Source organism: Oryx dammah, unplaced genomic scaffold (genome assembly GCF_014754425.2).
Source record: "Oryx dammah isolate SB20612 unplaced genomic scaffold, SCBI_Odam_1.1 HiC_scaffold_5, whole genome shotgun sequence".
Classification (NCBI taxonomy): domain Eukaryota; kingdom Metazoa; phylum Chordata; class Mammalia; order Artiodactyla; family Bovidae; genus Oryx; species Oryx dammah.
In genome coordinates, this window is record NW_024070189.1 from 102,297,505 (window position 1) to 102,575,078 (window position 277,574).

The 277,574-nt window shown below is 52.1% G+C and overlaps 10 protein-coding genes and 3 long non-coding RNA genes across 37 annotated transcripts; 9 read left to right on the plus strand and 4 right to left on the minus strand.

The window, feature by feature from the left end:
- The first annotated feature begins 21,786 nt into the window (after window positions 1-21,786).
- CCDC124 (coiled-coil domain containing 124) lies at window positions 21,787-32,671 on the plus strand. The gene is made up of 5 exons (XM_040241149.1): window positions 21,787-21,844; window positions 27,559-27,728; window positions 31,303-31,492; window positions 31,983-32,097; window positions 32,209-32,671. The coding sequence occupies exons 2-5, from the start codon at window positions 27,570-27,572 to the stop codon at window positions 32,414-32,416; spliced, it is 672 nt and encodes a 223-aa protein (XP_040097083.1). The 5' UTR covers window positions 21,787-21,844; window positions 27,559-27,569; the 3' UTR covers window positions 32,417-32,671.
- Window positions 32,672-55,532: 22,861 nt separating this feature from the next.
- On the plus strand, window positions 55,533-77,919 carry KCNN1 (potassium calcium-activated channel subfamily N member 1). 4 transcript variants are annotated; one of them, XR_005721144.1, is made up of 9 exons: window positions 55,533-56,009; window positions 56,668-56,763; window positions 59,823-60,241; window positions 63,198-63,339; window positions 68,504-68,614; window positions 69,430-69,532; window positions 73,889-73,897; window positions 74,122-74,191; window positions 77,290-77,919. XR_005721144.1 is itself a non-coding variant. In XM_040241121.1 (9 exons), the coding sequence occupies exons 1-9, from the start codon at window positions 55,608-55,610 to the stop codon at window positions 77,542-77,544; spliced, it is 1,632 nt and encodes a 543-aa protein (XP_040097055.1). In that variant the 5' UTR covers window positions 55,533-55,607; the 3' UTR covers window positions 77,545-77,919. The 4 variants fall into 4 exon arrangements, 2 of the variants coding, with proteins under 2 accessions (XP_040097055.1, XP_040097056.1); XM_040241121.1 differs by having other exon boundaries at window positions 69,430-69,557; XR_005721145.1 differs by lacking the exon at window positions 73,889-73,897.
- A 1,481-nt stretch (window positions 77,920-79,400) lies between these two features.
- On the plus strand, window positions 79,401-87,532 carry ARRDC2 (arrestin domain containing 2). 2 transcript variants are annotated; one of them, XM_040241127.1, is made up of 8 exons: window positions 79,401-79,811; window positions 83,510-83,576; window positions 83,801-83,948; window positions 84,448-84,550; window positions 84,638-84,894; window positions 85,244-85,406; window positions 85,687-85,844; window positions 86,386-87,532. In XM_040241127.1, the coding sequence occupies exons 1-8, from the start codon at window positions 79,553-79,555 to the stop codon at window positions 86,437-86,439; spliced, it is 1,209 nt and encodes a 402-aa protein (XP_040097061.1). In that variant the 5' UTR covers window positions 79,401-79,552; the 3' UTR covers window positions 86,440-87,532. The 2 variants fall into 2 exon arrangements, with proteins under 2 accessions (XP_040097061.1, XP_040097060.1); XM_040241126.1 differs by lacking the exon at window positions 79,401-79,811 and adding an exon at window positions 82,987-83,394.
- A 2-nt stretch (window positions 87,533-87,534) lies between these two features.
- LOC120864259 lies at window positions 87,535-91,441 on the minus strand. Its single transcript, XR_005721155.1, has 2 exons — window positions 91,318-91,441; window positions 87,535-88,535 (listed from the first exon to the last, which is right to left on the minus strand). It is a non-coding gene; the product is annotated as an uncharacterized LOC120864259 (long non-coding RNA).
- A 192-nt stretch (window positions 91,442-91,633) lies between these two features.
- LOC120864255 lies at window positions 91,634-119,552 on the plus strand. The gene is made up of 4 exons (XR_005721151.1): window positions 91,634-92,432; window positions 92,741-92,812; window positions 118,377-118,491; window positions 118,875-119,552. It is a non-coding gene; the product is annotated as an uncharacterized LOC120864255 (long non-coding RNA).
- A 32-nt stretch (window positions 119,553-119,584) lies between these two features.
- IL12RB1 (interleukin 12 receptor subunit beta 1) lies at window positions 119,585-137,582 on the minus strand. 2 transcript variants are annotated; one of them, XM_040241104.1, is made up of 16 exons: window positions 137,221-137,582; window positions 136,057-136,119; window positions 135,027-135,144; window positions 134,461-134,630; window positions 133,102-133,241; window positions 132,659-132,692; window positions 131,807-131,929; window positions 130,967-131,049; window positions 129,888-130,125; window positions 126,464-126,631; window positions 125,646-125,783; window positions 125,116-125,271; window positions 123,391-123,525; window positions 122,131-122,236; window positions 121,744-121,825; window positions 119,585-121,002 (listed from the first exon to the last, which is right to left on the minus strand). In XM_040241104.1, the coding sequence occupies exons 1-16, from the start codon at window positions 137,279-137,281 to the stop codon at window positions 120,625-120,627; spliced, it is 2,193 nt and encodes a 730-aa protein (XP_040097038.1). In that variant the 5' UTR covers window positions 137,282-137,582; the 3' UTR covers window positions 119,585-120,624. The 2 variants fall into 2 exon arrangements, with proteins under 2 accessions (XP_040097038.1, XP_040097037.1); XM_040241103.1 differs by lacking the exon at window positions 137,221-137,582 and having other exon boundaries at window positions 136,057-136,674.
- Window positions 137,583-146,116: 8,534 nt separating this feature from the next.
- On the plus strand, window positions 146,117-187,609 carry MAST3 (microtubule associated serine/threonine kinase 3). Of its 14 annotated transcripts, none has more exons than XM_040241088.1 (28): window positions 146,117-146,197; window positions 152,356-152,387; window positions 163,746-163,834; window positions 163,919-163,988; window positions 164,176-164,196; window positions 164,706-164,784; window positions 165,246-165,406; window positions 165,588-165,663; window positions 165,969-166,178; window positions 166,290-166,391; window positions 166,667-166,799; window positions 168,314-168,381; window positions 168,790-168,875; window positions 169,653-169,861; window positions 170,544-170,682; window positions 175,467-175,599; window positions 175,747-175,912; window positions 176,749-176,850; window positions 177,538-177,660; window positions 178,747-178,856; window positions 180,700-180,839; window positions 181,362-181,606; window positions 182,054-182,260; window positions 182,745-182,971; window positions 183,204-183,326; window positions 184,093-184,229; window positions 184,343-184,524; window positions 185,529-186,780. In XM_040241088.1, the coding sequence occupies exons 1-28, from the start codon at window positions 146,159-146,161 to the stop codon at window positions 186,059-186,061; spliced, it is 3,942 nt and encodes a 1,313-aa protein (XP_040097022.1). In that variant the 5' UTR covers window positions 146,117-146,158; the 3' UTR covers window positions 186,062-186,780. The 14 variants fall into 14 exon arrangements, with proteins under 14 accessions (XP_040097022.1, XP_040097021.1, XP_040097026.1 ...); XM_040241087.1 differs by having other exon boundaries at window positions 146,144-146,197; window positions 163,916-163,988; window positions 185,529-186,061; XM_040241082.1 differs by lacking the exons at window positions 146,117-146,197; window positions 152,356-152,387 and adding exons at window positions 155,085-155,241; window positions 155,519-155,608 and having other exon boundaries at window positions 163,916-163,988; window positions 185,529-186,061.
- A 1,120-nt stretch (window positions 187,610-188,729) lies between these two features.
- PIK3R2 (phosphoinositide-3-kinase regulatory subunit 2) lies at window positions 188,730-201,357 on the plus strand. Of its 2 annotated transcripts, XM_040241101.1 has the most exons (17): window positions 188,730-188,832; window positions 190,658-191,402; window positions 193,088-193,243; window positions 194,116-194,208; window positions 194,542-194,583; window positions 194,689-194,820; window positions 194,911-195,124; window positions 195,581-195,666; window positions 195,816-195,924; window positions 196,005-196,104; window positions 196,241-196,420; window positions 196,523-196,648; window positions 197,904-198,046; window positions 198,280-198,456; window positions 199,391-199,462; window positions 199,642-199,812; window positions 200,134-201,357. In XM_040241101.1, the coding sequence occupies exons 2-17, from the start codon at window positions 191,081-191,083 to the stop codon at window positions 200,339-200,341; spliced, it is 2,331 nt and encodes a 776-aa protein (XP_040097035.1). In that variant the 5' UTR covers window positions 188,730-188,832; window positions 190,658-191,080; the 3' UTR covers window positions 200,342-201,357. The 2 variants fall into 2 exon arrangements, with proteins under 2 accessions (XP_040097035.1, XP_040097036.1); XM_040241102.1 differs by lacking the exon at window positions 193,088-193,243.
- A 2,467-nt stretch (window positions 201,358-203,824) lies between these two features.
- Window positions 203,825-207,198, plus strand: IFI30 (IFI30 lysosomal thiol reductase). The gene is made up of 7 exons (XM_040241147.1): window positions 203,825-203,999; window positions 204,992-205,174; window positions 205,264-205,338; window positions 205,593-205,685; window positions 206,507-206,659; window positions 206,787-206,840; window positions 206,930-207,198. The coding sequence occupies exons 1-7, from the start codon at window positions 203,883-203,885 to the stop codon at window positions 206,990-206,992; spliced, it is 738 nt and encodes a 245-aa protein (XP_040097081.1). The 5' UTR covers window positions 203,825-203,882; the 3' UTR covers window positions 206,993-207,198.
- A 33,296-nt stretch (window positions 207,199-240,494) lies between these two features.
- On the plus strand, window positions 240,495-243,624 carry MPV17L2 (MPV17 mitochondrial inner membrane protein like 2). Its single transcript, XM_040241151.1, has 5 exons — window positions 240,495-240,722; window positions 241,351-241,521; window positions 242,506-242,582; window positions 242,716-242,844; window positions 243,135-243,624. The coding sequence occupies exons 1-5, from the start codon at window positions 240,536-240,538 to the stop codon at window positions 243,225-243,227; spliced, it is 657 nt and encodes a 218-aa protein (XP_040097085.1). The 5' UTR covers window positions 240,495-240,535; the 3' UTR covers window positions 243,228-243,624.
- A 39-nt stretch (window positions 243,625-243,663) lies between these two features.
- Window positions 243,664-249,415, minus strand: RAB3A (RAB3A, member RAS oncogene family). The gene is made up of 5 exons (XM_040241150.1): window positions 249,160-249,415; window positions 247,812-248,039; window positions 246,557-246,675; window positions 245,429-245,553; window positions 243,664-244,499 (listed from the first exon to the last, which is right to left on the minus strand). Exons 2-5 carry the CDS (start codon window positions 248,037-248,039, stop codon window positions 244,309-244,311), a joined length of 663 nt encoding a protein of 220 aa, XP_040097084.1. The 5' UTR covers window positions 249,160-249,415; the 3' UTR covers window positions 243,664-244,308.
- A 4,171-nt stretch (window positions 249,416-253,586) lies between these two features.
- PDE4C (phosphodiesterase 4C) lies at window positions 253,587-265,355 on the minus strand. 3 transcript variants are annotated; one of them, XM_040241108.1, is made up of 15 exons: window positions 265,190-265,355; window positions 261,523-261,714; window positions 260,950-260,986; window positions 260,789-260,862; window positions 260,527-260,579; window positions 260,148-260,260; window positions 259,975-260,068; window positions 259,276-259,439; window positions 258,979-259,077; window positions 258,391-258,555; window positions 258,206-258,305; window positions 257,476-257,630; window positions 255,964-256,086; window positions 255,527-255,709; window positions 253,587-255,009 (listed from the first exon to the last, which is right to left on the minus strand). In XM_040241108.1, the coding sequence occupies exons 1-15, from the start codon at window positions 265,333-265,335 to the stop codon at window positions 254,620-254,622; spliced, it is 2,088 nt and encodes a 695-aa protein (XP_040097042.1). In that variant the 5' UTR covers window positions 265,336-265,355; the 3' UTR covers window positions 253,587-254,619. The 3 variants fall into 3 exon arrangements, with proteins under 3 accessions (XP_040097042.1, XP_040097040.1, XP_040097041.1); XM_040241106.1 differs by having other exon boundaries at window positions 260,148-260,257; window positions 265,190-265,351; XM_040241107.1 differs by lacking the exon at window positions 265,190-265,355 and adding an exon at window positions 263,432-263,757 and having other exon boundaries at window positions 253,592-255,009.
- Window positions 263,757-268,391, plus strand: LOC120864254. Of its 4 annotated transcripts, none has more exons than XR_005721148.1 (4): window positions 263,757-264,144; window positions 265,735-267,767; window positions 267,899-268,071; window positions 268,323-268,391. It is a non-coding gene; the product is annotated as an uncharacterized LOC120864254 (long non-coding RNA). The 4 variants fall into 4 exon arrangements; XR_005721149.1 differs by having other exon boundaries at window positions 267,921-268,071; XR_005721150.1 differs by having other exon boundaries at window positions 265,735-266,198.
- The last annotated feature ends 9,183 nt before the right edge of the window (window positions 268,392-277,574 follow it).

Sequence of the window (277,574 nt, forward strand, 5' to 3'; positions counted from 1 at the left end):
GTCCTGGGTATCAGTAGTTCATCTCTCAGTATTGCCGAAAAAATACTCCACTGTATGGATGGACCACAGTTTCTTCATTCATTCACTCACGTTCATATTACTTCCAGCTTTTGGCTATCAAAAATAAAGTTGCTGCTAAGAACACTAGTGTACAAGCTTTCTAACATACACTTGAATTTCTCTCGGGTCACTTCCTAAGAATGAAATGGCTGGGTCCAGTGGTAGGTGTATGTTTATTTAAGAAATTGTTGGGACTTCCTTGCTGGCTCAGTGGTAAAAAATCAGCTGCCAGTGCAGGAGATACGAGTTCGCTCCCTGGCCCGGGAAGATTCCACATGCCATGGGGTGACTAAGCCTGTGCACCACAGCTAGTGAAGCCGGCCACCCTAGAGCCCGAGCTCTGTGACAAGAGAAGCCACCGCAACGAGAAGCCCGTGCACCGGCCGCTGCGCGCCACGATTGGAGGAAGCCCAAGCTCAGTAACAAAGACCCAGCACAACCAACAAAGTAATCCATTTTGTAAACTGTCAAACTGTCTTCCAAAGTTGTTGATTCATTTTACATCACAAACAAATGTATGAGTTTCAACTGCTCAAAATACTTGACAGAACTTACTGTGGTCCATCCTTTTAATTTTGCCCATTAAAGGGGCTGTGAGGTAGTATCTCACAGTGGAGTTGATTTATGTTTCTCTGATAACTGAAGATGTTGAACCTCTTTTCACATGCTTGTTATTCATCCATGTAGTTTTGGCCAAGTGTTGTTCAAACTTTTGCCCAATTTTTCTTTTCTTTTGCCCAACTTTCAGTTAGATTTTTTATTTTCTTATTGCTGCAAAAATTATTTTTATATTCTGGATACAAGTTCTTCACTGGTTATATTTTCTTCCAACTTGTGTCTTGCCTCTTCAGTTGCTTAAGATTGCCTTTGAAAGATAAGAATTGTAGCTCTGATTGACCAAAAATTATCTTTTTTTCCCTCCTTTTCTCTTTGTGGCAAAATTTACATAAAAGTCATGATTTTAGCCATTTTTAAGGGGATAGTTCAGTGGCATTAAGTACATTCACATCATGTACAATCACCACCATCCATCTCTAGAACTTTTTACCGATCTAAAACTGAAACTCTCTGACCATATGAATTCCCCGTTCTCCTCTCTGTCCAGCACCTGGTAGCCACCAGTATATTTTCTCTGTCTATGAGTTTGACTATTCTAGTTCATTTAAGTGGAATCATATGTTATTTGGCCTTTTATGTCTGGCTTATTTCATTTATAATAATGTCTTCAAGGTTCATTCATACTGTAGCAAGTGTCAGAATTTCCTTCCATTTAAAGGCTGATTAATATTCAGTGGTATACATATATACATTTCCTTTATATATATACACCATATTCCATATTTTATTCATCCATTCATCCATCAGTAGACATCTGTCTTGTTTCCATCTTTTAGCTATTGTGAATAATACTGCTATGACATTAATAGCAAAATATCTTGTCAATATTTGCTTTCATTTCTTTGGGGATTTTTACCCGGAAGTAGAGAACTGAGGGCTTCCCTGGTGGCTCACTGGTAAAGAATCTGCTTGCAATGCAGGAAACCCCAGTTCAGTCCTTGGGTTGGGAAGATCCCCTGGAGAAGGAAACGGCAGCCCATTCTGGTACTCTTGCCTGGGAAATCCCAGGGACAGAGGAGCCTGTTGGGCTACAGTCCACGGGGTCACAAGAGTCACACATGACTTAGCAGCTAAACCACCACCACCACCAGAAAACTGGACCATATTGTAGTTCTGTTTAATTTTTTTAATACAATTTTCATTCCTATTTTAAATACTGTTTACATTCCCATCAAATATTAACACAGAAAAGGAGAAATTGCCAGTAACACAATAATAGTAAGGAATTTTAACACCCCTCTTACATCACCTGACATGTCATCCATGTAGAAAATTAATAAGAAAAATCAGCCTTTAGATATGTGGAATCTAAAAAATAAAGCAAGTCAATGAATATAACAAAACAGAAAGAGACTCATGTATGTAGGAAACAAACTAGTGCTTACCAGTGGGAAGAGGGAAGGCAGGAAGGGTAAGATAGGAGTGGAGGATTAAGAGGTACAAACTAACATGTATAAAATAAATAAGCTACAAGGATATGCCACAGGGATATAACCAATGTTTTATAGCAACTCTAAATGGAGTATAATCTATAAAAATTTTGAATCACCGTGTTGTACATCTGAAACCAATATAATGCTATAAACCAACCATACCTCAATAAGAAAAAGGGAAGTAATGCAACTGATTTGGAGGTTTTGGTTTATGTCCTGAAACGTTGTATTTTGAAACTCTGTTGAATTCGTTTATGAGTTCCAACAGATTTTTTACAGAATTTTCCATGTTTTCTATGTATGAGATCATGTCATCCGACAAAAGAGATAATATTATTTCTTCTTTTGCAATTTGGATGCCTTTGATTTCTTTTTCATGCCTAATTGCTTTGGCTAGAATTTCCAATACAATGTCGAAAAAAGTAGCAAAAGCAGACATTCTTGTCTTAATTCTGATCTTAGAGGAAAAGCTTTCAGTCTATCACTGTTGAGTATGATGTGAGCTGTGGGGTTTTCGTATGTGGTCTTTATTATATTAAAGTAGTTTCCTTCTATTCTTGGTTTGTTGAGTGTTTTTATAAAAAAAATTTTTTTTTTATTTCTGTCAAACGCTTTTCCCCCCTGCATCAATTGAGACAGTCATGTCATTTTTTTCCATTCATTAATGTGGGGTATTATATTGATACTTTCGTATGTTGGACTATCTTTGTATTACAAGAATAAACCTTGCTTGGTCATGGCATTTAATCTTTGCATGTGCTGCTGAAATCAGTTTGCTAGTATTTTGCTGAGAAATTTTGCATCAATGTTTATAAGAGATACTGGTCTATACTTCCTTTTCTATAATGTTCTTGTCTGGCTTTGGTATCAGGGTAATGCATTTTTTTTTTAAAGTTTGATGCCTTTTGTGTTCAATCTATGAAATTTTTGCTTAATTTAAGATCACAAAGGCCTTCTTCTTAATTTTCTTCTAGAAACTACATTTGGTTTTGTTTGTTAAATATTTATTTAAAATATTTTGGCTGCATTGGGTCTTAATTGTAGCATGCAGGATCTTTTTGTGGTGTGGGGGCTTAGTTGCCCCACAGCATGTGGGCTCCTAGTTCTCCAACCAAGGACAGAACCCATGTCTCCTGCATTAGAAGGCAGATTCTTAACCAGTGGACTACGAGAGATGTCCGTACATTGTTTTGAGTTAAAATTTTGTATGAAACGTTTTTCTATTTCTAACCCCAAGTGAATTACCTTGTTGTTGTTTTTTTTAATCAAATGGCAAAAAAAAAAAAGTATGGGGTTATTTCTGGACCCTCTGTTATGACCCACTAGTCTACTTCTCCATCCCAGGGTTTGGCATCCTCAGCGTTACTAATATATGCAGCCGGATCCTTCTTTGTGTCAAGGACTGTGCATTGTAGGATACTCGGCATCATCCTTGCCCTTGACTCACCAGGTGCTAGGAGCACATCATTACCGCCTAGTCTCGACAACTAAAAATGTCTCCAGACATTGCCCAATATCCCTGGGGGTTACAAAACCACCCCGTGGGTGAGAGCCTCTGGTGTATGTCTGTACCAGTACCACCTGTCTTGATTACCAGAACTTTATGGTTAGCCTCAGCAGAGATCAGGGCCTCTGAGCCTTTGAATGACACTATTCAACCCTAGTCCAAAGAAATGGGCCAGTGTGGGTGAGGAACATATCAGGGGTCAGAAAAGTCACTGACATTAAAGGGGATAAAAAGACAATCCAGGTGGCCATATTGAGAACCTGGAATCCAGGACATGGTACTTTTCAGGACATGGTACTTTTCTCTACATGGTACAGAAAACTAGGCAGGTGATAAAAAGATCAGGGTGGGGCTGTCCAGCACTCCAGATGACAGGAAGAAAAAGCAAGTTGCCCAGCGATATCAATAATCAGATCTCACTTAGATTAAAAAAAGAGAGAGTTTGTGCCAGGATTTCTCAGCCTTGGCACAGTTGACATTCGGGGCCAAAAAATCCTATGGATTATAGGGTGTTGAGCAGCACCTCTGGTCTAAAGGCCAGTAGCATTCTCCCCCCAACCCCTGGCCAGCTGTGACAAAGATGTCTTCAGGCATTGCCAATGTCTGGGGGAGCACAGAGTCATTCCTGGTTAAGAATGACTATTCTATGCTCCAAAGCCCCAAGATAATATATGTAAGGATTTCCTTTTCCATAACATATATTTGATTTTTAAAGTGATTATTATTTTTTTGGTTGCTCTTGGTCTTCTTTGCTCAGTTCAGTTCAGTTTAGCCTCTCAGTCGTGTCCAACTCTTTGCTACCCCATGAATCACCTCACACCAGGCCTCCCTGTCCATCACCAACTCCTGGAGTTCACTCAAACTCATGTGCATCGAGTCGGTGATGCCATCCAGCCATTTCATCCTCTATTGTCCCCTTCTCCTCCTGCCCCTAATCCCTCCCAGCATCAGGGTCTTTTCCTATGAGTCAACTCCCTGCATGAGGTGGCCAAAGTATTGGAGTTTCAGCCTTAGCATCAGTCTTTCCAATGAACACCCATGACTGGTCTCCTTTTAGGATGGACTGCAGTCCAAGGGACTCTCAAGAGTCTTCTCCAACACCACAGTTCAAAAGCATCAATTCTTCAGCACTCAGCTTTCTTCACAGTCCAACTCTCACATCCATACATGACCACAGGAAAAACCATAGCCTTGACTAGGCTAGACAGACCTTTGTTGGCAAAGTAATATCTCTGCTTTTGAATATGCTATCTAGGTTGGTCATAACTTTCCTTCCAAGGAGTAAGCGTCTTTTAATTCCATGGCTGCAGTCACCATCTGCAGTGATTTTGGAGCCCCCAAAAATAAACTCTGACACTGTTTCCACTGATTCCCCATCTATTTCCCATGAAGTGATGGGACTGGATGCCATGATCTTCGTTTTCTGAATGTTGAGCTTTAAGCCAACATTTTCACTCTCCTCTTTCACTTTCATCAAGAGGCTTTTTAGCTCCTCTTCACTTTCTGCCATAAGGGTGGTGTCATCTGCATATCTGAGGTTCTTGATATTTCTTCTGGCAATCTTGATTCCAGCTTGTGCTTCCTCCAGCCCAGCGTTTCTCATGATGTACTCTTCTTCGCTACCTGAGGGCTTTTTCTTATTTCAGTGAGCAGGGGCTACTCGTTCTGTACTGCACACACTTCTCTCTGTGGTGGCTTCTTTTGTTGCAGAGCACGGGCTCTGCACGCTCAGTGGTTGCAGCTCATGGACTTTAGTTGCCCATAACATGTGGAATCTTCCTGACCAGGGATCGAACTTGAGTCCCCTGCATTGACAGGAGGATTCTTATCTACTGTACCACCAGGGAAGTTCCAAAAGTGCTTCATTTTTATAATCAGAAGAATATTTTGAAACGCTTCACATTTGAGCGAACACTATGGGCAAAGCAGTTTAGTTATGTTAGAAATATTGATGTTTGGGACTTCCCTGGTGGTCCAGTGATTAAGAATCCACCTTCCAATGTGAGAGACATGGGTTTGATCCCTGGTAGGGGAATAAAGCTCCCACATGCCACGGGGCAACTAAGTCTGTGCTCCACAACTAGAGAGAAGCAGCTGAGACCTGAAGCAGCCAAATAAATAAATAGATAAAAGTTTAAGGTATTGATGTTTATTTGACAGTGACTCATGGAAAAGGCAGTGGCAACCCACTCCAGTAATCTTGCCTGGAAACTCCCATGGACGGAGGAGCCTGGTAGGCTGCAGTCCATGGGGTCGCTAGGAGTTGGGCATGATTGAGTGACTTCACTTTCACTTTTCATTTTCATGCATTGGGGAAGGAAATGGCAACCCACTCCAGTGTTCTTGTCTGGAGAATCCCAGGGACAGGGGAGCCTGGTGGGCTGCCATCTCTGGGGTTTCACGGAGTCGGACACTATTGAAGCGACTTAGCAGCAGCAGTAGTAAGCACATTTTTTGGTAATTGTTTTACTGATTTATTTTATAAATTTTATTCAGTTCAATTCAGTTCAGTTCAGTCACTCAGTCTTTGTGACCCCGTGAATCGCAGCACACCAGGCCTCCCTGTCCATCACCAACTCCCGGAGTTCCCTCAGACTCACGTCCATCAAGTCCGTGATGCCATCCAGCCATCTCATCCTCGGTCGTCCCCTTCTCCTCCTGCCCCCAATCCCTCCCAGCATCAGAGTCTTTTCCAATGAGTCAACTCTTCTCATGAGGTGGCCGAAGTACTGGAGTTTCAGCTTCAGCATCATTCCCTCCAAAGAAATCCCAGGGCTGATCTTCAGAATGGACTGGTTGGATCTCCTTGCAGTCCAAGGGACTCTCAAGAGTCTTCTCCAACACCACAGTTCAAAAGCATCAATTCTTCAGTGCTCAGCCTTCTTCACAGTCCAACTCTCACATCCATACATGACCACTGGAAAAACCATAGCCTTGACTAGACGGACCTTAGTCGGCAAAGTAATGTCTCTGCTTTTGGATATGCTATCAGGTTGGTCATAACTTTTCTTCCTTATGTAAATTTTATAAATCAATAAACTATATTTTAGAGAAGTTTTAGGTTTAGGGAAAATTTGAGCAGAAAGTTCAGAGAGCTTCCATACATCCCTCTTCCCCCACCAACAGTTTCCCCCATATTTAACTTTCATTAAAACAATTGATTGTGCCAACATTACAATTGCTGAGTGAATATTGATGTATTATTACTAACTCTGAAGTCCACAGTTTACATTAAGGTTCGCTCTGTGTTGTGCATTTATTTCATGCGTTTGATAAATGCATCATGTCATGTCTCTCTCATCACAGTATCACACAGAATAGCTTTACTGCCCTAAAAAGTCCTCTGTGTTCCATTCATTAATATGTTGGACTTGCTGTCAGCATCTTCATTAGGTCCTATCCATTTTCATTTGCTTATTCTTTTTGATTTTCTATAGGTGATGGCGTTATCTGGTCTCAGTTTTCTTTCTTATCTTTCTTTTCTTTTCTTATTGCATTGAGCATCACCTCTGCACCAGTGTTAAGTATCAGCCGTGACTGCAGCCATGCCTCGTTTGGGAATACGTTACCTCTTCTGTTTCACCACCCAACACAATGCAGATGTTTTCTTTCTAGTAATGACCTTGGATCAGACTAATTTCTTCCTATTCCCCATTTACTAAAAATTTTTTTTAAAGATTGGAAGGGGTTGCTGAATGTCATCCAGTGTTTTTCCAGCACGGTGAGATGATCATTTGGTATTTTTTTCTTTTCGTCTCTCCACATGAGGCTTCCTGAGGCTGAACTTTCCTTGCTTCCTTGGAGTAAAACCCTGCACACCCCTGGTATGTTGTCCTTTAAAGAGCAGCTGAACTCAATTTGCTAATATTTTATTTAGCATTTTTGCATGCACCCAGGCTCCTGACCCCTTCCTGGCATCTCCACTGCCTGCAGTTGAGCTGATTCCCACAGGGTATGGGGCGGAGGTACAGGGTACATGCTAGGAACATCTGCATGAGTTCAACCGGGTGACTTCAAGCCAGCAGCTTCCCAGCCTCCCTCGGAGAACGACCCCTCCTCCCAGGGATGCTGATGCACTCTGAAACCCTAGGAAGCATCCTAGATTTCTGCTCCTCCTCATTCTCTATACCCCACCCCACCCCCAGTCTTATTGACTCATTCTCCTAAATGGGGGAAGGGGAAGGTCACACAGCACCCTGCGTCCTCTGCACACACACACACACACACACACACACACACACACCCCAGAGGGCCGAAGGCGTGTCTCAGTCTTCCCTGCTGATCTTGGTATCTGCCACTGAGGCCAAGACCGAGGTCCCAAATTCTTGTTTTGGTGCAGTGGGAGAGCTGTCAAGAAGCCAGCCTTAGCAGAAGACAGAATCTGGGACAGGAAGCAGGTAAGTTTCCACTGGCATGGGCCCACCTGCCTCTCCCCTGGCCCACTGCGCCTGCAGGTTCAGCTGGTTCCAGGTGCACCTGGGGCGCAGCAGTGAAAGGACAAGGGGATCCACCCTTAAACCCATCCTCCCCTGGGCCAGGTCTCAGGCTGCGAGTGGGACCTGGGATGCCGCCCCCCACCAGCAGCAGCTCCTCAGGAGGTCACCTCACACCCCACCACCCACCAGGGCACAGTCGGGAAGAAACCTGCCTGTGCAGTCTGCTGCCCCTCTCTGAGTCATGGTCGTTACTTTCTCCAAATCCTGACCTGACACGGAATCACTCAAAGAACAACTCCAACTGACAGTAGCCGCAGCCACGCAGAACCCACACATGATGGAGAAAAGATCTAAAGAGGGAAAGGTTTTCTTTTCCTTAAAAAAAAAAGAAAAGAGTAGTGGACCATGCTATTCATACTACCATGAAATTTACTATTTTCCTGCACAAGTAAAGCATAGAAATATTTCCTGGTAAGTAATTATAAATCATATTCATCTTTTGATTTTAAAATTTTTTGAATTTTTGGGTAACCTTTTATCACATCATATTAAGGATAAAGAGCTAAGTTGTTCTGGAAGTCTTGCTATGACAATCTGAAGCAGCCCCCCGGGGCCCCCCCCCCCCACAGTTCCCATGTTTGATGAAATCAGGAAACAGAACACAATGAGAAATACGAACCTCTCTCTCACCCACTCCCAGCACCCATTGGTACCCTGCTTCCTGTCATTCAGACTCTGAACCAGCCAGTCCCTCGGTCTCTCTTTCCAGGACTCTGTCATCTACCCTGCCTCCCCCACCCCAGAAGGGTCTAACACCCACTTCTCTCCCCAGCTCACACACACTCCATAGCTCCCTATTGCCTCGGAACAAAATCCATCTGGTGACGAAAGCCACCTGACCCCCTGCTCTCTCTCTCCTTCTTCCCCTCTTCCTCTCTGCTCCCAGAGAGACAAGGAGGACTCTATGTTCAAATCTTGACTTTGGTGTTTACCAGCTAAAGTGACCGGGCAGCTCAGAGTTTCCGGAAGCTTCAGCTTTCCAGTCCACAAACGTGGGTGTGAGTTCCAAAGATTGGGTGAAAGCACTGCCCTTTACTGGAGGTGTTGCCAGGGAGACCACAGGGTCTGAGGGGACCCCAGCCCATGGCTGCTGATAGAGGCCCATGTTTGATGTAGGGAAAGAGGCACCAGGTTGACTGCTATTGGGGCAAAGTGAAAACACACTCAGGGTGTGCAAGGACAGCAGGGAGCCCACAGATCGCATCTATTGGGGAGAAGGGTCAACCCCAGAAAGCAAACAGTGGCTTTGTGTCCTCTAGGGGGCTGGTCACGGGTTAACGCCTGATCCCCACCCCAGCCCATTCAGTCACTGACATCCACACACAGGTGCAGCATATTTGCTGAATTCAGCACTCGCTCAAACATTTGTTTTCAAGACCAGATGCCTGGAGAGGTCTCACATGCCCTTTAGACAGGGTTGGATCCCACAGCTGGACTGGAGGAGGAGTGAAGCACCCAGCCAGGGCTGCCCAAGACTGCCTGTGACTGGATCCATAGGCTTCTCTCCAGGCTGAAGACTTGGGGCCAGGACTCCTGTGGTGAGCGAACGCATTACTTGGAGCTACGGACTCAGCAACTCGAGCCCTCGCCATAAAAAGGAATGAAGTACTAAGAGATACTATGAAGTAGATGAACCTTTATGCATCGTGCTCTGTGAAAGAAGCCAAACGCAGAAAGTCACAGGGTGTGTGACTCATTCACTTTCAAGGCATTGGGGTTTCAGTGGTAGAACTCTCGCCTCCCATTCATACGAAATGTCCAGAACAGGCAAATCCATAGAGACAGAGAGGAGGTTGGGGGTTGCCAGGGACTGCAAAAGAGGGGAAAGACTGCTATTAGAGCCTGGGTCTCTTCAGGCTGATGAAAATACGCTGGAATCACATAGGGGTGGGGGTCACGTAACATCATGAATGTATTAAATGCCACTGAGTTTTACACTGTAATTGGTGAACTTGATGTTGTGTGAATTTTAGCTCAATAAAGAAAAATAAATATAGTAATTTGATAGAGACAGAAAGTAGAATGAGGGTTGTCAGGGGCTATGAGGGAAGAAATAGGGAGTCCATGTTTAATGGGGACAGAGTTTTAGTCTGGGATGATTAAAAATATCTATGGATGGATGGTGGTGATAGTTTTGCACAACGATATGAATGTACTTAATGTGTCACTGAACTGTACACTGAAAAATGGTTAAAGTGATAAATTCCACGTTATGTACACATGCGTGCATGCTACGTCGCCTCAGTCATGTCCAGCTCTTTGAGATGGTCTGGTCTGTAGCCCGCCAGGCCCCTCTGTCCGTGGGATTCTCCAGGCAAGAACACTGGAATGGGTTGCCATGCCCTCCTCCAGGGGATCTTCCCGACCCAGGGATGGAACCCACGTCTCCCGCAGCTCCTGACTCGGCAGTCGGGTTCTTGACCACTAGCGCCACCTGGGAAGCCTGTGTTATATATATTTTACCCCAAGTTAAGAAAAGAATCTAGAGTTTTCAAGTGTCAGATTCCTAGAATTGGGGGATTTTAGGGGTAAAAACCTTTTGCTCTGAACCACAGCAGGCAGTACCAGTTGTCTGTGACACCCTCTCGTGGTCCTGCCACGAGCTCTGGTTGGATGACGCTGTGTGAGTTGGGTTATTGGCTCCTTATGACCAGGAAGACACACACCATGGTGACCTGTGAGCTTCTCAGCCAGAGTTCAAAACCAGGCTTGTTTTTATATTTGACTTCAAGGAGCTAAGGGGCTTCCTAGGTGGCGGTAGTGGTAAAGAACCTGCCTGCCACCGCGGGAGACATAAGACGTGTGGTTAGATCCCTGGGTCGGGAAGATCCCCTGGAGAAGCGAATGGCAACCCACTCCAGTATTCTTGCTTGGAGAATCCTATGGACAGAGGAGCCTGGCGGGCTATAGTTCATGAGGTCTCATAGAGCTGTTCACAAATGAAGCAACTGAGCATTCACGCATGCAAGTCCTGTATTAGCTATCTATTGGTGTGTAACAAATTACCTCAAAACTTAGCAGCTGAAAATAACACTTATTTCACAGTTTCTGTGGGACAAGAATCTGGGACTGGCTTATCTGGCATTGACTTTAAACATAAAATAATGAGTTATTTTACCCACAAAATGGGTTTATTCAGGAATAGCAGAGAACTGCAATTCTGGACAAGCTTACCATAACAAAAACTAAAGGTGAGTCCAGCAAACAAAGGACAGGAATGTTCTTTTTAGAGAAAAGGGGGAATTTGGGAGGGGTGGCTTTGAAGGAAAGTCCATTGGAAGACAGCAAGAGGTCAGGGGAGTGATGGTTTCTGGTTGGCTGAGTTGTGGCCATTCTCATGGTCTGGGCTGTGACTGCGCAAGAAGAAAACTTTCTTCCTCCTGTTGGGGTAGTAAAGTAGAGATAATTTCCTGCTCGGAATGCAAGGTAGGTCTCTTCCTGTTGGGATCTGTAATTGACATCAAGTGGTACTGCATGAGAGCCCCCGCTCTGGCTTCCTGACTCCATTTTAAATGAAATTTCCTTTACTTAGTTTCACGCAGGGTATTTGGGGCTTAAGATCTCTTGTGAGGCTGCAACCCGGGCTGGGGTCAGCTCAAGGCTCCACTGGGGTCAGAGATCTACTTCCATGCTCACTCACTCCACAAGGCTGCCTCATGACCCAGCAGTTGGCTTCCAGCAGGGTAAGTGTTCCAAGAGAGGACACCCAAGACAGAAGTCATTGTCCTTTTTTTTTTTTTGGCTTAAACACGTGGATGTATTTTTTTACGTAACAAAACCACCAGAATCCAGAACTAGGCAGATGCAGGTGTCTTTTCACCTGCCCCACAATACCACCAACTTTTTCCTTTTTGGCTCTGCTATCTTTCGTGTGTCCTCTTTATCTCCAGGCTTGTTGCCTTCTGATTGCAGAATGACTGCTGCACGTCCGGGTATCACATCTATGTTCAAGACAAAAAGAATGGGGAAGGGAGCGCCAGCTGCATCTCCCTTGTATCAGGATAAGAAAAGCTTTCCTCGAAATCCCCACAGCGTAGATGGCCTCCTTTAGTGCAAAGGAGGCTAGGAGTTTGGGGTGTAGGTATTCATAGTCTTAGAAACCTAATCTTGGAAGTGGTATCTCATCACTTTTGTTGTGTGATATTTATTAAAAGCAAGTCAAGGGACTTCCCTGCTGGTCCAGTGGCTGAGGGTCCACCTTGCAGTACAGGGAAGACAGGTTCGGTCCCTGGTTGGGGAACTAAGATCCCAGTGTGGAGAAGCGGCTGGGCCCTTGAGCTGCAACTGCTGAGCTGCACATTCTGGAAGCATTGTGGCATAACCAGAGAGTCCTTGGGCCACAACAAAAGATCTCACACGACCCGACTAAGACCCAGTGCAGCAAATAAATAAATAAATGAAAATATTAAAAGGAAGAAAAAGCAAGTCAACGGAATTCCCGGTGGTCTAGTGATTAGGACTCTGGACTTCCACTGCAGGCGGCTCAGGTTTGATACTTGGTCAGGGAACTAAGACCCTGCAAGCTGCACGGTGCAGCAGGGAAAAACTAAACAGCAAGCAACAAAAAGCAATAAGTCCAGCCCGCTCCAAATGGAGGGATTTATGCACAGGCATAAAATACTGAGTGGTGGGGGATCAATGGGAGCCATCTTGAGAGCTTGCCCTCATGGGCCCCAAAGCCAAGAGCCTAGCTGACCAAATCCAGGCAAAGAAAACATGTCCCAGCTCAGCTAGGGGTCTGTGCTAGAGATCTAAGCCGTTTTTTCTTTCTTCTGGTCAGACTGTTCTGCTTGACCTGCAGTATTATTTTGTGCAGCAGGAAGTGTTTGCCAAAAGCATTGACTCCCCGGGGCGGCTACAACAAGGAAGTCAAGACAGGCGAATGAAATTGAAACGGGTATGTGGGACCTCCAGAGCAGAAGCTGGATCTCTGAAGAAGCAGTAATACAGAGGGTTTCTCTGCTGGCTCGGTGGTAAAGAATCCACCTGCCGATACACAGGTTTGGTCCCTGGTCCGGGAAGATCCCACCTGCCGCAATGCAACTACGCAACTAACTAGCGAGTGTGCGCTCTGGAGTTCGGGAGCCACAGCTACTGAAGCCTGCAGCCCGTGCTCCACGGCAGGAGCAGCCACCGCAGGGAGAAGCCCGGGCACCCACCTGGAGAGCAGCCCTCGCTTGCCGCAACTAGGGAAAGCCTGCACAGCCACGAAGACCCTAGCACAGCCACAAATAAAGAATTATTTCCTAAAAGAAAGAAACAGTAATCCAGAAAAGGAGAGGCTTGAATGGGAACACAAGTACTGTTTACCGAAGCAGACATGTCACACACCTGTCTCTTAACAAGAAAGCTTTTCTGAACTGGCTGGCTGAGGCGTCTCTAAGAGGAACTCACTGATAATCATAGGGAAGGAAGAAAACCCAAATATTTGTCTCCATGCTTGATGGGCTGGGTTAGCTGATACAATGGTAATGACCTCAGCAGAAGCCTTTTGTTGATCTTAGATCAAGTTCTAATTTTTTACCAAATGACACTTGGGATTAAGTAGGTGAGGAAAGTGTGCCTAGTAGGAGGGGCCTAAAGGAAGAAATCTACTCAATTTGTTTTTTCAGACTGCTTGTAACAGAGTTCCACAAGTTGGGTGGCTTAAACCTACAGCTATTTCTTGGGTTGACCAAAAAGTTCATTTGGGTTTTTTCCGTAAGATGCTATGGGAAAGCCCCAGCAAACTTTCTGGCCAGCCGACATTCTGACTTTTTCAGTTTGAAATCAAGGTGTCAGCAGGCTGGATCCTTCTGAGGACTGAGAGAGAAAACTGTTCTGGGCCTCTCTCCTAGCTTTTGAGGTGGCTGCCTGCAGTCCCTGGAGTTCCTTGGCTTACAACAGCATCACTCCAATCTCTGCCTCCATCCTCACAAGGCCGTCTCCCTCTGTGTGTCTGTGACCATACTTTCCTCTTCTCATAAGGACACCATCACAGCATTAGGGCCCATCCTAATCAACTACGAACTCAATGCAATATGATTATATCTGCAAAGAGCCTATTTCCAAATAAGGTCACATCTCCAGGTGCCAGGGGTTAGGATCTGAACAGGTTTTTTGGGGAGAAACAATTCAACCCTCAACATCTACCTTCTGAATTGTTCAAAGGAATAGTTGTTACATTTTTGTCAGCAGAATCAGGTGGGGAATGAAGGTGCAACAATCCCAGCTGTTTTCCAGAAGAGTAGCTGTGGTCTGTGAAACACACACAAGAGAGCTGTTTTCTTACTTAAGTGGCAGAAGAAAACTGTGGAGATCTGTAATGCAGGATGATGAGGAAGAGCATACTGAGAAAACTTTTAGCCATTTAATATAGGGTGAAGACTAAAAACAAGCTGTGAAATCAGAAAATTAATCTTGTATTTTTGGGTGGAAGCTGTCCAAAGCTGCAGTCATCAGCTTGATCCGATGGTTACAGAGTAGGGGGTAAGGGGTGCTGATGTTTAAAATAGCCAGTTATTTTACTACAGAAATAAGTTTATTCAGGAAAGGCAGTTCAGTTCAGTTCAGTTGCTCAGTCGTGTCCAACTCTTTGCGACCCCATGGACTGCAGCATGCTAGGCTTTCCTGTCCATCACCAACTCCCGGAGCTCGCTCAGATTCATGTCTATCGAGTTGGTGATGCCATCCAACCATCTCATCCTCACTTGTCCCCTTCTCTTCCTGCCTTCAGTCTTTCCCAGCATCAGGCACTTTTCCAGTGAGTCAGTTCTTTGTGTCAGGTGACCAAAGTATTGGAGTTTCAGCTTCAGCATCAGTCCTACCAATGAGTATTCAGGACTAATTTCCTTTAGGATTGACTGGTTTGATCTCTTTGCAGTCCAAGGGACTCTCAAGAGTTTTCTTCAACACCACAGTTCAAAAGCACCAATTCTTCAGCGCTCAGCTTTCTTTATGGTCCAACTCTCACATCATACATGACGACTGGAAAAACCATAGCTTTGACTAAATGGACCTTTGTAGGCAAAGTGATGTCTCAGCTTTTTAATATGCTGTCTAGGTTTGTCATAGCTTTTCTTCCAAGGAGCAAGTGTCTTTTAATTTCATGGCTCCAGTCACCACCTGCAGTGATTTTGGAGTCCAAGAAAATTTCAAGAATCCTCAATTTAAAGTCTCCCAATGGAATGGACATCCACTGGTCAGGATAAGATGACATGGGTTTTTAATTGGAAAACACAGATCCTCCTGTCTGCACCAGAATCTTACTTTTGTGCTTGTTATTTACAGAGCCTGATGAAACTACTTCCATCGAGGCTCAAGGTCAAATTTCCTCTAATGACTTTTTCAGAACACCATCTCGCGAGGTTTCAGGTGATGCTTGGACCACTTGCATGGAAAAGCAGCTTGCATGTGTCAGTGATACAGTGTGAATGTCCTCTGAGTTTCCTGCAGTATTTAGTCACATTAGCCTGTGATAGGGTAGACTTCAGGACTGGGAGGGGAACCATCAAACGCAGGACAGTCTACTGTTTACTCACAATGAGATAACTTTCAGGTCCTTGAGGGGTTTGATTTTTCATGCCCAATAAAGACTACTGGCAAGTTTATTTATTTTTTTAAATTAATTTATTTTTTATTTTACTTTACAATTCTGTATTGGTTTTGCCATACATTGACATGAATCCACCACGGGTGTACATGCGCTCCCAAACCTGAACCCCCCTCCCACCCTACTGGCAAGTTTAAATCTTGGAATTTGGAAGATTTCGGAGATCTTTGCTATGTTTTCTTTTAGAATTCCATTAGTTGTTGAAGTCATAATATCCTGGCTATTTTAGGCTAAGTGAAATCTATCAGGAAATGAATTCCACCTGCTTCTTTTTAGTTGCTCAGTGGTGTCCAACTCTTTGTGACCCCATGGATTGTAGCCCATCAGGCACCTCTGTCCATGGGATTTCTCAGGCAAGAATATTGGAGCGGGTTGCCATTTCCTTCTCCAGGGGATCTTCCCAACCCAGGGACTGAACCCACACCTCCTGCTTCCCAGGCGGATTCCTTACCACTGAGCCACCTGGGAAGCCCCTAGGAAGTTTTAAGCCATATTAGTGGCCTACCTTACGTTTCTTTCTTTCTTTCTTTCTTCTTTTTAAATGTAACTGGCTATGCCGGGTCTTAGTTGTGGCACATGGCATCTTGGGGCACGCACTCTTGGTTGCAGCATGTGGGATCTAGTTCCCCGACGAGGGGCTGAACTGGTTCCCCTTCATTGGGAGCACAGAATCTTCGCTACTGAACCACCATGAACGTCCATTTATTTCTAATGGACAGCACAGCTCTATAAGGTTGTCCCTCAGTCGAGATAATTTTTAAAAATTTATTTATTTTTATTTTTGCCTGTACTGGGTCTCCGTTGCTGTGTGAGGGCTTTGTCTCCTTGCAGTGAGCGACGGCCACTCTTCATTGCAGTTGCTCAGGTTTCTCAGAGCAGTGGCTGGCTTCTCTCGTGGAGCCGGGGAAGGCTCAGTAGTTGTGACACTTGGGTTTAGTTGCTCCATGGCATGTGAGATCTTCCTGGACCAGAGATAGAAACCAAGGCCCCTGCATTTGCAGGTGGATTCTTAACCACTGGACCCCCAGGGATAAGTGTTTAATACAGGGAGGCAACTGTGACTTCTCCTCCGGGGAGGAGAGAAGGAGGACCAGGTTTATAGTGTCGTGGTGATGGAGAGTCACACGTGAAGGAGAAAGCAGGAATATGTCAATATGGCTCAAGAGCTGAGACATGCTGCTTTCTGTCTGAAGTGCATTCTGCAGGTATGGGGTCTAATAAGTTGAGTGGAGACCCCAGAAACCAGTCGCTGAAGCTCCCACAAATTCTGCTGTTGCTGCTCTGGCTCTTACACAGGGTTACAGAATCCAATGAACGATTGAAAATAAACAATGGTGCTGGACGACTCCCATGTGACTGAGTCAAGAACCCCACTGTTCTCTCCAGCCCTTTCATTGAACAACAACAAAAAAACAAAACAAAAGAATTTGTGGATCTAGAATGCAAGAAACAAATACTTTTTAAAAATCAGGTGAAGTCACACAATGTGCTTTATTTATGTCTAAATCAGTGAAACAAAGTATTCACTGCAAGGTACAAAATTTTTAGCTTGAAAAGGACAAAATCTTCTTATATTTGAACATAAACTATCTTGCTGAATTTGAAAAGTATGTTTTAAAGTGAAATTCATTAATCATCAGTTATTTTGAGACTATGGAACAAAGAAAAGTTATGTTAATTGGGGCTGCTTAAACTATATCTTTTGCAGATGTTTTTTCTTAAAAATTCCCTTATACTTTTTCAGTCATAATTAGATATAAAATGATCAATAGATTTTATACTATATTTATTTTCTGAACATTGTTATTTCCCTTAATTTATGAATGTAACCAGAAAGTTGTTCTGCTGCTGCTAAGTCGCTTCAGTCGTGTCCGACTCTGTCCGACCCCATACACGGCAGCCCGCCAGGCTCCCCCATCCCTGGGATTCTCCAGGCAAGAATACTGGAGTGGGTTGCCATTTCCTTCTCCAATGCATGAAAGTGAAAAGTGAAAGTGAAGTCTCTCAGTGTTGGACTCTTAGCGACCCCATGGACGGCAGCCCACCAAGCTCCTCCATCCATGGGATTTTCCAGACAAGAGTACTGGAGTGGGGTGCCATTGCCTTCTCCAAGAAAGTTGTTCTATTGAGTGAGTATTAAAAATTACTCCTCTTGTGTGTTCACTGTTCACACTACTGTTGGGGACATTTTATTGCCTAAAACCTTTTAAATTCAGCTCTAGGGTCTAGGCTTTTTGTTTTGCTTTGTTGAGGCTGAGAATTTTCTCACCTATTTCTAGTTTCTTAAGAGTTTCTGTTAGGAGTGTGTGTTTGTTGTTGTTTAGTTGCTGAGTCGTGGTTGATTCTTTTGCCCTCTGTAGCCCACCAGGCTCCAAACCAAAAACTTTTGAAACTGCTTTTTTTAAAGTAATCTTTGTGCTTCCAAGTGGCTGTGCTTCTTTTAACCTGAGAAGTATACAATGACCATACATTGAAAGATATTTATCTTAGCATATTTTATTTCAATACAATGAATGGAGGAATATGGCTTTCTTTTTGATTTGTCACTTTTAAAACTAATCCTAAATTTGGTAAATGAAAAAGCTCTCCTAACAGTTTGAAATTAATTAAAATTTGGAGAATTCTAGGCAAGGATGCCCAAAGGGATTTGAGGCATAACAGACATCTTCAGGGTTATGTTTAGGTAGGACATAGATGGGCTCCAGGTTGGCCATCTACAATCAGCCACCTTCCTCTTGGCATTCCCTGAGATGAGATATGGGTGGGCTCCAGTTGAAGAATTTACAGCCAACAAAAACAGGGTAATAGCCAGGCTTTGTCTCTTACCTTAAGGGAATAATCATGGCATGGATAAAGGAAAAAACCCTGCCTGATAAGGGAGACACTACACCTGTGCAAAAAGGCTCCTTGGAATCAAATGTCAGAGGGTAATTCCAGGCCGTAATGAGTCTTGCTCCTCCCAGAAGCCTTCATTTCAAGATCCATCTTGGTGAGGGTACACATGCGAACTCCAGGGGAGGGTCCTGAGACAAATTAACCGGTAGGGACAAAAAAGGTGATGGCCTGAGGGAAGACACAGATGGAGAAAATAGCCCCTTTATAAAGGATTTAAACTTCCCAAAGGTACAGCTCTCTCTCTGAGCTTGCCCATGCCCCTTTCCACATGTACTTTTCTTTTCAATAAACTTTTTTACATTATTCTTTATGTTCTGCCTCCTCGATTGAATTCGTTCTTGGCTAGGCAGGAAAAGACTAGGGACTCTAGCCCTAATTGCTGTCTCCTGCGGTCCAGTGGCTAGAACTCCTGGTCTGGGAAACCAAGACCTTGCTTCCAGCTGCTGCTCACTGCTGCACCCACGTCCAAAATCAGTGTTACTCTGAGTTTGGGAAAGGTAAAACCATGACTGGCTAGAGAAAAGATTTAAGTCATATAGGTAAGAAACTATTTTCACAGCAATAAACAATGGCTATTAAGGATTTTTTTTTTCTTTTTAAGTAATGGATCTCTGGGACTTCTCTGGTGGTCCAGTGGCCAAAACTCTGAGCTCTGAATGCAGGGGGCCCAGGTTTGATCCCTGGTCAGGGAAATAGATCTCACTTGCCCCAACTAAGACCTGATGCAGCTAACAAAATAAAATTGTTTAACAAATTTTTAAAAAGTAAAGGGTCCTTTCAAAAAACAATTTGGGAACATTTCAAAAAGCATGAGAGTTAACAAAAATTGAGGGACCAAAGACACCATCTGCTCATCTTCACATCAAGTAACAGTCATTCTACAGGAAAACCAAGACCCAAATTCGAATTTTCCTCATTGTGTACATTATTCACCTATCAATTTGCAGTGCAGGATTTGCTAATATATCTCTGTATGTGAGTAGGCACTACGGATATATGAAAATACAAATATATAACAGTGAAACAGAAGTTTTCACTGTTATCAAATAAAACCTTGTGTGTCATAAAGAATCTACCTTCAGACTTCTGTAACCCACTCAACAAGGGGCACAACTTCCAGCCAAGGTTAGAATCATTTTTTGTATGACTTCCTGACTCTGAGTCCCAGGAGACTAGGGAAGGTGACTATCTCATTCACCGCTGTCTTCCCAACACAGGCCCACAGTAGATCCTCAATATTTACTTGAGAATGTGAGCATCTAAGGTAGAAGGCAATGGCAACCCACTCCAGTACTCTTGCCTGGATGGAGGAGCCTGGTAGGCTGCAGTCTATGGGGTCTGGAAGAGTTGGATATGACTGAGCGACTTCACTTTCACTTTTCACTTTCATGCATTGGAGAAGGAAATGGCAACCCACTCCAGTGTTCTTGCCTGGAGAATCCCAGGGACGGGGGAGCCTGGTGGGCTGCCGTGTATGGGGTCGGACAGAGTCGGACACGACTGAAGCGACTTAGCAGCAAGCAGCACCAGCAGCAGTGAGCATCTAAGAGCTATAGAATGTCAGAACAATAGAAGTAAAGAGCCCTTAGGGTTGGGAGACATGACCTCTAGCCTGGGAGGTGGCAAAAGTCACCTTGCAGAAGACTTAGCTTGTTCTGGAACGATTCACTTGACCTGCACCCCCTCAGTTATGTCAACAGATCTAAGAGGCTCCTTGTCCGCAGGAAGGTGTGACAAGTCTGGCTCTTCTTTTGAAATTTAAAAAATATATTAAAAAAAAAAACCTGGCTCTTTACCAGCAGAAGCTTAATTGGGTGTTGCCTTTGGCATCTCCACATCCCACCCAATACTGAACAATGATAAATGTTGATGCTGAGCCCATCACTGTTGGTGACAAATATCACATCAGGTTATATCAGGTTCCATTTCCCAGACATCATAGCCAAAGGGGAGACTGAAAAGAAACAAACCAACAAAGCAAGTTGATGCGATGCAGGAAATAAAAAGAGGGCTGGGAGTGGGGCACCAACTACTTGGAGAGGTCCGAGGTCTTTCTCAGAAAGGGACATCTGAGCCAAGGCCTGAAGGAAGTGAGGGAGTAGCCCATGGGGAAAGCTGAGGGCAGAGGGAACCGCACTGGTGAATTCCCTGAGGCAGGACTGTGCCTGGCAAATCGGAGAAAGGAGCCTGGTGTGGCTGGAGCTGAGAGAATAAAGAGGCGGCAGATGAGATGGGAAGGTGCGGTGAGTCCTGCAGGGCAGTGGAGAACCATCTGAGGCAAGAGAGCAAGGGAGATAGATATACAGTCCCACTTAGGTCCCAGCAATGTCACTGGTGTTGCTTTTTGAAGAATGGACTCTGTGGTCCTGCCTAAATCGTCCTGTCTAAACCCCCCAAGTCCCTGCCCTGCTTCCCCGCTATAGCTAGACCCCGTGTAATCATTTTCAGACCCCTACTGCTACCGTTTTTATAGATGAGGACACTGCAGAAAATCTTAAGTATAGGTGCCTACGACAAACTGCGCCCCGCCCCAAACCTAATTGCTGAATAAAAAGAGTAAGGTGTGTGCGGGGGTGGTGAAAAGCAATCCTAGAGGAAGGGTTCACTAGGAATGTTGAGTCCTTCGATTACACTTTGCTCGAATTCCATTCTGCTCGAATTCCATTCCTGGTCTGTAAGCCTGTTTCCTCGACCTGGACGGCGCGGTGTTTTAGTTTCTCTGTCCCTTTCTTCTGCTCCCTACCGCTTAAGCTTCGCAGTAGGGAGGCAGACAGGAGTAGGGGAGCAAGCACAAAGCGATGACAAAGGGCCTAGGAGGCTTCCACAAGGGAAGCGCTTATACCGGCCACGCGGGGACCACGGATTCTGGCGCGCCCTACCGGCCAAGCAACTCCGGACTGACGCCTCCAGACCCACGTGTGAAACCGAGGACGCCGTTTTCCTTCTGGGCAACGGCCATCTCGGTAAGGACAATGGTCCAGTTTGTAGTTTCTGCTCCCCTCATCCTGACTAGTTAGTATATGAAGTGAGCGGAAGAGATGAGGATTTATAAAATATTCGCTTCTTGAAGACAAAAACAAAGAGCTAACGCCCTTGATTTGGATTGGAGATCAACGCAGCATTTCCTCTACCAAGATGGCGACGAAGCCCAGACGTAATCAGCACGCGCCGCCTGGGGGTGTCGATGCGCAAGCCCCGCGGTGACGTCACGGAGGTGCGACCGGGCCGGCGCCGGGGGAAGGAGGTAGGAGCGGCAGCGGCGCGGGCGGAGCCGGGGGGCGGGGTGCGGGTGAGCCCCGCGGGGTAGCATGACCTGAGACCACCTCCCCGGGAGGGCTGGAGGTGGGGTTGTCAGAGACGAACGCACTTCCGACCTCCAGTCTCCCGGGTTCCCGCGGGGGCTATCCCCATTTCCCTGAGCGGACGACTGAGATCCAGCGGGACAGCGTCGTGTTCGAAGCTACTTAGTTCTGGTCGTGCTCCTGAGCAGCTTACAGGCTTGGGGGTGACAGAGCTGGGTACGGACGTCCCTGGCCTCATGCAATAGGATCGGAGCTGGAGAGAGGGACGACGGGCTGGAGGAGCCTAGAAGGGGTAGCTGGAGGATTTCTTGGAGGAGGCGGTGTTGAGTTTCATGTTTTATTCTATCTTACTTTCACATCTAATCAACCACGTGGGTCTTGAGTCCCTCCTAAGTGTACTCCCTGCTTTAGCCAAAACTACTCCTTAGACTCCTCCTGCTTGAGCTTCGTGCTTCTGTCTCAGTCCTCCGTTCACCACCACAGCAGCCCCAGAGGGCTCTGAGGTCCTTGGCACCTTCCCATTACCCTGGAATAGAAGTCCGCTCTACCCAGCCTGCCTCCCCGCGACCATTGGGGGCTTGGGTCTCCCCACACCCTTAGGTTTTTCCTTTGATGTCTCCTTCAGGAAGCACTTTGACACCCCCTGGGTCAGAAGGTCCCTCCTGACTTCCCCTGCCACCTGCATGGCCCCATCACATCTGATCTGGAATTAACACTCCTGTTGTCTGTATCCCACCCAGCCTGGGAATCCCATTTAGTCTGGAAGCCCATCATCACTGCCTCTTTCCCCAGCATCCCACTCATAGTAGGTGCTGCATGTTCGGTTCAGTTGCTCAGTCGTGTCTGACTCTTTGCAACCCCGTGCCCTGTCCATCCAGCAGTGCATGTTTACTGAATGACAAAGTGTGTGTGTGTTTATTAAACAGAAGAAAAGCTGTCTGTTTTAATCAGCTCTGGCTACTATAACAAAATACCACTGACTGGGCTTAAACAGCAGAAATGTATTTGCTCACAGTTGTGGAGGCTAGGAAGTCTAAGATCAAGTTGTCAACCAGTTTGGTTCCTAGTGCAGGCTTCTTCCTGAATTGCAGATGGCCACCTCACTGTGTTCTCACATGGTGAAGAGAGCAAATTCTGGTGTCTTTTTCTTCTTGAAGGGACACCAGCTCTGTTAGATTAGGACCCCATTCTTATGACCTCGTTTACCCATTATCACCTCCTCAGATGACCTGTCTCTGAATACAGTTATATTGAGTGTTAGTCACAAAATCAACATGTAAATTTTGGAGGGACATAACTATTTCAGTCTTGGCCTGAAGGAGGGGGTCAAAAAAGCCCTTTTCAGATTTTGGGATGGAATCAGAGTCTTAAGCAACAGGGGCAGGGGAGAGGATGCCCCGTCTGAGTTGCTGTGAGTGGACAGGGTTTTCACAGGAGGAGGGGGACGGGTATATTAGGTGAAGGCACAGCTAGAGAAAAGGCTCAGAGGCTGGGAGGAAAGTGAGTAGGAAGAGAAATGAGAAGCTGAGCTTGGACACAACACAGAGTGTGAAGTAAATACTGAGGGCACCCTGGAAATAAATGCTTGTTTATTCATTTGCTCAAAACATTTTTTGAGCTCCCATTATACAGGACACTGATCAAGGCAGTCCCAGCCCTGCCCTCACAGAGCTCTCAGCCTAGTGGGGAAGATGGTTGTTCAGTCGTTCAGTCGTGTCTGCCTGTTTTTGAGTCCCCATGGACTGGAGCAGGCTAGGCTCCTCTATTCTTCACTATCCCCTGGAGTTTGCTCAAATTCATGGCCATTGAGTCAGTGATGATATCTAACCATCTCATCCTCTGCCACCCTCTTTTCCCCTTGCCTTCAGTGTCTCCCAGCATCAGGGTGTTTTCCAGTGAGTCAGTTTTTCGCATCAGGAGGCCAAAGTATTGGAGCTTCAGCATCAGTCCTTCCAACGAATATTCAGGGTTGATTTCCTTTAGGATTGACTGGTTTGATTTTCTTCCTGTCCAAGGGACTCTCAAGAGTCTTCTCCAACACCACAGTTCGAAAGCATCGATTCTTTGGTGCTCAGCCTTCTTTACAGTCCAACTCTCACATCCATACATGACTGCTGGAAAAACCTTAGCTTTGACTGTATGGACCTTTGTCGACAAAGTGATGTCTCTGCTTTTTAATACACTGTCTAGGTTTGTCATAGCTTTTCTTCCAAGGAGCAAGCATCTTTTAATTTCATTTGTTCAGTAATCCTGTAAATGAAGATAAGATAGCAACCCAAACAAGTACCTCAAGAGAAAGTTTGTCATCTGAGAGTCAAGGGAGTTTCCAGAAAGGGTTCTTGAAGGTGGCAACACTTTGGAGTTGAGCCCCCGAAGTTTCAGTTGGAATTAACTGAGTAAAAAGAGGAACAAATGTGGAGGGCACAGCAAGTGCAAAGGCCCTGAGGTAGGAACCTGCATGGTAGGTTTGAAAAAAGGCAAGGCAGCTGGTGTGGCTGCTGCTGAGAGAATGAGGGCGAAATGGGGGAGTTTCCGCAACTGAAACTGTGACCCCCACCGACTTCTTAGAGCTCTCGTGGGGAGTCCAGAAAGGTTTTCTGGTGGGTACATTGTAGATGCTCAGTAATGAATGAGTTAGGGGGCTCAGGAGCAAGATGAGGATCAGGCTGGCATACTCAGCCCAGCCGTGGCAGGTCTTACATCCTGTGCATAGAGGGACTGTAATCAATCCTACTTCTCAGATGAGGAAGCTGAGGCTCAAGGGGAGCATGTCAGCCACAACTGCAGAGCCAGGACTCAACCCAGAGTCTCCTGGGTCCGCTGATCTCCCCAACTTTGCCCTGCTCTTCCCCGTGGGACTCAGTCCCCCATCTCAGCCTGGTGGGACTACCTCCCTGTGTCAGGGGCACCAGTGGCCTCAGAGACCCAGTCTGCCTTGATGTTCCCTGAAGGGCCAGCTGGCAGCCTGGGATGAGGCAAGGCTTAGGACCAAGTTGGGACTGAGGGGCTGGGCCTGAGTGGGAATCTGGGCTCCTCCACTAAGCCACGGGATGGCCTTGAGCATGTCACCCTCTCAGAGCCTCAGGTTCTTCCTCTGTAAAATGGAAGAAAAGTTACCTGGCCTTGCTGCTGGCAGGGGATGACATAATTTAGACTGCAACATCGGTCAGTCAGCGTTCCAGTTTTTGCCTAGCTCCATCTGACTCCAAACCTCTGGCTCCGCCCACAGCACCATCCTAATTTGCTCAGCATTTGACTGCCACCCTCAGCCCCTCGCCCACCCACATGACAGCATAAATCAGAAATTGTTCATAACCTGCCCAGAGCTGCCCAAAAGTTCTCTGGTGCCCAGAGAATAAAATCCTTGTTCTTCCTTACCCCTAAGATCCTGATCTATCAGCCTCTCACCTTCCCTGTCGGAGAAGGCAATGGCACCCCACTCCAGTACTCTTGCTTGGAAAATACCATGGGTGGAGGAGCCTGGAAGGCTGCAGTCCATGGGGTCGCTGAGGGTCAGACACGACTGAGCGACTTCACTGTCACTTTTCACTTTCATGCCTGAAAGGAAGGAAAAGAAGGAAACGGCAACCCACTCCAGTGTTCTTGCCTGGAGAATCCCAGGGACGGGGGAGCCTGGTGGGCTGCCGTGTATAGGGTCTTACAGAGTTGGACACGACTGAAGCGACTTAGCAGTAGCCACAGCAGCACCTTCCCTGTCCCTTCCCCTCCCCTAGCACTGACTGCCTCCTCCTCCCTCCCAGTCTCTCTCTCCCCCCGCCCCCCCGCCCCGCCGTCCCTTCTTCTCTCTCCTCGCCCACCTCCCCTCCCCATCTTTCCCTTCTCCTAACTCTTGACTCACCCACACTGGCCTCAGTGGCTTCCATGCTGTCTCTAGCGCGTGACTTTCCTGCCACAGGGTCTTTGCACATCCTGGGCCCTCTGTCCAGGAGTCTCAGCCCTTCAATTCCACAGGGCTGCTTCCAATCCATCTTTCAGGTCTCAGCTTGGCCATCACCTGCCAGGGTTTTGAGAATTCAGTAAGATACTGTGTGTAAAGCATTGCAACTGCTGCAAGTGGGAGCTGATGTTAAGAGTTTCCAGAGGGGCTCAGAGGTAGATTTCCCCTCCTCCATAAGCCACACAGCTAGGAGGTTGGTGGGAGTGGGTTACCTGGTGGTCCTGAGTCAGGATGGACTCCACATTCTCTCCCCTTCTTTCTTGGTTGCTGGGCCTACTTCTCCAAGGTTCAGTAAGGGACTGAGCTGGAGATTCTCAGTGGGGAGAAAATGACTCAGGAATGAGGAACACCAGCCCATTTCCCAGATGAGGAAAATTGAGGCTTGGAGAGCTGAAGGCTTGTGCCATGACCTCACGGTGCTTGTGTCAGCATTCTGGAGGGAGGGTGCTCTTAATTTCTTGGTTTCCCTTCCTCACCTGAAAGGCAGGCTTTGGAGGTGAGACCCGAGGCTCAGTTCTGTGCAACTTGGCTAGGTACCTTGACTTCCCCATCTTCAAAAGGGAATAAGGACAGTCCCTGTGTTTAAGACTTGGTGTTGTGTGCCAGTGTGCTAAGTTGCTTCAGTCGTGTCCAACTCTTTGCGACCCAATGGACTATAACCCTCCCGGCTCCTCTGTCCATGGGATTCTCTGGGCAAGAATACTGGAGTGAGTTGCCATGCCCTCCCCTAGGGAATCTTCTGACCCAGGGATTGAACCCACATCTCCTGCATTGCAGGCAGATTCTTTATTCACTGAGCTGCCTAGGAAGCCGCTTTAAGGCTTTGGGAGCATTTGATGAAATTGGGCCATATAAAATGCTTAGTAGGGGGCCAGGTGTGGGGAAGGTGGCTCCTCCTGTTTGAGTGTATCGTGATCACCCCAGCACCCCGCGTGGGGCTCAGACAGAGCAGGCGCCCACACTGGACAGCAGCTTTACGGCTGTTAGAACTTCTCATGCCTGTGTGAGCCTGGGCTGGGTCACTGGGCTCTCCTTAGCCAGGGGGGAGCTGCTTACCCAGGAGGAGAGGCATTCAGCTGTGGGATCAGAGGAGTGCTCCGCAGAGGTTGCACGGTGGGAGGGTCCTCTCAGACTGGCCCACAGGGATCTATAGCAACATGACCTGTAAGAGCTGAAAAGCAGAAACCACCCACAGGTCCACCATCGTGGACAGACGGATAAACATAATGTGGTCCGTCCATATAGCGGAATATTATTCAGACATAAGCACAGGCACATGCTCAAACGTGGATGAACCTCAAAACCACGATGCTAAGCGAAAGGAATGCGGAAGAGGCAAATCCACAGAGGGCAGATTAGTGGTTTCTGGGGGAGGGGGGATGTGGAGTGATAGCTGATGCGGTCAGGTCTCCTTTTGGGGATGGTGGAAATAGGTTCTGAAACTAAAGAGAGGTGAGGGCTTCACAGTATTGTGGATGTGCTAAATGCCGCTGACTTGGGCACTTTAAGATGGTTCCTTGTGCATTATGTGAACTTGACCTCAGATTTTTTTTGAAAGAGAGATTAGTGAGTCTGAAGCCCTGGTTTTGTAGACGAAGCCACTGAGGCCCCAAGGGGGTCACGGCTGCACAGGTGTTGAGTGTGAGGCTCTGGACGGTGGATGCCCTTGACTCACTGTTCCCTGCCCTCGTCTCACAGCCTGCTGAGGGATGCCCAAGAAGTTCCAGGGCGAGAACACCAAGTCGGCAGCGGCCCGGGCACGCAGGGCTGAGGCCAAGGCGGCAGCGGATGCCAAGAAGCAGAAGGAACTGGAAGATGCCTACTGGAAGGACGAGGACAAACACGTCATGAGGAAGGAGCAGCGCAAGGTGGGGGCCCCGGCCCCGCCCCGCCCTGGGCGGGGCAGGGGGGCAGGGCAGAAGGCGGTGGGACGCCCCGGGTCTTTGGCTTGAAGGGCCAGGTGGCACTGGACGTGGAGCACGTTAGGGAGGGAGGCTGGAGCAGAGGCAAGGGCTTGTGCAGGGTCCCGGAGGAGGCCGGGGTTTGGCACGTTTAGGGAATCACAGCCCTCCATGGGTTAGTTTCTCTCCTTTATGTGATGCCAGGATTAGACAAGACTGGCAGTGCTTCACCCTTGAGCACGCAGGGGACTCCTGGCAGCAGCTGGAGACGGGTTTAGTTGTCACAGTGGGCATTCGGTGGGCCGAGCTACGGGAGGGTGCTCCACACCCAGTGGTGCCGAGGCTGAGACACACTGATAGGTCCCGTTTCTGACCTGCTGACGCGGTTCTTCCAAGTGTTTATAAAATCACACGAGGGCAGGGATAGTTGACTGTCTTCTGCTGGGCCCCAGTGCCTGGCACACAGTGGGTGCTTCATTGATGAAAGGTTCAGGGCTGATGCTGACGCACTTGGTCCAGTAGATGGCGCCAGAAACCATTCTAAGCCGCTTGTCCTCCTCGCCTGGGTGGGTCCCAGGATCCAGGACTGACAGGCTCTAGCATTGCAGTGGTGACGCACCGTCCGTGCGTGCCCAGTTCTGGGAGAGCCCGGGTGCTTTTGTGGGTTTTTCCCACTGTCTTTCTGTGTAGGGAAAGACGAGTCCTGCCTTGTTTTTAGCTGGAATTGAATATCCCTGATTCCCTACCCCCCAATCTCCCCGCCCCCATGCTACATTCTGGGTCCATGGACATCTTTCAATTTTCTTTTTCTTTTTTTGGTGGCTCACAGGATCTTAGTTGCCCTACCAGGGATCGAACTCGTGCCTCCTGCAGTGGGAGTGCAGAGTCCCACTAAACTGCCAGGGGAGCCCCTGTCTTTTTTGACTGTCAACATTTTGACAATACAGGAAAGTTAAAACCCAAAAGAAAAACCAGCGTCTGCCAAGGATCTGTTATCTAGACAGAAAAGTCAGAGACCTTTCCACAGTCCCAGAGGCAGCAGCCCAGCCCAGCACAGGAGCCCTCCCCAGGCCTGCATCTTGGGCTTCCCATCCTCCAGGTGAGGAAACTGAGGCACAGACAAGGCAGGAAGCCCCAGACACAGGGCTGCAAGTGGGGACTGGAGCCAGGCTGGGCGTCTGCCTTCAGGTTTGCAGTGAGAGTCCTTGCCCCAGGGGTGTGGCCCAGGGAGCCTGCCCTGTGTTGCACACCCGGAAGGATGCACAGGTGGAGGCCAGAAAGGCAGTAGGGGCCAGACGGGCTCTCAAGGCCACTCGACCTGTGGTTGTAGCACAGGCCACCGAATGCAGATAGACCACAACTTAACCAAAACAGGCCACAGTTTGCCAGCCCCTGGTGTCTAGAACATTCCCAGCCCCCATGCCCCTCCCAGACAGTTCCCCCTCCTGAGTGTTTGGTTTTTTTTGCTGCAGCAGCAAAAGTGCTGAATCCTAATAGACCACCAGGGAACTCTCCCCCCTGAGTATTCTACATGGAGCCTCTGATGGTTCTTCTTCCTCACTGGCTGACTTTCTGGGTTCTGTTTATCCCTCTTCCTGCTGATGGGTGAGGGGGCCCACAGTCTACAGAGCACACCTGGTCCCTCTTTCTTACGTGACAGTTGCTTTAAAAAGACAGTTTCTATGAAAAGAAAATCCGTGTTTGTTCTAAAGCACTAAAAAAAGCACCCTCCCCCCCCCCCCCGCCCCCATGTGACACCAAAGGCTCTTCTCACCCAATGCCATACCCTAAAGGCCAGGTCCTCAGTTCAGGGGTATCTTGCAGCCAGATTTCTCCCTGCTACCAGGCATCGGCCTCAAGCTGGGCCTAATTCATCGCCCCGCCCGGAGGGTAGCATTTTGTCTCCATTTGTTCCATATTAAGCAACTCGGCGATAAGCACGTGACTCTCTGGGTTCCATCTAGATTATTTATGAGGCTCATTTTTGATGGCTCCGGAATATTCCACCAGTGGCCTCATCCTTCACCCGTCACCAGATGCTGCCAATTGTTAATTGCCCTTTGTAAAAAACTGGGAGTGACTTTTCCAGAAAAATTCTGCTGAATGTCAGAGTGTAAATGCTTATGTTTCTTCCTCAGTCCCATGTCCCAAGAGACTCACAGCCACAGTCTGCATGCCCTTCCTGGGTTCTTGGAGCCTTCTGGAATCCATCCATTCAATCGTCCAGCACACTTTTACTTAAGCACATACTGTGTGCTGGGCCAGGGCCTGCCTCCGGGATAAGCCAGGTGATCAAAAGACTGGAAACAGGGATTTGTGGGGCACAGGAAAGAGCCATGCGGTAGAGCAGGTGCATAGGGAGCCAGGAGCTCGGGGTGAGCCAGAGTTAACCAGGAGAGGAGGCTGGCAGTGGCGTTGCAAGTGGGAGAACGGCTAGTGCAAAGGCCCTGAGGCAGGGTTGTGTTGTGGATGGGGTAAACATGGGCTGTACATGCGCCATGCAGCGGTCAAGGAGCCTCACGAGGACCAGTGGAGAAACTGAGACTCAGAGCTCAATGGCCCTACCCTAGGCACCTGACCACAGATGTGGGAGCCCAGCAGCTGTGTCCAAACAGCCTTGACCTTTAAACCTTCCTCCTTTCCTATCAGGCAGGTTGGCGGTCAGGGGCCCAGTACGTGTCCTCAGGAACCTTAGTCCTGTCACAGGGGCCACTACCAGCACACAGACCATCTCCAAGGCACGGAGGGCGGATGGCAGAGTTGCAGGCAGTGGGTGGGCAGGCGAGGATGCCTGCAGCACAGCACTCTGTGGGGGCGCTGGGTGGGCGGCAGGAGACTATCTCAAGCCTGAGGCCACACCGAACTACAAATGAAGCAGAACCTCATGCTGTCCCCAGAGCAGTGGAGGGCCAGCAGCCCAGGACAAGTACTGTAGGCTACACGTCTCCTCGACCAGCTGGCATCAGAACCTTCCTGGGGAGCCAGCGTGGGGGCAGCCCCAGCCTCTGTGACACTCAGCTGGGAACACTTCAGCAGTGCCTCCCCAAGGTCTGCTGGCCCATAAAAGAACCACTGCCCCAGCTGGCAGATGGGTTCAGACCCTCGAGTGGCTCCTGTCACCTTTGGAATCCAGTACAAACCCTTCCCCATGCCCTTGAGGCTCCCCGTGGTCCCACCTCTGCCCTCCCCACCTCTTCTCCCTTCACACTTCCCCTCCTCACTCTAACTTCTTTCTGTCCCTGTCATGTTAGGTGGTTTCTGCCTCAGGACCTTTGGACCTGCCATTCCTCCCACTAAGGACCCTCCTCTTCCCCAGCCTAGGCATCACTTTTTCTTCTAGAGCCATCCACCCCACTGCTTTGGCTAAGGTTCCCATAGACATGTAGGATGGGAGCCCCCAGGTAGGCCCATGGTGCTCCCGTGTCCCCTACGACCAGCATGGGGTCTAACACACAGCAGAGTCTCCATCACATGGGTTGGGATGAGAACCGGACCCCATGCCACTGGGGCAGGATCCATGCCTGACTCTCCATCCCCTCAGGAGGAGAAGGAGAAGCGGCGCCTGGAGCAGCTCGAGCGCAAGAAGGAGACGCAGCGGCTGCTGGAGGAGGAAGACTCAAAGCTCAAGGGTGGCAAGGCCCCCCGGGGGGCCACCTCCAGCAAGGTCACCCGCGCCCAGATTGAGGAGACTCTCCGCCGAGACCATCAGCACAAGGAAAGCCCTGACCCAGGTGGGGCCTGGGCCCACGCTGGAGCTGCCCTTTTACCTGAGAAATGAGAGGCAGTGGATGCACCCCCTGAACTGAGTCCAGAGGGCCTCCTCCTCACCTCCAGAGAAGCTGTGTGGGCTCTGCAAGGGTGGGGTCTCGGCAGGTCTGGCTCTGAACACAGATGGTATAGGCACGCACGTGTGTAAACGCCGCACCCGACCCTAGCTTGTGCTCTCCCGGGTGCCCAAGGCTGATGTGGTGCCCCGAGGCGAGGAGACAGCAGCGGCTTAGGGGGTGTCTCCTGAGTGGTGGGCTGCAGGGCAGTAAGTCGGGGGCTAAGGGGCAGGAGTGGCCCACCCCGATAGGTGGAACTTGGGGAGGGGGTCGCGTTTCCATCACTCCTCTGCCTGCCTCCCTTTCTCCCCTACTTGGTCCCCTCCGTTCTCTCTCATCTCCCTGGAACTCAGCATCTCTGCTCATGTCTCTGTTCCCCTGCCGCTCCCGCCCGCAGCCGAGAAAGCCAAAAGCCACTTGGAGGTGCCGTTGGAGGAGAACGTGAACCGCCGCGTGCTGGAGGAGGGCAGCGTGGAGGCGCGCACCATCGAGGACGCCATCGCTGTGCTCAGGTACCCGGCAGAGCCTAGGCCTTGGGGGCGGGGCTTGGACCTCGGGTGGGGCTAGGCCCGGGGGCGGGGCAGCCCGCGCCCCAGCCCCCCTGACGCCTGCGTCTTCACCAGCGTGACGGAGGAGGCGGTGGACAGACACCCGGAGCGCCGCATGCGGGCGGCCTTCACTGCCTTTGAGGAGGCGCAGCTGCCGCGGCTTAAGCAAGAAAATCCCAATATGCGGCTGTCGCAGCTGAAGCAGATGCTTAAAAAGGAGTGGCTGCGTTCACCGGATAATCCCATGAACCAGCGGGCGGTGCCCTTCAACACCCCCAAGTGAGCCTGGAACTGGAGGAGCCGCCCGGGCAGGCGGTCAGGGTCGCAACCCCACATGCCATCCCGCTGGGTCAGCTCCAAGGGCTACAGAGATATCTGGGGCCATGGCGTGTGTCCTAGGGGCCCGGTGGCATCACTGGCCACATCTCCCGCTACAGGGCCCCTGCTGCAGTGACACCCCTGCCCTTCCTGTGCGCGCCAGAATCCTGGGGCCGAGTGCCTAATAAAGGTGGCCGGTGAGGCAGAGTGTGCACTTGAAGTCTACGTGGGTATGGGTCGATGCGTGAGTGGGTGGTGGGAGAGGAGAGCTGAACGAGGGGACCCCCAAAGCGCTCCTGTCCTAGCAGGCTAGGTAAGATAGTGTAGAGCAGACAGTGTTCTGCTTCTGCCTGGGCCAGTGGTCCAGTGAGAGGCCTATACCATTATCTCTTGGAAGCTTTGCTGGGTTGCTGCAAAGGGATAGCTCAGAGAGGTTGAGGCACTGGCTTCAGGTCACACAGTACTGCAGAGATAGAACCAGAGGAGAGTTGGAGGTGAGTTGTTGGCATCCTGAGATTCTGGTCCTGAATCAGCAGCCAGGTCACATACTGTGTTGAGGTCAGGCGATGTAGGCTGCTCTGCTGTTATTCCAACACGGGAGGCATCTGGGTCAAGTCCTGGGCAGGCTTTCTGGTGGAGGGTTTCTTTAGAGCAGGCGTTTGTGGGAAATGAGTCAGATTCCATTGCAGAGGCAGGGCAATGGGCAGGCAAGGCCCTGGAAGCTGGAGTGGGCAGGTGGATCTGGGTAGGAATGAGTGTCCAGTCGGAGGCGGAAGGGCTGGGTGAGAGCTCAACTTGGTTTTGGCTTCCTAAGGCTTAGTTGACCTCAGGGAGCCAGTGGAGAGGAAGGGCAGCTGGGAGATGGGCCCAAGTGTGTGGGGCGGGGTCCAGGCGTTTACTATATCACTACTATGGGCTTCCACCCAAGTGACTTGACTTCCTCTCTGCACCACTGGCCCCCATCCCCTCACCCTCTGCCACCCTCCAGCTCCAGCCCCATCATCTGCTTGTTCTCAACTTCTCCAGCACAGCAGGCTTGTTACCCCTCATGGCCTACATGCATAGTTCTTCCTGCCAAGAATGCTTCATCTCCCAGACATCAGGTCTCAGATGCAGATCTTTATAGATGGCCCCATCTGTGTGGGGTCATGGCTGAGCCAAAGGGAGCCAGGCTCTGCCCGGAAGTAGAGGGGTAAAAGGCTTCGTGGGGGGACGGCCTTGAAGTATGGGACTTCTCCACACTGACAAGGGGCAGAAAAGGCTGAAGAAACCACATGCGCAAAGGCCTGGAGGTCACAACTCCTACAGAGTTGTTATTGGTTAGTCAGTTAGTCACGTTTGACTCTTTTGCAACCCCCCTGGACTGTAACCCAACAGTCTCCTCTGTCCATGGGATTTCTCCCACTGGAGTGGGTTGCCATTTCCTTCTCCAAGAGATCTTCCTTACCCAAGGATCGAACCTAGGTCTGCCTGCATTGGTAGGCGAGTTCTTTACCAACTGAGCCACAAGGGAAGTCCCTGGGATACCCATTTCCAGAGGGGAAAATTGAGACACAGGGCTTCCTAGTTCAACGGGGCGAGGGGTGGGGTGCCTTTAATGATTGAATACAGCTGAAGTGCAGTATAGCAGGAGCCTGAAACAATAGCAGCTGACATAAAAACTAACCAACATACATACTGAGCACTGGCTTAGTTTGGGGATTTCCTCAGGAGCCAACTCTTGAGGCAGGACTAGAGGCATGTGAGGGGTCCAGGAAGGACCTCAGGAAGATCCCATGGGGTTTGAGGGCAGGAGCTGTTCAGGGAGCAGAGTCTGGAGAGGAGCATTGAGGGTGGGGGGTGTCGGGGACTGGACCAGCTGTGAGAAACATCCTCTGGATGCTGGACCCTGGCCTAGCACATGATAAGATTGCTGGGAGAAATATCAATAACCTCAGTTATGCAGATGACACCACCCTTATGGCAGAAAGTGAAGAAGAACTTTAGTTCCTCTTGATGAAAGTGAAAAAGAGTGAAAAACCTGGCTTAAAACTCAGCATTCAAAAAACAAAGATCATGGCATCCGACCCCATCACTTCATGGCAAATAGATGGGGATACAATGGAAACAGTGAGAGACTATTTTCTTGGGCTCCAAAGTCACTGCAGATGGTGACTGCAGCCATGAAATTAAAAGACGCTTACTCCTTGGAAGAAAAGCTATGACAAACCTAGACAGCATATTAAAAAGCAGAGATATTACCTTGCCTACAGAGGTCTGTATGGTCAAAGCTATGGTTTTTCCAGTAGTCATGTGTGGATGTGAGATTTGGAACATAACAAAGCCTGAGCACCAAAAAACTGATGGTTTTGAACTGTGGTGTTGGAGAAGGCTCTTGAGAGTCCTTTGGACAGCAGGGAGATCAAACCAGTTCATCCTAAAGGAAATAAATCCGGAATAGTCATTGGAAGGACTGATGCTGAAGCTGAAGCTCCAATACTTTGGCCACATGATGCAAAGAGCTGACTCATTGGAAAAGACTCTGATGCTGGGAAAGATTGAAGGCAGGAAGAGAAGGGGACAACAGAGGATGAGATGGTTGGATGGCATCACCAACTCAATGGACACGAGTTTGAGCAAGGTCTGGGATATGGTGATGGACAGGGAAGCCTGGCGTGCTGCGGTCCACTGGGTTGCAAAGAGTCAGACATGACTGGGCGACTGAACAACAAATGTCATTTCACTGAGCCCTGGGGACAGCCCCCTGTTACACTGATCCTCTTTCTAGATGGAAAAAGAAAGGAGCCTGCCTGTGTCACATACTCAGAAAGCACTCAGTCAGCAGTGTGGAGGTGGGGCCCAGAATTAGGGCTCGAAGCTATCAGCTGAGTAACACAGAAGCCCAGATGGCTCCCCACAAAGGGAGGCCTCTGCCTCTTTACCTCTGGGGGCCTTAGATCAAGGCCTTAATGGGTCTGAGCCTGGTTCCTCCTATATAAAATAGGACTGAAAACAGTATCCAAGCCTAGGCCACCTCGAGAATCTAGGAGATGGTACCTAGGAAGGTCAGATCGTGAAGAAGGCTTGGCAAAGGAGCCTCCTGCATGGCCAGGTTTGGGGTATTTGTTGTGGCCAGGAATTAGGGAAAGTCTGGAACCAGTGATGAGTAATCGGAGGGAAGAAGCAAGCCGAGCCTATAGGGCCTTGGATGCCAAGGGGTGGGATGAATGGGGCTTTACCCCAGGGCGAAGGAGAGCCATAGTGATGTGTGAGCAGAGTAGAAAGAGTGCCAGAGCTGTGCGTGGCAAGCTCTGCTGGGGACTTGTGGGGGAATAGCTGGTAGGCCAGAGAGTGAAGGTAAAACTCAGGACAGAAGCTAGAAGAACTGCCTTCATTTCGCATACCCAAAGACGACGGTAACAACGACTGTTGCAAACAAACTTCTATCTTCTGGTCCCACCCCCGCGGAATCCCGGGCTCGCGCATGCGCGCAGGCAACAGGGAATCCCCGGCTTCGCCGCAGTGCGCGGGAGGGGGCGTGAGACCGGAGTTCCGTGCGCTCCCTGCCCTCTCCACGCGTTGCCAGGACGACCGGGCGGGGCCGCGGGGACGCCGGACACTCAGTGCGCCTGCGCGGGGGTTGTCTCAACAGCGCCAGGGCTTTCCCGTAGCGCTCGAGTCGGGGAGGGAAAAGCCGCGCACGGCGCGCATGCGTCGACCCCCGCCCGACCCCCGCCCTGTGGGCCAGGGAATCCTCACCTGCCGCACTGCGCACTGGGGGCGGGGCGGGGAAACCGGCTCAAACTGGAGTGGGGTTTGCTGAGGCGTGGGCGGGGGAGGGAGCGAGCGTGGGGTCTTCCCCAGGTTCCCGCTCTCGCCGTCGCCTTGGCAACCCGGCGCGCTGGCCGCAGTGCGGGGGCGGCGGCAGCCTCGGGGAAACCGGGTGTTTCTGCGCCTGCGTGGGGCTCCGCGCCTGCGGCTGGGGTTCCCCTTCGTGCGCCTGGGGGGGTCGATGCGGGGGGCGGTGTGTGGGGATGATTGGAGAAGGTGGGTGCCAGGGAAGAGAATGATCGCGGAGAGAGGGGCTGGGGAACGGGGGAGAATGGTGGTGGAAAGAGGAGGCGGAGTGGGTGCCTGAGAAGGTAGGGGGGCGCGGGAAAGGGTAGAGGTGGTGGGGAGAGGGGTACTGGGTGAGGTCGGAGGAGGGATTAATGAGGAAGATAGTAGAGGAAAGGCAACAACGGAGGAGAAGGGAGGAGGAACAGGGGGAGCAGCTAAAGGACATGGTCACTATGAGGGGAACAAAGAGAAGCTTATGAAGGGAACACGGTAGGGTATAGGGGTGGCTACGGGGAGGGGACGAACACCTTCAGGACACCACCCCAGCCGCCAACCTGCAAACCCCAGGTTTGCTGAGCCAGGAAATCTGGATCTAAGATTTCCAGATTTAGAAGAAGAAAAGCTACAGGACACACCAGTAGAACTTGACTTTCAGTTAAGCAATGGAATAATTTTTATTCTAAGTGTGGCCCATTCCGTGCACTGGTTTTACTAGCAGCTCTAATTTTGGTCGGACCACTTCCTTCTCCTCCCGGCCAACCCCATCCCCTGCCTGTCCCTTGAGCCTTTCTGAAAGCCACTGGGACCTCTCAGATCAGATGATTCCTTTGTTTCTTATCTCTCTGGTGCCCCACAGGCCTGCACCCTGGTGCCCTCCCCTGCCATCTCCCATCCTGGCTTCGAACACCACCCTGAGGTGGAGTCCTAGCCAAGCAATACAATGAGCAAAGGCATGGCACCTCCACCGCCTTCTCTCTTTGTCTCTCTGTGTGGCTGTCTCTGTCTCTCTCAACCCCTAAAGCCCCTCCAGACTCTCTGCCATGGGCCTGATCCTGCTGAAATGATATAATGTCTCTGCCTATCCCAGCTGCCATCACCTCCTTCTCCTGGAACCTCTAGGGCTCCTTACTCTCAAGCCTGAGAGCCAGGACCCTCCTATACCAGGCTTCCCCTCAATCTCTGGGCATATTAGCATATAGTAGATACGTAGAAAAATTTTGGAGGGTAATTTTATGGAGGCAAGTCCTGGGGGTAGTATTTGATTCTTCAACACAGCTTCATTTTTCGTACCTTAGAGGCACACACACCCTGTCTGAGCTTTTGTACCTTCCAACAAAGTAATTTGCCTTTTATCCTCCTTGGTTTTGAAAACAAGTAAGAAAATAAAACATTATAGGAAAGCTAATAACAGAAAAGGTCAGTCCTTGGCCCTAGGCTGCCCCTCGATGCCTCCCCCAATCCCCACTTCTCATCTTTGCCCTTCATATCTATTTGCCATCCGAACACTCAGTCGTACCTCCTGCCTGGCTTCTGCCCAACAGGCCAAAAACTCGGCCTCATGGATCACTTTTCCCAGGGGCATGTTATTCTGGAAACCAGCAGTCCTCAAAAGGGAAACATTTGAGCCCTGACTATGTTTATAGTTTCAGTGTCCTAGGCAATACCCCTGCAGAATCAGATCCTGGATCTTTTGTGCCATGTCCTAGGGGTGCTTCCTGGGGGTGGGTCACTGGGCAGAGGGTGATGCCATCCCTTTATTTGGAGCTGGGTAACTTCTGGGGTGGTCTTAGGTCAGAGTTGGACCTCTCCTCTCATCAGCCAGGCCCAGGTGGCACTGGACCCCCCATTCTCCCCTTCCCCATTTCTGGGGAAGCCAAAGGTGAGTAAGTGACCACCGCTTCCACTAGGGATTGAGGACAGCAAACTAGGCTGATGTGCCCAGATAAGGAAAGCCTCTAGGCAGGAGGTGACATTGGACCGGGCTTCTGAAAGACAATAGGGGTTGAGGAGAGCTGGGAAAGGGTGATCCTGGCAGAAGGAGCCGCAGATGCAAAGGCCCCAAGGCTGGACAGGGTGACAGCTGAAAAGCTGGGGTTAGACCAGACCACGTGGGCCTTGCAAGAGGGGAGGAACGAGGATCATCCTTTGGTTCAAGGAGGAGGTGGCCGGTAATGTGGGGCAGAATGTGACCAGTCACATGGTTGACGATGGAATTCTGTGGCTGCATCAGAGAAGGGACAGTGGGATGACACTGGGGATACATGAGCTGCGGGACTGAGGGGGCGTTCCGGGGCTTCTCCAGGGCAATGGTGGGGTTCAAGGGCGGGGGACACCCCAAATGACGCGTGTCCTGTCACCAGCTCTGGACTCTCACAGGGGCCTCAGCATCCTCCCACGCGCTGGAAGTCACCCCCTGAGAAGTGCAGGGTGAGGCCCCTCCTCTGTGGAGTTCCCGCGGTTCCCGCAGCCCTCCCCCTCTCTGCCCACACAATGCAGACCCCGGAGGCCCCCCGCCGCTTTGTTCTCTTTCCCTCCACACATGGGCACGGTCACGCTGGCGGCTCCCTCTGAGCGCGGCTTACACACACATAATGGGAAGGGGGAAGAAAGCCTTCCCAGTCGCCTCCCCCTCCCCGTTCGCCTCCGCGAGTCGCCTCCCCCAGCCCCTCCCGCACCGCGGGATCCCCGCCTCGGGACCCCTCCCGGGAGCACAGTACCTTTCACGAGACGCTCCCGGCCCGGAGAGGGGGAGGGGGGGTTGGAGAGGGAGGGCTATTTTTAGAATGAATGGAAGAAAAGGGCGGGGGGGGACAACGAAAAAAGGGATGTAGGCTCGTAGAAGCCTTCTGGCTCCCGAGAGGAAATTCCCCACACCCCAGGCCCAGGTGGAAGGTGGGTGGGGGGTTCAGAGACGGGGCGGGCGGAGCTGCGGGGGCAGCAGGCGACGACAGTGGTCTTTGGGAGGGCGCCACGCTTCCTGGAGGTAAGGGGAAAGTTGAAGGAGACCAGCAAAACGTAGCCGGCAGCCCTACAGATTCCCAAGAGCTGGAGGGACCCCAGAGGTGGGCACTGTGCAGTCCAGACACTCCGGGAAACAGACTCGGAGAGGGGCTTGCGTAGAGCCAAGGTCATCGGAGGACTGAGCCCTAGACTCAGTACCCCATCCTCTAGTGACCCAGACCTCGGTAGCCGCATTGTTCTCATTTGGCAGTGACCTTCACAAACCCTGCCATCCAGGCCTCTTCCTTTCACGTTCGGCGGGGTCCCGGCATCCTGCATTTAAGAGGGCTGGTTTCAGGGTATCACGACGCAACAGTAATACGGAGAAGTTTACTGTGGTTAGTTTTCTGGACATCCCGGGTCTCCCCTCCCTCGCTGGGACCTTCCAGCCCGGGCAGCATCACCAGCTGCCCCAAACCCCCGATTCCTCCTGGAGTCCCCGGGTCCCACTCAAGGTTCGCGGATGGGGGGCGCTTAATAGCCTTCCTCTGTCGCCCTGGCCTCGGCTTCTTCCCCCAATCCCGGGAGCGGTCCCCGGGGGTGGGGAGGGCGAGACAGCTGTCTTCTGTGCTGCTGGGTCGCTGGACCCAGGTCAGGGGCTCCCCCCGCCCCGGGTCTCAGTTTCCCCACCTAAAACATGAGCGCCGCGGGCCAGCGGCGGCAGAGGGTCTTCTCGGCTCTTGGAACCTGGTCGGAGATTTGCTGGCACGCCCCTGCGGGGAGGGGGCTTGCGCGAGACGGGGATTCCCGCCCCCCACTTCTAGAGCAGCGTGGCGGGGGAGGGGGGCGCGCGGTGGCAGCCGCCGGTTGCCTCCCCCTCGGCGCGGTCCGCGCCCCCTCCCCGGGCGGCGGGGCGGGGCCCGGAACGGCGGGGAGGGGGTCAGCTCTGCGGCGGCGCGCACACTCCCTCCCGGCTCACACGCCCTTGCCCGGCCGGGCACTTGTCTTCGCGCTCGGGCCAGGCGCGGGGGCTCCAGCTGCCGCGGCCGACTCCGGCCGGTGAGTAGGCAGTAGAGGGGTGGGTTACAGGGTGGAGGTCTCCGCGGCGCTCGCCGTCTCCTCGGTGGGAGTCTCGGTCAGGGTTTGCCCGACTCGGAGAATTCAAAGCGGGAGCTGCGGAAGGGAAGGAAACCCCCTTCCATCCCTCTCCCCACTCAACACCAAGCCCCGAGTCAGCTCCAGGGCCCCCAACCCTGGAGAAGGGGGCTTCCGCTCCCGGAATTTGGGATGCGGAGACATCCTCCCACAGAGGTGAGGGTGGAGACATGCGGACCCTCCCGCGGGGCCCTCAGTGTGCTGGGAAGGGGGAGGACTGGTCCCACTGCCCCCTCCCCACTTCCTCCCCCCTCCGCCCGGTCTTTCTCTCCCAGTCTGTGGCAGGGATTCCCCCGGCCGGCCATGCGGCGGAGTAGAAGGAAACCCCCACCTGCCAGCCTACTGTGCGTTTGAGCGCCTGCTCTGTGGAGCTCGAGACTCTTCTCTCTTCTTCTCTGACCCCCACCCCCACGGACAGAGAGAGAGGCCCAGAGAGAGTTAGCACTTAGCCAAGGTCACGCAGCTGGGCAGGAGCAGAGCGGGGGTTTATGGCTCACTAACCTCAGAAGCCAGCGGGTGGTGTCAGCTCTAGGGTCCTCCACTCCCTGCGTTTAACCACAGGTGTGAGGGCCTTCCCCAGGGGCCTTGGAAAGGGAGGAGGGTTTCCATCCTTCTCTCCAATCTCTCTGCCCTGCCAGAGGCCCCATGGGACTGAATGGAGAATCCCCCCACCTCCCCACCCCACACACCCGACCTGGCTCCTTCCTTTTGGCTTCCGGGTCTCTCATGCCTCCTAGCCCCACTCCCCAAGCCAGCCCAAGACCTAGGAGGAAACCCTTGGGGGTGGGGGGAATTCCAGATGGGCAAGCCAAGCATTGTGAGCCTATGGAATAATTGCCACTCTGATCACTCACCTGCTATTGACCTTCTACAATTCTCTGCCCTCCGAAGGGCCAGGGTCAACTTCAAAAGGTCCTCTGGCTAGAACAGGCAGCACCAAAGCCATGAAGCTGGCCGGGAGCCCCGACCCCAGACCTCTGGCGAAAGAAAGGGCGGCTGTGATGCTCACGGCTGGCTGAGTTTTCCCTTCAGTCCCGTCCTGAGGTCTCCCCCAACCCTGCGGCACCGTGGGACCATCGTGTGTTCCCTTCTGCCCTCTCCTCCAGGGCGGGATGAGGCTACTGTGCTCACATGGGGCTTCTGGAGACAGCGAACTCCGTGAGGGAGCCTCAGTCCCCAGGGCAGCTGCAGACCTGGGAGAATTAAGGGGCAGCCAAGAATAGAACTGGTCAAGCTGGGGATTCCTTGACTCTTTTATCCTCACAGGCGCCCATGTCAGCCTCACCCGCTCAGCTCTTCCTGTGGTGAAGGAATTGGTGGGGGTGCGGTGAGGGGGGCACCGGAGAGAAAGATAGGGACCAGCACAAGGAAAGGGTGTCAGGGGAAGGAGGGGACCTCCAGGGAGGGGGGGTCTAGTGTGGGGGGTGTATCTACAGCGGGGGTCCACAGAAGGAAACAGGCCCCCACCTGGACAGACAGCACCACTCCTGATCACAGGTTTCCCTGAAGGTTTTCCTTACACGGTAAAACTCAGCTTGTCAGAGCACAGATCTGTTCTAGAGACCATTGCAGTCTGGGGGCCTCCTGGGACCCTGGCTCCACCCCACAACCCATGTCTGGTCCTTACAGGGCGGGGCGGGGGGGTGGGGAAGAAAAGTGGCCACAGCCCTCTGCCAGCCAAGTGGTAGCCCAGTGGGACTAAAGCAGACAGCTCCGTTCATCGTGTCTCATCAGGAAGACCCCTGCACTCCAGGGTGAGTGAATCGCAAACTCAGGTCACCTTTGGGAGTAGGGGGGTCGGCCAGGGGTTGGATAGAAAAAATGGTGACTTCAAAGTGCCAACCTTTGAAATAATACTAATATGATAATAATAATAATTATTGTCATGACTGTGTGTTCTGGAGTCCTCTCGGGAGGGTCACTGTCCACTTTCTCAGGTCACTGGTGGGGGGAACCTGCTCAGAGAGGTTGAGTGATCCACCTGCAGCCGCACAGCCAGAAGGAGGGAGTTGAACTGAGTTGGAGTAGCTCTAAGACCCCCGGTAGTTTCCACCACCCAGATCCTGTGACCTCACTCCCTAGAGACAACCCTCAGGGAGCAGCTCCTCTGATCCGTTTTTCTCCTGTGAATATTGACTGACATTCTGGGCTTGGCAGTGAGCTGCCTGTATGGAAAGGACCAGGTGCCAGTGTTGAATGTGTGGGGTCATTCATCAGTCAACAAAGACTAAGCAGTTACGGTATGCCAGGCCCAGGGCTGGGCACTGGGAACACAGTGAGGAAAATAAAACAGAGATGTGTTAGAGAACGACTGAGGGGTAGGAGAGGCTTCCGTAAGTTGGGCCTCTCCAGGGAGCTGACCATGGGCTGAGCCACAAGAGAGGAGGTGTTGCCAGTCAGGCAAGAGCTAGGAAAGCAGCATACCAGGCAGAGGGAACAGCACGTGCAAAGGTCCTGAGGCAGAAACGAGCTTGGCATGTTTGAGGAACAGTGAGGAGACTGGTGTGGCTGGAACAGAATAAGCAAGCGAGAGAGAGGAGGAGAGTGGGGGTTTCTGCAGGCAGGGGCTGTGGCGAAGGAGTGGACTGCAGAACAGTGGGGAGCTGTGGACGGTGTGTGAGCTGGGGAGAGATATATTATGATTTATGATTTTCCAAAGCCCCTGTGGCTGCCTGGGGCAGGAGTGGAAGTGATAGAAGGCCAGAAGGGAGGCCAAAGGGTCATCTGAGTAGTCAGTTCGGCTGGTACCAGGTTGGGGCTGCAGGGATGCAGAAAAGTAGGCAGATTCTGGACTGAACTGGGCATGGAGGATTGACTCTTTGGGGCCAATTTTCTGCCTGATGCTGAAGGGCCACGGGGAGGGAAGGAGGGACTCATTGTGCCGGGGGAAACTCTAGGAAGGCATCCTGGAGGAAGTGGGCTTGCTCTTTGAGCTGGTCTTTTTTTTTTTTTTTTTTTAATTTATTTGTCTGTGCCAGGTCTTAGTTGCGGCACTTGGGATTGTTGTTCTCTGTTGTGGCATGCAAACTCGTAGTTGTAGCATGTGGGATCTAGTTCCCTGACCAGAGATCAAACTCGGGCCCCCTGCAGTAGGATCGAGGACTCTTAGCCCCTGGACCACCAGGGAAGTCCCTGTTGTTGTCCAGTCGCTCAGTCATGTCTGACTGTTTGCAACCCAGTGGATTGCAGCATGCCAGGCTTGCCTGTCCTTCGCTGTCTCCTGGAGTTTGCTCAAACTCATGTCCATTAAGTCGATGATGCCATCCAACGAGCTCATCCTCTGTTGCCCCTTCTCCTCCTGCCCTCAGTCTTTCCCAGCACTGGACTACCAGGGGAATCCCTGAGTTGGGTCTTGAAGGGAGTTTACCAATGGCCAGCTGGAGCCATGCTGGGGAGCTAATCATACAGATGCTGTGAGGGCCACATGGAGCCACTGAGCACTCAGAATTAGCAGCAGCATTATCATATTTTAGCAAGCAAAGATCCCTTCTGGGACCTGGCAGAGACTAGGCTGGAGCCCAAGAGGCCAGGAAGGAGCTTTTGAAATGGTCCAGATCAGGACTTCGCTGGTCATCCAGTGGTTAAGACTCCGAGCTTCCACTGCAGGGACACAGGTTTGCGCCATGGTTGAGAACTAAGATCCTGCATGCTGAGAGGTGTGCTCCCCCCGCAAAAAAAAAAAAGGCCAGGTCATGATCAGGCCAATAGCAATGAGGAACATCCAGGCAGCCATTACAGTGTTTGTGGCACATTTAATTGGGATTAGCTCCCTGACTCTTCCCGTTGCCCTTGGAGGGTCTTCATTGCCCTCTTCAGTAAACTGAGGCTCAGAGTGGGATGGCCCCTTGTCCATGACCATGGCAAGAGTTTTTTTGGGCAGCCGTAACAAATGTCTACAACCGTGGTTGGCTTAAAACAACAGAAATGTATTCTGTCGCATTTTGGAGGCCAGCGGTCTGAAATCCAGGCATGGTAGGGCCACATTCCCTCTGGAGGCTCCTGGAGAGGTCTCTTCCAGCCTCTGGTGGCTCCAGATATTCCATCGATTGTGGCTGTCTCACACCAGTCTCTGTCTTCACGTAGCCTTCTGCCCTGTGTGCATGTCTGTATCTTCACGTGGTCTTATAAGAACACCAGTCTTATTAGTGCCCACCAGATTGGCGCCCACCCTAATGCAGTATGTTAAAGTGAAAAGTGTTAGTCGCTCAGTCGTGTCCAATTCTTTGCAACCCCATGGACTAATGTAGCCCACCAGGCTCCTCTGTTCATGGAATTCTCCAGGCAAGAATACTGGAGTGGGTAGCCATTCCCTTCTCCAGGAGGATCTTCCCGACCCAGGAATTGAACCCGGGGCTCCCGCATTGTGGGCAGATTCTTTATTGTCTGAGCCAATAAAATTAAGACCTCGTCTTAATTTAACTACATTTTCAAAGACCAATAATGTGATCAAAAAAGGTCCCGTTCTGACGTCCTGGATGAGCTAGAATTAGGGGGAGGGATACTGTTCAAATCAGAAGAGCCACACAGTGGGGCACCGTACTTCAGAATCAAGCCTCGTGCCAAGGCAGGGGCTGTACGGATGGGGACAGAGGGGTGGGCTGGAATGAATTCAGAAGTGATCATGGACTGGCCTGTCAGATGCGGGGGACTCTGGGGAGGAAGAGTTAGTCTGGAGCCTTCAAGCCCTTGGAGCCTGAGAGTGGCAAGGGCGGGAGGGCAAGCTAGAGTCCGGAGCAAGGATGCAGCTACCAGCTGAATGAGCAAGACAGCCCCAGGGCAGGTCCCCTGGTGGGTATGGAGGGTCTCCCTGATGCTCACGGGAACTCTGTGCTAGTAACAGAGCCTTCTCTGCCTGCGTGCCACCCCCAGGCTTCCATCTCTTCCTCCAGAGTAGGGACCAAGGGCTCCTCAGTGGGCTGCCCGTGGTAAGTAACAGAGGAGGCCAGGCGCAGTCCCTTCCCAGCCCTCCCTGGCCTCATTTCCCCTGTGAGCCATCTGCAAGCGCCAGTTGTATTTATTGATTGATTCAATATCTTATCTTGCCCACTGGCCTGAAACCCTGCGTTTGGGGGATTTGGGGCGTCTTCGTCATCACAGTAGCCCTGAAGACAGGAGGTGCTCAGTAAATGCTGATAGAATGAATGAAGCTTCTGGGGGGTGTCCCTGAATACTGAAAACCCAGGAACAAACCCTCTGGAATGCCTTCCCCCCAGTCCCCACAGTTGCCAGGACACTAAGGGGCTAAACCCTTCATGACTTCTGCTCTGCTCAGAGTCCTGCACACAGCCCCGAGAGTGGGGCCCCTGCTTGCCTCTGTGACCCCCCGCCCCCACTTATTCCTTCACTCTAGCCCCACCGGTCTCCCTTCTCTTCCCCCATCACATCCTTCTCAGTGGTCTCACCTCAATGCCTTTGCCCTTGCAGTGCCTTCCTCTGAGTGTACCCTTCTCCAGCTTTTCTAGGGCTGGCTTCTTGGCCCGCCTTCAAATGTTCCTTCTTCCAAGAGGCCACCCCGGAACACCCTAGTTAAGGGCTCCCACCTCCGTTCTCATGTTCTCAGCTTCACTGGATTCTTTTCCAATGCTTTTTTTTTTTTTTTTTTGGAAGCTATTTTTCTTTTTTTTAAGTTAATTTATTTGGCTGTGCTGGGTCTTAGGTGTGGCACATGGGACCTTCAGTCTTCATTGCAGCATGCAGAATGTTTAATTGGGGCATGCAGGGTCTTTTAGTTGTGCCATGTGAATCTAGTTCCCTGACCAGGGATCAAACCCTGGTCCCCTGCGCTGGGAGCTTGAAGTCTTAACCACTGGACCACCAGGGAAGTCCCTCCCATGCTTTTGTGCGGAAGCCTTACTTGTCCTTTACTAGTAAAGGTTGCTCCCTTCCTCGAGAAGATCAACTCTAAGAGGGGAAGATTTATACCTGTCTCAGACTCTGCAGCCTCTGCACCACATTTGGAGAAGAAACTCGGTGGGTGTGTGAATGAATGAGTGAATATGTGGATAAATGAATGAATGAGAGAGTGAGTGAATACATTCCCCACTCTACCATTCCCGCACTCACAGGGGATTCAGGGTTCCGCCTCCTTTGAGGCAGTCATTGGTTAGACCCAGGATGGGTCTGAGACTTCTGTGAATTTGCAGCTTGGGGGTAGGATGGAGAGGTGGCCAGTCTGCCCCAGCTCAGGCCATTGCCTCTGCCTCTGGGTGCTTCAGTTCCTGTGAGGTTCTCCCAGGTCGCCTGCACCCAGACGCACATCCACTGCCCTGAACTTGTGGTCCACCCCTCAGGGCCCTGGGGGAGGGGCTTCATGTTTAGCCTCTATCCCCCTCACCAGTCTGTAGGTCATTTCCTGAGGCCTGAGGCCTGAGGGTCTCCCAGCTGAAGTTCAAGTGTATGCTTTCTGAGTCCCTACCAGCTAACTGTGGGCTGCGGAGAGGCTCTGGAATGGAAACTCAGATATATCCCACTGTGTGCTAAGTTGCTTCAGTTGTGTCTGACTCTTTGTGACCCCCACCCCCACCCCGGTCTGTAGCCTGCCAGGCTCTCTGCCCATGGGATTCTCCAGGCAAGAATACTGGAGTGGGTTGCCATGCCCTCCTCCAGGGGATCTGCCAACCCAGGGGTTGAACATGCGTCATATCTCCTGCACTGGCAGGCGGGTTCTTTGCCACTAGTGTCACCTGGGAAGCCCACAGCACTGCCTTTATTCACCTCTGACCTCTGTCCACCAATGCCAGCCTTGTCTCAGAGGGATGAGATTCAAGCAGACAACAGGGCCAACTTGGGTAGGAGGTGATCGTCACCAGATTGACTGTCCTAAATGCAGCTCCGTGAAAGTATTTCCTGATCTCTTGGGGCATGTGAGCCCAAAGGAGAGATAGGGCTCTTTCTAGAGAGAGAGAGATGGTAAATACAGAGCCTGCAGGGTCTGGTGGGATGGGAGGAGTGGACGGGCCTCTGTGGGCTGTGGCGGATGCTCTTGTGAATTTCTGGATGTTTATACAGGGGACTGGAATTCAGAAAGCATTGGATACTGCAGCGGCTTCCCAGGTGGTGCAGTGATAAGAATCCACCTGCCAGTGCAAGAGACACGGGTTTGATCCCTGGGTGGGGAAGATCCCCTGGAGTAGGAAATGACAACCTACTCCACTATTCTTGCTTGGAAAATCCTGCGGACAGAGGATCCTTGTGCGCTATAGTCTGGGGGATGACAAAAGAGTTGGACACGACTCAGCACACACGCACAGTGCTACAGGGGCATGACAGCAGTCTGTGCAAGCCTGGGTCAATCCGTAGGCAGGATGAGAATGCTTTTTGTGGGGCAGGGACCCATACGGGGGCAGGCACAGGCTGTCAGGGGCTAGGACGTTGAATGCGACACAGGGATGTGTGCCAGACCCCGAGGGAGATGTGGGTGGCTCCATCACTGTTGTGCTTTAGAAAGAGGCCCCAGTGGCTCAGGCAAGGGAACAGCAAGTGCAAAGGCCTGGAGAGAGCTAAGGGGAATCTGAGGAGGCCTGGGAAGGCGGGCTGGTAAGTGGATGGAGGGATGCAGGATGAAGCATCTTTGAGAATGCATCCCCTTACGGTTCCCAAACCCTACTCCTGGAGCCCCTATGGACACAATAGGGCATGGGGGTCCCCAGGCCTCCACTTCCAAACTAGCATAGACCATGGCTAGGCCTTCCTTAGGGTGCTCTCAGCAGGCTGGGATAAAGGACAGGCTCTGGAGATGAGGGACCAGGAGTCCCATCTGCTGACCTCCCACCCACCACCTGGCTCCGCTCACCCTCACCACCATCACTGACCCATGGGACTACCCCTGCCCAAGCCACTGTCCACTCACTCATTCATTCAGCCCAGCTATTTTCTGGGCACCGCAGAAAGAACAGACAGATGTCCCAAGGCAGTGATGAGCAGTCAGATGTTTCTGACCTGGCCCAAAGCTCAGGGCCAGGAGGAAAATAGATGGGGGACTGGGAGAGAGACGGGGGAACTGCTGCCCCCAGGAGCCCTCAGGCTGGGGAGGACAGAGCCAGGTTCAGTCACCCAGCTGACAGCGTGGGGATAGGGTGAGGCTGAGGTGGTGAGGCTGCCTGAGAATGGAGGAGGTAAGGGCTCTCCACCTTCCAGTCCCCAAGGCTCCTCTGAGCTTCCGTGAACATTGAATAAGTGTTGCCCAAGGTCATCCTCAGTACCAGGGGAAAGGGGCACCATTTGGGGGACCAAAAACTAATCTCCTGTTGGCCTGCCATCCTGGTATTGGTTTGGGGAGTTTAGGACTGGGGGAGGGGGTTAAATCTGAGTGCATTCTCTCCTCTCAAAGAAGATGGCCTTTGCCCCAGCAAGCACCCCCTACCGTCACCCCTGAAAGCCCCCACACCCAGCTCCAAGGCACTTTCTACTTGCCCTCATCTTGTTTCCCCACCCCAAGACCCCGCCCCCCCCCACACACACACAGAGCGGAAGTTTGACGAGGTCATTTCAGGAGGGAGGTGGCCAGTCACTTTGCAAAGTTGTCACCTCTGCAAGTGCGTGCTGTGGTCAGCCCCCTGGTGCGCAAATGTTGAGAGGTGGCTGGAGTTTGGGGACCTGACTTTGGAAAACGGGTGGCTAGGAGTTCTCAAAGACGATCGAGGACGAGAGTTTTCGCTTTGCCGTGGTACTCTCGACATCGCGCGGGGCAGGAGGGTGAGTTTGAGGACCAGCCGCGCGCTGGGGGGCGAAGGGGGAACTGGGGAATGAGGGATCTTTAAATGGAGGCGGGGCTTGCGGGGTCGCCGGGGGCGGTGCCAACCCGGGCTCGACCAATCGGCCGCGCCGCTGGCGTCGCACCGCCCCCTCCTCTCCCGGCCCGGGCGGGAGCTCGCCCCCCTGGCCGGGCCCGTGTACAGGGCGGCGGGGGATGCGAGCTCTGCCGCTGCCCCCGGCCCCACAGCCACGGGGCCTCGCGCCCGCCCGCTGCTGCCCGCCCCGTCCGCAACCCCGGCCCCGGTTCCGGCCCCGACCTGGGGGTCCGTGGACGCGTGGGTCCCTCTCCCTTCCAGCCTCGTCCGCCCGCCCGAGCCGCGTCCCGCAGGTACTGAGTGGTATGGGCAGGGGTACCCAGGGAGACATGTCCCGGAGTGAGATGCCGTTTGGGGTAGCGGCCAGGAGGGAGGATTTCCGTGGGGTCCGCAACCGAGAGACAGCGCAGTGGGGGAATGTGTGTATGTGCACCGCCCGAGTGAGTCGATTCACGGATCCCCATGCTGGAGGGGGAGGGTACTGGGTTCACTTTGGCGGGGGCAGAGCAGTGAGTCTCCAAACTCCATAGATACGGTGGGGTAGCTCTCGGGCTGGAGGCAGTGACCCAGGACTGACTTGGAAATGCGAGGAACGAGACCCTCACCACTGGCCCTTGTGTCCAGCCGTTAGGGGCAGCATGGCAGGGTTCGTAAAACGGATCCCCTAGCTCTCCCAGGACAGAGGTCGGGTACCCAGCACAGCGCACTGTTCTGGTTGTCCTGGAGGGTGGGGCCTCAGATGTGAGTGCTGGAGGCTGGGGGTGCGCCAGAGATGCTGATGGAGACGCATCAGAGTGGAGGGCACTGGGGAGAGCGGGCTAGGGCAGGCTAACTTCACCCTGATGGGTGGTGAAGGGCGGAATGCCTAAGGGATGGGGCAGTCAGCCAATGACTTGCTGCACCCACTCTCCAGCAGCCCAGAGGGTGGGAGGACAAATGGATCCTGTCCGCCCGGCAGAGCTAGGGCCTGAAGAGTAATGGTGGAGGAGTGTCTTGGGGTCCTTCCCTACCCTCCACAGGGACACACAGCCCACAACTTGCCCACAAAACTTACAAGATTCTGTCATGTGCCGCTCTTGTCCACAGTTCCTGGGAGCAGTGAGGTGGGCATTTTGCCCCAGGGAGGCTCTGCCTTGGAGCGTAATGGGCAGGGGGAACTTTCTCCTGGTCCAGCTCTGAAGGACAGACTGCAGAGTTGGGCAGTGGCACCACAACGTACCCATGACTGTGTGCAAGGCATCTTCCACGTGAGATCTCATTTGTTTCTGGTCACCGACCCTGCTGGGTTGGCACTAAGATGCCCCGTTACTAAAGAAGTAGCTGAGGAAGTGTCAGTGACCTCGTCCTGGCTGGAACACCCAAAGGTCCCTCTGTAATCAACGCATCATTTGCAAAAGAGCTCACTCCAGGGCCTTTGCTGTCTGGTCATTTTCTTTCTCTTCCTGTTGGGTGGGAAAGTTCAGAGGAGCTGGCCTCCTTGGTCTCTGCTGCCTGCACACTTTCTTCCCTGCTTCAAGAGCCTTCCTGGGTTCCCCTTGCCCTGCTTGGCCTACAGGTTTCCCATAGCATCTCTTGAAATGGTGCAGAAGGCAGGGTCTGCTCATCTCCTTACCCCAGCATTCAGGGAACAGAGGTCTTGTGCCCCAGACATGTGAGACACTTTTAGCAATTCCAAGAACCTTCAAAACCAAATACAGCCCACAGGGTGTTTCTCCCTTTTTAGAAGAAGTGCTTGAAGAACTCAGGGCCTTCACCCAGAAAAACACACCCTTTCATGGACATCGAAACCTTGGCTGGGGTTTTATAGGAGTTTCTGGTTCTTTGGGAAAACTCTGAGGATCCCGGGGACCCCATCTTTAGGCTCAGGTTTCAATGAGGGAGGGAAAGGTGAACCTGGGGAGGAGTGGGGTCTCTTGTCCCCAAGGCCCTCTGGTCCCACCCAGTCTTTAGATTATGGGCTGGCCCCTTCTTCCGTTAGATCTCAGGCAGGCCTCTCTGTCCTTCCACTTCCTATGAGGTCGTGGGAGGTGTCAGACAGCCACCACTCCTGTGCCCTGAGCTTTGTGATCCCTCAAGGGCTGCGCCAGACTGGTTCCTTTTCCGAATAGTTGCTGGTCAAGAGGGATCAAGGCAGATCCTGCCACCCCCAGACTGCACTAACTTAGCCCTTCCTGGCTGTGTGACCTTAGGCAACATGCTGAACCTCTCTGAGTCTCGTCTCCATCTGTAAAATGTGAGTAAGAATGCCACTTGCCTCGCTGAGTAGCCATAGGGATTAAATACAGTAATTCTGACCAAGGTCTTGGTCCGCCTGGAAAATCCCATGAATGGAGCCCGGCGGGCTGCAGTCCATGGGGTCGCAAAAGAGACACGATTGAGCGACTAGGTAACAAATAACCGCATTAATGTGATGGGCCCTAGGAAGGCCCTCCAGGCCTCCGCCCTCCTGGAAGTCACCTGCTGCCTATCTGCATGCCCCACCCCACTCCCTCTCTGCCCAGGGCATGTCAGGACGCGGCTGCCAGGCAAGGAGGAGCATGGCCGCCGCGTGGCTGAATTTGGCCTGTGTGTTAGGTGGCTGAGTCACATCCCCAAATTGCGTCTTCATCGGTGCGTTTCAGAAGGTCGTTTGCAGCGCCTCCCCCCCCCCCCCAGTCCTGTCTGCCAGGCCATCCCCTCTTCTGCCTGCTTTCCCTAAGCCCTGGGCAGGGACCCTTCTGCACCTTCAGGAGGGAAGCTGGGAGGACTGTCTGGGTCTCCTTGTCTCTTGGGGCAGAGCAGGGCTGGGGCTGTGTGTGTGTCCCGGGGGCAGGCTCTTAATCCCACCTGGCAGCTCACAGCCCTTCAGGTGGCTAGCAGGGACCATAGCCCCAGAAGAAGTGGCACCTGCTTGTGAAGACAAGGAGAAGATCAGGGCCAAGATCAGCCTTAGAAACTGTGAAGTGCTGGGCCTTCAGGCGATCAGCCCATACAAACTGTAATGTCCTGGGCTCACGGTGGGGCCGGCTCTTATAAACTGTGAAGCGTCAGGCTGCAGGTGGCCACAGCCTAGTTGGTAGGATGGATGGAGTGGGACATAAGACTCATGTTTCTGGTGTTCTTCCTGGGTGCTGGTACCCTTGTCTGGGGACATGTAGTGAGTGGGACAGACACTGTCTGGCGGCGAGGTGGACATGGACACAGGCAGTCCTGCAGTGCATGCCCTGGTTGGTGCCCTGGCCAAGATCACCCGCGTCTCGCCTGGCAACCTTGCTCATCGTGGTGTGTCTTGGTGTGACACTGTCTGAGTCTCTCACCCCCAGGAACGTGGTTTCAGGGCCACGGAGGTGTCTTGTCTCTGCATGCAGCCCCCTCTCCCGAGCCCCCAGCACATGCCAGCTTAGCCTTTTCCAAGAAGACAACACTGGACCCACAGCCCACTGCCGCCTGGCTTCTTGGGAGAATCCCACAAGGCAGCCTGATGCAGGATCTGCCTTGTAAGGAGACGGATCCTTCATTGCACAGTGAAAGGAAACTGGTGCCTCGGTTTCCCCATCTGTACAACAGGCCAAATCCTAGGACCCCTTTTTTGGGGGTGTTGTGAGAATTAAGGAGAAAACTCTACGTGAAGGACAGAGCCTGGCATGTAGTGGGTGTTCAGTAAACACAGGCTGTGGCGGCAGCTGGGGGTGCCTGTGGGGGTGAGGAGTGAGAGAGTGGGCTGGAATGGGTGGAGCAGTGGAGGGTCTGGCAAGGTTGGACTCCAGGCAGGCTCATCCTGTGCATGTCACCGTCTTCAAGGTCCTTGCTCCTGCACGTGACACCTGGGACCTGGCCCCAGGCAGGCGCAGAATCTGAGGATGTCCAAGCATATCAGCCTGTCTGCTTCTCGGTAGCCAGTTTCCTTTGTGGGGAAACTGAGTCTGGCCCAAGGTCTCAGGACCAGACCAAGGTGCTGTAGAATCAGTTCTGGGGTCTTTTTGTTTTTTGGCTGCATCACATGGCTTACAGGGTTTTTAGTTCCCCAGCCAGGGATTGAACCCGTTCCTCAGCAGTGAGACCACAGAGCCCTAACTCCTGGACCCCCAGGGGGTTCCCTGGGATCTTTTTCTTTTTAAATTTTATGTCTTTGTTTTTAGCCACACCTTGGCTTGTGGGGTCTTAGTTCCCTGACCAGGGATTGAACCCAGGCCCTCAGCTGTGAAATCACAGAGTCCTAACCACTGGACTGCCAGGGCATTCCTCAATTCTGGGATCTTAGAATTAAACCCTGGATTGTTCCTTTGGTCCTGAAATCCAGGCAGGAGGGAGCTGAGGGTCTCATAGCCATAGTCACGGTCCCTAATATCTCCCTGGCCATACCTTTGTAAGTATGTTCAGGCCCTTGGACAACTCTACGTGGTGGTGGTGGGGAATTGGAGGCTCAGTAGAGTGATATTAATTTGTCCAAGATTCCAGAAGTCAGGAGTCAAGTCTGGGTTGGAACCATCTCGTGACGGTTCACTGGTTGTTGTTCAGCCGCTAAGTCGTATCCAACTCTTTGTAACTGCGTGGACTGCAGCACTCCAGGCTTCCCTGTCCTCCACTATCCCCTGGAGTTTTTCTAAACTCATGTCTGTTGAATCAGTGATGCCATCCAACCATTTCATCCTCTGTTGCCCCTGCTTCTCCTCCTGCCTTCAATCTTTCCCAGCATCAGGGTCTTTTCCAATGAGTTGGCTCTTCTCATCAGGTGGCCAAGGTATTGGACCTTCAGCTTCAGCATCAGTCCTTCCAAAGAATATTCAGGACTGATTTCCTTTATGATTGACTGGTTTGATCTCCTTGCTGTCAAAGGGACTCTCAAGAATCTTCTCCAGCCCCACAACTCAAAAGCATCAGTTCTTCAATGCTCAGCCTTCTTTATGGTCCAACTCTCACATCCCTACATGACTACCGGAAAAACCATAGCTTTGACTCTATGAACCTTTGTCAGCAAAGTAATGTCTCTGCTTTTTAATACACTGTTTTAGTTTGTCATAACTTTCCTTCCAAGGAGAAATGTCTTTTAATTTCGTGGCTTCAGTCACCATTCACAGTGCTTTTGGAGCCCAAGAAAATATTAATAAAATCTGTCACTCTTTACACATTTTCCCCTTCTATTTGCCTTGAGTGATGGGACCGGATGCCATGATCTTAGTTTTTTGAATGTTGAGTTTCAAGTCAGCTTTTTCACTCTCCTTTTTCACCTTCATCAAGAGGCTTTACAATTCCTCTTCACTTTCTGCCATTAGTGGTATCATCTGCATATCTGAGGTTGTCAATATTTCTCCTGGCAATCTTGATTCCAGCTTGGGAGTCATCCAGTCCAACATTTCTCATGATGTACTCTGCATGTAAGTTAAATAAGCCTGGTGACAATATACAGCCTTGATGTACTCTCCCAATTTCAAACCAGTCCATGTCTGGCTCTAACTGTTGCTTCTTGACCTGCATACAGGTTTCTCAGGAGACAGGTAAGCTAAGGTAAAGTGGTCTTACCTTAAGACCACCTTAAAGTGGTTCCAGTCGGCTCATTTAGGTGGCCTCTAATCCTCCCAGGCAAACCAGCCAGCAGAATTCCATCTTGAGGCTTTCAGAGGTGTTTACTGAGTGTCGCCTGTGTTTATTGCTCTAGGTGTTTATTGCTTTTAGCGTCCATTGCTTTAGGTACTTGGAAACACAGAAAAGTCAAGGGGCAAAGGCCTGGTAGGAGGGTGTTCCAGGCAGAGGGTGCAGCAGGTGCCTCAGTGTGTGCAAGGGCCCTGAAGCAGGACCAAGCTTGTTGGAACCCGGTGATGGGGAGGTGAGTGTGGCTGAAAGGGGATGACTCTGGGAAAGTGAGAAGGATAAGATGGGTAGGAGCCAGACGATAGAGGCCTCCTGGCCACAGGGAGGAGTTTTTATGCAATAGTGCTGGAGAGCCACGGGGAGGTTTGTTTTTGTTTTACATTTGTTTACTTATTTTTAGCTGCACTAGGTCTTAGTTGCGGCATGTGGCTCTTCGTTGTGGGCTGCAGACTTCTTTCTAGATGTGACGTGGGCTCCAGAGTGCGTAGGCTCTGTAGTCGCAGCGTGCAGGCTTAGTTGCCCTGCAGCGTATGGGATCTTTGTTTCCCTGACCAGGGATCGAACCCACATCCCCTGCATTGGGAGGCGGATTCTTAACCGCTAGACCCCAGGGAGGTCCATGCGGAGGTTTTAAGCTGAAGAGGGCCATAGGTTGGCTTGGTTTCTGGGGTGGTCGGTCAGTCCACATGTCAGCTGCCATGGGTTCATGGCCTCTCCAGCCTCAGGCTGTTCTGGGGTGGGGATCCCTAGCCATCTGGTCAGTTGGCCAGGCCCTGACATGACCGTGTTCTCTGTGCCCTGCAGGTCAGCGCGGGAGCCCGGTTGCTGAGCCATGCCAGGCCCCAGGCGGCCGGCAGCAAGCCCAACGCCAGCACCCACATAGTCATGAACAGCCACAGACACAGTGGCTGCGAGGGACGGCCACTAGGTGGCGGGCTGGGTGCCCTGGGCCGAGATCCTCTGGACCCCGAGGCCGGCCACCCCCCGCAGCCTCCAAATGGCCCAGGCATCCAGGTGGTGGTGGCCAAGAGCGAGCCGGCGCAACCCTCGCCTGGCAGCCCCCGGGGGCAGCCCCAGGACCAGGAAGAGGAAGAAGATGAGGAAGAAGATGAGGCGGTCAGACAGAGGGGCTCAGGGAAGCCCCCCAGCGTTGGCCACCGCCTGGGCCACCGGCGGGCGCTCTTTGAGAAGCGGAAGCGCCTCAGTGACTATGCCCTAATCTTTGGCATGTTCGGCATCGTTGTCATGGTGACAGAGACGGAGCTGTCCTGGGGGGTCTACACCAAGGTAGGCATGGCCCTTCCCCCTGGCACCCCAGGGAGGCCCTGCTGGTCCCACTTGGCTTCCCAAGACCCCCTTGGGCATGGGGTCTGGGACCACATCAGCCCTAGGAGAGGTGGGCGGGGGATGCTGAGGGGACCCTGGAGGTGGGAAGGTGGGGGCATCCAGGGCCTCCTGTTGTTTCCACCCCCTGGGGGCAGCAGGAAGGCCTCAGGTGGGGCCCGAAGTCTCCAGCCCCTTCCCTCCGCCTTGCACCATGGGGCTGCGCTTTCGCTGAAGGTGGGCAGGGGGCTGCTGGAGCACCAGAGAAGAGCTGCTTTGAGGAGCAGGGAAAGAACTTTGCCCCTTTTGAGGGCGAGCTGGGCCAGGTTATGAGCCGGGTTGTGGGTCCCCAAGTGGTGCCAGGACGGAGGGAGATGAGAGCCAAGTCAGCCTGTAAACGGTAAAGTGCTGCATCTGCTCGAGGCCTGGTTTTATAAACTATGCAGTGCCGTGCCCATGTGAGGCCTGGCCTTATAAACTGAAGTGCCACCTTGCTGTGAGCCCAAGCCTGAGGAGTAAGGACCGGAGCTTCACTTCCTGAGCAAAGTGACCAGGTCCGGGGGTCAGGAGGGCTGCCCGCCTCCACAGTGTCTGTCCTGCCCTCTGCTCTCTCTTTGCCCAGGAGTCCCTGTACTCATTTGCACTCAAATGCCTCATCAGCCTCTCCACGGTCATCCTGCTGGGCCTGGTCATCCTCTACCATGCCCGAGAGATCCAGGTCAGTGCTCAGTGGGGTTAGGGCAGCTCCCCTTCCTGCACCCCAGAGCCCCCGACACCAGCCACCTCCATGCGTACACACTCAGTTGTGTCCAACTCTTTGTGACCCTTTGGACTGTAGCCTGCCAGACTCCTCTGTCCATGAGATTCTCCAGGCAGGAATACTGCAGTAGGTTGCCATTTTCTCCTCCAGGGGATCTTCCCAACCCAGGGATTGAACTTGCTTCTCTTGCATCTCTTGCATTGGCATGCGGGTTCTTTACCACTAGCGCCAACTGGGAAGCCCCCAGGACCTGGGAACCCTCTAAAATATAGAGGGATCAATAGCCACTTTATAGAAGAAAAAAAAAAAAAAGATCTCCACGGAAACACACTGTTTAGATCACTCTAAATTTCCTGGAATGCGTATCAGCATTTTAATTTTCATCGATAATTTGGTAAAGAAGACGAACAGTGAGGGAGCAGGCAGTGGGCTGGGGTTCTGAGGTGCACGTGGATTGTTTTTGCAGCCCTGGGGTCTTCTGAGGTTTTGTAGCCATGGAGTCCAGTGTTTGTAGCCCCAGGTTCCTTTTCCTAGTCCACTGGACCTGTGTTTGAAAGATTTCTCATGTGCCAAGGATTCTCCTATTTCAGGGGTTGATCAAAACCTGGTCAGGTCCCTGGAGAGCCAAGTTCAGGGCTTGTAAGGCACGTGTTACCACAGCAGGCCAGCACCAGGGCCTGGGGACACCAGTGGGCGTCAGATCTGGCTCCTGACTCTGGCCTTTGACCCCTAACCTCAAGGAGCCACAGCCTGGCAGGAGATGGGCGTAGGAAAATCCTACCTAGGTTGTACTGTATGCAGACCTGTCAGCGGACACCCAGAGTCTGGTACACGGGAGGGGTCCTCAGTCTGGCTAGGGGCTGGGGGAGGAGGACGGTGACCCCTGAAGTAAAGGAAGCATTTCTAAAGGGACAGCTGGGAACAGCAGCAGTTAAACATGGAGTTACCATATGACCCAGCAATTCCACCCCTAGTCACACACCCAGGAGAAACAACAACTACATCCGCACAAAGATGTGTGCCCATGTGTTCAGAGCAGCATTATTCACAGTTGCCTAAAAGTGGAAACCACCCAAATGTCCACTGACTGACGTGTGGATAAACAAACGGTTGTCTGTCCATACAATGGCATACTATTCAGCAAAACAAAAAAAGGAGGAAGCACTATACGTTTGCAACACCACAGCTGAGTGTCTTACACAACAGAAGTATATTTTCTTGTGGGGCTTCCCTGATGGCTTGGACAGTAAAGAATCTGCCTGCAGTGCAGGAGACCTGGGTTCAATCCCTGGGTTGGGAAAATCCCCTGGAGAAAGAAATGGCAACCCACTCCAGTATGCTTGCCTGGGAAATCCCATGGACAGAGGAGCCTGGCAGGCTACAGTCCACAGGGTCATAAACAGACATGACTGAGTGACTAACACAACATGTATTCTCTCACATTTCTGGAGGCTGGAAGGCCAGGGTCAGGTGCTGGCAGGGTTGGTTTCTCCTGAGGCTCTCTCCTTGACTTGCAGGTGGCTGTCTTCTCATTGTGACCTCACACAGCCTTTTCTCTATGGGCATATATCCTTCTGTGCACATATACCCCGTATATACCCTTCTTATAAGGACACCAGTCCTGTAGGATGGGGGCCCTACCCCTATGACGTCATTTAATCTTAATTATATCTTTAAAGGTCACATTTCCAAATATAGTCATATTGGGGGCTAGGGCTTTAGCAGTTGAATATTGAGTGGACAAAGTTCAGTCCATAACTCTCCCCACTCTGGCCCACCTCCCAAATCCATGTCCTTCTCCCATGCAAAATGCATCAATCCCAGCAGCCCCCAAAGTCTTAACCCATTCCAGCATCAACTCAAAGTCCAAAATCTCCTTTAAATATCATCTAGGGACTTCCCCAGTGGTCCAATGGTTAAGAATCCACACTTCCACTTCAGGGGCCCAGGTTCGATCCCAGGTCAGGGAAGTAAAATCCCACATACTGTGCGGTGTGGCCAAAGGAAAAAAGAAAGAAAGATTATATTTAAATGTGTGTGTTCTGTTACTCAGTTGTGTCTGACTCTTTGCAACCCCGTGGACTGTATAGCTCACCAGGATCCTCTGTCCATGGGATTATCCCAGCAAGAATACTGGAGTGGGTTGCAGTTTCCTACTCCAGGGGATCTTCCTGACCCAGGGATCTGGGACGCAAGAGATCTTGCGTCTCTTACATCGCCTAGATTGGCAGGCTAAGTATCATCTAAAACAGACATGGGTGAGACTTGAGGTACACTTCCTCTGGAGACAAAATTTTCCTCCAGCTGTGAACCAGATAAGTTGCGTGCTTCCAAAGTACAGCGGTGGGACTAGCATAGGATAGACATTCCCATCCCCGAAGCCGACAGATATGAAAGGAGGGGAGTGAGAGGTCCTAAACTTGTCTCAGCCCTGCCCAGGCAAATTGCACTGGGTGTGAAGGCTGGAGAATGATCCTCGCTGGCTCGGCGCCCCACCTTCCAAGCCTACTGAGGCGCAGCCTTGCCTCCTTGACCCTGGCCGGTGGCCTTTTGTGACTGCCGTCTTTTACTCAGCATAATGTCTTCACGGAGTAGCATGTGCCAGCGCTTCACTCCTCTTCGTGGCTGAGACATGTTCCGTGTGTGGCGGGACCACATTCTGTTTCTCTCTCCATCCCTGGATGGACGTTGGCTAGTTTCTTCTTTGAGCACCTGTGAACAGTGCAACTGTGATTGCACGCACACAGGACGTGTTTGAACAACTGTTCTCGTCTCTCTTGCCCATATACCTAAGAATGGGAGGGCTGGGTCAGTGGTAACTCTGTGTTTGACTTTTGGGGAAACACCCGTTGCCCTGTTTAGCTGGACTTATGGCCAACCCTGGGCACTAGGGGGTTTCGCCTGTGAGGCCGTGTTTGTTGTAGAAGCTGGTGCAGTTTGGGGCTGGGATCTCCCTCCCTCCGTGGCCTGGGCGCGTGTCCAACACCCACTGCGTCCTGCCCACCTGATCTCTGCAGCTGTTCATGGTGGACAATGGGGCTGACGACTGGCGCATCGCCATGACGTGCGAGCGCGTGTTCCTCATCTCCCTGGAGCTGGCCGTGTGCGCCATCCACCCGGTGCCCGGCCACTACCGCTTCACATGGACAGCGCGGCTGGCCTTCACGTACACGCCGTCCGCGGCTGAGGCCGACGTGGACGTGCTGCTATCCGTGCCCATGTTCCTGCGTCTCTACCTGCTGGGCCGCGTCATGCTGCTGCACAGCAAGATCTTCACGGACGCCTCCAGCCGCAGCATCGGTGCCCTCAACAAGATCACCTTCAACACGCGCTTCGTCATGAAGACGCTCATGACCATCTGCCCGGGCACCGTGCTCCTTGTCTTCAGCATCTCCTCCTGGATCATTGCTGCCTGGACCGTGCGGGTCTGCGAGAGGTGCGCCCCTGACCCCCTGGGCCCTGACCCCCCATGACCCTCAGGCCCACCCACAATTTTAGTGACCCCAGGGCTCCTCCAGCCATCACTCTGACCCTATGACTTCTGACCCTGCTGAACCCCGTACCCACCCATGGCTCCATCCCCGTGAACCCTGATCCTGCTGACCCCTCCCCCCAGTTCCTGGCCTCAGTGACTGTCTCTCACATGCAGCTTCCTTATCCCTGGGACTCCAGCCCTATGTCCCCAGCCACCTCCAACTCCTACCCTGACCCTCACCCCTCCAGGACCCCATCCCTCTTCCCGCATCCCCTCCCTCCAGGGGCCCCTCCACTGGCCCCGTCTCTGGCCCAGGGTGGTGGAGGCAGCAGGAACAGGGACCCCCTTCGTCCACCTGCATCCCCTACAAGTTAACCTGCTCTCCTTCTCCCCTCTGCCCACCCTGCCGGACTGTAGGGAAAACATGTGAGTCCTACCCTCAGCCGAGCTATGTGTGCAAAGCTGTCAGCTGTCCTGCCTGCCAGGAATTTAAGATCAGCTGCCACCAGGGGAGGGAGCGGAAAGGGGAGGCGGGTGTCCGGGACCCGCCCAGAGCCCATGGGCAGTGGGGGGAGCTTGTCCCAGTGCCACCAGGCAGGTGCGTTTGGGTCACTCTTGGGCCTGGTGCCCTGGGCATCCCTGGGGTCCTTGGCACCAAGGAGGGGGCAGCAGAAGGGAGTAGAGGGAAGAAGAGTTTAGCTCTGGTGCCCGGTTGAGGCAGCTGGCCCCAGGGGGGCAGGGACAGCTCCTTCAGTGGGTCTGGGATGAGTGAGCACAGTCCCAGCTTTTAAGACCCCCATACGGCGGTTTGTTCTGAACAGCCTTGGAGGGTGCAGGGCCATCCAGCCACCATACAGATGAGAACACTGACGCTCGGAGGAGCTAAAGGGACACCCTGAGGGCCCAATTCCTGCTTCTCTCCAGAAACCCCCCGGGGCTTCATGGGGAGGGAAGGGTCCCCCTGGATCTCTCAGGGCAGGGAAATACCTTGTCTGGGAGGGGGTCTCTCTTGCCTCTTGATGAGCTGGGGAGGGGCTGTAATGGGTGGTGCTGGCTCTGGGCTTCCCGGGAGGTCCCTGGGCTGGACCTGTCCCCAGAACCCCAATCCTCACCCCTTCAGTTGTCCCCTCCCCAACCCCACCTCCGCCTGATGTGGGGCTCCTGGCAGAGAGGGCCCAGCTCTTCCCATCACCACGGCTGAGGATCACATGGGGGCCCCTTATTCCCCTGACATGCCTGCGTGCCAGTTCCCACAAACCCGAGGGCTGGGGGCTGGGGAGTGGGAGAGGGTGCCCCGCGTCAGGCATCGCTGAGGTCCAGGCTGGGTCACTGCAGGGGCGCCTGGTGAGGGCGGGGAACGGGGCAAGGTCAGGGGCAGCCAATCCTAAATTCTGAGCCCTGTGACACCGCTTGACGCCCCCTCGCCCGCCTTGCTCCACCCCAGTGGCTCTGTCCCACCCCACCTCCTGCATGCCCCCCACCCCCTGGTCCGGGGTGACCCAGTAGCCCCCACCAGAGCTCCAGCCAGGCCTGGAGCCTCCGCGCCCATGGCTGACAGCTGATAGGTTCCCGGCTCCTCCTGCCTCCTGGGTGTGAGGTGCTGGTCTCTGGAGAAGTGGAAGCTGGTGCAGCTTCAGGCTCAGGTGCGACAGTGAAAGACGAGGCTCAGTCCCTGGTGCCCCTCACCTAGCAGGCAGCTGGAAGCCCAGGCTGAATGGAAAGGCCTCCATCCCTCCTTCCCACCTTTTGGGTTTCCATCTCCTCCTTGTCTTTTTTTTTTCGGTCACGCCCCATGGCATGTGGGATCTTAGTTGTCTGAACAGGGATTGAACCTGTGCGCCATGCATTGGAAGCTCGGAGTCCTAACCACTGGACCTCCAGGGAAGTCTCCGTCTCTTCCTTATCTTGAGCCCCTGACCCCAGCCCCATCTGCCGGGAGCAGCCCTCCCCACCAGCTCCCCCTGCCTGGCCTCTGTGGCCCAAAAGGAGAGGGGTCATCTGGGAAGGGCTTCCTGACCTCCCTGAGCTGGAGGGGTTTTGCAAGCAGGGTACTGGGCTGGAGCAAAGCTTTGAACCACCCCCAGATCCAGAGCACCAGTTCCTCAGCCTCGGGCTGACCACAGATACCATCAGTTCGTAGCCTGTGCAGCCAGAGTCTCAGGCTTGGCTTTGACTGGGACAAAATCATGTCCCTTTGCAAGGCCTTGGAATCTGTCCTCTTGAATAACAAAAGTTGAGTCCCAGGTCTCTCCCCAGAGCTAAACATGCTGCCGCCTTTCCCTCCTAACACCAGAAGATTCTCAGGCCTGAAGTTGGAGCAGTTGCCCTCCACGTGTTGACTGTCCTAGGACTCCCAGGCCCAGGGCTTGCTCCTGTAGGCTTCTGTCTCCCTGTGGAGTCCTCCTCCCTCCCCAGGGCCTTGCTGATTAGGGAAGTTCTTCCTGGTGTCTGACCTGAATCCTCGCCTCTACTTCCTGCCGCTTCTGGTTGCCCATGGCCACCCGTGTTTGCATCTGTCTGTGTGTCTGTCTTTGGGAGGGGGATCGTGTGCTTATGCGTGGACACATGTGGACGCTCCCTCACCTGGACCCCTTACTGCCCCATAACGAGCAGCTTAGCGGTCAGGTGAAAGGAGGGTGTTGGAAGGGATGCTGGGGAGGAGGGTATGGGTGCCCTCTGCCCTGGGGTGTCGTCAGGAGGACCATGAGGCTGTCCTGGGCACTAACCATTGCCCCACACTGCCCTACAGCAACACTTTGGACACTTTGAGTCTCCAGAGTGGTCAGCTTCCTGCGGTCAAGGCCCCCATGCAGTCAGGTGGACCCAGGGCCCTGCCTTCCTGGCACTGCCCCTGGGGGTGTGATGAAGGCAGAGGGACCAGTGTGGACTGACTAGGCCCTCCCTGGCTCCCCTTCAGGTACCACGACAAGCAGGAAGTGACCAGCAACTTCCTGGGGGCCATGTGGCTCATCTCCATCACCTTCCTCTCCATCGGCTACGGTGACATGGTGCCCCACACCTACTGCGGGAAGGGCGTGTGCCTGCTCACCGGCATCATGGTAAGGGCGAGGGCCCCTGCATGTCCCCACTCACAGCAGCTCACCCCATTTCGAGCTGAGCCTACTCAGAGTTCCTCCGTGTGTCAGCCCTCCATTGCCCCCTTCCCTCTGATGCGACCTGAAACCCACCCCTTTAGGCTTCCAGGGGACATTTCTTCTTGGCTTCTTCCAGCCTGAGTCATACAGCTTCTGCGCCTGCCAGGCCAAATGCTGTGGTCCACTCGGAACCAAGAGTCACCATTGCCCCTTTGTGCCCCACAGCCCACGTAACTCACAGTCCTTGGATCCAAGGCAAGGGGCTTGATGCTTCTGTGCCTTGGTTTCCCTGGCTGTAACCAGTGCCTACTCCCTCTGCTTCTTGCAGGGACTCAGTCCCTTCATTTTTGTGAAATGTCTAAAGCCATGAATGCCTCAGATACCCAGTCAATACCCCCGACCCCTACCATCATAACCCAGTTCCCCATCCTTGCCTAACTCTCAGGGTGTGCTGAGCATCCCACTGAGCCCTTTGGGTGTGAAGTTTATCTCATGTGACTCTGGGCCCAGGCAGCACCCCGTCTTCCCTAAAGTCTTCCTAAGTCCGTCTGCTTGTGTGGGCAACCTTTGACGTCTGGTGCCTTGTCTTTACCGTGATTTGATCATTAGGTTCCCTGCCCATCCCTTCCTTCTGAAACCTTCTTTCTCTCCAGGCTTCTTTGATCTCCATAAGTGCTTTTCCATATTTTGAATTGTGACTCGTTTGACATATGGTAGGGAACGCCTATCCCTAGCCCCCAGTTAACATGTTCATTTTGATGCCAGAAACTTGGCCTCTGTGTACTGATTTCAAATCAAATCTTGGAGATAGAGTTTGGGGTGAAATATAAAAGAATAGCTTTATTGCTTTGCCAGACAGCAGGCTTGTGCCCCCTCAAAACTGTGTATCCCAACCCGGGAGGATTTGGTGAAGCGTTTCATAGCAATGGCTCCAGGGTGGAGTTTTCCCTGGAGGTTCAGGTGATAAAGAATCTGCCTGCAATGCAGGAGACCCGGGTTCGATCTCTGGATCAGGAAGGTCCCCTGGAGAAGGGGACGGCTACCCACTCCAGTATTCTTGCCTGGAGAATTCCATGGACAGAGGAGCCTGGTGGGCTATAGTCCATGGTGTTGCAAAGAGTCAGACACAACTTAGCAACTAAACAACAACAAATTTAATTTTCTGGGGGTGGGGTGCTGGAGTAGATTGTAAAATAACATAAGGAAACATGCATAAAGCCTTTTAACTAAGAAAGGGCTGGGTCAGCTTAGCCTATAGAAGCAAGAACCCAGTCAGGGCCAGAGGAGGATGTGTACCCCTAGCTCGTGTCTAAAAAGAAAGAGACAAAGGGCGAAGAGGGGAGAGAGCCACAGGCCTGGGGAGGTGGTGACAACGTGAGACAGTCAACATGCAGTGAAGGGGGCCGAGCGGGCCCAGTGGAAACACAGCCCCTCCTTCTGTGGGAGGAAAGAAAACCATGGTGGGGACGATGACGGACTTTCGTGGGGATGATGACAGACTTTCGTAGGGACAAACGCATTTCTGTACAAAGGAAAATAAGTGGCCTGGGGAGGACCATGGGGGGTGATTAGGTTGGCTTCCTTTGGCTTGTTTGTGTTAATTTTTTCACAAATTGAAATTGAGCAGGACCCTGTGGGCACAGAAACCTTTCAGAGAGTGGCCGATCAGGGGAGGGGATACTGAGACAGAAGAGGAGCAGCCGGAACCCGCAGCGCAACCTTGGGGCAGGGCCCCGGTTCTGCCTCAGGGACACACATAATAGTATCTTTGAGCTCTTCTACGGAACTAAAACCTCCAATCCAAGGTGATGCAATACTTGGAGAAGCAGGCTTCATTCCAGAGAGGTCAGTTTGACAATCACGAGAACCACAGAAGCTCATCCAGAGATCACCTGAGGCCAGGTTAAAGGAACGCAGGCCCTGCATACACTCTTGAGCCTTATCGGCAACCCACCCCCCAACCACTGCTATGAAGAAACGTGAGCCTGTCAGTCTCTCAGTTATGTCCAGCTCTGCGACCCCGTGGACTATAGCCTGCCGGGCTCCTCTGTCCATAGGGTTCTCCAGACAAGAATACTGGCGTGGGTAGCCATTCCCTTCTCCAGGGGATCTTGCTGATACAGGGGTCAAGCCCGCATCTCCTGCTTTGGCAGGCGAGTTCTTTACTAGTGAGCCACCAGGGAAGACCTGAAATGAACTTTACAAATAAAGAAACCAAAGTATTCAGATAAGATGACTTTAAACCCAGAAAACCCACAGTGAAACAGAAAAGCCGTGTTATCTCCACTGGAATGAGCCTCCTTCCAGAAACTGAGTTTAGTATTTAGCCTGCAGCTCACTCCTGGCCCTCAGCTCCAGCAGATGCAGGAGTGTTTGTACCCTGGGGTATTTCTTGCTTTACTGTTGCCACATAGCCAGGCGCCACATGAAGCCACGCCTTGGTCTTTCAGGCCCCTTTGTTTCTTATTCTCCTGTTATTGTCTCCTCTGCCATCCTTGTCCAAGTGTGCCCCTCCCTGTCACTGTTCCGTGGCCCACTCCCTTCCAGTATGTTATAGAACACACACGTGCTCACCCTTGAACTTCAAGGCGTCCCTGCATGGCCTCCTCGAAACTGGAGGTGGCATCTGTGCTATTGTGTGGCACACTGGCCAGCAGCCCGTCTTCTTCCTGGCTGCATAGTACTCCACATGGAGGTTCCCAATATGTTCTTTGCCCCAGTTGACAGGGATTTTTGTTTTTAACTTTTTATTGAAGTATAGTTGATTTACAATGTTGTGCCAATCTTTGCTTATAGCTAATGACCCAGTTATACACAGAAAACATTCTTTTTATTAAATATTATTTTCCATTATGGTTTATCACAGGATACTGAATATAGTCTCCTGTGCTGTATTAGTAGGGTCTTGTTTACCCATTCTATATGTAACAGTTTGTGTCTGCTAATCCCACACTTCCACCCCTCCCTTCCACCTCCCTCTCCCTCCTGACAACCACAGGTTTGCTCTCTATGTCTGTGAGTTTGCTTCTGCTCTGTAGATGGGTTCATCTGTGCCACGTTTTAGATTCCACATATAAGTGATGCCATATGGTATTTGTCTTTCTTGTTTTTAGTTACTTCACTTCGTATGATAATGCCTAGTCTCACCCATGTTGCTGCAAGAGGCATTATTTTATTCTTTTTTTATAGCTGAGTAGTATTCCACCGTGTATATGTACCACATCTTTATCCAGTCATCCGTCAGTGGGTATTTAGATTGTTTCCATTTCTTAGCTATTGTGAACGGTGCTGCTTTGAATATAGGGCTGCATGTACCTTTGTGAATTGTAGTTTTGTCTGGGTATCTGCCCAGGAGTGGAATTGCTGGATGGTATGGTAATTCCATTTTTCGTTTTCTGAGGAACCTCCACACGGTTTTCCGTAGTGACTGAACCAACGTCCATTCCCATCGACAGTGCAGGAGGGTTTCCTCTTCTCCACACCCTTTCCAGTATTTGTTATTGGTAGACTTTTTAATGGTGGTCATTCTGACAGGTGTGAGGAGGTTCCTCATTATCGTTTTGATTTGCATCTCTGTCACAGATGTTGAGCGTCTTTTTATGTGCCTATTGCCCATTTGTGTGTCTTCTTTGGAGAAATAGCTATTCATGTGTTCTGCTCATTTTTCAACTGGGCTGTTTGTTTTTTGTTGTTGAGTTGTATGAGCTGTCAGTGTATTTTGGAAATTAAGCCCTTTTCTGTTACATCATTTGCAAATATTTTCTCCCATTGTGTAGGTTGTCTTTTTTCTTTTTGTGTCTGTGTGGTTTCCTTTGTTGTGCAAAAGCTTGTAAGTTTGACTAGTTCCCATTTGTTTATTTTTATTCCTATTGCTTTGGAAGACTGACCTAAGAAAACACTGGTACGATTTATGTCAGAGAATGTTTTAGACAGGGCTTTTCTTGAACACAGACTCCTGAGTCCTCCCAAGACCCATATCCTGGCCAGAAATGCATGATGGAATCTCCTCAAGGGGTGACTTTGTGCCCACCCTTCCCCATAAATGTTTGCTTCCATCTGTAAGAAAAACTAGCCTCTCCCCTGGTCCCCAGGGGCTGGGTTTGGGTCTCTTCCTTCCTTCCATCCTGTATGCAGCACCCACAGGAGGAAGCAGTGGGCAGCTGAGGTGCCAGAGAGAGCCTTGGTACAACCAGGGAGCCGCCTTCCGGCCCCTCAGCGGCCCCCCTCACTGGCCCCCCTCACCGGCCCCTGCCACCTGCTCCCTGGCCACTCCTGGGCGGACGACAGCTGGATGTCCTGTGCTCCCAGGATCCCGATCTCAGTGGCCGAATGCCCCCTTTCTCTCCCTCCTCCATCACTTTTCACTGTCCGCCCCTACTCCTGCCTGGCAGCCTTGCCCTCCTCCTTGGGTCCTCCCTCCTGCCCTTCTGCCTCTCAAGTGGCTGCCAAGTGGACAAGCAAGTCCTCTCTGGCCTCCTTCCCTCACTGAGGGACTGGCTGCCATTCAGGACATACTGGGGAAAGTGGTTGCTAAGAGCAGGGAGCCCCCCATCACAGGGGAGACGACCCCTTCTTTTACTTCCCCGCATCCTGGGACCTATACTTTGCCTCTGCTGTCTTGAAAATGCCCCACCATGGTCACCTGACCTGACCTTCTTTCTCACCACCCTTCTGACCCTACCAGTTACCGCATTACTTGTCAGCAACGTGTCAGCTGGGTCTCTGTCTCCATCATGTAGACCCCAAAGCCTGGATGGAAATTCTTCCCATCCTCCACCTCCATGGGCGTCAGCCCCAAACGTACGTGCAGATCCTTCCTGCTGCTTGTCCTTTTCCTTATCTTTGAGCCTCACTTTTCCCCTCTGCCCAAGAGGGATAAGAGTGGTCCTGCCTCCTGGGGTTGTTGGGAATCAAACGGACTAATGTATGGCACAGACTCCCTGGACATTCGGTGGTGTTAAGCAAGGGGTTAGAGTCAGTGAACTCAGAAGATGAGATTTGCCAACCTGCAGGTTTGGAGAGCAAAGGTGAGAGGGGAACCAGGAAGGCTTTCTGGAGGAGGGAGGGTGTCCTACTTGCGACCCATATGGGGTAGATTCTGACATGCCCCCTCACCTTCTTCATGCAGGGGGCTGGCTGCACGGCACTCGTGGTGGCTGTGGTGGCCCGGAAGCTGGAGCTCACCAAGGCAGAGAAACACGTGCACAACTTCATGATGGACACTCAGCTCACCAAGCGGGTAAGGACACCAGCCCCAACACAGCCATTTCACCTCCTGGTCCTCAGGGCTGGCTCTCCCCGCCTTACTTCTGCATGTGTGCCCATGGGTCACACCATGCTGCCTGTGTATGCCGAGTGCCCTGAGCTGCGCCATGTGAACGCCTTTGAGCTGTGCACAGAGTCGTGGCTACGGCCACAGGTGTCCACTTCCGTGCTCAGTCACAGCCCAGCCGTGGGCCACTCAATGAGAGGCAGGCAGCCAGGTGCAACTTATAAGCTGTATGACCTCAGCAGGTGGGTCTCTCTGTGCCTGTTGCCTCACATATAAAGTGAGAGAGGTTCCACCATGTGTAGGTTCACCGAGGTAACATTAGCAAGATGTATAGAAAGGGTCTGGCCTGTGGTGAGTGATGTTTGTTAGGCACGCATACATGCACACACACACACAGTACAGATGTGTCTGGGTAAACATGGCCCTGCCTTACAGTCCCAGGACCCCAGAAGGACACTTCTATTCCAGTTTCTGGGAGTTTCTGGAAGTTTCCAGAAGTTTCCAGAAGTTTCCAGAGCCTTCCATAGTTTTGTGCCTACTCGAGGCTTCCCACGTAGCTCAGTGGTAAAGAATCCACCTGTCATTGCAGTAGATGTAGGTTGGATCCCTGGGTCAGGAAGATCCCCTGGAGGAGGAAATGGCAACCCACTCCAATATTCTTGCTTGAAAAAATCCCATGGACAGAGGAGCCTAGCGGGCTAGAGTCTATGGGGCCACAAAGAGTTGGACATGACTGAGTGAGCGGCAGCAGCAGCAAGGAACTGTTCTTTCTTTGGCCTCAGGTGAAAAACGCCGCTGCTAACGTTCTCAGGGAGACGTGGCTCATCTACAAACACACCAGGCTGGTGAAAAAGCCAGACCAGGCCCGGGTTCGGAAACACCAGCGTAAGTTCCTCCAAGCCATCCATCAGTAAGTCCAGCACCTTTCCCACTCGCGTTTCTGTGTCCACCTGGCACAGAGGCAGCCCTGGCTCGCGGGGAGGAGGCTGCAGACGAGGCCAGACAGCTCGTCGTGGCTACATACATCAGGACCATTCCCATTCTGGGTGGTCGGTTGGGGCCTACGGCTTCTGTGCTGGGTGGGATAGTGGGACCAGCACTTTTGCAGGACAATCACCTCTGATAAATCATGCAGACCACCCAACATAAGTGGCAGGAAGCATATTTTACTCTCCAGAATAGCCAAAATGCCTTTCACCTTAGACACGAAAGCAGCTTCCCCTTTTTGCTTTGGCTTCCAGGAAGCTCAGAATTAAATTTGTGGCCTGATTTGTATGATCATGTGGGGTTATTAGAGATTACTTAATTTTCTCTGTTGTCCCTTTTTCCTGAGAATTATTTAATCAAGTAGTTATCATGTTGACTGCGCATTGGAGTCACCTAGGGAGTGCTTTTTAAAATCCCATAGGCCATACCAAATGCCAGTTACAGTAGAGTCTGGGATACAGCCTGAGCTCAAGTTTAAGTTCCTCAGGTGAATCCAGTGTTCAGCCAGAGCTGGCAGACTTTTTCTGTAAAGGACCAGATATTTATTATTTTAGGCTTTGTGAGCCAAAATGCCTCTATTGCAACTACTCAACTCTGCTGTTGTGGCAGGAAGGCAGCAAGGTGAATGGGTGTAACTATGCTCCAGTAAAACTTTGTTTTCTAAAACAAATAGCTGCCCAGAATTTGGCCTATAAACCATAATATGCCAATCACTGTCCACAAGAAATATTATGTGAGTAACATACATAGTTTAAAATTTTCTAGTACATTTCTAAAAGGTGAAAAGAAATAAGTGAAATTAATTTTAATATATTTATTCAACCTAATATATAAAAATCATTATCACTTACTAATATATGACTGATATAAAAATCATTAATATTTTAGAAAGTTTTTGATACTAAATCTTTGCAGTCTGGTGGGTATTTTACAGCTACAACCTGTTTTTATTCAGACGAGTCACATTTCAATGTTCACTGGCTACATATAGGCGGTATGGGACAGTGCGCAGCCTAGAATTTAAACAGGTCCGAATTCTATGGGATCCGGCACTCAACAATAAATTAGAGTTGAGTCACATAGTACCTGATTTAAAAATTTCAAGCATTTTAAGGCACTTTTCAGAATGAGTCTATGCATTCCCAGCTCTTACATTCTGGAAAACCTCATTCACAATTGAGCTTCCTTAGACTGAGCAACTTCCCTTTCACTTTTCGCTTTCATGCATTGGAGAAGGAAATGGTACCCCACTCCAGTGTTCTTGCCTTGAGAATTCCAGGCATAGGGGAGCCTGGTGGGCTGCCATCTATGGGGTCGCACAGGGTTGGACACAACTGAAGTGACTTAGCAGCAGCAGCAACAGCAGCAGGAAAATCAGATGGATTCTTGCCCTAAGAACTCAACCAGACTCAGGGGCTGATGAATCAGAGTGAGGAAAACAATGTTAGGGTCTGAACTAGTACAGCAGGAAGGCGATCGAGTCAGCCATAAGGAACAGAGATGAGAGGCAACACTGCAAACCCCTGTGTGAGCAGGAGAGTCAGGCAGCATGCTGTGGGGAGGCTCCAGAGTGTGGCTAGCGTGGTCAGCTACTGGGGCACCGCAGGGTAGTGTGGTCGTAGAAGACCAGGCCGTGAGTGAGGAAGCTCAGCTAGCTAACTTTACTTTTTAAAATCCTGTTTACTCATTTTGCCTCTTTTTAAAGAATAGCTTTATTAAAATATAATCAACATACAGTCAACTGCAGCTATTTAGAGTGCACAGTTTGATCCGTATTAACATATGTGTACACCCATGAAACTATCACTACAGTCAAGATAATGAACAGATCCATTAACCTAAAAGTCTTCTTGAGCCCCTATCATCCTTGTCTTTTAACTAGAGACTTTAGTCCATTAACATTTATTGTGTTTACTGTACCATCCTTGTTTTTTAGCTAGAGTTTAATCCATTTACATTTATTGTGTTTACTGTTATGATTGAATTAATTTAGCATGATAGCAATCTCTGCTTCACAAGACTGTGGGGAGGTCTAAATGGAATGATATGCAAAAATGCCTGGCGTAGTTCATGGCACAGAACAAGTATTCTGTTAACACATGGTACCCCAACTTCTGCTTCCATTGTCACCTATAAAGCAGGGAAAGAAATCGATACCCCACTTACTTGGCATCACTGTGCCCAGGTGTTTGTCCTGTTTGCTCACAAGACCCTACAGCCATCCTTGCTGACCCTTCAAAGGTTGTTTCCTGACCACAGGGTCCCAGTCTGGTCTCTGCCACCTAACTGTGGGGCCTCAGCAAGTTGACTATGCTACTTCAAGCTTCGTTTGCTTATCTGTAAAGTGGAAACAGTGGTGACATCCCTCTTCTCCAGGAATGGAGTGTGGATCGAACACAGTTGGGGTGACCAGATGGCTTGCCTGCGCCTGTCTGCCACATAGTATTTCCTGAAAATGGGGACTGCTGTTGTTGTTGACACCCTCGATATGTTCATTCGGTTATCCCACAAGAACTTCCTCCACCAGCTGGTGTGCCAGGCTTGGGGGGCACAGACATGTCTCTGCTCTGGACCTTGGTCTAAGAGATATCCCTGAAAGTTCTCTGGGAGAAGTTGGAGGGTAGGAACTGAGGACAGTTAGGTCAGTGGCGAAGGCACCTGCTCTGTGAGTTACCTGTGTTCTTTTGCTCTGGGGCAAGACTATTTCACTCACCTTCAGGTCCTCCTGCACCCCCCTCAGATCAGCCTTATAAGAACAGCGGATGAAATCAAGCACATTTGGACTAGGGCCTGAAAGATGGATGGAGTTTGGGTAGGAACCAAGAGGTGGGCATGTACACCAAGGAGTGCGCCCAGTTTGGACAAAGGTGGGCGGTGGGAATGAGCACAGTGCCCAGCAGACAAGAGGTGCCGCCTACAGGCCTGAGGGAGCCATGGCACCTTCTGAGCTGGAGAGTCCCCACGGCGGGAGTGTGGTATGAGCAGCCGGTGGAAAGGGAGACATGGTCTCAGAGGGGACAGACTGGGGACAGCGTGCAGTGTACGCGTTTCCGAGGGCTGCTTTAACAAAGTACCACAAGCTGGGTGGTTTCAAACAGAATTTGTGATTGCACCACTCTGGAGGCCAGAAGTCCACAGTCAAGGTGTTGGCAGGATTGTTCTCCCTCTGAGGACACTGGGGGAAGGTCTGTCGCGGGCGTCTCTCCTAGCTGTTGGCAGCCCCAGCGCTCCTTGGCTCACAGAAGCATTGCTCCGACCCTCCATCTTCATGTGCTCTCCCTGTGTCCTCACGCCATTCCCCCTCCCTGTGTGTGTCCAAACCTCCCCCCTTTATAAGGATACCAGTATACCAGTTATCTTAACCTGATTAAACCTGTAAAGACTCCATTTCCAAACAGTCACATTGTGAGGTGCTGGAGGTTAGGACTTCAGCATGTCTTTTGTGGGGACACCATCCAACCTGCAACAGGAAGGTTCCAGAGATGCCAAGAATGACTTCCCCATGGCAGGCATGTCCGTGGGTCCTTAGCAAGCCTCCGTTTCCTCTCCAGGGCACCCCCAGACTTCCAGTATTGGGCTTGCCAGTATATGCCTCTCCTTCTACAGACTGAGAAGTAGGTCCCCCCAGGGTTGCTGACAACACCCAGGATGGGTGGGACCCAGGGGTCCTCTCCAAGCGTCTGTCACATGCTGGATATGCAGGGGTTGAGTTTGGACCAGTGAGGAGGAAAAAAAAGAGGCCTGCCTGAAATGGTCTCCCCGGGCTGGCTTAGCTACAGAAGGGGCGGAGAGAAGGGGTGAGGACGAACCCCCACGCCTGCATAGGGAGCCGTCCCTAGGCCCAAGGTCCCAGAGGCTGGGTGGCAGTGCAGGTTCAAGTCCTGGTAGGAGGCCAGTAGGCACCGGCTTTGCCCCCCTCTAAGCCTCGGTTTCCCCCTCAGGAAATGTGTGGGCACAGTTTTCTGGACTAAATGTCATCTCCAGGGCCAGGAGCTTGTTACAGGCTGGCATACAGTACGGCTGCAGGGCTGCAGGCAGCTGCATTTGCTGGGAGGGCCCTGTTGGAGAGAGGAAGCAGAGAGACGATGCATCCCTGAGGGCGGGTACCACCCCCTCAGAGGCTGGACCTCTCCCAAGAGCAAGGGCCATGGGGTGGTGCACATGGGAGGTGGGCCGGGTTGGGTACGGGCCACCCAGCTGTGCTGAGATTAAAATTGCCTTGTGGTTTCTTTCTGCTCCGCCGGGTCCCACCAGAGCGCAGAAGTAAGTCTCTTCCCTGGGGGTTAGTGCATGTGTGCTGAACCATCCCCCAGGCCCTGCTGCCCCCTGCATGCCAGGAGGGGACAGGCTGCAAGGGGACCTCCAGTTTGCCCCTCATCCCCCAACTGCATATCCCACAAGGTGACTCTGGGTGGGGTGAGTTGCATGGAAGACCCCTGACCCCACTGCAGCCTCTGCCCAACCCCACCTGCTCACCTGTCCCCCAGGCTCCGGAGTGTGAAGATTGAGCAAGGGAAGCTGAATGACCAGACCAACACACTCGCAGACCTGGCCAAGGTGAGGAGGGCAGGGCAAGGTGGGGCAGCTCCGGGGGCCAGAAGGGGTTGTTGGGCCTTCATGGGAGGATGAGGAATGTTAATTGCTCAGTCATGACTGACTCTTTTGTGACCCCATGGACTATAGCCTACCAGGCTCCTCTGTCCATGGAATTCTCCAGACAAGAGTACTGGAGTGAGTTGCCATTCCCTTCTCCAGGGGATCTTCCCAACCTAGGGATCCAACCTTGGTCTCCTGCATCACAGGTGGATTCTTTCCTGTCTGAGCCACCAGGGAAGCCGGGTAGAGGAGGAGGAGGGGTGTTCAGTAAAGAACCAGGCCCAGCTCCTGCCAGGGAGGGACAAAGTGCTGGTGCCCATGGTACAGGCCAGGGGTGCAGGGCAGGGGGCAGCCACTGGGCACGTGAGTCCTGTCTGCAAGGGTCCTGCCTTGTTAGAGAGATGCCAGAAATCTACATCTGTGTGTAAAATCTTTACTTTGGAATGTTGGCGGCTATTTTACACTTTTAATTAATAGCTCTAATAAGAATATGTAATTAGTGGGCTAAATTGGTGAAGTGGTACTTTCATATTTAGAAATGTCAGCTACATAGAGGCTCTAAAGTTTAAAAGAAAAACAAATTTCTTTTGCTATGAATATACATTCAAATTATAGACTTCCCAAGCGGCTCAGTGGTAAAAGAATCCACCTGCCAATGCAGGAGGCCCGGGTTTAATCCCTGGGTCGGGAAGATCCCCCGAAGAAGGAAATGGCTACCCACTCTAGCATTCTTGCCTGGAGAATCCCATGGACAGAGGAGCCTGGCGGACTACAGGCCATGCAGTCCCAAAGAGTCAGACATGACTTGGCGACTAAATAAGCAAGAGAGCAGAGCCTCAGGTGAAAGCTTATTTGTATAGCAATTAAATATCTTTGAGGAGATTAAAGTTGGTCACCAGAGCTCTGTAAGGTCACTTTGTGTTAGACATGGATCTGGTTGTTAGTTCTAACGTCAGGTCCCTTCCGATTTCTTGCTTTGTATTCATCCATTAGAAGATATGTCAACTGACTCAACTTCAGCTGGGCAAGCTCTTAGAATATTTGTCACACTCTTCTCAACTCCCATCTGCCCTTTCACAAATAGTTCACGTGTGAACTAATTGACTCCACCTCCTAATCAGTTAATAGATCTGAGCCTAATTTACTATTATCCTTAGAAAATGTGAAGTCCTCTTCTATTTTACTAGTCATACTCATCACATTTTGGACTCACTCTCTTCATCATTAGCAAGCGAATGCAATTTAAGGGAGTTCCCTAGTAGCCTATGGGTAGGATTCCAGGCTTTCACTGCTGTAGCCCCTGAGATGATGCAAGCCGTGCAGTATGGCCAAAATAAAACAAGAATGCAATTTAATTTAATACTAACCTACATAAACTTAATTTGGAAGGGTACGTTACAGAGGAAAAAACATTCTAGAAGCCTGAAGAAATAATTCAGTTGGTAGTAGAAAGAGCATAATCCTAAGAGCATATAGAAGTCCTTGGCCAACTAATTTGATGCAAATGAGATAACAGCTCCAAATATATATATTAAATGCCTTTGAAAAACTCAGGTATATTATAGTCTGGATTATCCATTATCATCCTTGCTTCCTGAGTATAGATGATTAAAATGTGAATTGCTAAAAGTTATTTAAACCTGTAATTACAGCAGTATGCTCCTCTCAAAATACATTTAAGGAAGGTTTCTTTGAAGTAAGTCTTTCACTGGATTAGGATATGGTTTCTAATTTTTTTTTTTAATTTAATGAGGTTAAAATGTTTTCCAGTATTAAATTTTAATGCTTTCCAAGGTTGCTGATTTAATTTGTATCTCTCCAACGAAAACAAAATATATATTCTAATAAAAACTTAAACCTCAGAGAGGGCCAAAAAAACCATCCAGTTGTTCAGTTGCTCAGTCGTGTCCAACTCTTTGGGACTCCAAGGACTGCAGCCTGCCAGCCTCCTCTGTCCACAGAATTCTCCAGGCAAGAATACCTGAATGGGTTGCCATTTCCTTCTCCAGTCCAAGGGCTGGATGCTTCCAGATGTTACTCCCTGGCTTTGGGGACTGTGTGGTCCCTTGAGGCAGGCTGGGATGAGGGTCTGTGGCCCTAGGAGGGCCCCAGAGGCATTTGTTCACCCTGGGATGGGATTTGTTTACCAGTAACAGGAAAGGGTGGAAGGCAGGCCCAGGTAAAGATTTGGGGCGGGTTCGGAAAGAAGGAGCTGTGGTGTGGATGACCAGTCTTCCTCCCACAAAGCCAGAACATGGCGAGGGAGGGTGGGGTGACACAAGCCTGAGGCCAGAATGGGTGGTGAGCTTCGGACCGCCCCCGGAGGGCGGGTGGGTACCCCGGGGCAGGAAGGTCTAGTCTGCAGAGAGCTGGGCTGAGAATGGACCAAGCTAGACCACGGGCTAGCGCCACCTGGTGGCTACAGCAACATCTGCACCGAGGGCTGTCAGTGTGTGTCCCGCCTCCCTCTACAACTCCCCGGCTCATCTGTTTGGACACCCCTGCTTGCTGGGTTATGAGAAGCAGTCGAGGTGGCAGGGACACCCCACCACCTGCTGTAACAGTGACTGTTGTGGCGGTCGTGTCCGCTGGTCTGTGATGGAGTCAGATTCTTGGCGCGGTCACCTCTCCCCCAAGACCCCCATCCCCCCCAGTCTAATGTGGGAAGCGGGGGACAGTTCACAAGCTAGCCTCCTCCCCCTCGACCATGTTCCCAGCCTGGAGCAACGTCAGTCCAGAATCACAGAAGACCACCCTCTGATTTTATGCACCATGTGGCTAGTTCATCCCCTCAGCAACTCTGGTCACACCCACTGGGCCCCAGGACACCCCCTTGACCTTCCCCTGGACTGCTGGGCCCAAGCCTGGCATTCAAGACCTGTGTCTCGCCTCACCTGTTCTTCCACCACTCCCTGGGGTCCACCCAAGAGACCTTCGGCTGGGCTGGGTCCAATTAGTGGGTCACCACCCAACCGGGGCTGCCCTGCCGTCTCTCTGTGCCCATCCCTCCCTCTCTCTCACCTGGTTTCTCCTCTCTCTCCCGCCTCTCTGTCCGGCAGACCCAGAATGTCATGTACGACCTCATGTCCGAGCTGCACGCCCAGCACGAGGAGCTTGAGGCCCGCCTGGCTGCCCTTGAAAGCCGCCTGGATGCGTTGGGCACCTCCCTGCAGGCCCTGCCTGGCCTCATCGCCCAAGCCATACGCCCACCCCCACCCGCCCTGCCTCCCTGGCCTGGCTCCGGCCCCCTAGACCAGGTGGCTCGGAGTCCCCCACACTGGTGGCCACCCGTGGCCCCTTCAGACTGCGGGTGACAGCCCTGCCTGCCACCGGACCCCTCAATTTTGGCCATCGTGTGGCCGCCACTTCCACGCCATCCAAGAAGCCCTGTACAGTGGCGCCTCTTGGAGTTCAAGGAGCCGAAGCTGAGTTGGGCTGAGTGGACTGGGGCCCGAACCACTGCACCCCACCCAGACTGTTCGGGCAGAGAGTAGGGCCAGACGGCAGGCGAGGGCAGGTCTGCTTCCTCCCTGATGGGAGCTGGGGGAGCTTGGAGCTTCCTCTGGTCCCCTGATTCCTGCGGTACGCCCCTCCCTGACCCTCGGCTCTCTCCAGGCCCCGGGTGGGTATGGGGCAGCCAGGAGAGGGGTCCTTGCCAGTTCCAAATAAAGCAGGACCCACCCACTTGCTGCCTGTTGTGTGTGGCCGGTGGACACTCGTATCGCAACATGGGAAGTGGACACCAGGGCCCTGGGGGTTCCAGACCGGATGTGGGGGTCAAGGTGAGCCCGTCCCATCCTAGCCTAGTGGTCTTCCAGGCCTGAACTCCACGCCTCCCTGAGGACATCCGCACAAGTCCCACTTGGTATCAAGAGAGGGACCCTGCAAAGAGCAGGGGAAGTAGACAGTCAGGACGTCCCTCCAGCTCGCTTTGCCAGAGCACCTTGTAGGGGTCAGGCTCCAGTGGGACTGTAGGTCACGGTCCAGAAGGGGAAGTGACATGAGTGAGGAGGGCCATTCTGTTTTTGATGAACATGGATTGAGCACCTGCTGTATACAGCCAATATAATGACGACTCTTCACCAGAAACTGACCAGGGTAGGATGGGGAGACACAGAGAAGTGAAACCATCTGCCTGGGGCCACAGAGTGAAGAGGGGTGAGCCAGGATTTAAATTCAGGGATCCATAGGCCAAGGGGAAGAATGGACTCGGTGGAGGTCACTCCATGGGGAGGGGACTGCTGTGATCCTGGGCTTAGAGAGGCCTCTCTGGGGCAGAATGGAGGGGAAGGTCTCAGACAAGTAGAATCAGAAAGGTCCTTCCAGGCCTTGGGCTCAGAGTGCTGGAGTCAGGTGGGGAGGCAGGCTCTTGGCAGATGCTGGGCCCTGTGGAAAAGGAGGCTACTCCGGATCCAGCTGAGAGCCCAGGCTCTGGCAGCCTCTGATAAAGCCATGGGCCACCTGCCTGGGGGTGATAGGTGGGACACAAGAACAAGAAGGCCCCGGGGAGGTGTTGGTGGGCTGAGGTCAGACGTGGGTTTGAGTCCTGAGTCAGCTGCCGCTGGGTGCCTCTGGTCAGCGACTGCCCCTGTGGGGGGCCTCAGTTTCCTCTTCTGTGAGATCAGGTGCTGAAAACTGCACAGTGCTCACCCTTGGGGACACCCAGTCTGATGGAGGAGGCACAACAGTGAACACTGCAGTCACAAACACAGTGTCCAGAGCCACAAAGAATTAAGTCCAGAGCATGTCTCCGAGGAGGTGACATTTGGGCATGGAGACCTGGAGAAGGGCGGTCCTAGCAGCAACTGCCGTTGCAAAGGCCAAGAACGAGACCCGAGCTTTGTGTGTTTGGGGAAAACCAGATGATGACAGGAAGGCCAGGGAGGAGGCTGGGGCCGCGCTGGGTCCAAAGGTGCCGGGTAGGGGACGAATGAGCCCACTAGACAGATCCCGGGTGGTGGCCTCCGCTCCGCGCCAGCCACATCCGCCCCCGCCCGCCTCTGACTCAACAGCGCCTACCCTGCAAAAACAGGACACGCCCCGCCCTGGGGGGTAGCAAAGTCAAAAGCGCGGACACGCGGGAGGCACGTTCCCGGAGGCCCGAGCGCGTCACGAGGGCGGACACGGAGGACCAGGAAGTCAGCCAACTGCGCGCCGGCCCGGGGCCGGCGGCATCCACACAAGTTCGCAGAAGCGGGAGAAAGCTCGGGAGGGGCGTCTGGCGCGGCGAAGACCAGCACTGAGTGAGAGCAGAGAGGTCGGCAGACGCTGCCCAGCAGCCGCGCCGGTACACCATCCCCGCCGTGCGCCCTGGCCCCAGCCATGCGCCCGGGGGGCGTGCGCAGCTTCGCGCTGGAGCTGGCGCGGGGCCCGGGCGACGCGTACCGCGGCGGGGAGCGCCTGTGCGGCCGGGTGCTGCTGGAGGTGGCGGCGCCGCTGCGGGTGCTGGCGCTCGAGGTGGCGGCGCGCGGCGGGGCGGTCACGCACTGGCTGGAGGCCCGAAGCGTGGGTGTCAATTCCATCTCCAGCGACTACGTGGCCGCCGAGACGTACCTGCGATGGCGGCAGCTGCTGCTCCGAGGTGAGCCGCTCATCTCCCCCCACCCCCAAGCCAGAATCCCCGCCACCGACCCCTCTTCTCAGGGCTGGGCGCCCCTTTCCAAGCTCTTTAGAGGCCGTGTGGACTGGCAACCTTCTCAAGAGGGGGACTCTCTTACCCACTAGGACTCCCTTGACCTAGAGGATGTGCGGTGGAGACATCCCCGCACCCACGCACCCCGCCCCGCCCCGCCCCGCCCCATATGGAGTCTGGAGGTGTTAGCAATCGCTTGCACTCCCGATACAGCAGTGAGGAATCAAAGGAGTCAGGACGAAGTTTTGGGTGAAGTGGGAAAGTATAGTTTTACTGCTTTGCCAGGCAAAGGGAGACACGCCTGGCTCTGCCTTGAAAAACGATGTCTCTACCCCAGAAAACTAGATGAGGGGTTTTATAATAGTGACTCAACATTGGGGGTCTTTGATAACATTAAGGTGTGAGCAGGGCTTGCATGCCCTTAATCTCATCTCAGGTGGTCGGTCTTCTAATCTCTGTGAGCTTCTCTGTTCCCTGTAATCTTGTCTCAGGGGGTTTCTTGGCTCCTCCCTTGATTAGCAACTGTTCAAACCCACCCTATGAAACTCAGGAAAGGTTATGGGGGCTGGAGTCAAGAAATGGGGTCAGAAAGGCCTCTGTGCCTGGGAGCCCCACAGGACCCCCTTGGTTTCAGGGGACCCCTTGGTGGAGCTAGGAGATCCTCCTCTCTAAACTCCAGGGTGTCTCATTAGCCCCAGGCCTGGGGGCTCTGATTCCCAAAGAAGGCCCGTGTCTCACCCCTGGCCAGCGCCCTTTACCAGTGTTTACATGAAGGGCTGTTTGCTGGATTGGGGATTTTGGTGGTGTTTGCAGGTAAGGCGGTACAGGGTAGGGTCAGATCAGATTAGGAGTCTTGGACATGTCCCTGCTTGCTCTGAGCCTCGGTGCTCCTCCCTTAGGCCATACAGCCAGTTGAGAGCAGAAGTAGGGGAGGGCAGGGACGGAAAGAGTAAGTCTGTGCTCTAGCACCTGCTGTGTGGCTGAAGAGGATGTTGGCCTTTCTGGGCTGCCCTGGCCACTTCTTCAGGGAAGGCAGACCTCACTATACCCATCTGCAAGATGGGTAGAAACAGGATGCAGCTCAAATCTGGCTCCCTGCCCACAGCACCCTTACTTCCGGCCCTGCACACACTAGATGCTTTGCCTACAGACTTACTACTTTGTCCAAACAGCCGCCAGGTGTGGGAGGCTCTCGCCTGATGTGCTGTGGAAACCAAAGCATAGCTGGCATGGAATGAGGCAAGAAGGGGCCCTGTAGGCACTTCCCTTTCCTTGAGACTCAGGGAAATCAGAGCTGGTCTCACCCTCCAGCCCTCCTGCTCCCACTCACTCCCACTTCCTTAAGGTATTGGAGGAGTGAAGCAGAGTTGCTGTGTGACTTCTGGTGAGTCCCTGCTCCTCTCTGGGTCTCTGGGGGAACCCACCTGTGAAATGGACCGAGGACACTGGCTCAGAATGAACCTTCCCAGGATTACCCTGGCGGTCCAATGGTTAAAACTCTTGAGCTTCCATCACAGGGGGCGTGGGTTCAATACCTGGTACCTGGTCACAAAACTAAGATCCCGCAAGTCTTGTGTGACCAAAAAGAAAGTATGAGCCATCCCATCCCCCCAAGGTCACTCTATTCCCCGCCTCCTCCTGGGCCTGTGGCCTCCTGTCTTCTTTCTAGACTTCACTTGACCCTGGGAGAAGGTCCTAGTGCCTTATTTCAGCCCCAGAGCCCTCCACCAGGCTGATCACTGAGTGGACAGCCTCTACCCCTCTCTACCGGTTTGCCCTGACCTCTATCACTGACTGGTTGTGTTGGTTATGGCCGCCTCCCACTGGGGGTGTCTTGGCCTCAGCTGGGGTTCCAGCCGGGCTGAGCCAGACTCAGAAGGGATGGCCAAGGCAGGGGGTGTTAGGACTTCCTAAAGGAAATCAGCCCTGGACTGATGTTGAAGCTCTGATACTCTGGCCACTTGATGGGAAAAGCCAACTCACTGGAAAAGACCCTGATGCTGGGAGAGGTTGAGGGCAGGAGGAAAAGGGGGCAACAGAGGATGAGAGGGTTTCATGACATGAGTTTGAGCAAACTCTGGGAAATAGTGAAGGACAGGGAAGCCTGGTGTCCTGCAGTTCATGGGGTGGCAAAAAGTTGGATATGACTTAGGGACTGAACAAGGTAGGGGGTGGGTTCAAGCAGCAGTGTATGACGCTGCCACCAGAGGGCGCAGGCGCTTCGCAGATCGCGTACTGGCAGCTTCCGACTTGGTGGTTACGGTCCCAAAGGCACACCGCAGCCCTGAACCCGGGGACTTCATGAGTTTCCCCGGTACTTGGCTCTGTCTGTGAGGAGAAGAGCTGGGTCAAAAGAGCAAACAAGTTTGCGGAGACGGGGAGAGTGGGGAATGGGGCTGGAGAGGGCAGGTGATGAAAGTTTGGAAAGGAACGTGGAGCAAAAGCGCTGAGGCGCCGCTGAGTGGCAGTGTGTCAGGGGCGGGTGGATGAGTCCGGAGAGAGGCTCTGGGAGGGGTCGAGTAGGGCTACACCGCGATTCATGCACAACTCTCTGAGGTCGGGGCTGATTTTGTTCTGGCTCTACAAACTGTGGAAACTCAGGCTCCGAGATGTCATTGAACCAGGTCACCCAGCTGAGCGGGTTTGAAATCATAGGTGGGGGCAGCAGGCGCCCAGTGTTGGGAGGCCCCAGCCACTTCTTCCCCCCTCCCCCATTGCACGGGGTGGGGGGTGGGCGGGCCGAGCTGAGGCCAGAGGTAGCTAGTCCTAGACTCTCACGGACCTGGCCGTTCCCTCCAGCCCCGGCTGGACATGCATCGAGTCACGTCTGCAAGTGGCGGCCGGTAGATGATTAAGCCGACCTGGCTTCGGTTTTTCCTGTTCACCTCTGCAGTCTGAGAGACACTTGTTCTGTGCCGTGATGCTTGTCTCATCCCAGGGTCCAAGAGGGTAGCAGGGGGTAGAAGGCCGCCAGCCGCAAGCCGGGGCTTTTGTTATTTTGCTCCAAGCCTGGGCAAGACCACGCCTCTTACCGCGCCATTGGCGTACTCCCCTCCGGGGGCGGGACCTACGTCTCGCCCCGCCCCTCCCGCCGTATAAATGCGGCGCCGGCGCAGGACGTGAGGAGTCTCTGGCCCGACCTTCGAATGCGCCTGCGCGCGCCTGGTAGGCTCGCGTCCTGAGGCTGCAGCCGTAGAGCCGCCGCGCCGCGGGTTCGAAGCCAGGGGCCGCTCGCCGCGAGTTCGTATCCCCGCGGCGATGCTGTTCGACAAGGTGAAGGCATTCGTGGTGCTACTGGATGGTGCTAGCTCAGGCTCTGAGCCCGTGTTCAGCGGCGGCCAGGCGGTGGCCGGCCGAGTGCTTCTGGAGCTAGCGGGCCCAGCGCGAGTGAGCTCCCTGAAGCTGCGTGCGCGGGGTCGCGCCCATGTGCACTGGACCGAGTCTCGCAGCGCGGGCTCGAGCACGGCGTACACGCAGAGCTACAGCGAGCGCGTGGAGGTTGTGAGCCACCGTACCACGCTACTCGCGCCAGGTACCAGCCGGGGGACCCTTGCACTGCGCTTGCTGTGTGCTCCGGAAGCCCCTTCGCAGCCACTGAGCCGCCCCTTCGCAGCCACTGAGCCGCCCCCTCTTACTCCTATCTGCAGGCACTGGAGAGACCACAACGCTGTCTCCTGGGCGTCATGAATTCCCATTCAGCTTCCAGCTGCCACCGTAAGTCGAGTGGGGTGCAGGATTGTGGGGGAGCCTCTAAGTGTCCCTAAGTCTGCAGCCCCTTCCAGGTTGGGGACTCCACTGCTCTGTATCCGGGGCCCACTGAGACCCAAGACTGTCTCCCTGGGAGGCCCCCCCAGAGTGTCTCTTGTCTCTCATCCCCCAAAGCCTTTGGGGACCTCCCACCCGGGTGTCTCTGGGTCTTACCTTCCGTCCACCCCCAGGACGCTGGTGACTTCCTTTGAAGGCAAACACGGAAGTGTCAGATACTGTATCAAAGCCACCCTCCACCGGCCCTGGGTGCCTACCCGTCGGACAAGGAAGGTGTTTACTGTTATTGAGCCTGTGGACATCAACACACCGGCTCTGCTGGTGAGTGGCTGCCCTTGGTGGGTTGGGGGCGTCCCAGGCAGGGTCCTGGCTACATGGTGATTGGCTCCTCACTCCTCCCTGCACAAAATGGGGGTCACAGCGGAGCCCTGGCAGGGAGGGAGGGAGGCATGGGAATGCTGGTGGAGCTGGGTGCAAGAACCAGCTGCACCAGTTTGCTTTGTGGCTCTGTGTGAGTGTCTCACCCTCTCTGAGCCTCCCACGCGTCCCTCGTCTGTGAAAGGGGGCACAATCAGAGCTTACAATAATAATGGCTTACTGAGCACTCATTAACACTAAGTGCCTGGCTTGTTCACTTGTTTTTAGCTTAATGAGATGGGTCACGTTCCTGGACCCATGTTACAGACTGTTAGAAACCAGAATGCTAGGCCCTGCCTCAAATCTTCCTTCAGCTGAGGGTGGTTTAGAAGCTCCACAGGGTCTGTGGTTGGTACAATGGAACCAGTTTCACATCCTTTTCCTCCCCCCGACCCCCGACCAGGCCCCTCAAGCCGGAGCTCGGGAAAAGATTGCCCGATCCTGGTACAGTAACCGTGGCCTTGTCTCCCTCTCAGCCAAGATCGACCGCAAGGGCTACACCCCAGGTAACAGGTGGGAGGGCCTGGACTGGGGAAAAGGCCAGTGCAGGGTTGCAGATGGGGAACCTGAGGCCCTGCGGTTCCATCTAACAGGTGAAGTGATCCCTGTCTTCGCTGAGATCGACAACGGCTCCACGCGCCCCGTGCTGCCTCGGGCAGCTGTGGTCCAGACCCAGACCTTCATGGCGCGAGGTGCCCGCAAACAGAAGCGAGCCGTGGTGGCCAGCCTCTCGGGGGAGCCTGTGGGCCCCGGGCGGCGGGCACTGTGGCAGGGCCGGGCTCTGCGGATCCCTCCCGTGGGTCCTTCTATCTTGCACTGTCGTGTTCTATGCGTGGACTATGCCCTCAAGGTAGAGTGTCCTCGGAGGCCGGGGTGGTTGCATTTGCTGGGAAAGATTGAGGGCAGGAGGAAAAGAGGGAGGCAGAATGAGATGGTTGGATGACATCACTGACTCAATGGACATGAGCTTGAGCAAACTCAGGGAGATGGTGAAGGACTGGGAAGCCTGGCGTGCTACAGCCCATGGGGTCACGGAGTTGGACACGACTTAGTTACTGAACAGCAACAACAACCAGCCTGGGGTCCCTCTCCATCCCTGAGGCTAGAGCTGGGACCTCTGGGCCTCCTCCTGTAAGAAAGAGCGTGTGGCCAGGGCTGCCCGGGTGGCTGGTCGTCTGTATTATGGCACTTCCCTCCAGGTCTGCGTGGACATCCCGGGCTCATCCAAGCTGCTCTTGGAGCTCCCACTGGTCATCGGCACCATCCCCCTGCACCCTTTCGGCAGCCGCTCATCTAGCGTGGGCAGCCACGCCAGCTTCCTGATGGACTGGGGGCTGGGGGTCCTGCCAGAGCGGCCTGAAGGTGAACTCTCCCTCCTGCTATGGGTGGGCATGGGTGGGAGAGAGGCAAGGGCCTGGCTGACTCTCTTCCCCTCCAGCCTCGCTCACTGTCCCCATCTGTAGAAGTGCTCCGGAACAATCATGTTGGCAACCTGAGTCCCCCCCAAGAATCCCAATCCAGGGGCACACAGCCCAGTAGCCCCAGAACTGGCCACACCAGCTCCACCTGGCCATTGCCCCTGATTCTGGGTCTCCCCTCCTCCTCCTCCACCAGCCTCACCCACCCTGGCTCTCAATTCCAGCCCCTCCTGAGTACTCCGAGGTGGTGCCTGATGAGGAGGTGGCAGCCATGGAGCAGAGCCTCTTGCCACTACTGCAGGACCCTGACATGAGCATGGAAGGCCCCTTCTTTGCCTACATCCAGGAGTTCCGCTACTGCCCACCGCCCCTGTACTCCGAGGTGAGCTTGGGGGTTCAAGAAGCCCCTGTGCCTCTCCAAGGCCCTGGGAGCCAAGGAACCACAGGTGAATCTTCAGTAATGATAGAACTCCTAGGGACTTTCCTGGTGGTCCAGGGAGGAATCCACCTTCCAAGACAGGCAGGGGAAGAGGGTTCGATCCCTGGTCAGACCAGTAGGACCCCACATACTGTGAGGCAGTCACGCCCACGCGCCCTAACTACTAAGTCCTTGAGCCTCAGCTTGAGAGCCCGAGTACTGTAAACTACGGAGCCCAAACCCTCTGAAGCCTGCACCATCACAACTAGAGAGAAGCCTGTGTGCAGCAATTAAGACCCGATGCAGTCAAAACTAAATTTCTTCTATTTTAAAGTGATAGGGCATCTTCTACCTCCTGTCCAGGGCCTGAACCCACTTTGCATCTCAATCTGTTCCTAAGTGTTGCTCCCTAACCTAGTGTGGGAGTGGAGATCCAGGAAGATAGGGTGGGGGTGTTTCTGAGCCTCCAGGGCCTCCTAAGACTTGATGGGATCATTTCTGGCAGGAGGATCCAAACCCACCCTCCGAAGCCAGGAGGCCCCGCTGCATGACCTGCTGAGTGTCAGGTGGAAACCTCAAAGGATAAGGTGTTTACACATGCTTCCAGCCACCATGGACATGAGCAAGGAGGGGCTAGATGAAGAACAGACTGCGCTGACTACACTGAAGTTGGGGAAACTGAGTCTCAGAACATAACAGGGCCATTCCAACATCACAAAGAGGAAGAGCCAGTCTGGAGTCTTGACATATCTGGACTGGTCCTCATAAGGTACCAGATACCCACAGTAGGATCTGAGAAACCATTCAACCTGTCTACGTCGGTCTATGTTCCCTCAGAAGCCTCCAGTCTGAGAGTGACAGAACCAGACATAAATACTTCCAGACCCACAGGACCAGAGGAAAGGACCCCGAGCTGGGAGAGTCCAAAGAGGGAGTAGAGAAGGCTTCCTGGGGAAAGGGCATTTTAGTTAAGGCTTTGGTGTATGAACAAGAGCTTGGTAGGCAGGCAAGCAAGAGGTAAAGTCGAAGAAGGTCAGAGCTGACTGGTGTTTGGAGACCGTCCCTTCATCTTTGGAGTGGGACTCAGTCGAGGCCATACTGCAAGGTCCAGGAGGTGAGAGGGCCCAGGAACGAGGCATTCAGGAAAGCAGGTCATCAGGGCCATGTGGGGGCTGAAGGGTGGCAGGTGCAGCGACTCCAGCCTTAAAACCTTTGAAAACCAGAGACTCCTGTCCCAGGCTGGAGCGCCTGGGCGCCTCCACACGGTCCAGCACATGAGTACTGCCTGGGTGCTGCATGGCCTGAAAAACACGGGTTCAAGGGAAGACAGACAAGACTGGCTACACAGCTTACAGAATGAAAACGTGGGGCCACTTGTTCCAGAATTAAGAATTTCAAGACAGGGACAGCAGAGCATTAACCCAGGCTGTGGGGACAGAGGTCAGCCTGGGGTGACAGAGTAGGGCCACAGTATGCTTCTGAACACCCGCTGTGTCCCAGAGGCACACAATATGATGGGGCAGCTGGATAAGCCTCCAAGTGCAGAGACCGGGCCGAGGCAGGGCCCCCGCCTGGGACTCCACATTTCTGATAAGCCTTAAATTGTTCTCTTTTGTACATTTTTTTTTTAAAATAAAAATCACAGAGGAAGAGCTTGGACTTCGTGGTTTATTGCCTCCAGGTGCTGAGAAAGTTGGGTGGCCTTGACCACCATCTTGGGTCTGGATCTCAGATGGAATTCCAGGCTAAGGAGGGTTGAGGGGCCCATTGACCAGAAGGTGAAGCTGAGGCTCGAGGACACCGAGGGGGGCTGACACCCATCTCTCCCCTCAGTGTAGCTGCAAGGCTCGGGGCAGAGCTGGCGGAGGCCTCATCTGTGTCCCCAGAGTGGAGCCGAGCAGGTGGGAGGGAGGCCAGAGGCAGGAGGATCCTGCCTGTCTGTGGCGTCTGGGCTGTTGCTTTTGTTGTCATTGTTTAATCCCTCAGTCTTGTCTGACTCTTCGCAACCCCATGGACTGTAGCCCGCCAGGCTCTTCTCTCCATCCATGGGATTTCCCAGGCAAGCATACTGGAGTGGGTTGCCATTTCCTTCTCCAGGGGATCTTCCTGATCCAGGGATTGAACCCACTTTTATTGAGATTCAATTCATTTGGCATTTGTAAGTGGGCCTAGCATTTAGGACCTTTCCAATGTTGTGCCACCATCACCTATAATTCCCAATGATGCTCATCAGCCTCAAAGGAGACCTTGTCCCCACGAGCTGTCACTCCCCTTTCCTCCTCCCTTAGCCCCAGGCAACCACTCATCTGCTTCCTTTGGTCTCTGACTTTGCCCGTTCTGGACATTTCATGTAGATGAGCTCATCGAATATGTGGCCTTTTGTGTCTGGCTTCTTTCACTCAGCAGGAAGTTCAGGCACTTTTGTTGCAGCAGGAATCCATGCTTCGATCCTTTTGATGGCCAAATGATATTCCATTGTGTAGACGCACCACGTTTTACTATCCACTCAGCCTCTGTTGATGGACATTTGGGTCATTTCCACCCCCTGATAATTGGGACTCAGGTGGCTGTAGTTGTGCTTGTACAGGGTTTGTTTGAGTACCCACAGAGCTCTAGGGCAGCTCTAGTGGCCTGGGGGTTGTCGCTTTTCTGGAACTGCAGGTGTGGAAAGTGAGTCCAACAGAATGAGGTAGCTTGCCCAGGGTCACATACTGCTGGAGCTGCCACTTGAAAACGCCCGCCGGAACGCTGGAAACCCGTGCAACTCAGGCTCCTCCCCAGGCCAGAGGCCCCGCCCCTTGGGCGGGGCCCAATTAGACCACCTGAGACAGGCCTGACTTTCTGCCCACCAGTCTTGCCTAAGCAGTGAAAATTAACTAGCAGCCCAGGTGGCCACGTTTGGGGCTGAGGGGCAGGACTGAGGACTGGAGAGACCCTGGAGCAGGACCCTGCGAACTCAGTGTTCAGGCTTTGCTCTCTGTGATGATGGGTTCGGAAGTCACTTGCTTCTGAACCTCAGTTTCCCCATCTGAGACTCTGGACACTTCCTCTTCACATCAATCACTCTCCTCCCTGGTCTAAATTTAGGCCCTGATTCGCAACATCTCCTGGTCTTGGGGTCCACCTAGTCCTCAGTCCAGCAGTATCTGCCCTGGGTAGCTGACTGGCCATAAAGCTTGGAAGTTGTCAGACTTGGGGTTCCTGGGGGCCCAGCGGCAGGCAGGAGATGTTCCTATAGCACGGTTACCCAGATCCCCAGATGGCAGCCTCAGGTGGGGCTGAGTTCCCCATCAGCTGGATTGTGGAAGATGCAAGATCACAGTTTCCAGATTTATGTTCCCAAACGAAGAGACTGAGGTGTTTATTGCAACAGTGGATGTGGGTACATGTCTATGAAAGGTTCCCCCAGGGGGCTGGGGAGGACAAGCTACCTCGTGTCCCCAGGACTCCTGCGTCTGCAACTGTCTGGAACCTGATCCCTAAAGGAGGCAGATTTTCTGGTTCAGATAAATGACAACAAGCATGGAGCTAGGCCAGGCAGCCCAGAATTCAGGGCACTCCCTGGAGTTGTGTGGGGCCCACAGAGTATAGAGGAGTATGGCCAAATATTCTGAAATAAAATCCCTCCCCTCCTTGGTCCTCTAAGACTACCACCCAACTCTCCCTCCAGTTTCCCCCTCCATCCCTGGCTGCTACTCAAACACCCCAAGCTGAACCCAAGCTTTGCACATGCTGTTCCTTCTGCTAAAAGGCTGTTCCCTATAGCTGGCCCCTCTTTACACACTAGCCTTAAATTTCAGGGATAGCCCAACCTAAAGTCACAACCCCTCATCATTCCCTCCCCCATCCCCCTGTCCCATGTTTTCTTTGCCTTCATCAGTCTCTGAAATTTGTATTTAGATATTCACTTGTTTGGCTGAGACCGTGAGAGCGGGGCTAAGTCAGGGACATATCTGGGGTCCCAGCACATAGCAGGTATGAGTGACTGGAGGGGACTCCCCATCTACTCTGGTGTGAAGAAAGACTCTGAAGGGGGTAGGAGGGTCACTGCTTCACGTTTATTCCCAGGACCCCCGAGAATCAGAACTGTCACCGGCTTAGAGTCAAGGCCAGGCCTCTCTGTGTCTCTCACTGCTGTCTCTCTCTCTCTGCTTCTGCCTCTCTCACCGTCTTTGCCTCCCCCATCTCCGCCTCTTCACGTCGCTCTCTCACTGGCTCTTACCATCTCTGTCTGACTTACCATCTCTGCCTCTCTCTCACCCTCTCTCGGTCACCATCTCTGCCTCTCTCCGTCCCTGGCTCTTTTACCATCTCTCTCCGGCCCTGGCTGCGCCAAGCCCGGGGCATGGGTGACAGGCAGGCAGGGCGCCTGCTGCTTGTTTTCTGCCCTTACTGGCAGCCAGCCCAGCTGGGCTGCTGTTCAGGAATCTTCCAGCCGCCCTGCTCCAGCCACCAGGCCCAGCCACCACCAGCCTCTCCCCCCCGGCACATTCTGTCCCGAGCAGGGAGTACTGGGGGCGGGCGGGCAGGGGGACATGTTCCTGCCCGGCTCCAGTTACAGGACAGCCCGTCCTGGTGGCCCTGCTCCCCACCAGCGCTGCCCCCTAACACCTCCCCTCCTTGCTCTGGGCTTCGATCTTCTTCAATGGGGCCCCTTCTCCAGCTGGTCCCTACCTCAGGAACTCTGCACCTGCCAAGGCTTCCATTGGGAGCTCCCTCTCCCCAGATGGCCCCAGGACCTTCTCCCTTGTAGACCTTCCTGTCCCTTGGCCAGAGCACCTCCTTGGTTCCCCTGCCCCCGCTCTGATGCATTTGCTTTCTGATCTTTGCCCTTCCCAGAGTTATATATTTATATGTTTAGGGGTTTTGTGTTTGTGTTTTTTGGCCTTGCCACGTGGCATGTGGGATCTTAATTCCCTGATCAGGGATCAAACCCGCACCCTCTTCATTGAAAGCACGGAGTCTTAACCCCTGGACCACTGGGGAAGTCCCATATCTGTTGACTTGCTTGTCTATTTCCCCAGGACCCCACTATATCCGCGGTGCCATTAGGGCTTGGTGACTATTTTAGAGTTGATGTCGTCAGCCTGAATTCTGGCTCATACACATGACTCCTCATCTCCTCAGCCTGCCTGACCCACCCCAGCCCCCCACACACCAGGAATCTCCCAGTTCTCTGGCTGTTGCCCAGGGAATTCCCTGTACCGCCAGAGACACCTTTTTCCAATGAGCGGTTGGGTCTGTCTGTCCTTTAAGCCCACTGGGCTCTACACACAGGGGCAGCCACAAGGCATACACACACACACACACAAGCAGAGACACACAAACGGGCCCGCAGACTCGAGCACACACAGCTGAGAAACCACTGACACAGACCCTCTAACACGCGCCCGCTAGGACCTGTGCAAACAGGTTTGCCAGCAATGACCACACTCACCCCAGCGCTGGGCGCTCCCAGTCCTGGGTGAGGGTGTGTGGGGTGTCCACGTGTGGAGTCCCTCAACTCTGAGGAGGCTATGGCTTCTTTGCAGGTGGGGGCAGGACGTGGGATTTGAATCCACGCCAGGGTATACTCCATCTTGTCCACACACACCTCTGCCCTTGCTTCCCTGGTCCAGGAGTCACCCCCCACCCCCAACCTTGTTTTGATGTTCGGGGAAGGCCAGGAAAGTCCCAAGAAAGCATCGAGCTGGGCAAGGGGCCCAGGAGGAAGTGGTGACTCAGCCAGCAGCCATCAGCGCCTGCCACGCTGTGCTGCCCCATCTCAAGGGAACCCAGAGAGCAATAAGAAAGGATGGGGAAGGGGGCACACAGTAAACAGAGCCTCTAAACAGTGTGTGCGGTGGGGAGGGGAGTGCCTGGATGGCCCCTCGGCGCTCCTACATCTCAACCATGCTGAATCCAATTCACAGGTAGAAAAACTGAGGAAAAGAGAACAGGTGACTTGGTCCAAGGCTCCTCAGCCAGGAAGCAGCAGGCAGGGGACCCCTGAGCCCGTGGCAAAACAGTCCTGAGGGCATCTACTCTCCCTGCATATATTTTGGTGGGCAGAAGGAGCCAGGTCTACTTCCTGCTTCCAGATGCAGAGAGGTGACTGGGTCTGGCCAATTAGAGGTTTTTGTCACCACAGGCTCAGGGATTGGTTCAGGGATGGGCATTTGAATCTGGCTAGGCCAATCACTGTGGGACTTTGGAGACCCCCTGGAGGTGACGACAGGGGTCCTCTCTACCAACCATGACAAGGACAGCAGAACAGAGTCTGGAGGACCACAAACACCCTGTGAAGTCAGGGTGAGGCCAGACGGGAAGGATGAGGGCTGGAGGGTCTTAGGAGGGCTAGGGACAGGAGAAGACATTGGAGTTGGGGCTTTGATGGGTGAAGAGGAGTTTGCCAGGGAGCTTGAGAAGAACATCCCAGGCAGAGGGCACAGCCTGTGCAACCCTAGCAGACAAGAGAGAGCCAAGCATGTCCTTAGCCGTCCTGGTGGCTCAGGGACAGCTGTAGTTGTGTTTATTTGTTCCAGCGCTGGGTCTTTTACCGGCCCCCAGAAGGTGAGACCAGGTCTGCCTTATCAGCTACTGAAGCTTCATTAATGTTTGTGACAGGGAGGGCACTCCCTGGGGGACACAGAGGGATGGGATGGGGAGAGTGAGTGGTGAATGGGAGGATTGGATTCATGGGGCAGGAGAGCCTAGTGTTGCATGGGGGTGGCCCTAAAGCCAGGAGGCACTGGGCCACGGTCCAGGCAGGAAGGGGCAATTCCCCATCTGTGAATCCTGGGCCTCCAGGGATGGTGGGCTAGTGGGAGGCAGGTTAGAGCTCAGGGTTTGGGCTCCAGGCACTATCTCTTCCTTCCTAGGTGACCTTGGGCTAGTGACAACCTCTCTGAACCTGTTTCCTCATCTGGTGTTAGATCTCACTAGAGGTCAGGGTCAGTACTGGGGTACAGAGCGGGTGCGGGATCTGCAGGGCTGGATGAGGGAGGGTTGCTGAAGCAGTGGGGGAGGGGCTGGGCCTGTCCAGAACATTCCATCAGCAGTTCCCAGCCACTTTGAAAACAGGAAGCCAGCTCTCAAGGGAGCCCCCAGCAGCGTTTCCTGAGCCTCCTAGTGACGCAGGCTGGGGGGTGTGCACATGTGCACGTGTGTTTACAGGCGGCGGGGAGATGGGTGGAGCCACCAGCGCGCGCAGCTTGTGCGTGTGCTTGTGTGTCTGTCTTGTCTGTGGCATCGCTTAGAGGTGTGTGCACACAAGTTGTGTGTACTCGAATGCGAGCTGCATCTCAGTCATCGTGGGAAGCAGATATGGGCTGATTGGTGCATTTGTGAGTCTGGGTCCAGGTGTTAGGTGTAGGTGTCTATCAGCAGTGGGTACCTGTGTGCCCCAGCAAGCACTAATTTGTACTGGAGGGTACTGGCTTGTGCAGGCTTGTGTCAATATAGGCAGGCAGATAGGAGCCTATTTAGTGACCTTCCTCCCAGGCCTCTGAATCCCCAGGTAAGTCCTGATTCAGCTGTCAGTGGTCTCTCTGGATACCACCTCTTCCCTGCTCCAAACCCAAGGCCCTGCATAGCCCGTGTGATGCCTCCATTCTCCTTTCCTTCTGTCTCCCACTCACACATCAGCTCCTGGCCTACCCGCCTTCTTGCTGTTCCTGCAGGCTACCAAATATGTTCCTGCCTCAGGGCCTTTGCACATACTCTGCCAGCTACTTCCTTCCCCTCCTCCCCTTCTTTCCAATTTCAGGATGTCTGGCCTTGGGCAAGACACCCCCTCTCCTGATTCTCAACTATCTCCCTCTCCTCCCCCAAGCCCCCACTTTGACCCCTTCCCTTTGCATCCTAGGATGAGTGGCATCCCTCTATAAACCTCAGTTTATTCTCCTGTAACCTGGGGCCAGTCTTGGTGTGGCCTCACTCACTCAAGGTCATTGAGAAAGTGAAGAAGCCTGGACTCAAATTTGGACAGGCCAGATCGCAGAGGCTTTGTCCTTGCTCATATTAAGTGAGAAAAACACCTGAGGGCTGGGGACAGTCTAGGTCATTCACTCACAGGAGCCAAGTGGGGCCAAACTGGGGCCTTCCGTGGGTCATGTTCCTGGGATATCTTTTTCTTGCTCACAAACTTCTACTCATCCTTTAAAACCCTATCTCCAATACCCCTTTGCTCTGTCCCAGTTCTGACCTCATGGACTGAGGGCATTTTTATCTGACCATGTCTTCCCCCCCAGACAGGTCAGGGCTGAGGCCTCTCAGGAGTCGAGCATCACTCAGACAGGTACGCAGGACTATCTTTCTCATAAGGTGACTTCCTGGAGCTGGCTCAGGTCTCCCAGCCATGCCTGATTCTCAGGAGGTAACTCCTGCTGGCTTATCACCCTCAGGACCTGCCAAACTCAATAGTTTAGAAGAGCAGGCAAAACTTTTCCATTCCACCGAGAGGTCTCTGTGTTCTGGAAATTCCCCTTCCAGAGGAGGCCTGGAAGAGGCCTCCAGCCTCTCTGGCCTTGGCTCACATCAGCTCCATGCCAGGCTGATTCATTTGAGAAATGAACCCGAGACAGTCCAAGACACAGGCAATGCGGTGGGAATTTCTCGCTGGTGTCCCCAAGGGCAGCCTTGGGAGCTAAGAAACATGGCTCAGATACCATCCCCTATACACCTTCCCCAAAGCCCCTGAGGTCCAGTGTGGCCCCGCCCCCACAGCCTCCATCACAACAGACTTACTCCCACTTCAGGGCCTTTGCACTTGCTGTTCCCCCTGCCTGGATAGCCCTTCCCTCACTCCTCACAAGATCTTCCCCTTCTCCTTGAGGTCTAAGTTCAAACATCCCTTTCTCAGAAGCCCTGGCCTCCCTGATCAAACCTGCCCTGCCTCATTCGCTCTGTTAGCCCTTCTTTTGCGCTCCCAACAATTCACAGTTACAACGTGTTTGAGGGTTCGTGGTTATCCTCCACCTCCCCACCGTACTGGGACCTCTGAGAGGGCAGGGCTGATTTACCCAGCAAGTGTTCAGTGAACATGCGGTAACAAAGAAGAATGCAATTACCCAGAGGATGTCTCCTTAAGGGAGAGTCCTCGGCCTCCCCCCTGGCCTCCACATCCCTGCTGTCCCCTTCTCCCAGAGGGTGCTTGGTGTTTGGGGGGGGAGGGGAGGTGGGGCGAACAAAAGGTCTTGCTCAGTCATTCATACACTGGCCTCTCATAAACCCCTCCCCATTATGATCCAGAGCCCCCTTTCCTTCCAGGCTCCAGGCCTAGAAAGGTCCTTATTTTGGCCTCCTCAGCTCATAGCGTGAGTGGGAAGTCCAAGGTTGGGAAAGGTCCTGCACCCAGGCTGAGCAGGCGCCTCCTCTACTCACTCACATTCTAGCCATAGCTCCCCATCACCCTCTGGAATCCAGCTCTTCAGCTCAGGGTTCAAGGTCCTGCCTGAGTATGCCAAGATCCTTTGTTTTTCCTCTGCCTAATTCTCTGTCACCCTTTAGATCTCATCTGGGTTGCATTCCCCAGTGTTTTCTTTTTAATTTTTATTTATTTATTTTTGGCTGCGCTGGGTCTTCATTGCTCTGCACAAGATTTCTCTAGTTGCCGCGAGAGGAGGCTGCTCTCTAGTTGCGGCGTGTCGGTTTCTCGCTGCAGGGGCTTCTCTTGCTGCAGGGCGCACAGTCTCTAGAACATGGGGGCTTCGGTAATGTTGTGGTACACAGACCTAGTTGCCAAGAGGCATGTGAAATCTTCCCAGATCAGGGATGGTTGGTAGGCAGATTCTCAACCACTGAACCACCAGAGAAGTCCCGCGTGTCGATACTGACTGTTCACACAGTCTTGGGATACATTGACTGATGTCAGAAACCAAATACTCCCTGCACCCAGCATGTCAGCACATCAGGCTGAATGTTACTCATACTTGCGATGGTATATGATCATCATGGATCACTGCACTTGTTTTTTGCACAGTATATGAACATCGGAAACTATTGAACTCATTGTTGGCCCAGTATATGAATGTCATATACTGCTGACCACTAACAGGATAGTATAGGGAATGGCCACTGCTTGGGAGCTTAGATCAAAAGTTGACAAGCTTTTTCTATTAATGGCCACATTATAAATTTTCTCATTTCTGCCAGCCATACGGCATCCCTTGCAACTAGTCAATTCAGCTCTCTTGAAATCAGCTATAAACAACACTCAAATGAGTGAGTGTGACTGTAAAACTTTATTTATGCAAATTAAAATTTGAATTCCATGTAGTTTTTTTGTTTGTTTGGTTGGTTGGCTTTTATTTATTCGGCTGCACTGGGTCTTAGTCGTGGCCCATGTGGGATCCAGTCCCCTGACCAGGGATTGAACCCAGGCCACCTGCATTGGGAGCTCAGAGTCTTAGCCACTGGACCACCAGGGAAGTCCCCTCATGTAGTTTTCATGGGTCACGTATCTTCTTTTGGTGTGTTTTCAATCATGGAAAAGTGATGAAGCCCTTTCTAGGTCCGGCCAGTGCTGCAGTTTGCCAGCCCCTGGATAAGACTCACATGGGTAACGAAGTATCAAGATTCATTGTTTACAGAGTATCAGAGCTCTGTTTAAAGTGCTTCCAGGTCTCCAGCTAAGAAACCTTAGGGCCAGTTGATGACTCACAGTGTCTGATCATTGACAAGTAACAGGTATGGGGACTTCATGTTTACAAAGTATCAGTACAAAATGAGCAGGGATGGCTAATGAGGCGTCAGGATCTGCCTTTAAGTTGGACCCAGCCGCCAGCCCTGGTACTGATGGAGTGCTGGCCAGGTGGCGCGCTGCTGCCCATTCTCAGAATACTGTTTACCAAATATCCAGTGACAGGGGCTGGCTGCAGGGTATCGAGTCACAGGGCAATCACACTGAGACTCGGGCACTGTGACAACAACGCTAGACGCCAGCTGTTTACAGTGACATGAGACCGGCTGTTTACAGGAGACCAGCCGCCCTGCTTCCGGATGCAGGAATCCAGGTGGTGGGACAGGCTCCTCCTGTGTGCAGAGAGTCCTGGTCTAGGGACACCTCTTCTGTGCCAGGAGCCTGAGTGAGAAAAGTGCCTCCAACCCAGGCAAGGTGGGGCTTTGGCTCATTCAAACACCCTCTCCCCTCCTCCTCCCCCACCCCCACCCCTGTCCTCAGGCAGGGCTCTTTGGAGGGGAGAATTGAGTAATTGAGTACTAAGACACTGGGTCTCACTGTCCCACTTGAATTCTTCTGCCCATCCCTGGCTGTGCCATGAGTTAACTTCTCTGGATCTCCATTTCCTTATCTGTAAAATGGGCACAATGATGGATCAGGGTTCCATCAAGGTACAAGATACTCAATTAACTTTAAATTTCAGATAATTTTTTTTAAATTTTAGTATTGTTGTTGTTCAGTCCTCAAGTTGTATCTGAATCTTTATGACCCCCATGGACTGCAGCACACCAGGCCTTCCTGTCCCTCACCATATCCTAGAGTTTGCGCAAGTTCATGCCATTGAATCAGTGACACCATCCAACCATCTCATCCTCTGTCGTCCCCTTCTCCTCCTGCCTTCAATCTTTCCCAGCATCAGGGTCTTTCCCAATGGGTCATCTGTTTGCATCAGGTGGCCAAAGTATTGGAGCTTCAGCTTCAGCATCAGTCCTTCCAATGAGTATTCAGGGTTGATTTCCTTTCAGATTGACTGGTTTGATATCCTTGGTGTCCAAGGGGCTCTCAAGAGTCTTCTCTGGCACCAGAGCTCAAAAACATCAATTTTGATATAAATATAGACAATGCAATATTTGGGGTTATACCAAAAAAAAAAAAAGTCAGTTTTTTATCTGAAATTTGAAGTTAACTGAATGCCTAGATGTTTATTTGCTAAACCCGACCCCTCACTCCCCTTTTTTAGCCATGCCATGTGACTTGCGGGATCTTAGTTCCCCAACCAGGGGTTGAACCAAGGACCCAGCTGTGAAAATGCCGAGTCCTAACCACTGGGCCATCAGGGAACTCCCTGACCTCCCTTTGATGAAACCTCAACCACTGGAGCTTGTGAGCATCCTAAGGGGATCCCAGGCCAGAAACAGAAAGTGGTACCACTGATGGTTCACCATCCTTGTCTCCCCTAGGAGCTTGGGGGAATGGATCTGTTTTGATGATTGACTCATAAATACATCATCTGTCTCTGAGGACCAGAGCCTGGGTGACAGGAATAGCTCCATTACTCAAGAGTTTCACTAGAATTGTCTGCAAGAGCCTCTGGACCACAGGGGTCCACAGGAGGGTTGGGGGTCCGAGTTGTGTCCGAATCTTTGTGACCGCATGAACTGCAGCACGTCACACCTCCCTGTCCCTCACCATCTCCCGGAGTCCAAATTTCTTCACTCACCGTGTCTCCCAGAAGTCAGAGTCTGGCCTGGTGCCCTGCAGGGCTCGGGAAAGAGTTACTGAATGCATGAAAGATGGGGTTCAATAAGTAGTTATCAAATTCAATGATTGATCCCATCACTCTTTATTGAATACTTACTATTTGCCAAGTACCCCAATCCTTGCCTGCCCAGGACTCTTCATAAACAAAGGAGGTGGATAAGTGCACAATTATAACTTGGACAGGACCTGCCGAAGGAAGACACCCCCCACCAAGTGCTAGGACCACCAGCGTGGACTCCAGAAGGGCTTCCTGAAAGGAGCTGACAAGAGACCAGGAAAGGGAGATATATGGGTATAAACAGAGGGAAAAGAGTTGGAGGCAGAGTGCACAGCATGTGCAAAGGTCCCAGAGTGGGAGGGAACATGATTTCAAGGGCTCTTTTCATACCACCCGCAGTTGCTTCGACAATTTGCAGACTCCCACAGATAGTCAGTAAGGCTAGGTTTAGGATCACCAAGGTTGAGTGGCAAGTTGGGCAGGACATTGTGTCCTCAGTCACCCACATGGAAAAGGATGAAAGCCCAAGAACAAAGTCAGAGACCTTGCCCTGGTGAGGGCAAGACAAACAGCACCCAGCCCTGCCTCTGCCCTGGAATTTCCAGAGTCGTCTGCCTCCTGGGCATACCCTGCTCTCCCATGATGTCCTGGCCACCGCAGAAGACACAGGAGGAATGGGATGGGCACACAGGCTGCTAGGTGGGGTCAGGAGGGAGAAAGAAGGGCCTCAGGGTGTCCAGCTGGGAGGTCTCAGAGGCAAGAACCAGGGCTGGGGGCAATGATAGCAACCCCTATAATAGTAATAGTAGCTGTTGACACCTATGAGTGCCAATAGCCACCCCCCCACCAAACCATCAGGAATAGGAATATAAATTGGTGTAGTCACTATAGAAAGCAGTATGAAGCTTCCTTAAAAACAAACAAACAAAAACCCAAAACCCACAGAGCTACCATATGGCCCGGGCTTCCCAGGTGGCGCTAGTGGTAAAGTACCCATCTGCCAGTGCAGGAGATGTAAGAGATGAGGGTTCCATCCCTGGGTTGAGAAGATCTCCTGGAGGAGGGCATGGCAACCCACTCCAGTGTTCTTGGCTGGTGGGGTACAGTCCATAGAGTCTGAGTCAGACATGACTGAAGCGACTTAGCAAGTGTGCTCACGCACATATGACCCAGCAATCCCACTCCTGAGTATATACCTGGAAAAGATGAAAGCGAACTTGAAAAGACACATGCTCCCTAATATTCACAGCAGCACTGTTTACAACAGCCAAGACACGGAAACACCTCAAGTGATTGTCCATAGATGACTGGTTTAAGAAGATATATACAGTGGACTCAACCATAAAAACGAATGAAATATTCCCATTTGCAGCAACAAGGATGGACCTAGACAATATGACTTACTCAGTGAAGTAAGTCAGACAAAGAAAGGCATATATTATATGATATCACTTATATGCAGAATCTAAAAAAGAATACAAGTGAATCTATAGACAAATCAGAAACAGACTCACAGACATAGAAAGCGAATTTATGGTTACCAAAGGGGAAAGGGAGGGTGGGAGTGATGTATGAGAAGTATAGGACTTTATGATATAAATAGATAAGCTATAATAGGTAAGCAATAAGGATTTACTGTACAGCATAAGAAACTATAGGGCTATCCCACTCCTGACACCAAAAAAAAAAAGAAAGAAACTATAGGGCTTCCCAAGTGGAGCTAGTGGAAAAAATCTGCCTGCCAATGCAGGAGACACAAGAAACACAGGTTCGATCCCTGGGTTGGGAAGATCCCCTGGAGGAGGGAATGGCAACCTGATCCAGTATTCTTGCCAGGAAAATTCCATGGACAGAAGAGCCTTGCAGGCTACAGTCCATGGGGCCACAAAGAGTCTGAAAATGCTATTCAATGTCTTCTAATTACATATAATGGAAAACAGTCTGAAATATACATATATAACTGTATCACTTTGTGGTACACCTGAAACTAACACAATATCGTAAATCAACTATACTTTTTTTAAAAGCCCTGTTAGCTGGAAACAGGATCCAGGGGAAGAAACAGCTGGCTGAGGACTTGTAGTTGACTCCAGGATGCGGCAGATTTTAGTTTGGGTTGCTATGACAAAAATACCAAAGGTTGGGTAGCTTAAACAATAGACATTTATTTCTCAGTCTGAGAGGCTGGAGAGTCCAAGATTGAGGTACCAGCAGATCTGGAGTCTGGTGAAAGCCCACTTCCTGGTTTGCAGACAGCTGTCTTCTAATTACATCCTCACATGACAGAAAGCACAAAACAGGCTCTCTCAAGCCTGAGAAGGGCACTAATCCCATCAATGGGAGTTGCACCGTCATGGCCCAATTACCTCTCAAAGGCTCATCTCCTTACCTGGTGACTGGGATTTCAGTTTATGAATTTGGGGGGCATATATCCCTGGTGGCTCAGACAGTCAAGAATCTGCCTGCAATGTGGGAGACCTGCATTTGATTCCTGGGTTAGAAAGATCCCCTGGGGAAGAGAATGGCAACCCACTGCAGTATTCTTGCATGGAGAATTCCAAGGACAGAAGAACCTGGTGGGCTACAGTTCATGGGGTCGCAAAGAGTCAGACACGACTGAGCGACTAACATGTATGTGGGATATAAACATTCAGTGTATAGCAACACCCATTTTTCCTTTTTAAAAAATTCTTTTAAAATTAATTTTAATGAATTTATTTGGCTGCACCAGGTCTTAGTTGCAGCGTTAGGGTCTTAGTCCCCTGACCAGGGAGGGATCCCAGGCCCCCTGCATTGGGAGCCTGGAGTCTTAGCCACTGGACCACCAAGGAAGTCTCTTAATTTCCACTTTTGAGATGAGGAGATGAAAACCCAACATCCAGGGCCAGAATTGAGGCCACAGGACCCACTGAGGCATTTGTCTCTAGCCTCAGTAGTACTGGCTGTAAAATGGGACTTTGGCCAACTGTGGCTGTCTGCAGGCAGACCCCTCACCCCAGGCCCTGGGCTCACTCTGGGCTCAGCCAAGGGGGACTGTGGCATGAAAAGTCCCCATCTCCCTCCAGTTGAATCTTTAATTCTGACTCTCTGTATCCAGTGGCAAAACAGGAATAAGCTCACTCAAGACTCATCACTTATTGTAAACCTGCAGTTGGGGAGGAGTTGGTTGTAAAAGGGGCCCAATGGAACTTTTGGGGTTATGGAAATATATCCAGATTGACAGTTCCAAGACTATGCATTTGTCAAAACTCATCTAACTGTACTCTATGGTATGTGAATTATAACCTAACCAAGCAGACCTTAAAAATAGGTATATGCTGGGCTTCCCTAGTAGCTCAGTGATAAAGAATCTGCCTGCCAAGGCAAGAGACACAGGTTTGATCTCTGATCTGAGAAGATCCCACATGCCGCCGAGCAGCTAAGCCCATGCACCGCAACTACTGAGCCTGTGCTCCAGAGCCAGGGAGCCACAGCAAGCGAGGCCACGGCAGTGGCCCATGCACTGCAGCAAAGAACAGCCCCTGCTTGCCCCAACTGGAGGACAGCCCGATGTGGCAATGCAGACCCAACACGGCCAAAAATAAGAAAAAAAATTTTAAAGTAGGTATATATTTTATTTTGAGACTTTGGGGATGGGGGACAGGGTCAGGGGGGATGAGGTAACGTAAGAACAAAAATCTAAATGCATTATTATTGGAAGTCTGTGTAAGGAAGAAAAGTGATATCTTCCTATATCTCTTGTAGCAGTATTTTTATTTTATTTGTGGGCCACACTGAGTGACTTGCAGGTTCCTAGTTACCTGCACCCTCAGCAGTGAAAGACTGGAGTCCCAAGTGCTGGACCCCCAGGGAATTTCCTAACAATCTTTATTTTAAAGTCTCTTTTGTCTGATATGAGTATTGCTGCTTCAACTTTCTTTTGATTTCCGTCTGCATGGAATACCTTTTCCATCCTCTCGCTTTCAGTCTGTATGTGTCTCTAGATCTGAAGAGGCTCTTGCAGACAACATACATATGGGTCTCGTTTTTGTATCTATTCTGACAGTCTGTGTCTTTTGATTGGCACATTTAATCTGCTGTACATTTAAGGTAATTTTTGATACGTATGTTCTTATTGTCATTTTTTTAATCATTTTGGATTTGTTTTTGTAGGTCTCTTTTCTTCCTTTCCTCTTTTTTGAAAAAAAAAATTATTTATTTATTTATTTTTACTTTACAATACTGTATTGGTTTTGCCATACATTGACATGAATCTGCCACGGGTGTACATGAGTTGCCAATCCTGAACCCCCCTCCCACCTCCCTCCCCATATCATCTCTCTGGGTCATCCCAGTGCACCAGCCCCAAGCATCCTGTATCCTGTATCGAACCTAGACTGGCAATTCGTTTCTTACATGATATTATACATGTTTCAATGCCATTCTCCCAAATCATCCCACCCTCTCCCTCTCCCACAGAGTCCAAAAGTCTGTTCTATACATCTGTGTCTCTTTTGTTCTTTTCTCTTGTGATTTGATGACTATCTTTCATGTTGTGCTTGGATTCCTTTTTCTTTTCTGTGTGTTTATCTAGTCTAGATTTTTTCATCTGTGGTCACCATGAGGTTTTGATACAGCAGTTTCTATGTTTCCATGGTTGTTTTAAATTTCTGATCTCTTTATTTCAAATGCATTTCCAGTACCCTGCATTTGTACTCCATTTCTTACTATATACTCTAGCAGTCCAGATGAGCCAGCAAATATTCTTTTTCTCCCTTCAAAATAAAAGACATCTGGGACCTCCCTGGTGGTCCAATGGCTACATGTTCCCAATGCAAGGGGTTTGGGTCCGATTCCTGGTCAGGGAACTAGATCCCATATGCCACAACTAAAGATCCCACATGCCACAGCTGAGACCTAGTGTAGCCAAATAAATAAATAATTTTTTTAAAACCTGTATTTTAAGTTGTGTCGATAAAAACATGCTATATATGAAGCATTTGTGAAAGATATGTGAGCACACCATAATATAAAAACAGAAAAAAGGTTAAAAAGCAATCCATTTGGAAATAGACACGTTATAGCTGTCACAGCTGCCCTGAGACGCTGCCTCAATTTTCTCATCTGTACTATGGGGGTAATGGCCCCCATCTGCTGCATGGGGCTCTCGTGGGGATCAGGTGGGTTGGGTGTGATGCAGTAGGTGCCATCAGGATAGGATAAATAAAGCCTGGGCTGGACTGAGTATCTTTCTGACGTGTTTATTTATTTTATACTAATGAAAGCCAACTTAAAGTCTAGCTCACATATCTCACCATTGCCCAAGTGCTCAGGCTGTTAATGTACAGGCCCTGCGAGGCCAGGACCACCCTGATGAGGCAGAAGCACTGTCCCAGCCTCACCCCAGTGCACAGCTGCCTCTTGACCAAGGTCTAGTCCTGGGGCTGCTTCTATTTTAGAACAATCTTGGGGCTGGTGAGGAGCCCCAGGCTGGTGTCCTGGGATCCTGGAGTCTCTGTATCACCAGGAGTTGGACTCAGGGTGACCAGTGGGGGAGTTCCTGGCCTGGCAAGGGGATCTGGGGAGGCTGCTTTGGGGACTCAGCAGTGTGACCAGCAGGACGGGGGAGGGTTTCACAGGGTCAGGTCAAGGTGGCCAGGCCCAGGTTGGGCCCAGTGTGTGTAATTCTGACCTCATCAGAAAGTCCAGCCTGTCAACCATTCTTGTGGAGGTTCAACAAGACCTCGTCCGTCTCTCTCCAGCTCAGACTGGAGGTCCCAGGGGAGAGGTAAGGGTTGCAGGGAGATCAGACAGCGAACTCAATAAACCTGCAAGACAGAGGGAGACATAGAGACAAGAGAGAGACAGGGATACAGAAAAAGAGGGAGCGCCTTCCAACACAGGGGTCAAGATTCCCAAATGCCGTGGTGCACCCCACAACTAGAGAGAAACCCTTGCACCACAGTGAAGAGCCTGCCTGCCTCAACTAGGGCCCACTGCAGTCAGATAAGTTAATGTTAAACAAAAGAACTCTGTAATGGCCTATGTGGGAAATGAGTGGATATATGTATACGTACAGCTGATACTCATTGGAAGGACTGATGCTGAAGCTGAAGCTCCAATACTTTGGCCACCTGATGCAAACAGCCGATTCATTGAAAAAGATCCTGATGCTGGGAAAGATTGGAGGCAGAAGGAAAAGAGGGCGACAGAGGATGAGATAGTTGGAGGGCCTCACTGATTCAATGGACATGAATTCGGACAAACTCCAGGAAATGGTGAGGGACAGGGAGGCCCGGTGTGCTGCCGTCCATGGGGTCGCAAAGTCAGACACAACTGGTGACTCAACAACAACAACAATCGCTGGTTCCGTTTGCTGGACAGCAAGAAACTGACATTTTAAATCAACTATACGCCAATAAAAAAACGTTAACAAAGAAAGATAGGGAGAGAGACACACAAAGAGTGAGACAGAGAGAGAGACAGACAGACAGACACACGGAGATAAGGAGTGAGAAGGTGAGAGAGACAGGAAGGGGGATAGGGATGAGAGACAGAGAAAGAGGGAAATGAGGAGAGACGGAGAAACGGAAATAGAGAAACGGTGAGAGAAAACGATGGTGGAGACAGAGAAGAAGAGAGATGGAGAAACAGTAGGAAAGACAGGGGGTGGGGAGAGAGATCTGGGGGCATTAATCCCATCCTCCCGCATCTGGCCTGTGGACCCCTCCCCACCCCCAGCCAGACTGGTGCCCCTTTGACATACAGACGGGGAAACCGAGGTCCCAGCTCCCAACCTGCCGCTGTGACATAGGCTGGAACCCTCAGGATGGAGAGGTGCAGGTAGGGCCCCAAAGACTGGCAGACAAGGAATGAAAGGGATCCTAGTTTCTGGTGAGTTTCAAGGGTCAGCCTTGTCCTGTAAGAAGAATGTCACATCTTGGATGAGGGGGCATGGCCTTGGGGTAAACATGAACCTTATAAGGTCACGGCAAGGGTGGGTAGCGTTATGGACATGAGGAGAGTGTAACCTGTGTCACTGTGAATCTGGGGATGGCCCCTTGGGTCTCTGTGCATTCTTAACTGCAGGGCATGTTTGAAAGTTTCCATGACACAGAGCATTTTTAAATGACCTCTGGGCTCCTGAGGCTGATCCCAGGCCTGATGTCCAGGATCAAGGAAAATCTCAGCTCTTCCTGGAGACTGGCCCAGAGGCACCAGAGTGGGGGATGCCGAGAAAATTCTGAGAATGACCCGGGCCTGAGATGGAGGCGCCAGACAGCCTAGAGGGGGTGGCTGGGAATCCTGTTCCTGGCATCCCCGCACCCCCGCTGCAACCATTGCGAGAATGCATGATACACACTCCCACACCTGCTGGCAGAATGACCTGAGCAGGGCACTGCCCCTTACCCCTGGGGAGGCACTTGAAACAGACAGAGTGGCCCCCACCTCCCATCAGCTGCCTCCCTGGGGGATGCTGGAAGGGGAGCTGGAACTAGGGAAGGAGGGGAAGGGAGAGGTGGTGGCCTCAGGTTTCAGGGGACTTGGGGACTCATTATCGGAGACGGGGTACTTCAGCTGGGCTTATCATTGAGTGTTAGGCGCTCAGTTGTGTCCGACTCTTTGCAACCCTGTTGACTGTAGCCCATGGGATTCTCCAGGCAAGAATACTGGAGTGGGTTGCCATTTCCTTCTCCAGATGATCTTCCTGACCCAGGGATCAAACCCAGGTCATCCGCATTGTAGATCCTTTACCATCTGAGCCACCATTATTGTTGATGTTCCTGAGAAAATGGGCTGGAATCAGAAAGATCAGATTTGGAGAAACCCATCATTTCACCAGGAAAAATTTCTGAACGAGGGCTTCCACTGAGAGCGAGAACAGAAGGACAGATGGGCCAGGAGCTTAAAATGAGCTTGATGTGCATCCCAAACTGGGCAGGAAAATATGCCAGCCAGGTGAACAGAACAAAACAAAATTCATAAAAGAAACAGACAGAAATTTAAAAAATGCCATGCATGAAAACAACCTTCAAAGTGAAAACAAGTATGCTGTAGTAAAACAGAAAATCAGATGGAGGGCCCCCTGCATCAGGGAAGAGTAATAAATGAAACAATGGATGTTCTCAGCCCTTCAGGGAAACAGAAGCAGCTTACTGAGATTCTAAGGAAGTGACAGGGATGGTGAGTGTACCATATTCATGGACAGTGAGGTTGAGGCTCAAGATGCTGATTCTCCCCATCTAAAGTTTTAACAGCCCCAGTCAAAGTCAAACAGGACTGTGACTCCCCTCTGGAACTTGATGAGTCAAGTTTTTATCTAGAAGAACAGAGAGTTGCAAGGATGCTTCTGTAGAAGAACAGGGTGGTGTTACCTGCCCTACCGGATACCTAGAGCTATTACAGAACCTATAATTGAGCAAGAGGACACATGGACCAATGGATTGGAATTAAACGCCTCCGTACAGCCAGTGCAGGCCAGAGATTTTGCTCCAAAGTGGAGAAGGTCTGTCCTAGTAGTGGGGAAGGGAGAGTATCTCATAAGAGAATCTGGGAAGTGGGAGTCCAATTAAGTTGGATCCTGCTTCCCTGGTGGCTCAGAGGTTAAAGCGTCTGCCTGCAATGCGGGAGACCTGGGTTTGATCCCTGGGTCGGGAAGATCCCCTGGAGAAGGAAATGGCAACCCACTCCAGTACTCTTGCCTGGAGAATCCCATGGACAGTGGAGCTTGGTGGGCTACAGTCCACGGGGACGCAAAGAGTCGGACACGACTGAGTGACTTCACTTCCACTTTGCATCACACAAAACTCAGCTTCATGTGGGTGAAGGGACAATATGGAAAAAAAGAGCTTGAATAAAGCTTGAATGTCTTGGTGGGAAATATAAGTGAACTTCAGTAAAGAAAGATTTCCCCGTAAAGAGCACCAAGGCAGTCTATGTGTGTGTTAGTCACTCAGCTGTTTCCGAGTCTTTTGCGACCCCATGGACTATAGCCCATCAAGCTCCTCTGTCCGTGGGATTTCCCAGGCAAGAATACTGGAGTGGGTTGCCATTCCCTTTTCCAGGGATCAAACCCAGGTCTTCTGCACTGCAGGCAGATTCTTTACCAGCTGAACCACCAGGGAAGCCCAAGACGTTGTGTACTGTACAACAAAATATTGATCAACTTGTATATGTTAAGACTTTTTGTTAATCAAGGGTACTTTGAAGAAAGTAAAGAGACAAATTGTAAACAAGGGGAAGATATCTGCGACACACTGGACTGGCAGAGGAATAGTATCAAACATATAGGGAACTCCTATGACTAATCACAGAAACGGCTCCCAGGTAGCGCTATCAGTAAAGATCCTGCCTGCCAGTGCAGGGGACACAGGAGACCTGAGCCCGATCCTTGAGTTGGGAAGATCCCTTGGAGGAGGAAATGGCAACCCACTCCATTATTCTTGCCTCAAGAATCCCTTGGACACGGGAGTCTCGTGGGTTACAGTTTATAGGGTTACAAAGAGTCGGACTCAATTGAAGTGACTAGCACGCATGCATGCCTGACTCATCAAAAACCGTAGGAAGAAGCCAAGGAGGAAACCCGTGTGGCGAGATGTTCAGAATCAATAGGAGACAAGGAAGATGCGAACTGAAACTCCAGTGAGATGCTGTTTGATTGACAAAAGCTACAAAGACCAACAAAACCAGTGTTTCCCAAGTCACAGAGTCACAAGAAACTCAGACTGTCCAACACTTTAGGAAACCATCTGGAGTTTCGACAACCCTGAAATCCCCAGAAGACACGCCTCTCTACTCCTGGCCAGAATGCCCCAGGGGTAGGCATCCTGTCTCAGGGCTGGGAGAGTTGCCGGGAGACAGGGAGCAAGTTATTTGGAGAAGAGGAAGGGTGGGAGTTTCCTGGGAAGAATCTGTCCGAGGCCTCTCTCCTGGCCTCTGACTGGCTGGCAGCAACGCTGAGCATCCCTTGGCTTATAGCAGCAGGCTCTGCCTCTGTCTCTATATGGCTGTCTCTTCCTCCTCCTTTCTCTCATTTTATTGGGACACTTGTCATTAGATTTAGGACCCATCCTAATCCAGGATAAGCTCATCTCAAGATCCTTACCTTAATTATATCTGTGCTCCATTGCTCAGTTGCATCTGACTCTTTGAGACCCTATGGACTGTAGTCCACCAGGCTCCTCTGTCCATGGGATTTTCCTAGCAAGAAAACTGGAATGAGTTGTTATTTCCTACTCCAGGGGATCTTCCCCACCCAGGGATCGAACCCTTGTCTCCTGAATCTCCTGCACTAGCAGGCAGATTCTCTACCACTGAGCCACCTGGGAAGCCCTGAAAAGACCTTATTTCAAATAAGGAAGGTCCCATTCATCGGTACCAGGTAGACATGTCTTCCAGAGGATAACCATTCCGAGTCTCAGGGGAGACTCTCAATCTTAAGATCACACCCTAAAGTGAAACAGCCATCAGCCTGAGGTTCAAGAGCTGTGTCCCTGACACTGTAAGTCTTGTTCCCCTCTGTGTCCCCAGCTCCTGGTGAAGACTTGGCACAGAGCAGGCTGGAGGTGATTCCAGAACAGTGAAGTGAACAGATCTAGGCTCCAATGGGCTGGAGTTTAAGCCCTAGTCCTTCAAATCAGTGACATAATACCTCTGTGCCTCAGCTCTTTGACGTATAGAGTTGATAATATCTGCTTGGAGAGAGTTGAATCATGGTGTCCCCCCAAAAAATATATCTACCCAGAACCTCTGAATGTGACCTTACTGGGACGAGGGTCTTTGCAGATGTAATTAGTTGAGGATCTTGAGACAAGATCAACCTGGATTAGGGACTTCCCTGGTGGTCCAGGGGTTGGGAATCTGCCTGACAATGCAGGGGACACGGTTTCAATCCCTGGTCTGGGAAGATCCTAAGCTGCAAAGCAACGAAGCCCGTGCCCACAACTACTGAAGCCCGCGCACCTAGAGCCTGTGCTCCGCAGCAGGAGCAGCCACTGCAGTGAGAAGCCCTGGTACTGCAACCAGAGAGTAAGCCCTGCTCCCTGCAACTAGAGAGAAGTCCCTGCAGAGCAGCGAAGTTCCGGTGTAGCCAAAAATAAGGAAGTACATGATTTTTCTAAAAAGATCAACCTGGGCTAGGGTGACCCTAAATCCAGTGACAGGTGTCCTTGTAAGAGATCGAAAAGGAGAAGACAAAGAGAGACCGGGAGAAGACGGAGACAGAGGCTGGAAGGATGCGGCTGCAAGCCAACGAATGCCAAGGGTTCCTGGCGGCCACCAGCAGCCGGGAGAGAGGCAAGCGGTACATTCTCCTTCAGAACCCCCAGAAGAAACCAGCCCCCACCCCAGCCCACACCGTGATTTCAGACTTCTGGCCTCCTGAACTGTCAGAGAATGCACTGTTATTATACTAAGAACCAGGCTTATGGCCACCTGTTACAGCCACCACAGGGAGCTCAAACATTGCCGCAGAGGGTTACTGGATGATGTTTAAGCGAGTGAATACCTGGTACACAGCCTGGCATGCACGTAATATACGCTCACTGGGAAAATAAAGTGTGCCAGTACCGCAAACAAGAAGTATGCTGTGGTTGTTGATTGAACGAGTGACAGGCTAAATGAGGATGAGGGGTCAGCGCACCCCCAGGCTCCTGACCCCAGGCCACCCCCAGGCCCCAGCAGCACCCTGCCTCTCTGAGCCAGTAGGTTAGGTGTCCCCTTAGCTCAGATACTCTCCTGTAGGCAGCGGTCCAGCAAAGCTTCCCGGCTGCAGCAGGCAGTTGGGCCCGGACGCTATTTGCAAACTGAAACCCAGGCCTGCGGCTTTGGCCACCCACTTGTGCAACCAGCTGCTGCTGCTTCCTCTCCATGAGAAAGTCCCCTGGTGAGGCTCCTCGGTGGAAGGGCAGGGAGCCTGGAGGGGGTGGGCTCTGTTCCCAGGGGACAGCACCTCCATGCCTCGGTTTCCCCATCTGCAACTGGGCCGCATGGGGGATGTGTGGGGGGCAGGGGAGGAAATTGAAGGCTCCAGGCAGGGGAGATTGGACCTAGGGAGGCTTCTCTTCACATCTCTGAACCTCTATTTCTCCAGCTGTGAATGAGTGAGAGATATCCTGCCGCCAGAGTGAGTGCATACGAGGTCACGTCTTTACCTTGGAGACACAAATCAAGTCCTTTGCCCTTGCCCCCTGAGACTCTCCCAGGGTGTCTGCTTGCTTTTTTTTTTTTTTTTTGGCTGCACTGTGTGGCATGCAGGACCTTAGTTCCCTGACCAGGGATTGAACCTGCATCCCCTACATTGGAAGCGTGGAGTCTTAACCATTGGGGCCAGTGAAGCCCCCACCAACTGTTTCTAAGGTAAAGACCATCACCCTGGGACTTCCCTGGCAGTCCAGTGGTTAAGATTCTGAGCTTCCAAGGCAGGGGGTGTGGGTTTGATCCCTGGTGGAGGAACTAAGATCCTATATGCTGTGCGGTATGGCCAAAAAAAAAGAAGAAAAAACCCCAACAAACTCCCCATGGCCCTCAAAGTCCCATGAGGTCCAGCCCTGCTGCCCTACCCCCATCATCTCACTCACAGCCTCCTTGCCAACAAGCTCATTCCCAGGTCAGAGTCTTTGCCTCTGCCTGGAACCTTCTCACCACACTTCCTGCTCTCTCCTTCCCTTCATTCAGACCTGGACCCCAGTGTCACCTCTTCCAGGAGGGCCCTCCATGACTGTTCACTCTGGAAAGACCCTCCCTCTGGTCCTGTGTCCCATTTTATCTGTACCGTCCACCTCTCTCCCTTCCTCCAGACCTCGAGTCCCACAAGAGCATGGATGCCTCCATGGTTCCCAGCTGCCAGCCCAGGGCTTCACAGTAGGCATCTGAGTTGTGAGCTCATTAACCTGACACTGTGTGAAGAAAATCGAGACTCCTGAGGGTAGGAGAGGAAGAAAGGGCAGGGGGCCAGGAGTGGAGCCAAGACCTGAAGGAGGTTCAGAAAACACTTAGGCGACTCCGGGAAGATGGTCCCAGGCGGGGGCACTGCAAGTCCCTGAGGCACGAAAATGCCAGAATTCTTGGAGGAGTTTTGAGGAAGCTAAATGTGACCAGAGCTTCTCTGGTGGCTCAGCGATAAAGAATCTGCTTGTCTATGCAGAAGACCTGCACAGGTTGGATCCCTGGGTCGGGAAGATCCCCTGGAGGAGGGCATGGCAACCCACGCCAGTATTCTTGCCTGGAGAATTCCACAGACAGAAGAGCCTGGTGGGTTATAGTCCATGGGGTCGCAAAGAGTGGGACACGACTGTCATTCAGTCAAGGTCAACAGGAGAAAGGAAGCAGGAGCAGCGAGACCAGTAGGGCCCTGTGGTCTCAAGGAAGACTTCGGCTTTTGCCTTGAGGGAGGCGGGAGTCATGGAGGTTCTGAAGAAAGGAAGGATGTGTCTGACTCGGGTCTCCACACAGGGAAGAGACTACAGGGGAAGACGGCAGGAGCGGGGAGGACAGGGGTGTCTGCGCTGGCTCCGTCAATGATTGGGCTGGACTAGGTGGGGAAGGGGGGGATTCTGGAGCAACTTCGCTGGTGCATGGTGGGGGATGAAGAGCCAAGGATGCCTGCTTGGTCCCATTTCACAGACGGGGAACTGAGGAGGCTCTTGATCTGAGTATAGGAGAGGCTGAAAGTGTCACCAGGAAGTCAAGAGGCAACCAAGTCTGGGAGGGAGCCTTGCACCCCACCCTCCTTTCCCAGCCAAGTGCACCAGCTTCCTTCTGACGCAATGACTCTCTTTCGGTCTCTGATTTTGTCTTGATCATTTCAAACCTTGTCAGAGGAGGAGGTTTACCATTCACACTTGAAGACAGGCCTGACCCAGCTTCACACAGATTCACTTACTCCCCCAGCAACTCTGAAACAAGGGCACCATTCCCATTTTACAGATGGGCAAACTGAGGTTCCGAGAAGCAAAATGGTGATCCAAGTCAATGAGTGACAGAGGCTAGATGTGAACCCGAACCTGGGGCTCCAGGGTCTGGGCCTGGGACTGCACTCTACCTGAGCTGGAGTCAGGGTCGGGTGCAGACGGGCTCGTGTGTGCTACATGCTCAGGTGTGTCCAACTCTTTGCAACCCCATGGACTGTAGCCCACCAGGCTCCTCTGTCCATGGAATTTTCCAAGCAAGAATATCGGCGTGTGTTGCCATTTCCTCCTCCAGGGGATCTTCCCAACCCAGAGACAGAACGCGTGTCCCCTGCATTCTCACTGCGCCACGTGGGAGGCCCGGGGGCGCAGACACACACCGTCAAATGTCCTTCCCTCCCTGGAATGCATTACTCACTTCAGGCTTCAGATACAGACTACAGTGGGAGCCCCTGGGGGGAGAGGGACGCTAAGAATTCCAGCTTCAGTGTTTAGGCCTACGTTTCCATGGTTCCAGGATGCATGTAAATCACATATTTGTTCACTCATTTGCTCACCAGGCCACCGTCAGTTGCCTGCCTTATGCGGGTCAGTGTTAAAGGCCCCAGCTTGAGAGAGTCCCGGCCCAACACAGATACCCCCCACAGGGGTACCTATGGTTCCACAGGGTCAAGGCCAGCCCAGAGGGATGTACTCAGAGCTGAGGGTCCCCAGGAGTTTGGGAGGCAGCGGGAGATGCTTCCAGAAGAAGGGACCCTCAGTCTGAAAGTGGCTCCCTCCCTGCCCCATCCCTGCACACACCATGATGAAAGCCAGCAAGAGTGGGAACACTGTGGGACCCACCTCAGACCCCACCCTCCGGTCCCCATTTCCGGCTGGCACTAGGCAGCTGCCAATGCCACTGGGACACAGCCTGGGCCATCGGGCAGCTCTGGGAGGTCGGACTGTCACTGCCTGGCCTGTCTGGGTGGAACCAGGTCGATTACCATTCACGGGGCAGGCCAGGGGCAGGGGTGAAGAGGTGGACGGGCCACCTGAGAACGACAGACCCTAGAGGCTGGACAAGGATGACGAGCGATGGCTCTGGAGCTGGCGGCTCTGGACAAGAGTCTTCATGATACAGGCCTTAAAGTCAGTCACTCAGTTGTGTCCGCTTCTCTGTGACCTCACAGGCTGTAGCCCGCCAGGCTCCTCTGTTATGGGATTCCCCAGGCAAGAATACTGGAGTGGGTAGCCATTCCCTTCTCCAGGGGGATTTTCTCGACCCAGGGATCTAATCCAGGTCTCCCTCATTTACTGTCTGAGCCACCTGGGAAACCCTATACAGGCCTCAGTTTCCCCATCTAAACGAATCATGGGGGAGGGGGAACTGGTGTGTCCAAGACTGTGGGTTTTGATCTGCTGGGCTTTTGGGGGTTAGAGAGAGACTCTTAAGCAGTTTGAGTTTTCCAGGCAGCAAGTGAGGGCCCCAAGCTGCCTGGATCCTCACCCTGAGGCCACGGGGGTGGGGGCGGGGTGGCTTCAGGGAGATTAGATTGGACCTTGTCTCACGCCTGAGCCGGCTGATGCAGGCCTGGTCTAGGGGACCTGGAGGAGGTTTTAGGTAAAGACAGAGGCCGTGAGAGATACAGAGAGACAGCGAGAGCCAGAGAAGTGAGGTTGAGAGAAATAGACAGGGAGAGATGAGACAAGAGAAAGGGAGGAACTTCCCTTGTGGTCCAGTGGCTAAAACTCTGGGACCCTGATGTGGGGTGGGGGGACTGGGTTGGATCCCTGGTCAGGGAACTAGATCCCACGTGGCAACTAAGAAAAAAGAAGGAGGAGGAGGAGGGCGAGAAATAGAGCTGGGAAGACAGAGACAAAAAGAGAGGAAGGTGGGCAGTTAGGGAGACACAGGTGCCCCCACCTGGCCCCCTGGGCGGAACCAATCTCCCCGTGCTCTTGAACAAACCATGCTTTCATGTTATTGAGGATGAGGTTACGGACAGCTTCCTAAGGTGCGTGCTTCCAGAGCCAGGCACCCTCTTCACCTCTCACAACACCCAAGGAGGGGTCACTCAGTTGTGGCCGACTCTTTGCAACCCCATGGGCTGTAGCCCAACAAGCTCCTCTGTCCATGGGATTTCCCAGGCAAGAGTACTAGAGTAGGGTAGCCATTCCTTTCTCCAGGGGATTTTTTTGACCCGAGGATCGAACCAGAGTCTCTGGCATTGCAGGCAGATTCTCTACCGTCTCAACCACTAACTACCCCCATCCCACCGATGGAGAAACTGGCTGGAGAGCCCCAGGCTGCACAGCTAGCTGGAGGCGGAGCAGAACTCGGTCAAGACCTGTAAGACGTTTTTCCGTCTGCTGTGTGACACTCCACCCCTCCAGCCTCCCACCCGAAAGCACACCCTGTAAAGAAACCCGCTCCGCCCCTCCTCCCTGGCCCGCCTGTCCCCCCTCCCCATCCCTCCCGGCCCAGCTCGCCGGCCGCAGAATATTTTTCTTCTCTGCTCCTGGATGTTACGGTTTCATCCGGAACCGCCTTGCCTTCAGGCGGTTCCCGCCTGCCAGGGTCAGCCCAGGGCAGGGACCGGAGCCAGAAGCAGCTTGAGGGAAGCGACCTCCGCCATTACCCCAACCCGGGGACCAGGGAGGTTCCCTCCTGCTCGCTCCCTCCGTATCGTGGTTTCCCCGCCTGGAAAGTTGCGGGCTCCCACGCGTGGCCATGGGGGAGCGGCGCTCGATGTGGCCAAGGGGCGGGTGCCTGCGGGCGGGGTTTCCCGCGTGGCTGCCAAGGTTCCGAGCACTCCGTTATTAAGCACCGATGGGAGCTGCCCCGTGTCTGCCAGCAGGCCTCCCAGTGCGGAGACAGGGTTGGACGGCTGATGCCCCAACAGGAATTGATGGTGGGTGCTGGGGAGGTCAACGCTGGCCGGAGGGAGAGGCTGCCCAGTAGCGAGGATGGGGAGACACACCTCCAAGTGTGTATCTGTGTGTGTGTGTCTGTGCGTGTGTGGATCAGTCGTGTCCAACACTTTGCAACCCCATGGACTGTAGACCCCCAGGCGCCTCTGTGCATGGGATTCCCCAGGCAAGAATTCTGGTGAGGGTTGCCATTTTCTTCTCCAGGGGATCCTCCGCACCTAGGGACCCAACCTACTTCTCCAGCTTCTTCTTCATTGGCAGGTGGATTCTTTACCACTGAGCTACCTGGGAAGCGCGTGCCTGCAAGAGGGGGCGTCAAAGACAAGGAGAATTCTTAAACATGAACCTAAAGTGCAAGGGACCAAAGGAAAACACAAAAATTGGACTCCGTGAAATTTAAGAGTTTTCTTTGATAAAGGACACTTAGGAGACGGAAAAGCCAACCCACGGAATAGGAGAAAAGATTTGCAAATCATACATCTGACAAGAGATTAATATGCAGAATGTATGAAGAACACTCATAATTCGATAATAAAAAGAGAACCCAGTGAAAACTGGGCAAAAGACTTGAATGGACATTTCTGCAGAGAAGATGTTCCAATGGCAATATGCCCATGAAAAGACGCGCACCATCATTAATCTTCAGGGAAATGCAAATCAAGCCCCCTGAGATACCACTTCACACTCACTAGGATGACCAGGCTCAAAAAAAACAAACAAACAAACAAAAAAAAACTTGGAGATAATAGATGTTTATGAGCATGTGGGGAAATAAGGAGCCCTCACACACTTCTGATGGGGATGAAAAATGTGCAGGCACTTTGGAAAACAATCTGGCAGTTTCTTAATCATCTAAACATAGAAGTACAATGTGATCAAATAATTCTGCTCCTAGGCATTTACCAAGAGAACTGAAAATAGGTTTTCACACCAACCCTTGTATGCATGTTCATAGCACCACTAGTCACAATTGCCAAAAGGTGGAAATAACCCAAGTGTCCATCAGTAGATGAATGGATAAACAAAATGCAGCCCAGCCATACAACGAAATATTACTCAGCCATAAAAAGAAATGAAGTGGGGAATTCCCTGGCAGTTGGTGAGGATTCCAAGCTCTCACTGCTGGCCTGGATTCAATCCCAGGTCTGGGAACTAAGATCTCGCAAATCTTGCAGTACAGGCAAAAAAAAAAAAAAAAAAAAAAAAAAAAAAAGAAATGAAGTTCTGATATGCTCTTACAGCGTGGATGAAGCTCAAAAACACCAAGCTGAGTTTCTTTGTCAAAAGAACAGACACAAAGGCCACATATTATATGATCCCATTTATATGAAATGTCCAGGCAAATCCATAGAGACAGGAGGTAGATTAACGGCGGCCTGGGGCTGGGGGAGTGGGAATGAGGGTGACTAGTCATGGGGTTAGGGTTTTCTTTTGCGAGTGATGGGAATGCTCTGGAACTAGATAATAGTAATGGTTCCATAACATTGTGCATGCCACTGAATTTTTCACTTTAAAAGCATAAGAGGACTTCCCTGGTGGTACAGTGGATAGAAATCCGCATGCCAGTGCAGGGGACATAGGTTCGATCCCTGGTCCGGGAAGATTCCACATGCCTCAGAGCAGCCATGCCTGGGAACCACCACCACCGAGCCCACACTCTATAGCCCTCAAGCCTCAAATATCCTCATGGTGCAGCTACTGTAGCCTGTGTGTTTGGAGCCCGTGCTCCGCAACAAGAGAAGTCACTGCAATGAGAAGCCCGTGTAGGGGAACAGAGAGTAGCCCCCACGTGCCGCAACTAGAGAAAGGCTTCGCACAGCAACAAAGACCCAGTGCAGCTAAAAAAAATCAAGCAATCAGTCAATAAAAGGGTGAGGGAATCGCCCGGGGTCCAGGGGTTGGGGCTCTGTGCTTCCACTGCAGAGGGCATGGGTTCGATCCCTGATCCAGGAAGATTGCGTATGCCGCGGGCAACAGAATCCTATGAGCTGCAGCTACGAAGCCCGTGTGCCTAGAGCCCATGCTCTGCGACGAGAGGAGCCGCCACGATGAGGAGCCTGGGCACTGCGAGGAAGAGCGGCCTTGCGCGCTGCAACTAGGGAAAGCCCTCAATGAAAGGGTGCAGAGTGTGGTATGTGGTTACAGCCTTAAAAAAAAAAAAAGATGAATGGGCAAAGATGCACAGTTAGGGGAAGGGCATTTCATTTCAGGCCAAGGGCCTGGCCTCTGCAGGGTGAGGGCAGGGTCTCATAACAGGCCAGCCTGGCCTGTGTCACCTCCTGCACCCTAGAGATCCCTGATATCCCAGCCCCATCCTGGCTCAAGGGAAGAGGCAGAGACAACATCTCTTTATGACCAAACTACCCAGAGGCTGCTGGAGTGACAGAAGAAGCAGGTTACCTGGAGAGGTAAACTGAGGCAGCCTGTCTCCCTGATGGAAACGTGCCTCTTGACTCATGGGGAGATAAGTCTCTTTGTCTCTTGAGACCCTCCACTTCTCCTGCTCCAGAACCTCCCCTCCAACCCCCCACAAATTTAAGAATAAACTCTTAGGTTCCCAGGCCGCTGGAGGCTGTGACCTCTATCCCCCCCCACCTATTCCCCACTGACCACATCTGCCACAGGGCCTTTGCTCCTGCCGTTCTGGCCTCTCTTCACCATTTGGCCCCAGCACCACCTCTTCCAGGAAGCCCTCCCTCACTTCTGTTCCTCACACTTTCACTTGTCACTCTACCAGGTTTATTGTAACTCTCTTTTGTGATGATTAGATTAGCTTCTGTCCTCCCTACCCAACCAGGAGCCCCTCATGACTAGACCAATTCTGACCTGTGCAGAACAGGAACTGGTGTACAGTAGGAGCTCAAAACTGATTTCCTGAATCAAGGAAGGAAGGAAACTGTGAAACAGGGTCTACCACAGTCTTGATTCCTGGAACTGCTGGGAGCAGCTGAGGAGTCAACACTCAGAGAAGCCCTAGAATGATGAGGACACAGCAAGTGCTCAGTTAACTCTGGGCCGGGGCTCTGCTAAGTAGGATTGCCCAATCCACCGAGGTAGGGCCCTCAAGCCAGTGCCCTGAGCCCTCTCCTATTACTCAGATGGGCAAATAGAGGTCCAGAGAGGAACTTCTTATGGGTCATTTTCTAGCAGCAGAAACAGAGCTCAAAATGCCTTTAACAACAAGAAAACCAGAATTTTGGGCTTCAGGCATGGCTGGATCCAGGAACTAGGACGCCATCTCTCTGTGTTGCTGTCCTTTCCACAAGCTTCTCTTCCAGGCAAGTTCAGCCTTCCCTGAACACAAGCAGGGTGTTCATTTTCTCCACTCATCTCAGCAACAATTTCCAGTGCTGCTCCATAAATATCAAACTCCTAACTCCATGGACCCAGGGGGTGTTTGCCAACTCCAAGGGCCACCTAAGTGGGTGCTGTGCTATTGATGGGTCCAATACTGGGTCCCATACTGGGACGACCAGCATGGGGGCATTTAGCTCCCTGAAGGTTCCTCTGTGTACATGTGTATGCTGGGTGAGGAAGAGGGGAACTCTGGACGTGGGTAACTCAGCCTCTGGGGGTCGAGTCACTCTGGTCTTTCTCACGAGGCTGCTGACCCAGCATCCTCTATCCTGTCCACTTGGTCTTGCCACTGTCCAGGCCTCCTCTTCAGGCTGCAGCCCAGCCCTCAGGAATGAGGAGGGCTGATCTTTAGCGGAGGGTTTATCTAGCGGAGGGCACAGGTAGAGTACTTGGACCAAGTCTTCTATTTCCCCTTCCAGATGGGGAAACAGAAGATCCCAAAGAAGAAGGGCTCGACCCTACCCGCTGCCAGACCTTCTTCACCCACTCAGAGATCTCATCTTCTTTTGCCACAAAATTCAGTGGTTCTGACTTTTAATCTCTATCCTGTCCGTGTTTAAAACCGGAAGAGTGTGTTTTGCAAACTCTCTGGGAGGTGGGAGGGGGCTGGGCGGACTGGGAATGAGGGACACGCGCTGCTGCTGCCACCTGGTGGCCATGAAGGGAATCAGCACCAACTGGTTTAAGAATGAGGGACGGTCTGGTCGGGAAAGTACCGGAAGCTGTGGTTTCAAGGTGTGTCTAGGGAGTAAAAATTCTGCTGCGGGTGTTCGATGTTAGGATGAGAGAAGAATCCCGGGTCTCCGCCGGAGCTGGGACAGAGGAATGGGGTTGGGGGCAACCGAGCCTCCTCCTGTTATTTATTTATTAAGCCTTAGACACCCCTCGCCCCAGCAGCTTGTGAGGTCTACATGATTATCACTCTTTTATTTTTTAATTTTTGGAGTTTAGGTGAATTTTATTCTAAATGGGGTAATAAAACTGAATAGTAACAAAAGCAGTTAACTATTAAATTTAATTACTGATTCAGTAAGTTTAAAATCCTATCCTTTTATTTTTTAATTCTATCTTTTTAAAACCACTCAATGATTTTTAATATTCAATACAATCAAACCTAGTGAAAGCTCTTTTTATCTAAACCTTTAAAATGACTGGAAAACTAAAACTTAATTCCCATTCATGACTGCATTGCAGTCTTTTGCTAATGCAATAATCTCTATCTTCCTAAAGATGTTGTGGCTTATAGCAAGGTAGTTTCTTCCTCTCCACCCTAAGTTTACTGGGTTTTCTCCTTGGTTTTCAGTTTTTCATTTTCTCCTACAATAACTTCATAGTTCCCTTTCAATTTTTCCAGTTCTAGGCAAAGCAGCTCTATTTCTGGATTTTCTGGGGTAGCAGCTCCCGAGTGGTGCTTAAAAAAAAAAAAAAATCCAAAGCACTATTAGGTTTCTCTGGTTCTTCGTATATGTCCAGGACCCCCAACTTTTCCAAGTACCTCTGGAACTGCTCAGCAGTTTTGTAATGAGATATAGTGACAGCAGCAGCGACCTCCCCATTTTATTATTTATTTATTTTATATTTTCACCCCCACTTTTCTGCAGCCAGGGAGGGACCATCACCTCCCTCAGAATGTTTAGCCTTCTTTCCCCCACATCTGGGTCATCCAAGCCTGGAGACCCTGCAGTGCAACAGAGAATTCAGCACCCATATTCCCCATTCAGACAGGATGCCCAGCCCAGGATCTGGGATCAGCCTGAGCCTCTTTGGGCCCCCTTCAGTCTATCCCACACCCACTCAACAGGCCAACCACAGCGCCCTGCTCCATGGATGCCAGGTCCTGGCTCTGGGCAGCAACTTCCGTTTCAAGGTGGTTTGTAAGGTTCCCACCATAGGATTGTGGCAGCTGGTGCTGGGCAGAGTCAGCGTCTATGGAGGGCAGCGGCTCCAAAGCCTGGGGAGTGAGGATGGAGTCTGAGCCACTCCGCCTGGATTAGAGTCTTGCGTGTGTCCTGTGGCCGCAGGCCAGCCACTAGCCCTCTCTGAACCTCACTGAGGCTCACTAAAATAGGTCAATAGGACAGCCATATCATTCAAGGGCATCACGTGAGTGTCTGGAAAAAACAGGTTGAGTGTGCAGTAAACAATAGCCAGCCATCCTGGCGGCAGTCGTCAGTCTTCTCTGTAAGAGGAGGCAGCTGTTCCTGTTTCTCCCTGGGAACCGAACCTAGGGGCCTGCCTCAGGCCGCCCAGGAGCAGCAGTGGGGATCTAGCCACCTGGGCAAGGCTGTCCTCCACCAGACCGTCCTGCCAGCCAGGCCTCAGAGCCCCAGCCTCAGGGCGTCCTTGCATCTGCTTCCTGTCCTTCAAGGGCAGCTCTGTGTCCAGGGCTGGCTTAGGGGCACGCAGAGGCAGCTCCATCTTCTCCTTGAGAGTCCCAAGTGTGCCCATGTCAGCTCCCTCGCCTTTTTCCCAGGATATATTCACCATCAGGGCCTCGTGTGGAGACACCTCCTCTGGGAAGTCTGCTGGGCTGGTCCACTGCCAAACCTGGAGTAGGAGGGCGGGGTCAAGGCTGTGGGCGGGGCCTTATTTCTCATCCACACAAGGATGGACTGGACCAGGTCCCTTCTGGCTAAATTCTCTAAAATCCTGAGGCCAATTCAAGGATCAGTAGGAAGAGCTCCCCATTTCTCTTTGGAAAACTGTCTCTCTTCCTCTGACGACTGATGTGGTTGGGCAGGGCAGTAGCCCCAGGCTGCTGCTTGCCATCGGCGTGTGGTCCTGGCCCAGTCAATCAGAGCATTCCAGCCCCCTGGTTCCAGTGATAGGCTCACGGATGTGCATGTGACCCAAGCTGGGCCAATCAGTGATGGCCCAGAATTTTGCTGCAGTTTGAAAAAGGGATACCCTGTGTCCGCAAGAAGCAGGCTGAACCTGCCTGGAAAAGAAGACCGCAGGGAAGCTAGCACCCCAGAGAGATGGAGTCCCAGTTCCTGGATCCAGCCATGCCTGAAGCCCACAACCTTAGAATTTTTTTTTCCATCAGGTTATGTTGTGAAGTCACTTGAGTTCTGTTTCTGCTACTAGGAAACAATCCACATGAGGGTCACTTTGGTTTCTATTTGTCTATAAAATAGGGTAGTTTTTTTTTTTTTTTTTTTTTTGAGTCCTTGCACCAATGGTTTGGAAAGAATAAAATGAGTTAATGCATGGCCATGACTCTTCAGAGCGCTAATCCAGATATGGACCCAATAAACAAGACCTGGAATTAGAAAGAGGGGCCCTTACCTGCTTCCCATGGCTGCCAGAGAACTTGATGGCAGTGCTGGCACCAGGTGTGGGCAGGGGTGGGCACAGGTGCCTTACAGCCCTGGAGAGAGAGGGGAACTGGCCAGTGCTTCTGTTTGTTCTTACTTTTAAATTGTTCTGATTTATTTTTTTCATCTCCATTAGGTTACAATAAGGGGAGTGAAGATGTGGCTGAGGGGTCAGAGCAGAAGGAAACTGACAGGCCCAGGTTGAAATTCCAGCACTGTTGGATGCCCTGGGCCTGACTATCTGGGCCTCAGTTTCCTCATTTTGAAAGTGGACATAAAAACCTATTTGGGGTTAACAGTTATTATTATTCATACTATCACTATTACAGATCATCTCAGGGGAGGGGGTGCAAGTTACCTGTTCAAGCTGAGGTACCCAAAGATTCCCAGGAGAAGGATGCTCACGAAACTCCCCAAAGATGCGAGGAAGATGGACAAGTCGGACAACTCAGAAACCTGGACTTCTAGGAGCAGAAGAGCCTGGGCTGAGGGAGACACACCTTCTGCCTCTCGTTGAGGGGGACACTGACAGGGGTGGGCCCTCCATCCACTCACTGCTGACCTTGGCGCAATGCGAGCCGCTCCGAGCCTCAGTTTCCTCCTCTGGGAAGTGGGGCCCGGTCTGCCCTGTGACTGTGGGATAAAGCCCTGCACACACTAAGTGCTCAGGACACCGTAGCGCCAATCACCCGCAGGTGGGGCTCGTGCGGTTGCCCCCCTGGACCCAGACCTGCCCACCACACACCTAGTCTGACTCACTGCTTCTGTTATAACCAGATTCCACTGCGAGGACAACAGGTAGGGACTATGGCAAGAACAGGTCCCCAAATCTCCCACTTCCACATGCCCCAAGACAACAGAGCCCACCGACTTCCTTATGCTTGTGATGAGAGATGTTCATTCATGTTTATTCATTCCCTCAATAAATACCCACCCCTGCTCTCTCCCTCTCCCCAGTAGCTCCAAGGCTGGGGGAGGCAGAGCCCAGAAAGACACCCCCACCTGCTCCCAAGGTGTCAGGCCAGGTAGGCGGGGCAATCACAGCTGGAGGGGAGGGGGATGCCCCAGGAGGAAACCTGGAAGGCTTCCTGAAGGAGAGGGCATTTGAGCTGAGTTATGAAGGAGGAGTAGGAGTTTGACAAGGAGACCAAACATTCCAGGCAGAGGTCTGCAAGGGCAAGAACATGGGAGTGTGAGAGAAGATTTATGGGAAGAAGATACAGCAGAGGAAGCTGGTGAAGGAGGTGGGAGCAGGTCAGCCTGTGACTTGCTTCTGAGGGAGATTCATGGGGAGCAATGGAAATTTGGAGGGTCAGGGCAGAAATGCTTGTTGATGTGGGATGTGGGGCAATGCATGCTGGGTGAGTACAGGGTGCACCTCCCACCCTCCTCCAATCAGGCTTCCCTGGGGGCTCAGATGGTAAAGCATCTGCCTGCAGTGCAGGAGACCCATGTCCTATCCCAGGGTTGGGAAGATCCCGTGGAGAAGGAAATGGCAACCCACTCCAGGATTCTTGCCTGGAGAATCCCATGGACAGAGGAGCCCGGCAGGCTACAGTCCATGGGGCTGCAAAGAGTTGGACAAGACTGAGAGACTGTCACTCACCCCCTCACTCACCGATGGTGAAATGCAGGGGCTGGCTCCAGGCGCCCCTCCACTTGGCTGTGTCTGCGCGAACCTGCACCTTGTAAGCTGTGCCAGCCCGCAGGCCTTGGAGGGTGACCTGGGTCTCTGTGGGCTTCACGTGCAGCTCTGTGAACGGGAAGCAGCCGTGAGTCCCCAGACCCCCTTTATTCTGGGCTCTACCCTGGGAGGTGAGGATGGGGGTGGGCACTCACAGAAATTTTGTGGAAAACTCTTCCCTAAATGCACCCATTCACCTCAAGTTTATTTGGAAAAATATTCTTCATCAAAATCTTCAGCAAATGATGCTGTTTTTCTCAAATTCTGACCAGTATGCCCTTCCCCCACTCCTAGCCCATCTCTGCCAGCCACATGTGCCTTCTCCTCAGAGCTCCCTAAAGGCATCAGGTCCCATCGTCAACCTCAGGGCCTTTGCACTGACTCCCTGGCCATGTCTACCCTTTCCCCGGATGACTACATGGTTTCCTCCCTCACCTCTCCCATCTTTCAGGTCAGGGTCAGGGTTACCTTTGTCTAAGTTGTCCCCCCCCCCGCCAGTGTCCCCAGCACCTCAGCACACAGTAGGACCTCAACAAGTGTTTGTGGAATGGGCTGACTTTAAAAAAAAAAGCACCTTATAAAAATCTTTAAAATGAGAATACAGTTGGTGGTGGTTGTCCAGAAGAAAAAAATTCCTAGAACCCTAAATCTGTATTCTTTGTAAATATCCAAAAGGACTATTCTTCAAAAGAAATTTCAGGGAAGTCAGTACATTTGGCCAAATGGGCAATTGGTGCATGAATCTTCAGCAATTTGGCTTTTGGCAAATCAGTTTTCAGCAAGTGGGGCTGTTTCTGGCTGTGCCAGAATGCGTCACCAACTCCCATTAGGCTTTATTTATCCCCTCTAAATCTACCTATTGGAGATGCAACAGATGCATGTTCCATCCCTGGGTGGGGAAGATCCCCTGGATTAGGAAATGGCAACCCACTCCAGTACTTTTGCCTGGAGAATCCCATGGACGGAGGAGCCTGGCAGGCTACATACAGAGTCGGACACAACCGAGCGACTGACGGTGCATGCATGAGTGCACACACTCCCTCCAAACATCACAGGGTGGCCAGACTGGCGGCAGGATGTCTATGTCTGAATCTGGAGAGTCCCCATCCCCCCACCCCCCACCCCCATCCCCCGACCCCCCTCTCCTCCCCCTGGCATCATGCCTTGCCCTGTGCTGGGCTTGTGCAGAGAAGGCAGGAAGTAAAGCCACGGTCTTGCTAGCCTAGCCTGTTGCTGCAAGAAATGGATGGATGAGGCTGTATCTGCAAGGCTGTGCTAACCAGTGGGAGAATGAGGCTCCCAGTGCAGGAAATGACAGGAAGATCCAGCCTTGGTGAGACCTGCCCTGTACATCCTCATTTCTTTCCCTCTTATGGGGCAGGAAGGGGCACCTGAGTTCAAATCCAGACTTGCTTAACCTTTGGGCAGCTGAATCCCTCTGCAGGCCTCAGTTTCCCCATCTGTGGAATGGGGACAGTCATTCCTGCTCCATGGGAGTTGCCGTCAGGGCCAATCAAATGATGAGTTCAACTCTATCAGTTTATGGGTGAGGAAACCAAGGCCCAGAGAGGGACAGTGAAGTGCCCAGGGTCACACAGCAAGGCAGACTCCAGCCCAGACCCCTTCCTCCCCCAGCCAGGCCCATGCTGCCTCACCTACCAGATGCTTGGTTGCTGTCCTCCTCCTGGCAGTGCACAACGTACTCCTTCAGGACACCAGGGCAGGCGCTCAGCAGAGATGGCGTCCAGTCCACAGACACCGAATCCTGGCTGAGCTTCCTGACTGACACGTGCTGTGGGCTTCCGGCCTCTGAGGCTGCAATCACACCATCGCCACGGTCATTTCCAAGGGTGCTGGCTCAGCATGTTCTGCCTGCCCAGCTGGTACCGTCCAGAGACCCAGGGAGCCATGACCACCAAGTCAAGTGGGCCTGGGTTCCAATCCTCGCTGCACTACTCTGGTACCATCACTTCCCTGACCAGGGATTGAACCCACACCCCCTGCAGTAGAAGCAGAATCTTAACCACTGAACCACCAGGATGTCCTGACTGAGCTGACTTCTAAGTGTCTGGCTCTTGGCCAGCACCCGATAGGAGTAGGTGCCTCTAGATGGTATTCCCCATGCCTTACACCCGAGGACCGCTGCTGAGCCCCCAGAGGAGGCCACCCTGCAGGACTGGGCCACTCACCATTGCCTCCAAAATGGTAGGTGGATAAGACTGTAGACCATGAGGTTAGCTTCTCCGGGTGTGCAGAGGCAAAGATGGTGATGCGGTAACACGCCTTCTGTGCCAGTGCCCCAGATTCTTGGCTCCAGCTGTGAGTTGCTGGAAGGATTAGCAAGGGTCAGGCCAGTAAATAGATTGTGTCCCCACCTTTGCACCTGTGGCATCTACCAGGAACTTTCAGAGCACTCCTACTCATGCCTCAAAACCCTTGCACCAATGTGCCTTCCTCCAGGATTCCTTCGTTTTGCCCTCTCCCAAAGCATCCCCACCTTCTCCAGCACAGCTCTTACTCCATGGTGCCAGGGGTGTCTGTGTCCTGCCTGTCTCCCCTGGCTGGAAGCTCTTGGAGGGCCAGGCTACGACTGAGGATTTGGGGGGACCCGGCAAGAACAGGGCAGAGAGCAAGAGGCTGCCTAGGCCATTCAGCACCCCCTCTTTCCCTCCAGAGGCCTCATTAATTTGCCACTAGCATCTTGCTAGTTGCCACCTTTCCTGGCACCAGTGAGTGTTTAACAAACACCCTGGGACGTGAGACTCATTTCCTGCCAGGGTGCAACCTGCCCAGGGCTGAGCCCTGGCAAACCAGGGTTGCAGCAGGAAACTCCAGACTTGCATGAGTAGGAGGGTCTGCCAGGTCTTGGCCTGTCCCCAATTCTGTGTGACCTTGAGCAAGTAGCGAGACCTCTCTGGGCCTCAGGTACCCCACATGGAGGATGCCTGTAAGTTTGAGTTGACTGGGAGCTCTAATGGAGGATGCAGGGTAACCAAAACTACTGTACCCATTCCAGCAGCGTCTGGGTCTTGGGGTGCCGTCACGATGCAGGTGGCAAGGTTCTCCTCCTGGCCCTGGAGCTGCCACTCAATGCAGTACCTCATTCCCTGGGCCCGGGCTGGCCAATGTATGGTGGTCCCGTTGGCTCCGGCACTGATATTCAGAAGCCCTGGTTCTGGAAGAAAACAAGGGAGGCACATCAGACCAGCGATCTTATGCCCCGCCCCCACCCACCCACCCGAGGCTCAGAGCCCCATCCCACTCTCCTGACAAACTCTAACCCCCAGGGGGCCGGGAGTGTTTGTGTCTGACTCTGTCTCCCCACGCTGGGGGCTGCCGAGTTGAGGGCTGAGCACCAAGGGGACAGCACGGCCGTTTGAATGAATCGAGTCCTCCCCCAGCCTGACGACGGGTTCTCTGCCAGGATGCCTACCATCAGAGTTCCCTATGCTGCCACTTCTACCCTGCCACGCTGGTAAGCAGACGCTCCAGCAGATGCCTGGCCGCCCACCGCCCGCCTCGCGCTGAGGCAGTGGGTGGCCTGGTTGGGGAGGGGCCTCCTCGTCGGACCAGCGCTCAGAGGACACACCCTCTCAGCCCTCTTGGGCTCATCTCTGTCACTCCCTACAACAAGGGTATCAGCACCAAGCTGAGGGGTGGGTACTGCTTCCAGTTCTAGAGAGAACAGCTATCATTGATTGAGTTCTGACTGTATGCATCAGGCCAGGGCTGTTTTACAGTCACCATGATCAATGATATAAATCATATCAGTATCATGCCACATCATATCAAATTATATCAATGATATGAAAACTGAGGCCCAAAGACAGAGAGCCACCAGCTCAAGGTCACATAGCAAGGCCATGGCTCAAACCAGACAAGGAACTGACAGACTCCCTGATGTGCCACCCTGGCAAGTGGCTGCATCTGTTTGAGCCTCAGTCATCCCATCTCTGAAATGGGCATCATGGTAACCACCCTACTGGGTGCTCAGCAAGATCATGAGTAAGGTGAAACAATCAAGGCACTTATCTCAGGCATGAAATTTAAGGAGGTGTCAAAGAATTCGGTTATCAGTATCAATGCTCTTTTAATGCAATATTTTTTAAAAATAGAAATGAATGGAAAAATATGTACTGAGTACTATTCAGGGTTGCCAAACAATGGAAACAGCTTAAATGTTCATCAGTGGAAAAACAGATAAAGGAAATGTGGCCTGTCCACAGCAAAATATTTCTCAGCCATAAAAAAGAATGAAGCATGACACGCGATACAATGTGGTTGAATCTTGGAGACGTCAGGCTGAGTGAAAGAAACCAGACACAAAAGATCACAAAGCATGTGATCAGTTTCTATGAAAAAGCCCATGAAAATCCACAGAGACAGAAAGGAGAGCAGTGATAATCAGAGGCTGGGGGAGGGGATGGGAAGGCACTGCTAATGGGGACAGGGTCACCTTTTGGGGGTGATGGAATGTCCTGGAACTAGATGAGGTGAAACGCTGTGAATGTGATTAGTGCACCAAAGCGTGCTTGTTAACATGGTTCATTCTGACATGTGAACCTTTCCTCAATAAAATATGTGTATATACATACACATAAATCTTGATTTTTTAAATTTTAGATTTATTTTTTATTGGGGTAATGCTGGTTTATACTGGAGACGGCAATGGCACCCCACTCCAGTACTCTTGCCTGGAAAATCCTATGGACGGAGAAGCTTGGTAGGCTGCAGTCCATGGGGTCGCTAAGAGTCGGATACGACTGAGCGACTTCATTTTCACTTTTCACTTTCATGCATTGGAGAAGGAAATGGCAACCCACTCCAGTGTTCTTGCCTGGAGAATCCCAGGGACGGGGGAGCCTGGTGGGCTGCTGTCTATGGGGTCGCACAGAGTCGGACACGACTGAAGCGACTTAGCAGCAGCAGCAGCAGCTGGTTTATAATATATGTTTCATGAGTACAACATTATATTTCAACTTCTGAATACCCTACTGTGTGCTCACCGTAGAAAATTTAGTTTCCATCTGTCACCATAGAGCTGATCCGCTTTACCTCTCCCCTCCCCCGTCTCTTTCCCTCTGGTAACCACTACTCTTTTCTCTGCCTATGTGTTTGTTTTGGTTTGTCCATTTATTTATTTGGTTAGTCAGTTAGTTTGGTTTGTTGGTTGGTTTTTATATTCCACATCTGAGAGGAATTATAGCGTATCTGTCTTTCTCCATCTGACTTATTTCACTAAGGATAATACCCTCAAGGCCCATGCCTGCCGTCACAAATGCCAACATTTCACTCTTTTCACGGCTGAGCAGTTTTCTACTGTATACGTGCGCTACGTCTTTTTGCTCCATTGATGATCATTTAGGATGTTCCCATATCTTGGCTATTGTGAATAACACCACAATGAACATAGGGGTGCATATATTGTTTCCAATTATGTTTTTCTTTTCTCTGGATAAATACACAGAATTGCTGGATCATATAGCTCAGATGGTAAAGAATCTGCCTGCAATGTAGGAGACCTGGGTTTGATCCCTGGCTTTGGAAGATCCTCTGGAGAAGGGAATAACTACCCACTCCAGTATTTTTGTCTGAAGAATTCCATGGACAGAGGAGCCTGGCAGGTCCATGGGGTCGCAAAGAGTAGGACACGACTGAGCAACTAACACTTTCACTTTTCACGGTAGTTCTAGTCTTAATTTTTTGAGGAATCTACATACTGTTTTCCCTAGTGGCTGCACCAACTTACATTCCTACCAACAGTGTGCAAGGATTCCTTTTTATCCACGTCATCGCCATTTATTTTTTCATGATATGTAAATATATGTATATATTTAATATATGTATGTGCCTGCGTGCACGCTAAGCCGCTTCAGCTGTGGCCGACTCTGTGACCCTATGGACCATAGCCTCCCAGGCTCCTCTGTCCATGGGATTCTCCTGGCAAGAATACTGCAGTGGGTTGCCATGCTCTCTTCTAGGGGATCTTCCCGACCCAGGGATCGAACCTGCATTGGCAAGCAGGTTCTTTACCACTAGCACCACCTGGAAAGCCCTTAATATATGTATGCCTGTATATAAAGTGAACAAATTGCCTAGATTTTAAATGAAGACAGGATCAACCCTGTTCTTGTACAACCCTGCCTCATTTGACACTCTGATCCTGCCCCTGGTCCCAATAAAACTTTATTTACAAAAACAAACATTTGACCTGAGCTGTAGTGTGCCCATGAGATTATTTTTTGAACTATTACATTATAACACTATGCCTTTTTAAAAACACTATGCATTTTTGATTACTAAGTTTTGATACGCTCCTAAATTAGACACCCTCTTAAATTTTTGTGCTTCACTTGCCTCACCTAGTCTAGCTGAGGTTCAGAGTATGTGCTCAGCTCCAAGGAGCCCTCCCACCACCCAGCCAAAGGCACCTGAGTGGATGCAGGCAGGAATGTGCCATGTCTGATTGGGGCCGAGGCCAAAGCGATTCCGGGAAACGATGGCCAGATCGTAGGCAGCACCCGAGAGGACGAGCTTTCTCTTCAGGCGCAGAGTCTTCTTGGCCCTGGTCTTACATGGGCAGGACAGCATGTGGAGATGGATGTTGTAGGTCACCTCCATGCCAGAGTCAGGCCCAAGGCAGCCTTCCGGAAGCTCCAGTTGGGGCAGCTGTTATGAGTGTGAGAGATGGTTTTCTGGGGACCTGAACATGCTCCTTGTCCCCATGGGTTGACATCAGGATTCAGCCCATGAACACAGACTCATCCACAGGCCCAGGTGATGACTTGAGCAAAAATTTACAAACTAGTGAACCTCAACGCTGGCAAGACTGTTGGGAAACTGTCACATTCACTGATTGTTGGTCTGGGCGAAGGGGGAAATAATTTGCCAAAACCCACTAAAAGCCAGGAAAAAAAAAAGTCTCCATCTTTGAATCCAATTACCTCAAGTCTGGAAACTTTTTCTAAGAAAAAGGATTCAACTTATAGGAAACCTAGGAAGAGAAGGAGCTTCCCTATAACTTTACTGTGACAGGTCACTGGGGATCTGGCTGAATCAATTATGGTGAAATCAGGGGTTGAAACATATGTTTTTGCCCTTGACTCAGACAGGAGACTTTCCCTCTGTACCTCGGTTTCCTTCTCTGTAAAATAGGTACATTTGACTTACATATTTAATGAGTTGTTTGGGGGACTTCACAGAAATTATCTCCCATCCAGACCAACTACAGTCAACTACTTCCTGGCCTCCCAGCTTCCACCTGAGCCCCCCACAATTTATTCTCCCGATGGCCACCACAGGGAGCCTGCAAACTTCTGAGTCCAGCCATATTCCTCAGCTCACACACTTACCATGGCTCCCCATTACCTTCAGATTTCAACCTACAGTCTTTCCGGTCTCAGTCACCTTCACGGTTCATCTCCCTGAGCTTTACACATTTCCACTCTAGCCTCTGGTTTCCTTCTCTCTCTTCCCAGGCTAGCCCACAGCCCAATGACAACCCTGTTACCTGCTCATGCAAGGTCACCTGCCTCCTCCCATCTGGGCGAAGCTGCTCTGCTGAGAACCTCACCTCAGCCTGTGGAGGGGTTTCTGCAATGAGACAGCAAGACGGTGACACTGAGGGTGGTGCCCTTGCTCACAACCTCCTGCAGACTCTGGATGGAGACATGGGGCCTTTTCCCTCCCTCCCATGAAACACGGGATTCCGTGGGTTACATAGTTTTCAGAATCTGCAAACATGGAGATCCACCTCATGAGGGTGAATATACTTGATGCAATTGGCTAAAAATGGTTCAAATGGTCAATTTCATATCATGTCCTTTTTTAAAATACTACAGATTTTTTTTAGACAAATCTGGAAACGACTGGAGCTGTTTCCCAGCAGATACACTCTTGGGCTGGCAGGAGGAAGCTCCAGTTCAAAGAGTGGGGGCCAAATATTGACAGTCACCCCATCGCTCCCTTGCACCCCCACCTTGGGCTATATCTCCACTCTGGAACTGCCCAGGCTCCAGCTTCCTGTGTTGTTTGGGAAAATCCATCTTCACAACACAGCTACATGCACCCATCAACTTCCTGTTCAGCTTTCAGAGAACAAACCCCACCAAACTAACTGGAAGGAGAGAAGGACTGAGAAATGTTTTCTTTTTAGATTACGGATTGGCTGCATTTTATAAAGTGAAACTCGTTCACTGCCCTGTCACCTGGCACCAATTTTCCCTAATTTCTCCTGCCACCTTATTTCTAACACCCATCACCTTATTGCTAACACTCACCACCTTACTTCTGATCCCACTACCATCTTTTGGATGCTTGTCTCCCTTCCTGTGGCCCAGGGTTTTCTCACCAGGGGGGATGCACACAGGGCTACTCCAACTGCTCCAGGGACCTCCGGGGACCCCTGGCCCCAGACGCCGCCGCAGCTGGAATTCCTGGGCCATGTCCATCTCCAAGGGGCAGAGGCATGACTCTGAGGAAAAGCAGAACAGACTTCAGGCCAAGGGGCTGTCCCACAGCCAGGAGTACCCGGAGCTTGGGAGGGTCACTTAGCCACCACGTACTTAAGCGCCAACTGTATGTGCACTTATTGAGCATCAACGGTGTCCATGCACTTATTGAGTGCCAACTGTGTTCATGCATTTATTGAAAGGTAACTGCGTGCCAGACCCTGGGGACAAGGAGGGTCAGAATAGGCCAGGTCCTGTGCTCTGGTGCCTCAAGGATCACCCACTTCTTACACTGTCTGGGCTTTGAGTCTCAGCAATACCATTCCTTGGGATGTGACCTTGGCCTTATTGGGCTTCTGAAGCCCAAGCCTGTGTTTCCTCCCCTGTGAACTGGGAATCATCCAATATTGAACTACAAGGGGGCACAGACAAGTCTACAAAGAATTTAGCACTGGGCCTACGACACAGTGGGGGCTTCTCCAGCAGCTCAGCAGTAAGGAGTCTGCCTGCAATGCAGGAACTGCAGGAGATGCAGGTTTGATCCCTGAGTTGGGAAGATCCCATGGCGGAGGGCTTGGCAATCCACCCAGTATTCTTGCCTGGAGAATCCCATGGATGGAGGAGCCTGGTGGGATACAGTCCATAGGGTCGCAGAGAGTCAGACACAACTGAAGCGACTTAGCACTAGCACACAGTGGGTGCCTAATTAATGCTAACTCGCTGCTGCTGTCATTATTCATTATTATTCTCACCAAAGCCAGCATCATCCTGACGTCCACAGTCACCCTAAAATGAGATCATATTTATACATGATTTTACACTTGGTGTTGAAAATATCAGTTAGCTCTTTTGAAATCTTCAACGATTATTTTGCTAAATGCCACATAGAGCCCTGGATTGGATCTGGGAACCGCGAGAGGACATCCTCGGAAAAGCAAATGAAGGATTTCCATGGTGACCCTGTGCTTAGGAATGCGCCTTCTAACTCAGGGGATGCAGGTTCAATCCCTGGTTTGTGTGAGCAAGGGCAGTCATAATCAGATCTTCAAGTCAGAGACAAACCCCAGAGGCTGACTATGGGGCAAGAGTGGAGGCCAGGTGGAAGGGGTGATAGATAGAGACTACAGAGCTGATGGGGGAGATGTGAAGGGGCCCTGTGCCCTGTGCCAACCGCTGATCTGGGGAATAAACTCACCAGCTTCCACGGGCTGCCAGGTGTGCGGTGCCGGAACTGTACCTCGGCACCATCCTGGCGGGCTGGGGTCTCCCACTCCATACGCAGCTTCCCTGCTGACTTGGACACCTTGATGTTTCCTGGGGGAGGGTCGTATTTAACTGGAAGCAGAGGTGGGGTTTGGGGAAGGGAAGCAGGCATGTATGTGAGTTGTTGGTTCTGAAAATCCCAGAAAACCTGCACATGATCCTCCTGGTCCAGAGAAAGCCCCAAGGCCCACCCTAGCAAGACCCCTCTACGCCTGGGGTTCTATGAGTCAGGGTCAAGATTCATACACAGGATCCTGTTAGTAAAAATATCTTTAAAATATTAATACTCATTGCTGGCAAAGCTCTGGTGAGACATACTTCTGTAAATTGCTGATGTGAGAGTAATCAACTGGTTCTATGTTTCTGGAGGACTACTGGGGAACTCTTGCTAACTTTTTTAAACTCACTTCAGGGAGCCTGACCTAAGGAGAGAGATCTGTCACCCTTCCTGTCTTTTGGTCATATGGTGTTTGATTCTGCCTCCCGGCCTTGGCACTTGCTGCCTGGACCACACTTCCCTATCTTTATTCCTGCTGGACCTTTTTCATCCTTCAAAGACTCAGCTTGAACCAGGGGCCTTCCTGACCTGCAGGCAGTATGTCATCATGTGTAACGGCCATGCCCTGTCCATCACCCTACTTGAATCTGGGCTCCATGAAGCAGGGATAGGGTTGGGATTAGGGTGAGGAGAGTGAGGCAGGGTTGTACAAATACAGGGTCAGATCCTCTCTTTATTTAAAATCTTGATATTTTGTTTGTCATGACTTCGTGTTTTTTTGCATCAATATCGATTTTTTTAAACATTGAATCATGATACCGTTTATCTTGACTACTGAGATTTTTTGCCACCGCCCCTCCCTAAATTTTGTGGCCAAGGAGGGTGCCTCATTCACCCCTCCCTCTTCCCAGCCCTGGGCTCTGACCTCCTTTGGCCTTGTCTGTGTCCTTTGTGACTGAGCGTGGCACACAGTGGCAGCTCAATACATCTAAACCAAGGGTGTGTTGTTGATTAACAAAAACAGATTTTAAAGACCCAACAGGATCTTGGGAGCATTACGGTATCAAGGAGAAACCAGAAGCTACCTAAATGTCCAGCAGTAGGGCATCGGTAAGGGGCCCATCAAAGACTCTGCCAAGTCATAGGGCAGTGTTGGATGGGAAAACAGCTGGCACTATCCAACCCCTTGCCAGAGACCCAGAATCCCCCGCACCCCGGCTCAGGTCTTGGCTTGGGGACCAGAAGCTTCTCTGGGTGAGGAGAGGGTCGTGGGGAGGAGAGCAGGGTGCTGACCCGAGCTGTAGAGGTTCAGGGTAACATTGGGGGACTTCTCTGTCCGGTTGGCGGCCCGGGATTCCACCCAGAGAGTGACATTGTGGAGCACGGATATGCCATCCTGGTCGGAGAACTGCAGCTTGGTGGCCGAGCCTGTGGCAAAGTAGCAACAGCGGCCAGACTGGAGGCTGCAGGAAGGAAGGTGTCGGTGCTGAGTCTCGGCGGCCGCAGTGGATGACGTACATCACATCCCACTGTCCTTTCCTGCCCCTTTCACCTCTCCTCCCCAGCCTGGGGACTTCTCGGGGATCAGCCTGGGACTAAGGGTTTTAGAGGACCCCAGAGTCTCCTAACAAGGCCTGTCACAGAGGGAAGGAAGAAATGAATGGGTGGATAAGTGAATAGAAGTATGAGTCAGTGAGAGGGCGAGGATGAAGGAAGGACAGAGGGGTCCTAACCGCTGCCCAAACTGGGTACCCACCTTGCTGAGCGCCCACAACACAGAGTCCCAGCTGAGGCCCAGGAAGGGGCACAGATCCTGAGAGCAGAGGCGGGGGTTGCGGAGCAAAGGGTAGGGTCCTCACCAGCATCTGAGGAAGTGGCTGACTCCAGCTGCAGGGCCCTCATACTCCCAGGAACATTCATAACCAGCGCTGCTGAACACCCGGTAGCAGCTCAGGGCCCGGGGGCCTGAAGCTGAGCCTGGAGGTTTGAGAACAGGCTACAGTGTCAGGGAGGGGGTGTCCCCAAACTGACACAACTCAGGGAGGTATCTCCGTGACGCTTATGTAACCCAGTAGGACCTCAGCTTAAACACGCTGTGGCTTCCAGCACCTTCCTAACAAGAATCTGCCCTTCCCACCTGTCTCCTGCCATCTCCACTGCACTTCCTGCTCCAGCCACTTCAGCCTCCTCCCTGGTGTTCAAACATATCGGACTCGCTCCTGCCTCGGGGCCTTCGCGTGTGCTGTGCCCTCTGCCTGAAATGCCCTGGCGCCAGATCGTCACATTCCAATTTCTCCTTCAGAGTCACCACCTCAAACACTACGTTATTTGAAGCCGTCCCTTGCCTCTCCGCCTCCCATCCTGCTCTGTTTCTTTCATAGCATATCACACAGGATATGCATTAGTGTGACTGTCGCCCACCCCCTTGCACGAGGCTGTAGCCCCAGGAGGACAGCTGGGTTCGCAGCTGATTCCTTCACATCCAGGACTGTGTCTGCACATAGTAACTGTTCAGTAAATATTTCTTGAACAAAAGAATAGATGAAACCCCTGCCCAGGGGCCGATTAGTGAATTTGTTATAAGCATGAGTGTTCCAGCAATGCTTGTTTCGGGGGAGGCAAAATGTTTAGCAGCTGCTTAACCCCCATGCTGACCAGTCGGGACAGACACAGACACAGTCCTGTGACTCTATTAGGGAGCAGACAAAGCTTACAGAGGTGGGTGACTGCACTGAGTTTGATGAGGACAGGCTGTCAGGATGTCAGGTCAGGGCTCCCAAGACCCCAGTCTTTGGCTGAGCAGGAAGGAGCTAAGGGAGGGACTGCTAGGGAGGAGTCAGTCAGAACCCAGCAGCAGCCCTCCCTCCCACGATGGGGAACTGCCCAGACCTGAGTCTGCATCTGGGTATGGTGGGTTCTGAAAACAGCATCCGATGGTCCTGCAGGCTTCAGCTGCAAAGGCAATGAAGAGGTAATGACAGTCGCAGCCTTTCACTGCAGAGGGAGAGGCGCTCACCCAGGGATCATCCGCACACCTGTCCACTTTCCCATCTATGCACCCTGCACCCATCCATCCAGCTTTCTATCCATCCGGCCATCCTCCCATCCACTTATCTATCCATCCAGTCGTCTATCCGTCTTTCCATCCGCACGTCCATCATCCATCCACCCACCCGCTCACCTATCCATCCATCCATCCACTCATCTATCCATTTACTCACCCATCCACTCATCTGCCCATCCATTCGTCCATCCATTCACCCATCTGCTTCTCAGGCTGCTCCTCTAAAGCAACTCGGTGTCCTCTGCCCCCTCCTTTTTGCTGGGCTCTAGGCCTGCCTGACCTCCAAAAATCCCAAAACCTTGCTGATCTCCAGTTTACAGAGAGGGAAACTGAGGCACAAGGAAGTTATCCAACGTTATGCAACAGCAGAGTCGGGATGAGAGTCCAAACTTGGCTCTTAGAAAGGGCTGAGTCCTTTCCCTTTGGATTCCACAAGATGGAGAGAGAGTATGTATGTTACATACACTAGATACATATCTATTATATACATACCTGCTCTTTATCCCTTCCTTAGCTACTCCTCACTAAACTCCGGCAAGTGGGAAAGATTCAGAGATTTAGCCCACTCCACCCTGGTAGCTCAGCTGGTAAAGAATCTGCCTGCAGTTCAGGAGACCCTGCTTCGATTTCTGGGTCAGGAAGATCCCCTGGAGGAGGGCATGGCAACCCACTCCAGTATTCTTGCCTGGAGAAGCCCCAGCGGCAGCAGAGCCTGGCGGGCTACAGTCCACGGGGTCACAAAGAGTGGGACACGACTGAGTGACTAAGCACAAAGTACAAAAGACAAAATCAAGACCGGAGAGGAAACGCCCAAGTCTGACATTAGAAGTCATAATTACTAATGTCCCATTTGACAGAGGGAAAGACTGAGGCACAAAGACACGGAACCAACCCTGGAACCGAGGCCACTAGCCCTCCACATACACACAACCCCACCAATAAGATCACCCCCAATAAGAAGAGGTGAACTGTCAGGGTAGGGGACTCACCGCCCTGTCTGTGGCACAAGAGGAGAAGGAGGGCAACCAGCCTGAACCCCCATTGTCCCATCCGGTCCTTGAAGAGGGCAGCAGCCCAGATGAACTTCTGTGCTGCCGGTGAGGCCCCAGCCACCAGGTCCTTCCTCACCCAGGAACAAGCTGAAGCTGATAAAGAAAGACTAAAGAGATTAAAAAAAAAAAAAGTTATGAAACAGCCCCTCCCAGGACAAGTCAAAGTGAAAGAGAAACCCAGGAAGTCAGCTTGGGGATGGTGGCCTCATCTAGGCCACAAACCCACCTGAGCCCTAGACCCTGAGCTCGACCCCCTGAGGGTCTGGGGTCTTCTCTGCTGGCTCCAGACGGGAGCCGGACACCAGGTGAGAGCCCCATGGGTGGCCTGGGCCTCTGTGTACTTGGCTAGGTCTCCAGCGCTCTCTGAGAGAAGGCAGTGGCAGCCCACTCCAGTGTTCTTGCCTGGAGAATCCCAGGGACGGGGGAGCCTGGTGGGCTGCCGTCTCTGGGGTCGCACAGAGTCGGACATGACTGAGGTGACTTGGCGGCAGCAGCCAGGCCTCTCTGGCCCACTTCTGAGATCCAGGAGCTCAATGAGAGGCCAGGGGCCTTTGGACGTCAGAGTTCACTCTCCTGAAAAATTGTTATGAAGTGCATTCTGTAGGCTGGACTCCCCCCTCCCCGCCGCCAAATGTCCACCTCATCATTTCCCAAACTCAAACCTCAGGGCACCCTGGGCCCCGTGTCTGAAAAATTTCCTTGTTTCCTTTAGATTCGACTTAGTCTTTTCTCTGTGTCTGTCTCTCGGCCAGAGACAGGGAGGCTGGGGACGGGGGTCGGGGGGTTTGGCTCAGTTTCTGATCTTCTCTCCCTACTGTCAACAAAGGTCCAAAATGTTCACGGAAAAGAGCTGCTTCGTGCTACAAAAAGTGGATAGCACTCCCAAGCAGCATCCTGAGTGGAAAAAGTCAGACCCAGCAGCCCACATGTTGTACAAGTCTGTGTGTATGAAACGTCCAGAAAAGGTAAATCTTCAGAGACAGAAGGTAGGATGATTGCCAGGGGCTGGGGGAGGGGATGAGGAGTGACTGTTCATGGGGATGCGGTTGCCTTTGGGGATGCTGGAAATGTTTTGGAACTAGAGGTGATCATTGTACAATACAGTAAATGTTCTCAGTGCCACTGAATTGTATATATTAACGCAGTTCATTATATGTTGTGTGATTTTCACCTTAAAAAAAAAAAAGCTGTTGCTGTTCTCAGAACCCAGGTGGACAAAAAACAGGATAAGGGTCTCTCTTGGGGAAAAGCCTCTGGGGAAACTGAGGCCCGGGGTGGGTGGGAGGAAGCACTTTTTCTGAGAGCCGGTTCCGAGAGGCAGCTGGGCCAGCCAGGGTCAGGCGCCCAGCAGGCCATGAAGTCAGAGCCACTGGAACAAAGAGGCAGTGTTCCAGGCCTGGCACAGTGGGGACGGAGACCCTGTGATCCTGTACAGAACAGCCTTCACTGGCAGCAGGGCCCAGGCCAGGCCAGGGGCGGAGTAGCTGTGATGTCTGGGGGAGGGGCAGAGACAGAGAGAGAGAAATGAGAGACACAAAGAGAGAGAAATGTGAAGATGGAAGAGACCACTGGAGATGGGGTAAATCAATGGGCCCCCTCTCAATGATCCTGAGACTCTTACCCCAGGTGCCCCATTTCACAGATGGAAAAACTGAGTCCAGAGACACTCAACCTACTCAGGGCCCTGGCTAGAGGTAAAGACATAGATGCAAACCCTGAGGCAGAGTCCCCTACACAGTGGGGCTGAGCTTCCATGAGCAAGGCTCATGCCCTAGGGCTACCTCCTATCCCCAGGAAAGTCAGGCCTCCCAAGCTTCAGCTTCCTCATCTGCAAATGGGCTAGAGTGAGGATAAATGGGGCTTCCCCAGAGGCTCAGCGGTAAAGAGTCCATCTGCTATACAGGAGACACAAGGGACGCGGGTTCCATCCCTGGGTCAGGAAGATGCCCTGGAGAAGAAAGTGGTTACCCACTCCAATATTCTTGCCTGGAAAATCTCGTGGATGGAGGAGCCTGATGGGCAGTAGTCCATGGGGTCACAAAGAGTCAGACACGACTGTGCAACTGAGCACAGGGATAAACAAGGGTTGCTGCCCACCAGACAGCCAGGACGATTTGTCATTCTTTGGGGGCTCTCAGTGATCTCTGCTCTTATCACACCTCTTTCCCATCCCCCCCAAAGTTAGAGCAGCCACTGAGAAAACATCAAGGGTCTGGAGCAGAGCTGGACACAGATGCTCCCAGTTCCTTGGGGATTAGGGGCTGGCTGCAGGAAGGGGTAGAGGTTGGGGGGCTCTGAGGGGGACCAGAGAGGGCTGCCCAAAGAAGGGAAGTCTTAAACTGGCTTTGTAGAGCTAAAGGGCATTCCCAAAAGAGGTCAAAGGAGAGGCAAAAGTCTGGGGGACGCGCTTTGGGGAACACCAAGATGAACTGGCAGGTCTGGGGCTCCACGTGAGAGATGAAGATGGTAGAGTGGACCAGACCCTTGACTGCTGGGCTGAAGGGCTAGGCTTATTCCCAAGGAACTATGGCAGCAGCATGAGCAGGATTCCAGCCACGTGTGAGGTGTTGTTTCTACCCTTATTGAGGTTGCAGTTGGAGGCTCACCCTGAGGTTCACCGCAGCCCACCTTCCCCATGTCAAATCTTTGTACACCCACCTCTCTTGGCCTGCCTGCCACCTACTTCAGGACGCCCTCCCAGCTGCCCCAGAAGCACAGCTGAGATACATCCCCAACGCCGTCCCACTTTCAGATGCCCCACAAACTGAGGAGGGGCAGGAAGGATAGGGTCATAGGCCCCCCCTGCCCAGGAAATGGTAACAGGAGGAACCACAGAACTTCCCCACCCCCTCAGCTTCCGTCTTCTGTGGGGAGGGTGGGTAGTGACCTTTAGCCTGAGAAGAGCTGAACTGCCCTCCATGTGGTCAAGAGATCTGATGCCCTTGAGGGGTATCTAAGGAGGATCTTGAGGGATGAGTAGGAGTTGGCAAGGGAACGATCCATTAGCTCTTGTAACAAACACATTTATTAATAAGAACATTTTTTCACCAATAAGAGCATTTTTCATTCACTCAGCCAGGACTTTCTGATGCCTCCAGAGGATCATTTGAGGATGCTTTAAAGGATACATATTGGTGACCATTTTGTAAGGTATAGAAATATTGAACTAATATATATTATATTATATATGTATATTATATACTGATATAATGCTGTAGGCCAATATTTATTCAATTTTTTAAAAACATTTATTTACTTTGAGGTTAAAGTGTCTGCCTGCAATGTGGGAGACCCGGGTTCGACCCCTGGGTTGGGAAGATCCCCTGGAGAAGGAAATGGCAACCCACTCCAGTATTCTCGCCTGGAGAATCCCATGGATGGAGGAGCCTGGTGGGCTACAGTCCATGGGGTCACAAAGAGTTGGACACGACTGAGTGATTTCACTTCTTCACTTCTTCTGGCTGTGCTGAGTCTTAGTGGGCTTCCCCCTGGCAGACTACAGTCTATGGTGTCACAAAGAGCTACTTAGCAGACACAGGTGTCACTAGTGGTAAAGAACCTGCCTGCCGATGCAGGAGACATAAGACACGTGGATTCGATCCCTGAGTCTGGAAGGTCCCCTGGAGGAGGAAATGGCAACCCACTCCAGGATTCTTGCCTCGAGAATCCCATGGACAGAGGAGCCTGGAGGGCTACAATCCCTGGGGCTGCAGAGTCGGACGCAACTGAGTGACTAAGCGCAGCACGCGATGGGTCTTAGTAGAGGCATGTATGTGTGTGCTAAGTCACTTCAGTCGTGTCTGACTCTTTACAACTTTATGGACTGTAGCCCACCAGGCTCCTCTGTCTGTGGGATTCTGCAGGCAAGAATCCTGGAGTGGGTTGCCATTTCCTCCTCCAGGGAATCTTCCCGACCCAGGGATCGAAGCCGCATCTCTTGCGTCTCCTTCGTTGGCAGGCAGGTTCTTCACCACTAGTCCCACCTGGCGAAGGAGCGGCACGTAGGGTCTTTTTTCAGCTGTAGCATGCGAACTCTTAGCTGCACGTGAGATCTAGCTCCCTGACCAAGGATCGGATCTGGCCACCCTGCATTGGGAGCATGGAGTCTTAGCCACTGGAATCCCCAGGGAAGTCCCTTATTCATTTTTTTAAAAAAGAATACATATAAAGTGTGTGTGTTAGTTGCTCAGTCATGTCTGACTCTTTGCAACCCCATGGGCTGTAGCCCCCCAGGCTCCTCTGTCCACGGGATTTTCCAGACAAGAATACTGGAGTGGGTAGCCATTCTCTTCTCCAGGGGATCTTCCTAACCCAGGGATTGCAGGCAGACTCTTTAGCCTCTGAACTACCAGGGATGCCCATTTACATACACATTATTCACTCCCTGATGCCCCTCATGGAGACATTTGAGGAGGGTTTTGATGAATGTGTAGAAGATTGGAAGAAAAAAAAAAATTTATGTCCATTCGGTAAATGATCTCTGATGTTTCTCAAAGAGAATTTGAAGTGGATTTTGAAGAATAGGTGTTCACTGTGGGAAAATTGCATTGTCAGTCCGTCAGTTTGTCAGTCAACAAATGCTCCCTGTTGCCCACTGAAGTGGGCTTTCGGGAAGGAGTTTTGTGAGGGAGTTCTTCAGAGGGATCAAGGACATTGGGACCTCTCTGGTGGCTTCCCCTCTACTAGCTCCTCATCTGTCCACCCAACCACCTCTGGTACACGAGAGTCACAGGTAGGAAGGCCAGAGGTCCCCAAGCGGCAGGAGGAATTAAACTGCAAGTGGCAGGCATTGTTTTCCTTCTCTACACAAAATTAAGAGAGGCTTCTTTTAACTGTGTTGATGACACCTGGTTCTGCCTTGACCTAACCAATGCCTTTTTCTTACAGAGATGTTTTCTTAAGCTATGTTAATGAAACTATGTAATTGTTTTGGAATCTGCCTTTCTTTATCTGCCTAAGACTAACTTATTTTACTCTTCTCAAATCTTGGGCTGATAACGGCTCAACAAGCCAGTTTTCCTGCCAGTTGTTTTATGGCCGGGGGATGACACACCTCATGTCATCCTATCTTGAAAATACATATTGTTGGAGAGGGGCCTGGTGAAACCCCCTCAACTTTGAGGTGTCTCTCTTATCTGACTAATAGTTTTCTAACAGACATAAATCACCTTGCTAAAAACTATCAATGGGGCACTCTTTCTGTCCACTTCTGATGTCTATGTCAGAAGTTTTCCCTATCTCTATTATAGTTTAATAAAACTTGGCTACACAAAAAGGTTCAAGTAGTCAAGCCTCCTCTCTGACCCTGGATCGAAATCCTCTCTCCTCCAGAGGTCACAAAACCTGGTGTAACACACAGCTCGCAGCAACCTTTCATACAGGGAACCTCTTCACCTCCAGATTCCGGCCAAAGTCCCAGAGAAGATACCGATTGGCTGAAATTGAGTCTCATCTCCATCTTGAACCAATCACAGTGGCTGGATGCAAGACTCTAGGTCACATGTCCACCCCAGCCTGGCCTACAATAGAACTTTTAGGCAGAACTAGCCAGAGACAGCCCACTCCAGTACTCTTGCCTGGCAAATCCCATGGACGGAGGAGTCTGGTAGGCTGCAGTCCACGGGGTCGCTAAGAGTTGGACATGACTGAGTGACTTCACTTTCAGTTTTCACTTTCATGCATTGGAGAAGGAAATGGCAGCCCACTCCAGTGTTCTTGCCTGGAGAATCCCAGGGACAGGGGAGCCTGGTGGGCTGCCGTCTCTGGGGTTGCACAGAGTTGGACACGACTGAAGCGATTTAGCAGCAGCAGCAGCAGCCAGAGACAGAAAGTTGGCTATTTTAGGGCATGAGTTTACTATTACCTAGGTATATGCAAGCTCCAACTGAAGCCCATTTGGTGTAGGGTTGTCAGATAAAATACAAATACCCAGTTGTCACCCCCCAGTAAAATTGGAATCTCAGATAAATGAAAGTGAAAAGTGAAAGTCACGTCCAACTCTTTGGGACCCCAATGGACTATACAGTCCATAGAATTCTCTAAGCCAGAATACTGGAGTGGGTAGCCTTTCTCTTCTCTAGGGTGTCTTCCCAACCCAGGGATCGAACCCAGGTCTCCTGTGTTGCAGATGGATTCTTTACCAACTGAGCCACAATCGAAGCCCAAGAATCCTGGAGTGGGTAAACTATCTCTTCTCTAGCGGATCTTCCTGACCCAGGAATCAAACTGGGTTCTCCTGCATTGCAGGCAGACTCTTTATTAACTGAGTTATCAGGGAATCAGATAAATAATAGAGGGCTTTTTGCATACTTACCTCCCAATTATTGTGCAGAGTAATATACTGAAAAAGTATTCATGGTTTATCTGAAATGAAATGTAACTAGGTGTCTGTAAGAGTTTGGTAGAATTGCCATAACGAAGTATCATAGTCTGAATGATTTCAACAACAGAAATTTTCTTCCTTATAGTTCTAGAGGCTAGAAGTCTAAGATCAAGGTGTTGGTAGGTTTGATTTCTTCCAGGGTCTCTCTCCACAGCTTGAAAATGGCCTCTTTTCCTCCTGTCTTCACATTGTCTTCCCTCATACATATTTGTATTCTCATTTCCTCTTCTTGACTATCTGAGCCCCCAGGGAAGCCCCTAACCTCCTCTTCTTATAAAAATATCAGCCATATTGGATTAGGATCTGCCCATATGACCTCATTTTACTTTACTTCTTCAAAGGCCTTTTCTCCAAATACATTCAGAGGTACTGGGGGATAAGGATTTCAACTTATGAATTTGGGGAGAACACAAATCAACCCCTAACAGTGACTGCTTTGGAAAACAGTTTGGTAGTTTTTTAAAAATATTTAAAAGCAGGGTTACCACGTATGCGTGCTAAGTCCCTTTAGTTGTGCCTTACTCTTTTGTGTGTGTGTGTGTGTGCGCCTTACTCTTTGCGACTCTATGGACCGTAGCCGATAAGGCTTCTCTGTCTGTGGGATTCTCCAGGCAAGAATACTGGTGTGGGTTGCCATGCCCTCCTCCAGGGGATCTTCCTGACTCGGGGATCGAACCTGCGTCTCTTACGTCTCCTGCACTGGCAGGCAGGTTCTTTACCACTAGCATCACCTTGGAAGCGCAAGTGACTATAGTACCCAGGAATTCCACTCCTAGGTATATACCCAAGAGAACTGAAAGCATATTCATGTCCACACAAAAACTTGTAATACAGGTAATACATGAATGTTCACAGCAGCACTCTTCACAAGAAGCAGAAAGTAGAATAACTCAAATATCCATTAATGGATAAATGAATAAACAAAACACTATCCATGCAATAGAACATTATTCATCCCTAAAACGGAAAGGAGTGGGATTTGCTGCAATGGGAATGAATCTTGACAACACTGTGCTGAGCGGAAGAAGTCAGACACAAGAGACCACACGTTGTATGATTCTATTTACGTGAAATGTCCAGAAAGGCAAATTCACAGAGACAGAAAGCCGATTGGTGTTTACCAGGGGCTGAGGGGAGGGAGAGTAGGAGGTGACAGCTCACTAGTGTAGGGGGTCTTTTGGGGTTGATGAAAGTGTTGTGGAGTTAGATAGTGCTACTGATTGCACAACTCTGTGGATATGTCTAAAAACCACAGAATTGTACACTTTAAAAGGGTAAACTTTAGGGTAGGCAAGTTACATGTCAATTTCAACACATGTATTAGAAAGACAAATTTTGTCTTGGAGTCCTGTATTTTTTTTTTTTTTAAACAGGCTTCCCTGGTGGCTCAGTGGTAAAGAATCCACCTGGCAATGCAGGAGACATGGGTTTGATCCCTGTGTCAGGAAGATCCACTGGAGAAGGAAATGGGAACCCACTCCAGTAGTCTTGTCTGGGAAATTCCATGGACAGAGGAGCCTGGCGGACTATAGTCCATAGGGTTGCAGATTGTCAGACACAACTTAGCGACTAAACAACAACAACCTATATTTTTATGTGCTCAGGCTGGCTACCGTAACTTGGTGTGATCTTACAGTACCTCACAGATGATTAGCCAGGTCACCTCCAACCTGAGAATGCACAGTCATGTCAGATGGAACATTAGGGTAAAAGAAGGAATTGCAGCTGCAGAGACAGTGGGAGTTCCAGGCAAAGAGAGAATGTAGATGCCACTTTGGGACTTCAGGCTTTTTCCAGCCTCCTTTTCCCTTCTACAAAGTCATGGGGAACAATTACCATCAGATACCTATGAGGGGAGGTCCTCATGAAGCATTTAGTTGGGTGCTCAGTTGACACTCAGCAAAGGCAGTCATCATCGAAAAAGAAACTGACAACTACAGTGGTTGCTTATTCTTCTAAATAAAGTTTTATTGGGACAAGGGCCAGGATTGGAGTGAGGCAAGCAGTCAGGGTCGTGCAAAGGCATAGTCTGATCCTGTATTTAAAATGTTGATGTCTAGTTCATCATGCATTTTTGCGTTAGCTTTGATTCTTTATTGCTTTTAAAATGTTGTGTATCTTAAGGATTTTGTGTGTGTGTGTGAGTCCTTGTTAAATTTTGCACAGCAGTGAATACCCCACCGACCTCACCTTTGTTGTGTGCCCCAGGCACATGGATCCTGAGCCTCAGTTTCCTCGTTTGCAAAATGGGGATAATTCTCTCTTCTAGGAAGATGTATTGCAAAGTGTTTACTTCTAGGCTCTAGGGGCGGGGCGGGGCCTGGAAGGGCGGGGCAGGCTCTCCCGAAAGGGGCGGGCCTTTCGTAACCAGATCCCGGAGAGGGGCGGGGTCAGGCCTCGTCAGCTGACCTGTTTGGCCAATGGCGCGGGGTGGCGGGGCCTGGATGGCTGAGGCGGGGCCGGGAGCCGGCCGGCAGTGCGGACTAGCGGGCAATGGACGAGCCGAGCCTCCTGCGGCGCCGTGGGCTCCAGGTGAGGCCCCGTGCGAGCGGGCAGAGATCGCTGGTGGGGTGAACCTGCCTGGGTGCGGGATCCGGGCTTGGACGGACCGGGGGGAAGCCGAGGCAGAGGGAGGGGCGCGCTCCGGGGGCTCCCTCTTGTGCACTCACATCTCAAAGTGCTTTTCGCTAGGTGAGAAGAGGGTATCCCCATTTGCCATATGGAGAAACTGAGGCTCCTTGGGGGAAAGGGGCTGAGGGTTTCGCTCTCTCCAGCAGGAGCTCTAATAATACGAGCAACGACAGCCTTTGAGCGCTCATCGTATGTTCATGTCGTTGGTGTTAATCCTTTTACTAGTGATATGTTGTATTAATCTTTTTACTAGGAATATAGTAATATTAATTAATGTGTATTAATACGTGCTTCGTGCCTTCGCAGCGCCATCGCACCCCTGTCTCAGCTCACCCATAAGGCAAGATGGGGAGGCTGGGGCTGTCAGGCAGCCCTTTCATCAGACAAGGAAACTGAGGCTTCAGTCTAAGAAAGTCACAATCCCAAGGTCGCCCAGTGGCATGTAATTTGCCCACCCTTAACCAGCTCTCTGGTGCACCAGCCACTGCCAACTGGCTGTGTGGCCTGGGGTGTGGGGGCAGGGGCGGTGGAAGGCACTCTTGCGTCTCCGGACTTCAGTTTCCCCATTCGCTATAATGGCCCTCCTTTTCTGACCCTTTGCCTCGGGTTTGTGTTGGGGAGGCTGCGCTAGGAGGAGATGAGAAAAAAGGCATCACAGCTAGCAGAGGCTGACATTCCAATGTGGGTGACCTCGGGCAGCAACTCCTTTGATCTCTCTGGACCTCAGTTTCTCCGTCTGTTCAATGGGAATTTAGACAATCTAGCCCTTTCCCTGGAGCTTAGACCACACATGTAGAAGCCACCGGTTGCAAGTGGGGAAACTGGGATTCATCATTTACCCAAAAAACACTTATTGAGTGTCTACTGTAGTCTCCTGGCTCCAAGAGGCAGCGGTGGTGGTGAGGGGTGTTCACCCCTGGAACTGCCCTCCTGGATCTCCCAGCCTGTTGGGGGAGATGAATGCCTGAGCAGCAGTGACCCTGCCGAGGGGTCAGGTGCCATGGGGCACCCTCAGACACCCCTGGAGAAGGTACCTGAACTGATGGTTGCCAGTGGCTTTGGGACAGAGAAGGCAGCCCCTGGTGGCAGGGCAGGGGGTTGGTGTTTGGGGAATGAATGAGGGTGAGAGAAGCCAGAAAGGACAGGGGTAGGGAAATGGGTACTGAAGCTGAGGAGAATGGGGAAAGGCAGGCCTTGAACCTGGCTGCCAGATTGTGAACTTGTCTAAAGGTGAAGGGGGGTGCGGTCACCTGGATTTGGGTTGGGGAACAGGGAGGGTGCGGGTAGAGCTGCAAGGCAGAGACCCTGGCATGGGGAAGGAGGGGCAGGAGAAGGGCAGGGGTCATTGCCCAAGGCAAGAGCAGGGGGACCCAGAGCATAAACGAAGGGGTACAGCTGGACTAGTGAGCACTGGGGAACCAGGCCCCGCCCAGAGCCCCAGATAGATTTGAGCCCCGCCCGCAGCCTCTTAAAATAGAGAAACTGCCTTCTGGTAGGCGAATGGGGGTGCAACTGACGTCAGGAAGTGGGGGCCTGTTCCGTGGGGAGGAGGTGCCCATTCCCTGAGGACGAATCCCACGTTACAAATGGGGAGACTAAGGCTCATAGGATCATAGGCTCTGTCCAGGTGTCCCAGTGGGCAACAGAGTCAGGATCTGAACTCACACCAACCTGGCCCTCCCTCCAGACCAACCCCACATTGGCAGGACTCCATCCAAGGAGGTGGAGGGACGAGTAGGGATTGCCCAGGTGAGTGAGGGCAACCTGAGCAGAGGGAACAGCAAGTGGAAATGCTCGGAGGTACGAAAACATATGTGTTTATGGGGCAACCAGAGACCATTTCTTAGCACTGGAACTGGGCATGTGAGATGGATTCATCTACTTCTGGGGCTTCTAGCGCTGATTTTGAAGAGGTTAGACTTTCTCCCTAGGGTGATTAGGAGCTGTGGAAGGTGCTGGAGCAGGGGAGGTCATGTCAGATCTGAGAGCTTTGAAAGACTCCTCTGGAGCAGGTGGGGGTCTAAAAAAGAGCCAGAAACAAGGAAAGCACCTACAGTAAAGGACCAAGTAGGAGATACAATGAAAATATTTTTTAAACTAACAGTAGGAGTGTAAATAACTACTCACATTATGGGGCGCCTACAAATGCTAAACGCTAAGCATGTATTTAAGTCTCCAACAGCCCAGGGGATTATTAGCTTTATTTATCAGAGGGGGAAACTGAGGCTCAGAGAGGGAAAGTAACAGCCAGGAAGTCAGAGTTGAAATTCTAACTGGTCTGGCACTTGAGAGTGCAAAGATGTTGAGGGCTTCGATTTGGGGGATCAGTCACACACTCCTTCAATTGGAGCCCTGAGCACCACCCCCACCCCACCCCCACCCCCCACTCCCAATCAGGGGGCAGCCTGCTGATCAGAGTCTATCAAGTCAATCATTTATCCTGGAGGCTAATCTTTGCCACGGGTCAAAGAGTCAATTCATAAAAGTTCGGGAAAGTCATGAGCTGATTGAGCAGTCCAGAAAATACATGGAGGTGTCCTGGCCAATCTGACTGTGGCAATGCAGGGTATGCTGTTGGCTGAGTGGTTTTGTTGTTGTTTAGTTGATAAGTGTGTCCAGGTCTTTGCAACTCCATGGACTGTAGCCCAACAGGCTCCTCTGTCCATGAGATTTCCCAGGCAAGAATACTGGAGTGGGTCGCTTTTTCCTTCTTCAGGGGATCTTCCCCACCAAGGGATCAAGCCTTTGTCTCCTTCATTGGTGGGCAGATTCTTCATCGCTAAGCCACCAGGGAAGCCTGACTGAATACTAGGAGGTCATAAATAGGACCTGGCTTGGCCCCTGGGCCACCAGTTTGCCTTGGCTGTGGGTAAAGGGAAGAGGAGACTGGCTCTTCCTGGTTTGGGTTAAGCTCAGCCTTCTGTGTAGCGATTGTCGGCGCCAGTTAACATAAGCTGTTATTTCTAGGATTACTACCACTATTATTCTATCATTATTTTCTTTTCCCATTTGGCCCTTGGCTTCACAAATGACAGAATTTTATAACACCAGATCCCCAAACAGAGCATGCGGGGACAGAGAAATTGGCCAGTCTGTGTCTGGACTTTGTCTCTGCTGCTGCTGCTGGGGAAGCTCCCTGGAAGGACCATCTGGCATTCTCATGGCCCAGTTCCAACTATTCTCCTCCTCCAGGAAGTCCTCTGGCTGGTGCCATGTGGTCCTTACTGATCTCTCTCTCTCTGCTCCAGCTGCCATCTTCCCGTGAGACTTGGTCCCACCGGGCTGAGTCCCATCTCCACCCTACTGTCTCCCATTAGCCTGCTGGTCCAACTTGAAGACCCCTCCAGGAAGTCTTTTGGCTCCGCATTCCCTCTAGCCCCTTCTCTTCCTCTGGGTCCTTGCTAGTGCCTCCAGTATGGGGGTGTCCATGCCTTCCCCTGTCTCCTTCAGACTGGGGATTCCTCCAGGTGGAGCTGAGGCTTCTGGTGAAGAGGCAGCATCACCCAGCCCAGAAGCGGATACCATAAATATTATCTTTAAAGGGCGGTTCCAGCGGGTTGGACCCCTCCCCCTCACCTCCACCCCCTTTCTAGGCGAGAACCACTCCCTCTTTCTAGGCGAGAACAGCTGGCAAAGAGGAGGCTGAAGGCAGAAGCAGATGGTGCAGGGAGCAGAGGGTCCGGGGGTGGTTCCGGGAGAGTTCCATGTGGGCCCAGCATTCCACTGAGCCTAAGCAGGGGGCTACTGACCTTCCCTCATCTCTCTTTGCCACTTCACATCTTTTTCTATTTTGGAAGTAAATTAAAATTTGTGGATTAATTGTGAGTTATCAAACTCACAAAACAATTGTCTTGGCTTCTTTTTATCAAAGCTTCCCCAGCCCTGAGCCTGCTGCTTGATTCCTTCAGGGCCCCATGTAACTGGACCATTTCCAAACAAGGAAACTGAGGCTCAGAGGGATGAAGTTGTTTGGCGGAGATCATACAGCCCAGATTGGGGAGCCAGACTGGGAACCAAGGACTGTGAGGGTTTTAGAAGGAACTGGCTGGGATAGGGGGGTATGTGTGTATGTGTACACGTGTGGGCACAGCAAAACCCCCTGAGCTCAGATCCCAGCTCCTCCCTGTTTTGTGGGTTAGTAAGGGAAGGAGGAAGCTGGCATAAGAACTCACAACAATTGGAGGGGGCCAATGGAGCCCCTAATGGTGGTGGGTCGGAGACCGTTTGCCCCCCGCGATACTGAGCTCTCCATCCCCGGAGGTATTCAAGCAAACAAGGAGACTTCAGGTTGGCAGGTGAGCCTCCTCCCATCTTGAAGGGCTCTGACTTGATTTTCTGATCTCAAGGTAGTTGGGGTCCAGCCTCGGGGCTTCGCCCTATCCCTGCAGATCCATCTCTTCCTCTGCCTGGAGACCCCGTGAACCCTTCCCAGCCCTGTCATCTCCGCGCCCAGCAGCTTCCGGGCCCCCTCCAATTGGCAGCGGGGGCTGATGACGTCATTGTTGCCATGACGAACGCCCAACTCTAGATGTGGGCAGCCCTGAACCCACCGAGATAAAAATAATTGTGTATCCTCAACGCTACCGCCCCAGCGTGTGTGTTTGTGTGTGGTGTCCAGAGACCTGGATTCCCGACCCTGCCTCAGTCAAGAGATGTGGGCAGCTGCTGCCCTCTGCGCCTCAGTTACCCTGCCTGTAAAAAGGCCTCTGTTCCTGGTACGTAGTAGAGGCTCAGTGACTGTGAGTAAAATTTAGCGAGTATTGCGATAGTCTGCGAAGGCCCTTGCTAAGTTCAAAAATAACACAACAACCCACGACGGTAATAATTTCTGATCATTTTTACCCCAGACCCCGCTTTACATTATCTCCGCATTACACATGGGGAAACCAAAGCACAGGGGCTACCAACCATTTGGCTCAGGGTCCCACTGACAGGAAAGAAATAATAGATCTGGACCCAGGTCTGAGTGTCCTCGGATTCTAAACTTGTGCTACACAGCCTTTTGAGAATTAAAAAGTCCTCTTGGGCCACCACATTTGAGGGTGAACTCTGGGATCCCCGTGGACCCCAAGCATAGGGATTTCTTGTATATGGTAAGGACACCCAGGATTGGTGCAGATCAGCTTGCTGAGCTCTGCTTCTTCAGTAGGGTTTGTGCCCCAGCCCCCATTGATGACCAGGACACGAACCTGCCTGGATTTTGCAGAGGGTGAGCAGAAATGGCTTTCAGATCTTGGGAGGGCACAGGGTAAGGATGATGCAGGAATCTCCCTTTCCTCAATTGTTGTTGTGCAGTCGCTAAGTTGTGTCTGACTCTTTGCGACCCCATGGGCTGCAGCACCTCAGGCTTCCCTGTCCTTCACTATCCCCCAGAGTTTGCTTAAATTCATGTCCATTGAGTTAGTGATGCTGTCTAATCATCTCATCCTCTCCCACTCTCTTCTCCTCTTGCTCTCAGTCTTTCCCAGCATCAGTGTCTTTTCCAATGAGCCAGCTCTTCGCATCAGGTGGCCAAAGTACTGGAGCTTCAGCTTCAGCATCAGTCCTACCAGTGAATATTCACAGGTTGATTTATTTTAGGACTGACTGATTTGATCTCCTTGAAGTCCAAGAGACTCTAACGAGTCTTTTCCAGCACCACAATTTGAAAGCATCAGTTCTTCGGCCCTCAGTCTTCTTCCCTCAATAGAATATTAGTATTAATATTTAGCCACTACTGACATAGTTAGTTGTTAAATCAACTAATTTATTTTAAATAATGAAGTTATTTTTAATGTAAGGAGTCTGAGAGGGCTTCCTGGAGGAAAGGATGTTTGAGCTGAGAAGTGAAGGATGAACATCAGTTAACTAGCACGGGAAGGGAGGGAAAGTGGTCCCAACAGAGGATACAGGTGGTGCAAAGGCCCTGAGGCAGGGCTGAGTTCAGTGTATGGGGTGAGCAGAAAAGAGGCGTTGGTTGGAACAGGGTGAACAAGGGGCCAACTGGGAGATGAGGTGAGTGGAAGGCTAGGGAAGTGAGGGGTTTATCTCCTTGGGAATGACTCCTGTTTTCTTTTCAGAAGGAGCTGAGCCTACCACGCCGGGGACGTGGGTGAGTTCACCTGGGGCCAGTTGGCTGGGTGGAGCCCTATGGTCCTGGGCACAGATATTTCAGCAGCAGCATCTGAATTGTGAATTTGTGTAATAATTACTACAAAGCTTCTCACCTTGATCCTGCCCTGCCCCTCTTTCCCCCTGGTGTTTGCAAAGTACTTCACAGGCACCTCACCACAGGCTGGGAGGTGAGGTACACATCATGCCAGTTTGCAAACAGGAACCTGAAGTGCATAAGGGTTGCATCACTGGCTCAAAAGCACCCAACTTGAAAAAGTGGTATCCAGGGTCCAGAGTATAGCCTTCCAATCTGGTGTCCTGGAATCGGCTCATTCTATTTCAGGGAACATCGGTGGAAATTCATACAATTCAGGGTCACGTTAATGTTCCTGGCGGTTGGCATTGTGAGATCCCTCAGACTCAGAGAAGGTTTGTTAAGCATCCTCACTGGCTTGTTGATGTTGCTTAGTCGCCAAGTCAGGTACCACTCTGTGACCACCTGGACAGTAGCCCACCAGGTTCCTGTCCATAGGGTTTCTCGGGCAAGAATACTAGAGTGGGTTGCCATGCCCTTCTCCAGCGGATCTTCCTGACCCAGGGATGGAATCTGCGTCTCTTGTGTGTCTTGCATTGGCAGGCAGATTCTTTATCACTGAGCCACCTGGGAAGCGCCCAGGTTTACACAGGCTTATCTGGGCTTCCCTGGTAGCTCAGTTGGTAAAGAATTCGCAGGCAATGCAAGAGACTGCCTGCACTATAGGAGGCGCAGGATTGATCCCTGGGTCAGGAGGATGGCTGAGAAGAGAATGGCTACCCACTCCAGTGTTCTTGCCTGGGAAATCCCATGGTCAGAGAGCCTGGTGGGCTACAGTCCTTGGGGTCACAAAGAGTTGGACACGAGTGAAGCCACTCAGCACACTTAGCAGCATCGGTGGGAAAACCAAAGTCCAGGAAGGGGAGGGGTTTGCCTTGTGCTGGTGGTCTGGGGAAGTATGAGGGCAAACACTGCCTCTTTGGAGGCTTGGAAGCTGTGTTTGGCTGAGTTGAGGGTGGGAATTCCCTTGCGCCTCAGTGAAATCACTCCCTCAGCAAACTTCTTTTGAGTATCTACTGTGTACTAGGTTCTGTTCCAGGTACAAGCGACAGGGTGAGAAGTTAATGCTGGACCCTGTCATTCAGCTTGCATTCTCTTGGATAAAATGATGAAGTGATGTTCTATAGCATGAGTGTGTGTGTGTGTGTGTGTGTGTGTGTGTGTGTGTGTGTGCGCGCGCGCATCACTCAGTCATCTGATTCTTTGCGACCCCATGGACTGTAGCCTCCCAGCTTCCTCTGTCCATGGGATTTTTCAGGCAAGAATCCTGGAGCGGGTTGCCATTTCCTACTCCAGGGGATCTTCCTAACCCAGCGACTGAACCCCTTGTCTCTTGGTCTCTTGCATTGGCAGGCGGATACTTTACCACTGTGCCACCTGGGAAGTGATGTTATACAGGGGAGAGATTAGAGGCAGACAGAGGGGGCTGGAGGGTGGCTTTAGAGGAAGTGACATTTGAGATTAGATCTAGAAGAGGAGTAGAGAGGCCAGGGGAGAGGGTAGGGGGAACAGCATTCCAGGTAGAGAGAACCGCATGGTCGAAGGTCCTGAGTGCAAACCTGCTTAGTATTGGAGAAACAGCATGGAGACAGGAGTGGAGAGAGAGGAAAAGGGGTAGATCCTGGGGGCTGGATGAGAGTTTGAAGTCTGGTGGTGGGGCTGGTGTCAGAGTAGCCCCCAAGTCCAGACCCTCTCTTGTTGGACGGAGGGTAGTGCAGCAGGTGGGGAGGGACCTGCGGGCTCCATTAGGGGCGGGGCTTGGACGCCGTCCGGAAGGCCGGCACTGACCCCAGCCTTCGCCCAGGCTGGGGGCGGGGTGGTGGGCGGTGAATCAGTCCAAACTGCAGAGGGCAAAGTCCAGGACCACGGCTTAGGACCGGGACAAACACTCCCTGAAGGCTGTCTACTCTTAGCCACCTGCGGTGTGCCTGACTCGTTCTAGCCAGGATTTCTCGGGGGCTGCGGCCAGACACAGACTACCCCAGACTTTCGGGAGTCTGGGCTGGGCAGGAGGGGGGCTGGGGCTCGGAACGCCGGAGGTCCACTTGTATTAGGGAGGCTGATGGGGCTGAATTCGGATATGAATGAGGGCGATGACGGTCCTGGCAAAGGGAACCCAGGGAAGCAAAGTCCCGGAGGCGTGGTCGGGGCCTCCGGTGTGCCGGGAGATGCTGACACCGGCGGCGGGTAGCTAGGGACGTGGGGCTGAGCCCCTGCGGCGGTGGCCAGTGGGAAAGTAGGGGCGGTGCACGCTCAATCCCGGGTCAAGAGACGCACCCCCCCGAGGGCGGGGCTGGGCGAGCGCCCGGTCTCAGCCGGAAAGGGGCGGGGCCAGTTGATGGAGCAATGAAACCGGTTGAGAAGGCAGTGACCGTCCTTCCTTTCCGACTGTGCAGCTCAGTGACTCGAAGCCCGGCACCCTCGCCGGCCCTTCCTGGGAGAAGGTGGCACCGATGCCTCCTGCCTCCCGCAATCCGATCTTTCCTGCTAGGCTGGGCCTGCGCGTAGGTGCAGGGCTCGGAGCCCCGCCCCTGGGCGGAGAGAGCCCGCCCTCCCCGCCCCCCGCCGCCCAGCCCCCACCCCGCGTCCGCCTCGCCTGCTAGGCGTGCTGTCCTGGCGTCCTGGGTCTGTCCGTCCGATTGCGACACGATCAGGGCGGCCACGAAGGGGGCGTCAGTACTCGGTCGCGGTCGCATAGACGCGGCCTCGGCATGAAGTCCCGCAGGGACAAGCTGCACATCCCGGCGCTGACCCTCGAGTGAGTGCTTGACCCTGGAAGGGGAGAGGGAGGGGAAGAGGGGCAGGGTGACAACCACCCTTCCTCCGCGTCTCTGTTCAAGTCGCCCCGAATCGCACCACCGCCTCCGGGGAGCCCTCCCGGGTCATCGATCTGGCCCCGCCCTCGTGGCCTACGGTAGACCCAGTATGCCCAGCCTCAGGCCCCTTCTCCCTAAGGGAACCACGCCCTGGTCCCGTCTCCAGCCACACGCAGGGGCCGTTGCCAGGTTCACCGTCCCCGGCCTCTTTCTTTGCAGTCTGTCTCCAAGCAGCCAGAGCCCGTCCTTGCTGAGTCCCAGCAGCCCCTGCAGCCCCTGCAGCCCCTCGCTGGGCCTGCACCCCTGGAGGTAAGTGACCGTGCACGCGGGCAGGGCACGGACATTGCCCTGGCATCCCAGAGACTTGGAAGCCGCCCAGATCCAGCTCCCTCCCCCACGGTACTGTGGGCTGGTGACACGGACTCTCTGGGCCTCAGTTTACCCCTCCATAAAATGACACTGTGATCCACACTAGGACCATGATGGGAAAATTCCATATTCAGTCAGAGCCAGCAGGTACCCCATCTGGCAGATGGCCAGGGCGAGGCCAGAACTTGAGCTGTTGCCCAAGGACTTCCTCGAGACAGGTGCTGGGTTCCCAGCCTGTTCAGGGCCTTGATGAATTGGCCTGGCCTCCTGGGCTGTGACCCAGCTGAAGCTGGCCTGAAAACTCCTCCCTCTGAATGTACACACACACACTCACTCACTCACTCACTTACTCACTCACTCACTCACCCCTAAGGCTGAGAATCCACCACTGGAGCCCCGGCACTGAACTTAACCAGGCAGAGTGGTATAGGGAGAAAAGAACCAGCTTGACTGAGCACCAGCTCTCTACCAAATGCCTTCTTTCCCCTCCACAACCTTGGGAGAGAAGTGCCCTTTCTGATCCCATTTCCGAGCAGAGGAAATTGAGGTTCGGAGAGGAGACATCAGATCTCCTGGTTCAGTATGTCTGGGGGCTAAGTGTCCAGACAAGCTTTGCCATCAGAGTCTGTTAAGAGTTTGAACTACCCTCTGTAACTGGAGAAGTGAGCGTCTCAGGCTCTTGCCCCTGTACAGGAAAGAACATCAAGGTTATAATGGGCTCCTTGCACAGCTTGGGCAAAATTTAGGGAGGTGACAGAGGTACAGGTCAGTGATGTCTAGAATTTGATGGCCTATCAACCATTTACACCTTGGTATGAATGGGCTGCTCAGACTCTTTCCCTGGGCCTTTAATGGAGAGACAAGAGAACACCTTGGAGCCCACACAAGGTGCTGGGCATCCACTGTGTGCCAGGTGCTAAGGGCATATCTGTGAACCAGAGGAGCATAGTTTCTTCCTCGTGGGGCTCTCAGTCAGTTCTCAGGCAGTAGGCAATGAACAAGGGGATGGGCAAACAAGACGCATTCAGAGGGAGACCTCTGAATATGGTGTCTGAGCCAAGGCCTGAGCAGAGCTAGGGGAAGGAAGGCGCCAAACAGAGAGACGTGCACATGCAGAGGTCCTGAGGCTGGACCAAGACTTTTTATTATTTTTTTATTTATGGCCACGCTCCCCGCACTATGTGGGAATCTTAGTTCCCCAACCAGGGATCTAACCCACACCCCCTGATGTAGAAGCACACAGTCTTAACAACTAGACCACTAGGGAAGTCTCAGGACCAAGATTTTAAAGCCTCTGTGTCCACCTTGGGGAGAGAAAGGTTGGCTGGGGACAGGAGATAGGAATGGAGGTGACGGAGGCAGGGAAGTGGCTAGGGCAACATCCAGGTAGGAGACGGTGTGGTCTGGACCAGGCTGCGGTGCCTCAGTGGAAGGCAGAGATGGTGTCGCCTCCTGTTTAGCAGAGGAGGCGATTGCAGCTTAGGACCTCTGAGTGTGTTGTCCAGAGGCACCTTGGGAGAGAGTATCAGGCCAGATCTGACTCTTGAGTCTTTGGCCTCAACCCCAGATGAGGACCGGATGAGGGGAGGGACCTGTTGAAAGCAGATGAGCCAGTTTTACCAGGAGGAAATGGAGGCAGAGAGCTTGGGGCCCAAGCTGAGTCCGCTGGTCTCCTTTCTCACCACTAGGGGGCAGCAGAGCCACACTGCCTTGGGCCAGGCAAAGAACTGGGTCCTGGTCTCCTCTGCTTTGAGCACTTTAGGAATAAGCCCACACTTGTGCCCTCAGCCTCCAAAGCCCTATGGGTCCAGCCCACGGTGTGCCAGTAACTGTGTAAATAGGAAAGTGTTAGGTGAACACAGTGATGCACCCCTCCACCCCCGCCCATCCATCTCTCTCTCGAGCTCACCTGGCTACTCATGTGGTTTCCTGGACTGCCAGAGTATAAGCGGGTCCAGCTTCAGGGCCTTTGCATTTGCTGTCCCCTCCTCTGCTTAGAGCTCCATTTTCTCTATTTATTCCTTTATTCATCTGTCAAGTCTCCGTCAAGCTCTCAGATAGGAAGCCTTTCCTGACCAGCCCTCCCCGCCCCTGCCCCACCATAAGGGCCCCAAGCCCCACTTACATTCACGTTGTGCATCCTGACCCCACCATGAGTCTGACACGGTGGGCCTTAGTTACAGCCCTCAGGCTCCTGGTTGATGCATGCGGGATCTTTCGTTGCAGTGCACAGGTTTCTCTCTAGCTGTGGTACTTGGGCTCAGGATATAAGCTCAGTAGTTGGGGCGGGGTCAGTTGCCCCACAACATGTGGGATCCCAGTTCCCCAACCAGGGATCGAGCACGTGTCCCCTACATTAGATGGAAGATTCTCAACCACTGGACCACCAGGGAAGTCCCTCTATGTTTTCCTGTGTGATTATTGGGTTGTTTTTTTTCACGCAAAGGTTTGGGAGCCCCTTGAGGACCTGACTTCATCTGTCCTGGTCATCCTATAGCCTCAGGCACAGCCTGGTAGACAGCAGGTGCTCAGTTAACGCTTGGGGCACAAATTGGAAGTGGCTGGGAGGGCCCCACCCGTGTTGGGATGCAGGGAGCAGATTGAAAAGAAAGGGTCTTGAGTTGGGTCCATATGGCCAAGGGGACAACAAAGAGGCTGTTCCTGCTTGGAAGGAACAGGAGGAGGAGGGTCCCCTCTGGCCTTGAACACCAAGGACAGGAAGATTTTGGATTTTCTACTGAGAGTACTGGGAACCCCGCAAGGTATGGGGCTTGGAGGGGTGTGGACAGCTCTTGGGCAGGTGGAAGGGGCTACAATGGTATGACCGATATGGGGTCAGGAATGGGGTCTGTATGTACACTGAGGGCTTTCCTGTTTACACAGTTACTGGCACAGGCAGAGAGGCAAAGCCCTAGGCACAAAGCTAGGATCCAAGCTCTAGGAAAGGGGTTAATCCAGGAGTGTGGATTTGCTGTAAAATGAGGAGCCGTGGAGGGTGTGTGAGCAGGGGAGGACCTTGATCTGGTGGGCAGTGGGCTGGTGCTGGAGATTACTGGCTCAGCCAGCCTTTCACGGGAGGTCTTTGCCAGGGCCATGGGTCCCCTGGATTGCCAGCTGTAGCCTGGTCTGCAGAGGAGGAAACGGAGGCCAGATGGGCGTGGGAGAAGCAGCTGCTGGGGATGCCAGCGTCGTGGGCGTAATGGGAGGCAGGCAGGCGGTGCAGGCTGGGAACTATGGGCAGCTCCTTTCCTAGCTGTGTGCAGAAGTGTCCCTGGCACGTGTGGTGGGGAGGGGGGAGCTTGTGGATACAGCGTGTTAGCGTATGGTGCTTGAGACCATGACTTCATCCCCGCTTGGGTTCCTAGACCTATGAGACCTCGAATTCCTCCCAGGCAGGAGGCTCTGTTTCCTGTACGTGGCTCTGGCTAAATACCTGAGGATCCTGGGTGACCTCTCTTATCCTCATCTCTTCATCTCACCCCTTAACAGCACCTCTTCTTTAGCCTCAGAATACATCCAGAATTTACCCACTTCACTCTATGGCCCCACCCTGGTCCAACCCTCAGTATCCCCCTCCCAGACCCTGTTACAGCTCCTCACTAGCCTCCTGCCACCTTCCACTCCTGCCCCAACAGCTCCTGTTCCCCATGGCAGACACGAGGGAGGCTGGTTTACAATAGTCCGGATCACATCCTTCCTCTGCTCACACATCCTCCATGGCTCCCTATTGCCCCTGCAATAAAACTGCCATCTCCCTGCAGCCCACAAGGCCTGTATGGAGAGTCTTGCTGGTGTCTTCCTCTCAGCCCTGCCTCAGGGCCTTTGCATGAGCTATGCTCTCTGCCTGAGATGCTTTTTCTCCATGGCTGGCGCCTCTGCCTCCTCAGTGTCACTTCAGAGAGGCTAAAGTTGTCCTTTGCCAGTGTTACCCCTGTTCTTTGCCTTCCTTGACTTCAGGAAGTAACTGGTTCACGTAATTGTTTCCTGTCTCTTCTCTGCCTCCTCTACCAGACTGGGGACCTTGGCTGCAGAAATTATTTGTGTCCTGCATCCCCAGTGTCCAGTACAAAGGGTGTTTTTTTGAGTGAACGAGTGGCTAGGTATGTGTTGTTTGAGCCTCAGTCTGGAGGGCTTGGGGAGACACTCAGCAAAATCTGGGCCACCCAAAAGTGACACCGGGCTTGGAGGGAGCAAGGTGGGGAGTCTGAGAGAGACTTGAGAAGCAAGATCAGTGGCACGATGGGTGCGCAGGGTTAGGGCTATGTACCAGGCAGCAGCGCCCTCTGTATGCCTCGGTTTTCTCAGATGTGGGGTCAGGCTTCAGGTCAGTCCTGCCTGGGCTAGTTCCCAAAGTGTTGTATGGTCTGTGGAGGGTTCACCTTCAGGGTGACACTGCCCTGATTTCCTGGGGGGGGCTGCCATGAAAGGAGGAAGCATTAACTCACAGTCTACTGTGTGACACATTACATAATGAAGATGATCTGTGCCCCAGCTCTGTACCAGGCACTTTCCATGCCTCTGATTTCATTGTTATTCAGTCCCTAAATCCTGCCCGACTCTTTGGGACCTCATGGACTATAGTCCACCAGGCTCCTCTGTCCTCCACTGTCTCCCAGAGTTTGCTCAAATCCATGTCCAGTTGAGTTGGTGATGGTCTCTAACCATCTCATCCTCTGCTGCCCCCTTCTCCTTTGGCCTTCAGTCTTTCCCAGCATCAGGGTCTTTTCCAGTGAGTCAGCTCTCTTATTGCATTTTGACAAACAGACATGTGTAGATGGGGAAACAGAGGCCTGGAAGTTTACCTAATGCAAACATTTATCAAATGTTTACCAAGCACTCTTGGAGACACAGAGTAATCTTCATGTCAGCCCCATATTCCTCCCATTTTACAGTTGAGAATACTGAGGCTTGACAAGTTAAATCAGGTGTCTGATTCCTGGTAGTAGCCAGGCTGATGGCCTTTCCTGTCATACAGACAAGAAGAGCATATCAGGTGCTCTGACTCAGTTTGCTAAACACCTCCACTGTTGGAAGATGCTGGGACAAAGAATCTCAAGCCAGGGGAAGACAGAGCTGGACAGACACAAGAGAAGTCTTCCTGGACTAGGGGGACACTGGATTTTGCCAGACAGGAAAGGCATTCCAAGGAGTAAAGCCAGCGTGGGCGTCGTAGCATGAGCTGAACCTGGCCACTGGATGGGTCTGAGTGCCACACTCCCGAAGAGCTTAATGCCTAGGGAATGGGTTGAGGGAGAAGAGGTCGTATTTACATTTTGCTGGAAGAGAGCCAAGTTCCAAGGCCCTGCATCCAGGTACCGCCAACGCCCCGCCCCCGCCGCCTGGCAATGTCCCGCCCCTCCGCCCGCGGCCCTGGCAACGTCCCGCCCCTCCGCCCGCGGCCATGGCAACACCACGCCCACTCGCCAGCACGCGAGTCCTCCGGCCTTGCTTCCGCGTCGCTCACCCCTCCCAGCCAGGCCAGGCCCCGCCCCCGCGCGGTCCTGGGCGGGGTTCCCGGCCTCGCTCCCGGGCGCGCGCTTCCTCCTCTCCCCATACCCCCAGCCCCGCGGCGTGCCCCCCGCCCTTCACCGTGGGGCTCGGGGAGCAGATTCCACGGTGAAGGTTCGCGCCCCGCCGCCGCTGGTTGCGACCCCGTTCCTCTCGGGCCTCTAGCGGCGGCGGCGGCACAAAGGGAAGAAGCATGTCCGACCCCAGCTACTGGACGGCGGTGGCGGCGCCCGGCCACCGGAGCCGCCTGGCTAAAGGAGCGTTGCTGCAGCGCTCCAAGAGGTAGGGGGCTTCGCGCGGACCTACTGAGTGGCGCGGCGGCCGACCGAGCAGACACGAGTTGCCGAAAGTGCGTCTCGGCAGCGTGGCGAGGGCCACTGTGTGCGGCGGTAGGGGAAGTGGGAGGATGCTTTGGGATCTAGGTATCCCCTGGGGTCCCCGGTACCCTCCTCTCACCGCTCCTTACCCAGACGGGAGTGTCTGTCCGCCAGGGTCAGCTCAGGTGGTGACAGACGCTGTAGGGATTTGGGACTGAATCAGGATTCGAACCTGGGTCAGTCCTCTGGCCAGACCTGGGGAGGAGCTTCTTGGAAAAACTGAGGCTCTTTGGTCCTTGGGGCCCAGACAGCGGAAATGTTGGTTCAGAAGTAAATATTTGCTGCAGGAGGCTGGTGTGCATGTCGGTTATCAGGGGGGTGAAAAATCACGTTGTTCTATACAGAGCAAAGTGGAGTCTCAGTTTCTCCTTCTGAAAAGCAAAGAAGCTAAGTGAGGGCTGTGAGCCCTGCTGGACCTGTGTGGAAGTTCCAGCTCAGCCAATGTCAGGATATGAGACCTCAGGCAGTTCCTTAACCTCTCTGTGCTTAAGTGCCTCACCAGTGCTTGGTCTAGGCATTCCCAGGGGCAACACAGGCAAAGGCTGAGGAATGGGACCAGCAGCTGAAGGACCTTGAATGCCTAGTTCAGGGTTCAGGCTCTTCTTCCAGAACCCGGAGAGCCGCAGAAAGCTCATGGGCACCTCAGGGATCAGGTGCCAGAAACTGACCTCAGGCCCCTCTTTTCTGACATATTTCTCACTCTCTGTTGAACCGCAAAGGTGATTATTGAAAAACTAGGCAGCTTCTTGGGGTCCTGCGCCTTCTCCAGGAAGGGCTGAGCAAATAGTTGGTGCTCAATAGATGCTCAGGAATTGAACAGAGGATGCCCAGTTCCCCTTTGAGAGCTCAGATGTAGCTGTTTTTGAGAAGGCCCTGCCTGAGAGCGAGAGGGAAGAGGCCAAGTGTTTTTCCCAAATGCTGTTGGAAGTGAAAAACGATGCGTCGGAATGAAGAGTCCGGTGAGGGGTTGGAAGAGGATGTGGGCTGTGGAGTGTGTGTGTGTGTGTGTGTGTGTGTGTGTTGGGGTGGGGGGTTGACAGGAAGTTTTGCAGGAAACTGTGGGTTTCACTTTTGCTTCTGCGCCTCAGACTAGAGGACAATCTCTGTGGCTGGTGGCATCTGTGGCCTCAGTTTTCCGGGCTGGGAAATGGGTGTAGCCGGTCTCTCCCTCCTCTAGGCTTATTGGTATTGGTGAATGCTGGTGATTTCCCTGGCGAGTCATTGCCTTCTCTCCCACCATGCACCAAGCCCTGTGAGCAATGTATACGTACTTGCCACAGTTCACCCTATGCCCCGCCCAAAGCTGAGTACTGTGTGTGTACCTTGCAAGGTGTACAGATGGGGAAACTGAGGCTCAGAGGGGACAGTGGCAAGTAGAGCAGTGGGTAGGCTGAGCCCCTCCGCCCTGTGCATTTAGTCTCCTGAGTGGGTTGCTGACCTCGCCTTCCTTGGCTTGCATTATGCCTCTGCCTGGAACACCGTTCCTGGCCCCTCGAGGCCCCAGCATTTCATCGCTCCCTCTCTACGCAGTTCTGCCGAGGCCAGGCTGCGTTGGCAGCTCTGGCTGCGTGGGCTGATGCACTTGTCGGGCGAGCAGAGCCGTTGCCAGGCGACTGCCAGAGTTGGAGGGGGGAACCATGTTGCTCGCAACTTCCCTATGCCAGGGCGGGGGCTGGGGCCAGGGCCCAGGTGGGAGAAACTGGGCAAGGGATCTGGTGGCCAGGAAGGAGCTGGGATGAAGGGAGGAAAACACGTGGGCCAAAGTTTGGCAGAACAAGATGCAACTGTGCATGTTGCCGGCTTTAGGGTTTCCAAGGGTCACGTTGGCGTTTTAGGGGGGGTGTCAGGGGAGGGGATTGGCCAGGAGGTTGAAACAGTGGTCCTGGGAAGAGATGCTTAATATGGAGTAGGGGATCTGCCTCAACCCCTCTGTGGGTTCCAGGGTCCTCTTCACCCTCTTGTCTTGTTTGCCAGTGTTCCTGGCAAGGCTCTGGGAGTGGGGTTGTGAACACAGAAGCTGGAGAAGCAGGGCCAGGGGCTCCTGGGCTGAACTCAGGGCCATGGAGTCCATCTGGGGAGCAGAGAGGGCATGGTCATGCCCCCGAAGCTGCCGCCCATGGGCTCCCAGTTGGGCATGTGGTTCTCTGAGCCAGGAGGCCCAGGTCTGACTTTATCCCCACCTCCCCCAATAGCTGCCGCAGCGGGAACCGCAAGAGCCTGGTGGTAGGAACGCCCTCACCCACCCTTTCCCGGCCCCTGTCGCCGCTGTCCATCCCAACAGGTGAGTGGGGGGTGGGCAAGCGGGGAGTGGAGGTGTCCTGTCTCCACTCCCGCTGACTCAGTTTCCCCACCTCCTCCTCAGCAGGCAGCAGCCCCCTGGATAGTCCTCGGAATTTCTCAGCTGCCTCTGCCATCAACTTCCCTTTTGCACGGAGGTGAGTGGTTGCCAGTTTGGGTGGATGGTGGCTGATACCACGGGCAATGGGCCAGGCAGGGGCCTGCTCTTGGTGGCTGGACCTGCCTCCTTATCAGCCTTTTCCCCCTCCCCTGGCCTCTGCCCTGCGGTGGTCCCCACTCTGGCCCCCTCCCCTGGCAAACGCATGCATGTACGACCTCCTACAGCCACAACGCACGCACAGACAGGTAATTTCTAGGAGCCCTTGGGGAGGGGGTGGGGGCGGGGGTGGCATGGCCTGGTCCAGGAATCTCTCACTCACTGAAAGTTATTAATTCACCTAACAAGAGCTGGCAGAGGAGCTGTTGTGTGCCAGGCATTTATTTAAATGCCGCTTACTCAGTCAGCAACGTTTATTGCGTTCCTGCTGGGTGCCATGCCCTCCCCTGGGGGGCTGAGGAATGGGAGGCTGGACTTTGGCCCTCAGGGCATCCTCAGGTTGGTGGGAGTGGCCAGCATGTACCCTAGCAGCTGCAACTCAGAGAGCAGCTTTGATGGCAGCTGGCATCAGGGAGGACTTCCTGGAGAACAAGGAGAAAAACACAGTGGACTTGCTCACCCTGTATTCCTGTTCTTGGCCTTTGCAGAAGGTCCTTCCTCCGGTGGGGCCAGGATCTGCCAGCCATAGTGCCTGCCCTTGGTCCCCAGAAACCGCAGGGGCCATGCCTCCCTTCCAACTTCTCCTTCTCCTCCCCAGGGCCGACGGCAGAAGATGGTCCCTCGCGTCGCTCCCGTCTTCTGGCTATGGAACCAACACGCCCAGCTCCACTGTCTCGGTACCCACAGTCCCGCCTCGGCAGGCAGAGCAGGGAGTGCCAGGTTGGGGGTGGGGGAGACACATCTTTGTTTTGTTTTGTTTTTTAAGGTGTTGAATAGTTGTCTAGTCAGTAAAACATCCTGGCTTCCCCCCTCTGTGCTCCATTTTGAGCGATGTGGGGTTCCCTAAAGGACCCAGCCTTGGCCCGAAGGGCTCCTGTTCGGGTAGACACAGATATCTGCATCCTTGTGCGGTCAGGAAAGGTCTGGTCAGAGGGGGTCTTGGAGTTGCCAAGGAAGCAGCGAGGGTTTCCTGGAGGAAGGGGCATCAAAGCTGGAGTTTTGAAGGATGCACAGGAGAGAGGCAGGAGAGTTACCATGGTGACCGACGGATAGCTGGGCCTTGAGAGTTAGGATAATGCTGGGGTCCTGGCTGTGGAGCTGACCGTGAACGCGTGGCCCTGATACCCCCTCCTGCCAGTCGAGCTCATCCTCTCGGGAGCGCCTCCACCAGCTTCCTTTCCAGCCGACGCCGGACGAACTCTGCTTCCTGTCCAAGCATTTCCGCAGCTCAGACAGTGTGGCTGATGAGGAGGGCGGCCACCGCTCACCTCGCCTCCGTCCCCGCTCCCGCAGCCTCAGGTGGGCCTCCACCTCTGACCCCAGCCCCAGCCCTTCCCTGGGCGCAGCTCCTCCTCCACCTCCGGTCCTGACCCCGCCCAAGCCTGGCCTCTAGCCCTGGGTAGAGCTCAGTCCTGGCTCAGCCACCCTTCCCTGGGCTGTTTTGGGTCCCATGTCTTAAGCCAGTTGTCCCCTCCTTCAGCCCTGGACGCACCACAGGGACCTTCGACAATGAGATCGTAATGATGAATCACGTATACCGGGAGAGATTCCCTAAGGTGGGCAGCACCTGGTGGCTGGACCAGCCCCAGCTCCGCTCTCTGTTGCTGTCCCTCCATGGCGCGCGCTGTCCTCTTGGTTGTGTCCCTCCCCCCATCTCTCCGTTTCTGTTTTTCCCTGTCACTCTGTCTCACGCTGCACCCCCCGCCCCCTCTCGCGTCTGTGCACATCGCTTCTTCCCCTGCGATCCTTGGACCCCATCGACACATCTCTCTCTCCCGCCCCCATCTGCACACATTGCTCCCAGGCCACATCCAAATGACCAGGTCACCCCATCTCCCCCCCGTCCCCCACTTCTGCCCAGGCCACAGCACAGATGGAGGGCCGTCTGCAGGAGTTCCTGGCCGCCTTCTCGCCTGGCGCCCGGCTGGCACTGGCTGACGGCGTCCTGGGTTTCATCCACCACCAAATCATTGAGCTGGCCCGCGACTGCCTGGCCAAGTCTGGAGAGGCACTTGTCACCTCCCGCTACTTCCTGGAGATGCAGGAGAAGCTGGAGCGGCTGCTGCAGGATGTGCGTGGGGGTGGGGTGGTGGGGGGTGTGGGTACAGGGTTTTGGGGTCCCCGGGCAGGGCAGGGCGGGACCAAGGGCTGGTGTATGATGCTACCACCCATCCGCTCCCAGGCCCACGAGCGCTCAGACAGTGAGGAAGTTGGCTTCATCGTCCAGCTCGTCCGGAAGCTGCTGATCATCATTTCGCGGCCAGCAAGGCTCCTCGAGTGTCTGGTGAGTGTCTTGGCACATGGCCGGAAGCAAGGCTCAGACCAGTCCCTCAGCAGTCCTGCTGAGATTAAAAAGTGACAGTGCCCATCATGTAGGGCTTTGTGAGAAACACCAGGGGCCGCCAGACTCGGGAGGGCTTCCCAGAAGGGGGACCAGGAGCTAGGATCCCGGGGACACATCGGAGCCACTGGTAAAATGCTTCAGACGGAGGGAGGCGGGAGTGCAAAGGCCTGAAGGTGGGACCAGGCCGCAGTTGACCAATCCCTCTGCATCCACAGGAGTTTGACCCCGAGGAGTTTTACCATCTGCTGGAGGCTGCCGAGGGCCAGGCCCGAGACGGCCAGGGCATCAAGACTGACCTGCCACAGTACATCATTGGGCAGCTGGGCCTGGCTAAGGATCCGCTCCAGGGTGAGCTGGAGTGGGGGCGGGGCCAAAAGAGGAAACTGGGGTGAGAGTGGGGAGGAGCCAGGGTTCCAGCCTATGCCCATGTGGCTCCAGAGTGCACCACACTGTCCTTCTCCTCTGTTTGGCCCTGTCCTCAGCTGCTTGCAGGGCACATTTTGGGTAAGGTGCTCAGGGTTCCAGGGTAAGGTGGCCACAAGTTGGACCCCGTGACCTGCCAGCTGCCTTGGAGCCTCGGTGTCCTGAAATGCTAAATCGAGTTGGGCCAGGGTGCCAGGGAACCACCGTGAGCAGTGGCATTCACTTGAATTCCAAAGTACTTTCCCAGTTTCTTCTGACTGTGGCCCGTGAAGTGGGACATGGAGGCAGACAGGGCAATCCATGGGCACAGCTGAAACGGCCAGGAACCTCCCCCAAACAGTCAGGACAGGGAAAAAGACATGGTGCTGGGCGAAGCATTGAACTTGAACCTGGCCTGGTCTCAGGGTAGTCAGGGGAGCTCTGGGGAAAGATTATATTCAGACTGGGGCCTGGAGGATGGAGAAGTGACCGGGTGCAGATTTGGAGCAGAGAGGAAGTGAACCAGGCAGGGGAACCGTGAAGGCAGAGGTCGTGAGATGGGTGTGTGTCTGGCCTTTTGGAAGAGCAGTAAGGAAGGGGTGTGGCTGAGGAAGGGGCAACGGGGTCAGCAGGACCCAGCCACAGTGGCCGGCACCCATGGGGACCAGGCTGCCATTGTCCCATTTGAGGTCGCAGAGACTGAGGCTCTATGCTGTTGAGCTGGATTCAGGTCCAGGCGTGCCCAAGGCCAGATCATGCTCAGACTAGCTGTCTGGCTGAGACTGTGCTCCACAGGCGGGGCTGTCGCCGGGGCAGGGCCCCGATGACAGGGGAAACGGGAAGTGGTCAGGCAGACAGGTGGCAGCTGAGGCTGAGTGCAGATCACCAGCCCAGTGCTGCAGGGGGCCCTCTGAGAGCGTGAGGGGCTGCATCCAACCCCAGGCCTCACTCACCCGAGCCTGTGCTGCCCCGTCTCAGCCTTGCTCTGTGACCACGAGACACTGTCTTCATGGTCTCCATCACCATAGATGTTCACCAGCCGCTCACTCTCACTCAAGACTGCCCCTGCTAAACCCCAGCTGAGGCTGGTAACTAAGGGGGCTCCCCCGGGCCCTGCCCTGAGCTGAGGAGCGTGTCAGCCACCACCTAGAGGGCCTGCATCACAGCGGGATATTCACGGCCCCAAGACTTGGAGCCAGGCTTCAAGATAGCCGGAGCAAGCAGAACCTGGGCTTCCCACTGGCCCGTCTAGAAGGTTCCTCAGTCATTGCTCAGTCCAGCCTCCTGGATTTGACCGAAATCTGGACGCAGTAGGGATTCAACAACAGGATCATGGGAGCTGGTCAGGGGAAGCACTATCTCCCCATTCCAAGATGAGCCCTGGAGGCCTCAGGAAGTCTCTGCCTGGTGGAGGGGCCGGGCTCAGAAACCCCATTTGAGGCTTCTCCCACATTTTACAGAGATGGTGCCTCTGAGTCACCTCGATGACAATGGAGGACAACCACCAGCACCAGAGGAGTCCCCTGAGGTGAGACAGCACAGAGCTTTGGCGCCCCCACCTGGCTTGTTCTTTTGATGGTAGACCAGGTGGCCCTGAGAGGGGCTAGGTTTGCCATTTGCTGAGATTTTGGATACAGTAGGTGTTTAATGAATGCCTGTGACTTTGGGGGAAGGTGGGGCAGGTGAGATTGCCCTGCTGGGAAGGTTGAGCAGAGCAGGGTTGGAGGGGCCACTGGAAAGTGGGGTTTTGCAGGCTGTGTAGGAGTTTCCTAGTATGAGGGCATGCATGGCTTCAGCTAAAATCTCAAACTTGGAGGCTGAGTTTGAGAAGTATGTACAGGAGAAGTAGCATTAGGCGCCAGCTGGGACTTGGGGGCAGGAAGAACACAGCCTGCTCTGAGCTGGGGCAGGACCCTGACCCCTGTTGCCCCGCCAGAGTCGTGCCCTGATCGGCCCTTCACGGAGGAAGCCATGTGAGAGCGACTTCGAGACTATCAAACTCATTAGCAATGGGGCCTACGGGTGAGTCCTTGGGTCCCCCGTAGACCCATTTCTCAGATGCCCTTGGGGATAACTGATGCTCACACAGCCCCTGAGTTATGTAGACAGAGAAATAGATCTGCAGAGGGAAGTAAAGGCACAACCCAGCAGGGACATGGCTTGGAAGGGTTCATCCATGATCTTGGTCCTTATTCGCCCCAAGCATAGGGTTCTAGGAGTTTGGGGGCTGAGCAAGCGATGGCAGTAGTGTGCAGCGAGCATTATTTAAATGCCACTTTGACAGATTTGCTTTGGTGGAGGTGGTAGGGGGGAGTCCCTCATAGCATAAGACTGTCATGTGGGGGAGGGCGGAGGGGGGAGTCAGAGACGGGGCTTATGTGTCCAGGCTTAAGTGTCAGCAACGCGGTGGTGAGTCTCTGAATCAGAGAGCTCCATCAGGTGCAAGCAGCTTGGGGTTTTCATAGCCCCAGCATTTACCTTATCTGAGGGTATGCAAAACCAACAAGCTCTAAATGGCTAAAAATCTGCTTATTTGAGTTATAATGAACACAATTTGAGTTTGTGCCAGCGAGGCTTCTGAACTAACGGGTCTCAGTCATCTGTGAAGAAATAAACAACCTAGGAGCCATCTTTGACTCTTTGTATGACGCCAGGGAGTATGGCTTAAACCGTAGGAGTGGCTGCCTGGGTGGAGGGCGCAGGCCAAGGCAAGGCATGTGGGGTTCTGGACCCAGGTCAGGTCCCGGTGCCTGCCGGGGCTTCAGCAGGCCCCACACCCCCGCTGCAACCCCACCCCAGGGCCGTCTACCTGGTGCGGCACCGGGAAACGAGGCAGCGTTTTGCCATCAAGAAGATCAACAAGCAGAACCTGATGCTGCGCAACCAGATCCAGCAGGTCTTCGTGGAGCGCGACATCCTCACCTTCGCCGAGAACCCGTTCGTGGTCAGCATGTTCTGCTCGTTCGAGACCCGGCGCCACTTGTGCATGGTCATGGAGTATGTGGAAGGTGCGGTCACGAGGGCTTGCCTGCCTCCAGCAGTGGGGATCTCACCCCTTATCCAGGAGGCAGTCTCTTCTTTGACCCAGCTAGAGTCTGCTCTAGCTGGGGTCCCAGCCTGCCTTGGTGAGAGGAAGGGCTCACTCGGCAGTGGGGGACTCAGCAGTGGGGTTGGAGATGGGGAAGCCCAAAGACGAGTGTGAAGGCAGAATCCTAGGGGATAGGGTAGGGGTAGGATGGACAGCCTAGGCGGAAGGGACTGGTGGGCAGAAGCTTGGAGGCTAGAATAAAAGCAAGGGAGCGCAGGAGGCGTGGGTTGGAAGGACTAGGATAGTTGGAGGCGAGCTGAGGAGTTGCAGGATCAGGTTTCCAGCTCAGGCAAGAATAGTGTCTTCAGGTAATGGCAGGAACAAGCATGTGCCAAGGTAGCTGCCAGGCAAGGAGAAGGGAGCATGCACTTAGGAGGCCCCAGCTCTGTACAAGGGAAGGGACTGTGCACTTAACAAAGCTGCTGCCCTGCCCAGGGCAGACCAGAAAGTAGGGTCTGCATACCCTCCCGCCCCCACCAGCTCCCACCCCAATTCAGGACAGACTGGGGACACTGTGCCGGAGGTGGGGAGGGCAGGTGGGTACCAGTCTAGGCACAGCTGCAGAACCAAGGGTCTCTGTGAGCGTGTCCACGCTTCCGCAGGTGGCGACTGTGCCACGCTCCTGAAGAACATGGGCCCGCTGCCGGTGGACATGGCCCGCATGTACTTCGCCGAGACGGTGCTGGCACTGGAGTACCTGCACAACTACGGCATCGTTCACCGTGACCTCAAGCCTGACAAGTGAGCCACGGGGACCTCTGGGAGCGGGCTCTCTTGAGTGGGTCTGGGGCTGCTCTGAAGCAGCATTATCTGGATCCCGCCGGCATCATGGGGCCCCAGCGGCGAGCAGATGATAGACGCCTGCGTGTGCAGTGCACTTACGGAGGTGCTCTGGCAAAAGAGGGTGCCCAGACCAGACAGGGGAAAGGCCCATGCACTCGAGCACTGCTACAGTGTAGCAGAAGTGAACTGGACTGTATGAGGCACCAGCTGTACACAAAGAGCCGGGCCATGCACTTTGCAAAACCTCATGTGTGAAGAAGGACTGTGCGTGTCTTGAGCACCTGCTGTGTACTCGTGTAGGGAAGAGAGTCTCAGGCTGTTAATTTTTTTCTAGCATCTTATAAGCATCTATTGAGGGCCAGGTCCTCCGTGAGTGACTGGAAAACACGCATGTGAGTGTGAATAACCCCTCAGGCTTTGTAACCCCTCCATAGTTTTCAAAGCACTCTCCTGCATTAATTGAGAACCTGCTGTGTACAGAGGAAGGGGCTGCTCTTGGATCGAGTACCCTCTGGACATCAGGCGGGACGTGTGAGCTCTCAGGTACTTGCTGTGTGGAGGTGTGAACGTGAGCATCAAGAGTCTGCGTGTTTTAGGACTTACCTTTCCTGGTGGCCCAGGGGTTAAGACATGGCACTTCCAGTGCGGGTTACACAGGTTCATTCCCTGGCTGGGGAACTAAGATCCCACGTGCCGTGCTGCGCGGTGTGGCCTATAATTAGTTAATTAAGAGAGCCTGCATGTTTTCAGGCCATCTTATGTTTTGCAAATGGCTTAGGAAACAAAGCACATGTGTTTGGCACTTGCTGTCTACCTTGGGCCTGTGCTCTCATTTTAAGGAGCCCAGATGGTGGTATAACCGACTCCTCACACGGTGATCACTTTTGAGTTTATAAACCACCTTTTTTTGCCAGTGTGTATTTACTGGTCACCAGCTGCGTAGAGGTGATCAGAGCACCTCTGCTTAGTAAATGTGTTATTAAGCAAGGACTGCGGAGAAAGCAGTGGCACCCCGCTCCAGTACTCTTGCCTGGAAAATCCCATGGACAGAGGAGCCTGGTGGGCTGCAGTCCATGGGGTCGTGAAGAGTCGGACATGACTGAGCGACTTCACTTTCACTTTTCACTTTCATGCATTGCAGAAGGAAATGGCAACCCACTCCAGTTTTCTAGAGAATCCCAGGGATGGGGGAGCCTGGTAGGCTGCCGTCTGTGGGGTCGCACAGAGTCGGACATGACTGAAGTGACTTAGCAGTAGCAGCAGCAAGCAAGGACTGTGTGTCAGGCCCTGAACACTGCAACTGTCTTTTTATATGAAGTTTTTATGTTGAGGTCAGCAAGGGATGAACACCTGCTGTATACTGGGGACAGGGGTCCTTTTCTCCAATGAAGGTACTTGCCGTGTGGAGTTATGAATCTGAGTCTTAAGAGCCCTGCCTGTTTTCAGGGCATCTTGTAGTTTGCCAGAGGCTTAGAACAGTCCCCAGCCTTTGTGGCACCAGGGACCCATTTCATGGAAAATAATTTTCCCACGGACCAGGGTGGCACGGAATGGTTCCAGGATGATTCCAGTGCATTATATATATTGTGCACTTTATTGCTATTATTACATCAGTTCCACCTCAGATCATCAGGCATTAGGTACCGGAGGTTGGGGACCCCTGACTTAGGAAACAAGCAAACACTGTAGTTGGCACCTGTTGTATACCTGGGCCTCCATGCTCCATGTTCTCTGGCTGCTTGCTTTGTGCCCATCAGACCTCTTTGCGTTCATCCTGGACTGGGGTCTTCCCAGTGTTCCCGAGGCAGGACTGGCCCCTCCCATGCTCACGGCCCTCATCTGCAACACGGGATGGGAAGGGGTCCAGCCAGCCCCAGAGGGTTCAGGGAGGGATTCAGTTCAGTTCAGTTCAGTCGCTCAGTCGTGTCCAACTCTTTGCGACCCCATGAATCGCAGCACGCCAGGCCTCCCTGTCCATCACCAACTCCCGGAGTTCACTCAGATTCATGTCCATCGAGTCAGTGATGCCATCCAGCCATCTCATCCTCTGTCGTCCCCTTCTCCTCCTGCCCCCAATCCCTCCAGGCCCCCACAATTGGTTCTGGAGAAAAATAATTTTTCCTTTGCAGTTCAGAAAATTTCAGGTATACCCCAAGTCAAGAGAAGGTGCATTCATTTGCTAGGGCAGCCCTAACTGAGGGCTTAAACAACAAGAAATTCATTCTCGGGACTTCCCTGGCTGTCCAGTGGTTAAGACTCTGCACTCCCGCTACAGTGGGCGTGGGTTTGATCCCCCGTCAGTGAACTGAGATCCCACATGCCGCACAGTGTGGCCAAAAATGAATTAACTCATTTAATTTTTTTTTTTTTTTTTAAGAAATTTATTCTCTCAGTTCTGGAGGCTAGAAGTTCAAGATCAAAGGGTTGGCTCCCTTCAAAGGTACCAGGGAAGGATGTACTCCAGGCTTCTCTCCTGGCTTCTGGCAGTTCCTAGGCTGTGGAGACATAATTCTAACCTTCGCGTGGTGTCCCCCACCGTGTGCAAGTCTGTGTCTAAATCCCCGCTTTTTATAAGGACTCCAGTCCTGCTGGATTAGTGCTCACCTGGTGGCACAGAGGGCAAAGAATCTGCTTGCAATGCAAGAGCCCCAGGAGACGCAGGTTCGATCCCTGGGTCAGGAAGATCCCCTGGAGGAGGGCATGGCAACCCACTCCAGTATTCTTGCCTGGAGAATCCCTGTGGACAGAGAAGCTTGGCGGGCTAAGTCCATAGGGTCGCAAAGAGTTGGACACAGCTGAGCGACTAAGCCCAGCATAGCACAGCCGCTAGCTATGTACTCCAGAGTGACCTCACCTTAACTAATGACATTTGCAGTGACCCCGTCCCCAGATAAGGTCACATCATAGTTCCTGGGGGTTAGGAGCTCAGCGTGTGAAGTTGGATACACGGTTCAGTCCATAACGGAAGAGGGGTATAGCGTCCCACCCCCACAGCTCCCAACGTTCATCCAGTCCCGTTTCCTCCCAGGCCACTCAGTCCTCCCCACTGAGTTGAAGCAAATTCCAGGCATTTCTCATTTTCTCTGTGAAAAGGAAACAAATTTTTAAATACCACATATAGTCAACATTCAAGAAATGAACTTTTTAAAAAAGATTTACTTATTTGTTATTTTATTTATTTGTTTGGCTGCACCAGGTCTTAGTTGCAGTTTCTGGGATCTAGTTCCTTTAGCAGGGATCGAACCCGGGCACCTTGCATTGGGAGCGTGGAGTCTTAGCCACCCGACCACCAGGGCAGTCCCAGGAAATGAACGTTTTTGAGGCAGGGACATGCCCATAGGCGCACAGGAAACGTTCGTTTGTCTTAGCAGAGGATGGCCAAAGGCCTGCTCTGAGGCCTTGGTTTTTGGAGGGAGTTGGCTTAGCTGGTAGCTACACCGAAGTGTTTCTTCCACAGCTGGTATACACAGTAGTTGCTTAAGAAGCATCATTTAAAAAAACGAACAAAAACCAGCAGAGGCACGGAGTGGGCACACAGAATTGTTTCTTTCTAGAGTTGAGGTACGCAGTGGGTGTCAAATAAATGACTCCTGAGACAACTTGGATATAGACAGTGAATTCTCCAGAAATGTATTTCTTTATTTTAAAATGATTTTATTTATTTACTTATTTTTGGCTGTGCTGGATCTTGGTTGCTCCGTGGGCTTTGCTGTAGTTGCGACGAGCAGAGGCTCCCCTCTAGCTGTGGTGCTCAAGCTTCCTGTAGCAGCTCCTCTTGTTGCAGAGCACAGGTTCTAGGGCTCACGGGCTTCCTTCAGTAGCTGCGGTTCCCGGGCTCTAGACCACAGGCTCAATAGCTGTGGCATCTGGGGTTAGTTGTTCCATGTCATGTCGGATCTTCCTGGACCAGGGATCAAACCTGTGTCTCCCGCACTGGCAGGCAGATTCTTTACCACTGAGCCACCAGGGAAGTCCCTATTTATTTATTTCTCATCTTATGTATTCATTTTTGGTTGTACCAGGTGGTATGCGCAATCTCAGCACCCAGACCAAGGATTGAACCCATGCCCTCTGCCCTGGGAACACAGAGTTTTAACCACTGGGCCACTGGGGAAGTCCTGCAGATATTTACTTTTAAATGGGCAGGTGTACCCAGGAGGTGCATGAAAACGTGACTTTATAAATCTGATACATCGGATTTTTATCACTTAAAATATTTATATATTTAAACTTGCAAGAGAACAGGAACAGAAGCGTATAGGTGTGTGAGTTTTAAACAACTGGTGCACCCATGAGGGGCACAAATATTTCTGTACATAGCAGGTGCTAAAGACATGTTCACTTCACAGTAGGTGCTTGCACAGTATTTAGTTTGTTAAAAATAATGGCTGTAGGTACAAAAATACGCTGTAGCTCTCCTGCTAGGAGGTGTTCAGGAAACATTTCAATGCCCAGTGGGGAAATGCCATGATTCTCAGGAACTTAATTTTTGCACAGCAAAGTATACAGTAGGTGCTCAACAGTAATACCCGATGCACCCAGAAGGGGCACAGAGATGTTTGCTAAACTTGTAATGTTCCCCAAGAACCTCTGTTTCTTTCAGTAATGTAATCAGGCATAGGACGTGCGTTCCGATCCGTGGTAGGGTTGGGCCACCTTGTATGGGACGAAGTTCATGATGGGGGGCGGCAGGAGCAGCCAAGTACCCCCCAGCCCTGAGTGCCCCACCCACCTGCCCACAGCCTGCTCATCACCTCGCTTGGCCACATCAAGCTCACTGACTTCGGCCTGTCTAAGATTGGGCTCATGAGTATGGCCACCAACCTCTATGAAGGCCACATCGAGAAGGACACCCGGGAGTTCGTGGACAAGCAGGTGGGCAGCCTCCCCCTGCCCAAAGCCCAGCCCCGGGCTGTGGGGAGACTGCAGCAGAAGGGCGCATAGAAGCCCTTCCCGTGATCTCCCTACCCTTCCTTCCCCGGCTGGGAGCCGTCCTCAGTTTCCCTGTCCCACCCGGCCCAGGTATGCGGGACGCCTGAGTACATCGCCCCCGAGGTGATCTTCCGCCAGGGCTACGGGAAGCCGGTGGACTGGTGGGCCATGGGCGTCGTCCTCTATGAATTCCTGGTGGGCTGTGTGCCCTTCTTCGGCGATACCCCCGAGGAACTCTTTGGCCAGGTGGTCAGTGGTGCGTTCCCCACCCCCATGGCCCAGGTTTCATCCCTGTGTCGGGGAGGGATGGATCCCCATGTGTGGATGGATTGGGCACCTTTGGCATGCCAGGCCCTGGCTGAGCACTGGAGATACAGCCGAGGGCAAGATGGACAGGAAGGGAGATAAATAAGCAAGCTATGGAGGGACTTTTCTTGTGGTCCAGTGATTAAGACTCCACCTTCCTGTGCGGGGCTAGGGGTGGGAGGTTCAGTGCCTCTCGGGGAACCAAGATCCCAAATGCCTCCCCTGGTGTGTCCAAAAAAAAAAAACTGTAGAACAATCAGAGACAAAAATGCAGAGGAAGAAAAGAAGCAGGAAGAAGGGAGGGTGTGGGGTGGCAGGTGTGGAGTGGTTAGTCGCTCAGTTACGCCTGACTCTTTTGCAACCCTATGGATTGTAGGAGCCCAGATGGGCTCCTCTGTCCATGGGATTTTCCCAGGCAAGAATACTGGAGTAGGTTGCCGTTTCTTCTTCCAGGGGCTCTTCCCAGCCCAGGGATTGAACCTAAGTCTCCTGGGTCTCCTGCATGGCAGTGCGGGGAAGCCCCAGGTGTGGGGTAGAGGAGCTATATTAAAGAGTCACAGAGAATGACACTGGGGTGACATGTGGGCAGAGTTTTAAAGGAGCAAGAGATGGAGGAAAGGAAGGTGCTCAAGGCAGAGAGCGTGGCCAGAGCAAAGGCTGTGAGGGACCAAAGCTGGAATGCTGAAGGAGCAGAGCAGGCTGATGGCTTGGAGTGCAGAAAGCAGAAGGGCTAGGAGATGCTAGGAAGCTCTAGCCCGGCTTCTTCACTCCCTCCTCTCACTTCAGACGAGATCATATGGCCGGAGGGAGAGGAGGCCCTCCCAGCCGATGCCCAGGACCTCATCACCAGGCTGCTCCGACAGAGCCCACTGGACCGCCTGGGCACTGGTATGTTGGTGTGGGTGGGCTGGAGGCTGGAGTAAGCATGAGCTCTATTTGAGAGGCTGCATAGAGGAAGGGGACTTGAAGCTGGGTTTTTAAAGGATGTGTATGAGCTCACTAGGAAATTGCATAAGACTTTGAAAGCAGCTGGGTCTAGTGCAGACACGGGGCACTGAGGCTGTGTATGGGAGCCCTCCAGGTCACCGTGGGCTGTGTCCTAAGGTCCCTAAGGACCAGCGCAGTGGATCCCACTGTTCAAGTTTCCCCAGCCACCAAAATGGTGATAAAAGGATTGTTTAATACTGATGCAGCCACCCAGGAAGTGGCCACTACAGGTCACTTTCAGGATGAAACTTGGCCACTGGAGAGGACCACAAGGGCTGAAGTTGGGGAACAGGATACATTTGTGCAGTCAGCTCTGCTCGTTGGGGTAGAAACATGTGGAAAGGGGCCCCGGAAGGAATCTCTCCTGAGGTCCTGGGGTTTCTCCGGGTGTTGGGATCTCAGAATCCAGCCGAGGAAAGATCAGGGCCTAGGTTCTAGCGCTACCTTGGTTCCTCTCTGGGCTCTTAAATGACAGCTATTTTCCCTTCCCATCTTTGTGGTTCTGCGCTAGCCAAGTTTGGGTTCATAACTGGCCCGGGGGGTTGTGGGGGGTGGGGCCCAGCAGGGCTCAGCCGGCCTCGTCTGCAGGAGGCACCCACGAGGTGAAGCAGCACCCCTTCTTCTGGACGCTGGACTGGACCGGGCTTCTGCGACACAAGGCCGAGTTCGTGCCGCAGCTGGAAGCGGAGGATGACACCAGCTACTTCGACAGTAAGTGGGGGCCCAGGAGACGGGCTGTGCTGTCCCGCACTCTCCTAGGGCGGCAAGGGGTCTCTGCCAGGGTCCCCATCCCAGCTTGGCGCCTCACCCTGGGCCTGGAGCTTCTGACTTCCTGAGCTTTACAGGACTCTGGGCATGTGTGTGCTGGCTGCCCCACTCCCCACCCCCACCCCCACACCCCTCTACTAGGATTTCCTTTGCATCTGAGCTCAGGTACTGCAGCACCCCCTCGGGTTGCGGGAGGGGACACCAAGCTACTTAGGGTGGCAGACCCTTTTCTGGGATCCCCCATCAGGTTCAGCCTCCTGAATCTCAGCCCTGACCAGGCATGGAACCTTGCCTGTCACACAGGAGGGTGGGCTGCCCCACTCAGCTTGGGTGGAGGTGCTCCCCTCAAGCACTTCAGATGGGCTCAGACAAATCTCCCTCTCCCTACGTGGGACTCTGGCCAGTCCCAGAGTAAATGCCCTTGGCTTCCAGCGCCTCCCCCAGAACTGGATGTGTCACCTTGAGCATGGCAGAGGTCCTCTGTTTCCTTTTCTGTAAAATGAGGAACATCCTTTATGTTTGAGCTGTGCAGTGTTACCCAGCTCTAGGGGACCCATCTCAAGGTCCAGGAATTCCCTGGAGACCCAGGAATTCCCATCCAGGGCCCCACAACTTTTAGGGACACACCTGGGATTTATTCCCAGACACTAAATCTGCTGGGGCTTCCCTGGTGGCTCACGGGTAGAAAATCCGCCTGCCAGTTCAGGAGACGTGGGTTTGATCCCTGGGTCGGGAAGATCCCCTGGAGGAGGGCACACAAACCCGCTCCAGTATTCTTGCCTGGGAAATCCCATGGACAGAACAGCCTGGCAGGCTACAGTCCATGGGCTCGCAAAGAGTCGGACATGAATGAGCAACCAAACAGCAGCTAAATCTGCCACCCAAGCCTCCTCTGTCCTTGAACGTATCAGGCATAGTCCCACCTCGGCACCTGTGCTCTGACAGTGTCTCCCCACCGGGGAGCCCTCCCCACATCACCCCTGTGTCTGCCTCCGGGCATCAGGTGGGCGACGCCTTCCCTTCCTGCAGCCCGCTCGGAACGTTACCGCCACCTGGGCTCTGAAGATGATGAGACCAATGATGAGGAGTCGTCCACAGAGATCCCCCAGTTCTCGTCTTGTTCCCACCGCTTCAGCAAGGTGAGCCTGCGACCCTGGGTGTAGCTGGCACTCAGGAAACAGGGCAGGATGTTTGTTTGGGGTTGTCTTGTTTCTTTTGGCTGTGTCAGGCCTTAGCTGCGGCGTGTGGAATATTCACTGCAACCTGTGGGCTTCATCCCTAGTTGAGGCGCACGGGCTCAGCAGCTCACGGGCTTAGTTGCCCTGAGGCATATGGAAGCTTAGTTCCCCGTCTTGGGAATCAGACCTGTGCCCCCTGCATTGCAAGTTGGATTCTTAACCACTGGACCATCATGGGAGTCCCTGTTTGCGTTTTGGGTTTTTTTTAATTTTTGTTTCCATTGTAGTGAAATACATATAACATAAAATATACTATTTTAACTTTTTTAAACTGTACAATCCAGTGAGATTTAGGACATTCACAGTGTTGCGCAACCATCACAACATTTATCTGGTTCCAGAACATTCCCATCATGCCCAAAGAGCAACTCTGTACCTGTCTGCAGTCACTCCGTATCTCCCCTCCTGTCTCCCCCTCCCTCACCCCCAACAACCAGCAATCTGCTTTCTGTTTCTATGCATTTGCCTGTTCTGGACATATCACATACATGATAAATGTATGGGACATATATCATGTGTCACCCAGTCCAGCGTCCAGAAGAAGGGGTGCTGCTTCACCTCGTGGGTGCCTCCTGCAGACGAGGCTGGCTGAGCCCTGCTGATCCCCACCCCCCACGACCCCCTGGGCCAATTATGAGCCCAAACTTGGCCAGCGCAGAACCACAGAGATGGGAGGGGAAAACCAGCCCAGAGGGGAACCAAGCTAGGGCTAGAACCTAGGCCCCGGTCTCCCCTCATCTGGATTCTGAGATTCCCAACACTCGGAGAAACCCCAGGACCTCAGGAGAGATTCCTTCCGGGGCCCCTTTCCATGTTTCTCCTCCATATACTCTGTGGGCTTTTGTGTCTGGCTGCTGCTGCTGCTTTTTTAAAATATTTATTTATTTGGCTGTGTGGGCTCTTAGTTGCAGTGCATGGGATCTAGTTCCCTGATGAGGGATCAAATCCTGGCCCCCTGCATTGGGAGCTCAGAGTCTTAGCCACTGGACCACCAGCCAAGTCCCTGGCTGTTTGTTTGTTTTTTTTTTTGGCTTCCCTGCATGGCTTGTAGGATCTTAGATCTCTGACCAGGGACTGAACCCAGCAGCAATGAGAGCTCGGAGTCCTAACTACTGAATCACTAGGGAATTCCCTGTTTCTGGCTCCTTAAGATGGATCTACGTGATGGCGTGTCCGTGCTTCACTCCTTGTTGTGGCTGAGTAATATTCCACTGTGTGACTGGACCACTGTTTTGTTTATCCACTCATCAGTTGATGAACCATTTTGGTTTTTTCCACTTTGGGGCAATTGTGGATAGACCTGCTATGCTGGGTGTTATGAGCTTCACTTAAGTTCCTTCCTTTGTTTATAATTGGATCAAAAAACCTGCACGGGGACTTCCCTGGCGGCCCAGTGGTCAAGACTCCAAGCTTCCACGGCAGGGGGCCTGGGTTCAGTTCCTGGTGGGGGAACTAAGAGCCTGCACGCCGCGCAGCATGACCAAAAACCCCCCCAAAACCTGCACTGCTCATGGGCCTGGGCCCCACGGGCGGGAAACTTCAGCTGTGGCCCCTTGGTAACCAAGCCTGTCAGAGCCTCAGTCTCTCCATCTGTACAGTAGGCTAAAGACACTGTGTCTTTAAAGAAGTGGTGAGAAAGGATTTGAGGAAATGACTCAGAAGCGTCGGGCATGTAGGAAGCACTCAACTAAGCCATCCCCCAGGGATGCGGTTGTTGTGACTGTTATTTTTAATTGCTTCCCAGGTCTACAGCAGTTCTGAGTTCCTGGCCGCCCAGCCCACCCCAACCTTCGCTGAACGGAGCTTCAGTGAGGACCGGGAGGAAGGGTGGGAGCGCAGCAACGAGGGGGACTATGGGCGCCGGCTGAGCACCACGGAGGTCCGGTAGGTGGGCTGGGGAGTGGAGCCTGCTGGGAGGTGGAGCCACCAAGCCTAACATTGGAAAGAGCTGCCCAGTGGCCCAGTAGAAAAGGGTCAAACATATTGGCCAGCCTATCAGACCCCTGCCAGCCTGGCCTCTATTATCACTCCCTTTGGATTTGCATTCCTAACCATACTGAAGGTAAAAGCAGCCATGCACCATGATGCTTCTAGGCTACTGCTTGCTTCCTCTGCCCAGAATGCCCTTTGCTCATGCTCACAAAGTCTTGTTCATCTGTCAAAGTCCAGACTCAACACAAATAATCAGTGTCTGCTTGAGGAGGGGCATTGGAAGCTGAGTTTTAAAAGATGACTAGGAGTTCTCTGGGCAGTCACAGAGGATGGAGCCGGCACAGGGCGCTCACTTTGTCTTTACAGATTATCTCTGACTCTAGGCTGAGGGTTAAGATGCAGCCACTAGAGGAGACTGGGTGCTCTGGGGTGAGGACACCGGGCAAGTGTGACACAGGCTGTTCCCCACTACAGGCTGAGATCCTGCACATCTTCTGGTTCATCTTGCCACTCATCCTCCTCCCAGCCTGAGCGGGGCCCTAGCCCATCTCTCCTGAACACCATCAGCCTGGACACGATGCCCAAGTTTGCCTTCTCATCAGAGGATGAGGGAGCTGGCCCTGGTCCTGTGGGCCCCAAAAGGCCCATCTTCATTCTGGGGGAGCCCGATGCTCCCCCAGAAGCCACCCCAGTGACACCCAAGCCCTCCAGCCTCTCTGGTAGGTAGAATCCAGGATGGGAGCGATAGTCTTATGGCCAATTTCCCACAGGAGGGACTATTTACTATGGGTTTTGAAGGATAAGTAGGAGTTCTCTAGAGAGAACGTTCACTTGAAAGGCCTCAGTCTAGGGATGATACCCTCACCTTCAGTGGATCAGGACAGGAGAGAGGAATCGAACTGGGGAGCTCTGAGAGTGGGAGTAGGGATCTAACTGGAATGGGGGGAAAGCTTCGTGAAGGAGGGGACCTGAAGAATGGAGCTTCCCAAGGAGAGCAGTGCAGGAAGGGTGTGCAAGAAAAGCGAACGGCCTGTGTAACAGCCAGGAGACTGGACTGTGTGCATGCCGACCAGGAAGGAAGGGGCTTTGCCTTCTGAGGGCAGAAGGGCCACATGGTAAGCTGGAGGGCGGGGCAGACTAACCCCCGACCGTGTTGTCCCTCACAGCTGACACCGCCGCCCTCAGCCATGCACGCCTACGAAGCAACAGCACCGGTGCACGACACTCCACGCCACGGGCCCTGGATGCTGGCCGGGGCCGCCGCCTCGGGAGCCAGAGAGACTCTGCCCCGGAGAAATCCAGGACCTCCCCCAGCGGAGGCCGCGTGCCCAAGTCAGCCTCGGTGTCCGCCCTGTCACTCATCATCACAGCAGGTAACGCCCATGGCCCAGCCTTGTCTTGGCGTGCCTGCCCACGTCCATTTTTAACCACAGGGTGGAGGCAGTTTTGGCCAGTGGTAGCTGGCAGGGGTCCTTCCAGGTGATGTGGGGGCTGCTATTTACGGAGCCCAGGAGAGGGGAAGCAGCATGGGGAGGGGACTGGCATTCTTGGCAGTGGGCGCTGCATGTGCCAAGACTCGAAGGGGAGGGAGAGGTGTCTGGGGGCATTGAAGCAGCAGCGAAGCAGCCAGAGTGATCAGTATGGGAACTTCCCTGGTGGTCCAGTGATTAAGACTCTGTGCTCCCACTAGAGGGGGCATGGTTCGATCCCTGATCAGGGAACTAAGATCCTACAGGCCATGTGGTGTGGTCAAAAAACAAAAACATTAAACAGCCATCAGTGTGCAGGAGAAGGGGAAGGTGCCTTGTGAGGGGCCCCGCAAGGCAGTGACCCCCTCCCTAAACTTTGTCCCTGCAGATGATGGCAGCGGTGGCCCCCTCATGAGCCCCCTGTCCCCACGCTCACTGTCCTCTAACCCATCGTCCCGCGACTCCTCTCCAAGCCGAGACCCTTCCCCTGTGTGTGGCAGCCTGCGGCCCCCCATCGTCATCCACAGCTCAGGCAAGAAGTACGGCTTCAACCTGCGGGCAATCCGTGTCTACATGGGCGACAGTGACGTCTATGCTGTGCACCACGTGGTGTGGGTAAGTTGGCCCCAGGATGGGCAGGAACAGCCAGACCTGGTTGGAGTCTGGCCCTGCCCTGGTGCGGGGCTTTCCCTGCAGAGCTGCGTTTGTTAGTCTGGGAAAGCTGGCAAACCAGGCAGAGTGGAAGCATCAGCTTGCTGGGGGGCCCGAGGCTGACTCAGCTGGGCTGGGGTCTCTGTCTGTGGGGCCCAGACCACTGACCGCCTGCCCCCCGCTACCCCCACCCCAGAGTGTGGAGGAAGGAAGCCCTGCCCAGGAGGCGGGCCTGCGAGCTGGGGACCTGATCACCCACATCAATGGGGAGTCCGTCCTGGGACTGGTGCACATGGATGTCGTGGAGCTGTTGCTGAAGGTGCAGCCGTCTCCCCCCAACTCCCCCTACCCACCCCGGCCTACCCACAGGGCTCTGAGCCCCGACCCTTGGTCCATCCTCAGAGTAGCCTGATCTCCCCACCCTGCTGCTGTAACCCCCGTCCCCTCTGCTTTGTCTCAGCTGCCTATTCTGTGTGGTTCTCCCCCTCCAACCACAGCATTCCACTTGGGCCCTGCATTCCTCCTCCCCTCTGCTTCTTTCTTCTCTTTTTCTTCCTTCTTTTTCATTTTTTTGGCCAAGTGGCATGCGGGACCTTAGTTCCCTGAACAGGGATCAAACCCCATACCCCCTGCAGTGGAATTGCCAGTCCTAATCACTGGACAGCCAGGAAAGTCCCAGCTTCCTTCTTTAGCCCCCTTATATCACCCCTCATAGCCACTCCTCCAGGAAGCCCCCTGGGGGCTCCACTCCTGACCTTCCCTCTGGTCTACCTTGACCCTGTGGGGGTGGTATCTGTGCCATCTTTGCCTCCTGCCTCCTTGAGGGCTGAGGCCTGGGAGAGGAAAGGTGGGCACAAGTGAGGAGGCACGCCGCTGGTTGGATAGCTCCTGGGACCAGTGGGTGAGTCGATGGCTCATTGGATGGATGGACAGATGGCACATATCCATCTTTGGCCCAGTGAGTGGGGAGGTCATTAGTTGTGAAATGGGTAGTTAGGATCCAGGGCTTTTGATGGACGAGTAGGTGGGTAGAGGGCTCACTGGCTAGGAGGCACACTGGCGACCCCTCGCCATCCTTCCTGCAGAGTGGCAACAAGATTGCCCTTCGGACCACAGCCCTGGAGAACACGTCCATCAAGGTGGGCCCCGCGCGGAAGAACGTGACCAAGGGCCGCATGGCGCGCAGGAGCAAGCGGAGCCGAAGGCGAGAGACACAGGACCGGTGAGCAGTGGGCCGGCCCCCGTGGAGAGTTGATGCAGGATGTATGGTGAGCTTGGGCAGCCCTGGCCGCTGGGGGGCGGGACTTGTGGAGAATCTGGGTTTCTAACCCCTAGGCGGAAATCGCTCTTCAAGAAGATCTCAAAACAGTCGTCTGTGCTGCACACAAGCCGCAGCTTCTCCTCCGGCCTCCACCAGTCCCTGTCGTCCAGCGAAAGCCTCCCAGGCTCCCCCACCCACAGCCTGTCCCCCAGCCCCACCACACCCTGCCGCAGCCCGGCTCCCGATGCCCCAGCAGGTGGGTGCACACCCCAGAACCACCCTGGGAAGAAGGGCCACACGGGGCTGCAGTGTTTGGCCCAGGGAGGGGGGACAAACAGAGTTGGAAGGATGAAGTGACATGATGAATGACAGCCTCAAAGGCAGCCTGGGGTGGGCAGGGCAGGTGTGAGGGCAGGGAAGGGTGTGTCCAGCAGAAGGGGGCATCATAAGCAATGGGGGTCTAGACAAGAGGGATGCGAAAGCTAAAGGGAGGCTAGGGAGAAGGGATTGAGGGATGGATCAAGCCAAACAGCTGGGCTTAAATTGGGGGGGGTGGGCAATAGGGAGCCACAGAGAGTGAGTGAGCCAGAGAAGATATGGAAGGATAGTTCTAGAGCAGGAAAGGATGGTCCCCCTGAGGTTCCCCAGCCTGTGACAGACAGCCAGAGATGGATGCCCCTGTTTCCACTGGGTTAGCATCAGTCTAGAGGGAGAGAGAGACAGGCTGGGGCAGTCCACAGAGGAAGGAAGGCATCCTAGAGGAGAGCCACAGAGGTGTTCTCCCAGGAAGCCCTCCCTGCCTTCTGAGGACCCCACTGCTGTCTCTCCCTCTAGCCTACCCTGACCTCAAGGGGCTGGGGTTATCTGTGCCATTGTTGCCCTCCTTAGACCAGACATCCTCTGAGGCTGAGGCGTAGGGGTGGAGAGAGGGTAGAGGCAGAGGCAGGGCCCTTATTGGATAAATTCCTGGACCAGTGGGTGGATGGCTCATGGGATGGACAGTGGACAGGTACCTTTGGCCGAATGATTTGCTGGGACATTTAGATAAGAAGTGGGTGAAAAGGTGCTAGAGCTTTGATGGTTGAATAGGAGTTTACCAGATCTAAGCCAAAGGAAGAACCTGCGCAAACAAAGGGAAAACCAGGCCTGATAGGTGACCACATGCCTGGAAATGATATGGGCTTTGCAGTCAGTCCCAGGACCCCACCTCGAGGCTGGGACATTGAGACTGGTGGCCTGACCCTCCCCTGTCACCCGCAGACACAGCGTCTCCACCCAGTGTATCCCCAAGCTCCAGCAGCCCTGCATCTCCAGCTGCCGCTGGCCACACCCGCCCCAGCTCCCTGCATGGCCTGGCCGCCAAGCTCGGGCCACCTCGCCCCAAAGCCGGCCGCCGCAAGTCCACCAGCAGCATCCCACCCTCCCCACTGGCCTGCCCACTTGTGCCCGCGCCCCCACCCCGCTCACCCTCACCCCTGCCAGGGCACCCGCCTGTGCCTGCCCGGTCCCCAAGGCTGCGCCGAGGCCAGTCAGCTGACAAGCTGGGTACAGGTGAGCGACTGGAGGGGGATCTGGGGCGCCGCAGCCGCGGGCCGGAGTCTGAGCTGGTGATCATGCGACGGCTGCATCTGTCTGAGCGCCGAGACTCCTTCAAGAAGCAAGAGGCCGTGCAGGAGGTGAGCTTTGATGAGCCACTGGAAGAAGCCACTGGGCCACCCACCTTGGTGCCGCAAATTGCCGTGGAGGGCGCTGAGGCTGTGTCAGGAGCCCTTGGACCCTCTGGGAAAGACTAATCTACCTGGCCTCCCCCTGGCCTGGCAGTCAGTGCATTTTCTGTGGAATGTGTTTTCCATAAACTGACACCTGGGTGGAGACTTAGCCACCAGCCTTTGACGTCTGAAAGAAGAGAGGCCATCGCGGTTCTTGCCGGAAGGTGTAGACAGTGCCTCCTCCATGTTCTGGAGCTGGTCTATCAGGGGCCCGTAGGGGCAGGAATGGGAGACTAGGGTGGCATTGTAAATAGCAGCAAATCCCTGCAACTAATTTATTACTTTTTATAAGCGACAGTCAGACTGAGTCGCCACCGTAAGGCGGTTGCCCAGGTCTTGCCCCAGGCACCTGGGACCCATCTGTAAACCCTGCCCCAACCCCGGGCTGAGAAGGAAGCACTTTGGACAAGTCAATGCGTGTTTATGTTTTATGGTTTTTCTGTTCTTTTAAAGTTTTTTGTGTGTGTGTTACTTGATCCCATCCCTGACTCAAGACCCATACATTTGAAGGGATGCAGCCTAGTTATCAGTCCAGGCCCAGTTTGGATGACTTGGAGAGTCTGTAGACAATTCCCCTCTACCACAAAACAAAGTAATTCTGATGATGGACTGGATTCTGCAGGCCACTTGCCACTATCATGGCTTCCATCTCTAGGCCAGCCTTGCTAGAGTCTGCCTCCAGTTCTATAGGCTTAGGGGTTGTGGGAACTGGGGCTTTGATGTATGAGTAGAAGTTCACCAAATATAGACAGAGGAGTCATCCACTTCACAGGCAGACACTGATGCCCCAGGAGGCAGAGGCCTCAAAGGGCACTGCCAGGGTAGGGGAAGAATGTCCACCCTGGACAAGAATTTTTTGTATTTGATGCCTACCAGGGTGAGAACTTGACCATGATGTGTCTGAAACACCCCCTGGGAGGTGCCTTTGATATGTCACAGCCTTGCTGGGATGAAATCCGAGTAAGAAAATCCAGCTGGGGGACAGTGAGGCCCAAGTTGCAATCTTGGCTTCACTGGCTCTGGGAAAATGGCTTCCCCACTCTGTGCCTCAGTTTCCTTGTGTTTACAAAACTAATACTAATGACTATTTATTAAGCACCTACTGTATGCCAAGCGCTTTTACTTGTGGCTTCTCCCTCAGTCAGCCTTGAGAAGGCTGGAGGTAGTGTTGTCCTCCCCATAACTAAGGCCTGGCAAGGGGCAAAGACATGCCCCACACTTTCCTGGTAAGAGTCATGCAGCCAGCCCCTGTCCTGGGCATTGTCAAGGGAGCTGTGGAGAATCTGTTGTCAGATACAGCAGACTCCAGCTCCAACCCTCTCCCCTGAAATGCTGTGTGACCCACTGGGCATCTCAGAGCCTCCGTTTTCCATTGGGAGATGGCTAACGTAATGGCTGTGTCCCACATGATAAGGGCCCTTTCCAGGCTCTGCAGCCCACTCTGCATTCCTTCCGGAGACACCCACACAGCACTGCCTGGTGTTGGAGCTAGATCAAGGCTGTGCATGACTTTTGCTCCCGCCTTCCATCCTGGAGCTGACAGTGAATAAAAGCTCACATTTACAAAGAGGAGGTCCGATGTCTGGATTTCTGAGGGGCCGAGAAAAGGGTAAGGGAAGAGTGGGGTGGGGGTCGGATGAAAATAGACCCTTGGCTCAAAGTCGCCTGAAGTGGGTTTTGAAGGCTGCTGGGAGTTCACCATTGAGATCCTTCTTGATGCCTTCTCTGATCCAGGTCTCCTGCTACCCTCTCCCGGTTGAGTACCTATCATGGGCTCTGTCCCTAAAAACTTCCTACAGACACCGTCTGGGCCTTGAAGCTGTGATAATAAACAAGTAAACCATCTTTGTGACCTTTTTATACTGGTCTTCGCTTGGGCTGTGCCCTAAAATTCCCCTCACCACGTCGGAACCCAGCCTGAGTGCGTTCAGATTACTTCTGAAGTGTTAGGAAGCGTCGGAAAGCTTTAGCCACGCCCCTTGTTTCCGAGTGTCTTCGGCTCTTTCCGGAAACAGTCGTACGCCTGTGGGCTGGCATTGGGGTAGTTCTCCGCCCGCGAGTTAGTTCAGTTGTTTCTAGACGCTCTGGGCTACCATGGAAACCCCGGCTTTGAAGCCTGATCCCTTCTCGGCCCTCAGCTTGTTTCCTGAAACGTTCAGCTTTCTGTGGCGAGCCCGTTCCACCTAGATGCCACCTTCAGTTCCTTGAGCTCAGGGCCACCTCACTTGCTCTCGGGAGCCGTCCCTGCCTCGGCAGTCTCCGGAAGTGGGTAGTCGCCTCTGGATCTAAGTTCTCAGGGCCTCATTTGGGGCCAAGCACACTTGGTTCTTTCCAGTAAGTTTCCGAAGTTTCGGGGCCCAGCCTGTTTTGCGAGTCCGGCTGGAGAGCGCTCGGCCGTTTCCGGAATCTCAGGCATCTCAGTACAGCCGAGTCTAGCCGAGTCCAGCCTGAGAATGACACATCTGACCCGATTGTGTTCGACTGTTTCCGGAAATGATCGGCTGTCTCCGGCCACGTTCCCCCCACGTTCCCCTCCAGTCCCGCGGGAGTACGTTCGGCTCTTTCCGGAAGCACTCGGGCGTCCTCTGGCCCCGCCTCGGCCCCAGATCACCCGCCCGGCCCGAATGCACTCGGCCATTTCCGCCGGGGGGCGGGCCCGACCGTTCGGAACCGCGGCGGCAGCGGCGGAGGCGGGGATCCCGCGGCTGCGGCGACGGCGGCCGCGGTGAAGCCACGGGTCTGGCTCGGTTCGGCGTGACGGTGGCCGCGGCGGCTGCGGTGGCGGCTACGACCAGGTAAGTGCGAGCTGTCCGCGTGGCAGGCGAGGTTTGGGGTGCGCTCAGATGCGGGGCGCCCAGGCAGAGTATCGGGCCGTGGTGGAAGCCGGAACGCGAGCAGGGCTGCATCGGGCCCCGCGGGAACTGGGGGCCGCAGGGAGCGGGAGGCCTCGAGCTCGACCTGGCCCTGGTGCAGCCTGCCCTGGAAGATGAGGGTGGAACGGCGAACTGTAGGCAGAGATAAGGGGTTGGAACCGCGGCCCTGAATTGAGGGAGGCCCTGCCAGGAGTGGGGCGTCGAGCAGTAAAGAGGGGGCGCCCAGGCATTGTGTGGGGCAAAGTGGGGTGGTGGGGTGCAAGACGGTAGAGGGTCGACTGCGCTTCCGGCCCCCGAGCTGGGCTTTGGGGTCCACGCAGGCCCGAGTGCGCGTTTGCACACGCGTGAACGCGCAGGCCCTGCATCCTCCGCCAAGCCCCCAGCCTGGCCCCTCCACCCCGCCTCTTGGATTCGGGGAGCGCTGGTTCCCAGGCGCGCACACCGGGGCGTGTGCAAACGTGTGCACGGCGGGGCGCGGAGGCGGGCAGGCAAGCGGATTCAGGCGGTTTTCTGGACGTCCCTGTCCCTGGGCCTCAGTTTCCCCATCTGTAGAATGGGGGGCCAGGGGCCAGGGAGTGGATATGTTGGGGCGTCCTGGAATGTGGAGCTTGTGCCCAGTACTTGGACACCTCTAGCGTTTCCCCATGGTCGACGGATAAAGCCTGACCCTCTACCTGGCCTCCAAGGCCCTGCCTGGCCTGTGGCTTTCTTAAGGCCACCCTGAACTCTTGACAAGTATTTCTTGCTGTCAAGCCTTTGCCTGTACTAGTCTTTCTGACCAGCGCTCCTCCTGTCCTCTGTGAGGAACCGCCTTTCAGAAAAGCACCGCCCCCCCCACCCCACCCCACCCCCAATCTCCCAGGAAGACCCAACCTGCAGGGCTGTGATTGAGAATGTGTCTGTGCTGGGCTGTGTCTCCGAGATGGGTGACTCCTTGAGGGTGATCATTGCCCCTGCATACAGCAGCCACCCGCTTGGCAGCTGCAGTGCCCTCCTTCCTTCTACCCTTTCCCAGCTCCATGTCTATTCTGGGGCTAAGGCCCTCTTGGATTCCCACCAACCCTCTTCTGTTTTAAGTACCTACTGTGGGCCTGAAGCTGAGACATGTCAGGGACCCCCCCCCCCGCCCCCGCAGCGCCCCATTCTCTCCTCCCCTTGCAGAGATCAGAGATCCATTTGCTTAGACTCACCTTTGCTTGTGATATGACATCTGCTTGGATTTCATTCCCTATCCCTTTTGGCCCCTGCCGCCTCTTCCTGCGCTCAGCCATCCCAGCCCCTCCTCAGGGTTCCACAGCACGCTGAACACCATCACCTATTACACCCTGCACATTACGCCCTGAGCATTCAGGGTTTAACTGGCCACTGGGGATGGATGCATCCTGGGCCTTGTGAAAATGGGCAGCTCTGAGCTTTTCAGTCCTGGCTTCCTGGCCCACTGAATGGTCCAACAGAGACCTGCCTACTCTGAGCCTTTGTTTCCCCATCTCTAACAGGGACGAAGAAGAACTTGTTTACTGAACTTGCAGTATGCTCAGGGCAGATTCTTGGGAGCTCTGCGCCCAACAACCCCAAGGGAGGGCTATTCACCCATTTTACAGCTGGGGAAACAGAGGCCCAGAGAGGTGCAGGGACTGACCCAAGGGTACCCAGTTAGGGGATTCTAACCTGGGATTTGGGTTTGGCTCTGAATTGAGGGTGGCAGGAGTTCAAACCAACTCATGCTGCCCCGGCCCTCTCCCCCTAGGTCGGTGTCCCGAGCCGAGCATGGTGACAGCCTGTGCCCTCGGCCCCATCGCCTGGCGCAGCTGGAAGAGCCGCCAGCCTCGGGAGCCGATGGCCCCCCATGTGAGGGAGTGAGCAACCTGGCCCCGCCCTACGGATTGAGGGGGGACGCAGCAGCTGAGTGACCTGAGATCAGGCTGCCGACCCCCTCCCACCAGTTGACGAATGGTGGAACAAGCAACGAGTGACCCTTGTTAGGGTCGTGAAATAATGGTGGGAAGCAAAGCGTGAGCATCCCAGGTGGTCGCCTGTAACTTCTTGGTGGAAATTGAAGCCTGAGTCCCCAAGCCCATCCATCGGACCCTCCCAGCCCCCCACCCTGGGCTGATGGGGCCACTGGGGCCCCAAGCAGCCACCTGACCATCCAGACCCCACCCTACCAGCCATGGCTGGCCCTGAGGGCTTCCAATACCGTGCATTGTACCCATTCCGCCGGGAGCGGCCGGAGGACCTGGAGCTACTTCCGGGTGATGTGCTGGTGGTGAGCAGGGCCGCCCTGCAGGCGCTGGGCGTGGCCGAGGGCAATGAGCGCTGCCCGCAGAGCGTCGGCTGGATGCCTGGCCTCAATGAGCGTACCCGGCAACGCGGCGACTTCCCTGGCACCTATGTGGAGTTCCTGGGGCCCGTGGCCCTGGCCCGGCCTGGCCCTCGCCCACGTGGCCCCCGCCCACTGCCCGCCAGGCCCCGAGACGGGCCCCCTGAGCCAGGTGAGCAGCAGATTGGGCCCCTGGCAGGGATGAGGGAAACCGAGAGTGCCCACAGACCCTCAGTTTCCTCTTTCCCATGAGGCGATGGTGCTTCTCCCTGGAGAGGAGGAATGAGGATATCTGATTGGGGCAGGTGTCAATTACAGTGCTATGGAGGGCTGGGTGCAGTTCGTGGCTGGGCACCCAGAGGCGGACACACTAGCCTCGCCCTGCTCTCACAGGGCTTCTGGTTCAAGAAGTGAGAAAAAGGTGATCAAGTGATGACAGCTGCCGAGAGAAAGACGCCTCTCAGAGAGTAGGGGGAGAAGGCAGCAGACATAGCAAAGACAAAGGCCCTGAGGGAATGTCACAGCAGGTTCAGGGAACCAGCCCTGACAAGTGGAGCGGAGTGAGGAAGGGGCAGGGTCCTCCCCTTGGATTTCATGGGATTGGTTTTGAAGACAATAGGGAGTGTCCAGTAAGATTCAGAGGCTCAATTTAACTTCATCTTGTGGTTTGCAGACGGAATCCCTTGAGAAACCCGCCCCCCTTTGTTGTAACCCTGGTTTTCTGATTTCCAGAATGATGGGAGCCAGAAAGCCCAAAGGTGGGCTACTCAGTCGAGGCCACGCAGCACAGTGGCGTGTGAGGATGCTCCATCCCTTTCAAAGAGACCCTCGGCCACCCCTCCCTCCAAAGAGCATGCTGGGAGTGGAGAACCAGGGCGCTGAACATACATTGTGACTGCATGCCAGGCTGTATGCTGGGCAGGGAAACCGAGGCACAAGTTGTAGGAAGGAGGCCGATGAGTGCTGAGCACCTAGCATGGTCTGCCTCGTCACTCATGGTGGCCCAGCGTGGCCCCGTGTACACGTGGGGAGACCAAGGTGCCAGGAAGTCAAACCACTCACTCAGGGAGTCACCCAGTGAAGACCAAAGCCTTGAGAGGCACCATGGCCCCTCCCAATGGCCCGCCTGGTTTTGTGCCCAAGGGACTCTGATGCCCAAAGAGGGTCAGCCCAGAGTCCCCACAGCATGGAGTGGGATGGCGGGGTGCCGAGGCGGCATGCTGCAGGCTTGGGCTTTGCAGCATCTGGTGTCTCCAGAGCCTGTGCCTGTGTCCCGCCTCAGCCTGGAGGAGCAGGAGGCGGCCCCATCCGGGCTCTCCGCCAGAGTCTGCCTCTCCCCCTGGTAACAGCCGCCTCCCTCCTCTGCCTGGCCTGGGTCCAGCCACCACACACATCCCCACTCCCAGGCGGCCACCCAGCTCCGCCCTCCCAGTCTCCCAGGGCAATGTGACATGGGCTGGGGCCAGCCCTCTCCAGGCCTCGGTCTCCTCATCTGGAAATGGGGGGGGTGGTATTGGTCCTTTTGTTCGAGCCCTGACCCTCCAAGGATCACTAGGCAACACGCTGTAGCTGCCTGCCTTCCCTCCATGCAGCTCTGCACAGAGAGCTGCGTGCCCAGCCCTGATGTCACCTGGGCCCCCACCAGCCTGTGCATCTAGGGGAGCTTGCTCTTTTCCTGAAACTCAGTTTCTCATCCTTAAAATGGGGGGTGACGCCTATTCTAATGGGATCTCCCTCCCTGCGTTGCAGACAGGCAAATTTCAGAGTGGAGTTTCAGAACTGTGGCCCCCTTACCAGCCGGATGTCACCCACCTCCCCTTGTTTGCTCTTTTTTTTTTTTTTGCATTTTTGACACAGCTGGGCCTTTCTGCAGCTCAAGCACCACCTGGCCCATCACTCAGGGAGGCCCCACAGGCCCTGGCTTGCCCCTGCTGTGTGCCAGGGCGTCCCCACCAAGGGCCAAAGCTGCATCAAATGGTGGCTGTGCCGACAGAGAGCGCCTGAACACAAAAGGTTGGGTGGGGCGAAACGTGGGGCCAGCAGGGGGCTGGGACAGGGAAGGGGTTCAGCATTTTTTAAAAGGGGGGACATTAAAAACAAATGACTTAGAAAATGGAGAAATTTTCTTGGGATGAGATGTCCTGACCACGATGAGATATTTTCCTTTTATTCTTTTCAACTGCTTTGTTGTTCCCGCTAAGAAAGGAGAGATGATGCCATTGACCAGTTTCTCAGTTGCAGGATCCAAGGCACAGAGAGGGTAGGTCCTGTGCCCGAGGTTGCCCAGCAAGCAACAGCAGAGTCCTAAACCTGCTGATGAGTGTCCTGTGGCTGCTGTAATGAACTGCCACAGCCAGTGGCCGTTCAAACAACGGGAGCATGTTCTCTCATGGTTCTGGAGACCAGAAGTCTAGACCAAGGTGTGGGCAGGGCTGTGCTCTCTCCAGAGACCTTAAGGGAGGAGCTTTCCTTGCTTCTTCCAGCTTTTAGGGGTTCCAGGCATACCTTGGTTTATTGCTACATCATCCCAATCTCTGCCTCTCTCTTCAGATGGCCTTCTCTTATAAAGACACCAGTCCTTGGGTTTAGGACTCCTAATGCAAGATGGTCTCATTGTGAAATCCTTAATTATACCTGAGAGATTAGGGAGTGGACATCTCATTTGGTTGACACTGCTCAACCTACTCCACCTCGCATCTAGTTGTGTGAACTGACCTTTTAAACCCACAAGGTTGTGTCCCACCAGCTCAGCCATCCCAGCTGGGCCTTCCGTCTCCCCCAGGGTGGTGGGCCGGATGCCAGACCCTTGGGCTGAGATGCAGCAGGCAAAGACTGGGCTGGGGTCCTTCTAGGGACCCTGCCAACACTGTGTCCCCTCCTGCCAGGCCTGACACTCCCTGACCTCCCCGAGCAGTTCTCCCCCCCTGATGTGGCTCCCCCTATCCTGGTGAAGCTGGTGGAGGCCATTGAACGGACAGGTGAGCCTTGGCCTGGCTGCAGCCCCTGGATTCTGCTTGCTTGCCTCTGGGGATGGGCAGCTCATCCTCTTCCCTGGGCTCAGGTTGCATGGAGAGGCTGAATCTGGATGCCCCGGGTCTCCATGTTGAGTTGGGGAAGGAATAACCCCCTAGGGAAGTGGACCCCTTCATAGCATCTGCCCTGCCCTCTGCTACCATCTCCCTCCCCTCCCTCTGCTCTCACCTCTGGGAGGTTGAGTAGCCACCCCAGACCCCACATGGGGTAGAGGCAGCATTTGAGAGCTGGCCTTGTCACCTAGGGTGATGCTGACCTACCCCATCCCTTCCCCCCAGGGCTGGACAGCTACAGGCCTGAGCCACCCGCCATGCGCACAGGTGAGGGCAAGCTTCAATGGGTGAGTGGGAAAGGAACCTGCCCTGGACGGATGTGTCCCATCCCTCTGCCCGCCTTGGACCGAGGTATCCCCCTTGCACCCACAGACTGGTCCCTGAGTGATGTGGAGCAGTGGGATGCGGCAGCCCTGTCAGATGGTGTGAAAAGCTTCCTGCTGGCGCTGCCGGCGCCCCTCGTGACACCCGAGGCTGCGGCCGAGGCACACCGAGCCCTGCGGGGTAAATCTGGCGGGAAGCCCGGGCTGGGGAAGGCATTGGGGCAGGCGGGCTCAGGCTCTGGCTCACCCAACCCTGGCCATCTGTCTGCAGAGGCTGCGGGGCCCGTGGGGCCGGCGCTGGAGCCCCCGACTCTGCCACTGCACCATGCGCTCACGCTGCGCTTCCTGCTCCAGCACCTGGGCCGGGTGGCCGGGCGCGCCCCCGCCCCGGGCCCCGCGGTCCGTGCCCTGGGCGCCACCTTCGGGCCGCTGCTGCTGCGCGCGCCACCGCCGCCCTCTCCGCCGCCAGGGGGCGCGCCCGACGGGTGAGAGGCCGATGCTGGGGGGCGGGGCTCTAGAGGAAGGTGTGGCTGGAGACGTAGCCAGAGGGGTCTAGAAAGGAGGGCGGAGTGTGGATCAGGGTCCCATGGGGAAGAGGCCAGAGCTGTCGTGATGGGCGGGCTAGGAAGGATAACTGTGGGTGAGACTTGAGCTCCAGGAAGACTCCATCAGGGCTGGGGACAAGGCGAAGGGGCTTGGACCAGAGAGCAGGCAAGTGGATTGTGTCTGTACTTCCTTTCTGCTTCCCTCCTGTTGTTTGTTGTATGAGCACTTACCCATCGCTTGCTGCATGTACAGAAACAGTAGTGGGTCTCCCACGCCTGCCCGCAGCATCTACCCTTCTTCCACTCGCGTGCTCTCACACATACCTCCTGCCAGGTGTGCAAGTACACACAAGGCCATGTGCACACCAGCACTCACCACGCTCCCCTTCCCCCTAGGACCGAGCCCACCCCCGACTTTCCTGCACTGCTGGTGGAGAAGCTGCTTCAGGAACATCTGGAGGAGCAGGAGGTTGCCCCCCCAGGTGACCCCCACCCCCTTGAATTAGCTCTTATTGTTGGGGATGGGAATGCTGACTCGGGGCCCTGCCAGTATCAGCACGCTCAGTTGCCAGGGGAGCTCACCCTGGTATACAGCTGGTGCTCAATGCATATTTGTTTTCCTGTCCCCCAGCACTGCCACCAAAACCCCCCAAGACAAAGCCAGCCCCCACAGGCCTGGCCAATGGGAGCAGCCCACCCTCCCTGCAGGACGCCGAGTGGTACTGGGGTGACATCTCCAGGTAGGACTGTTGGGCGAGGCCTCAGAACCCAAGGGGCAGGGTCTCCCAGCGGGCAGCCCCCATCCCGGCTGTCTCCACAGGGAGGAGGTAAACGAGAAACTGCGGGACACACCCGATGGCACCTTCCTGGTCCGAGATGCCTCCAGCAAGATCCAGGGAGAGTACACGCTGACCCTCAGGTGGGGGCCCATCCCTTCAGGGAGTCCAGGGGTGAGGGGTGGGAGGGGGCCACTCAGGTCAGAGGACTGGGGGCCGCACGGGCAGTGGCACACGGATGGACCTCCTGCTGGGCACTGACCCCCCCCCCCCCCCCCCCACGGGCGGAAACAACAAGCTGATCAAGGTCTTCCACCGAGACGGGCACTACGGCTTTTCGGAGCCGCTCACCTTCTGCTCTGTCGTGGACCTCATCACCCACTACCGTCACGAGTCACTGGCCCAGTACAACGCCAAGCTGGACACGAGGCTCCTCTACCCAGTGTCCAAGTACCAACAGGTTGGGGGCTGCGGTGGGCGCTGGGGGTGGGGGTTGGCAGTGCCCGGCTGGCACTGGGCCTGTTTCCCAGGTAGCTTGCCTGATGGCACCGGGTATTCCCAGGACCAGATCGTCAAGGAGGACAGTGTGGAGGCGGTGGGTGCCCAGCTCAAGGTCTACCACCAGCAGTACCAGGACAAGAGCCGCGAGTATGACCAACTCTATGAGGAGTACACGCGCACCTCCCAGGTACCACTGGCAAGCACTCCCCGAGGAGGCCTAGGCACGGAGGGCAGTGCTAAGGTCGCAGTGCCAGATGTCCACTTCTAGGTCACAGAGCAGGCTCTTCGCACCAGGGACTGCCCTGAAAACACAGAAATCAATGCAGGGGTGGTTTAGTCGCTCAGTTGTGTCTGACTCTTGCGACCCCATGGACTGTAGCCCGCCAGGCTCCCCTGTCCGTGGGATTCTCCAGGCAAGAATACTGGAGTGGGTTGCCATTTCCTTCTCCAGAGGATCTTCCTGACCCAGGGATTGAATCCATGACTCCTGCACTGCAGACAGATTCTTTACCAACTGAGCTATGAGGGAAGCCCAGAAATCAATATATATGATTCTAAAAGCAAACAAAAACACAGATGAGGAGGTACCAAGCAGCCTCACGAGCGGCTGAGCCATGGGAGGTACCTTGGTTGAGCCCCTGGGTCTCAGTCTCTCCATCTGGAAACTGGGACCATGAGTTTCAGTTCCTTTTCTTCTCCATCCCCTTCAACCTGGATGTTATCAAAATGATGGTAACCACCTCACCAAGAGTTGCCTAAGACAAAGGGTCAGGAGGTCATGGGAAAGAGCAGTATCTTTTAAAAACAGGCAAGTGGGGAAAGGTTTTATCACTCCAGGACTGTGTTAATAAACTTCTTTTGTAAGTTGAGATGCAACTTATTCAGATTGAACATCCCATCTCCATCAGGGAGTTTCTCTGTCTCCCCTGTAATCTCTGAGCAGTCTCTTTCTTGTCTCCTTTCTAGAGACAGGTTACCTGAGGTTCTTAGTGGACAGGACAACTGTCTGGGATCAGGAGCATCATGACCTTGGAAATGGCTTAGGCCTCCTGGGCCTCAGTTTCCCCATTAACAATTCTGACTTTGTATAGGCTGTTGGGAGGTTTGATGAGAGGATGCATGAAAGGGGCTTGGTGCAGCATCTACCCTGAGAAGGAGCTCCATGAACTGTAGTAACTAGATTTATCATTAATTCTCAGCAGCGCTTATGCACCCAGTTGTTTTGTAAGATGCCCAAAGGAGAATCTAAAAGAAGAGTGGGTTGGGGTATGTGGGCTTTGAAGGCTGAATAGGAGTTCCTTCGGTGCAGCTGGAGGAACAGTGCACCTGGTGGAGGGACCAGCTCGAGCAATGTCTCCATATCAGAATTGGGATCTGCCTTTACCTCTCATGAGGGCCTTGCCGGGAGGCCCAGGAGGTGCTCAGACTTACCCCCTCTCCAGGAACTGCAGATGAAGCGCACAGCCATCGAAGCCTTCAATGAGACCATCAAGATCTTTGAAGAGCAGGGCCAGACGCAGGAGAAGTGCAGCAAGGAGTATCTGGAGCGCTTCCGACGTGAGGGCAATGAGAAGGAAATGCAGAGGTGAGCCCAGTTCCTCCTCTCTGCCCAACCGCACCCTGCTCCAGCACAGCTCAAGTGGAGAAAGAAAGGGAACAGGGTGGGCAGCCTGGCTTCCAGCGGGGAGAGAGGGCCAGTTGAAGTGGACTTTGAAGGATGAATAGGAGTTTCCGAGAAAGAGAACTCAGGGAAGCAGCCTGTCCAGAGGCTTAGAGACTGGGAGCCAGTCTGAGGCCTCTGAGCCACTCCTCCCACAGGATCCTGCTAAACTCGGAGCGGCTCAAGTCTCGCATTGCCGAGATCCATGAGAGCCGCACAAAGCTGGAGCAGGAGCTGCGGGCACAGGCCTCTGACAACCGAGAGATCGACAAGCGCATGAACAGCCTCAAGCCAGACCTCATGCAGTTGCGCAAGATCCGAGACCAGTACCTTGTGTGAGTGCCTGGCTCTTTGCTCGCCTGGGGGGTCCCCCCCGTTAATGCAGGGGCACCTGGAGGGGTGACCTCTGCCTGTATCTCACTCACTTTCTCCACCAGGGAGTCCCATGTACCTCCCTACCCCCTCCTCTGTCCACCAGCCCCCTTCCCCTTTGATCAGGCCCCTCCTGGCCCACTCAGAAGGGCTCTTGGACTTCCCTGGTGATCCAGTGGTTAAGACTGTGCTTCATGGCAGGGGGCACGGGTTTGATCCCTGGCCGAGGAACTAAGCATGGTGCTGCCAAAAAAGGGGGTCCCTGTACAGCAGCTCCATTCAGCCTCAGCTGTGAAATGGGAGCACTGCTGCTACACGGCTGAGTCACTGGGAGCCCCCGACAGGATCCGCTCCATGAATGCCTACTCCGTGACCTGGCATGCAGTGCCCAGCCTGCGCCCAAGATCCCGTTTCTGAGGCTTCCCCCTCCCACCTGGGCCTTTGACGCTTGTGTGCACCTAGTGTGCGCTGAGCACCGTGCATACATTAGCTCGCTTGGTCCTCTGAAATACTGTGAAGTTTCCCTTTCGCAGGTGGGGGAAACTAAGGTTCAGGACAGCTGCCATGTGCAAAGGCACACTACGTGCAGCCCTCTGGACTGAGCCTCTGATGCTGATAGCACCTTGTGATGACACAGTCTGGGGTCTCAAAAAAGTGTTAACAGAAACAATAAATGGGGGGGGCGGTGCGGCGGAGCGGGGTTCCCTGGCATGCCTGGGGCATCCACCTGGGTTGAAGCTGTCCTTGCCCTGGCCGAGGCTGACCCCTTGTGGCAACCGGGGGTACTGCACCCAAAACCTACTCTGGTCAGCCCTTGTCTCCAGCCTGGCTCCTAGCTGCAGCCTCTGTTCCCCTCCCAGCCAAGCAGCAGGAGCCCACCTTTCCTCTTCCCTCCAGGTGGCTCACTCAGAAAGGTGCCCGGCAGAAGAAAATCAACGAATGGTTGGGGATCAAGAACGAGACTGAGGAGTGAGTGACCACTTCAGGCGGGGCAGGGGGTGGAGGGGTGTTCTTAGAGGAGGGGCCGTTTTTTGTGGGTTTTGCAGGGTGAATAGGAGTTCACCAGGGAAGGAGCGTTGTCCAGGTGACAGAGGGACCTTGGAGGCTGGTGAGTAAGTGACCAGGGCTCCTCCCTGCCTCCCCCACAGCCAGTACTCGCTGATGGAGGATGAGGATGACCTCCCCCACCACGAGGAACGCACATGGTATGTAGGCAAGATCAACCGCACCCAAGCTGAGGAAATGCTGAGTGGCAAGCGGGACGGTACCTTCCTCATCCGTGAGAGCAGCCAGCGGGGTTGCTACGCCTGTTCTGTGGTGTGAGTGCCTGGCCTGGGAACTGAGAATGGCTGAATGTTGGGAGGGGGATCCACCCATTCCTTCTTAGGGCTCTCACTGAGCACCAGCTGTATGTTCCTTGGGAGACAGCCGGGAAGAACCCCTGGGTTCTTGGGAACAGGGGAGGAAGCTGGGGCAGGATCAAAGCAGGAGATGGCAGGGTTGGGGCCAGGTCGGCAGCCAGCACCCAGGAGATGGGGAAGTAGGGGTCCCGGACGGGGTCACCTAAGAGGAGTTGTGGGGTGGAGTTGGGAAAGCCTGCGAGGGTGGGCGCCCTTCTGACCCAGTCTGGCCCCCTGCAGCGTGGACGGCGATACCAAGCACTGCGTCATCTACCGCACGGCCACGGGCTTCGGCTTCGCGGAGCCCTACAACCTGTACGGGTCCCTGAAGGAGCTCGTCCTCCACTACCAGCACGCCTCCCTGGTGCAGCACAACGACGCGCTGACCGTCACGCTCGCTCACCCCGTGCGCGCCCCCGGGCCTGGGCCCCCGCCCGCTGCGCGTTGAGCAGGCCCGCGGGCCCAGAGTGGAGCCGCGCCCCGGCCGGAGGCTGCGGTGGCCACCTCGTCTGGACTCTGTCTTTCTAATCTGTCTCTTCCTTGGGTTTCCTCCGCCTGTCTCTGTGTGAATCTCTCCAGGTGTGTCTGTTTTTCTCTTTCTCTCTGCAGTTCTGTCTCAGTCTCTCCTCTGTGTCTGCCTCTCTCTCCATCTTTATCTGGGTCTCTTGCTGTCCCCCGCTGTCACTCTGTCTCTTTCTAGCTCCATCTGTCCATCCCCTCTCTCTCTCTCCCCTTCCCCGTCTCTGTGTATCCGTGTTGGGGGTCCCGCCTCCCCAACTCCACAGCCCCTGCCCCCATAATCACTGCCCTCCAACGGCTCTGGCCACCCACAACCTTGTGCCCTGTCCCCCACGGGCCTCCGGGGGTCCCCAGAGCCCCACCTGGCTGCACCTGCCGTGTTTACAGAGGCCCCTGGGTTGCGTGGCCCCCGCCTGGGTGCCCCGATTTTTAAGCCATAGACCTGGGGTCAGGGCAGGAAGGAACTTCGCTTGGCCACTTCCAAGAACCTCAGCCGTGACGTCTGGGGCCAGGCGGGACCTGCCCCATAGACCCCAACTTCCCCTTCAAACCCTGAAGTGAAACCCGGCCCCAGGTTGCCCCCACCGTGGGGCTGCTGCCAAGAAGTACCCCTGAAAAAGAAAATAATTAAAAATAAACTCACAGGCTGACCCCAGGCCTCCCAGGAACTGAGGCCACCAGCACCTCTGGGCAGCCGGCACATAACGCTGCCCACAGCACCGTAGTCAACACAGACTTAAGGCTTCTCCATCATGTTGGGCTCTGATTTTATTTTTCCTTAAGTGTACCTAAAGCCCTCTTTTCTCTCCTCTTTTGGAACGAGAGCCCTGATTTTCTATGCCACCCACGGACCCCAACCCCCTTTTTCTGCCTGTCTGGCTAGGCTGGCAGGCGGGTTTTGTATGGTACGTTGATACTGATATGGATATAAAACATTGAAATCGATGGATGCTTCTGTTTTCAGTGACACACTTCAGCTCTGGGCTGCCAAATGAAGGCTGCCAACCCCTGTCCCCTCCCCCACCTACCTCTCCATTGTAGTTTAGATTGCTCACGTGCAGAGAAATTGAGACCTGCCTGAGGTCACACGGCAGAGAAGCTCAGACCCCAACCTCTGCTGCAGGGACCCCAGACCACAGCTCCCAGGTTTGAGTTTGAGTTCCGACACTCAGCCACCATCCCTACCCCCAGAAAATCGCCACCCCTCTAATGTGCAGCTTCCTCATGGCCAGGCAGAAAAGACTGTCACACCCCCTCCCATGCCACCCAGAGGGGCCTCCTGTGTCCTGGATCCCCTCAGTGTCAGCCCCTCTCTCCACACCTGGCCGGTGGAGCCTGCTCTAGAGACACTGAGCTGGGTCCTCATGGTGGCACTGACCCAGACTCAGTCACCATTCCCTGCCCTCCCCAGGGTCCCTGTCTCAACCCTCCCCTCACACACGCCCAAGGCTGCAAACCTCCTCTCCTCCCCAGCCCACCACACCTGTCCGGACCCAATGTGGCTGAGACAGCACCCAGGGATGAAGGAGCCGCTGTCTGATCCATCTCTCCCCTGGGCTCTCAGAGGGACAGGAGTTACCTTCCTGGGCCTCAAAGCTCCAGTCCTCCCCAAGCACTGTCCCCACTTGAGTGACTGACCAGTCAGGAGGCACCCTCTAAATCCAGCCGACTCTGCCCCCACTGAGGGCTTCACCCACGGCATGAGTGGAAGCAGGGTAAAGCTCACCTCAGTCCTGTGAGCCCAGCCGGGTGGAGCCTGAGCACAGAAGAGAACGTCCCATATAACCTCTAGCTGGTCTCAGACTCAACCAACTGTGTCTCCTTGGGAACGTCACCTCCCATCTCCAGTCCCATTTCCTCTTACCAAGTAGGGCCAACAGTCTCTACTGGGCATCTCTGAGGATTTCATGCTCAAATGGGTGAGGTTACCTTTAGGAATTCCTCCAAATACAGCTGGTGCTTAATACCCACTGGAAAAATTGTAGCAATTATATTTATTGCTATTTCTTCAGCCCAGTACAGGACGGAATACAGACTGAGTTCCCCAAAGCCGTGTCGCTTAGCCTTGCAGAAGCTTCACGAAGGAAAGGGGTTCTGCGAAGGGTTCAAAAGAATGAGGTGGGATAGTCCAGCTGTGGGGACTTCAGGGGAACCCCAGCTCCCGAACCTGCTGCTATGAGTGTGGCCATGTGGGCTGGGGTTTCCCCAGAACTGGCGGGGGACATGGGCTGTGGAGCTGGGGGCTGGACTGATTTCCAGGCAAGGGTGGGGAGCGTTTCCTCCCATGGGGCCCAAATCTTTGCCTTGCAAAGTCTGAGTGTGTTGGTTCCATCCCCAACACTCCCAGCCTCCAAGCCTTTATCTGGGTTACTCTCTCTGCCCAGTCTGCCGTCCTGCAAACACCTTCCACCCTACCCCCAGCCTGGGGCAATGCTCCCTCTGTTCTGAGCCCTTCATGATAGCTTTAGTCCCTAAACCTCACTTCTCCTGCTTAATAAAAGGAGAAGCTGGGGCTTCATCACCTGAGGTGTCCAGCACAGTCCTGGAGAAAACCTGAGTCTGCCTGATTCCCCTGGATTTGGGTCCTACAGGGCCAGTCCCGCATCCCATGTATTAATACACCATACAGGCTTCAGGTAATGACTGCTCCAACCCAGGCTTCTCTTCTACCAAAGGAGCTGGCAGAGGGCAGGGGTGCACCCCTCCTCAAGCCCAGGAGAGTGGCAAGAAGGAAGACCAACTTTCTCTTCCCACCCTCCAGCCAGAGATGGGGGTGCCAAGAGAAGTGAGGTGCCCCTCCCAGCACTGGCTTCTGCTTTCTGGCCCTGTGGTCAAGCCTGAGTCAGCCCCACGAGACCACGCTGTCTGGGTTGGGGAGCCTGCGAGGGGGAGGGGTGAAGCTTGGGAATGAGGAGGGGTATGGGCCAAGCTAGGGGAGGGGGCCTGGCTGCCCACTCCGGTGCCAAGGATCACCTCCCATGGGAACACAGGGTAGGGAGGTCGGAGAGTCGGGTCCATGGGCTAGGACTGGGGTGGGGGTGGAGGGCTGCAGCGGGCCGGGGCAGGACTGCTCTAACGGCCCCCATAGAGACCTCCTATCTCTCCATCTCTGTTTCTCTGTCTCTAAGCCCCCACCTCACCTCTGCTCGAGGTGCTCAGCCTCAGCTTCACAAGGCTGGGCCGGGCTGATTGCGGGCAAGGGTTGGGGGAGACGGAAGGCCAGCGCGTTGTTCAGGTGACTGGGGTCCCAGCACCTGGCGGGGGGTGGGGGAGGATGGGGTGGGGTGGGGTTGGGATGGGAAGAAAGACCCAGAGAGAAAAGTAGAGATACCCAGAGGCACCCGCCCGGGCCCCCGAGGGGCGTGGGCACCGGGAGGCGGGTTCCGCCTGGGGGCCGGGCCACCGCCGAGTTAAAGGCGCTTCTTCCCGGGGCCACGGCTCCCCGCCGTCTCGCGTTCGCCGCCGCTGTGATGGCCTCGTCGCCTCTCCTGCTCCTGTTGCTGCTGCTGCTGCTGCCGCCGGAGGTCCCCGCCGCAACGCGGCGGTCCTCGCTGGAAGCGCTCCCCGAGGGGGCGGCCCCCTGCCAGGTAGCGTCGGCGACGCGGCGGTTGGGCCAGCCGGGGCCCGCGCCCAGGTTGGGGGGCCGGCCGCTCCTCTCCTCCCACCACCCCCCGACTTCGACGGGGACCACCGGGGTCCGGAGAGGATGCTCCCCGGGGGGAGGGGGGTGGCGACCCCCTCCCCAACCCCACCCTTCAATCCGGCCCTTTGGCCATACTTTCTTTTCCCTTTCGCTTTCCCATCTGGAGTCCGAGTCCCTCAGCTGTCCCCCACCCCATCCTCCCGCAACTCCCTCCTCCCCCCAAGGGGCACTGAGCACCAGCTGTGTACATCTGGAGCGAGAATCAGAGTCCCCTCTTTTAGGCCAGGGGAAGGAATCCCAGACTAGCTGAGCCGCCGGCCCCTGGCCACGGGCATTCATCGAGGGTGCGTTTCGTTCCGGGGAGAGCACGCGTTTTTGTGGTCCGGAGTAAACAGATGCCCCGGAGGCTAAACCACTTGCTCACAGACAAGGCCGCCGTCACCCCTCAGCTGGAGCCGGAAGTCAGCACCTATTAGGCGCCGCCTCTGCAGTAGCCTTGGGAGGAGTTCAGCGGGCTGGCGGAGAGGAAGAATAAATAAGGAGTCAGTGAGGTGTAGGTCCTTGCTCAGCCCAGGGCCATGGCTCGAGGGGATGAAGTGGCCAAGAAGGGGCAGGCGGTGGAGATACACACCCCTGGAAGTCAGGGCTGACCGCAGTGACCCAGGCGGGTGAAGGCCATGAATTCTCCCACCCTGTCTCCCCCTGGGTAAGAAGTTTCATCCCTGGAGGAAAGCAAGCCTTGTGCCTCCATTAACTGCCTACTGTTTGCAAATCTGTGTCACATCCATCATGCAATCTGACTGATATTTAGGAAGATTTAGGCTTTCGGTGAAGCCTCAGCATCACACTCCCACCTGGGAGATAGAACACCTACTGTCTGCAGCTTCCTTCCTGCCAGAGAGCTTAACTTGACTCACACCCCTTCCTCCCCGGCAGGTTGGTGAGCTGTGCCTGCAGGCGTCGCCCCAGAAGCCTGATGTTCCGCTGGTCAACGTGAGCCTCTACTACGAGGCGCTGTGCCCTGGCTGCCGGGAATTCCTGATCCGAGAGCTCTTCCCGACGTGGCTGATGGTGTGGGAAATCCTCAACGTCACCTTAGTGCCCTATGGGAACGCTCAGGTGCCTGGGGACCGGGAAATGGAGGCACGTGGCCACAGGAAGGAGGCCTGGGGGAGGGGTCAGCCAGCACTCACCTCGTTGCTTTTCAGGAAAGAAACGTCAGCGGCAAGTGGGAGTTCACATGCCAGCATGGTGAGCGGGAGTGCATGCTTAACAAAGTGGAGGTGAGCAGCTCTCCTCTCCCTCAGTTCCCAAGGGAGGGGCACAGAAGCTGTGGCGACTGCCCTGATAAGGAAGGTGAAATCGTGACTCAGAAGGGATTGCAGACAGCTCTGTCCCTTGCCTGTGAGCCTCCATTTAATCTTGTGTTTGTTCTCTGCTTGATTGGTGGACACCTCGTGATTATTCCTGGGGTGGTCCTTGGGGTGGAGGGTGCTCTGAGCCACTCACATCCTTGCCTGCCTGCTTCCACCCCCAGGCCTGCCTGCTGGACCAGCTGGAGCAGAAAATGGCCATCCTGACCATTGTCTGCCTAGAGGAAATGAATGACATGGAGCAAAATCTGAAGCCGGTGAGTAACACCCCTCATTCAGCCTGGGTTGGGGGGCCCTGGCCTCCCTGCATCCAGACAGACCCAGGCTCAAGTCCTGGCCCCGACTGCCACGCTGTGCAGTCCCAAGAATATAGCCTCCTTTCTCAAAGATTCAGTCTCTGAATGGAAGGAACCAAGATCTTCTGCGGGGCTGCCTGATAGATCAGGGAGGGCTTCCTGGACAAGGTGCCTCTGAGCTGGGCTTGGTTGAACAGGAATATACAAGGACACAGACAGTGATCCTTCTCTGGGGTATGGAGATGACACACCTGGCCCACCTCCCTTCCTGGAGGATTATGAAAAAGAACTCCCAAAAGGGTGACTCATCTGCCCTGATTGTTTATTTATTCATCAAGCATCTGGGCCACCCAAGAGACTGGAAGCCTCCCTGAGACACCTCCCAGCCCTGCAGAGTCATAGTGTGGCTGGGGGTGTGCAAAGGAGGAGGGAACACTCAGGAGACTCAGAGGAAGGAGGAGGAAAAGTGCTCCCGGCAGAGGGAACAGCAAGTACGGATGCTCTGGGGAAAATAAAACACTGCAGGGGTGGGGCTGCAGGTCTGGTCTTCTGGGAGACAGCCTGAGCCCCTGCCCTGGGGGCCTCCACTCAGGCATGTGTTAAGCACTTGCTGTTTAGGAGCCTTGCTGCATCCCTGGAAACCTGACTGTCTCCTGTTGGCAGTAAGGAAGCAGAAACTGGGCTTGGGGGACTGGGGGTTGCTAGAAGGAGGACCGTTGGGGAGATAACAGGGAGGAAGCTGAAGCAATGCCCCTGCTGACCAGCTCGCCACCTGCCCTCAGTGCCTGCAGATCTATGCGCCAAAGGTGTCCCCGGATTCCATCATGGAGTGTGCTACGGGAAACCGTGGCATGCAGCTCTTGCACGTCAACGCTCAGCTCACAGACGCTCTGCGGCCACCCCACCAATACGTGCCCTGGGTCGTCGTCAATGGGGTAAGAACTCTTGGGGCCCCCCCGGCAGGGACCAGGCTGATGGGCATGTACATTGATCTGGGAGGCAGGAGGCAAGGGCCACACTGGGGGCCAGTGGAACTTTTAACCCCCTGTCTTGCTTGTTCAGGAACACATGGAAGACGAGGAACATCTCCTACACCTTGTCTGCCGGTTGTACCAGGTAAGCCAGGAAGGGAATGGAGGGATCTGGTTGGTGGAGGTAGGGTAGGGTCTCCTTTCAGGACCCCAACTCATGGCCACCTTCTCCAGGGCCAGAAGCCAGATGTCTGCCAACTCACAGCTGACCTGTCCAAGGAAGTCCGCTTGAAGTGACTGACAACCAGTGTCCTGGGAGGGAGCTGGTGCAAGAAGAACGAAATCAAACCTGTCCTTGTTTTTGATCCCTGACTCAGCAAAGCCACTACTTCTACCTATTCTACGAAGCCCAGACTCAAAATTCTGCCCCAGGATCAAGAATCTTGCCTTACTGTGAATGGTGCTACATCAAAACTCACTTAATAAACACTTTGGGATTTCGTGATTCAGCAAATCTCCTTTTTCCAGATATTCACAGTGCTGGGACCCCTGAGAACCTCCTTGTCCTGGGGATGAAGAGCCAGAGTCCCTAGTCCCATGGGGGCAGGGATGAGCCAGAGGGGGAGACATCAGTACTAGAGGAGGCCAGAGGAGAAATGAAGGTTCTTCATAGGAAGGAGAGACATTGGAGCTGGGGTTTTGAAGGGTGACTAGGAGTTCACTAGGCAAAAAATATATCTGTTACATCAACACACATCCCTAGCTACTCTTTTTCGCTGCCCCACACTAGGTGTTATGGGTTAAGCCAGAAGGTGGTAACTGGAGTCATGCAAGGCCACAGGTGGGGCAGTGATCTTGTCTGGGGAGTTTGAAAGAATATGTTCACTGGGGAGAAGTCATGGAGTTCCAGGGAAGGGAAACGAGTGTGAAAAGACCTAGACAGCAACAAGATCTGGAGTTAGAGTGCCAGGCTGAGGCATCTAAGAACAACAGGGCATGTTATAGGATAACTTTCAAAGAAGGGGAACAAGTCATGGTTCTCATGCTGGTGTAAAACGAATACATGTTAAAGATTTTCTTTATTTCATGATTTATGAGGGGCAACTGGTCAGATAGTCAAAGAACAAACAGGTTTATAGATCAGGAATATTGATTGGGCAAAACTGACTCACAGGGGCAGAGAAAGGATCAGCTTTCCCTTTTTTTTGCACCCAGTTTTATGATTTTTTTATCATTTTAATACAGTTGACCCTTGAAGAACACAGGCTTGAACTGCATGGATCCACTTCTACACAGGTTTTGTAAAATAATTTTATTTATTTATTTTTGGCTGAGCTGGGTCTTCGTTGCTGCCTGCAGGCTTTCCCTAGTTGCGGCGAGCTGGGGTCTACTCTTGACTGCAGTACATGGGCCTCTCATTGCAGTGGCTTCTGTTGCCGTGCACAGGCTTGAAGGTGTTCAGGCTTCATTGCAGCTCACAGACTCTAGAGCGCACACTTGTTGTGGCGCACGCGCTTATTGCTGCTCAGCATGTGGGATCTTAATAGACCCGAGATGGAATCGGTGTTCACACATTGCAAGGCAGACTCAATCACTGGACCACCAGGGAGACACCCTACGCAGATTTTCTTCCCCCAATAAATACAGTCCTACGTGATCTGGAGTTGGTGTATGTGGTTAGAATGCTTACAATTTACTTGCTTTGCAACTTTCACATGTAACAATACAGCACTCTAACTATAGTCACCATGCTGTACCTTAGATCCTCAGGGCTATGGTAAAAGTTTGTACCCTTTGACCAACATTGCCCCATTCCTCACCCCATCCGCTAGCTCCTGAAAACCAGCATTCTTGTTTCTGTGAGTTGGGCTAATTTAACTTCCACATATAAGTGAAATCATGCAGATTTTAATTGTTCTCTGTCTGGCTAATTTCTCTCTGTTCTCTGGCTTCATCCACGGTGCCACAAATAGCAAGATTTTCTTCTGTTTTTTTTTTTTTTTTATGACTAAATAATATTTGAGCTGTCCCTTTTGTTAAAAATAATCTCAAAGAAAGACCTTCCTGGCCAGGTCTCATTGAATTTGCCCTGATTATTTTACACAGGTACAGCAAGAGTTCAGCTTGCTTTACTGGAAGTTTCCATAAGGAATCTCAAAGTGGACTTCCAAAAGCCTCTTTCCTTTGCTAACTGAAGATAAGAGCCCGAACTTCACCTGCTGTATCTATGCCTTTTGGTGAATTTGGCTCTTCTTTGATGTCCCCGAAATATGCAAAGGATCTTGGTTGGCCTGGCTGGATCTGTAAGGCTTACCTTGCAAGCTAGATACAAGCCAGCTTGCCTGAGAGGGTTTTGTAGCACTTGCTCCCAAAAGTCCGACTTACTCTCTTGACACTGGTTGGTGAAATCCTATCTGGGGAGGGTCTCTCTTCCAGAAAGTGGAGCTTAATTCTACCCCCTCACCCCAACCCTGAGAGTGGGCTGGATTTGGGGACTCAATTCCAAAGGAGGGAAAGTGAGAAATGGTTAACTCGATAGTGGAGCAGAAACAGCTGGCAGACAGCCCCTGAACCACGTGGTCCAGGTGAGGGTTGCATGCTTCGGGCTAGCGTCACTAAGAGTAAGTCATGCAGTATCACGCGCTTTCACACGGACACCACCTTTGTGAACCCCAATCTAACCACGAGAAAACAGCACCTGAACCCAGATGGAGGGACATTCTACCAAATGGGTCCCTTCAAAGATGTCATGGTCATAAAAAAAACAAGAAAAAACCCTGAAAGACAAGGAAAAAAACCAGAAAGATTAGAGACCGGAGGCGCCTAAGGAGAGGGATAACATCCCCTAATATGGTGGGATCATGGCCAAGTCTACATCTGAACAAATAACTGGAATTAGGTCTGATAAGTCTGTCCTGTGGTTCCCTGATATCAGTAAACGCCCCTTCAGGAATCAGCCACATAGAAATGTTTCACAGAGCTAAAAACTACAACCTGCTAGTGAATATAACAAAAAAGAGGCAGACTCCCAGATATAGAGAACAAAATAGTGATTACCAGTGGAGAGGGGTGGAGGGGCAATATAGAGGTAAGGGATTAAGAGGCACAGACCACCAGGCATAAGATATGCTACAAAGGGTATAAAGCATAAAATATGCTTCCCTGGTGGCTCAGTGGGTAAAGAATCTGCCTGCAGTGCAGAGATGGAAGCAGGTGAAAGTTCAATCCCTGGGTGGAGAAGGATCCCTAGAGGCGGGCCTGGTAAGCCACTTCAGTATTTCTGCCTGGAGAATCCCATGAACAGAGGAGCCTGGTGGGTTACAGTCCTAGGGTCTCAAAGAGTCGGACAGGACTGAAGTGACTGAACACACACACACACACACACACACAGACGCTGCAAGGATGAGCTTCCCCGGTGGCTCAGACGGTAAAGAACCTGATTACAATGTGGGAGATCAGGATTTGATTCCCCCAGTCAGAAAGATTCCCTGGAGAAGGGAACAGTTTCTCACTCCAGTATTCTCGCCTGGAGAATTCTATGTTGCCGTCAGACACGACTGAGCGACCAACACACATATGCTACAGGGATATATTGTATAACACGGAAATTATAGCCGATGTTTTATAATAACTACGAATGGAGTGTAACCTTTACAAATTTTTGAATCTTTATATTGTACAACTAATTTATACACTATGATATATCAACTAGACATCAGTGAAAAAAAAGAAATATGTCACAGGGAGGGCACTAACCAAGCTCCTTTTTAATCAACTGACTAGAGTAATTATGACTACAAAATCCCTTCTAAAAATTAATACAGCATTGTAAAGCAACCATACTAGAGTAAAATAAAATTTTTAATAAATTCCTTCTAAAATACAACATCACATCATATTCGCGTTTTATCATATTCACGAGTTCTACCTACACTCAAGGAGGATGTACAGATGTACATCTGAGGCAGAAATCGTGGGGCCATATCTTAGAATGCTGCCTCTCACACTTCCTGATATAGAAAAATATACTCACGGTGAGACATAAAGGCCTCTCTGAATTACAGACACGACTGAGCGACTTCACTTTCACTTTTTACTTTCATGCATTGGAGAAGGAAATGGCAACCCACTCCAGTGTTCTTGCCTGGAGAATCCCAGTGACAGGGGAGCCTGGTGGGCTGCCGTCTATGGGGTCGCCCAGAGTCAGACACTACTGAAGTGACTTAGCAGCAGCAGGCATGCAGGTGGTGGCTCATTCAGTAAAGAATCACCTGCAATGCAGGAGACCTGGGTTTGATCCCTGGGTCAGGAAGATCCCCTGGAGAAGGAAATGGCAAACCACTCCAGTATTCTTGCCTGGAATTTTTTGGACAGAGGAGCCTGACGGGCAACAATACATGGGGTCTCAAAGAGTTAAGACACGACTGAGCAACTAAACCATCACCAGGCATGCAGACAGAGTTTATAGCTTCATAAAGTTCAGCTGTGGGTCAAGAGAAACAGCATCAGTTCAGTTCAGTCGCTCAGTCATGTCCGACTCTTTGTGACCCCATGAATCGCAGCACGCCAGGCCTCCCTGTCCATCACCAACTCCCGGAGTTCACTCAGACTCACGTCCATCGAGTCCGTGATGCCATCCAGCCATCTCATCCTGTCGTCCCCTTTTCCTCCTGCCCCCAATCCCTCCCAGCATCAGAGTCTTTTCCAATGAGTCAACTCTTCGAATGAGGTGGCCAAAGTACTGGAGCTTCAGCTTTAGCATCATTCCTTCCAAAGAAATCCCAGGGCTGATCTCCTTCAGAATGGACTGGTTGGATCTCCTTGCAGTCCAAGGGAGTCTCAAGAGTCTTCTCCAACACCACAGTTCAAAAGCATCAATTCTTCAGCGCTCAGCCTTCTTCACAGTCCAACTCTCACATCCATACATGACCACAGGAAAAACCATAGCCTTGACTAGATGGACCTTAGTCAGCAAAGTAATGTCTCTGCTTTTGAATATACTATCTAGGTTGGTCATAACTTTTCTTCCAAGGAGTAAGCATCTTTTAATTTCATGGCTGCAATCACCATCTGCAGTGATTTTGGAGCCCCCAAAAATAAAGTCTGACACTGTTTCCACTGGTTCCCCATCTATTTCCCATGAAGTGATGGGACCGGATGCCATGATCTTCGTTTTCTGAATGTTGAGCTTTAGGCCAACTTTTTCACTCTCCTCTTTCACTTTCATCAAGAGGCTTTTTAGCTCCTCTTCATTTTCTGCCATAAGGGTGGTGTCATCTGCATATCTGAGGTTATTGATATTTCTCCCAGCAATCTTGATTCCAGCTTGTGTTTCTTCCAGTCCAGCATTTCTCATGATGTACTCTGCATAGAAGTTAAATAAGCAGGGTGACAATATACAGCCTTGACGTACTCCTTTTCCTATTTGGAACCAGTCTGTTGTTCCATGTCCAGTTCTAACTGTTACTTCCTGACCTGCATACAGACTTCTCAAGAGGCAGGTCAGGTGGTCTGGTATTCCCATCTCTTTCAGAATTTTCCACAGTTTATTGTGATCTACACAGTCAAAGGTTATGGCATAGTCAATAAAGCAGAAATAGATGTTTTTCTGGAACTCTCTTGCTTTTTCCATGATCCAGCGGATGTTGGCAATTTGATCTCTGGTTCCTCTGCCTTTTCTAAAACCAGCTTGAACGTCAGGGAGTTCACGGTTCACATATTGCTGAAGCCTGGCTTGGAGAATTTTGAGCATTACTTTACTAGCCTGTGAGTTGAGTGCAAGTGTGCGGTAGTTTGAGCATTCTTTGGCATTGCCTTTCTTTGGAATTGCAATGAAAACTGATCATTTCCAGTCCTGTGGCCACTGCTGAGTTTTCCAAATTTGCTGGCATATTGAGTGCAGCACTTTCACAGCATCATCTTTCAGGATTTGAAACAGCTCAACTGGAATTCCATCACCTCCACTAGCTTTGTTCGTAGTGATGCTTTCTAAGGCCCACTTGACTTCACTTTCCAAGATGTCTGGCTTTAGATTAGTGATCACATCATCATGATTATCTAGGTCGTGAAGATCTTTTTTGTATAGTTCTTCCGTGTATTCTTGCCACCTCTTCTTAATATCTTCTGCTTCTGTTAGGTCCATACCATTTCTGTCCTTTATCGAGCCCGTCTTTGCATGAAATGTTCCCTTGGTATCTCTAATTTTCTTGAAGAGATCTCTAGTCTTTCCCATTCTGTTGTTTTCCTCTATTTCTTTGTATTGATCGCTGAAGAAGGCTTTTTTATCTCTTCTTGCTATTCTTTGGAACTCTGCATTCAGATGCTTATATCTTTGCTTTTCTCCTTTGCTTTTCGCCTCTCTTCTTTTCACAGCTATTTGTCAGGCCTCCCCAGACAGCCATTTTGCTTTTTTGCTTTTCTTTTCCATGGGGATGGTCTTGATCCCTGTCTCCTGTACAATGTCATGAAGCTTATTCCATAGTTCATCAGGCACTCTATCTATCAGATCTAGGCCCTTAAATCTATTTCTCACTTCCACTGTATAATCATAAGGGATTTGATTTAGGTCATACTTGAATGGTCTAGCGGTTTTCCCTACTTTCTTCAGTTTGAGTCTGAATTTGGTAATAAGGAGTTCGTGATCTGAGCTGCAGTCAGCTCCTGGTCTTGTTTTTGTTGACTGTATACCGCTTCTCCATCTTTGGCTGCAAAGAATATAATCAATCTGATTTCGGTGTTGACCATCTAGTGATGTCCATGTGTAGAGTCTTCTCCTGTGTTGTTGGAAGAGGGTGTTTGCTATGACCGGTGCGTTTTCTTGGCAAAACTCTATTAGTCTTTGCCCTGCTTCATTCTGCATTCCAAGGCCAAATTTGCCTGTTACTCCAGGTGTTTCTTGACTTCCTACTTTTGCATTCCAGTCCCCTATAATGAAAAGGACATCTTTCTTGAGTGTTAGTTCTAAAAGGTCTTGCCTGCGGGGCAACCCAAGATGGGCGGGTCATGGTGGAGAGGTCTGATAGAACGTGGTCCACTGGAGAAGGGAATGGCAAGCCACTTCAGTATTCTTGCCTTGAGAACGCCATGAACAGTATGAAAAGGCAAAATGATAGGATACTGAAAGAGGAACTCCCCAGGTCATTAGGTGCCCAATATGCTACTGGAGATCAGTGGAGAAGTAACTCCAGAAAGAATGAAGGGATGGAGCCAAAACAAAAACAATACCCAGTTGTGGATGTGACTGGTGATAGAAGCAAGATCCGATGCTATAAAGAGCAATATTGCATAGGAACCTGGAATGTCAGGTCCATGAATCAAGGCAAATTGGAAGTGGTCAAACAAGAGATGGCAAGAGTGAACATCGACATTCTAGGAATCAGCGAACTAAAATGGACTGGAATGGGTGAATTTAACTCAGATGACCATTATATCTACTACTGCGGGCAGGAATCCCTCAGAAGAAATGGAGTAGCCATCATGGGCAACAAAAGAGTCCGAAATGCAGTACTTGGATGCAATCTAAAAAACGACAGAATGATCTCTGTTCGTCTCCAAGGCAAACCGTTCAATATCACAGTCATCCAAGTCTATGCCCCAACCAGTAATGCTGAAGAAGCTGAAGTTGAACGGTTTTATGAAGACCTACAAGACCTTTTAGAACCTACACCCAAAAAAGATGTCCTTTTCATTATAGGGGACTGGAGAAACAGCATAGGGGAAGTAAAATTTAGAATTTGATTTTGGGAAGCTTGTCCAAAACATCAAAGATTTGAACACTTGGTTAGATAAGTGCATAGATTACTATGCAACCATTCTTAGTTACCTGTTCAACCAAAGTGACTGTAAAAGATCTTATAGGCAAATACAGTAAGTTACATAATGAAAGAAAAAGTTCCAGGTCTGATAACTTTGAGACGACTCAGTTTTCCTAATTAGCAATCCAATAAAGACAACATTTTGATAAAAACAGAATCTTTGTTTTCAATATGAATTACTTAACAGGTAAAGAAAAATCTTTTACAGTAATCCAAGAAAATGTTGTCCTTTTAGCAAAGAAAGAAAATCAAATTCGTGTTTTGCATAGTCACATTGTTGATATTAAAGCTCATTGTAGATAACTAACAAGGCCCTGCTGTGTAGCACAGGGAACTATAATCAATATCTTGTAATAACTCACAATGGAAAAGAATCTAAAAAAGAATAGAGGACATATATGTATAACTGAATCACTTTGCTATATATCTGAAGCTAGTGCAACACTGTAAATCAACTACATTTCAATAAAAATTTAAAAAAAATAAAGCTCATTGTTAAAATTCTTATAGTAATCCATTTATTTTTCACCAGTTTGACCACACTAGATAAGATTTCTTCTTTCTTCCTCTTCCACTTTCTAAATCCATTTAGGTTTTCATCTTTTTAATTTTCCTCTTTTGTATTTTGAAGCAGTCATTAAATACTTTTAAACAAGGATAAAATCACTGTTCTTTTTCCTTTTTAAGAATGAGCCTTCACACTTCCCTGATCCTTCAGACTTCAGAATCAGCCTGCCAGCGCAGAGGACGAGGGTTCAATCCCCAGTCAGGGAAGATTCCACATGCCACAGAGCAACTAAACCCCTGCACCACAATTGCTGAGCCTGCTCTCTAGAGCCTGGCAGCCGCAACTGCTTAAGCCCACATGCCCTAGAGCCCAAGTTGCACAATAAGAGAAGCCACCGCAGTAAGAAGCCTGTGCACCACAGTGAGGAGCAGCCCCCGCAGTGCACAAGTAGAGAAAGCCCATGTGCGCAGCAACAAAGACCCAGAGCAGACAAAAATAAAATAAATTTTAAAATATTAACAAAAAGAATGATCCTTCATACTTCATAACAAAAACACATCTTACTTTCCTTACATACTTCACATACAAGGTTATTTCTGTACCTTTATTATTCCTAGTGGTTTCATTTACTTTTGTTGTTATTTAGTTGCTAAGTCATGTCTGATTCTTTGAGACCCCATGGACTTCGGCACGCCAAACTTCCCTGCCCTTCACTATCAACCGGAATTTGCTCAAACTCATGTCTTCTTTTTTTTTAATTTACTTACCTTGATTATGGGCTTCTGTGGGGGCTCAGCTGGTAGAGAATCCTCCTGCAATGCAGGAGACCCTGGTTTGTTTCCTAGGTCGGGAAGATCTGCTGGAGAAGAGATAGGCTACCCACTCCAGTATTCTTGGGCTTCCCTGGTGGCTCAGCTGGTAAAGAATCCGCCTGCAATGCAGAAGACCTGGGTTCGATCCCTGGGTTGGGAAGATCCCCTGGAGAAGGGAAAGGCTACCCAATTCTGTATTCTGGCCTGGAGCATTCCATGGACTGTATGGTAATTAGTAACTCTAATTTCCAATGAAAACTAGGAAGCAAGCAATTGTAAACTGTCTGTAGCCATACCAACATTTATACTAATGTCTATCCCAATATTCTGCAGTAGACTCACAAAATTATGAATATATCATTTAATAATCTGTAGAGGCATATGCTTCCTTATAATACAATTTTTTGATGTGGCAAAGGACACATTAGTAATCTAAACATCATCAGTGCCTCTGTAAAACTTAAGAAGCCAAGGAAATAATCTTATGTTTATTAATTAATATTGTAGTATTTTCCCTTGTTTGAAAATGATCTACATATTCAACGAATATCCATCATTTCTTAACTTGGTGTAACTCCAAGGTTTCAAGTTTCCATAATGATTCTGGAAGCTATTTTTAAGCACACATGTTGTAACACATAATTATTGTTGAAAAGCTCACTTATAAATGTGTATCTCATTTATATGTATTACTTGTTTTCTAACAATCATACTTAGATTACTCGTGAAATTTTCCTGAGTCATTAAATAGCTAGCCATGACCTTACACTGTTTTTCTTATTGATAAATCAGGCAAGTGTCAAAAATCACAGAAGCAAAGACTATAAAAAGTTAAATATATGACTTCATTTAATTATTTTTTAATTGATTGATTATTTTTGGATCTGCAGGATCTTCGTTGCTGTGCGCAGGCTTTCTTTATCAGACTATAAAAAGTTAAATATATGACTTCCTTTATATTATTTTTTAATTGATTGATTATTTTTGGATCTGCAGGATCTTTGTTGCTGTGCGCAGACTTTCTTTAGCAGACTATAAAAAGTTAAATCTATGACTTCCTTTAATTATTATTAATCGATTGATTATTTTTGGATCTGCAGGATCTTCGTTGCTGTGTGCAGGCTTTCTTTCGCAGACTATAAAAAGTTAAATATATGACTTCCTTTATATTATTTTTTAATTGATGATTGATTATTTTTGGATCTGCAGGATCTTTGTTGCTGTGCACAGGCTCTCTTTAGCTGTGGTGAGTGGGGGCGGCTCTTTGCTGCCGTGCCCAGGTTTCTTATTGTGGTGGCTCCTCTTGTTGCAGAACATGGGCTCTAGAGCACTGGCTCAGTAGCTGTGGCACACAGGCTGAGTTGCTCCCCAGCAAGAGGGATCTTCCTGGACCAGGGATCGAACCCGTGTCCCCTGCACAGGCAGGTGGATTCTTATTCACTGTGCCACCAGGGAAGCCCAGACTTCTGTTATTTTAAAATTTACTGTTGATATATGTCAAGCAACTCACTTTTATCATTTGTTTTGTCCTTAAGTTGAGTTCATGGTTTTAAAATCTTAAACATTTAGCCAAGACAACTAAATTTGTTTGTTTGACTAATCAATTTATGTAAATACCTTTTTCTAAAGCCAACTAAATAGAGGTCTTTTACAAGTTAATTTTTAGCAATACTTCTTGCTGCTGCTGCTGCTAAGTCGCTTCAGTCGTGTCTGACTCTGTGCGACCCCATAGACAGCAGCCCACCAGGCTCCCCTGTCCCTGGGATTCTCCAGGCAAGAACACTGGAGTGGGTTGCCATTTCCTTCTCCAAGCAATACTTCCTAGAGGTAGAAAAATATTACATACGTGTAACATAGTGTCAGGAAATGTTTAACAGGAAGATTCCTGTGTGCTGTTTCCTGTATCTCATAAATCCTTGTTCCTTATCAATTCCTGATAACGGGAACGAGTGGAGCGGCACGCTGCTCCCAGGAATGAGGTCATGAGATAAATACATGCATGGATTTCCTTCAGTAAACATTCTCCTTACAGCAAAACTGCTAAGTCATGACTCTCTTTCTTGAGATATGGATTGTCTTCTGACCTTATGACCATTGCTGATTCCTTGTTTCCTTGATAACACTTGCTGTACGTTTGGTTTTCTGATCTTTATCATTGTCGAAAGAAATTCCTTGTATAACAGCCTATATATACTCACAGAAAGATCATTAAAGCACTCTTGCTCCACCAGAGACTTGGGTCCCCATGTCTTTCTTTCTCTCTCTCTCTCTCTCCCCCCACCTCCCCTCCCCAGCTAATTCTCTGGAGCGTGGAAACCCGCCGAGCTCACTCTCCTGCCCAGGCTTTCAAGACCTCCTCGAGAGGACGCCCTGTGCCTTTGTGAGCAGTGCAAGCCCAGTTCTAGGGTTTTATTGGTTCTGTGCATAAACCAGGGAATACTGGCTTCTTTCTCTCTTTCACTTTCTTATTGACGACTCCGGACCACCAGGTCCATTAAAAGACTCAACAAGCGGCGCCCGAACAGAGACCTGGTATCCATGGCATTTTGGACGGAGTGACTCGGGACCTATTGAGGCCGGTAAGCACTAAGACACGGGTCGAACAGCTGGAAAGCCCCATCATTTCTCTGCTTTACTTCACCACTTGTTTAAAGTTCAGGGACTTTTGGTTACACGCCAACAAACAGAGGCTTGCCTTCAAATGGTAGGTTAAAAGTAGTCCTTAGTTCCCTGATAAAGACAGTTTTGATTTAGAAATTTGGCACTGGGTCAAAGAAAATGTTGAACGAGCCACCAGACAGAGAAAAAATATTCCAGTTGATTTCTAGCCCCTGTGGCTCTCATTAAAGTTGTAATTCTGCCATTTCAGGGTAATTCTAGCCCTCCCAATATCTGACAACAGACTGAACACATTACATGAATATAAATGAGATGATGAAACTTTACAAAAGGCCCAATTAGAACAACATAAAATATTTCAGAATCTTTCATACAAGCCCTGCCCCAGCTGCCCCAGATGCTCTCCTCTGCCAGCAGGCATGGATCCAAAACTCTCTCTTTTGCTAGAACCTAATGATTCTGACAACAACTCTCCTGAGACAATTTTTGACACCCAAACTGACAAAACATTTCTGGATAATAATGATAAGTCCTTAACGCAGACTCATAGTTACAAAAAATCGACATTTACTCACTCTCCTTTGCGACAGAGCCTCTCTAAATTGCTGGCTTTACAATCACAAGTCTCTAAAGCCCATAGTTTTTCTGCCTTTCCAGTTTTAAAAAATCCTGACGCTCAAGGGCACATAATACCTCAATATAAAGATATTAACTTCTTTCACATACAACAAATGAAAAAAGGCTGTGACTATGCATGACCCACATTCACCTTTTACTAAAGAACTTCTAAAATGCTGTGACATCTTCTACCAGAAACTTTATTCCCTATGATTGACAAATTTTAGTAAAAGCTCTCCTTAAACCAAGAGAATATCTATGAATAGACAAATAAAGTAATAAATACAGGAAGTGTAAAAAGATTTGTGGAAGTGAAACCCCCCAAAAAAGTTCTATGTGTGATACATTTTATTAAGAGAAAAAAATTATGGCTTATAGATGGCTATTCTATAAATGGACAAATAAAGTGATAAATATGAAAAGTGTAAAAAGGTTTGTAAAAGTGAAACCCAAGGGAAAAAAAGTTCTATGTGTGGTATATTTTATTAAGAGAAAAAGAGGTATGGCTTATAGATGGCTGTTCTATAAATGGACAAATAAAGTGATGAATACAGAAAGTAGAAGAGTTTTATGCATGCTTAAGACATTAAACTGCCTTTGTCTTAAACTGCCTTTCTGTGGAAAGTGAAACCCAAAAAGAAAGTTCTATGTGTGGTACATTTTATTAAGAGAAAAAGAAGTATAGCTTACCGATGGCTGTTCTATGAATAGACAAATAAAATGATGAATACAGAAAATGTAAAAAAAAGTTTGTAACAAATAAAAGAGAGTTTTATATATGATACAAGTTTCTTAAGACATTCGTTAGTAATTGCTCTACTTATAGGCCCCTACATCTTTGACCCATTACACAAGATATCAATCCTCAAAGATTACAACCCCCCAATAACCTATGACAAATGGATGTAACTCATTGCCCTGAACTTTCTTCCTATTCCTTATTACATGTCTCAATCGATACAAATTCTTCTTTTATATGGGCCACACCTCTCCGAGGTGAAGTTACATGAAATGTTATAACCCACCTGTTAGCTTGCTTTACAGTAATGGATACACCTCATTCTATAAAAACAGACAATGGTCCTGCCTATATTTCTAGACAGTTCAAACACTTTTTACATTCATTTTCTATTAAACAGATTACAGACATTCCTTATAATCCACAAACACAAGACATAGTTAAACAAACACATCACACACTAAAACTACAAATAAAAAAACTAAAAAGGGGGGAATACACAGAAACACTTCTATCTTCCTTATCCAGAATAGACTTTACTAGATTCCAACACAATATATTCTTTAAGCCTATAACTATTGTTAATACAGCTTTATTTGCTTTAAATTTTTTAAACTTACCACAAGCAATACTTGGAGATATTTTGACAAAAACAGAAAAACGTCTCGAGACATTGAAGGACACCTTCCTTCCTCTGCCCATTTGGTATCAAGACGGGTTGACAACAATAAAAATCTGGAAAATCAATATTACAGGGAAAAGGGTTCAGTTCAGTTCAGTCGATCAGTCGTGTCCGACTCTTTGTGACCCCATGAATCGCAGCACGCCAGGCCTCCCTGTCCATCACCAACTCCCGGAGTTCACTCAGACTCACGTCCATCGAGTCCGTGATGCCATCCAGCCATCTCATCCTGTCGTCCCCTTTTCCTCCTGCCCCCAATCCCTCCCAGCATCAGAGTCTTTTCCAATGAGTCAACTCTTCGAATGAGGTGGCCAAAGTACTGGAGCTTCAGCTTTAGCATCATTCCTTCCAAAGAAATCCCAGGACTGATCTCCTTCAGAATGGACTGGTTGGATCTCCTTGCAGTCCAAGGGAGTCTCAAGAGTCTTCTCCAACACCACAGTTCAAAAGCATCAATTCTTCGAGGCACAGCTTTCTTCACAGTCCAACTCTCACATCCATACATGACCACAGGAAAAACCATAGCCTTGACTAGATGGACCTTAGTCAGCAAAGTAATGTCTCTGCTTTTGAATATACTATTTAGGTTGGTCATAGCTTTTCTTCCAAGGAGTAAGCATCTTTTAATTGCATGGCTGCAATCACCATCTGCAGTGATTTTGGAGCCCAAAAACAAAATCTGACACTGTTTCTACTGTTTCCCCATCTATTTCCCATGAAGTGATGGGACCAGATGCCATGATCTTCATTTTCTGAATGTTGAGCTTTAAGCCAACTTTTTCACTCTCCTCTTTCACTTTCATCAAGAGGTTTTTTAGTTCCTCTTCACTTTCTGCCATAAGGGTGGTGTCATCTGCATATCTGAGGTTATTGATATTTCTCCTGGCAATCTTGATTCCAGCTTGTGTTTCTTCCAGTCCAGCGTTTCTTATGATGTACTCTGCATAGAAGTTAAATAAGCAGGGTGACAATATACAGCCTTGACGTACTCTTTTTCCTATTTGGAACCGGTCTGTTGTTCCATGTCCAGTTCTAACTGTTACTTCCTGACCTGCATACAGATTTCTCAAGAGGCAGGTCAGGTGGTCTGGTATTCCCATCTCTTTCAGAATTTTCCACAGTTTATTGTGATCTACACAGTCAAAGGTTATGGCATAGTCAATAAAGCAGAAATAGATGTTTTTCTGGAACTCTCTTGCTTTTTCCATGATCCAGCGGATGTTGGCAATTTGATCTCTGGTTCCTCTGCCTTTTCTAAAACCAGCTTGAACGTCAGGGAGTTCACGGTTCACATATTGCTGAAGTCTGGCTTGGAGAATTTTGAGCATTACTTTACTAGCCTGTGAGTTGAGTGCAAGTGTGCGGTAGTTTGAGCATTCTTTGGCATTGCCTTTCTTTGGGATTGCAATGAAAACTGACCTTTTCCAGTCCTGTGGCCACTGCTGAGTTTTCCAAATTTGCTGGCATATTGAGTGCAGCACTTTCACAGCATCATCTTTCAGGATTTGAAACAGCTCAACTGGAATTCCATCACCTCCACTAGCTTTGTTCGTAGTGATGCTTTCTAAGGCCCACTTGACTTCACTTTCCAAGATGTCTGGCTCTAGATTAGTGATCACACCATCATGATTATCTGGGTCGTGAAGATCTTTTTTGTATAGTTCTTCCATGTATTCTTGCCACCTCTTCTTAATATCTTCTGCTTCTGTTAGGTCCATACCATTTCTGTCCTTTATTGAGCCCGTCTTTGCATGAAATGTTCCCTTGGTATCTCTAATTTTCTTGAAGAGATCTCTAGTCTTTCCCATTCTGTTGTTTTCCTCGATTTCTTTGCGTTGATCGCTGAAGAAGGGTTTCTTATCTCTTCTTGCTATTCTTCGGAACTCTGCATTCAGATGCTTATATCTTTGCTTTTCTCCTTTGCTTTTCGCCTCTCTTCTTTTCACAGCTATTTGTAAGGCCTCCCCAGACAGCTTCCAGATAGATCCAACAAAATCAGTTGGCTCCCTCTTCAGAAGATCCACCCCAGGGGAGTCACCAACATTTAAGATAGAGAAGAAACAGCAAAATCCCCAGGAAGAAAAATTTCCAATACAAGCCATGGCGGCTTTAAAAATTTCCAAGAAACACCACACTCAGCATCATCAACCTTATGATCTCCCTACTTGGAGACAGGTTAAAAACCCTTACTAATCAAACAGAAAATCTGGTTTCTCAACAGAGAATGCCTCAGAATCCTGAAAATATTTTTGTCACTATGCTTGCTTTGCTTGCTTTTGCTTCCCCCGCTCAGGCTGACTTGATTGATCACACTTACTGGGCTTATGTACCTAACCCCCTTTTTATTGTAGGTTGTAGAATGGACAGATATAAGATCAATCATACCCACTAATGACTCAACACATATGCCCCCTCCTTGGAGCTTGGAGGGGCCCTCTCATCCTGAAAAAGAAAGAAAACTAATGAACATTTCTCTAGGCTATGAAATCCTTCCTTTATACATGGGCCCAACAAAATTATGTATTAATGTTAGTCAACAAACACAGGCTTTTGTCCTGCCTCCAAAAAAGAACTTCCACACATTGCTTAAACCATTTACTGCCCCGTCCTTTTATGAAAACCATGTCAATACTATCAAAACTCTAGAAAAAAGACAAAAGTTAGAATATAAGGGGTTTACTTATAAAGACTTTAAATATACTCCTGTTTATTGAGATAAATGTCAAGCTAAATCAGAAAAATTAATGTTTGTGGCCAGTTACACCAGTATTGATTAGAGACCCAATGGTGTATGGCTATCTAACTGCTCAGATGATATTAGCAGTACTATATGTGATTATGTTACTCGAGTAACACAAAAGATTACCAACAGTTTCAATGAAACACTTCCATGAAAAGGACTCCTTGGCTGGCTTGATGGTGAAATGACACCTTCTCGCCCTCAAATCGTCCTCAATAAACGAACTGGGCCTAAACAATGGGACATCTGAAACTTGCTGCAAGCACTGAAGAACTTGGAGCTCGGGCTGGACATTTCACAGAGACCAGCTGTAGTCATAGTAACAATTTCTTTCATTATAATCAATCATATTTCATACAAGCTTGTGTTCCCCTTCCTTTTGTTATAGCATAGAAAACTCACAATTCAATAAGACTTTATGTTCTGTAACTTATATAAATTGTAAATTATATACTTATCTTAACTCTTCTGTTTTCTTAAAAAATAAACCCCCTTTTGATTCTTTGATCTCAACGTAATCTATGGTTACCAATAAATCTCCAGCAGCTCTAGGAAGAAGGTCCCATGGCTGGACTTGCTTCCCGGTTACTTACTAAACTGCTCCAGTGATCTAAACGATTCATTGGATGGCTGATTCTTGGCATTTTGGGATTAATATCTATTTACACCACTGCTGCTGTCACTGGTGTTGCTTTACAAACCTCAGTTCAAACACATAATTTTATCCAAAATTGGATTAAAGATGTTCATACTACGTGGGCCACTCAGATAGATGAGGATATTCAAGATGAAATACAGGAACTAAAAACAGCCATCAGATGGGTTGGAAATCAATTAATAGATGTACAAAAACAAGTGATACTAAAATGTGATTAAAATTCTACTCAATTTTGCATTACTCCTGTTCAATTCAATCATAGTGCCTACAACTGGGAATAAATCAAATTTCATTTACAAATTATACATGATAACACCTCTCTAAATGTACAGTTATTACAAAAAAAAGTCTTCGAAACCTTTTCTAAAAGTTTGCCTTCTTCTACTAATTTGAAAACTTTAGCTGAACAACTAGCTGATCAGTTATCTGGGCTAGACTCACACAGATGGTTTCAAAGCATTACTCACAGTATCGGGTCTGGAACTATGACTTTGGTGATTGTCTTGACAATTATATTTGTTGTTTACCATTGCCTTCATACAAAAATTGTTAAAACTGAACAAACTCAAATGGTCAAGACCCTTTTTACAAATATAATAAATAAGGGGGAATTGTCAGGAAACGTTTAACAGGAGGATTCCTGTGTGCTGTTTCCTGTCTCTCATAAATCCTCTGTTCCTTATCAGTTCCTGATAATGGGAACGAGTGGAGCGGCAGGCTGCTCCCAGGAATGAGGTCATAAGATAAAACACATTTGTGGATTTCCTTCAGTAAACATTCTTCTTACAATAAAACTGCTTAGTCACGACTCTTTCTTGAGATATGGATTGTCTTCTGACCTTATGACCATTGCTGATTCCTTGTTTCCTTGATAACGGTTGCTGTATGTTTGGTTTTCTGATCTTTATCATTGTGGAAAGAAATTCGTTGTATAACAGCCTATATATATTCACTGCTGCTGCTGCTAAGTAGCTTCAGTCATGTCCAACTCTATGCGACCCCATAGACGGCAGCCCACCAGGCTCCCCCGTCCCTGGGATTCTCCAGGCAAGAACACTGGAGTGGGTTGCCATTTCCTTCTCCAATGCGTGAAAGTGAAAAGTGAAAGTGAAGTCACTCAGTCGTGTCTGACCCTCAGTGACCCCTTGGACTGCAGCCTACCAGGCTCCTCCATCCATGGGATTTTCCAGGCAAGAGTACTGGAGTAGGGTACCATTCACAGAAAGATCATTAAAGCACCCTTGCTCCACCAGAGACTTGGGTCCCCGTGTCTTTCTTTCTCTCTCTCTCTCTCTCCCTCTGGCTAATTCTCTGGAGCATGGAAACCTGCGTGGGCTTTCAAGACCTCCTCGAGAGGATGCCCTGTGCCTTCGTGAGCAGTGCAAGCCCTGTTCTAGGGTTTTATTGGTTCTCTGCATAAACCAGGAAATACTAGCTCTTTTCTCTCTTTCACTTTATCGTTGACTCTAGGCCACCAGGTTCCGGTCCATTAAAGGACCGCGACAACATAGATATACAGACAAACAATCATAGAGACAGAAGCAGAGAGTTTGTAGCTTTTATTCTTAAAGTTTAGCCATGAAGCAGGTATAAGAATTTTAAACTCATTATTTAAGAAAAAATAGTTGGATGCAAATTGTGTTTCTGGCACATGGAACAAGTTTACTAACATTTGTGAAGAAGGCTTTTTGAAAATAATTTTATTGATTTATTTATGGCCATGCTGAACCTTCATTGCTGCAAGGGCTTTCCTCTAGTTGCGGAGAGTGGTGGCTACTCTCCAGTTGATTTTCTAGTAGACGCGCAGGCTTCTCATTGTGGAGAAGTTCTGGACATGGGCTTAGTTGCTCCAAGGCACGTGGGATCTTCCTCGATCATGGATTCAACTCACGTCTCCTGCGTTGTCAGAGGGATTCTTTACCATTGAGCCACAAGGGAAGCCCTTGAAAAAAGGCTTTTAAAACTTTTTTGCTTGCCAGTATGTTTCCAAATAGCCCTCTGATATATAATTCCATTTTAGCTTAGGAGAGAAGGCCTTAATTATCCTTCCAATCAGACTCTGAATATATCTCCAACTAAGCCAGTTTCTCCAAATAAGCCATGCTGCTGCTGCTGCTGCTGCTGCTAAGTTGCTTCAGTCGTGTCCGACTCTGTGCAGCCCCAGAGACAGCAGCCCACCAGGCTCCCCTGTCCCTGGGATTCTCCAGGCAAGAACACTGGATGGGTTGCCGTTTCCTTCTCCAATGCATGAAAGTGAAAAGTGAAAGTGAAGTCTTTCAGTCGTGTCCGACTCCTAGCGACCCTATGGACTACAGCCTACCAGGCTCCTCTGTCCATGGGATTTTCCAGGCAAGAGTACCTGAGTGGGTTGCCATTGCCTTCTCCACCAAATAAGCCATAGACTTCCTTAGGGGGAAAAAAAAATCCTTTCAATATCTGGTTTCAGCTCAGACAAACAGTAAAATTTCCCAACAGTACTGAACTCATTTTTTTCCTACTATTTTTAAACCAAAAGCATACTTATTTCAAGTGATTCAAAATCAGTCAGCCTCCTGTAACTAAACCATGGGTGCATGAAGTGAACTGAAAGTGTTAGCTCCTCAGTCGTGTCTGACTCTTTATGACCCCATGGGCTGTAACCCCACCAGGATTCTTAATCCATGGAATTCTCCAGGACAGAATACTGGAATGGGTAGCTATTCCTTTCTCCAGAGACTCTTCCCGACCCAAGTCTCCCACATTTCAGGCAGATTCTTTCCCATCTGAGCCACCAGAGAATCCCTCTCACGGATGCATGAGATTTTCCCTAAGAGTGTGAAAAATGGCACCCTCTCAAATCCGGCAAGTGTGCAACATCACTTCAGTCGTGTCCAGCTCTTTGGGACCCATGAACTATAGCCCACCAGGCTCCTCTGTCCAGGGGATTCTCTAGGCAAGAATGCTGGAGTGCATTGCCATGCCCTCCTCCAGGGGATCTTCCCGACCCAGGGATCGAACCCACATCTCTGATGCTTCCTGCATTGGCAGGTGGGTTCTTCACTACTAGTGCCACCTGGGAAGCCCTTTCAAGATCCAGACCCTCTCCCAAAGACGACCAAAAGAGAGAAAGACTTGGACAATTTCCCTCAGAGGCTGGCAACGGGGCCCAGTGGTCGGTAGGACCCTAGCCACAAATGGGGTGCAATATACATTTGTGTGCGGCCATCAGCATACTCTCAAGGTTCTCACCTGAGGGTCTGACACTCAGGACCAAACATGCCGGCATGTCCCAGCAGACAGAAAGCCAAGCCAAGCTCTCAGCTCCCAGTAGGAAACAAAGAGGAAATAGCTGTCCCTGGGAGGGAAAGGGTTAACAAGTGGGTACCCCACACAAAATTTACAAGAGTTCTGGGAATTTCCTTGTGATACAGTGGTTAGGACTCAGAGCTTCCACTACCGGGGGCACAGTTTCCATCCATGGTCAAGGAACTAAGATCCTGCTTTCCTTACAGCATGGCCAAAACAAAGGAAAAAAGCTCACAAAAGTTAACTACCCGAAGAACTAATCCTTACAAATGCTTTTCTCTGGCCAATCCACCCGGAAAGAAAAAGATAAGGAGAAATTGTTTACCATCTTCTCTCTGCGAGGTACCACAGACAGCAATCAGGGAGACAGATATGGTAAGGATTCTAGCTTCTGCTCCAGCCTGGTCCTTGGATCTCTAAGTTGCAGACCCAGAAGTCAGTTGCATCCCTGCCAGTGCTAACCCATTCTCGTTTCCAGAACCATAGTGGATGTAGAATTTTCCTCCACCTTCTAGGGTCTCCAACTGAAACTTACATACAAGACAGATTGACAGGGGGAAAGCACACAAAATTTATTTATGTGTTTGTGGGGATCTTTGCAAAAAAAAAAAAAAACATGAAGACCAAAAAAAAAAAAAAAAAATGAAGCCCCAAAGACTTGTTATTTACTAGGCTGAACAGAGAAGCAACTACAGAAAAGCTATTGAAATACCTGGGGGAGACAAGGAAGATAAGTTATTTCAAAAGACCTGTTGGTATGGATTTTCCTCACAGAAAGAAATCTTTTGAGAAAAATCTGACTCTGTCTCTGAGGATAAAAGGTTTCTTCCTCCCAGTACAGGGAAGAAAACTTTCCCATGGGAAGTTTATTTCTTGCTTTCAGGAAGAAAAAGGAAGTTCCCAGAGTGCTTCTTGCATCTTGCTGTTATACTAATGCCTGAACTCAAAATAATCAGTCTGCTAGAGTAGCATATTGGTGGGGGGGGGGGGGCGGGGGCATGTTCTGAATTCTTTCAACAGAAACACCCAAAATCACTGGTCCAGACATCAAAAGCTGTTCCTCCTGATGGGCCCTAAATTCTTTTGACATTTTAACCTTAAAAAAAAAAAAAAACTTTGTCCATACCATCTGGGTTCTTAGTTCCCTGACCAGGGATCAAACCCAACCCCCCTGGAGTGGAAGTATGGAATCTTAACCACTAGATGGCCGAAGAAGTCCCTAACCAGTCCCTGGGTACTAAGTCCTTAATGGATCTTCCATTTCTTTTCAACCAGAAATCAGTAATCCATTGATAGGGAATGCCAAATGGTCAGATAAAGCCAAATTCCCAGTCCCTAATGACACTGTGTGCATGCACGTGCTACGTCATTTCGGTCGTGTCCGACTCTTTGAGACCCTATGGACTATAGCCCACTAAGCTCCTCTGTTTATGGGATTCTCCAGGCAAGAATGCTGGATTGGGTTGCCAGGCCTCCTCCAGGGGATCTTCCCCACCCAGGGATTGAACCCATGTCTCTGATGTCTCCTGCATTGGCAGGTGGGTTCTTTACCACTAGCATCGCCTGGGAAACCCTGCCAATGACATTATCCATCAGCTCAGACTGTGGGCCTCCCTGGTGGCTCAGATGGTAAAGAATCTGCCTGCAATGTGGGAGACCAGGGTTTGATCTCTGGGTTGGGAAGATCCCCTGGAAAAGGGAACAGCTTACCCATTCCAGTATTCTGGCCTGGAGAATTCCATGGACAGAGGAGCCTGGCAGGCTATAGTCCGTGGGGTCGGACACGACTGAGCAACTTTCACTTTCACTTCACTTTCAGCTCGGATTAGGACTTGAACCCATGGGGCTGGGACTGGAACACAGCCAAAACCCAGTCTTCCAACTGAGATCAGAACACCCGGTTTCAGGACCTAATGAAGCTCAGGTTCTTGTGGTCTCATTGCAGAAAGAATTCAGTGAGAGACAAAGTGATAGGTAAGAAGTAGATTTATTTAGAAAGAAACACATTCCACAGACAAGCGTGTGGGCTGTCGCAGAGGGCGAGTGAGGCCTCAAAATGTGGTGTGGTTAGCTTTTATGGGCTGGGTAATTACATAAGTTAATGAGCAGGATTATTCCAACTATTTGGGAAGGGGCAGAGATTTCCAGGAATTGGGCTGCCGTGTTCTGATCTTTGATGGTCAGCCTTGGAACTGTCATGGCGTGTGTGAGTGTGTCACTTAGCTTGTTGATGTGTTACAGTGAGCGTATACTGAGGCTCAAGGTCTAGTGGAGGTTGGCTTGTCCACCACCTTGAACCCATTTGGTTCTTATCAGTTTATTGTGTGTCCTTGGGCTATGTCATTCTTTCAAAAATTATGCCCTGTCTCCTCCCATCCTGTTTCATTCTCCCCTCAGAGATTTTATTCCTATGTTCTTATGAGAAGCAGAAGGACAAGGGTGGTATCTTCTGTAACTGCTTCAAGGCTGAATAGGGGTGTGGACCCTCCTGTCAGTGAGTAAAAATCTCCAGATACCTGACCTAGGGGCCCCAGTTCAGGACAGCTCCTTGTTTTAATCTGCGTGGACTGGAACCCCCACATAGCCAGCATCTTCATGTGGAACTAATGCCAGGGTGTTGCAAAAAAAAAAAAAAAAAAAAAAACGGGCTCTGTTCACCAATGCTGCCTATGAATATGGAGACAAGAGTTTTGGAGGAGTAGAAAGGAGTAGGGTTATTACTTTGCAAGGCAAAGGGGGACCGCCAGCAAGCTAATGCTTTCAAGACCATGCCACACCTCCTGGGACGTTAGAAGAGGCCTTAGAGTCTTAGGATGGAAAATAAGGCTGAAGATAAGTATCGGAGTTGCTGTGGTCTTACATTCTTCTCCTCCTCCTGGGGCCACTGAGATCATGAGGCAGCATGTGATTCCGAGACAGGTTCTGGTAGTCTTAGAGGTCATCCTCCTGTAACATTCTTTCTGGAATGAAGAATGCTCCCAGAGGAAAGGACTGTTAGGGAGTGCTGTCTTGGAAGGATACACATCAAGTGTAGCTAGATGGCAATCATTTTCAGAGTGCAGTTAAGCAAGAAAGAGAGGGAGAACAGACATCTGTAGGTTAAATGGGCGGAGAGGACAAGGACCGGATGAGCAGTAACATAACAGGGTCCCCCAATCAGTATTTGCTACAGCGAACACTTCCTTAGCCTTCTTAAGAATCTTCTGGATGATGAAGCACTTTTCGTAACAGCACCAGACTACAAAAATATCTATAAATGACAAAAGACTTAAAAGGCATAGTTAAATATCTGAGGATTACAGTGTAATTGTAAAGAATTTGCCTGCAATGTGAGAGACTGGGGTTTGACCCCTGGGTTGGGAAGATCCCCTGGAGGAGGGCATGGCAACACTCTCCAGTATTCTTGCCTGGAGAATCCCTATGGACAGAGGAGCCTGGTGGGCTACAGTCCATGGAGTTGCAAAGAGTCGGACAAGACTGAGCAACTAAGCACAGAACACACAGTGTAACTGATGTTTAAAAAAATCTTGGATACAATAACCATTTACATTACATTATATTACGTTACAATAATATTTAACATAACATACCAAATACGTGTGTGTTAAATATTTCTCTTTCAGAGACCCTCTAAGGCTGGAAATCAGAACTTTAACTAAAATTAATTAAAATTTGGTATTCCAGACATTTGTCAAAAAGTTTTAAAACTTGCCCAATAAGACTATAGATCACTGTGAAACAACACTTATTCCTTAACCAAAGTTACAAAAGATCTCACAAGCAAATACAAATCAATTAAAGGCCAAGAAACTCACACAATCTATTGTGACAAACAGCATTTCAAGAACACTTTGGAGGGAGAATTCAAATCCAGTCTTGTCCTAGCTCATTCCCAACAAAATCCATTTACCCAACTAAATTTAATCCAATCTTAGAAAATCCTGATCATGCATAATTCTTTTCAGTATTTTTTCATTCCTCACACCTTTTTTTTTTTTACTAAAAACACATATCTGATTTTCCTTAAAAGTTTTTTTCCTCCATGTTGAGTTACTATTCTTGCTGACAAATTTTCGATAGATATAATTAGATCTAGAGAACCTAGGTACAAGAGAAGTATTATACTTAACACTGATGACTCTAAAGACATGTCTGTATTAGTCAACCAACAAGTTTAAGCCACCTTCAATACCAGATATCAGTTTTACCCTGAATACTTTACAGATAACATGAACCTGAAACCTATTCTGGCCAGATTATTTTGTATTTCTGAATATTTATATGAGCTTAATTTCCTTTAACTCAAATAGAGCCATTTATGAATTAATTTTTGGCAATACTATATGTCTATAACACACACATAGACACATATGAACACACAAGCAAACACAGAGGCATCATAGTTCCTGTTTCAAAATTTTAGCCATGATCTTAGGGACTTGAACCATTTTCGCAAAATAGTTCCTAAATCTGGGAGAGGGTCATTTACAGCCTCTATTTTTTGTGCAATGTGACTCAGTAATTGAGATACATCAGCAGAGTTATCTGGAATAAAAGCACAGTATTCTGTCTTTGCAGTAAATTCCAAAGAGCTTCACGTCCATAGTGGATGATGTCAGGTAGAGCCTTGATTACTTTCCATCACAGAGTTTGTGGGATCATAATCTTTCCATCTAACATATATGGTATCTTTTGACTTATTAACCCCCTATTTTTAGCCCAATCTTCCTCCTTCATGTAACAGGGTTGTGGCATTTCCTCTATCAAGCCTGGGACGTATAAAACTGCTTTTATCTGTTGGTGTGCATGCTGCTTTCTTTGCTTCTTGGTCAACATGGTGATTTCCCTTTCCAATTTCAGACCTGGGAATCTGAGACTGATGTCCCCTACAGTGAACAGCAGCCATTTCTGGAGGATCTTGTTTAATAACCACTGGCTGGATATCTTCGGCCAGGCCTGGATCCTCGATACTCCACACTCCAGGGTCTACTAAGGCTTCTATCTCAACTTCAGATTCAATCTGTTGCTTTCTGCTTTCTGTTAGAGCCATTTGGCAATAAGGGTGGTTCCCTTGCCCCTTGAGAAATAGAATGACTCTAACTTAGTTAACAAATCTCTTCCCATCAAAGGAATGGGACAATAAGGCACAAATTGAAAGGAATGTAAAAACAGCTGGCCATTGACATTGCACAAAAGGTGCCCCTGTTTCTTCCCTGACAACCTCATGACGTGTTTCTTATGATTGCTAAGTTTTCCAATCCTTTGGATTACGATCGAGAAGGTTGTCTACAAGAAATTCTGTCAAGTAGCCTGGCACATCAATAACCCCCTGAGGCTTGTTATGTAGATAGTATCTCCAGGCAGAGCCCCTTTTAGCTTTGGGCTGGTAGGTCTTCTGACTGTGAAACCAACAAGGGTGGAGGGCCTCCGCACCTCACTCTCTGGCCCCTGGGGCATCCATCTGCCAATGCCCTGACTATGTGCAAAGAGCACATTGATTACAATCTTCCCTCCAGTGTCCCTTTTGTCCACATAGGATACACCTTCCTTGTTCGGGTACCCATGGACCTAGTGGTCTACCAGGGCCAGATTGGCCAGAAGAAGCAGTCTCCTGGTTTGTCGACTCTGAGCAGACAAAGCCGCTATAATCATTTGGGTCTTATGCATATTTCTCTGGTCTCATTCAGCCTTTGTGGCCATATCCCAATTATTGAAAACTAAATAAGACAATTGGAGTAATGATCACTCATTGGAGTCTGAAGACCAGCAGTTGCTTTTTTAATTTTCTGTGTTGACTAAAAAACTAGTCACAACCTGAAAGTAGAGAGTTATGGGAGTACCAGACCACTTTACCTGCCTCCTGAGAAACCTGTATGCAGGTCAAGAAGCAACAGAGGCAGACATGGGACAATGGACTTGTTCCAAATTAGGAAAGTGCTACATCAAGGCTGTACATTGTCACCCTGCTTATTTAACTTATATGCAGAGTACATCATGAGAAATGCTGCATTGGATGAATCACACAAACTGGAATCAAGATTGCTGGGAGAAATATCAACAACCTCAGATACACAGATTACACCACCTTAATGAAGAATATGAACAGTATGAAAAGGCAAAAAGAAATGACACGGAAAGATGAACTCCCGAGTTTGGTAGGTGCCAATATGCTACTGGAGAAGAGTGGAGAAATAACTCCAGAAAGAATGAAGAGACAGAGCCAAAGCGAAAACAACACCCAGCTGTGGATGTGACTGGTGACGGAAGTAAAGTCCGATCCTGTAAACAGCAATATTGCATAGGAACCTGGAATGTTAGATCCGTGAATCAAGGTAAATTAGAAGCGGTCAAGCAGGAGATGGCAAGAGTGAACATCGACATTCTAGGAATCAGTGAACTAAAATGGACTGGAATGGGTGAATTTAACTCAGATGACCACTATATCTACTACTGTGGGCAAGAATCCCTTAGAAGAAATGGAATAGCCATCATAGTCAACAAAAGAGTCTGAAATGCAGTACCTGGATGCAGTCTCAAAAATGCCAGAATGAACTCGGTTCATTTCCAAGGCAAACAATTTAGTATCATGGTAATCCAAGTCTATGCCCCAACCAGTTATGCTGAAGAAGCTGAATTGAATGGTTCTATGAAGACCCACAAGACCTTCTAGAACTAACATGAAAAAAAGATGTTGTTTTCATCATCGGGGACTGGAATACAAAAGTAGGAAGTCAAGAGATACTAGGAGTAACAGGCAAATTTGGCCTTGGAGTACAAAATGAAGCAGGGCAAAGACTAACAGAGTTTTGCCAAGAGAATGCACTGGTCATAGCAAACACCCTCTTTCAACCACACAAGAGAAGACTCTACACATGGGCATAACCAGATGGTCAATATTGAAATCAGATTGACTATATTCTTTGCAGCCAAAGATGGAGAAGCTCTATATAGTCAGCAAAACAAGACTGGGAGCTGACTGTGGCTCAGATCATGAACTCCTTATCTAAAAATTCAGACTTAAACTGAAGAAAGTAGGGAAAACCACTAGACCATTCAGGTATGACCTAAATCAAATCCCTTACAATTATACAGTTGAAGTGACAAATAGATTCAAGGGATTAGATCTGATAGACAAACTGCCTGAAGAACTATGGACACAGGGTTCATGACATTGTACAGGAGGCAGCTATCAAGACCATCCCCGAGAAAAAGGAATGCAAAAAGGCAAAATGGTTGTCTGAGAAGGCCTTACAAATAGCTGAGAAAAGAAGAGAAGCAAAAGGCAAAGGAGAAAAAGAAAGATATACCCATTTGAATGCATAGTTTCAAAAAAGAGCAAGGAGAGATAAGAAAGCCTTCCTCAGTGACCAATGCAAAGAAATAGAGGAAAACAATAGACTGGGAAAGACTAGAAATCTCTTCAAGAAAATTAGAGATACCAAGGGAACATTTCATGCAAAGATGGGCTCAATAAAGGACGGAAATGGTGTGGACCTAACGGAAGCAGAAGATATTAAGAAGAGGTGGCAAGAATACGCAGAAGAACTGTACCAAAAAGATCTTCATGACCAAGATAATCACGATGATGTGATCACTCACTTAGAGCCAGACATCCTGGAATGTGAAGTCAAGTGGACCTTAGGAAGCATCCCTATGAATAGAGCTAGTGGAGGTGATGGAATTCCAGTTGAGCTATTTCAAATCCTGAAATATGATGCTGTGAAAGTGCTGCACTCAATATGCCAGCAAATTTGGAAAACTCAGCAGTGGCCACAGGACTGGAAATGATCAGTTTTCATTCCAATCCCAAAGAAAGGCAATGCCAGAGAATGTTCAGACTATCTCACAACTGCACTCATCTCACACGCTAGCAAAGGAATGCTCAAAATCCTCCAAGCCAGGCTTCAACAGTACGTGAACCGTGAACTTCCAGATGTTCAAGCTGGATTTAGAAAAGGCAGAGAAACCAGCGATCACATTGCCAACATCCACTGGATCACTGAAAAAGTAATAGAGTCCCATAAAAACATCTATTTCTGCTTTATTGACTATGCCAAAGCCTTTGACTGTGTTGATCACAACAAGCTGTGGAAAACTCTGAAAGAGATGGGAATTCCAGACCACCTGATCTGCCTCCTGAGAAACCTGTATGCAGGTCAAGAAGCAACAGTTAGAACTGGACACACAAAGAGACTGGTTCCAAACTGAGAAAGGAGTACATCGAGGATGTATATTTTCACCCTACTTATTTAATTTGTATGCAGAGTACATCATGCAAAATGCCGGGCTGGAAGAAGCACAAGCTGGAATCAAGATTGCCGGGAGAAATATCAATAACCTCAGATATGCAGATGACACCACCCTTATGGCAGAAAGTGAAGAGGAACTGAAGAGCTTCTTGATGAAAGTGAAAAAGAAGAGTCAAAAAGCTGGCTTAAAACTCAATATTCAAAAAATGAAGACCATGGCAACTGGTCCCTTCACTTCATGGCAAATAGATAGGGAAACAATGGAAACAGTGAGTGACTTTAATTTCCTGGGCTCCAAAATCACTGCATATGGTGACTGCATCCATGAAATTAAAAAACACTTGCCCCTTGGAAGAAAAGTATGACCAACCTAGACAGCATATTAAAAAGCAGAGACGTTACTTTGCCGACAAAGGTCCATCTAGTCAGAACTATGGTTTTTCCACTAGTCATGTATGGATATGAAAGCTGGACTATAAAGAAAGCTGAGCACTGAAGAACTGATGATTTTGAACTATGGTGTTGGAGAAAACTCTTGAGAATCCCTTGGACTGTGAGGTGATCAAATCAGTCAGTCCTAAAGGAAATCAAGATTGCTGGGAGAAATATCAATAACCTCAGATATGCAGATGACACCACCTTTATGGCAGAAAGTGAAGAGGAACTAAAAAACCTCTTGATGAAAGTGAAAGAGGAGAGTGAAAAAGTTGGCTTAAAGCTCAACGTTCAGAAAACGAAGATCATGGCATCCAGTCCCATCACTTCATGGGAACTAGATGGGGAAACAGTGGAAACAGTGTCAGACTTTATTTTTTTGGGCTCCAAAATCACTGCAGATGGTGACTGCAGCCATGAAATTAAAAGACGGTTACTCCTTGGAAGAAAAGTTATGACCAACCTAGATAGCATATTCAAAAGCAGAGACATTATTTTGCTGACTAAGGTCCGTCTAGTCAAGGCTATGGTTTTTCCTATGGTCATGTATGGATGTGAGAGTTGGACTGTGAAGAAAGCTGAGCACTGAAGAATTGATGCGTTTGAACTTGGTGTTGGAGAAGACTCTTGAGAGTCCCATGGACTTCGAGGAGATCCAACCAGTCCATTCTAAATGAGATCAGTCCTGGGTGTTCTTTGGAAGGAATGATGCTAAAGCTGAAACTTCAGTACTTTGGCCACCTCATGCGAAGAGTCGGCTCATTGGAAAAGACTCTGATGCTGGGAGGGATTGGGGGCAGGAGGAGAAGGGGACAACAGAGGATGAGGTGGCTGGATGGCATCACCGACTCGATGTGGGTTTGGGTGAACTCCGGGAGTTGGTGATGGACAGGGAGGCCTGGCGTGCTGCAGTTCATGGGGTCCCAGAGAGTCGGACACGACTGAGCGACTGAGCGACTGAACTGAACCTATTCTTCTCTTCTTGAATTCCCTTAGGTCACACTGAAGGGCTGTAGTCATGATGACTGTGACATCCTTAAGTTCTTTGTGTAGGAAATGGCACCACTTGCCCTTGTCCGCATGGCTCAGAAATTCAGAATATCGGATAGCTGTGGCATTTCTTGTCCTACAGCAGGAAATCTTTCACAGATGTGCAAAAGCATATGGATTTTATCCACCAGGTCAAAAGTGAGCAGATGTTATTTGCCCCAAGAGTTCTTTTCCCATGTACTCATGTGCATACATCGGAGAAGGCGATGGCACCCCACTCCAGTACTCTTGCCTGGAAAATCCCATGGACGGAGGAGCCTGGTGGGCTGCAGTCCATGGGGTCACTAAGAGTTGGACACGACTGAGCAACTTCACTTTCACTTTTCACTTTCATGCATTGCAGAAGGGAATGGCAACCCACATCAGTGTTCTTGCATAAAGAATCCCAGGGACGGGGGAGCCTGGTGAGCTGCCGTCTATGGGGTCGCACAGAGTCAGACATGGCTGAAGCAACTCAGCAGCAGCAGCATGTACATACGTGGATGTGTGCATGTGCGCACACACACACACACACACACACACACACACACACATGTTTCCACCCTCTCTGAAATTGTGAGTTTAAATCTAGATCATCACTGAAACCCTCATTGTGTTGGTACCTTGGCAACGTGTCCATTGCTTTTTTGATGTTTATTATACGTGTGTACATGTTTAGTCACTCAGTTGCGTCTGACTCTGCAATCTCATGGACTGTAGCCCACCAGGCTCTTCTGTCCATGGCATTCTCCAGGCAAGAATACGGGAGTTGGGAAGTCATTCCCTTCTTCAGAGGAAATTCTTGACCCAGGGATTGAATCCAGGTCACCTGCATTGCAGGTAGATTCTTTACTGTCTCAGCCACCAGGAAAGCCCTGGTAGCTTTATTGTACTATAAATTCTCTGTTCTGAGTTTTGTAACTTTATAGTATTTGAGATGGGCTTCCTTTGTGGCTCAGCTGAGAAAGAATCTGCCTGCAATGTGGGAGACCTGGGTTTGATCCCTGGGTTGGGAAGATCCCTGGAGAAGGGAAAGGCTACCCACTTCGGTATTCTGGCCTAGAGTCACAAAGAGTCGGACACCACTGAGCGAGTTTCACTAGTCACTAGCATTTGAGATAACATTATGTTTGTATTTTGTTGTGTAGAGTAAAGTAATTGTGTTGAATAAACCTAGGATTAGAGTTGGAGGCAGGGTGGGGAAATGAGCAGACAACTGTAAAAGGTCCTCTCCTGTATACTTGGCTCATGGTTTCCCAAGGGCCTCTATAGGACCAAGGCCTAACTCAACCTCTTCTTTCCTTTTCACTGTCCCTTTGTGGTTGCCAGCTACAACCATTCACCTCAGACTGGGACTTGAACCCACGTGCCAGGACTTGAACTTGGCCAAAATCCTGCTTGAGACTTAAACCCAAGGGGCTGGGACACAGACCCAGCCAAAACCCACGGTGCCTGGTTTCAGGACCTAATGAAGCTCAGGCTCTTGATGTCTCATTGCAGAAAGAAGTCAGTAAGAGACAAAGTGATAAGTAAGAAGTGGATTTATCCAGAGAGAAACACTCCGCAGACAGACTGTAGGTCATCTCAGAAGGCAAGAGTGAGAAACACAGTCCACAAAGAGTGTGGGCTGTGGCAGACAGTGAGTGCAGCCTCGAATGCACTGTGGCTAGCTTTTATGGGTTGGGTAATTTCATAAACTAATACACAGGAGGATTATTCCAACTATTTTGGGGAAGCGGGCAGAAATTTCTAGGAATTGGGCCACTGCCCACGTTTTGATCTTTGGTTTGCCTTGGAATGTCCTGGTGCCTGTGGCTGTGTCACTTAGCCTGGTGATGTGTTATAGTGAGCATATACTGAGGCTCAAGGTCTAGTAGAAGCTGTCTTGTCCACCATCTTGAACTCTTTCGGTTCTAATCAGTTTATGTTGTATCCTTGGGGTATGTCATTCTTTCAAAGATTGTGCTATGCCTCCTTCCCTCCTGTTTCAAAGGCATCAAAATCGTATTTAGAGAAAGGAAAACAGAAATGAGAAAAATAGAGAAATAGCAAAATTCTTTTACTCATTTGGAGTTGCCAGGGCTTCAGCTACCATGAACTGTACTTTCCCATGGAAAAAGTTTATCTGACTCTGTTTTGTGAATCATAACTTGACTCTTACCCCTCTTTAAGCTATTTTGAAGCTTTTCCACCAAAATGCAGTAAAATCTGGAGCCTGAAATACCAGAATGAGGTACTTGACTGCAATAGGAAGTGTTTGAAGGATCATTTTCCCCAAAAAGTTAAAATCACATTTCTCATACAGATATAAAAATGAGCATGTGTTAAAAACTACTGTTAGCTCATTATTAATAAAGGGAACTTGTCAGGCGTTAAAACCATTTCAAAGAAGTTCCAAACAAGAGACAGAACAGGAAGCGTAAAATGAATGTGCAAATAAAGGAAAAAAAAAATGGGGTAAGTGTCTCTTTACTTGGCAGAATTCATTTGCATGTTTATAAGTAAGAATTACTTTTTGGTGTTCTCAGTTATAACCACGAGGTTTATCAAATATCTCCCATAGAATCAAAATCAGAAAACTGAAGAGTGTCCTCTAACAAAGAGAAAAAAAAATTTTTTTTTGTAAAGAGTAAAACAGTTTAGTTTTTGTAGATCATACAATCTTTGTTGCAACTCCTCACTGTAGTTGAGAGTAGACAATAAAAAAAAAAAAACAAATGGGCATGGCTGTGTTCCAATATATCTTTATTTATGGATTCGAAAATTGTAATTTCATACAATTTTCACACGTCTCAGAACAGTACCTGGATTTTTTCATCGACCATTCAAAAAAAGTTAAGAAAATTCTTAGCTCTTGAACCTCACCAAACAGGTGGCGACAGAATTCGGCCCACAGGCTCCAGACACCCTGCTCCGCTAAGTAATGCATAGATTTCCACTGAAACTCAGATTTGCCCCTACAGGAACATAGGAGGTAATATGGTGCTATAATTATCACTGCAGCAACACAAAGTTGCTGTCAAGTTTCTTAAAGCACGTCATGTGCCCAAAACAGTGCGTAGCGTCTTAAGTACTATCATTATTGTGGAACTTAGGTCAGACGCCCAGCAGTCGTCAGGACCAAGGTCAACGTCCAGACAGGAATCCCGGCAGCCTGCGCGCGCAGCAGAACTGGAGCCCCGCCTCCACGTCCCCGAATCTCTGCGGGATTGGATTTCCGCCCTGGTGGCCCTCACTTTTCAGGAATGAAGGAGAATCTGGAAATCTGGAGGGCAATTTACACGGGAGAATTCGGTAACTGCCGTAGATTGGCCATCTCAGTGAGGGAGGCGGTCAAATAAGAGTGTGACGACGGTTGCCCATAGGCCAGAGCAGAAAGGGGCGGGAAAACAAGGGTGGAACGTCAGTAAGTGGCGTGCGCGATGTGACGCGAAGCCTTGTGTGATTGGTCCGTAAGGCGTGGAAGGAGGTGTGAGGGTTCGAAGCAGTCCGGCGATTGACTGGAGCGATTTGGGGCGGGCATACAAATCACGAAGGCAGCGTTCGATTGGGTACCACCGCGCGGGGCGGGTAACCAGGACTCGGCGGCGACTTGGGATTGGCCGACATGGGCGGGGCGGTCCGGTGTGCCGGTTCCTGTGTCCCGCGGACGATGCCGTCCGGCGGCTGGCGCTGGCTGCGCGGCCTTTGGGCTGCCGGTCAGCCCCTGTTCCAAGGCCGTGCGTTGCTCGTCACCAATACTCTGGGATGCGGCGTTCTCATGGCGGCTGGGGATGGGGCACGCCAGACCTGGGAGATTCGCGCCCGGCCCGGCCAGAAGTTCGACCCGCGGCGCTCAGGTAAGGGGACCGGTGCTGCTGGCTTTTCACCCCAGATCTTTCCCCCCAGCTTCAGATCCGGAGACCTGTGAACCGGACCTGAACTCCGTGACCATGTCCCGTGACCTCAGTTCCTCGCAAGACCCTTGACCTCAGCGTGCATCCTAGACACCCCCTCCCCCTTCTCCGCGTCACTTCCCCCTCGAGTCTTCATCTCATCTCCAATACGTAGGGTTTCTGTCCGCTGCCATCCTGACGGTCAGGTCCTCGCCCACCCCTCTCTCTTGCACTGACAGACTTACCATTGAGCACGATATGCTGCACCCGGGGTAGTCAAAGGCACAGCGTCTGGCTGCCAGCCAGCTTGGGTCGCACCCTGGTCCCACACTTCCCTATCAGCTGTGCCTCTGTTTCCTCCTTCTGAAAGCGGGGCGATGGCGGTACCCTTTGATAGGGTAGTGAGGGAATGAGGGAAGATGCAAAAGCACCTCTTGGAATGGTACCTGGCGGTGGGGCTAATAATGGAAGAATATTCGGATCGGCCCTGGGAGGGTGTCAGGCTTACCCAGGTCTTAGCCAGGGAGGGAGTGGATTAGGGGGGAAGGTTGCTGGCTTAACGTGCCCCCCTTAACTCTTGGACTGTCCACAGTGAGCATGTTTGCAGTTGGCTGCAGCATGGGCCCCTTCCTGCACTATTGGTATCTCTGGCTGGACTGCCTGTTCCCTGCATCCGGCTTCCCTGGCCTCCCAAACGTCCTCAAGAAGGTCCTCATTGACCAACTGGTGGCCTCTCCTATGCTTGGCGTCTGGTACTTCTTGGGTAAGGAGTCCTGTGAACTTGGCCTTGGTCCCTCCTGGATCGGGGGGTCCAGGGGGTAGAGCCAGTTTTGTGTCCAGAATGTGGAGATGTGTTATCGATGCATCTCTTGTGTGGGTGGCCCAGGACTGGAGGCTGGGGTACGGTGGTGAAGGACAGACCCAATGGAGTCAGGTATGAATGGCAGGATCACAGACAGTGGTGCTACCCAAGGAAGGATGAAGACAGTGTCTGAGATGATGGTTGGGAGAACCTCTCCAAGGAGAAGACGCTGAGCTGAGACATGAAGAAGGAGCCAGCGGGCCGGGAGGGAGGTGGGGGGTGGGGACGGAGGGGAGGACAACTGGTGCAAAGGCCCTGACGCTGGAGGAAAGGGAGGTGAGACTGAGGTTGACAGGGCACAATCATCCTAACCCTTGGCTCTGGAGAGCTGTTCATTCCTTGCCGCAGGAACAGGGTCAGTTCCTTTTCATTATCTGTAGAGGTAAAGGAAGGGACAGGACTGGTAATAAAACTGCCTCAGCAAGGGTGTGTCACCACCCCACAGGGTACGAGTTTATACAGGACAGACCTCTCACTTCTTGTTTACCCATTTCAGCCACCCTGGTGTGCCCCACTTCCCACCGCAAGGCCTTTAAATATCCCAGTTCCTCTGCGTGGGACACTGTTCCCCTGCCTGGGGTGGTGATTAGTCGCTCAGTTGTGTCCGACTCTTTGCGACCCTGTGGACTGTAGCCTGCCAGGCTCCTTCCCATGGGATTTTTCAAGCAAGAATACTGGAGTGGGTTTCCATTTCCTCCTCCACGGGATCTTCCTGACCCAGGGATCAAACCCGAGTCTCCTGTGTCTCCTACACTGCAGGCAGATTCTTCACCTGCTGAGCCATCGGGGAAGCTCTGTTCCTCAGGGGTCCTACCCTACCTGCTTTACCACCGTACTCCATACTCCCCAGCCCCTGACACTGTCATTTCTTGGTTTCCATCCTAGGCCTTGGCTGCCTGGAGGGCCAGACCCTGGACGAGAGCTGTCAGGAGCTGCGGGACAAGTTCTGGGAATTCTACAAGGTGGGCATGCCTGCCCAGGCCCCGCCTATCCCTTCACCTCCACCCGCTTTCATCTTGCTTCCAACCCTCCTTTCAGTCCCCACCCAAGTCCCTCTTGGCTCCGCCCCTCACTACATTCCGCCCCTCCCCATAGGCTGACTGGTGCGTGTGGCCTGCTGCGCAGCTGGTGAATTTCCTCTTCGTGCCCTCCCAGTTCCGAGTCACCTACATCAATGGCCTGACGCTAGGGTGGGACACCTACCTCTCCTACCTGAAATACCGGGTGAGTGCAGTGGGCGGACCAAGCACCCAGAGGACTCCTGGGGGAGGGGAGCACATGTGTGAGCCCCAAATGGCAGTACAACTACCCTTCAGGGTGAGGGCTGCCTGTGCCAGTGACAGCCTGCCTGCCCCCCGTGGTGGGTGGGCAGGTTGCTGATCACCAACGAGGTGAGGACCAAGCCCGCATCTGTCCAGCGAGGCTGACCCCAGTGCCAAGCGGTTGGAGGAGGGTTCAGTGGGGTGCCTAGTGGGGTGAACAGCACATGTGACCAGATGCTCTTGTGCGGTCAGACCCCAGGGCCCCTGACACCCCCAGGCTGTGTGGCCCTGGGCACCATGCAGACTGAACCCCCAGATGCCAGACAGCAAGGCAAGACTGACTGAGCCGCCGTGGACCAGCCACCTGGGCAGGAAGGGGAACCGACTCCTAGGCCAAGTCCTAGCCACACCCTGACTCCTGGGCATCTGCTTGGGCTTGCCCCTGCCAAGCCCACTGCCAGGCCTCAGTTTCTGCCTCTGGAACACAACCATGAAGATGGACAGTTGTACCTCAGCCTTCTGGGACAGCTTCAAGTGACTCGTGATGGGCCATCCTCAGCTCTGGGGTCTCAGCCAGCCAGCTGGCACCAAGCCCTCAACACTACTGTAGGCTAGGCGCTGGGGCCAAGGTGAGGGCTATCACCCATCCCCTTGGAGCCAGACCCCAGGATTTGGAGCCTCCAGTCTCATCCTCTAGTCATGGACTGTGGAAGTACCATTCAGTTCTCTTTGTAATTGAAAATCTTGTGGATGAATAGAGCCAGCGTTATCAGGCCGGTGCTCACAGGGACACTGTGCCATCCATTCACTTTATTGGGTGTGTGTAGTGTTCTCATGACATCTCCTGGGGGGCTGGGGGGCATGTTTGACACTCATGACGGCAGAACAGGTCTGGTTGGGAGTGGTATCCCAGGGTGGTGCATATCTGCAGCAACCCCCCCCACCCTGCTCCCCAAAAAACCTTGGGGGTGAAGAGCCAGGTGGGCCATTTCCTGGCTCTGACCCACCCAGTGGTCCACGTTGAGATGCCTGCAGCCACCTGGACCCACCATGCCACAGCCAGGAGACTGGCTACCTCCCATCACCTGACCAGCCTGCCTTGGGGTGTCATCTGGCCCCCTCTTCAAAACTGATAATTGTTGATGGGGGTGAATTTATAAAACGGTGGGGTCTGGAGGGAAGAGTGAGCGGTGAGTTCACAGGGCCACGACACGCCACTGCAGAGCGAGAACAAGGCTGTATGTACAGGGTGGGGCGCGGAGGAGGGGGGTGCCCGAGCCCCTGGGGGACATCTCCAATAAATAAATAAATAGCTACGATAATAAATAGGGTGATGGGCTAAATCAGGGCAGGGGACTCACGCCCATGGCCATTAGGGGCCCTGGTTCAGGCCCAGGGGGCGGGCAGGGGCGGGGCAGGGCAGCTCTCAGCAGGCGCAGTCCTGATGCGGAGGCGCCTGCTGGTCCGTGAGCTGTGGGCCCTGCTTGGCGCCGGTGACTGCGGGATCGGCCGTGTCCAATGACTCAGACATCTTCTCGCAGATGACATCCACAAGGCGCTCAAAGGTCTGCTTGACATTAATGTTGTCCTTGGCGCTTGCCTCAAAGAACTCGAACCCTGTGGTCGGGGAAGGGAGGGGTGAGGACGCTGGACCCCCCACGCCCAGACACACTCTGCTGAGGACAGGTAACACCTGGTGTTTCCCAGTTGCCAGGTGCATGTTAAAGGCACGGACAAGTCCCATGGCGAAGCAACAGTGGACTGAGTCAGCCTTTATTTCCTGGACTCCTTTCTTCACCCTAAAATTCTCCTCTTCTCATTGTCCCCAGAGCCCCTGCATGGAACAGGGGGGTGCCCAAGCCCCTGGGGGACATCTCCAATAAATAAATAGCCACGATAATAAATAGGGTGTTGGGCTAATTCCCTGCTCCCACCATCCGGCCCAGCCCTGGTCCTGGCAGCATCTGACACAGATCCAGGCCTTTCCTGCTCACACAAACTCCATGGCTTCCCACTGCCCTCGGAAGAGTCTGACTCCCCAGCTTGTAGTTCAGGTCCTGCATGATCGACCATATTTCCTCCAAGTGACCCCCAGTCATGTAAAACTATTTGCCAAAAAGATCTTTTCCACATCCAGTCACACTTTCTTCTGTCTGAAAGATCACCCTTTTTCTTCAAAGGCCAGTTCCAATGCCCCACTTCCAGGAAGCCTTACCTATGCCAGGCAGAGCCTGGTTCCCTGCTAGTTCCGCCAGCCCAGATCCCTCCCTCTCACAATTCTGTAGCAACACCCAGCACTAGTCTGGGCAGTGACAGTATCAGAATGAATCATTAACTTCTTGCAGAGTGAACTCCTGAACATCCCTCAAGACCCACCTGAAATGGCCCCTGGATCAAAGGCCAGCTTGCAGAGAGTATAAATTATTGGGATTCAAATCCAGGCCGCATCTTGGCTTAGCTGTGAGATCTTGGGTGTGTGTCTTCCCCTTTCAGGGCCTCAGTGTCCCTTCCCTAGCCTGTGATGTCCGGCATCACTGGGTACTCACCCAGGTGGTCTGCCAGTTGCCGACCACGTTCCGACGACACCACCCGCTCGTCCTCCATGTCGCACTTGTTCCCTACCAGCAGGACCTGGGCATTGTCCCACGAATAGGTCTTGATCTGGGTTGACCTGGAGGAGGTGGTGACAGAGGAAGGGTAGGGCTTGGAGAATCTGAGCACCAACCCCCTCCCCCATCTCCTTGTCACTCATCCTATTCAAGCCCCCACCTCCCATTAATTCTCTATTTTTGATATTTATTTATTTGGCTATGCCAGGTCTTAGTTGCGGCACACAGGATCTTTGATCTTCCTTGCAGGATGTGGGATCTAGTTCCCTAACCAGGGATGGAACCTGGGCCCCCTGCACTGGGAGTGCAAAGTCTTAGCCACTGGAAAGTGAAACTGTTAGTTGCTTAGTCATGTTTGACTCAGTGACCCCATGAACTGCGGCCTACCAGGCTACTCTGTCCATGGAATTCTCCAGGCAAAAATACTGGAGTAGGTAGCCATTCCCTTCTCCAGGGGATCTTCCTGACCTGGGTCACCTGTGTTGCAGGTAGCTTCTTTACCATCTGAGCCACGAGGGAAGCCCACTGAACCACCAGGGAAATCCTGTCCCATTAATTCTTGAGGAAGGCAGGCTCAGTCTCTCCTCCTGCCTTTGTCCTGCCAGGAACACTCTTATCTCTGCAGGGGCCTGCTCCCACAGTTCCTGAACTTGAGAGTCCCTCTTTCAAGAAGTCTTTCCCACCCTTCCCAGATCCCCCACCCCCAGAGGAGAATTCTCCCTCTAGTACAAATTCAAACATTTTCTCAAAATTTATCATTACTCTCAGCAGAAAATGTACATGTTTATACCTTCAAAACTTGCAAACTATCTATATTTTCTGTCCCTCCCAGACTTTTTTTTCCCTTATATGTTTATAGTTTCATTTTCCTACCTAAAATCTTTCTTTCCCATTATTTTGAGCTGATGCCACATTGTTTTAATGATTATAGATTGATAGCATAGCTGGGACCCCAATATTGTTATTTACATTTCTGCCAAGGGGCTGGGACTCTCTCGTCTCGGCCTGAACCCCAGGCTTTACACGAAGCCTGGCTCAGAAGAGGGCGGGTGGGGGCTCACGTACCAGTCCTGCACAGCGTTGAAGGACTCCTCGTTGGTGATGTCGTACATGAGGATGAAGCCCATGGCGCCCCGGTAGTAGGCTGTCGTGATGGTCCGGTACCGCTCTTGCCCTGCTGTGTCCTGGGAAGAAGAGGTGGGGTGTCAGAGAGGAGATACATGGAAGTTCCTCAGCATGGGAATGAACTCTGAGATGGTGGAGGCCAGCCCCCTTGAGGCTTAGAGGAGCAGGGGCTTGCTCAGAGGCACAGTGGGTCAGGAAGAGTGAGTCGGCTGCCTATCCCGGGGAATGTAGTACCAGTGATCCCAAGGTACCTACAGCATCATTCATTCATTTGACACACAGGGACCTGTGCCACACCCTGTGCTGGGCACTGAGGACACAGTCGTTAACAAAATGGGCCAAAATCACTGCCCTTTTGGAATTGACAGCTCTGTGCAGGAAACAGAGAATCAACCCATGACAAGAAAGAAAATGCATCCTCAGCTCACAGAAATGTATTGTCAGAAAGTAATGAGACAGGAGAAGAAAAAAAAACCAGGCAAGGATGGGCAGTGTGGGTTGGGGGACAATTTAAAAACTTGAAGGATGAGGGAGGGAGTCATACAGGGGTCAGGAGAAGGAAAGTCTAGGCAAATGCCCTAAAGTGGAACTGGGTCTGGTACATTTGAGGAACAATGAAGAGGCTGAGGTAGAGATGGAGGGAGACAGATGAGATGTATCAACAAGGGATGACCAGGCAGGGTCTCCTCAGCCAAGGGAAGGCTGCAGGTGTTACCAAGAGTGAGGTGGGAGCCATGGAAGGACTGAGAGCAGGGAACAACCAGCTCTGGCTTGGGATTTATCAGATCCCTTTAGGACCCGGAGGTGTTGAGGGAGGTGGCCAGAAGACCCTGGTGGAGGAGCCTGCTCTTGGCCCAGGGAATGAGGTTGGGGGATCAGGATCCCTCTGAAACCTCATCCAGACACTCGTGGAGGAACTTGAACATGGGGAAACTGAGGCACTCAGCAAGCGATGCATCTGATGATGTCAGGGGTAGGACAAGACCCAGCATTTACCCCTTCCCTACCCCTGGAGAGCACTGATGGGAGAAAGGGGACACTGTCTTCTGTGCCTCTAGCCCCTGGTACACAGTAAGCACCTCATAAATGCCCGGTATGTAATGAGTGAATCTAGGCAGGAAAGAATAGGCAGAGCTGGGGCTGCCGTTCCTGGGGGGAGAGTGATGGAGCCAGAAGGCCCCCCAGCTGGACCCACCCAGATCTGCAGCTTGATCCTCTTATCGCTTCGGTAGATGGTCTTGACCTTGAAGTCGATGCCTACAGTGCTGACAAAGGCAGGCGTGAAGGAGTCGTCTGCGTAGCGGAAGAGGAAAGAGGTCTTGCCCACGCTGCTGTTTCCGATGATGAGTATTTTGAACATGTAGTCGAAGTTCTGGTCCGAAGATTCCTTCTGCCCATAGCGAGCATCTGTGGCGGATGCCATCTGGGGGTATGGGGCGTAGGCGAAGGTGAGGGATCCCCTCCGTCCCCAAACGCCCAGGCTCAGGCTAGAGAGCTCCCAGCGAGAGACGGAGATTACTCTTATCCCATCAGGAGCCCCAGTACTAACGGCGCGCCCCACCGCAGAGGGCGGGCCGTGACCTTGAAAGGCCTGAGGTTCCAGGGGAGGACCTCAGAGCGAAGGGGATGGAGACACCTTGCAGCCCCCTCCAGCAGGCCTGCACCCCGGACCCGGTTGTAACCTAAGCCCTACAGCTGCGCCAGAAGAGGTGAATAACTGCGGCCGGCCCCGCCCCCCATCAATCATTCATGTTCCTCAGAACTGAGCCTCGCGGGCGCACGTGCACACGCGTGTACGGTACCGCGGGGACGCGTGTCTGCCGTCCTTCTCCCAGACTCCCAGGCTGGGAGAGCTCGAGCTGTGACAGCTATATCACGTGATAGGCACGGGGCGTGCACACGCTCACGTGCACACAGCAGGGCACACACTGGGACAAGCTCGATGCACGAGAAAGAGCCAGACACCTGTCTGCATGCCAACATGTATATACAAATGTGCAAACCCACCGTGCGCAATGCGTCCTCCACCCATGCAGCCCAGTACACGTCACCTACAAGGGCACACATCTCTGTGCACATAGGCACACTGTTATGCACGCACACGAGCAGTCCACGCGTCTGCCTCCACATGCCTGTAACACTCACAATCTTGGGTCGGGATCCCCAAGGTATGCACGAGCATACCCTGATAAACAAGCAAGGGTACACACAGACCTCTTGCACAGGCGGGCGCGCACACGAGTGTGCACTCCACGCGCACGCGCACGCAGAGCCTCCCGCGCGCACAGCTTCCCGCAAGGCACTCGCCTCATCTCCCCTCCCCCTCCACCGCAGAGCCGGGGATGGAGGGATGGGGGTGGGGGTGAGGACAGGGCAGGTAGAGGGAGCCGAGGCCCTCCCCCTCCCCAGGCTCGCGACCGCCGCATCCTTCTGCCTCATTTGAGGCCGTCCAACTTCGTCCCCTATCCCAAGAAGACCACCAGTCAATTGAAGGTTATATAGGTGCTCGGCGCGGAAGCGCACCTGGAGGCCTGGGAGCTCACCTTGTTCTGCACTGATGCTGTGGCGACCCTAGCGGCGGCGACTTTTTTGGCAGTGGCGGTGACGGGGCCCCCGGTGTGCTGATGTGGGGCTGCGCTGCAGCGGAGGCGGCGGCAGCGGCTGAGGCCCCTGCAGTCCTCGGTGACGTCCTGCAAAGGGCGGGGCGGGGCCTCACATGCAGATACGGCCGTGATGCCATTCTAGGGCGGAGCCACTGATGGAGATAGGGTCTACTGTCGCAGGCAGAGCCGGGAGGGGCGGGGCTCTTGCACAGATTGACGCGAGAACGGGGCGGGGCCCAGAGAGCGCATCCAGTAGCTTGCAGAAGCGGTGCACGAGGGGAGGAATCGCTTGCTGGCTCCGCCTCTCTACAGTATGAGGGAAGCGGGGCTTCGCAGCGCCTTCTCACTGGCTTAAGTGCTCGAGCGACGGGGTAAGTAACCAGTCAAAGATTGCCACCCCCCTCCTCCTGTCCAATGGTGGTTTCCGGGCGATTGAAGGGCCCAGAGGTTGAGGCCTCAACTGAGCCTGAGTCTTCTGGGGGCGTTCCCCTTCCCCGCCCCCACGCACCCCAGGTCTTAGACTCGGGAGGTCCCCGTTCAGTCTAAGGTGCTGTGACCGCTCATTAAACTCCCCCTATTCTCAGTTTCAGAAAAGAGGAAGCAAGGTTCGAGAAAATGCTCTATATCTCCTATTTATAGGGTTCAAGGTAAGTATAAAAGAAGAAATAGCTGAAATAGGAATCAAGATAGACCCTGTCTCATTGCTGATATGTACCCTGGTGGCTCAGAAGGTAAAGAATCTGACTGCAATGCAGAAGACCTGGGTTCGATCCCTGGGTTGGGAAGATCCTCTGGCGAAGAGAATGGCTACCCATTCCATATTCTTGCCTGGATAATTCCAGGGACAGAGGAGCCTGGTGGGCTGTATAATAGCCCATGGGGTCGCAAAGAACTGGACACGATTGAGCGACTAACACACTCAAGACCCCTGAAGGGGGTCGGGCTAGTAGATGCTACCCCCTGTTTCTGAGATGAAGAAAGGAGAAATCGGGATCAAGAGAGCCACCCTCCGCCACCAATTTCCAGAAAAGAGGGGGCTGACGGACGCTCCGGGAACCCCTCTCCTTCCTGCGCCTCATTTTCCAGAGAAAAATTCAAATGGCGGAAGTAGGGCAGGAAAACAGCCTGTCCCCTAATCTCGCAAAGTCTGCGGTTAAAACAAACAAACAACAAAAAACCCAACCAAACAACAACCCCCAAAAACGTAGGAAACAGTGAGGTTTAAAGACCCTGCAATAAAGGAGTGGTGTGGGGAAGGAGACGCTGTGCTCCTGCCGGACTCCTGAGCTAAAAGACGGGGATGGAGAGTCCTCCCTCCACCATCCTGGCAAAACTAGACTCAGAGGTGGAGGCTCTGGGGTCCAAGATGACCCATCATCCCCCAACGATCTTGATGTGAAAAAGTCAGAATGGGGGGTGGCGCGGAAGAACGAGACCTCGGCCTCCATTCCAGGGCGCTACCATCCGCCCAGCTCCGGTCTCCACACCCGGCAGGGGGCGTGTGGCCCCAGGAAAATTCTGATCTCCCTGATTCCTCCTCTGGAGACGAGGGGCGGAGCTGGTCCTGTTTATAAAAAGCTCACCAGCTGCAGAGGCGCCTAGAGACCAGAATAACTTAGCGCCTGGAGGCCGCCCCCCACCCCCAGCGCCCCGGAAGTGCGGAGAAGTTCCGCACCCCCTGCTCTCCCTGCAGTTGGGAAATCTATTTTTTCCAAAGGATAACATCTTTGTCCCTCCTCCTCACTCGGACTATAAAAGTATCACAAACCCACTGCGGCGAATTGGGAAATTTTTAAAAATATAAATATAAATCCACCTCCAACTCTCCCCACTGGAAGACCAGCAGTCGAGTTTCCGCTTTGGGGTGGGGAGTGGGGGGCTCCAGACATTGCCCTGGTGGAGGTGAAGGCATGCGAGTTTGCTAGGCTCCCTGACCTCCCAGATACATGTTCCGGCAGAAGTCGGCGATACCCACTTATTTTTTCCCTAAAGTGTAAAAAGCTCACAACAATGTGTACCAGCTTCTGCCCAAAAGTATTTGATATTTTAAAGTAAAAATAATGGAAGGACTTTATTGCTAAGAATCAGCAAAGGACCTGGTGTTAGGGATGGTAGAATTGGAGGTGCGAGCTATAGACTTCAGGGGAGGTGTCCTATGTAGCCAGGGAAACATGGGGGGGGGGTGGAGAAGGGCTCTAAACCCTCTCAGATCCCACCCCACCACCTTCCCACTAACTCCATATTTTAGCTTCCAGATACAATCTTGCCTCAGGGCCTTTGCACCTGCTGTTTCCTCTGCCTGAGCTGTTTCCCTAGCTCTCCCTGTGCTGGGCTCTCTCATCATCTTCAGGTCTCCAGTCAACACCCACCTCCCTCTGGAAGCTCTGCTTTCACTCTGTCACTTCCTATCATGTCATGTATTTCTCCTTCCTGACACATCCCCATCAGAAATGTCATGCTAACTCATTTATTCAATAGCCAGCTGTGAGCTCTGAGAGTCAGGGGTTGGTGTCCTTAGCACCTGCACCTGTATACACAGTAGGCACTCTGTGATGGTAAGATATGAGTGGATCTATGAATCAATGAAGGATTGAAGGGAGGATGACTTTGGCCACTGAGGTTAGGGAAGGCCTCTCCGAGGAAGTGACATTTGAGCAGGAATCTGAAGGAGGAAAAGGAGCTGGCCACGGGGAGAAGTGGGGGGACAGTGCTCTGACAGAGGGAACAGCAACTCACTAAATACGCTCAAGGGACAGCCCCTCTTCAGCTCTGTAAGGAGGGCCAGGCAATATTTTCTCCCTAAACAGAGGGCAAACAGGTCCTAGAGTCAAGGCCTGAAAGTTCCCAGGGGCCCTAAAGAACTTCTCTTTCCCTTTGGATCTAGGGTGGGCCACAAAGGCAAAGAGTATGTCCCTCAGGAAAGACCCTAAATGGAGAAAATGGGGGAACTGGAGCATGCAAATGACTTCTTCCTCCCTCTCTCTGCGAGCTTCAGGTCCTACTTCTGTGAAACGGAAAGAAGAGGGCACTAGTGGTAAAGAGCCCGCCCGCCAGCACAGGAGACATAGCAGACGCGGTTCCATCCTTGGGTCGAGAAGACCCTGTGGAGGAGGGCATGGCAACCCTCTCCCGTTTTCTTGCCTGGAGAATCCCATGGACAGAGGAGCCTGGCAGGCTACAGTCCACAGAGTCACAAAGAGTCGGATATGACCGAAGCGACTTAGCACACACACGTGCACAAAGCAAGCCTATTCTACCTGTGAAATGACAAAGACTCAGGAAGGTTAAGAGATTTGTTGAAGTTGTCACAGTCAGTCTCTGGGGGAGTCTGAAGATCTCAGTCTGGAGAGGGTGGTAGAAACAAAGCAAAGAATCCCAGAGAGCTTCTACTATTGCCAGCCTGGAGTGGGAGTGGGAGAGTCAGGAAGGACTTCCTGGAGGAGGGGATGCTGAACTGAGACCCAAAGGGTGAGGATGAGGCACAGAAGTATTCCAGGTGGCAGGCACAGCATGTGCAAAGGGCCTGAGGTGGCAGTGTGCTTGGGGTATGAAAAGCCAGCATGCACAGTGTTCACAGTAAGGAGGAGAGGGAGGAATAGCTGTGGCCCAAATCGAAGGAGAACATATGAATGTTCTTATGAATGAGGGGGAGAAAAAAACAGAGGTGAAATGCTGAAGGCAGATGATCTAGGGGTGAGGTTACAGCAGAATTTTATTTTCATCCTTACATGTTTCCATTATTTGCAAATTCTCTACAGTGACCATGTATTACTTGCAAGTAAAGGGGAAGGGATAAAAAAAAATTATAAATAAAAATCCCATAAATCTCTGCCTTTTAAAAGCCTGGAAGGAAATGTACCAAGTTCATGATCCAGATGCCCTTTAATTCTCCTTTGGTGAAGTTAGATGATTAATTGTGATGACGATGAATTATCAATGGAATGGAATTATTAATGAAATTATTTAGGAAACCAGCCGTTCTTGAAGCCAGAGGCTGCTCTGTAACGACTTCTGTCATGTATCAATCTTCAGACACGCAGGGAGGGAGGGTGGCGAGGTAGGGGGATGGGGGATGAAGGATACTGAGGACTCCAGAAGTGAAAATTGAATCTGAGATTGAGCACAGAGCCACTTCACCTGCTCGGCGCCAGGCCCACAACCCTCAGGATGAACTCCACTTAGCCGGGCCGGAGAGACTTCCTGCAAGGCGAGGACCCCCGAATTCTCCCCTGCCTCCCCTCTGCGCCTCCTGCCACCAGGGGGCGCCGCTGGCTAACGTCTGGAGTCCAGCAGCATGGCCTTGAGCCCTGAGACCACAGGACAGACTCTCCGCTCCTGTTTCCCCATTCGTGAAACGGGCACGGCACTAATGCTGTGTGATAAAGTTTATTTTAATCCAAGCAAATGCCCCATATTTCTAAGAGATTTCAGGGAGGTCACACACATCACTCTCCAACCAAAATTTACCCAAGTACCAGGATCAGGCCATAGAGGGGAAACTGAGGCCCAGAAGGGGTGATGACTCACAAGAAAGCGTCAGAGGCCTCCTTTTCCCTATGGGGAGTCTAGACAGCCTCAAAATCAGAAGATGGACAGAATCTTCCTTGAAGGAGAATTCTGTGCTTTTGTTACTCTTCTCGAAAAGGGAGAGAATATGAGCGAGCCAGCAGGAGGCCCTAGGGCCAGGGAGAACCAGGATCCTTAGACCTGAAGACAGAAACCACAGCAACTTAAAGCAACATCCAGGGCACAAGCAGTAAAGGCTAAATCAACGTTCAGAGACAGTTCCTGACACAGAGCCCTCTCTTCCTTGGCCCCTACCATCACCCCCCTATCACCACCAGAACTCCAGAGCCAGAATTGGGTCCAGATGCAGTTTGGTACTGAGAACTCCCCCACTCAAATTCTTGTTCTCTTTCAGTGAGCTGCCTGGTAGACTTAGGGAAGGTGTCTAAGGGAGGGGTCATCTCCTCGAGACTGAGTCCCCATCTCCTTGTGCAGAGGTACCCCAGAGGCACATAACAGGCACAGGCCTGGCACGCAGTACGTGCCCAGTAAATATCTGATAAAGCATGAAAGGATAAAGTGACGGAGTGGCTCAAGAGTGACCACTGGACAAGATGGACAAAGGTGCCTGGCAGACACTCCCTTTCTATACCAGGGGTGGAAGTCCAGGAGGGAGAACTCGAGGGCGCTGGAAGAGGCTGCCCCCCCCCCACCAGCCCAGCTCCTTGGAGAGCTCTCTCAGCCGATCCCAGGGTCAGAGTGGACCCCAGCCAGGTGCCTCCGATTCAGCCCTGACACCTGCCTGTAGCAAAAAGCCCAGTTGTCTCCCTGGGGAGGCAAACAGGGGCCACCTGGGACCTCTTCCTGGAAAGCCCACCCACCCATCAGGGGCCATTAGGTGCCCAAAGGCTCAGCCATTGCACTGTCCTCATCGTCCATGCAGGGCTTGCCCACAGTCCTCTGGCAATCCAGGCGTGGGGCCCCAGGGTCTGGGCTGGCCTCAGAGGATAGGAGCTTAGTCTCAGGTGAGTTTGAGGCCTCTCCATCCAATGCTTCTTCCTCTTCTTCCTCCTCTTCCTCTGCCTCCTCCAGAGTAAGCTGAAACTGAAATCTGTCAGGGCTACCCTGCTTGGGGCTGGTGGGGTCCTCAGGGCTGCGTGGGATCTTGCTCTGGTACCACTCGCGGTTGTCCTCCAGAGTGTCCAGCAGGTCCTGTGCATCTGGGTGTACCAGGTCAGCCCACGTCTCCCACAGTGGATGGGCAATATAGTCAATGAAACCCACCTGTGGGTAATACAAAGTTGAGGGGATAGAGGTTGCTGAATGGTGAGTCGCTGTGGAACTTAGCCCCAGTCCAGGCAGGCCTTTGCCCAGGTTGTTCCCCTCTGCCCGGAATGCCATTTCCCAACTCCTATTCATCCTTCAAAACCCTCTTCAAAAAACCTCTCCTCTAGGACATCTCTCCTTCCCCTTCTAGGCTTCTCTAACACCTAAGTCTTTCCATCCACCTTAGCCCTGACTCCTGACTCCTCAGGGCTGATGAATGTGCCCCCAGACTGGGACCCCTTCTAAAATACTCCATGTCACCCAGAACAAGCATTTCCAAACTCCACGAGTAAGTGCAGATCTCTCTTAAAGCATCCCAGAGGGAATATATCCCAGGACACATCAGACCCAGCCCAGTGCAGACCCTTAGGCCACACTGCCTCATTTGCCAGCCAGGAATCATAGGGTCAGCTCGGCCACTCCTTTCTTTCCCCTTTCCCCAGTGCCCAGCAGCTCAAATCAGTCACTCTCAGACCTGGGACTTCTCCACTGAAGCTGTGTGCTTATCACACATGGGGCTGATGTCCAGGCCTGATTCCCGTTCAGAGTCGCCCTGCTGGAAGAACTCGGCCATGATTCGGTCTGTCCACTGGCGGTAGAGTGGTAGCGGCTTGGTGGGGTTGCTGAGATCAGCACAGTGCACCAGGCTTTGCAAGACCTAGTGAGACCGAGGGTCAGGAGGGCTCAGGCCAGGCCACCCCCCAGGCTGGTACCTGCCCTAAAGAGGCTGGTGCCATGGACACACCCATCTTACAGGTGGGGAAGCTGAGGCCAGGGAGGGAAAGAGGTGGCTAGGACAAAGGCACATGACCATAGGTGCCTGTTTCTTCAAGTTGGGCATTCAGTCGGTACTTCATCCATGGAGCTAAAGGAGAGCTGTGGAAATCAGCCCAGGGCCCCCCAGCCACACACCTGGATGCGGTCAGAGTAGTTGTCTAGCAGCAAGACCCCAAGACTTGTCACCTTCTTGGTCTCCACCATGGTCTTGAGGTCAGCCAGGAGGTTCATGTGTTTGGACATGTCCGTGGCCAGCACCTGGAGGCAGGCGAGGGAAGATGACAGGTATGAAGATAATGCCTGCCCCATCCCCATTCCCCACCTTGCAGATGTTGGACCCACTTGGTTCTTCAACCCTCTGAGCCTCAGTGTCCTCACCTGAGAAATGGGTGCATGTAATGAGATTCATTGCAAAACCAGCTCACAAAGAGGCTGAGTCAATAGTCCCTTCTCCAAGGTTGCTGGACTTGTGGGGTGCATCCCACACGTGGGACAGGGCATGGAGGAAGGCGATTAAACCTGGGGGCTGAGAGGAGTGTGCCGGAGGGCAGTAGAGAGACCCCGCTGATGACACGGCCAATGCAAAGGCCCTGAGGCTACACAGAGGACACAGTTGTGCCTGGACAAATGAGTGCAGAAGCAACAGAGGAGCAAGTGAGGCTGATAGGAGTGGGGAGGGCCTCAGCGGGGAGTGGAGGATTTATCCAGAGGGCTGTGGGAGTCACAAGTGTACTTCGTGCTCCCCAAACTTCTCTGTGGCTGCTGCGTGGCTGGGAGGGCTGTTTTCAGCCATTAGAAAGGAAGTTCAGCCTTGAACATGACTGTTTAAAAATTACTTAGCTGTACCCCTACAGGCCCAGCCCAGGAATGACCCACGGGTTTCTCTGAGAACCAGACAGAAGTCTCAAATCTTCTCCCCAAACCTCCCATCTGGCCCAAATGATGCTTCTGCTGGGGGTGCCTACTGCCCAAAGCTCCCACTCTCCCTTACCAAGCTTTCAGTTCTTCTTCACTTGGAGCCTTGGTTTCCTCTGAGCCCTCCTCACAATGCTATTCCCTCTGCTGGAAACACTCCTCCCCATCCCATGATCTTTTGCACCCTGCAGGCCCTGGCTTCAGCGTTCCCTCTTGGGGAAGTCCTCCCACCCCGAGCACCTCTCTACCACAGGGTCTGTCTACAGGTCCCCCATCATGGCTCTGCCTATGTGTCCATCTCCCCCACAGAGTGTAAGTCTCATGAAGCTAAGAATTCTAATGGTCACTGGCAAAGGGCAAGCACACAGTAGATGCTCAATAAATGCTAGTTAAACAAATGACTTGAGACATAAGATCACAAAACGTACTGGTGTCTCCCAACTCGAAAAATATCAAATGCAGATAAAGCTGCACCTGACATCCCAGAAAGAAAAGTTTCTGGGAAAGAAAGAGTTTCCCAGGAAGAAAGAGTTTCCACATAGTTTGCACGTGAATTGGATCGAAGACTTGATTAGCCCGACCAAGGGCCAGTCAGTCCCACCTAAGGCTTGGACAGTCACCGTCTCATTTTACAAAACCAGGAAGCTCAGGCTCAGAATGGGGAGATGCTCTCATCCTACTGAACCCCCAGCCATGCCAAAATCACCCTCCCATCCATTACTGTGATCTCACTATGTCAATGACCATCCTGCGCAGACTCAGCCGCTGCTTGGTGCTGAGGTTCTGAAAGATGTCACAGTTCTCTGCTTGCAGCAACTTGAAGCCCACAGCTAGGTGGTGGTTCTCCAGCACAGAGGCATCATTGTACATAAGTGCAAGCTCCGAGTCTGTGGGGGAAGTGGAGAGTCTCAAGACCCGCACACCCAATCCACTCCACCCAAAGGCTGGTTCTGTAAAGTCTTGGCAAACTCCTACTCATGCATTGAAGCCCCAACTTTAATGCCCCCTTCCTCTAGGAAGCCTTCTAGGACCCTGTCTCTCCCCATGGCCCTGACCTGGTTCTTCAGGGCTGGGGGCATTTGTGTTCAGCTCTGCCTCCTTGAGACTGGTGACTTCTTAGAGACTCGGCATGGCAGGAGAGAGTGCTGAGTGCTGCTTGAATGAACTACTGAGTCAGGGCTCCACTCTTTATTTCCACCTCTCTAGGGATGTATCAATATATAAGAGGTACCTAACCATTGCGTACAGCTCCCAAAGGATCCTAAACTTTAGAATCTCAGTGGGCTCACATCAGCTCTGCCACGTTTATTATTCTCTCATTTATTGGGTATCTGCTGTATATCTAGGCCTGCTCTGAGCACCTAAGGGAGAGAAGATTGTGGCAGCTGTTTCAGAGCAGGGATGGGACCACCTAACATCACTTGATTGACAGGCGGTGGCAGGGTCCAGCTCCCTAACTCACTGGTGTTAATCAGAAACTGATTGGAGACCCCCGGATGGTCCACGTCATGGATGGCACTTGCAAAGATGGCAGCCAGGACTTCCAGGTCTGTGAACACGGCCTGAGTGGGCATGGAGCATAAGAGGTGAGGGACAGGGCCTCTGTGCCCGGCCCCCACAGAGCCGCCCGCAGCCCCTGGGCCCTACCGCGAGCGCAGGTGTGGCGAGCAGCACGTGCGTGGACTGGGCCACGTCAGCAGCGTGTAGGCTGTTGTGGTAGGCCACATCATTGTGGTAGTGGCTCTCCAGCATCAGTAGGTAGGTGGCAAGCGTGTCTGCTGGGATCCGAAATGTCTTGAGCAGGTCCCGTTCCTGGTCCATCACAGGCCCCTAGTCAGGGCCTCGGCCTCTGGATGGCAGCACACACTATTCCTGTGCCGTCTCTCCTTCTGAATCCCTAACCGTCTCTCAAGCACCCTCTCTTCCAGGAGGCCTCCCATGCTTTCCCTCTGAATTCCCCCGGTCTCTGTCCTTCCCCTCTTTCTCATCTCTGACCACACAGTTGTTCCCTCCAGACTGGGTCTCTTCAGGCCTGGCCCAAGGCTGAGTTTTGTTAATAGTCAGCAATGAACTGTTAAACCTAATGAACTCCTATCCATCCTTCAATGCCCCTACTCAAATGACCCTATTCAGACATGTTAGGGAGGATTTGAGGATTATGCGTCCCCTGAAGTCCTGAGGTAGGAAGAAGTGAAGGAGACACACGGTATCAGAAGCCACAGGCAGGGGAGATACCTGAAAGATGCTGAACATGATAGCTGTGAGAGGCCGGTTCCCACTTAGCTCTGCCACCTTGAACACATCAAGCCCCCACTTGCTGGTGTCTTCCAGTTCCTAAAATGTGAAGGACTGGAGCTTAACTCCAGCCCAGCTTCCACAGACTCTGGAGCCTCCACCCCCATCCCCGGCCTCAGGTCCTACCATGAGCCTCACCTGGTCAGTATACAGGTGGGCAGTCTGAGGGCCAGAACAGGGTATCCACACAGAGCATGCATCCAAACCTGGGTTTCAGCATTCCCACTGGAAACCCACCTTGGCCAGCTGCCCCTCCTGATCCGTCTGGACCCCAAAGCGCGGGACGGTGGCTGTGGAAAGACTGGAACTGTGGGGAAGTGCACGCAGGCTGCTGATCTGGGACACGGGCCTCGGGGGCTCCGCGGGGGTCGCCCTCGGTAACTCCACCTCAGTCCGCTGCTCTGCAGGTGGGGCAGGGTAGGACTCAGAGAAGTCAGTTTGCCTGCTAGCGTTGGTCTGCTTGGCCTCAGGTACTGGACCTTGCCAAGCCTTGAGATCAGCTTAATGCCTTTTTACCTGAATCTAAGTAATCTCAGAGTAAAGTCCTGTCTGGCCTGTAGCTACCCTTCCCCTCTGTTCAAGGTTGAGCTCAGTAACCCCTTCTGCTGGACATGGCCTCTGGGCATCTGGAGCTTAGTATTTTTTCTGGAAAGCCAAATGTCCTTTCCATCTCCCAAACTGGAGACCTGGCTGTGAGGTTCCTGCTAGCTCCTCCTTGGCAAACTTCTACTCATGTTTCAAAACCCTAACTTTAATGTCCCCCCCTCCTGGAAGATCCTCTTGTTCCTCCCTCTGGTCCAGCCTTACCACATACGGCTGGAGGTGTCTGTGTCTGGTTCTATCTTCCTCAGTTGAACTCTGCAGTAGAAGGCTTTCTTTCTCTTCCCTCTTCCTATCTCTGCAATCTGGCCTAGGCAGTGACCCACCATAGCTCACCCAGGAAGGTTTGGGATATGTACTCGGACACTTGGTTCCCTGAGCGGCTGGTTTCAGACAGGTGAGTCAGCTCCCGGTTCAGCATCCGCTTGAACTGCAGAGGAAAATGAGGACAGTGAGGATGGGGCCCTGAGGCCAGAGGCAAGGGGTCGCAGTTATCTGGCCTCTCTCACCTTGTTGGAGGCCATCTCCCCCACTGAGTGCCGCGTCTGCAATGTCTCCAGCTGATCCAGACACCAGTCCAGCTCGTCCAGTGTCTCCAAAGCCAGCTTCTGCCCAGTGTCTTCTGGGGGCCAAGTTGATCAGGGGTCTGCCCCACCCCCCCACTCGGGAACCCCGCACCCCTCCTGCCCCCATCTCTGCATCTGGACCCTGCAGCTCTTCCCAATGAGGCCACTCAGGACCCCCGGCTCTCTCCATCCCCAAAGGTGTTTGAGGGAAGAGGGCTTAGAATTAGCACAGCTTAAAGATTCATGGAGTGGAGAGGTCACCACAGAGAGGGAGTTCACAGCTGTCCCACAGAGGATGGGGGGAAAGGAGTAGGCACATTACCTGTTGGTGGAGGGGGCTGGCTGCCAGACGGGGTGTTACAGACGCACGTCTGCCTGCAGTACAGTAGGCTCAGGAGTGGCCTGCCCCACCCATAGGGCCCGCCCCCAAAGCCTCCAGGCCCCGCCCCCTCGTACGCTACTCCCCCTGCCCGCCCCGGCGAGTTGCCCGCTGCACCCCTTCCGCCCACGCCCAACTCTCCTTGGCCCACCTCGTCTTTTGAACCCGCCCCTCTTTGCCAGGCCTCGCCCCGCCCCCTGCGTACTTGGCTGCCCCGCGATCTTGCAAGTGGGCAAGGACCGCAACGTTGCTTCGAACTGTCCGCAGACTGGCTAGGACCTGCCGGGAGAGGGGTGGTGAGCGTTGGAAAGGAGGGGTCGGCTCTGCCAGCTTGGCACACGCCGGAAGGAAGAGGTGGGCACTCACCTGGGCAAAGGGCGTGACAATCAGGTCTTCTCCGTGTCTGCGGGGAGACGGGACATGGAAGGGCGGTCAGGAGGAGCCCTCCCAAACCTTCCCATCTTCCAGCTTTTACCCACACTGTGCCCTCAGCTGAGCGCGTCCTTGGAGTGTCTTCCTGGAAGTCCCTGGTCTCCCCTCACCCGACGCTTCTCTGAAGGCCACCATAGCCCTTCTGACCACTCACTCACTTTATCCCCATCTCACAAATGGAGAATCTGAGTACCAGGGACAACAGGGGTCTTAGTAGAGGCAGGAAATGATGGCTACTAGGAAGCTCAAATCAAGGACTTTGTTGGGTTGCTGTTAATTGACTTTAATGTTTCTGGATTACTACCCAACCCCAACCTGGAGTCAAGCACAAAGGATCACGGGATAGCATTGTCATCCTGCTCAACTGAGTAAGTGAGTTGTCTGGCAAACTGCTATCTATACTTCAAAGCCCAGCTCAAATGGTCACCTGAAGGAGGTGTGTGAAACAGAGGAATAACAGAAAGAAGAAAGTAAGAGGAGGTGTTATCCCACCAGCCTCAAACTCACAGGTCGCTGGCCATGGAGGAGTTCCAAGACACGGTTTTGGATGAGAGTTCATAGTCACTGTCTGAGCGGTACAGGAAGGACTCCCGCCTCTGACTGTGCTGGGCAGGCGCTTGGATGATCCGGCCAAAGCCAGATCCGGCCTGAGGGTCCAGGATGCTTCTCCCACACGAGAGCCCATTTTCCAGGTCCAAGCTGAAGGCAAAGGAGACATAGTCAAAGCTGAGGGTCCTGGCGTATGGATGCCACATCACAGTCTAAATCCATTTTCTCATGTCCTCCCCAGGGCAGGGCAGGAGTAGCCTGCAGCTTGTCCATCTGTTACAGTCATACCCGCACTAAGGGACACAGTGCCCCTCACGCCTCCATCTCTGCCTCTGAACCTGAGTCTTTTCCACTGGCACTAATCTGGACTCCAGCACGTGAGTTTTGGATTTGTCTCTAAGTGGCTGTGTGACCATGGGTCACAGCTTTTCTGTGGACATCAACCACTGTTTCTAGTATGGGTATCGTAGACCACATCCAGGCTTCCCAAGTGGTAAAGAACCCGCCTGCCAATGCAAGAGACTTAATAGACGTGGGTTTGGTCCCTGGGTTGGGAAGATCCCTTTGGGTAGGACACGGCAACCCACTCCAGTATGGAGAATCCCATGGACAGAAGAGCCTGGCGGGCTACAGTCCATAGGGTCGCAAAGAGTAGAACACAACTCAAGCAACTTGGCACACATGCAGACTTCATCCCCAGCGCACTTTTAGGGGGTTACAACCCAACGCCTGAGGAGGGTGGCAGGGCGCCTGTAACTTACCCAGATTACTAAGGGTAAGTGCATGGGGACTGGAAATGACTTCCTGGGCTTTCCTCTCAGGAGGGCACCTGGGTTTTGCCTAGATGGGGGACACTGGAAGGTCCCCCACAGCCAGGAGAGGCCCCACCCTCAGCTGTCCTTGGCTATGCCCTGGACCACCTGTCCCTTACCCCAGCTCCAGGCCTCACCCTAAACCATAATATAGCCCTGCCCCCACCTCATCAACCTCGCCTCCAGCTCACTCAGCCTCATCCTCAGCTTTATTTTTGGCCTGAATTGCTTTGTCTGTTCTCCTCTTCCTTCAGGCCTTTGCACAGGCTGTGCCCTTTACCCAGGGCATGGTCCTCCCCTGTTCAAGGCAATCCCCAACCCCACCCCCCTATCTCTCAGCCCCATCTCTCCCTCCAGCCACGCTCTGACTCTGACGAAGTAAGGGGGATCTAGGCCTCTCCCACTTGAAGTCAGAGGTCAGAGAAAGAATGGCAGAGGGTGTGGGGCTAGAACAGAAATGTGAGACCAGGAGTTGGCAACCAGGGAAAGGGGCTGCAAGTGGGTCACAGAGAAGGGAGTAGGCAGGAAAGGCGGAGACAGGAAGACCCTGGGGGACGCCCCTAGACAAAGGACTTCTAGCCAAGGTCCAGTGTCCATATTCCACCCGGTCCCCTGCCAGGTCATCCCATGCAAGTCCGCAGGCTGGGATCGGCGCCTGCCAGAAGGAAGACTCTGAGCAGGGAATTCGGTTCAGACCGAGTTGGGGGTCGGGAATTCCGCAGGACTCAGTCATGAACAGCCGAGTTTGACTAAGTTGGGTCTGGTCATACAGAATTGGGCCTCTTCGCTCTGAGTTCGGTCAGGGGGCTTTGCTCTGTTTAGTCGCTCAGTCATGCCCGACTCTTTGCGACCCCATGGACTGGGGCCTGCCAGCCTCCTCTGCCCATGGGATTCTCCAGGCAAGAATACTGGAATGGGTTGCCATGCCCTCTAGCGGGTCTTCCCAACCTTGGCCAACCCAGGGATCGAACCCAGGTCTCCCGCATTGCGGGCGGGTTCTTTACCGTCTGAGCCATCCGGGAAGCCCAAGGATCCTCTCTGAGGTCTGGTTTTACAGGATTGGGCTTCTTCCCGCTGAGTTCGGTCGGGTGAGTTCGGCCGAATTTGGCTACCTCCGACTGCACTCGGGTATGTTCGGAAGCTTTCGGGCATGTTCGGCTGTGTCCGGCCTCACGAGGTTTTCGAGCAAGTCGAGGTGGCGCTCAAGCCACGTCAGGCACATTCGGTTTAGTCCGTCCCCATTCGGGTGTTCGGCTGTGTCCGATCGCTCTTGTTCTGTTCGAGTTGGGCTCTCGCAGAAGTCCCTACTTGAGAGCTTCTGAATTCCCGCCTCGTGACGTCACCCGGAGGGGCGGGGCTTCCTTGCGCTTTCCCGGCCTTGGAGCTGGCGGAGTGACTGGCGGAGACTCTTGGGGGCGGGGTACTTTCGGTGGATACCCTAAACCTACGATCCAAGGGGGAGGCCCGGGAATGGCTACCACCTACCCCTCCCTCCCCTCTCCCCAAAGGTTCTGGAAAAGGCGCAACTGTGGATAAATAGGGAAACTGAGGCCAGGAGAGGTCACAGGGTGCTGGGTTCAAATCCAAAAGCGAGTGCGGAGTTAGGACTGAGCCGGGGTTTTCTCGCTGCGGACGACGCTGTTTTTCTTTCTGCTCTAAACTTAGCCGAGAGCGGCGGGGTCAAGCCGTGGTTCCATGACGCGGGCGGCGGGGAGAAAGTCGCACGGACTGTGGGAACGGCGCGTCCGTCCGTCCATCGGTTAAACAGGTAAACTGAGGCACAGGGGCTTCAGAAAGACCCGCCCTCTTCCAGCCTCACACCCTTGACGTCCTCGACGCCTTTGTGCTCACTCCCAAGCCCTCGGCTGGGACCCCTCTTCTCAGGCGGCTGGTGCACCGGGGTGGGAGTGGGGGGTTCTCCCGAACCCGGAACCCCATTCTGGCCTGAAATGGTGCCATCAGGGACCACCGTCACGACTGCCTCCCCACACACACCAGCTGTCACTGGCCGTGTGACCTTGGAGAAGGGACCTTTAGTCTCTGAGCCTCCAAGTGCCAAGTTACCAAGTTGAGTGCTAAAGCCGCGCGAACCAAGCCCAAGGTACCAGACCCAGTCGGCGCCCACCAGCCCCACCTCCAACCCCAGCCTCTGCCCCGCAACCCACGATGTTACAGTGGCTTCTTGAAGGGCCGGAATTTAAACCCAAAGCGGTGGGACGAGTCTTTGAAGGAGGCAACTAAGTGGGGCTGCGCAGAAGTGGCGCTCCGCGCCTGTCAGCTCTCAGCCTGGGACAGCAACAAGCCCTGTTACATCGCGAACACCCTGCCTCAAAGGCCTCCATCAGATCACGTCTTCCTCCGAGGATACCGAGGGCTTAGTGTGAGGCCACCAGGCCACCCAGTTGTTGGCACCGGGGTGGATGGCCCGGGCAGACCAAGGCGGGGAGTGACCCTCATCCCTTCACTGCCTAAACGTTCAGCCCGCCCGCCCCGGGTTGGCAAGGGTCAGAAGGAGACGTGAGCCTCGGCCCGTCCTGCTCCGGGGCACGCAGCTGGAAAGGGACAGACGGCTGGTCCCCTGGGCATGTATCCAGGCGGTGGGTGGAGGGAAACAGATGGCGAGAGAGAGGCAGTCATCAACTAAAAGAGACAGAGATAGAGCAGGGGCAGAGAGATAACCCCGAAAAAAGGGCAAAGGAGCAGAGCTTTTATGCCCTGACCCTCCAACCTAGCTCCCACTGTCCTTGATTCTGCCCCTCCCACCTCCAGCCCGGCGGTTCCGATGACCCCTGCGAGGCCCTGTCTCGCCTCACCACAGCGGATGGGCCACGGTGAAGCGCCGCTGCAGGCGAATGCTCTGGTTCACCAGGAGCTTCCTGAAGAGCCCGGGGGAGCCGCGCGGGGAGCCCCGAGGGGAGCTCGGCCCAGGGGCCGGGGCGGGAGCAGGGGCACCCTGCATCGCCAAGACCGCGTGGAGGCTGGACGCAGCACTGGCTGCTCGGGACCTTTTCTGGACAGCCACGGGGGCGGGGCCCGGCGGGGAGCGAACCCAAGGCGCAACCGCCCCGCCTTCGCCGCGGGACCCGCTCTGGGACGCCCCCACGGGGACACATGGGGGAAACTGAGGCACTGAGCTAGAGGGGGCTCTCTGCTTCCCTGCTTTGGGGCAGCCCAGAAACTGCATCTTATACCACTTCCCTCTCAGCATGTCCCCCAGAGGTGTAGCTTGCTGGGCTGAAAAGAGAGATACGGAAGTCAGAAAAGGAAGTTCCCTCCACTATCAGGGAGTCTCCGAGTATGCCGAGGGGCTGCCCAGATCCCACACAGTACTTTCAATCCCCCTCTGCCCATTTCCCAGATGGAGAAACTGAGGCCAGAGCCACCAAGAGCCTGCTGAGAAACTACAATCCTTGAGTCTTGTGTCAGGTGGAGAAACAGGCTTGGAGAAAGGTGGAAACAGACTCAAGTCTTCACTGCAAGTCTCCTCCCCTTCTTTCTGTCCCCCTCCACAAGCCCCCATGTGACCTCCACCTGCTCTGACATTCTCCAGTCCCTGTCTCTGGATCCTTCCCCCTCTCCTGCTGTCTCCACTGGACAAACATCCGCACTCTACTCCTGCCAAGCCTTCCGCCCTGTGAAGCTTCAGCTGCCACAGCCCACCCCTAGAAGGACCCCCAAAAAGGGAAGCTTTGCCCCTAGTGTCGGGGATGGGGGGCATTCAAGAGTCTGTACCAGCTGGCTTACCCCGGATTGCTGGGTCAGGTGGTCCTGCCTCATTCTTCAGAAAACGAAACCAAGTCTCAGAGAGTGTCATGCCTGGAGGTGAGACCCAGAACGCCCCCCTGCTGGTGACAAGAGTCACCAAGGCACAAGGAGCCTGGGCCTCCCAGCTGAGGCCCCACAGGAGCTCTGGGCTTGACTGTGTCCTGCGTGTGATAACAGCCCCCCTGCCTGAGACTTGCTCCAGGGGACTTCACCAGTTTGGGGGTGCCCAGACAAATGCCACCCAGGTTTTCTGGCAGTCCTGGGGGGATATGAGATATTATTTCAGGAGATCAGGCTTCAGTGGGGAGACCCTGACCCTCCCCTGACATCTCAATCATACTATGGTCCCTGTTGAGATGAGAAACTGGAGGCTCACAGAGGAGTCATGCTGGGGCCCAGGAGAAGAGTCTCAAGGGTCTGGCTAGGAACCCCCTTCTGTCCCCAGGGCCCTGCAACCGGACACCTGGTGGGAATCAGACTCTCTGTCCCCAAGACAAAAATACCATCTGTAGCTGCTGTGACTGGACCTAATTATAGCTGGTCCCCAGGGGATAAAGGCCGCCGGGCTCAGTCTAGTGGAGAGACTGGGGTTGGGGCCAAGGAGGCTTGACACCAACCCCAGCCCTGTGGGAGGGGCTCAGGATGCTCTTGTGGCCCCAAGGAGACACTGAGGCACAGGGAGATTCAGTCCCTTTCCTGAGTTCACAGACACAAAATAGAAGGTTAAGACTAAACACGTGGGTACAAACTGAGCGTTTCTTGCTCTTCTGGTGCTGAGCCAAAGGCTGTACATGTAAAAGTCATTTGATTTTCAGAGCAGCTCTATACAGTGGGGACTAGTATTCTCATTTTGTGGATGGGGAAATTGAGGCACGGAGAAGGGTGCTCATTGCCTGAAGTCACTCAAGCCTGGGTTGGCAGGCTCCCCAGCCTCTCCCAACTTAATGCTTAACTAGCTCCATCCCCTGAGTTTGAGTAAGCTCCAGGAGTTGGTGATGGACAGGGAACCCTCACGTGCTGCAGTCCATGGGGTCGCAAAGAGTTGGACTGAGCAACTGAACTGACCTGAGCTCTATCGCCTGTGTAGTCCCAGATCCTGCTGCTACTGCTAAGTCACTTCAGTCGTGTCCGACTCTGTGCAACCCCATAGACAGCAGCCCGTCAGGCTCCCCCGTCCCTGGGATTCTCCAGGCAAGAACACTGGAGTGGGTTGCCATTTCCTTCTCTAATGCATGAAAGTGAAACGTGAAAGTGAAGTCGCTCAGTTGTGTCCGACTCTTCGAGACCCCATGGACTGTAGCCCACCAGGCTCCTCTGTCCGTGGGATTTTCCAGGCAAGAGTACTGGAGTGGGGTGCCATCACCTTCTCCGGTCCCAGATGCTACTCTGACATTAATGCTTTATCGATAATTTTAATGTTAATGTTTCATTAATAGATTCAACTTTAAATATTTTATGACCAGTTTGTTTTTTAATGACCAGTTTTAACAGTGATGCTTTTAAGGTTATCAATTGCTTTTTGGATGGAGAAACAGCTGCAGAGCCAAGACTCGGCATTCAAAGCCTGGCCTGCCTGACCTTGGGAGAGACTCCAAGCTTCGCCCAGGAGGGCAGAGGCCAAAGGAGGTGCTGACATGACTTTGGCTGACCCTAACTTTGTCTCTGCATGCTATGTGACCTGGAGAAGTGACCATCAGTCTCTAGTGCCCTTAACACATCAATTTCCCCTATTTGAGTGAGCCTCTTCCTTGGGCAAGCACTTATCTCCTCTGCCACTAGGTGGCCCTAGTGAGACAGGCGGTGGGTTACCCTGTTTTCCGAACAAATACACCTGGATCTGGAGAGGAGAGATGACTTGGCCAAGTCTCCCTGAAGAATCTAGAGAGAGAGGAGAGTGGAGGCTGAGTCCCACGTGCAGGAGCTCACAGGGGTAAGATCTCACTCTCCTCTGCTCCAGATCCTCTCGTGGCTCCCCATTGTCCTCACTTCTGAATCCGCACCTCCCTGGAGGCCTTGTGTAGCCTAACCCCTGCCTGTCTCCCCAGCCTCCTCCTCTTGGCTCACTCTGCTCCAGGCTCATCATCTCCTGCTCCTTGCTGTTTTTTTGGAAGCATCCAGGCTCATTCCTATCCCATGTGCTCGCCGGAAGCCTCCTCCCCTGCTAACTTTTTTGGTTTTTAGGTCACAGTTGAAGCATTGCCCTCTGCAGGAAGCCCTCCCTGACCAGCTAAATAACTGAATATCCTCAGAGCACCCTCTTATTGGTACAATTTCCTATGTAATGTCCTGATTATTTGATCTGTGTCTGCCTCACCTACCAAAGCTTCCCAGGTAGCTCAGCTGGTAAAGAATCCACCTGCAATGCAGAAGACCCCGGTTCAATCCCTGGGTCGGGAAGATCCCCTGAGAAGGGAGAGGCTACCCACTCCAGTTTTCTTGGGCTTCCCTGGTGGTTCAGACAGTAAAGAATCTGCCTGCAATGCAGGAGATCTGGGTTCAATCCCTGGGTTGGGAAGATCTCCTGGGTTGGGAAGGGAACGGCTACCCACTCCAGTACTCTTGCCTAGAGAATCCCATGGACAGAGGAGCCTGGCGGGCCACAGTCCATGGGGTCGCAAAGAGTCAGACACGATTGAGTGACTTTCACTTTCACCCACCAGGCCCTTGAGGGAAGGACCAGGTCTGCCTTGTTCCCAGTTGTGATCTCCGTGGCCAGCACTGAGTAGGTACTCAGTAAATGCTTGAGAAATTATTAGAGAACCTCCCCTCCCGCCCTCCCGCCCCATTGGTCTGTGTTCGGCTCCTCACACATCTGATCTTCTTTCTATTCCTTCTCCTTGGCATACCCTTCTCTACACTCCTCAGCGGACTTCACTTTATCCTTCAGGCTAAGCTTAGAGGTCACTTCTTCCAAGTGGTCCTTCCTCACCTCCTGGCCCCAGCTGCTGGGTCAGAAGCCTCCTCTGGGCCCTACAGCACCCTGATCTCATTCCTTCACAACATAGATCACTCTGTATGGTCTCCAGCTGGTATGTCTGTCTCTACAATTAGCCTATGAGCTCCCGCTTGCCCTTCGGCTGGGCCCCAGTCCAGGGTGTGGCACACAATAGCTGCTAAATAAATGTTTGCTGAACAAGATACTCAGACCCTCCCAGACTTCTGTGATCCACCTGGGGTGGTGGGGAGGCAAGCCACCCTGAGGCCTATGCTCTGGCACAGAATGTTCTTGACAAAACTCAAAACCAGGGAGTTTTTGTGTTTGCGTTTCACTGATGACACTGAAACTCAGGGAAGCACCACCAGTTGCTTGGAAGTGCACAGAATATGGGCCTTGAGCCTAGCTTCCCTGAGGGCTGAGCCTCTCCCACCATATGTGCACACATAGGCAGGACACACACTCACAGGAACACAACCCACCCCTCCTGCCTTCCAGGGCCACGTGGTTCTCCCCCGAAATGGGCCCAAACCTAGTTTCCATTTGTTCTTTCTGGAAGATGGAAAATCATGAGTCACTGGGAGGGAGGGGTGGGGAATTGAGCGTTAGAGGGTGGGGGCAAGGGGCCTGCTGGGCCACGTGGGGAAGCGCCAACGCTATGGGTCGTGGGGCCCTGCTGCCCCAAACACCAATCAAGGCTGCTGGAGAGCCAGCCTGGGGTGTTAGGCCAGGCTTGTTGACCAAGAAATCAGTAGCCCTGGGAGGTCCATGAACCAAAGTATTAATAGGAAAAAAGTCCAGAGAGCATACGCTTCCCCAGTAGCTCAGCAGGTAAGGAACCCGCCTGCAATGCAGGAGACAGGAGACATGGGTTTGATCACTGGTTTGGGAAGATCCCCTGGAGGAGGAAATGGTAACCCATTCCAGTATGCTTGCCTGAAAAATTCCATGGACAGAGGAGCCTGGCAGGCTACAGTCCACAGGGACACAAAGAATCAGATATGACTGAATGACTAAGCACGCATGCTAGAGAAGAAAATGACTCACTCAAGGTCACCTAGCCTGGCCTCAAACCCAGAACTCTAGGTCTGGCTGATTTAGCTCCCTCTCCCATCCAAGGGCTTCCCAAGTGGCACAGTGGGAAAGAATCAGCCTGCAATGTAGGAGATACAGGAGACGCAGGTTCAATCCCTGGGTGGGGAAGATCCCCTGGAGGAGGAAATGGCAACTCGCTCCCGTATTCTTGCCTGTGAAATCCCATGGACAGAGGAGCCTGGTGGCTACATGTAGTCCAGGAGGTTGCAGAGTCTGACAGGAGTGAGCACACACACACTCACACACATACACACACACCCATCCAAGGAGGACCCTGCTCCTTGGTGCTGCTGAGACCTCCCTGGCCTCTCCAAGACCCCTGTTTCCCTGTGTTTCTCTTCTATCTTTGTCCTATTCTGCCCCCCTCTCTCAGGTTATATGAATCAGGAGCAGCCCCCTACACACCTCTACTCCCCTCTTCTCCACCTCATTCTCACATTGGAAGAAACATCCTGTGCTCAGGCTCCCCAAGAGGCTTCCCTCTGATGGCAGGGGACGTGTGTGTGTGTGTGTGTGTGTGTGTGTGGCAGGATATGCAACAGAGGAGGCTCCTCCCCCCAGCACAGCAGACAGCTGAGCCTGGCCCTCTAGTATATCTAGCCCAAGCTCCGCTCAAATGGTTTCTGTGACCACAACCCCCATAAACACCCGAGGACAATCTAGGATCTGGAGGACCCTTGGACACCCAACTGGGTCACAGCGAGGACACACCCAGCCACAAACACACACGGGCACCACAAGGGGAAACACTCAAGCAGGCACACAACTGGTATACAGGCGCATACATAATTGATATACACACACCCGAACACATCCCGTCACGCACAGAGACCCAGCCAGCGGAGCACACACTGAGTCGTAACTGCTCAGACCCACACACACCCGGGTGCAGCGGCACGGTGTCACACACACCAAGAGCAGTCGTGACACCACCGCCCCCCAGCTCCACCCCCGCGTAAGACAGCCTTTTCCTCTAAAGCGCCGGCCGCAGCCACAAGGCAGAGACCCCCGCCCCTGGAAAAGCAAAGACCCTCCCCTACTCCCGCCAGGCCCTGCGCGCCGCCCTGCCCCCGCCCACCTACCGCCTGTGGAAGGAGGTGGGCCAGGAGCGCCGCGACTTCTCGAGAGCCGGCCGCAGGCTCAAGTCCCGCTCCCTGCGGCCCACAGACTTGTCCGGGTCTGAGTGGAAGCGCTGCTGGATGCGGATGGGGCGCCGGGGCTGCCGCCACAGGTGCTTCGGGGCCCTGGCTACGCCTTGGCGGCTGCGAGCGGAGTTCAACTCTCGGGATGCCTCTAGCCCTTCTTGGACCTTCGGGGTCTCCATGCGCCAGAACTGGGGAGCAAGCGGAGAGCAGGGCGCGAGAGCCGTCCCCGGGAGGGAAGAGCGTCCGAGCCGAAGTCCCGGCCAGAGCCGGGAGTGGAGACGACAGCGAGGAGCTGTCCGCGCTGAAGGTGCTGAGGCAGGAAAAGGTAGCAACAGGGGCTCAAGGTGGGGCTGATCCCGAGGAGCTGTCCTCACTGAGGTGGTGCTGAAGGATAGATAGCAGGGCAAAAAGAACTTGAGGGTGGGGGTTGGGGAAAGGGGATGGGGAGGACCCCTGCGCCAAGGATGGTCTGCTGTCCCCTCTAGAGCTGAACGAAATAGGTTCAAGACATGGACTTGGGATGAAGACAGAAATTGTCCTCCCGTTTTCTGCCAGAGAGCAAGGAAACAGGGTCTCTGGAAACTCCCAGCACCCACTCCTGACGCTGAAAGTGTAGTAGATTCAGGAGTGGCAGAGACAGAGAGGAGCTGTCCGAGACCTGTCGGTTCTGAAGGCAGGGCAGGAAGACAGACGGGTTCAGGAAGACCTCTAGATCAGAGCGTCGATGGCCCAGGAAATGCTCAAAGCAGTAGTGGGTCTTCAGCCTTCCCCTGTGACTGTAGCAAAGAGGGGTCTGGAAGCAGAATCAAGGGCTCTAGTCTTCAGAGGTAGGCACAGATGGAGGTCTCTCTGCTCAGGAAGGTAGGCTTAGCAGTTCAGCCCCAGATCGGGTCTCTTTGGGATCTTAAAAGCCCCATACATGCTGGGCAGGAATCAGAGAAGTAAAGAGAAATGGGGAAGGGCTATGGAAGGGTGCTCCAATGCCTGGGGTGTGCACACAAGAAGCTGCCTCTGGTTGGGGTGGGTAGAGAGGGGCACTCTTTTATAACCACACTGACGCCCAGACCCTCAGCGGAAACGGCAGGATCTCATTTGCCCCGTGACGCCCTGGGCTCCTCCTTACAGCCACAATTCCTGCTCTCAAATCTCAGGCCTGCCCCTCCCTTCCCTAGTTCTAGAAACTCAAGGCCCTGCTCACCAGGCATTCTAATCTCAGGGGTAATTTTCTGGGAAGTAGCAAAGGGAGGGCGAGCATATTTTCTATGGTTAACAGACGCAGACATGGGCAAGAGCAGGTGTAAGAGGGTGGGTGTGGGCCAAGGCAGGGAGGTATTTGGGACCATTTGGTGCAACAGATTTGGGGGTAGGAAGAGCTCCGATCTTTTCAGAGAGCTCACAAGGACATCTCAAGGATATTTCCCATGAAGACTGTCTATCCTCTACCCTAGTTGTGTCCCTGAGTGGGAAGAATGGAAAAGGCTTGTACCAGGGAATCAGACAGACTGAGCGCCAGCTACAGTACTGCCATGTCTTGCTGGGTGGTGCCAAACAAGTTGCTCCTCTCTGTCCATTACATCTGGCTCAGTCCCCTGCCCTCCAAAGCTGATGGTGGGAGACAACTCGGTCCAGGGTGGGGGATGTGGGTTCTACCACTGGCTGGCTCTTGCTTTCCCTCCCCAAACCTGTTTCTGTTCCAGAAAATGGGGATAATGATGGTGTTCCCATCTCTTGGCTTTGTTACAAGGATGAAAAGAAATGTCATATGTGAAGGATCAAAGACCAGGAGCTGTCCACACCAGATCCCTTCCTCTTACCCACTGCTGGTGCCCACCAAAGCCCGGTGTGTCTATTTTATAAATAACTTCTGAATCTGCCTATTTCTCTCCAGCCAATGGCTCCCACCCTGATCCAGACACCACTATCTACTGCCTAGAACTGTTAAGGTGTCTTAATTGGACTCCTGTTGTTTTCACTTCTGCTCTTGACGATGCTCCCTACAGTAGCCACAGGGAATTTTTTTTTTTAAATGCCAGTCTGATCAACTCACTCCCTTGAAAACCCACCCATGCCTCCCCTTATATCCCATGAGATCTTGGGTGGTCAAGCCCCTGCCCACCTCTCCAGGCTCCCCTCCCATCTTCCAGCCACACTGGTCTATGTTCAACTCACACAGCTGATCCTCTTGAGTCCAAGACTCCAGACATTCTGTTTCTTCTAATTGGCACACACTTCTGGCTCAGTTGGTAAAGAATCTGCCTGCAATGAAGGAGACCTGGGTTTAATACCTGGGTTGGGAAGATCCCCTGAAGTAGGAAATGGCAACCCACTCCAGTATTTTTACCTGGAAAATCCCATGTACAGAGGAGCCCAGCAGGGTACAGTCCATGGAGTTGCATGAGTGGGATATAACTTAGCAAATAGACCACCACTCCCTGCCTTCCTCCTGGCTGACCTCTCTTCATCCTTTAGGCTAAGCTTAGATACCACTTCTTCCTAGCAGCCCTCCCTCATCCCATTCCCCTCCCCCTCCCTCCACAGTGCTGGGTTGGAAGCCTCCTCTGGGCTCCCTTATCACCCTGATCTCTCCAGTTAGTATGAGTTTATCTCCACCGTCATCCTGTGAACACCTATATGCCCATGGCTGTATTCCAAGTACGAGGTCTGGCACACAGTAGTGCTTAATAAATGCTTGTTGAACAAGTTAAAGAAAGGTCCAGCTAGATGAGGCACTTTCTTTCTCCTGGGACAGACCCCCTCAATCCCCACAAGCCTCCTGACCTGCCTGGGGCCAGGCTGTGGCTCTGTTAGTTCCCTCCAGCCCCGATATTGAACAGCATACAGGCCCTGGGTGAGATCTTGGGTGGTCCTGAGGCAGCGTGACAGTCGTGGCAGCAATGGGGTCCCTGAGAAGCATGTCCGGATGACACCATTGCCAAAGGGGCTCGTGGGGGCCAAGCCAGAATCAGCCAGCTCCCGGACTAGCTGGGGAGACAGCAGCAAAACATGATCAAGTTCCCAGGCTTGGGAGCTCTCTGGAGCCCTGGGGACAAGGAGCCTCTGAGATATCTTCACCAGGTCATGTGTGGTCAAGCCCCTGCCCATCTCTCCAGGCTCCCCTCCCACCTTCCAGCCACACTGATCTATGTTCAGCTCATGCACCTGATCCCCTTGACTCCAAGACTTTGCACATTCTGTTTCTTCCAGAAAACATTCTTCCAGGAACTGACATTCTGTCAGTCCAGATTCCTGGACTGATGCAGAGAGTTGTATCTCCGTCCTTTTTCCCTCAGTGAATTTCCTTCTCTCAGCCTCAGTTACCTCACCGATGAAATGGGGATGTGGATCTCAAACCTTGCAGGATATGAAGAGTGCCTGGCCCACAGCAGGCACTGGAAAAGTGTTTTTTATCAATCAATTTATATATAGTATATTTATTATTTATAACATTATATATATATATCACCATTTATTATAATAATATGCACTGTAATGGTATTCTAGCATGTCTTATTATTATTAAAATATAAAGATAAGACATGCAGTAAATAAACAAGTGAATAATGACAGTACCAATAGCTACTCTTTCTTACACACTCATTCCACATAAGTTGTGTTCTAAGGATCCCTCATGGATCAGCTCACAAGAACACAATGAGACCATTTTGTACAGTTGATCCTCACTGTACAAACAAGAAAACTGAGGCTCAGAGGTTAAGTAACTTGCCCAAGGTTGCAGGTGGTAAGGAAATGGTGGAGATGAGATTCTGGATTCTGAGGTTTCTTGTTGGAAGGACTGAACAGGAAAAATTAAATGAGATAGTATTTGCAAATGTGCTCTGGATAAACACTTGAGACATTTAAAAATCAAACAGGGAACTTCCCTGGTGGTCCAGTGGCTAAGACACCAAGCTTCCAATGCAAGGGGCATGGGTTTGATCCTTGGTCAGGGAACTAAGATCCCACATACTTTGTGCATAGCCAGAATATATGTATATATAAATCAAACAGAATCGGGATGAACTGATGCACTCTCCGGGCCATCAGATCTGAGTTCAATCCATGTGATATGGTCTAGGCCAAGCATAGTTCAGTTTCCTCATCTGTCAACCAGTAATGAAATCCACATGGGTTCCTTGGAGTTGCTAAATAACAGAATCGTCCAGCAGGCATATGCCAGCCACAGTCTGGGAACTATCCGCAGTACTTACCCCAGGAAATAGCGTCAAAACTGGAACCCACAGCCATGGGGATAAGGGTAAGAGCCAAAGGCACAAATGAGGACTTGGGAGAGGCAGAGCTCAGAACCAGCCTTCTGCGTCTCTGACCCTGCACCACACAAGTGAGTGTGTCCCCACCGTCAGACTCAATATTCAGAGGGGGAAACTGAGATCCAAGTGTGCATGCATACTAAGTCACTTGAGTCTTGTGTCCAACTCTTTGCAACCCTATAGACTGTATCCCGCCAGGCTCCTCTGTCCATGGGATTCTCCAGGCAAGAATACTGGAATGGGTTGTCATTTCCTTCTCCAGGGGATCTTCCCAACCCAGGGACTGAACCAGCATCTCCTGTGACTCTTGCATTGCTAAAAGATTCTTTACTTACCACTGATCCACCAGGAAAGCCCTGAAGGCCAAGACTAGAAGGCTAATCTGGGCCAGAGCCAGGCCAAGAGGGGATGGGGAAGAAGGTAGGAGAAGGGGACATCAGTTGAACCTCTCCTAGGGTCACTTCCTTCCTTGTGAGGTGGTCCCTCTTATTCCCATGTCCCAGAGGAGGATGTTAAAGCTCAGAGAGGAAATGAGCGGCTGAGGGTCACGCAGCTGGGAGCAGCTCAACTCCCCACTCTCCCTTCAGCTCTTTGTGTGAATCTGATCCTCCTAGGATGCAGGACACCTGACTGTTCCCCCCACACACGTCATCCCTCTCTCCCAGGGGCATCTGAATTCTAATGCAGAAATCAAAGTGTTCCATCCTAGGTTCCCCAGGGAGGATCCCTGGCAGCTGGAGGATGTGCAGGGAAAGCTGAGGGTGGGGACGTGGAAACAGTGGGCTCCTCCCAGAACAGGAGGCCCATGGAGATGTCAGCTGCCTCTTCTTCAGGAAACTGATTTCCAGATGGGAAAATCACTTGCCCACATTTATATTCATTCATTTATTCATTGAATACAAAAAGATAGCTTGTATGGTGCTAGGAAGAAAAAGAAACCGTGCCAGGGACTGGGAGTGTGACTGGGGGAGGGCCGTTAATGCTGCTCAGGCGTAATTGAGGGTCTTTGGAGGAGAGGACTTTGAGCTGAGACTGGAAAGAGGAAAAAGGAGCTGGCCAGGGGAGAGCTAGGGAAGTAGCGTGCCAGGCAGAGGGAACAGAACACGCACAGGCCCTGAGGTGGGATCAAGCTGGCCGGTTAGGTGGACAGTGAGGGGAGGCCGGAATGGAGTGCGGGGAGATGAGCTGGTGGGAAATTGATGTGGGGCCTCAGGGGTGGGGTGATGAGCTGAGTGCTGCTTCTGGGTGCGGATTCAGAGCTCTCAAGATACACCACTTGCTTTATGATTTTTTTAAAAACATATATTTTATTTATTTATTTAGGCTGAGCCAGGTCTCAGCTGTGACATTTGGGATCTAGTTCCCTGGATCGAACCTGGGCCCCCTGAATTAAGAACTGAGTCTTATCCACTGACCTACCAGGGAAGTTTTTGAGGATCCTCCTGTGCCTGCCAGGGAGCAGGGACCATTGTGGGAGAATAGAGGCTGGGGCAGCATCTGGGGGGGACACGGGCCAGCCTGAGGCCCATGAGTGGCTTTGGGACATGTTTTAGTGGTTGAGAGACAGGCCGTAGCTATAGGATGTTCAAGGGGATTCAGAGGTAACTCATGATTTTGATGTGTGACTAGTCACAAAGTTCTCTGGGTGGGTGGGGCAACCACCACCTAGATGGGGAAGATCTGGGAGGAAGCACCAAAGAGCTGGTGAATCCAGGTTCCATTTGAGTATCACCTGACTCCCAGGGGAAACCAGAGGAGGCAGCTTGAAGTTTGGATCTGGGCTCTTTGGGGTGGGGAGATGGCTGGTTTGGGGATGAAATAGACAAGCCAGGGCCTATAGGGAGCAGTCAATAGCCCTGCAGTGGGTTGGGGCCGGTGGTTCTTCAGCGAGCTCCGACTCCTGGGATCCAGCCCGACTGCCTCTCCCTCATCCAGAGTGAGGGTAGGGGAAGGGTGGCAGGAAGGTGGAACTCTTAGAGCTGCAGGTGGG

Coding starts and splice junctions, on each gene's coding strand:
- IL12RB1 (XM_040241103.1), bottom strand. CDS start 136,237: ATGGGTGCAGGGTGCATAGATGGGAAAGTGGACAGGTGTGCGGATGAT. Junction 132,693..133,101: donor CTGGCAGCCCGTGGAAGCTG/GTGAGTTTATTC, acceptor ATCTCATTTTAG/GGTGACTGTGGACGTCAGGA. Junction 123,526..125,115: donor GGACAGCAACCAAGCATCTG/GTAGGTGAGGCA, acceptor TCCCGTTCACAG/AGCTGCACGTGAAGCCCACA.
- IFI30 (XM_040241147.1), top strand. CDS start 203,883: ATGGCCTCGTCGCCTCTCCTGCTCCTGTTGCTGCTGCTGCTGCTGCCG. Junction 204,000..204,991: donor AGGGGGCGGCCCCCTGCCAG/GTAGCGTCGGCG, acceptor CCTCCCCGGCAG/GTTGGTGAGCTGTGCCTGCA. Junction 205,175..205,263: donor TGCCCTATGGGAACGCTCAG/GTGCCTGGGGAC, acceptor GTTGCTTTTCAG/GAAAGAAACGTCAGCGGCAA.
- MAST3 (XM_040241077.1), top strand. CDS start 155,409: ATGCCCAGCCTCAGGCCCCTTCTCCCTAAGGGAACCACGCCCTGGTCC. Junction 164,785..165,245: donor CGCCCAGCTCCACTGTCTCG/GTACCCACAGTC, acceptor CCCTCCTGCCAG/TCGAGCTCATCCTCTCGGGA. Junction 175,913..176,748: donor CTTTGGCCAGGTGGTCAGTG/GTGCGTTCCCCA, acceptor CTCTCACTTCAG/ACGAGATCATATGGCCGGAG.
- ARRDC2 (XM_040241126.1), top strand. CDS start 83,121: ATGCTGTTCGACAAGGTGAAGGCATTCGTGGTGCTACTGGATGGTGCT. Junction 83,577..83,800: donor TTCAGCTTCCAGCTGCCACC/GTAAGTCGAGTG, acceptor GTCCACCCCCAG/GACGCTGGTGACTTCCTTTG. Junction 85,407..85,686: donor CCTGCCAGAGCGGCCTGAAG/GTGAACTCTCCC, acceptor TCTCAATTCCAG/CCCCTCCTGAGTACTCCGAG.
- KCNN1 (XM_040241121.1), top strand. CDS start 55,608: ATGAACAGCCACAGACACAGTGGCTGCGAGGGACGGCCACTAGGTGGC. Junction 60,242..63,197: donor ACCGTGCGGGTCTGCGAGAG/GTGCGCCCCTGA, acceptor GCTCCCCTTCAG/GTACCACGACAAGCAGGAAG. Junction 74,192..77,289: donor CACTCGCAGACCTGGCCAAG/GTGAGGAGGGCA, acceptor TCTGTCCGGCAG/ACCCAGAATGTCATGTACGA.
- CCDC124 (XM_040241149.1), top strand. CDS start 27,570: ATGCCCAAGAAGTTCCAGGGCGAGAACACCAAGTCGGCAGCGGCCCGG. Junction 27,729..31,302: donor TGAGGAAGGAGCAGCGCAAG/GTGGGGGCCCCG, acceptor CCATCCCCTCAG/GAGGAGAAGGAGAAGCGGCG. Junction 32,098..32,208: donor GACGCCATCGCTGTGCTCAG/GTACCCGGCAGA, acceptor CGTCTTCACCAG/CGTGACGGAGGAGGCGGTGG.
- PDE4C (XM_040241108.1), bottom strand. CDS start 265,335: ATGCAGGGTGCCCCTGCTCCCGCCCCGGCCCCTGGGCCGAGCTCCCCT. Junction 260,069..260,147: donor GGGAGATGGCCTCCAACAAG/GTGAGAGAGGCC, acceptor TTTCCTCTGCAG/TTCAAGCGGATGCTGAACCG. Junction 259,440..259,974: donor CATATCCCAAACCTTCCTGG/GTGAGCTATGGT, acceptor CCCCACCTGCAG/AGCAGCGGACTGAGGTGGAG.
- RAB3A (XM_040241150.1), bottom strand. CDS start 248,039: ATGGCATCCGCCACAGATGCTCGCTATGGGCAGAAGGAATCTTCGGAC. Junction 245,554..246,556: donor TTCAACGCTGTGCAGGACTG/GTACGTGAGCCC, acceptor CACCTCCTCCAG/GTCAACCCAGATCAAGACCT. Junction 244,500..245,428: donor GCAACTGGCAGACCACCTGG/GTGAGTACCCAG, acceptor CCCCGACCACAG/GGTTCGAGTTCTTTGAGGCA.
- MPV17L2 (XM_040241151.1), top strand. CDS start 240,536: ATGCCGTCCGGCGGCTGGCGCTGGCTGCGCGGCCTTTGGGCTGCCGGT. Junction 241,522..242,505: donor TGGCGTCTGGTACTTCTTGG/GTAAGGAGTCCT, acceptor TTTCCATCCTAG/GCCTTGGCTGCCTGGAGGGC. Junction 242,845..243,134: donor TCTCCTACCTGAAATACCGG/GTGAGTGCAGTG, acceptor TTGTGCGGTCAG/ACCCCAGGGCCCCTGACACC.
- PIK3R2 (XM_040241101.1), top strand. CDS start 191,081: ATGGCTGGCCCTGAGGGCTTCCAATACCGTGCATTGTACCCATTCCGC. Junction 195,667..195,815: donor GCAGGAGGTTGCCCCCCCAG/GTGACCCCCACC, acceptor CCTGTCCCCCAG/CACTGCCACCAAAACCCCCC. Junction 195,925..196,004: donor TACTGGGGTGACATCTCCAG/GTAGGACTGTTG, acceptor CTGTCTCCACAG/GGAGGAGGTAAACGAGAAAC.